At 38.2% G+C, this 257700-nt stretch overlaps 1 protein-coding gene across 2 annotated transcripts; it reads left to right on the top strand.

Moving 5' to 3' along the window:
- Positions 1-27120: 27120 nt before the first annotated feature.
- On the top strand, positions 27121-249886 carry SLC9A9 (solute carrier family 9 member A9). Of its 2 annotated transcripts, none has more exons than XM_075098872.1 (16): positions 27121-27452; positions 36790-36992; positions 40926-41003; positions 41615-41691; positions 76280-76395; positions 84751-84856; positions 115100-115238; positions 116055-116160; positions 126417-126505; positions 146698-146811; positions 148655-148766; positions 154344-154497; positions 184843-184891; positions 190449-190528; positions 245339-245444; positions 245960-249886. In XM_075098872.1, the coding sequence occupies exons 1-16, from the start codon at positions 27278-27280 to the stop codon at positions 246179-246181; spliced, it is 1926 nt and encodes a 641-aa protein (XP_074954973.1). In that variant the 5' UTR covers positions 27121-27277; the 3' UTR covers positions 246182-249886. The 2 variants fall into 2 exon arrangements, with proteins under 2 accessions (XP_074954973.1, XP_074954974.1); XM_075098873.1 differs by having other exon boundaries at positions 115100-115243; positions 116060-116160.
- Positions 249887-257700: the final 7814 nt, after the last annotated feature.

The raw sequence follows: 257700 nt of genomic DNA, 5'->3' as shown, positions 1-257700 counted from the left end.
CTGTACTGGCCAAACAATCTTAAAGCTCTACCTGGCAGATGAATAAATAACTATTCAAAAGGAAAAGAGAAATGAAATAACTTTTACTGTCATACAAAGTATGTGCTAGAACAGTTTGTGACAGCTAATGAGAATGGTAATAATGAGAAATATAAAACTAAATTCTAAACTATGTTACAAATTAAGTTTTAGTAAGGACAGTTAAATATAATGAATAAAGACAGAACATACTGTATGGCAATAAACAGGTTTAAAAATTGAGGTTAAATGTAGAACACAGGAATAAGTTCAAGCCTTAGCATCTCAAAGTCTTAAAATATTCTGATGCCATCTAACCATGGAGACACATTTTGCTAGCAAAAATAGTTCTGCTGTGTTCATGAAGGCTGAGAATCTCTTACAAGCTTCAGTCCCTTCAGAATTGAAAACAACAGTAAGCAATCCTTTGCCAGTGTCACCTAATGGCTTAATTCAATAGGATGAAGGACACATCTACCAATTGTATGACATCTATCGTTAAAGCTACTTACCTGTCATTCTGTCTTTGCATTGTATGGGCGATAACAAAGGATTTTGGATTCCACTTTGAGGGTCAAGAGCTCAAAAGCAGTATGCAGCATTCCCTGTTGCGATGCCCTTTGTGAATACAGCCACAGCAACCCAGAGACCTTCTTCCTTTGCAGTCTGCCAAACTGAAATTTTATGGTTGGACTTGATGATCTTAGAGGTCGTTTCCAACCATAATGATTCTATCAAAAGTCTGGGAAGTTGGCCCAGCATTTTTTTTTGTTTTCCTTTGTTTCCTAAATGAAGACTTAACCTACAAGAATCTCTTAAATCTCCAGAAGTTTATCAAAATAATAATAATTAAAAAAAGCCTTAAACAAGGTAAAAAAAAGGGTACCACTTATCTTTTTGTCTTAAAATGGTTTTAATAAGGCTGCCAATATAACTGTGTCTTTAAGCAGAGCTTCTGTAATACACTGCAAACTATTGTAAATTATTATAATCAAGGGACTGAATGAATAATTATAATCAAGGGACTGCATCATTTGAAGAATTTTTGCTAAGGAAGTGCAGATCTGAAATTGCCTTTTAATTAGAAAAAGGTTGCAGTCAAGATTAGGCTTTCTAAGTAAAGGATTCAACACTGAAAACGTTACCCTGATCCCCTAATTGCCTACCTGCCCCTCCATAACTAAGGATACTTTTTTTCCTGTGAGGACTCTTCCCACCTTGTTTTCTCCCACTTAGGTCAGAACTGAAGTCACAGATGTCTCCGTTGTCAGAACTACCACAGTGTTCCAGAGCGCCAGTATGAATTCCTTACAGGTTCAAGTATAAATGATGAATGAACCACTCATTTTAAACACAAGTATATCGATTAAGTGAGAGCATCAAGGAAGTGTATGTTAAAGCAAGAAACAGTAGAGGGTTTTATACAGGCGTGGAAGGCTCACTGCCTCAATGAGAGAAGGACTACTAAAGAGAGTTGAGAGATTCTTATCTCCAGCAAGGAAATAATTCTCTAGAACAATTTTTACATTGGCTTATGCATTCTCTTCTTTCTTCTTAGTCAAGCAACAACTGAGAGTTCCTAAAAATTCAATAAAACAACCAAACTGTCTTGGAAGCAGAACTCTCTAACAATGTTGCAGGCTGATTTTGGAAGAAATCTCTCTAAGAGGCAAGAATACACTGTGTCACAGTCAGCACCTAGTAACTCTCGTCAAACACTGGTCTGGCATCAGCTCTCAGCATGGAGGCATAGTTTGTTTCCATCTACTGGTAAAGTAGCACAGAGCCATACCACTACTGTCCCAAGGTCTTACAACAAGTTGGTGACAGGGCCAGAAGGACAAGACTGAGGCCCTGAAAGCAGCCCAAGCTGGACATACTTTCATCAGGGAAATGGACTAGATGATCTTCCAGACATCCTTTACAACCTAAATTAATCTGTGATTCCTGCTTTCACAGAATCACAGAATGGTGGGGGTTGGAAGGGACCTCTGGAGAACATCTTGTCCAACCCCCTTGCTTGAGCAGGCACACCCAGAGCAGGGGGCACAGGAACGCGTCCAGGCGGGGTTTGAATGTTTCCGGGGAAGGAGACTCCACAACCTCTCTGGGTTCTTCCTGTTATTCTTCCAATTCAGAATTACAGAATAAACTCTTGGTTGATTAAGCAATGGATTTAGCTTGATAAAGGAGTAACTGACTGAAATTTAATTGTATGCAATTTGTAAGACACCAGACTAGATGATTTAATAGTCTTTTCTATTGATCTTAATGATTTTAATTGTCTTTTCTGGTCTGGGAAACTATGAAGCTCATAAAAATGTAACCCATTTTTCTAATGTTACAATGTTAGCTATACCACAAAATAGAAAAATGGATTTGATATATACGGTCACCTGCTTAGCACTTCTACAGAAGCTTTGTTAAGAAATAAAAAGTAACAGGTTACTGTGTAGTCAGCATAACTTAAAAGTCAGTTCTAGCTAGCTTTTGCTCCAGCCAACAGTTTTGCATTTGGAAAAACACACAGTGCTTACCTTGCTTTGCAGGTGAACACTGTAACAAGGCCTACATGTTTGCAGAGCTCATAATAAAGACAACTAGAATAAGGAATATCATAGTTAATCATACCCCAAACTTTCAGAGAAGTTGGTTATGTCCACACAACTGAGGTTCATAGACATCACAACCACATCAAATTCAGCTTAAATAGTCCGGAAGGATATGTTGCTCTTAATATAAGAAGCACAACTAAGTAAAAAAGTATTGCTTCAGTGCTTAGCAAGGTGGCTACAGACCTAAGTGAGATAAAAATTAATGAATAGGGAGCAGAGAATTAAAATGGAAAAAAAAACCTAGTAAAAAAAATTGAGAGAAAAAATCATTAAAAATAATCAGAAAAATCATTAAGAATGAGAGAAATGGGTTTAACCACTCAGTAATTAAAGTCCACTGATTTATCTGTTAACTGACAGCTAATTAAAATTTTCTAATCACAGAAAGTTAACAGGCAAAGATACCAAAAAGGGGGAAAGTATTGAATTTGTACTTTTAAAAAATACGGAGCAAAACCACAACCATTGTTGGAGCTGGAATGGTCAGAAAAAACTTGGGAGATTAACATCTGGAAAGGATGTGTAGAACTCCAGTGCAAGATTTCGGTCAAGCTTGAAATTCAGTGATATTAGAAATTATCTCTTCTGCCTGTAAGTGTTGTTATAGTGGCCCACAGTACCTGTATGACTTTCAACATGTACTTGTCTACAGAAGCAATACTCAGTTTTGGTTTGTATAACTAGAAATATTTTGTAAATGTACCTCTAAAGTGCTACATGGGCATAGTTTACTCTTGGATAACATGGATACAGTAGCATATTCAAAAATAAGCAAGAGTGTTAAGATGTACTCTTATAGAAATAGAAACAGTAGTCTAAAAGTGGAAAAACTGGCATATGGATCAAATTAGAGATATACCATAGTGGGAAGAAGAAGAGAAGTGAGTAAGCTTAGATTCAGTAATCACAACACAGATCTAAAGATAAAAAAAAATCCACAGATAGAATGAAAAAGAAAAAACCGATTTCATTTTAACACACTTATAGTAAATGGGAACTAAAAGATTAGGGATATCACAGACAGAAAAGTTAATGACTTTTTACATACAAGTTTGGGAACATAAATTAGACAATAGTAAACAAAGGCAACGCAGAATGATACACAGAATTTTGGTATCATATCTATTAATCACCTTGGCACTATGACGGTGAGCAAAGTGGGATCACCTGTGTTCAAAGAAAGGTTTGGCATGCAAGTGCACCATGTTCAGAACTCCCATTAAAATCATTTTACTTACTACAGTTTAAATATTACAAACAGAAAGTATAAACTTAACCCAAAGCTAGTTAAAATTAATATTCTTCAGTCTGGCTTTGCCTGCAGGATAACAATGTGCAGAGGTGGAGGTTGGTTTATTTTTTTTCTGCTCATTAATTCACTGCATGATCTAGACTTTCATTAACTGGAAAAGGTCTAGAGACCTAAGACAAACAAATATATTTTAAAATGCCATTATTCACTTATTGTTTAACTGCTAACTAAAACAAAAATGAAAGGAAAATTGCTTGACAAGGTGAAACCTTTGGACAACAATGAAGTCAGCATTACCAGTAATATCTATTTTGAAGTTCCTGACTATCGTAATAAACACTTTTTCTTGTTTGTACTGTAAAGCACTCAAAAAGATGTAAGTTTAAGGCTGCATTTTTTCTATTTACCTGCCTCCTGTTCAGGAAACAGCTATACTTCCAGTTTGATTTTATAAGTTGCTTTAGCCTTGAACGTTTGCCAGGCTCCAAGGCAGCTTAAAATTGTTTCCAATGTTTCTGTAGTCATAAACAGTGAGATTTTAAAAAAAAGGTACCCTATGTTTCCTGGAAAGCAACAACCTGCCTAATTTTTTTAAAGTAAAGCACTGGAAGAAATGAGGGGATACAATCAAGGTAGCACTATTTATTAGATTTTCATTTCTTTAAAATTTTATTTTCCCTGGGTTTGGTCGAAAAATGAGTAGTTCACAGGAACAAACATTAGTGACTGGTTTGACAGATGACTCCACATTTTTTTAACTGCGTTCCATAAAAGACCATTATATGTTGCTGGTTACATAGTTAAAAAACATTGCTTCGTTGATTCTGAAGTATTTAATTTTAAATCTCTTGGGTTCAACGAACTTTCACTGAATCCAAGGTAGGGCATGCTCAGAACTACCAGGGTGCAGCCATGATAGTAATGGACAGTCTGAGCGTCTTTCCCTCTTACAAGATAAAGAGCACGCACCCACACAAGCTGTGCTGGTGGGGAGAGGGAGCGCTGCTTTTTCTCCTCCCTACATATCCAGGCAGGAGGGTTCTCAAACAGTTCCCCTGTGAGTGCACGACTGGTGTTTTGTAATTGACTGAAAGATAATGGAAGAACCTGAAGGTAACAAAGGCTGGTGTTTAGTGGCCACACGGTGTTAGGAGACAGTGCGCTTTGGGTCTTCAGAGTGGTTTATCCGGGGAAGTTTGCAGATCAATTACAGAGCAGCCTGATTTTGTGTCTGAACTTTTACTTCAGGATCACAATCATAAAATACATGGTTTTTAGCATGTAACCATGAAAATTAATAGAGCTGTGATTTGCAATCCAAAGAAACTTACTTGTGTATCTGAGGTCATGGGAGACCGTTAGTTTATTAAAATGGTATGTCTCTGAGGTTCAGAAATAATTCACATTTCAGAGCAAGTTTTGCAGCATCCTTTATCAGTCACCAATACATCTTGTATGAGAGAGAGAGAAGCAAAAAGGAAATGTTGCCTTCCCAAGTCAAAGCATCAATAGTTTCATCCTCTGATTCTGAATCAATTCCTGCAGAGACAAGGTCAGCTGAATTACATACTTTCTGTACTTTACCCCAGCTGACAATCTGCTGGTTATAATGCAAGAACACAAGGGCTCAAATAGCTTTTTCTGACATGGTGTGCCATCTGGCACAAAGCAGTCTTACAAATGCTGCTTCCCTGCTCTTTGCAGATCTAGTGATGGCATAATTGTAAGCCCTGTCAGTTTCCAGTAGCAAAGTTAGCTTAAAGCAATCTATCTGTAGGTATCAAAATCACTCTTTCCAGATGCAATGTTTCATGGGCCCAACTTAAAGATGTAATTATACTCCCATGCAGAAAAATTCTCCAACATTAGAACTACACTTGAAAGCATAGCAGGATTAAAACAAGAAGTCAGGAATTATATGTGTGACTGGTTGGTGTATTCATGCCTAATGGAGTAACACATTAGGTTGCAAATGAGTTATTTCATTGTTATGGGGCCAAATTGTGATCTCATTTCCTCAGATGCAAGAGGGATGAGGATCTGCTTTTAATAAGTGAAGCAGTAACAGAATGAACCATCATGCAGTAGTGCTGCTTAAGTGTTCCCAAGCAGCGCTTTCAGTACATCTCACTACTGAGGCAAGGATGCGTGTCTTTGCAACTTTGATTTCGTAGCGTTCTGAATGATGCTGGAATGTGTGGTTATGTTGTGATGCTGCACAGATGGTGACTAGCATAAAATTACTCTTTCATTTGTGACCCAACTCAGAATTCAACCTTAGGTGTCCAGCAGGGAAAGGACAGCAAACCAACTCACTGTGACAGGTTTTTTTTTTCTTTCAATGAAATTTTTAAGTCTGGCTAAATGCTGCTGTTACTGATGAAAATCTTGTTTCCTAGCCATTAATGCTACAAATAAAAAAGACTGCAGGGTTTATAGTAAGAGCATAATGTATTCAGGTATGCTGAATACCTAGGTCTGCAGTTCTGAAAAATACCTCCTTAACACAAAAATTCTATCATATTTTTTCCGCATTTCTTTACGTATGGCACTAAATGGTGTTGATTTCATCTTCCTCAGTACACTATTCAGTGTTCAAGTTAACTGAACGTTTTCCTTCAACCTATTTATGATATATTATTGTTCAGTGGAGTCAATATACATTTCACACTGTAGAGGTACACAAAAAAATGTGTACACTCACATTTAACAACCATAATTTTGTCCTCCTACAGGTCAACTATAGGAGTATATAAAACACTTCTGAAAAATTAGAGAAAGCTATTTCATGTGTTTCTGATTTACATACTCTGGAAGCAAAGGCAGTTGTTACTGCAGATTTACAGGACAAATGAAAAGATCACCCAAAGCACTGATTACAGCATGGGATTTTCTAATTTCCCAGAAGATTCCAAACATATATCATAGTTTTGCAGAAGTGACAAGTACCATATCTGAACAGATAGTTTTTGGTATGCCACTGTAATACTTTACTGTTTAGGCTGCAGGACTGGCAAGATCCCAGCTTCCTGTGATTCTGCAGTTTTAGAAATGCCATTCTCCCATGGAAACCTCTATGCCCTGTGGAAAATGGAGGCCCGTGAGCTCCACTCCATACTTCAGTGCACAGGGAGCAAAGACATTAGTTTTCGGCAAGTGGGATTGAAATGGAGGGCAGAGTTGAAAGAAAAGATGCATCCTCTGTATAGCTATTGGCAGCTTTTCTTCAATACCATACTCTATTTACAAATACCAACATCTTTAGTATTATTTAAGAAATAAATCTCTTTTTCCCCCATTAAATAACACTGTATTGACTTCTATTTGCTTTTCAACAGAAGCTCGAAGAATGGTATTGCTAGCAACTTTTGCTTACCGACATGAATGCTGGAAACAAAATCCATTTTTTGCAGTACTTTTGAAAAAATTTTATCTCACTTACATGAAGATGTTTGGACAGTTTAAAGTAATTTCAGTGCTTCCTTAGGACAAAGTATATACTCTATTTAATCATTTTACTTAGTATTTTCAGAAAGAGCAGCCTAAAGTGTCTAAATTCATACTTAAAAATCCAAAATGGGATTCATTTTTGTAATGAGTCCAGGCAGAATGGCAGAACACAAGTAACGAGTAGTGAATTGCTTCTTTTTATGGCAATATCACCTTTATGAACTGCAAAACAAATGTGTCTGCATTGGATTTAGATTGCACAGAGAGAAAAAGCCAAGCTGAAGCAGAATAACAATAATTTATGGCTGAGCAGGTGACTAATCAGGCCGATCCTAGATTTGATTCCAGAGCAAAAGTTCTGTTTAAAATACCTTGTTTATCTGGCCAGCTATTCTTATGGTCCCTCCTATCCATTTCAAATGAGTAATAAATTTGAGAAGGATTGTCTTAAAGGGGTATTTTCAATATCAAAAATCATACTATTTTCCTTCACAAAGTAGTAATTTTAATAGAAATTCTAAAAATGTTAAGGAAGGACTTAGAAATTTGCCAATTCCCATTTGGTATGTAAGTATTCCTCTATTTGCCTATGACTACAATTCGGTTTAAGATGTGCTCTTATATCTTTTAAAATGCCACATATCTTTTTAAATATCACATGAAAACTTAGGTGACCCACTTTTTTCTTAAAAAGCAGCACAGTAAAAGCTATTGCTCAGTATACAATATTCCGTTTTGGGGATATGCTGAATGACATATATTAGTCAGTAACTTTAAATAATATATTAAAACATTTTTACTGACTTTTTTCTAAAAAGTCTAGCTCTTACGTGAGATGTGAATTATTAAATTCCATGAAAATTATTTCTGTGAGGGATTTAGGAGGAGACTTTGAAATCTGAATTTTCTGTGGGAAAAATGCAACCCATTGTATTTCAGAATGCTAACATGTTCTCTCTTTTCTTCTACTATCTTAAGACATGAAAAATATGGATCATTATAAAACATTACAATATCCACATTCCAAATATTTAATGTTATTTTTTGAAATGCATAATTCCTAGATAAAGGAACAACTCATGAAGCCAGAGAATGGTATTTTCAGTTTTACTTCTTTTAAAACCCCTAAAAATTAATTAGTATGCAAGATGCAAATGTAAGCCAAGAAATTACTTTCTTTCAGAGCCAATAACTGACCTTTTGCTCACCCGTAATGTTTCTTTCAACTAAAGGCCAGATTCAAAACCAGACTTAATAAATACTCAAACAAAATAGCCTGTGCTTCGCTGGCAGAGTCTTACAGAGTCACAAAGAAAACCTTTAAGCCTGCACATTAACTCAACTTGGGAGACAAGTTTCATGATGTAATATACCCCATTTAACACCCTCAAAAAAACCTGTTTTTTTCCATGTGGAATATATAAAGAACTACATTCAAAGGCTATTTTTCTATACATTTAGGAGGTGGGAAGAAGATGGAAGCAACAAGAGGAATACTGAATCTTTAGGAGTGTTGGTTCTCCAAATCCAGTAAAATCCAGCTTGTTAGGAAGCTGCAACTTTTCCTCATTTCCAAGATCAGTTCAATTCACTCCACTTTGGAGTGACAGAACATGCAGATGCACAGAAGTTCTGATTTGCTGCTACTGAAACAAACAGAAAAGGACTGCTGTGAGACATTGATCTAATAATCACTTATTTACGTCTCTTCTCAATTTAGAGAATCTTGGTTCTGGTAGGTGAGGACCTATTCCGCTAACTTCTGTACACCTGGAGGACTGTACTCAGCAGGTAGAATATTGCCAGTTTTAGACTGTCAGACATGGTGGAGAGAACATTCTTCATGGAAGAATTCAGGCTGTGCTCCATTAATGCCACAACAAATATATAAATCTAAGTTCAACATCCTTTTCCTTTCTTTTTGCTTGACGTTGCCTTATAAGAAACAACTGTTTCTCCTGGCTTGCACCCAATGGAGATCGAAGAAGACTGGCAAGAGAGGGGACAACAAGGTGGATAAACAACACTGTTAACAGCAAGTCTGAGAACAAAGCCTCATCTTTGAAAGGTCGTGGAGCACAGGAGAGGTGCCCAAGGACTGGAGGAAAGCAAATGTCACTCAAATTTTCAAAAAGGGCAAGAAGGAGGACCTGGGAAAGTATAGGTCAGTCAGCCTCACCTCCATCCCCAGAAAGGTGATGGAGCAGTTGATCCTGGAGGTCATCTCCAGGCATGTAGAGGAAAAGAAGGTTATCAGAAGTAGTCAACATTGTTTCACCAACAGAAGATCATGCTTGACCAACCTGATAGCCTTCTATGATGGCATTACTGTCTGGGTCAATGAAGGGAGAGCAGTGGATGTTGTCTATCTCGACCTCAGTAAGGCATTCGATGCTGTCTCCCATAGCCTCCTCACAGGCAAGCTAAGGGAGTGGGGTTGGATGAGTGGACAGTGAGGTGGACAGAGAACTGGCTCAACAACAGAACTCTGAGGGTCGTGATCAATGGAGCAGAGTCTGGATGGAGGCCTGTCGCTAGCGGTGTTCCCCAGAGGTCTGTGCTGGGTCCAGTCCTGTTCAACACATTCATCAATGACCTGGATGATGGGGTAGAGTGTAACCTCAGCAAGTTTGCTGATGATACCAAGCTGCGAGGAGCGGCTGATACACCAGAAGGCTGTGCTGCCATCCAACAAGACCTGGACAGGCAGGAGAGCTGGGCCAAGGGGAACCTCATGAAATTCAACGAGAGCAAGTGCAAGGTCCTGCACCTGGGGAGGAACAACCCCATGCACCAGTATGGGCTCAGGGCTGAAATACTGGAAAGCAGCTCTGTTGATAAGGACCTGGGAGTGCTGGTGGACAGGAAGTTGACCATGAGCCAGCACCGTGCCCTTGGGGCCAAGAAGGCCGACGGTATCCTGGGGTGCATTAGAAGGAGTGTGGCCAGCAGGTCAAGAGAGGTTATCCTCCCCTAGTACTCTGCCCTAGGGAGACCACATCTGGAGTGCTGTGTCCAGTTTTGGGCCCCCCAGTTTAAAAAGGACAGGGAACTGCTTGAGCAAGTCCAGCGGAGAGCTACCAAGACGATCAGGGGACTGGAGCACCTCCCTTATGAGGAAAGGCTGAGAGACCTGGGTTTGTTTAGCCTGGAGAAGAGAAGACTGAGGGGGGATTTCATAAATACCTATAAATATCTAAAGGGTGGGTGTCAGGATGATGGGACTAGGCTCTTTTCAATAGTGCCCAATGACAGGCCAAGGGGCAATGGGCACAAGTTGGAACACAGGAAGTTCTACCTCAATATGAGAAAAAACTCCTTTCCTGTGCGGGTGCCAGAGCAGTGGCACAGGCTGCCCAGAGAGGCTGTGGAATCTCCTTCCCCGGAGACATTCAAAACCTGCCTGGATGCATTCCTGTACCCCCTGCTCTGGGTGCCCCTGCTCAAGCAGGGGTTTGGACAAGATGATCTCCAGAGGTCCCTTCCAACCCCCACCATTCTGTGATTCTGTGATTCTGTGATTCTGTGATTCTGTGATTCTGTGAAAGCAGGAACACCACAAGTGTGGGCTCGGATTGAATAACACTCTACCACTTTCTATTTGTGATACTTAGCTGATTTCTCCTAGAATTATTTCCTTTTACTTTTAAGGAGGTTAAGCAGATACTCTGTTTTTCCTAAGAAGCACCTAAGCTGTGAGAGACATGAACATCCACAGAAGCCTCAGTGTCCTGGAAGCGCATTGTTATGCACTTAAGGAGCACTTGCCAGAAGAACTTTTATGATATGAAGACACACAAATCTGTTTTCCAAACCTTTAGTAAACTGGGATGGTGAGGTCCTGTAGTTCCTCTCCCTACCAGTGTTGGAGAACTGCTGTAAGTTTTAACCTCCGGCATGGATGGGAAGAGTATCCTCACGCAGGGAATTTGTATCTGTTCTCCCTCAGATAGCAACAGACACAGCTTTAAGTTGTTTGGTGCCCATTTCAGATAGATATATTATTTGCCATATCCTTATAGTAAGAATACACTCTTTCAAATACCAGAATATATTTTGTCCATAAATCATACAAGATGGCACTAGGCATCCAATCAGAGTACGTGAATAATCTAAAATACATTGTGCATGCATTTTAGAAGACAAGACAGAATTCTTCACGTGCCTCAGAAATAGAACAGATTAGTCAGTACATAATTCATAAAGCTTTTTCCTGCAAAGCAGAGTAGGGGAAAATCTCACCAAAATTAGTCGTCCCCAGGAATTTTCAGCACTTCTGTCTCCTGTGAATCCCATAACAGATTGGTGGAAAATGTCCACGTAATGCCTAAAAGTGAAACTTCAGCAACAAAAACAATAGTTCTATTTTTATTCCATGACCAAATGGAATGAAACGCAGGAGACACTATATGATGCTTTGAGTATGATGGAATTTATGTATAACTTTTGAATTTCAGCTTTACAGTATAAATGAGTTTTTATATGTAACTTCTTCAGACTGCTAGCTTAATTTGAACGCAGTCCTTGTTTGCTTCCTCTCATCTCTACCTGCAAGTTAAAGACCTGGGGTGGGGATGGGGGACAACAAACAAAAAAGAAAAATCAAAAAAACCCAGGCAAAGCATTCGGCAATTTGGAGCCTGTTCTAAGCTGGCTCAGACTTTGGACCAGATGACCCTCAGAAGTACCTTCAAACCTGAATTATTCTTTCATTTTCATTTTATGATGCTAAATCAATCAGAAATTCCACGAGATAATTGCACAGGATTCATAATAGACAGCAGTTAACAATTCATGAGCCTCTATTCACAGAAAATCTAGCATGCATAAATAGCAAGAACAACCAGTTTGCCCAACAGGCTCGTATCAAAACAAAGAAATGCCTAATATGGACTTTGATCATCAGATGAGACTGATCACCAGAGGAGAGCAGAATGCATAAGAGACATTTTTTTTCATTATTTATTTCAGGAGTCTTCCACAGCTTATCTTTGGAGAGCAGGAGAAGAAAAAGAAACAGAAATGACTGCTGCAAGAAGAAGAAATGCCAAATTTTGAGGAAATTATATGAAGGGGAAGGAAACAGTAGTGAGCCTGGATTCCCTCAGAATCTTGGCCTGGACCAAAAAAAACTGTTACAGAGCAGTAAGGACACCAAAACCATAGGAGTACATACAGAGTTCTAATGTTCTGCATGTAATTGACAGTACCTGGGGAGTGACTGTAGTAGAAAATCTATACAGAATATGTGCTGATAGAAGGTATGATTTACTAAAGACTTTAGTTTTTCTGTGGTAATGGCAATGTTTCTCCATTTCATACTTCTCCCTTAGCAAATTAAGAGCTCTTCTGTGATCATTTTGGCCTAGATCTTTAGAAAGGGATCAATAATAGTTATTTCAGGTACTTTCATGATTTTCTTTCATCTATTCCTAGCTGCTTAAAATGAGCAGGTTTTCATACAAAATATGCATGGTAGAAGTCTGTAAGAGGGTTTCCAAGTGTGTTTTAATTTTGCACCTGCTGCTGAAGTGGGCGTGTCAGAGTTCTTATTCTGAGCATGCTGAAAATTAGACATTTTATAATCTTGCCCATAACTTAGACCTTATCGAGGGGATCAAGAGGAGGAAATTCTGTTCCTCTGACACAAACTCACAGCAGATTTCCACATAGCTTCACAAAAACAATGGATAAACAGGAGAACAGTAATGAGTTCCTGAAAAGGCAGACAGATAAAGAACAAGTGACTACAACAGAGATAATATATCATAATTTGGGTATAACCTAACAAAACAAATGTAAGTGGAAGGACACATCAAATATAGCACTTTCCAATCTCAACTTGTACTTGAATTGGATTCCTTCAGCTTTAAAACTATCTCCAGGATACCTTAAATAGAACAGAAATAGTTCATAGGCAAAGTTGGCTTTAAGACATTCTTCAGCATTCTTCAGAGGTCATTCCCGTAGTGTCAAAAATAATTCAGGGAAACTGCCAAGAAATAAGGGCCTTTGGAAGAACAGCATTGTATCTGCCTTTTCAGTAGGGATACCCCTTCTGTGATGTGAAGATATTTCCTTCAAAATGTTTACTCTTTTGTCACTATTTCCACAAAGCAACAATAGGGAAACATTTCTCCTTGAAGAAAAACAAGTGATGTAAGAATTTAAAGATAACATTTTTGTTTCGTGATTTCTCTAAAAGAATACACACACACCCCAAGGACCATAATATTTTTGATCTGAAAATTGGCTATTTCTATAATATTCCAAAAGAAACTGTCATTAAAGTCAGTCTTCACTAAAATACAGTCACAAAAATCCAAGTTTTGTTACCACGTTCAGATGTTACTAACTGAATGAAACCAAACTCTGTTTCCCGCTGTGCTGAAAGTGGGTTTCTTTTATTATTTATGCACATGGGAGTTTAGGACCAAACTATGGTCTCACTGAAGTAAATGGCAAAACTCCCACTGACTTCAATTAGAACAGAATTTGGCTCACAGTCTCATTACTGAGCATAACAATTAAAAGAAGCTTTTACAAGCTGTATTGCTGTGTAAAAGGGCATGAACCATGTAGCAGATTTCATTGAACCCATAGCCAACAGTCATTGCTATAGCAACTGAGAGTCTAACAAAGGTAGTCACTGTCTCTGTAATCATCAGGTGTCTCTATAGCAACTGGAGTTTCCAGAGAACAAGAGAAAAATATTTGAAAACTGTCAGTTGGAAGAAAAGAGGTCTGTGAATAAGAAGGTTGGAACCAAAAGCGACATAAGGGCAAAACATGGCTCAGAGTGTAGCGAAATGATTGTCCGGAACCTATGCAGACAATGGCGAAGGAAGAGAGAGGACAGGCCAAGGGCTAGCCTAGAGATGAGAGAGGGAGCGGTTCAGGCTTTCCCTTGGGTAAGGGAAGCAATATGGCACTCCAGGCAGATATTCTCCGATCTAAATTAGTTATGTTTTGGACATAATTCTCTTAAAGAAAGACTGGTTACTACAGGAGAGAAGTAAGGATAAACCTTGTCTGCAAGAGGAGTTTAAATCCACTGGGATTTTCAAACCCACTGTGATTTTTCACTTCTTGTGCCTGCTTTTCTTTACAAACATAGCCCTCTTTCTCTTCAGTATGGAAGAACACAACATGTGTTCTTGAAATGCTGCTGCTGATAGCACAGTGCAATTATGTAGAAACAATGGTTAACTGTCCTTAATGTTTCTTACTTACAAGTTTTTAAACAGTGTTCAAGTGAAAAAAGGAACAGCTGCTGTTTGGATACTGATAGAGGTGAAAACAGCATTGCTCATCATATGTCTATTTTAGTAAAATATGTTTTTAGGCTCTCAGGTAGGAAGATAACAGGGTTATATTCATATAAGAGAGGCCAGCATATCTAAACATAAACCCCTGCCAAAAAAATAATTATATTGGCAGAACCTATAAAATAACAATTTTGGCCTAATCTGATTCCTGCTGACCTCAGGGAGATATGAATTTGGGTGAGATGTTTAATTAATTAGGAGTTATCCAAAATGTTCATGTTCACAAACTAAAAATAATTCAGTTGGACCATCATGCTTCCTCTGAAAATGAAGTCACAAAACTAAGTATATATATTCCAAATGGAGTCTTATCCAGTATACTGTTGCACAACAATACGTTTCTTGCATAAACCAAACCCCCTGTCTTTAACCTGAAGAACTGATAGAAGATCCAGTACTGTTAAAGTCAGATTTTCATTTCACGTGTAAAGAGAGCCCTCTTGTGGCATATACTTTCAGAGTCGACTCACGAGAAAGAACACTCCTTGTCATGTAACAGCCAGTTAAATCAGGTATTTCTCTCCACTTTCCTTAGTTGTGCACAGTAAAATGTAATATAATTTTTATCTGAAACAGAAGTGACCAAATGACATACATTTGAAAATTTACCTGAGAAAAACAAAATAACAATGCAGCAATATACTGTCAGGCAACTTTTTTTTTTTTTTAAGATTTACATGTCAGCCACAGTCAGGATGCTTGCTGCTGTGTGGCAGTCATGGATTCAGCTGCATTTCTGTAGTTGCTGTATACCCAGCACAATTGAATTAGTGATGTGATATCACTGTTCATATGGAAGGGTGGGGTATTATTAATGTCAACAGCCCAGTAGAGCTGGTTGATCTTCAAAGACAGCTTCCTCAAAGCACAAGAACTTCCTAACATGCAGGAAGTCAAAGAGGCATGGCAGAACACCAGCCTGGATGAAGAAGGAACACCTGGCTGAGCTTGAATGGGAAAAGGAAGCACAAAGAAGGTGAAACGGGAATAGGCACTCCAGGAGGAATATAGAGACATTGCCAGACCACACTGAGAAATGCTTAAACAATTGGAGTTGAAACTCACTAGGGATATATGGAAAGGGGCTTCTATGAGTACATTGGCAGCAAAAGTGGCTATTGAAAATGTGGACCCATGGCTCAATGGGGCAGAGAAACCAGTGACATAGGACTTGGAAAAGACAAAGGTATTTAGTGACCTTTTTGCCTCAGTTTTTATAGGTAAGGTTTGCCTTCACACCTCCCAGCCTGCAGCAGAGTCGTGGGACTGATGCATTACCTGCTTTATAGGTAATCTTAAACCAGTGGATATGCCTAAATCCATGGCTCCACAAGTTGAACATGACTCAGTGAGCTCCAGTCCTTCCAAAAATGGGCTGCCTCAGATAAAGGTTGATTTGCTGCTTACGTATGCTGAGATTTCAGTGGATGAACATTACATTTCATAGCGAACCGCTGCCCCCTTTTTAGCTCCCCATAGTAGTCTCCCACCAGGAAAATATAATTTTAAAATTATCTTTACAATTGGCATCTTTGAGTTAAATCTTGCTAGCTAGACTGTTTTTCAGTTTATTAAAATACTAAAAAAAAAAATACCACAGAGCAGCAGTTCAAGCTGAAAATGAACATTAAACACACAGAAGTAAACTTGGAAATATCTCCTTCATGATCCTGACATTTAACAATGTTGATTAATTTAAACTGTACAAATAGGTAATATCAGTTTCTCAGAATTTCATTAGAATTCATCTTAGTGCTAAACCTATTGGCTAAAACTGTCTAAAACAGAGCAGATCAACTCTACCATGATAACTCATAGAAGCAAACTGTTCTCTCTTTCGGGGCATTAATTTCTCCAGAAGTGCTGGCACTTGTCTTCTCAGAGAAAAAAATGCACATAAGCATTTCAGCTCTCTCTTAATTGAAACTGGTCTGTAAATGTTGGTTCCAGCATGATGATTACAGTGTGTTGAGCTGGTCATTACATCCCAGGGTGCATTGAATTCACTGGGGCTCAAAAGGGAGAAAAGTTTTTCCTGTGTTGATTCAATGTCTGGAGACAGTGATGTATGAGCAGAAATATCACAACTTTCTTGGGAGATTCAAAGTCCAATTCCACTCCACTCAAAGTATATTCATCATAATAGTATTGTATTTTGATTAGTCAGTAAAACAGACTCCGAACCAGCTTTGCCTTCTGGATGGAAAGATGTAGTCTAGTAAGCAGAAATTATTTTTAAAGCTATTTTTCAGCTAAGAGTAATAGCTGTAACGTACTAGATATATAGATTATGTGGACTTCATTCTGTCACTAGAGACTCTGTGAGCCATGTAGATAGAATATCAGCAATACCGAATAAAACCAGTCTGACCTCAATAAAAAAGAGAGGACAAGATGAACAGCAACCAGCAAATAAACTGATTTCATAGGAAGGCTCTTCTAAGCAGAACAGATTTCAAAATACATTGAGGCCTGGCAGTTATAAACTGACACTTAGCCCACCACTGTGGGCTTAGTGGCCTTAAGTGGCCTTAGCCCACAGTATTTCATAGGCAGTTGTGTATCAGAACAGGAGCTAGCAAGGCAGATCTTCTCGGCTGGAATGGATTAGAGAAGGATAACCAGTTGTGATCCCACTAATCCTGTTCCAGTCTGTCTGGGGATTTTAGGCAAGCGAACTGTGACAGAACATTTGTTATCTGTGCACTGGCAATGTGGTCGATTTCTCAGTTTCAGAGTTGGTTTTGCTTGGGTTTTAATTTACATATATAAATGCACCTGTTTTCAATGTTTGTTTTTACTTTTGGCTGTACTTTTCCTATGCTTGCATAATTGCCAGTGTTGCTAAAGCATTGGCTCTTTCCTTGGAATTCCCACTAACAATCACTATAAATAATTACAAATTTTACATTGTGCTCCTTTTCTGATGTCATATTTTCCAAGGCGAGGATTTATTTACTGATTTACAAGATTTCTCTTGCTTTCATTCAATCCTGATAGTTTTTGTAAGAGCAAACTACTATATTTGCCAAGCTAAAGTAGGAAAGGATTATTGTTCTGTGAAATTCATAGAGTTGATAAGGTGAATATAGAAAATAAGCAAGACTATTACCTCTTTTTTGTAAAAATGACATGCCAAGGGAGATGAATCAAATATTATTTATAGTAAGAAGATGGTATTATGAGAATTACTTGATATACTACCTTCCAACAGAAACTTTAACTTATTTTGGCTCTGTCTTTGGCCTGCTAAATAATATTAAAATATTCGCTGTGAAAACTTTCTTCATTCACCTGGTAGCCTGTTCTGAAAACCAAAATGTAACTTTTTATTTTATCCAGATCCCTTCCTTCTTGGTGTATCATCTGTTATCTATATTACAAATAGGATGCAGCTGCTGCAAAACATTGTTGTTCTATCTGACCTGCAAGCCAACCAAAACTTGGAGAGGAGTTATTCCAGTTCGGAGGGGAAGTTGATGAGGGGGCTGGGTACCACTGAAAACATGGTTCCATATAACAACATGGAAAGACCGGAGCACACAAAGAATCAAACGGATTATCTGGTCACATTGCCAACAGTTTTCAAATGAGATCTTACTTCAAACACTGATAAGGTTTTCCGAGACCATACTGTGTTTCTGGGTAGCTCTACTTTTTCAGCAGAGCTGCTTCTCATCTACCCAGACCCATCCTTTTTTCCAGAACTGTACTTAGCAAAACATTTCTGAATAAACACTGGAGAGGCAATTTGGTTTAATTTAGCTCAAGAAGTATCTGGTAACATGGTAAACAGAGAACAATAGTACACTTATACCATTCATCACAAAATACAGCACAACTAACTGGATGGAAAATTTTAATGCAGGCCGTCTTTCTGAGTAGCCCATACATGCCAAAATGTCATCAGATACTAAAACCAAAAAGCATTCTTAAGGTCCTGTACCAATTACTTCCAATATATTTCCCCCCATAATGTATGCATAAAATTCCCACTTGCGATCATGTTGCATCAGACAGCTTGCCTTAATTGTCACATCTTCATATTTTTTGCATACTTCAGATAGTGTATAGCAATAATATAGTAGTGAACTCTTCTGTGGATTGCTGCAGCTGAACATCTGGCCTACCTAGAAAATATTAGTAACTTAAAACTCAGATATGAAAATTTTGCTTGTCAACGTCCTCAACCTTTACGATATTTTTCAAATGCCTTATCTGATACAGAAGGAATAGGAAATAAGCACCAGTTCCTATTTGTAAAGGAACCTTAAAATAACTAAGTGAATGCCAAAAGCCTTTTATTCAGATAGCACTTTTCACTCAATGATCTCATTGTATCAAGATGAACATGATGAAAATGAAATTATCATTTACAAATACTAATTAATTTCCAAAAAAAGTTTGTGAATTTTGTAAAAATTTATATTCCTAATGCTAAAATTAGAAAGCATTGTACTACCTGTAAGGACTCAGGATAAGTCAATGGTATTCTACAGATATAGGTAAATTGCGGCAGTTTAGCTAAAAACAAGTATCCTCTGTTTTGTAGAAAAAAACAGCCATGCTACCTCTTTTTTTGTAGTACTTTTTCATAGTGAATGAACAATGGCATTAAATTAGAAAGATTAGAACGAAAAAATGGTCACTTTTGGCAAATATGTTGTCCAATAGGAAACAACCATGTTTTGAGACACATGACATTTTTCAGTTATATACACAGAGATTTTTCTTTAAAATACAGAGAAAAGTATAGTCTTCAAGACCAGGCCCTTAGCGCAGATGACCTGACGAAAAATATTTGCATGATTCAGTCTGTATTACTCAGTCACTAGAAAAGTCTGCAACAGCAGCTTTCTACTTCCTAGCGCTGCATGAGAAGTTCTTCCAAGATCTACCTGTGGATAAGCTTATACTGCATTAACGTGGCCACTTTATATACCCGATTCATTAGAAGCTTCATGAATGTTAGCATTGGCAATAAATTCACTCATGAGACTATTTTATCTCCTTCCCCAAAAATGTAAGATTAGCTCAGTATGTGGAAAAGAGATCAACTGATGCAAACCTGCATTAATATCTTTAGAACAGCACAGTACAAATACATACTAAAAATGGTAAACTCTCGTGGTGGAAGGGGAACAGAATTTTGTTAAAATCATTAGGGCAAAGTCCCTAGAAAATAAATAAATATGATAAATCTTTCATGAAGATAGAATGAACCTACATAAATTATGAATTTCATTTAGGGGAAAAAAAAAAAAACAACCTTAATACATAATTTGGAGAGGTACCTTTGCCCAGGAATCAGAAATCTTGTGTTGGCTGGAATTAACAGAGAATGCTCTAGGCACCAAATGAAATGGAAGACAAAAAAACATTGAGAAAAAAAAGCCATTTGAAGAAATTTAGAATATAAAAAGGTGGGGGGAAAACCCCACATGGTTAAAAAAATTAAAAAGTAGATGTTATCTTTTTTATGAGGAAGATAAATGCTTAGTTTTAAATAATCAAAATCTATGTTTCAACAAAAAGAGAAGAAAATGATTGTTTGGCATAACGGACACACAAGCTAAAAATTATAGTAGTGCCAGTTGCAGACAAGGATACAATTATAGGATTAGACAAGCACACATGGCTCTGTGAAGGATTAATATGACGTTTGAGAATGCAAAGAAAAACAACAGTTTTGGATGTCATTTCTGGATTCCTCATAAGCAGTAACTATGATGGGTGGCCTTACCTGGAAAGCTGATTTAAAATTGTCTTGCATCTCTGAGAGGAAAGCAATACCTAAAATCCCAATCCTGTAACACGAGGAATGCTATTTAGAACCAGAGCTCCCCAAAATTATAGAAGGGGCTGAGTCTTTGGCAGAACGTAAGCCCCAAGTCTAACACCTGCAAGCCTAAAACTTCCATTCAGCTAATTGAATACTCCAATTACAATATTTCCCCAGTGTCTAGTGTTGTGCTTCTATGCATGAAGGAAAACATTTAAAAATCACTTGCTAAACTCAGAGTGTGTGTAGGAATAGAACCATTGAGCTCACTGTAAGCCATTATCAGCAAGAGGTAAAAACCTGTTCATTTCTCCCAACCTTTTTGTGGCTATCTCAGATGTTCCAATATTTTAAAGGAGAGGTTTTGTCTCCAGATCCAACTATGGATCCTATATTCTCAAAGGCTGCCTTGAAATATTTAGCTATTTTCTGTAGAGGCATGGGGTTTTTTTCTACTAAGATTATTCACTTCTATGCAACCAGAATGTGGAAGCAGTTGAAGTGATAAAATACGTAATTTATCCCTCAGCCGTTACAGCAATAAGCTCTTGAAGGCTAAGCATCTTCTTACTACACCAACATTAAGGAAACATACCCCTTTAACTATCAGTAAAGGGAAAGTTTGATATGGGTCTAGATTAATTTTTTAAGTCCAAAACCTATTCAGTAAGTGAGGCTTGAATCAGACTTAACTGGGAGTGTTCCCATTCAGAAAGTTAAGCACATGCTCAAAAGTTTGTAGAGCTGGGACACTAGGTCTTACTTTTCAGATAGAGTCTTTTTTGAAGACCTTATGTTGTTAAGATTCAAACTTCAGAAACTTATAACCAACCAAAAAAAGTAAATCAAGCATGTGATTTTTAGTTCAGTGTAAACAATCCAGCAAGTAAAACGAGTTAAACAAACAAACATAGAAACCCCAACATTTTACCAACAAGGGCAAGGTTTTGTGATGTCTGAAGCAAGATTACTAGTGTCTAAATTCTCATTCCTGAGGAAAATGTTTTTTGAGTAAAGCTTTTCCTGACACAGATGTCTTTTCTTACATAAAAGAAGGATGACAATGCCTTCAGCGCTTCGCTAAAAAAAACCAAAAACATACCATGCTCTCTCATGACCTTGTGGTTCTTTCTAAAAGTTTCACACACAGAAACATGACTAATCAAACAGTACACAATATAATTATTTTCACAGTGTCCACTTTTAATAAAATTCTTCCTGAACAAAGTCCAGGCTTTGGTTACCTAATGACCATGTAAGTTAGGTTTTTTTGTTTTTCCCCTTGAATTATACTATTCCATATAAACAAGCAAATTATAAGAATAATAATAATAAAAAAACCAAACACCACACTTAAAAGCTCTGTGTCAAATTCTTTACTGGAAAATCAAAGCCAGGGAAACTGTACTAATATATTGCCTGGCAATTTGTACTGTATATGCGATAGCATAGTCTTCTTAATATTTTTCTCAGGATGTTTAATACATGCTAAAATATTTCATATTAAAAGAAAGAGTGCAAAAGACTGGGAAATAAAGAATTCTAGTTGTTTATGCAATCTAAATTCTTTCCTTTTTGCTCCTTCTTTCCCCTTTGCTCCTAAGCAATATATCTTTAACTCATATGATCACATACTGTTTTTTTTAATGTAACTGGGATGACCAGTATATAAATGGATAGGACACAGAGGACAAATTACTCAGAAACTTCCATCAGTTCCACCTCCTGTTATGGGTCAATAAACTAAAATACGTTTATTATCCAAATCTGATCACAGAATCACAGAATGGTGGGGGTTGGAAGGGACCTCTGGAGATCATCTTGTCCAACCCCCTGCTTGAGCAGGGACACCCAGAGCAGGGGGTACAGGAACGCATCCAGGCAGGTTTTGAATGTTTCCAGGGAAGGGACCCCACAGCCTCCCTGGGCAGCCTCTTCCACCCGCACAAGAAAGAAGTTTTTTCTCATATTGAGGTAGAACTTCCTGTGTTCCAACTTGTGCCCATGGCCCCTTGCCTTGTTCTTGGGCACCACTGAAAAGAGTCTGGCTCCATCCTCCTGGCACGCTCGATTTAGATATTTGTAAGTGTTGATAAGAACCCCCCCTCAGACTTCTCTTCTCCAGGCTGAATAAAAGCAGGTCTCTCAGCCTTTCCTCATAAGGGAGACGCTCCAGTCCCCTGATCATCTTGGTAGCTCTCCGCTGGACTTGTTTGAGCAGTTCCATGTCCTTCTTGTCCTTCCTGTCCTTCCTTTTTCGCTAGAACTCAAGAAAAGAAGAGCTTACCACCTTTGGAAGAAGGGGCAGGTGACTCAGGAGGACTACAAGGATGTTGTGAGGTTGTGTAGGGAAAAGATTAGAAAGGCAAAGGCCCAGCTGGAACTTAAACTGGCTGCTACCAGTAAAGAACACAAAAATTGTTTTTAGAAATATATCAGTGACAAAAGGAGGGCCGGGGAGAATCTCCCTCCTTTGTTGGCTGTGGAAGGTAACCTTGCCACAAAAGACGAGAAGAAGGCTGAGGTACTTAATCCTTTCTTTGCCTCAGTCTTTAATAGTCAGACTGGTCATCCTCAGGGTTGTCAGGCCCCTGTGCTGGGAGATGGAGATTGTATGCAGAATGAAGTCCCAGTTGTTGAAGAGGTGGCAGTCACCGACCTGCTCCCTCACCTCGATGTTCACAAGTCCATGGGATCAGATGGGATCCACCCAAGGATACTGAGGGAGCTGGCAGAGGAGCTCACCAAGCCACTCTCCATCATTTATCAGCAGTCCGGGTCAACCAGGGAGGTCCCAGATGTCTGGAAACTAGCAAATGTGATGCCCCTCTACAAGAAGGGTTGGAAGGAGGATCCAGGGAACTACAGGCCTGTCAGCCTAACCCTCAGTGCCAGGAAAGGTCATGGAGCAGATCATCTTGAATGCCATTACACAGCACATGCGGGACACCCAGGGGATCGGGCTCAGCCAGCATGGGTTTATGAAAGGGAGGTCCTGCTTCACTAACCTGGTCTCCTTCTATGATAAGGCGATCCATTAGTGGATGAGGGGAAGGCTGTGGACGTTGTCTGCTTGGACTTTAGTAAGGCCTTTGACACTGTCTCCCACAGCATTCTCCTGGAGAAGCTGGCTGCTCACGGCTTGGACAAGTGCTCTCTGCGCTGGGTTAAAAACTGGCTGGACGGCCGAGCCCAGAGAGTGGTGGTGAAGGGAGTCAAATCCAGTTGGCGGCCAGTCACGAGTGATGTTCCCCAGGGCTCAGTACTGTGCCGGACCTGTTCAATATCTTCATTGATGATCTGGATGAGGGGATTGAGTGCACCCTCCGTAAGTTTGCAGATGACACCAAGCTGGGTGGAAGTGTCGATCTGCTGGAGGGCAGGAAGGCCCTGCAGAGGGACCTGGACAGGCTGGATCGTTGGGCCAGAGCCAATGGTATGAGATTTAATAAGGCCAAGTGCCGAGCCCTACACTTCGATCCAAACAACCCCATGCAACACTACAGGCTTGGGGAGGGGTGGCTGGAAAGCTGCCTGGAGGAAAAGGACCTGGGTGTGTTGGTTGACAGCCAGCTAAACATGAGCCAGCAGTGTGCCCAGGTGGCCAAGGTGGCCAATGGCATCCTGGCTTGTATCAGGAATAGTGTGGCCAGCAGGAGCAGGGAGGTGACAGTGCCCCTGTACTCGGCACTGGTGAGGCTGCACCTTGAGTACTGTGTTCAGTTTTGGGTCCCTCACTACAAGAAGGACATTGAGGTGCTGGAGCGTGTCCAAAGAAGGGCAACGAAGTTGGCAAAGGGTCTAGAGAACAAGTCTTATAAGGAGCAGCTGAGGGAGGGAGCTGGGGTTGTTTAGTCTGGAGAAGAGGAGGCTGAAGGGAGACCTTATTGCTCTCTACAACTACCTGAAAGGAGGTTGTAGCGAGGCAGGGGTTGGATTCCCTGGTAACAAGCGATAGGACGAGAGGAAATGGCCTCAAGCTGCGCCAGGGCAAGTTTAGGTTGGATATTAGGAAAAACTTCTTCCCCGAAAGGGTTGTCAAACATTGGAACAGGCTGCTCAGGGAAGTGGTTGAGTCTCCATTCCTGGAGGTACTTAAAAGAAGGGTAGACATGGTGGTTAAGGATATGGTTTAGTGGTGGGCTTGGCAGTGATAGGTTAGCAGTTGGACTTGTTGATCTTAAGGGTCTTTTCCAACCTTAATGATTCTATGATTCTTGAACTGGGGAGCCCCAAACTGGACACAGCACTCCAAATGTGGTCTCACTAGGGCGGAGTAGAGAGGGAGGATAACCTCCTTCTACCTGCTGGCCACACTCCTTTTAACGCATCCCAGGATACCACTGGCCTTCTTGCCCACAAGGGCACATTGCTGTCCATCAGCACTCCCAGGTCCTTCTCAGTGGAGCTGCTTTCCAGGATGTCAACCCCCAGCCTGTACTGGTGCATGGGGTTGTTCCTCCCCAGGTGCAGGACCTTATACTTGCTCTTGTTGAATTTCCTGAGGTTCCCCTGGCACAGCTCTCCATCCTGTCCAGATCTCATTGGATGACAGCACAGCCATGTTTCACAAACATGGATCAGATTATCTTGTGAGATAGGGCAGAACTATAACCCTATTTTGCAAAAGGGGAAACACAGCTTTGAGAAATTAACACATTTCAAATATATCATAGTGCAGCTGCTCTAGCAGTAACACTGAGGAACTCCTTATTGTCTGGTGAGAAATATGGGTTCAGGTAAATTCAAATAGAAAAGGGAACTGAAACTGGTCTCCCAAATCTGGGGCAAATAGTCTAATCACTGATATTCTCAGTATAAAATAACCTCCTCTCACTGTTTTATGCTTCTTTTCCATTGATTTTGTTATAAGTGCCTGCAAATTACCTGTTTGACAGAGATAGCAAAGAACTGTGGTTTTCATAGTAAATAAATCTTTGATTTTCATTGTGATAGATACTGGATGTGGTTATTGTCAAATTATTTTTGTTTGGCTTTTAATACTTCCACACTGAAGATGGATGATCAGCGTCACAACGTTAAGGTTACTACTGCCATTTCTAAACTGTGAATATGATATCCAAAGCAAGTCTTCATTTTTATTTTTCTCTTTTATAATAAAGTTATAAACCTTGGCTATGTGACTAACATTTTTAAAAGAGATTTGTACCAGTTGTATAATGAAATTGCTACACCTAGTTCCCTTATACATTATTTTGTCACTCAAAATACAGTAGTGAGTAATTCTCAGAAAATAGAGGTTAACATCAAAGTTTTATCCTTACTTGAAATTGAGTTGCATGGTTCAGTAGTTTGGGAAGTATCAGCTGTTTTTTGCCAACTTTTCACCTCACAGAGACTTCACTGATAATCAGTTCAGAAATAGTTTTGACTTAAATAATCCTAACTATGTTTGCAAATTATCAGGTAAAATTACAAAAAGAAAGAGAAAATGAGGGAAACACAAAGGAGAGAAGATAGTGAAATAATGGCGAGGACAGAGTAAAACCAGTGATAGCGATTGGAAAAAAAATCTGATAAGCAAAGAAAAAGCATTAATTAGGAAGAACTAGAAGGAAACTGCTCTTCATACAAAGTGAAAGAAAAAATGAACACCTGTAAAATGTGATGAAATTGGCTTACACAGAGGACAGAACTAATTGTTTGCCAAGCAAAAATTATTTTAAAACATTGTATATTGAAGCAACAGTGCCTCCTTAGGAATGCTCATACAGTTACAAGCTACAGTCCTGAAATTTCTGAAAGTACGGATATCTAGGTATTTATTTCTACTTTATTCACCTGTGACAAATGCCTGCCTTTGAATGGATGCTGTACAGATTAGTTTGGCCCAAAAAGTTTTTAAAAAGTAAAATTTTAGGAAATTGTGACAAAAAATAATGAGAAGACTGTCCTTTTTTAATGAGAAGCAGAATCAGGATTTTTTCTGATGAAAATGAGAGTTTGTCTGGAATCCTCCAGTATAACACACGTATTGCAGCCTTGGGCTTGGACAGAAAAGCTTCTGTAAGTATTAGCTATAAATAGCAAGATAATTTCTACTGGTTTTCTGGCTTAATTGAGTACTGTAAATGAAAACATGTAAACAGCAGAAATTATGGAAAGTAAATTCCAATACATTTTATTCAGTTTGATAGGGTTTCTTAAGTGCTTTTAAGCCTAGGTAATTGGACCTTTGATTTTAGAGATCTCACACTCTTCCTGCAGGATCAATAAAAGTTCAAGGCCTAAATCTTGAAATCCTCAGTCATCGTTTTCTTCTTCCGTCTTTGCACCATAGTGAGGCGCCACCTTTATTCTATGTCGCATACATTTAAAAGTGGGAAAGAGGAAAGACTTTTAAGCTTCCAAAATGCAGTGACGGTTGCTATGCCATTCTTTAACAACAGTTTTTCTGTCTTAAACTATCAAGACAAAATGTGATTTTTAGGATAGAGATTATACTGTAAACTACAGGAACAAACATTGTGAACACAGACTAAGTTTTACAACAAAATTTTAGAAATTGACAGAGCCTGAGCCTTGGAGGTGATTTGTACATCTACAGCTGGAGCAAGCACAGTCCAGCGATGCAACTGCAACATTAAAAATGAGACAGGGCAGCTTTAAGAGAGAAACAGGAAGCTGTAACCAGAATCCAGCTGAATTCTGAGCTGGGGCACTTTACCCTGAGGCTGCAATTGAAACAGATGTGCTTGCTGTGAATTTCTGTCGTATCTGGACTTTTTTTGTACCAAAGGTGATAACACTTTCCTTCCTGTTATATTTTTTTTCCTTTTCTTTTGCACATATTTTCCATAAACGGAATGAAATGGAGAAGTTGAAGAAATATGCATCAGTGAAAGACGAAGATCAGTTTTATCATCAGGGAGCTGCGGAGTTGCTAGTCTTTAACTTTCTGCTCATTCTTACAATATTAACAATTTGGTTGTTTAAAAACCATCGATTCCGCTTTCTGCATGAAACTGGAGGAGCTATGCTTTATGGTGAGTATACATCCAAGTGCCAGCTTACCATGGGACTAGTTGCATATTTATGATCAGGCAGTTGATCTCAAGTGCTGACAAAGCTCAGAAAATGTGCTGAATGAAATGTCATCAGCTCCACAAGCGGACAGTAAAATAATAGTGTAACAGCATCTCTCATGAAGTAGCTAGAGTCTGACTTGTTAAGGGAGTGACTAGCGTGAGCTGGTTATCCTCGCAGCGTGCACATTATGTTCCTCTATGGGCAGACAGCCACTGCATGGCACTTTGGGAGTTAGGGGGCTTACTGTTTTCAAAAGAATGAAATGTGGATAGTGAAAGAGATTATTTAATTTGCTTATTTTCCATGCTTGTTTTGTAAAACACTTAAAGGCGTTAGACTAAGGAGCCTTGTGGATACAACCACGTTGTCTAATAAAGTTTAAATGATCTTGAGATTTTTCTTTTGGTTTTTCTCTGTGCCTTTGAAAAAGCAGGCTACGAAGAATGCCTCCCAAGTCTTCTCTGAGTGATGGCGTTGTACTGTAATTTCAGTTTGCCTGTCTAGTTGTAACCTTTTATGAAGTTTTGCAGTATTGTGTATCACCTTCATGTAGAACTTTCTGCACTGTCCACTGATAAGTACTCACTAGTTTATGTGTATGCACTTACATGCATAATGATTTCTCTCCTCATTCTTTTACTGTTGTTTCACTTTGAGAAAAGTGTGTGACTGCCATTTCTGTTACCATGAAACGCATACAGGAGGGTAACACCATCAAAATGGAAGATATAAATCAACAGCTCAGTCACTACGCATCTAAATGCCAGCCTGTTGTGGCTCTGACTCATTCTATGCACATCACATACTCTAGCAGCGTAATACCAAAAACTGGTTTTGTTAAGATTGCATATTCTAAGGAATAGTTGTTTATCATGGCACACCACATGCAAAAACCTCCATGCAGGTTCAACTGCAAGCCTGCAACAGAAAAGGCAACTGACCCCTAAATTTTGAGATAAGAGCTTCATTTGCTTTTTTCTATATCAAACATTTTAAGATGGTCTCAGTTCACTAGGAGGGCTGCAGATGAAGATGACAGTCTTCCATGTATCCCTTTCAAATTATTTCATATAAACTGTATGAAATTTCAGGAACACAGGCTATTTCATCTTCTTGGCTCACTATCTTCACGGGTGACTTGATACTTTGGAGGAAAGCAAGTAAACAAGAAACTCTTGTATTAAACCAGTCACTGAGTCCCTTACACCTGGGCGAGGAAGTCTGTAGGATCTCTCAATTCTCATCTGCCTTGCATTTATTTTGAAGAGGTGAAAAAATTATTTATTTGATACTATGCCCTTTTTCTAATCTTAAAATCTGTTGCACATAGAAAACACACTTCAACTGAATCAGCTGAGGCTGAAATACACGTCGCATGATACTTAGTTAAATGCGATGGTTTTCCTTGTCAGACATCACCTTGATTGTTGTTTAACAGTTTTATGGGGTACAAGCTACACAGCATCACTGAGAATACGTTTGCTTGTTCTATGTCTATTAACATCTCTCAAAAGGGAAACCATAAGAAACACTGTGCAATATATTCATTATGATCAACTTGTAAATTACAACAAACATGGGTGACTCTTCTACGGTAGCTTCTTTTACACTACTCTGTTGTTTCGCACATGTGGCTGATGACAATTGTTGAAGATTTAGACCAAAGCCTATCAAAAGAGAAATGAAATATGGGGGAATACAACATTACACAAATAAATCAGTATTGAATTAGAGTTTTATCTGTCTTCTGGTTCTATTTTGCTGCCTGCCCAGAACATAATCTGCACATCATGAGGACAACCAGTTCATGATATTCTTTTGATCAGTTGAGAGATTAGTGCTTCAGCAGGACAAAGCTTTTCAATTATTAAAACATTCATGAACATTCCTCATGATTGTAACTAAACTATCTATTTAGTCTTGCATTATTTATGGAAACCTTCAAAGAGGAAAATAAGCTCATTTGTAGGATCCAAAAAGCCAATGATGTCCTTTTTATCCTTAGAAATTTTAGATATGGGTTTAAGTATCTTTAGTATTGTGGAATAGCAGTAATGGAAAGAAAGCAGAATTTCAGAGGTCACGACAGAGGTGTCAGATCAACAGGCAGCAACTTCGGGAGAAAATCTTCACGGCAGCAAGCACTGACAGTGAGATAAATCTTGCCCTCACTTATTTTTTGCCTTCATTATCAGAACAATTCTGCTTTATACCTGTTTTATACAAACCAAGTCTCTGTCCTACAGTTTGCTTTACCCCAGCCCATTGAGCTATTTGCTGGATATGTGACTAGCGGCACAAGAAACTGATAATGTTGCTGCAAGTGATAGAAGAATATGGCCATTATTTGCAGACTGTCCCACAGTATGAGAGATGGGTCTGTATTCCCTACCAGTGTGCCAGTGAAAGTGAAATATGAGGAAGACCAGGGGGGAGGAAAAAAAAAACCATAAAATAAAAATACAGAAATATAAAAACAGGAAGAAGTTGTACAGTTACTGCAAATTGCTGAACAGCCACAAACTGAAGACTAGGAACATCCTGATAGAAAGTTTTATTTAAACTATAGAAGAAATAAAAGGTTCTTTTGGGTTGTTTTTGCATAAGCTCTGTAGGAAAATGCAGTTTTAGGCTGAATAGTACCAGCTAAGGAAAAGCCCATACTGGAAAACTGTCCATTCAGAAACTTTAAAAACAGAGATGTATTAATAATTTTTATCAAAGCAATGGGTCAACACTAAATATAGCTATATTTAAATTTAAAAAATCTTTCTGCAGTTGCAAAGAAAAAAACCAAAGTGTTTATCATAACCCAATATTAATTAACAAGAATTAATTCAAGAGGAATTCAACATTATTTCACCAAAAAAATTATGTGTACATATATATACACACATTTTATAGAATCATTAAGGTTGGAAAAGACCTCTAAGATCATCAAGTCCAACCGCCAACCCAACACCCCCAGGCCTCCTAAACCATATCCCGAAATGTCACATCTACATGTTTTTTGAACACCTGCAGGGACGATGACTCCACCATCTCTCTGGGCAGCCTTTTCCAGTGCTCGAAGGCATTTAGCTTGAATGTATTTAAATGCTCAAACTGTTTTGACACCAAACAGAAAAATCACTCACAAACAATGAAGAAGAATACAGACTTACCTGTTTTTTCATTTATTTCTGTGTTTTTCAGGACCTCAGAGAACAAGTTTCTCTACACATTAGCCTGGTTTCACAGACAGACCCCAAATAGCAACAGTACTTACTTCCCGATTTCTGTATATGAAGGAGGCAGGTGAATGTGAAAGATTAACTTTGTGCCACCCAGAAAGGGAAGAGCATCCTTTATATACATTATCAGCATAATTTTCTATACAACAGCAGAGCCAGAATTAGTGTGGTAGATTATCTACACAAGCAGTAACAAAAACTGAATGCTGCTTTTCTAAGATAAGAGTAGGTGACCTCTCTCGTAGCACCAGGACCCAGAAGATGGCCTTTTAGTTCTAGATCCAATAAAAGGCTTAAGTGTCTATTAGCCAGCTCCTACAGGGCCTGATATCTTTAGATACATCAGTCATAAAATGTTAGGTGCCAAATTCTTCATATAATACATAAGTCATGGCCCTAACACAACAAAAACCAGAGTGTAAGTATCCAAACGTCTCACCCTCCCCAGAATATAGGTATCAGGGTTACGTACAGGTGCCACTGGTTACCTCTGATTAAGAGGCTGAAGCACTTGTGCAGGTAGGCAGCCAGAATTAAACTTTAACAAAACTTTAACAAAAAAACCTACCAGACAAACAGAAAAGCCCCACCAGCAACCCACCAATACAATCTGCCTTTCATCTGCTAGGTTAATTAGCAACTTCGGTTGAAACTGTTTTCGGCTTGAACAGCTGTCACCCCTAGGGAATGTGTGATAGCCATTAGGGTGGAGGGGGGGGTGACTGAAGATGTCCCTGCCTTCAAAGTTCTGCTTTGTGGGACTAGCTGATCAGACTGGAAAGAAAACATAAAAAGGATGAATGACAGAACACAGCATTGTAGCACTCACAAGAAATGGCTTTGTGTTGCAGTGGTTAGAGATGCTTCCTGGAGTTTTGAGGGGATTAGAGGGGTGGGATTGGAGGCCTACCACTCTTCTGTTTCTTCCCTCCAACCATTCAGCTCTTGGAAGGTGTGCAGTGGAAAAGCTGAGTCACAGCAGCCCTTCCTCAGCCTCTTCTGAGGATCCCACGCAGGATGCTTTGAAGTGAGGCACATATCAGAGTTCTTGATGCAACTTTGGTGGAGGTGTCTAATGATTAGGCAATACGGTTCTTACACCTCCTAAATCCATTATGCCTCTCGTATGGAATAATTGTAGCTTCCTTCTGATTGTAAATGTGTTCTGAGTACCCCTAATTCTCAAAGGCAGCAATGCATGTAACAAGTCCCAGCAAGAGGACTCTCTAGCCCTCAATAAAATAATGGAGGGTACTTTTTGGTCTTCCTGACTACAACATTCATAATGAAGAGAGATTGTCAGGATTCAGAGGGAAGCATGGGAAAAACATGATCAAGGCAGAAACTGACATTTTGTAGTGGGTAGATGAAGAGAGGAATAGCAAACTTGAGGCAAAGACATTTGGAAGAAATTCTAAAATATTTGGGAAAATCAAGTAATGGCTAAAACTGCATCCCCAAGTGTCATTATTAAGGAACTTATTTAACAGCTGACTAGATAAAATCCTGGGGAAAGAACAGTACCGTTTAGCTCACGAGTTTGGCATGAGTGACTTAAGAAATCCCTTCCAACACTTATATCTATGATTAAAGATTTTATCCTGCCTCCACTGAAGAAGTTGGAGAACTTGCATTGCCTTCAGTTGAAACATGACTGAGCTCTCGTTATAGTAAGATTTTACTGTAAGATCTTACTTCAGAGAACAATTGAGACTTTTTTTAAAGAAAACTGTAACATTAGTTACACCCTTTCTGTTTCAATCCTGCATTTAAATAAATGTGCTTTGATTTCATTTAATTAAATGAAGCCTTGGTACTAGTTTTGAAAGAAAATGTCTTACATAAGGGGAAGCTGAGATGAAAACATTTATAATCAGATTTGGACTCCTAGAATACAAGATAGGTACTCTACTTCTTGCTAGTACAGTCAACTTTAGCCTTGCAGAAGAGTTTGCACTTACAGTTACCTACATCCTTAACTGATATAATACTGTTTGAAACTTTTGTATTTGTGCTAACCAGTACCTTAGTATAATACCTATCTGTGACGTTGGGTAACAGATGCAGCATCATTCCTGAGTCATCTTCAGGGAGTTTTAACTGCCGAGTTCCTAGACTTACATGGTAAAACCAGGCTTTCTGTGTGTGCCACTATGAAATCAGAACTATTTGTACAGAAGGTATGTTTTTGCATACATGTTTTTACATATCAAAGTCCATAGAACTTTGTGATAAAATTTTTTTCTTTAATTATTCTGCCACAAAGCACTGATTGCAAGAAAATTAGAAATTTTTAGTCTTTTTTCATAGTAGATACATCCAAATGATATTTCCCTTTTTTTTTTTCTTTAAATAAACTATAAAGAATGCTCCAGAATGTACATTACAAAAGCATGATTTCGGTTTGGAAGGGGGAGTAGTATATTGTACACCTATTTAAAAATTAATTATATCTACTAGAATGTAATCTGGGCTCCTGAATTCTATCATGAAAGAAATGTCATATAACGATTTAAAGCAGAAAGTGCATTCCATAAATGATACACCTACTAAAATATTAAGTATGCTCTTCCCACATTTTTAATTCACTGAGGGCATTATATAGGGTATTTGGCACATTTATTCTTACGGAGGGAAGACTACAGTCCCATCACTTAAATTGACTCTTGTAATATCGTGTAGCGGTAGTAATTGTCTGTGGCTGAACCTTCCATGGAGCATTTGAGAATATTCTGAATCAACCCATCATTATGAATCCTGTCCACATTTTGTTCAAATTTAATACATTACAGAATTTCCTTGAGAGCTACAAGGACCTCAAAGTCCCATTGATGCCCTGAGAATATTGATTGTTAGAATCTTCTGTAATGCAATTTCTCCAATATGTGTATGCTGTTGGTTACTCTCACGATTTCCTTGTTCTTTCATTATCATTTTCATTATTTGTGTGGCGCTCTACATTATCTAGATCTGGTCTCCATCAGAGGGTAAGATCTAAAGCTGGCAGAAGAAAACCCAAAAGGCAAATCTGAATTCCAGTTGTAAATCTCAGTCAGTGTTGATCTTCATTTCTCTACAGCTACTGTGATCGCACTTTCAAAATATTCCTTGTCTGCAAATGGATTTATTTATACTCAAGAGCTGTCTTGCAGGACTAGGATCTACAATATTTGCATTTGTTTCCATTCCAGAAGATTCCTACAGCAGCAGTTTGAGACTACAGCTGAAGATAATATATCTTCTCAGAATAAAGAATAGAACAGTCCTCTGCTTCTAGCCTAAACTTGACACTACAGATTGAAATAATTTGTCCTTGAACAACTCAATACAACTGCATTACTACAATTGAGAACATTAATTTTCATTTTTTAAACTATCAAACAAAATTTGGTTCTATATGTAAGTATACGCTATATTGCCATTACAACACACATAATAGGAATCTCAAAATGTAGGACGCAGAGGTCCACTTGGCTGTACAATAAAGATGGTAAAGGCAATGTCAGCCAGTCTCCACTGATCCCCCTTGAGCAGCTCCATGTTGCCATTCTGAAAGTTATTATGTGTACAAGCCAAGTAAACAATTAAAATTCAAAGGCTAAAATATAAATCCGGAGAAAACTGAATAGTAGGATTTAAACCCTTATTTTTAAACCACTCTCAAGTTTTTAGCTCTTCATTCATGATTTTTGATCTCTCAGTTAAAAATAGTGCTACTTCCTTAAAGACTTGCCTTTTGTATGCAGCAAGAACCCTGTTACTTGTACAAATAAGCATGATGCTCATTGTTGCTGGTATAACAGAAACAAGGCTAGCAGAAAAAAAGATTACTGTCCTACATAATTTTGGACAACATAGTGTGAGGGTCCAAGTAAAACTATCCAGAAAAAAGGCAGGTTAATATGACAGATGCTGTAAATGAACAGGTAAATGTTAGAGACCAGGAAATGCAGCACAACAGGGAGTTGGGCAAGCACAGAAGAATTGTGTGGGAAAGATAATGAGGGACATACAGTGAAGTTTGGTAAGCAGACATAGAGAATGCAGAAGGAAAGAAAAGGGAAATGAAAGAGGAGACGATGGGATGGGTGAACAGGTTGTAACAGTGCATTCGTCTAACCAAACACTTCTTTCTCCTGACTATTCGAAACCTATTCCATCTTGTGACCTGATACTGATTCTAGCAAACTGTGGTGCCAAATATTCCTGTTCCTGAGAAGTCTCTCTGCCAGCGTCCTTGCACAGGCATTGGTAGACATCTGCAAAATATTTCTGTTACCTGAGCTGATTAAGTCTATGTAATACCTGATAACAGAAGTGCACAGAGGCTATAGTTTAAAATATTGAGTGATAGGAACAAAAACGGTAAAGGAGAAACTAAAAGTTGTGTATTCCAGAGAATGAGAAGGAAACATCAAGTCTTGTCCAAGCATCAAATGAAGTTGAATTTTTAATGTGTTTGAAAATTAATTTGAAGATTAAATATGTGGTTCTTGTAGAGGAAATAAAATGAAAAGCCTGACTGTTTTAACTAATTAATGGTTTCCTGGGTTCTGACTCATGATTTTGGACATCTGGGGCTGACCACTGTAGAAGTCATATTTCACAGTAGCACTTGGGGTGCTGCTTCCCTTTTCCCATACATGCTTTCACCCAAAAATTTTAGGAATTCTGACTTTTACTAGTCAGAAGTTTACTGACTTTTAGCTAGGTTTATTATATGATTTTTTGCACAAATGCTGTATAACTTAAGAAAGTAGCCTTGGGATTTTCTACTGCTTATCTAAACCCTCTACCATTTAAAGAAACCAACCACACTGAACAATAGATACAAAACAAGCATAAATGCATATGCACACTAAGCAAGCAATACAGCTGTTACTCTGTTGTAGCATCAGTTCAGGAAAGTACAAACTTGCCTTATGTGTATGCTAGAAATCTGCAGTTCAGAGAGTCTCTGTTATGGGAAAATGTGACAATAGCAAAGACATCATATTTATCTCTCTAGGTATTTATGATCACTTCTATCACCATGGCATCTGATTACTGGATAAAACTTAAACTGTAACACCATATTTTTCAGATGCCTATCAGCTATTTCCAGTAATTTAATTTCCTTCTTCTTTCATTAGTGAGTATATCTATCTAGGTGTTTAGATGTCTTCCATCAACATTTAATCTGAGTATTCTTAGCTTTTTATGAATGTGTTTATAATTAGTAACTGCAAAGCTGTTCATCAAATACATGGGACTTAAAGCACACAGGACATAAAAGAAGCATGAAAATTAAATTTTAAACCAAACCCAGGTCTTGGAGGGTGGAAATAATCCCAGTAATGTTATCTAGCTAAATATTAGTCACCTTTCCTGAAGTAAGCTCCCACTAGAGCCAATAGAATGAAACGTACCTTCCAGAGGACATCTGCAGAAGTGCACTTTCCTCTCTGTTAACTGAAAAGGGAGCCAAAATGTCTGTCTTAGATAAGAGCCTGAAATTGTAGAGAATCCAATCAATTAATCCCAGTCTTAATCTTCCTTTCCTTATTCCTCCGTTTATTTTCCTGTGTTTGTACAGTCTCAAAAATATAGTCTTCTACAGAAAGCAGAATGTGCCTGACGATCCTGTGTCAGAGTTTTGCCCCATGAATGAAGTGTGCAAAATCACCAAAAGCACAGTTGATTTTTGTATGGTCAGTACAGCACATTAGTTATGCAGGCATGCCCCTTCTCTACATCTCTTGAAAATGCAGTGGTTAAGCAACTCAGTCAATAACTACATCAGAATGATTCCAGCAACTGGATCACAAAAATAGGAGTTCAACTGAGTATATGTCAAACAAACCTCTGTATTCTAATGAAATAACCATTCTGGAAGAGCGTTTTATGGTCATCCATGAAGTCTTGAGTGAGGTGTACCTCCGTGAAGGTGGAAACACTGAGAAAGTGGTGTTCTACCTTTAAGAGAGTTTATTTTCCTTCAAATCAGTAATTGTGTAGCATTGGATACTTAAAAGTACCTGAATCTGGTTTTGGTTTCGTTTTATTTATTTTTTCTCTCCAGGCCTTGTAATGGGATTAATTATACGATATGCAACAAAGGCATCAGATGTTGAAAGTGGAACTGTTTATGAATGTGAAAAGCTGAAATCTGGGCCATCCACTCTACTTATTAATATAACTAATCAGGTCTACGAATATCAATACAAAAGAGAGATCAGCCACCACAATGTCAATGGTCACCAGGGCAATGCAATGCTTCAAAAGGTAAAACCTATCTTATTTTTGTTCTGAAGTGTGTAATATTTCTTTTATTTACAACCTTGAGAGAGAAAGACACAGAGACACAGACACAGAGAGATAGGCTATTCTGAATTTAGGGTGAGAAGGGTGAGGAAGGAGAACAGGAAAGGAAATACAGTACAGTAGAAACCAGACCATCATTTAGAATACAACTGGCTGTATGCTTGCAGAATAGTTGCCACCAAACTTTATAAACCCCACTGATATCTTTATTTGCCCTCTGCCTTAAAAGTTACTTGCTCTGGCAGCATAATGCAAGGGAAGTTTACCCCCTGTATACAGCGGGGGTAACTACAAACTCTAAACATTTTACAAAGTATAAACTTGTAAATATGTACACTTCCCTGATAAGTGGGGGGGGTTTATAACACTTAAATGCATTACAACATTCTCGTACATTCATTCACTACTGCAGTGGTCCTTGGCAGGGATTTCACTGGCTCTCCCCATGCCTGGGGAGTCAGCATTGTGGCAATTCAGGCTGGATGCAAAAAGGGAAGTGTGGGAGGAAGTTTACAATCTTTTATGATGCCATGGCCTTTTCTGTTTTCCAGTATGTAACAATTAAAATATTTTACTTTGTTAGTATATTCTTCCCCCCCGTCCCCCCGCCCATCCCCACCCCCCCCCTCAATATTTACTTATTGTAATGTTCACTTTCTTTAAAAATGACAGCGATTTAAAGAACTCATGAGTGCAGAGGGACTTTTTAAAACCTGGATTTTATGCTCAAAGACATCACATATTCACATGAAGCTTCTAAGTCCTTACCAGTGTTTTTATTCAATATTGCAATATATTATTTTGCTTTTTTCCAAGTATTACTGTTTATCTAGAACAATAATACATGTTCCTGTGTATTACAGTGGTTATGATTATAAAAACTTTTAAGCTATGCTTAGAATACACACTGCGGAACTCAGCAGAATTAGGATTTAACCATCTGCCCAAATTCCTTGCTGATGCAGCACCATTGTGTGCCTGTCTGTCATTACTGGCAGACTCTTGCCATTCTCAGAAAGAAGCAGACTGCCAAGGACTATTAGAGCTGTGATGGGTGGAGACAGGAAAATACTGTGGCAGTCAGACTAGTCAGATTTTGCTGAATCTTCATCCTTTTTCCTGCTAGCTGGTTGCAAGAGGTTTGTCGTAGTCAAAGCGTGTGTTTAGTTTCTAAGAGATATGTACTAATCCATTACAGTTGAACATCTTCATCAAACCTGGTTTACTGAAGCTGACTTGTTGAGCACCAACTCACACAGCAGTTTCTGTTGCCCTCACAGGGGACTGCCCAGTCTTCTTTCCATCATCTCACTTTGCTGGAAGATTCTTAAAAGTCTCAACTGTGAATTGCGCATTTCTCTGTACTACTGGAGAGACCTCAGCCTGCCTGGTTTTTCACTCCTTTTTCCATTAAAATTATCTGGCAAATTCCCTCTTAAAAAGAAAATAAAGAAAAAAGGAAAGAGGGAGGAATTCAACAGTATTTAGAAGAGAGTAACAATGCCTGGCAGCCTTCCTGACTGGCAAAAGCACTAACACAAAAAACAGAAAACATGATCACATCATGCTCTGGTTTTTGTACAACTCTAATTCCCTTTTGACCTCAGTATAAGAGTTTACTAAGTATGTTTATCAGAAAGAATAGACTATGCTGTGACTTACAAACGTGTATCCTTCAGAACATGGGTTTGAATAATAAAACATGCAGTCAGGATTTATGATGCCTATGGAAAAAATATTTTAATGTATTTGCTGAATTAATTCCAGAATTATCATTTGAGGCTGGTAGTTCATAAGTGAAGAAAATCCTTTTTCTATTGCGCTTTCAATGAAGTTACCAGCATAGCTAAAGCTGCTCGCACATTATTTGCCAGCTAGTTTTTTTCAACTTTATAATGCAAAGTAAGCAGAATGGAAAAAAAGGCTGAGCTCTCACTTCCTGTTTATCAAATCAACCTATCTGTTAGTAAGAAGGCAGAAGTTAATTCTGTAGGCAGGTCTTACTCTTTTGAAGCTAAATAATTAATCTAGAATACTGTAGCCTTAAAACATCACTTTATCTGAACAAAGGAGCTGCAAACCATTACATTAATTACATCCTGTCTCTTTTAAAAGTATTGGTATAATATAGCCCGCTGACAGAAGAGTAAACAGTACACAGGCTTATTAAAATATTTTTTTCTGCAGCAATGCTGTGGTTTTAAACAGGATTTTGTTTTATTGAAAGCTACGTGTAATGAATTGCAGTGACTGAATATTGTCCTTGGTCTCTCTCTGTGCCTGAAGTTGAAGGCAGATATGAACAGTGTACTGACAACAGCTGGAATAAGAACATTTTGCCTTGCCTAACATCGTCCTCATTATAGAATTACTTTAAAAAATGTAGTGGATATTTTATAAACTGTTTCTGGCTGTTGTAGAAACTAAAATACAGAGGACACAACAGAGGACAAAGCAGAGTCTGCTGCTCTGCCAGCCAGTGGCTTGGAACAGGAACCACCAAGAGACTAACCCAGCAGCACACCGTCCATTCTGAAAGCAAGTAGCACCTTAGCTATGTCTTAGCAGAAAATCCAGTTAGACTTTGCAGAATGGCTGAATCTAGTCCTTATCTTATTGAGAATACAAAGAAACCCCTTTACCTATAGAACAGATACAAGATAGGTAGGCAATAGGACAGCATCAGTACCGCTCAGATTTCACAACACAGTGATATGTTGCACCTTCAGTAACACAGAGATAGATAACTGTCACCAGAGGCAGATTACAGTTTCATTGCCATGACAATACACCTTACAATGTCAGCACATATGAGGATGTTACCGGTAAACTAGTTGAGCTGCTAATAATTCAGGGTATCACAAAACCCTCAAATCAAAATCTGGAAGAAAAGGCTTTATGCCATTTTTGAATTCCATGTCTGTGTAGGCAATCCTTTTGCCAAAAAGGACAATTTGTACTTTGATAGACTTATATTTTGTTAGAAATTAACAACAGCTAGTTACTGTGGAGAGTTTAGAGCTTGTTTTGTTGCAGTCAGGCCACAACTGGCTGGCCGGATTGGACAAACTGTATTTTACAAGACATGTTACAATGGAAATGATGCTAGAGAAGCAGTCAGCAGATTTACTGAGAAACTTTAGGACAATAGAAACCTGTGCTGGCAGGTTAGCAGAACTGATTATACACTTACAGTTTAATGACTTACATCACACCTGAGCTACATTACCTAGCCACACAGATGTTCCTTGCCTGCTGAAAATGTGAGGTAAAATATATTTTTGTTCACTTTTAGGTTAACTTAAGTGAAGTAATGAAGATGGTCAAAGTGTGCACAGTTTTCATGTGCAGTAGTTCAAGAATGCACATATAGGCTGTCAGCCAGTTCATTAAGCAACATCAGAAAGCTCTGTCTGTGCCTAGAATGATATGCTTCAAAGGAAACGTTACACTGGCCTTGGTAGCGCAGGTCTTTTCTTTTATCACCATTCTGTATATTGTGAATTGAGGCACAACACTGACGATGCATCTTTGCTGAAATTGAAAGGAAGTCCATGTTGAACCAGGAATTAAGCCATGGGACTGTCAAGTTGGATGCCTGGTAGTGCAGATACTTAACTATCACGGGTAACACTGCTTTTATGTGTTCCCTGTAAAATAGTGCATGACTGATTTCCTTCTTCAATGAATACTTTCAAGTAGTATTCTACATGTATAAGCAGTAAGGAACTACACATTAATACTTTAAAGAAAACAACTCAGAATAACATTTTGGCCTGCAGACATTGAAGATGATCCTGAGATTAATCCTGATAGGAAGTTACAATTAAAACCTATCCTATCAAATTAAATGCTACTTTATTTGTCCTTACTCCCCTTTTGTTTTTCTGACAGATGACATTTGATCCTTCCATCTTCTTCAATATTTTGCTGCCACCCATTATATTTCATGCTGGATATAGTTTAAAGAAGGTATGTGTCTCTTTCTCGTATTGCAGAAGTGACTGAATGTGCTGCTTCGTAGATCCAACAGGCCAATGATAGAGAAAAGAGTCAGTTAACAATTATATTGCATGGGAAGAACGTGACAGGAATGGAAGGAAGTGAAAGATGCATGGACCTCATTCTGCTCCCTTTCTGCATCTGTGCAGATTTGATTGTGTGGTTTAGAATGCTTGGGCATTCCTGTTTTCAGAAGACACCACTCTGAACCTGGTGTCACTGCATGTAGGCAGCAGCCTATCTGTTTTTTATATGCTGCATGATCAGGACTTTGTTTGTTGAAGGGATGAGGTTATGATACTGCTTGCATCAGATCCTTTCAATGTGAACTTCTGTTATGATCCCGAAGCACTTGGCCAGATACATAAAAGAGGGAATTTTGATAGCATTCCACCAGGCAAAAAATGAATCATCTTAAATTGTATTTTCCAGAATAACTGATGGAGACTATATTGTTTCATCTTACATGTGAGATAGGGGTTGTAACAAATGGCACTTCTAGATGCAGTGTTTCAACGTGGTCTGAACGTTCTTTCACCGACTGTATTACAAACAACTTTTTTTCAAACTTTCCTCCCCAGAGACATTTTTTTCGTAACTTAGGATCAATTCTAACCTATGCCTTTTTGGGAACTGCCATCTCCTGCATTGTTATCGGGTAAGTGCATGCCTTCTGCTATTATTGCTGAAGTCATTATTAGTGCTTGGTATTGTTTTCAATTAAAAAACTGTAAAAAGAATTGTGGACCCTGCATGGTCAATATACTTCATGACCTGTGTAACAGATAAAGTAATTCTTTATCATGGAATGCTGAGATGAAAAAGGCAAAACTCTTGGATAGTAAGAACTAAGGCATTCAGGAAATTTGGCCCTTCATTTCCGGTCTGACGTAAGTATGAGCTGCTTTCTACAACCCTGTAGCTTTAAGCACCTGTCCTGAGAAATTAACCATTCTTTCAACTGAAATTCCATGTTTCTAACTGGAATTCCTTCTAGAGGAGAGCAGATCTCTAACAGAAAAGGAAGGACTTTAAATCTCAAAAGGGGGAGGAACAGATACCTAGCGTCATATATGCAAAATAACTGGAGTAATTTCAAAGGCTAAGTGAAACTTTTTAGTTGAAGATCATGCAAAAAGCCTCAGTCTGGAATTATGTGTGAATTTAGCCTGGATATATCTAAATGGCTTCTGCAGAAAAAGAGGAAGGGAAAAAAGCAGGGGGGCAGAAAATCCAGGGGTTTTTCCATACCTCCTTAGTGAAAAGTTTCTAATTTTGTTTCAGAATTTGCCTAATTAAAGAAAAGATTTGGTAGTCAGAACCAGATTATATATTTCGTGGCTGGAATGATGTGAAACTTTTGTTTGTCCAGAGCTCAATCAAAATTAAACAAACCATTTAAAAATCCTTTTGGGTCTTAAAAATGCACGTGTTTCACAATACTTACAAATACAACACACACACTTCAGCTCTCGTGTTCTGGGAAAATTCCAGATGCAGGTGAAAACAAATGACCAGAGGTGGATTCTGCAGTAAGTGGGTATCTGTGCCTGCACAGAACCTTACTGAGAAAAGCAATGCACTGTTCACAGTTTAACCTTAGCATCATTAGGCATCCCATAGCATTTCTGCGCTACGGAGTGCTGCAGAGACAGCTGAGCTAGCTGCGTCTGTGGAGATGATAGAGCAGTGCTGCATGTAAGTGAGTAAGTCTTGATAAGAGGCCTTGATCTTTCTGGGATTGTGCAGAGTCAAAATAGGGAAAAGTCATAGAACTTTCTGGTGTTCAGGTTTTAGACAGGAAGCACACTGCATCTTGTAGGATTAGTTGAGGTCCTGGGCTGTAGAACACTGAAATGTGCCATTTAAATCTCTGCATGATATGGAAAGATTCATGGAAACACTTCAATCTTTCTGAAGGCGCTTGAATTTAAAACTGGTCAAAATCCTGTACCTATGAACAGCACTTTCAAATTATAGAAACAATTCTTTTTATTTTCTGTCTTTTCCCTTTCTTTATAATAGACCTTTAAGTAAAGATGTATGCGCCGCATCAAGGTATAAGCTCCTTGCTGGCATTATTATGAGATAGAACGTTCTCCTTTAACGTAATTTTGATAATAGTAAAACACATGAATAACCTATAACTTAAGAGTTCAGTGATTTTAAAACTGTTCTTTTATTGGTATGTCATCGTATCTATCTTGATATCCTAGATTCCTAATAATCCAGGACCTTAGTAAGCATATTGTACCTGAGGCACTGTGGCTATTAAATGTTCTGCAAGCTATGGTCACTCCAAATGTCAGGAAATTTTAGACTCCACAATGAAAAGCAACATTCAAAGTATGATCACCTTCTCTGCTGAAATACAAAGGAGTGTAAGCTCTGTATGTGGCTGTTTCCCCTTCATGTGAAGGGGAAACTGCTGAAGGTCTGTGAGCTAAGGAGAAAGGTTACCTTTGATTTCAGACACAAATCTCTAACTCCAGGAGAAAGTATGCCTTCTGTCTCACTTATTAGAGAGCAAAAGCTTACTCCTGCTTTCCTTTCTGAAATTTTGCTTTCCTTGAGAAACGGCACCTCATCACCCTCTGAACTCTCCTATTGCTTGTTATTCTCTGGAGAAGGACGAGAATCAGAAAGCTCTGGATCTTGGGGATCCTTCTTCTATGATGGGAACAAGCATGGAGTTTAAAGGCCCAGAACAGGCATAATTCCACAAAATGACATAATTAAACAATCAGAACAATTTCCTGCCTGGTTACTTGGTGTCCCTACATTTAAACCACGCTATTCATTTCTTTCTGAGGCTCTACAGCTTGTGACAGAGCTCCAAAAGCATTTATCCACGTGAAAGAATATAGCAGCATGGCAGCGCTGTCACTTTGGGGGGTGAATGCCTGTACCATAGATCCATGAAGACCACAGCTCGGACAGCTGCACTGTTCATATGTCTCCCCCATACAGTAATATACACCTCAGTAAGACCCCAGCTCTTGGAGTTGCTTCTTTTCTTATACATTTATATGGCCAATAGCACCCCTAAGTTTGGAATTACAAATTCAGTAAAAAATCTTCAACCTAATAACAGTTTGAGCTGAATGCTGGCACATTACTGAGGTAACAGTGCTTATGGATCTCATTCGGACTCTTCCTGTGCTTCCTCTCACTTGTCTTAGCCATTGAACATTCCTCTCCGGTAAACCAATCCCTAATAGCTCTGTGCGACCACAGAAAAGCAGTATGGCTGTCCAGCCCAGTGATGGTCTTAAACATGTATTTGGTTTCTGAGCTCTGACATGTTTCATTGGCCTTTGTGAATGGAAAAGGTCAGAGCAGTTTTGAAAAGTTTGTTAAAAGAAACATAATATGTTGAGTTTAGCCTATATTCCAAATACTGTCATTCTTGTACCCATGGTATTTTATCTAAAACAGAATAAATGCAGATAGAATCTACTACAGAAAGTTCCTACTAGGTCCAGCAATTCAAAGTGCAAGCCCGCAGCCAGGGATAAAGATCCAAAGGAAACCCTAAGGTAGAGGAGTAAGCACTGAGCAGCACTGGGACTTGTACTGCATTCCATACAAACCCACAACACCCACTGAAAGCACTTCAGAGAAGGCAGATAATATATTCAGAATATGGCTTATATGAATGTGAAACATATTTGCATAATGTACATGTCAGGATAAGAATGAGATAATGAGAGCATAAAGAAGAAAGATGATCCAAAAACTTTACTGAAGGGAACTGAAAATAAGCCCTAAAAGAAAAACACATCCTAAGAGAGAGGGATGAAGAGATATAGTTGTTGCAAAAGAAAGGACAGAACTCTGAGGTACTTCTAGATTGCATTGCGGTAGACAAATATTTTGTGTAAAGGTATGAGGCGGGGGTCGGTCTCTTCTCCCTAGTAACAAGTGACAGGACGAGAGGAAATGGCCTCAAGCTGCACCAGGGGAAGTTTAGGGTGGATATTAGGAAAAACTTCTTCACCAGAAGGGTTGTCAGGCATTGGAACAGGCTGCCCAGGGAGGTGGTGGAGTCTCCATCCCTGGAGGTATTTAAAAGCAGCGTAGACATGGTGGTTGAGGATATGGTTTCGTGGCGGACTTGGCAGTGATAGGTTAGCGGTTGGACTCAATGATCTTAAGGGTCTTTTCCAACCTTAACGATTCTATGATTCTATGATTCTATGATTAAACATGTGCTTACTTTTTATTATACATGCACTGCACACATACATGCTCAGTACATCAATATACATAGGCTTAGGCTGGTATCTGCAGCCTCTCATTGGGACTGTCCTCTTCCTGCCTGAGTGAATGACAAAGCACCCCACTGTGAACTCCTCCCATGGGGCCTGCTGTAGTGGCAGAGTATGGCCTGTAACAAAGAAGGACCAGATCTCTCTATGTAAACCAGAAACAGCTGGGAAATACCATTAATAAAGAACAGGAACATCATCTGGATTGTGCAAACTCTTACAGTGCTAAAAAGTTGCCCTGAAACACACTGATACAATGGTGCTTGTCTCCTCTTTGTAAGCCTTTGCTTTTGTATGAAAGGCTGTCTTCTGGCATCAAGAAAGAGAAACTGTGTAGAATTTGATTGCAAAGGCTATTATCAGATATTCCCACTGCAGGCAGAGGAAGGAGGGGTAAGAGGGATTCCTTTTTTTTTAGTGATGGCAGTGCTGAAATATAATTGCTTTCAACTAAATACTACTCTAAGGAATGCCTGCCTATTTTAGCTGTAATACTGTCCTCAGCCACTTAACACACACACACGTTATGGCAATCCCCAAGCCCTTTGCACCAAGTCTGACTAGCAAGGATCCATGAAGAGAGATCCCATGCAGGAAAGGAGAAATTCCCCCACTCCAAGCCATATCAACTTTGCAGGATGGCGGAAGGTGTCCCCTTCCTCATGAACAGAGTCTGCGGACTCTGGGTCTGCATGATATAAGATCCAGTCTCTCAAGAGACCTTTTCTCTGCCAGTGGCTCCAGCTTCCCATCTGCTGAAGAATAGTGTGGGATGAACAGTGAGACAGCTCTTTACTCCTAAAAAAAATCATGCAGGCTAAGGCTGTGTGAGGTCTTCTCTGATACAGGGTGGGCAGTCTCTTGCTGCTGCAGACTACTTGAGTTTCACAGACTCAGAGAATATTTTAGGTTGGAAGCAACATATGGATGTCTGCAGTCCAACCTCCTAATAAATGCATGACTGGCTTCAAATTTAAATCCAGTTGCTCAGGGCCCTGTCCAGCTGAGTTTTGAATATCTCCAAGAATGTGAACTGGCTGTCTAGGAAACCTGTTCCATCCTTAACCACCCTCACTAAAAAAATTGTTTTTCTGTGTATCCAATTGGAATCTCCGTTGCTTCACCACGTAACCATTGCCTCCCATCCTTTCACTATGCATCCCTCAGAAGGTGGCTTCACCTTCTCTAGAACCCCCTATTAGTTGAAGACAGCAGTTAGCTCCTCTCCTAGTTACACAAGAAAGCTAAGCTGCTTTCCTCCAGGCTGAAATAACTCAGCCCTTTGTCTCTTCTCATACATCCTGCCTACCAGTCCCCTAACCATCTTGGTGGTTCTCTGCTGGACTGTCCCCTCCCAGTCTTTCTTGTACTGAGGGTCCAAAACTGGACACATTATTCCAGATGCCACCTCACAAGTGCCAAGAAGAGACTAATTGCTTCTGTTGACTTGCTCACTACAATTCCATGAACGCAACCTGGTTTGCAGTTAGCTTTCATAGCTGCAATTATGAAGTCCACTTCTGACTCATGCTCAATTTAATATCCTCCAGGACTCCAGGGGTTTTCTGCACGTAGCTATCTAGCCAGTCAATGCTCCTGTGTGTCTGTTGCATGGGGTTATTCCATCTTTGCAATATATATCCGGACATCAGCTGTGTATTGATAACTGACTTTAAGCTGAAGCAGCACTGAGCTGATGCTGCTCAGTGAGCCCAGGAAAACTGGGCTGCTGAAAAATTAGATTAACATCTGCCCGCTCTTGCATTTTGTTTGGCTTTTTGTTTTGATTTGGTTTTGGGTTTTTTGGTTTTGGGGTTTTTTTTTACCTTTTAGGAAGAAGCGGGGAGAAGGGCCTAACTTCAGCTTCTGCAAGGAATAGTGTTCTCTTCCCTTAAATTTTATTTTTAATAAACTGTGCTACCTGATGGGATGCATCTTCCAGAACCGATGCCTGTGACAGATATTTTCAATTTTGATAACGGAAGAGGGCTCAAGTATTTGGAAAAACCTTGACACTATGGTAACAACCACCAGAGCAAAATATGAGGTACTGAGTGGCAGGGGGAGTAGAAAGATTTGCGTATTTTTCCCTCTTAAAATCATCTTCAATTTTTAGATCAGCATTCTCAGTGCTAGCCAGGGCCAAGATGCCTATGCACAGGAGCACTGACTTCATAAAGTTGGCCTTATCTGTGATTTTTGATTCAGTTTCACTTGGGTTCTCTCGAATTGCAATGCCAAAGCCACTTTTTAGATATTCAGAATGCAGCATGTTTGCAGTCACTTACTCATATTTTTCCAGCCGGCCTAGTACGTTTGGCAAGGCCTGATTTTTCTGGTATTGAAAGCACTCTGAGTGTGCAACTCAAATAGCAAAAGTATTTGCAGACAACTTAGGCTGTTTGATCTGTCTTTGTGGCTGCAGTGAGAATTTTGCTTGAATAAAGCTAGGATAAAAATAGAGTTTGGATCAGAAAAATATAGAGCAAATATAGTTTCAAGGCAGTGAAGTTATGAAAAACAAACAGCTGACAATACTGGTGTTAGGAAGAGTCATTCCAAGATCATCACTGTTTTAAGGGAAAGATGTAGGTGTTTGTTTTAGCTCCTCAGTTTGCATAGCCTTCTCTGGCTGGAGAGGTAGGGCTTCTCCATATTCCAACTAGAGCCAAAGTCAGTTAGTTTGGCCTGATGAAGTCCAGTACAAATCTGTGAGTGCATGGATGCTTGCTTTAGTGTAAGCATGACAGGTCGTTTCATGGTAATCAGTGCTTAAAAGTGAACTTCTAACTAAAAAACCACATAGAATCAAAATATTTCCTTTGTGCATCTGGGCTTAACTGCAGTGACTAACAGTTTGGACAAAGAAGTCTCTTCTGACATTCAAATTAAAGTATAAGGAATAAGTCATCATATTTGTTTCTCGCAGTCAGTCAAGAATCCTTTCCCTTGCCATCCCTCACCATTCTACAAATGAATATTCAAATGCTTGTTGCATATGATTGCTACAAGCTGAGAATATAATATAATATAATATAATATAATATAATATAATATAATATAATATAATATAATATAATATAATATAATATAATATAATATAATATAATATAATATAATATAATATAATATAATATAATATAATATAATATAATATAATATATTTCCTCCAAAAACTGAATCTTAAATGGTTTTGTTTGAAAACCAGAACAATTTTTTGTTTCTATACGCACACATACACACATATAAATTTATAACAGAGAAGGACAGAAATACCAAGAAATATCAAATACCACTCCAAATATTTTAAAGGAAAAAAAAAAGGCATAAGATCGGGTTTTCCATCATAACCTTTCTAAGAAAGTAGTCATTTTCCATTCAAATGTGTGTAGTACTGAGATCCCATCTTCACATGAAAAAGCTTTTTCTTCACTCTTAACTGCACATTTTTAACAGCCCCTCTTTGTGCCTCCTAAAGGAGGAAGGGATGGGCACACCATTTAAACAGACTATTTACAATTAATCATTTTTAGTAGAAAACGGTCTATGGTGTGTGTGGCATATTCATTTCCTCCTGAAAAGTTAGTTTATTTTACAACCTTCTCAACAAGTAGCTTGCTCTGGCCTCATAGTAACATGAGACAGGACTACTGATACTGATACACTGATGTACTGATATATTGACATATTCTCAGTAGACACAGGTTCCTCTCTAAGCATGCAGCAGCACACACCTGAGAGGTTCAGCATGCAGTAGTTATGTTTACTGCACACTGCATGACTCTGGGGATATTTTTTTTTTTTCATTTTCATAGATATTTCGGTAGTTTGTCCAATGCTAGACGGATGTTTCGTTAGGTTATAGGTGTGTGCTATATTACTTTCTGACTGAAGCTTAATGGCATCTACAGACGGGGTCTGCTGATGGGAAACAGTACTGAGCTTATAGTCTGACTATTCCTTCTCATCTAAGGGCTATGGATAGACTTTACAACTTGGAAACTAAACACTTGTAGCTATGTGCTTCAGGAGACCAAAACCAAATGTTGCTTGGCTTGAATGTACTGTACAGTGGTGTGGGATTCTTCTGGGTATTGGAAACCGTTTCTGCAAAGAAAAATGGGGCCAGGTTAAGGGTAACAGAAATAAATTCCTCTGTAACAGAGTTCTTCATAAACTAAGCAAATATTCTTACACGGATTTTCTGCTGCTGTGTCACCTAAGCTCTTGCCTTCCCAGATGATAATTTTTGCATTAATTCAGAATTAGTTCATGTACAAGGAAAGTAGTATTTTTTTTCTAATTAAAATAGTTTTCTACCGCATGTACCACCAAATGGCACACACAAAAAAAAACAAACCGGGTCCATCTTTCTTCCACACACCACCTGTAAATAGCAAATGCTTCACCTCCTCACAGGCAAGAATAAAAGCTTTATTTTTGGCACAAACATACACCGGTGAGGGGGCGTGTTAAAGTATCTTGGTGCTGTAGAGATTAAGTGAGGGAGAAAGAGGGAAAAATTATATATAGACCTTTTGCCCTCTCCATAAAACCCTCTGAACATCAAATGTCTAGCTTTAATAATGTCTATGCATCTTTTGAGGCCAGATATTCAGCCTATGACTGGAAATAAAGACAAAACTAGTAAGCCAACATTCATTTGAATGTAGTATAACTTCTACAAGAGTATAGTACCTGTGTTGGTACCCTTTTTTGGTCCTTTGGCTACTTTCACGTCCTATCTTGGAGCAAATGCAGGCGTTTTCTTTCAGTCATGAGGCAATATTGCACTACTTTTGCATTGACTTGAGGAAACTCAGGCATGATTTAGGTGAAAAATAAAGCTATGTCTCTCCAGAGTTCTCCAAAGAAGGCAACCTAACACTGAGCCCCAGCAGGAAAAGCACTCAGTGTCCCAATGCAGTAGCGTTGATTTTTTGGGCCAGTCCAAATCTAAACTAATTCTATTACAGCCTGTGGAACTGCAAACTGCAAATCACAGCTGCAGTTGCAAAGGGAATTTTCTGCTTATCACTTTTGTTTAAAGGTGTTTGGTGAATCTAATGGGTTAGTAAAGTATAAGTTTAGAGAAGCTTGAAAATATACACCCACTGTGATATCTGGATGTAGGAATTTTGCAAAGGAAGTAAAAAAGGGAAGAGGATTTCTCTTAGACATAACTCTCAGAGAGTCCCATCGGTTCTAAAAGTTATAAAGCAGTAAAAAAGCCTCTAATTTCCATGACTTCTCAACTTATGGGTAAGAAGCTGTATTAAATCAAGACTTTGATATAAAAGTGTTTCCCAGACCGCTAACACCCACACAGAGCTGAAAGTTCTTCCAAGAGTATTTTGATGCATTCAAGTATGTGCTTTGCTGCAAGTTCAGTCAGAATTTGTAGCTATTTCGCAATAAACATCTGACATTGTTTCTGCAGTAGAGTTGATCATGCAGAAAACACAGTTTTTCTTCTCATAAACAGATGTGGTAAACAGCAGGGTATAATTATTTGTATCTTCCGTAAGAACCCCTCAGCATACTAAGGATATTGGAAGAATTGTATTATAGGGAGCACTAACAGTGTGGGACTACAGAGACAAACAGAACATGGAATACTAGGAGGCTCATCTAAAATCAAAAGGATGTTTAATTTGGTATTTGCTACACAGTAGGATCTCCAAAAAATTAACATCATGCACTCTTCTGAAAAACATGCAAATGGCATTTGTAGCAAAATAGGAAAAACACTGAGTCCAGATATTTCCCAAGACAAAACACCACACTGGAGGGAAGAGTTTGTCTGATATTTGTTTGTATGGTTTTGGGGGTTTTGTTGCAAAGTTTCTTCCCAGTTGCCTTGGGAGTTGAAGGTTTTTACTGCAGGAATGAATGCTTCTGGATAGAACTCCTAATGTCTTCTTCACTGATCTTCATGGATCCTTTTAAGAATTTACACCCAGTGTGGTCTCCAAAGACTACCATCCCCTATTTCTCTGGCTGTAGACCACCCATACACCTGTGCAACCCAGCTTCCTCGGCTGCAGCATCATTTGGAAGTCTCAAGTTTGCAAGACTACTCTTGCAGTCTCTATATTAACTTTCAGGGAAAACATCTTTACAGAGCTTGTGAAATGGAGAATATGCATCCCTTCTGGCCCCATATCCTGACAGTACGCTGCCATTCTCAGAAGTACACACCCTTCTCCCAGAACAATTCCAGGCTACAGAGCAGATGAAAGCAGAAGGAGGTATGATGACTCCAGTGTATTTTTCCATCTCCTACAGATATTCCCATCTCCGACATATATTCTTCCACACTGCATGAGAAACCTGCGCACAAAGCATATGCCTGAGGAAGATATCTCTACTTCAACCCATGCTATGCACTGCTTCAGGCCATAGTCAGTGAGCCATGCCACGCTTCCTTCTGAATTTAGACGGGCAATGACATGTCCTCTACCATGTACACAGGAAATTTGTGAATTGGTTGCAAAGTGCTTTGAGCAGTTTCACGGTGAAAGGTGTAACAGAAATGTAAAACAGAGGAGGAAAATCCTATCCTACTTCAGTAGCATGGAGCTGCCTGCAACCTTCAGTCTCTTCAAACTGACCAGTGTACTGTTAGACAGATAAAATGCTGACCAACATTTGGAAGGGTACAGGTGTGCTTGACTTGGAGCAGAAAGGGAGAGGGTGACACATCTCCTACCTGGTACCTTGAAAATTTCATAATAAGCCAGCTCAAAAGAAGCTTTGTTCACCCGCCCACCACCATTTTACATAATCCTTTTCTGAGCCAGTTGATCAAATAGTACGCTTGCATCTGATAAATCTTTTATGGAGCACAACTGCTATTAGGCTGAAATGTTTTGTAAACACACCAGCTTTCATGATGGATCTGGGATAGATGCTACACTCAGCGGAGCCAGAACGGGTCTGATCAGATAGTCAGCTTCTCCACAGTGAAAGATAGCTGACATTTAAAGAATTTATGGAGCTTTTCTTCAGCTGGTTGTTTCTGAATATTAAGATGACAATGAACCATATAGGGTGTTTCCCTAGTCTCTGCTCTCCTCTTAAGACTCTCTGTCTCAGAAGAAACTCCATAACATTTGACTCCATAGTGCATACATTTGATTGTTGATAAACTGCAGCAAGTTCAGTGGACGGCCACTGACATTAACCCTATAAAAAGAAGCTGAAGAAACTGAGCTTGTTTAGCCTCAATAAGAGAAGCCTTGCAGGGAGGTTATCAAGAAAACAAAGCCAGGCTCTTCACAGCAGTGCATGGTGGAAGGACAAATTGACAGACATGAACTGTAATTTTAAAAAGACCTGACGTGACATGAGCAAAAACTTTTGGAACAGGTTTCCAGAGATCCTGTGCAATTTCCATCCTTGGAGGCTTTCAAGACCTAAGTGGCTAAAGTCCTGAGCGCTCTGGTTTGATCTCAGAGCTGACCCTGCTTTGAGTAGGAATTTGGACTAGAGGTGTCCTGTGGTCCCTTCCAACCTAAGTTAGTCTACAGTTTTGTGATGCTATAAATATCATACATTACAGCAGAACATATTCTGCCCCTAGTCCACTCCTTTCAGCCATTTTGAACTTTCAACTTTTCTACCACTTTTTCTTTTCATTCAATTATCTTAGTCCACGTCATCCTATACCCAACAATTAGCTTCCCAGGCAGTTTTTCTTTCTCCTCATCTCTTTTTGAAATATGGAGTCTGCAATAAAAAAGTCTTACTGAAGAAAAATTACTTGGATTATTTCACTTCCTGCTGCAGCAAGGACTTTATGCATGAAGATTGCTCTTAAAATGCTGATTAGTCTCTGCTCATAGCCAGCTCCATACCTTAAAGAGGAAAAATCACTTTCATTTCTATAATGTACTGACCAGGCACTTGCTTGCTCTTTGCACCATCACCTCTCCCCAGCTAACCACCCTCTCTCTGAAGCTTAGCAGCAACCAAAATAGAAACGTTGAAAGACCACAATCCTCACTCCTTTTTGACCTCTCCCTTATTGAGAGCATGGGTGCTTTTATCTGGTATGGGGGTATTTATGTGGCTGCTGCAAATTTTGAGCAGGATGCTATCACTGGTAAAAACCTTGATCTGTAAAAAGACAATCACTAATAGTGAAACTCTGCAACAAGAATATAAGGTCATATACAGACACACTGACTGACCTAGATACTGCACCAGTGTTGCATTTTGTTGCCCCCTTATGTTGTATGAGAGGACTGCTATTACTAAGAAAACGAAAACCAAAACATTTTTTAAATTGTTCACCTTCCTTTTTTCCCATCCTTACAACCCACTCAGTGGTGACAACAAGGAAAGACTCATTTTGCTGAGGAATAGGGATTATTTTCAGAATTCTGTCCACCTATTTGATTTAACCCAAGTGAGACTGCACTTGAAAATATTAGGTAGGTTCCCTGAGAATTATATTAATTTTTTGGCTTTGGGAGGGGACAGAGTATGTGTTTATGCAATCTCTGTGGAACATAAGCATAAAATGAAATTAGCAAAGCAGAGGAACCTATCTGATGTTGTTCAGTCCTCTTGCAAATCATGTCATCTGGTTTATGCAGTTACCCCCCTTTGTTCATCAGGATATGGGTACAGCTGACTTCAGTTTCTCTCCCTTCAAACACCATTCTGAGTGAGATTGCTCTTCACCACTCTTTTGTCACAGTTGTCAAATAATTTAGGGTGGAATTTACCTCTGGTCCAAACTCCTGATGAAAACAAGGCTAACTTCAAAAGTTAGATCAGGTTACTCTGAGCCTTATCTTGTAAAGTTTTGAATGCATCTCAGTATCCATCTCTGAGGAATAGCATTAGTAACCAAATCCCAGCTGGATTTCAAACCGATGTTCGTTACTTTTTGAGTCCAGCAGGAGAGTGGGTTTTCCACCGACAAGTCCTTCCATGGTGAGTGACTTGATTTTACCAGCTTTCAGTAACCTTCCTTTTAATGCTATCTTATCTTGACTGTACAGAAATCCACAATTTGTGCTATAGCATAGTGTTATTGTGTCTAACTTGCCTATTACATAGACCTTCTCATTCAAAGACTTTAAAACACCTTTTAAATTTGGCTAGATTTCTAGGAAGCAGAATATTACCCTCACTTTAGATATGGAAAAATGCCCTTGCTGACAGGTTAAGGGATGTGACTGTTCACGCAGTGTCAGCGGCAGGAGCTGGGACACAACTCCGAAGCCACAAGCTAATCACTGGGCTGTAGTATGCCATTTGCTGCACCGCTGCAAGTATCTGAAAAGCACTTTTTTGCCATCACCACTCAGGTGGCTCAGAAATTCATGTACAGTGGAAAAGGCCAGCATCAGCGAGCACTGCGAGAGCCAGAGGCCTTACAGATGTAGCCAGGTTACTCAGGATCTGGTTTTCCTGTCCAAATCACAATCCCATTTTGGCACCTTTGCAAAACAGCCTTCTGCTTGTGGCCAAAAGGAACGTTTGTGTTTGTTCCTGAGTTGGGCATTCAGCAAAAGAGCATTACTCGTGGTTTTATTAAGACGCCAGTCACATTTTGCTGTTGAACTTTGGCATATGTTTAACCTGCAGCACGTGTGGTTGTACTGGTTGCAAGCTCTTTTCTCTGTTAGATACAGGCCATCAGCATTTATTTCCATATGCATCAGAAGTGAAAAAAAACTGCGCCTTAAACACTTTTAAAATACAAATAAACAAGGAAACAGCAAGGGGAAGTATTTTAACAATATCGCCCAGTAGTGCAGTGAGAAAAAAATGAAAACAATGCACACTTTGGTGCATGGGACGGCTGATTGGGGAGTCCTTGCTCACAGGTACTGGGGGCCCAATTCCTGCCTCCCGCAGGCACCGCCTGGACCTCACCTCCGCGGCGCGGCCCGGCAGGCCCCGGCAGGCCCCGGCGGCAGCCAGCAGATGGCGGCCGCGCTCTGCCTGCGCCTGCCCGGGCCGGCCCCGCTCCGCTCCCCACCGGCCTGCGGGCAAAAAGCGGCCGCCGAGGCGGTGCCGCGGCCGCGGCCGCGGATGCGGTTTTAATACGCTATTCACCCAGAGACGGCTTAAATGCGGCGCTGCGGTAGGCTTCCCTCCGCCCCCCGCTCCCTTCCCGTCGCTGTTTGTCGTGTTTGTGTGGCGGCGGGGACGCGCTGACTCAGGAAGCTGGGAGGCGCCCCAGTCGGCCCCCCGCCCCGGCCCCCCGCCCCGGCCCCCCGCCCCGGCCCCCCGCCCCGGCCCCCCGCCCCGGCACCCCGCCCCGGCACCCCGCCCCGGCACCCCGCCCCGGCACCCCGCCCCGGCACCCCGCCCCGGGTCCGCAGGCTGGCGGCAGAAAAGCGACATTTAGCTAAACTTCAGAGCCTGGGTTTTCTCGGCACTCGCTGAGAACATGGCTGAGTGGGCAAAGCGGGCAGGAGAAATGTCAAGCTGATCCAAAGGCAGATTTCGGATTAGGTTTTAGATGATTAAAGAAAAATATTGTGAAATGAATTAAACATTTCATTTTATCGCAAAGAAAACTTTTTTTCAAGTGCCTGGTTTCTATTTAGAGCTCTCCCATGGACAGTGGAGGGGGCACCTATCCACATGGTGGGCCTAGTTTGGGGGCACCCAGATTCAGGGTCACCAGAGTGAGGCAAGGCTTGAATTCCAAACCAGGAAGAGGCACTGCCTGCGCTCCTGTTTACTGTGTGATGGGAGTAGCTTCCAAAGTCTGCGGGAGCCAGGACACTCACTTCTCTCTTCTCCAAATTTGAGCACTGGTTGTAAGGGCATACTATGAGTTACCAAACAAGTATCATCTTTTACACGTCGTTCTTCAAACAGTGATCTATGCAAGGATTCTGAATAACACAGTAAATGAAACAATTCTGATGAACTATTACTAGAAAACTAGAGATGTCATGGGTATGAGGGAGTTTTTTAGCTAAAATTGTTACCCAGCATGCCTAAATGTCAGAATGACGATACTCAGCCTGATTTTCAAACGTGTTCACCTAGTTTTCTTAGTATGGACTTAGTTACTGGAATCATGACACAATGATTTAAAGACATAACTAAAAAAATTACACTGTTTATGGGGACACTTGCTGGACTGGAAGCAACACAGAAGCCTGAACTGGTTGTTACAATGCACTTCTAGTAAAAGGAATAGACTGCAAAACCCATTACAGTTGCAACCTCTCACTGGCAAACTGCAGCCTCATTAGTAATCTTGGCAAGATGACGGGGGTTTTACATTACTGATCCTCTTGTTAGCCCCTCAAGTGTGTGACTGAAGCACTCTTTCGGGAGTAGTTTGTGGAAGTGAATGTTGTAAATATGTTTCCTTTATAGGCAAACAGATGCTCTCTGTCTTTGGGGCTATCAAACTGGCACATTCATGAACACACAACTCACTTAAAATTGAATGGGAAGAGCAGGCAGTAGTTAAACCTGCCAAAAATTAAGACCTAATGATAATTGTAAGCACATAAATTTTGTCATATTTTTGCAGTGAGCCAAGACACATAAAGTAACAAAAAGTAACTTCCTCTCCCCACAAAACTGTCTCTCAGTGGTGTGGATGTTCCGCTTAATTCTTATATATGACAAGGATGATGTATATAATACATGGGGTTTTTTATGAAAGAGTAGATTAATCTATTAATGACATATTGACCTGCAATACTTTAACATTACTACAAGGCAACAGCAGTTGTTATCAGACAGGCAGTTCATGGTCCTGTTCATGTAGTCCACTAATACAAGAAATTTATATAGTTAGGAATGGGTCTGCCACAAGTGTCCACAGGTTTCTAGACTTCTCCCCTGCTGGTGGAGCAACTGAGTAGGAAAAAGAGTAACAAGAGTAACAAAGTCAGGATAACAAACTGATGTGCTATTACAGTAGCAAGGAGAGCACCATCAACTAGTGATCAGAGCTCATTGTGAGGGAAGGGTACCTCTGGTTTCAGTGTTTGCCCTGAGAACAGGGGCCTGTTAGTAAAATCTGTAGGGCTCGAATACATGCCCATGTGTGTTAGGGTCTGGCCAGGAGAAAACCCAGCCCGATAGGACAGCTGGCAATGGTCACCCAAGGCTCATAAGCTATTCAGACTTCATTCCTTCAGAGTATTCACCCTCATTCTCTGGCTGAATTGTCAGTTCATAGGATTTCAGTGCAGGGTAAAGACAAATAGCCATTGAGTTCTAAAGGTAAAAATATTCAATATAATGTAAGGACAAATTCCAATTTTTCCCATAGATTCTTTAAACCAGGCGGTTCTTCCCTTAGGCTGGCCTAGGAAAGCTGTGGAGCATCCAGGCAGGCTGCTTCCACATCGGTAGAGCACACTGGTAGTTTAACCAGTTTAACACATTTCCCAGTAATTGCCCACAAATGCTTCATGAAGGACAGAGAGTTCCACAAAGCTTCTCAGATAATATTTCCCCTGATTAAAGAGCCTCAGGAAGGGCTTCTCTTCTGAGGGGAAAAATAAGACACCATGAGTTTAGCCTGTCATGAGCTGTAAACAAGTCATCTGTAGCCACACCGTTCAAAACTATTTCTCCTCTGTGTTCTTCCTCTGTTCATTAGGTACTGGCCTCTGGGTGGCTTCTGTTTTGAAAGAATTAATTATTCAAACTCTGCCTACATATCACTTTTCAACAACTAACCCCATTGTGTTACAAGGACAAAAACCTTTGGTAACAGCCAGGACAGATGGCTGAAGCCAGGCAACACATTTCAGAGGTGTGCCACACCTCTGTGATATCAAACCTGGTTTTATTGGCAAACCTTATTATCTTTGAGATTTTAGTTGAAGTGCCACACTTGAGGATATTCTTCTTCAAAAACCTCATAGTCAATTATTTTTAATGCCTCGTTATGAAGAGAAACTGGAAAACATGATCCAACTGCAAACTAAAAGCTGAACCGTCCAAAGAATACAAACGATGTCATCTAATAAAAATCTTGTTTCAGGACTTATTGTCTTTTGGTGGTTTTTTTTTAACATGTTTGGGATGGAAACACTGCTTTGTCACTCGGCCAGTATCCCTGCTGGAATGCTCTCTTCTTTCCATAGATACTATATAAGCCCCTGTCTCAAGGGACCGTGTAACAGTGCAGTGCCAAGACGCTGTGCTGAGTTATTTGTGCCTTCATACTTCCTTTTATGCAGGGCTTTCTGCCTCTGAAAAGACATCTGAGTTACTTTCCCCTCTTTCTCTCACTTCTTTGATCTGCTTGATCATTATAGTCTAACCTATTCTTAATTTCCTTTTGCTAGCCCACTTTGAAAGCCTCATGTATGATTTCCAGTTGATAAAATTGCATTTGGGATACCCTTTCTCTTCCTTTAGCATTGATCATCATCACTCATGAACAGATGCTGGGGAGGCAGATGATCTTTCAAATGTAGCAAGCAAGATTAGGAGGAGAGTGCCTGGAGGCAGATTCAACCACTTAGAAGCATGTAGTCACACACCGTGGTGTTAGCTTGCTTCGGGTGGGGAGGGGAGTGAGAGCTGAACATCAAAGTGCAATGGAAATGCAAAATCCGTAGTGCTGTGATTCCTCCCTTCATCTGTGCTTTTTCTCCTGGCAAGGTGTTGCAGGCAGTTCTTTCTATGCCACCAAATAGATTCAAGCTTCAATGAATGTAAATGGAGCTCCTGGATCTGTTTTTCATCCTTCAGAAGTGCTAACGCTCACTAAAATTAATTTGAGATTGAAAATATATTTAATCAGCAAAAGCAGGTACAAACGGTCTTTCTAGGACAAGTATTCTTCAGGCTCATGCTGCTACAGGATGGGGAAGAGCAGAAAAATTGGGAACAATCCATCCTAGAGGACTCCTTAGGCCAGGTCAAAGTCATACGCTGCATGGTAGTGATAGATTGGCTTTTGGACCAGAAGCTTTGGCGCAGAATCCTTCCTGTTCTTTTGACGCTGTGTCTTGTCCCAGCTGCAGTCAGCTGAAGTATTTGAAAAAGATGTGGCAAACAAAATGTACCAAATTTATATCCAGAGCTTCCTTTCTGGGTTTGTACTGGGAGCTGGGAACAGCCCAGAACCAAGCTCGTGTAGCATTTTGCAAAGTAAAAAGCTACTGCAAGATAACGGTACTGACTCTTAGTTATGTGCCGAGAAAACTCAATTTGCTTCAAATAAGATTTTAACTCGGTAAATCGGCTGACTGCTGCTTGGGAAGGATTTGGACAGCAGAGGGTGGCAAAGCGCAGTTCGCAGCCGGGCTCGGGGTGCTGGTGGGAGCTGGTGCTCCCCCGCTGCAGCCCGGGCGGCTTCGTGCGACAGAACGGGTATTTCACGTTCATTTCCAGTCTTGAGGCTTCCTCATCTATTGCGTGGGATCAAGATTTATTCCCTGATCTCTTGTTTCTAGTGCTGTTGCTTAACTGCAGACAGCTCTGCTGTGCTCTTTTGTCTTGTCTTTCATATTCTGTTTGGTTTTTACTAGAAAAAACATTGTCATCATTATTTCTTTGTACAGCCCAAATGTCTGTTGGCTTCCCCAGGTTTCTGACGAGCATGAGTAATTCTGTAACTTCTCTAACCCTTTCAATGCTCCAAAACATAGACCAGGGATTATTGCACAGTATAAATGGCTATGAAAAAAAGAGGGCTGTATACGTGCATGTGTATAAAAACTTGAAGTGTCATATAAAAAGTATATGTTAACATAGCAAGAACTCCAAACTGAAGGAAGGAGAGGTCTTAAGGCCAATTTTTAACGTTTTGTTGAGAAATTCCAGCAGTACTTACTAACTTAATTACTTGGAGCTATACCAACTGCCAGCCTAAAACAATTAATGTTTGCTTATTTCTGAGGCACGTTTTATTTTTGCAAGTAGTCTCAAAAATTTTTCTTATCTGTGGTGGCCTGGCCTGATAAAGATTTCTTTAATGTGATATGATCAGTATTTCATGAATTGTGGTTCAGCCTGTGGTACAAACTGCTACTGGCAAACATTTAAGTAATCAGTTGTCCATATGAGATTAAAAAAAAAAAAAAGATTTCTGCAACTCACAGCTTACAGTGAAGTCTAAAGAGAAATTCTGTAAAACTGTGTTTGTGTGTTAAACAAATTTGGCTACAGCTGCTGTATTATATCAAGACGAGAAGTTACCATAGTTCATAGTAAGCGATGCTCAGTGATGTAATATCTGTTAATTTTTATCTGTGTCCTCCCAGGAAGGGAATGTTCTTCAGTCTTGCTTGTTTGGGAACATAATCTTTCTCTGATCTTTGAAGTGATGAAATTAAGGAGTAGATCGTGGAGGCACAGAAACTAGAGCAAGTAAAGGGCTATTAGACCATATAGCTCATTATTCCATCCCTAAAAGACTACTCTGCAGTGCATTCTTGGGTACTTTGTCCAGTGTACATAAAAACCTGGGAGCATGGAGACAATGAAGGAGCAGTTCTAGTGTGCAGAAATGTCAGTCCTTTTCTCTCTTCTTTGATCAGCTATAGGATGAAGCAAAGCAGTAATTGCTGCCATTATAGAGAACAAATCTATTTGCATTTCTACGGTGCTTCAGCTCTAGCTGTGAATGTCTAATCAGTCCTATTGCTGGAAAAATATTTTCCAGCCTCTTGTCAAATCTATGTCTGATTGCAGTGCATTACTACATAGCCACTTAACTCCACCCATGTCCTGGCCCACAGCAATAGAGGGCTGTGGTTGGAATTTTTTAAGCCAATGCTGGCACGTATGAAACATAATATAGCAGCATCAGTGATTCAGTAAATATTCCTTTCACCTGTAATACAATACTGTCCAGCATAACATACAAGGGTAACTGTGCTTCTAGAAGAACTGTAAAACTCTGAATAATGCATGTATAAAGATCCCATTGCACACTTTTGCAGGAATAGTGACATTTGCCCCAATGTCCTTACTAGCTTTAGCCATAATAATCACATTGCACTTTTCTCACTCAGACTTCCCCTGCAGTTCTGATTTTAGGCTGTATTTCTCGTTCCCTGTTCTACATGCTTTATCAGAGCAATAAGCACTATTGAGTGACTGCTACATTCCGATGCAAACATAACTGCACAATGTGACACATATTTATAAATTTACCCTGAATCTGAGTAAATTGCACCTGCTTTTCTACCCATCAGTAGTGTTATTCTGCTTTCACAAACCTGGAAATTTAAGGTCAGTTTAAGCTTAATACACAGTTCTCAGGGATGACATAGCCTCTTTGTTTCCATCACCCAGCACAGAATTGTTGTAACCTGGCCAGGTTAAAGATCCCTATAGGAAAAGGAGGTGGCTGGAACAGCACAGAAGTGACATGCTCTCAGACTGCTCATGTGAGCAATGGACATGCTAGAGGTGAGAACAGATCATTCCTTACTCCTAAGTTCCTGCTCTGCTCGCTCCTTGATAGCCCTTCATTCAGCTGAAGGAGTCCTAATATACCACATAAAGGGAAAATGTTGTTCAATCAGTTGTCAAAGACTTGGCGAAAACCACCAAAGATTGGAAGCTGCAATGAAATCATAAACTTGTTCTTACAGGGGAAGTTGAATTTACTTTCTTCCTTTTTATTACCAGTTAATTTATGTTAGTAAACGCTGTGTCTTATAAAGCATTGTATCACATGTATTTGGTTTACTGATAGGCAAATGTTTTATGATGCATCTGACAGAATTGTTCATGCCTAGAAAGCAAAAGGGACTCTTTATCCAAGCTCTTTAAATACTCGAAGATCAATACCATATACAAATACGTTCAGAGCAGTGTCAGGGGCTGACAGTTAAGCCCCATGAATAGCGATGTAAGTCCAAAGTTTTTCATGCAGTTACTCCATTTACGCACTACTGACAGGAATCAGTGTCTAGGAGCAATATTCAATCTGAGCAAGTGAAGAAAAGGAGGGAGACACAACAGTTTTTTAGCGTTATTTTCAGCTAGCCAAATCCCGTATGCTTGCCTTATTCATGTTTGTATTTTATTTGATACACAATTCACAAGTTAGGCAAAAATTATTTTTCCCCTGGTTTGATGTTTTTACATACACATTTGAGAATTATATCCCCTGTAATCCACTGTCACTATGTTAGAGCTGTTGCAAAGTCAAAATCTTTTGTACAAATATCTCCATCTTTTCTCATCAAAAACATTTATTGTTCATATATTTATAAAGTAAATTTTCCATGTGAAAGCAGGCAATACCTCACATCTGCATTTCCATTTAATCAATTTAATTATCATTCATTTGCCTCACCCAGGAAACATTTAAGGCAATTTTCCACTTAATCATTTAAACTAAAAGCTACAGTAGTAGCTTTAGATATTAAAGGTTGTCAGACCTCATCCTGTAAAATGGGAAATTTTATTCATTAAACAAGACACACAAGCATTATGAAGACCCTGTAATAGGAATAACATGTCCTGTAACTGGACATGTGCCAGAGTTTAGAAAAGTGTCCTTCACGAGATGCATCGAGTCAGTCTGTCCTAAAGATGTATCTTCCACAAACTGTTCAGAAATGCTGTGGTAAAACTCTCTTTTATACATCTGACTTGTACCGGTGTAAGTCTTCTTAATCGGATCCTAGGGCTAGTAAAATGAAACACAATACTTCAGAAGGTTGTTCTGCCTTCAGGGGAAAGGAAATGAAATTAAATGAAAAACTGGAGAGGGACCGAAGTAGATCTTGACATATCTGTAGATTTATGCTAGAGGTTCAATCATATATCATACAGGATCCTATAGGTTTATATCCTACAAACCAGAAGGAATAAGCAATAACTTCCACCTGCTGCCTTCTACTAGCAATAACTAACCAAATTTCCTGGCAATTCCTAAGCTTCAATGCGACCTGCCGTTGGTTGTTGTCAGTGAGGATCATGGGCGTAGGAGAGAGCCACAGAATGTACTGCTGTGCAGTTGGCGTTCATGCAGCATGAACTCCATTAAAAGAAGAAAAAAAAAATTTTCTACAGAGGGCTTTTTACAGGGTTAAAGCCTGTGAGGCAGAAGTTTGTGGATCACTCTGGTATGGTCCAGATCTGAAAAAAAGCAGCATGCACTCTGAATATCTAGTATCTTCCTGGTAGCATGGACAGGAGGTTTTCATTTGCATTGTCATTCATCACCTTGAACTTGTCAGTTGCTTTTAAACATACTTCAGGAATGACTTCTCCAATGGCATCCCTCATGCTTTCCACAAAGAGCAGTTTCCTAACGTGCAATGTGTTTGGTTATTATTAGTCTTTGCCCCGAGGGATTTTCTGTGAAAAGTCTGGAGCAAGTTAGTACAAAGTCCTCTTGAGACTGAAAGTAGATATTTTTGGCAACCAGTCTGGCAGAAGTTTTTGGGACCTTCTTTCAGGCCAGTCACTGGCATAAACCACTCCCTGAGGTTTCCTGAGGAGTGGGGACTGAAATAGACAGTGAATGTAGAAACACAAGTCGTCTTATTTCCAGCTAATTGCCTAGTTTACTCTTCCCCCATTCCCAGTGCTCCTCAGGTATGGTAACTAACCGAGCTATCTTTGCCATAGATGTTTTTTGGCATCAGAGGGAAAAAAGTGAAACCTTCAGCACAACACTGTCATTATCATAATTAGCTGTCGTTAAAGAACTCTTAACAGATGCATATTTGATACATTTTAATATAAAAATAACAAAACTAGAATGAAGAGCGAGCTGTGTTGGATGGAGCAGAACCCATAGCACTGTGTGAAATATCTGATGAAAATAGTTGTGTGACTACTGAACAAAGTAATCTGTATGATACAATAATATAATCAGGTTAGGGAAGATAAAATTCTCATAATACTGCAGACTTATAACTGCCGACTCAGTCATAGGACACTGATACTTGTCAAATTTTTTATTATTACAATTTCAGAAACCACAAATTTATTAAATAAGGGTCTTTTAATATAAAAATACAGTAGCACAATAGTGGACTGCTTTGGGACTCTGTTCCTATATTTAATGCATTAAAAGAATATTTATATCCAGCACACCAATTAAGGATAGAAGTATAAACAGGAGATAACCTGTTTGCCACAAGTTAAGTAACAGCGTTTTGAAGCTCGTGTCCTGCTGACTCGTTCTAAATCATGTCAGGACAAATACTTTCACCCTGAGAAGTTATCTACTGGACTAGAAGGTTCGTATTTCTGAAGGTTTATCACACTAGTTTTGTGTCACATTAGACCTATCTGTATGCCTGTCATGCAGTTAATTTTTTAAATTATTTTTTTTCCCCCCAAGAAAAAAAGTCACGGTTTTCACTTGACCAATGAACACCATTGAACATTAATACTCTTAAATCACTAGAAACAGGAGCTCGCCTCGACACAAGAAATCTTGTCATCCTCCTCCATCCTTGTTTGCAGTAGTAAGGATGCTGTTTAAAAATAAAACTAAACTTTAAATGTTTGTTAAAGGTTGGATGTGTTTCTTTTCCTATCTACACAATTACAAAGATTCTCAGACTTTCAGAGGTCTAATTTTTGGATTTCAATTACTAAGAAAGGAAATCTGGCACAAGACTGCACCATATCCCAAGAGGTAACCACACCCTAACGCAGAAACATGTCCGTTATTTCTATGGGAGATTGAACCAAGCCCAGGTAGATATCTAAAAGCTCTCAAGCCTTAGCAAGGTCCTGGTCTGCCCTAAAAACATTAACCACTTTAATCAAAAAGATATTTTACATTTCAAAACTGCGCTATAAATTAAATATCCATCTAGGGTACCTGACAATCTCCACCTATGGTATGGGGATGAATTCCTCTTTTTTTTTTTTTTTTTTTTCCTGTTCTTGAGCACTTGTATCACCGTTGGACTGAACTAATCCAATAAAAATGGTAAAATGGTTTCAAACAAGTTTATACTTCATTTCATGCCCTATTTTACAGCAGGTTATTCTCTAATCTAATTTACATTATTCTGAAATCACAAACTGATGGTAAGTATCTTCTCATGGTAATACAAGCTCATATTAAGGGGACATCAGGTGCTCCAGTGACAACCTACTGTAACAGGTCCTTGCAAACATCAGATCATGTTTTTTATGTATTTTGGTGGGAAGAATTAAATGAAAATATTTTCATATTTCATATGTAAAATTCAATATTTACACTTTTTTTAAAACATGGGGCAAAAAATATTGCTATATCAGAATCTTTGGGGGAGTTTCATTCTGAAATTTGGTGAATAGCTGAATTATTCATTAATTAGTTCAGTGTGAACAATAACCAGAAGCATGGGTCTGTCTTCCGCAGAGATTGATAGCAAGTTAGTATCTAGTGGTGTTTCTATACTTGAAGAGGAAGTTCACAATTTTATTGGTTCTCCCTTTCTTAACTCAGAATACTGTTCTTCTGAGTTTCTGCTGAATCAGGCTTTTTTTTTTTTAATTCCTTTTAATCATTCAGGTCTGAAAGGTTTGAAGACTTTCCCTAGACAGGTCTTTTATACTAACATTCTCAACTGTCCTGAAACTTATTTCTGAAAGTAGGATTTTGCTGTTACATGGAGTTCTGAAGAAAACTCATATAAAAGTTTTTTTGACACAGGGAATGTTCTTGAGGTTGAAAAGAAAAGACAAAATGATCCTGATGTATCCCTCTGTCAATATAATAATGAGGTGATACTCAATGATATTAAAGGTTAGCACATTTGAAGTTGATCAAAGGTGAAGAAAACAGATACAAACTTTTGTTCTTGGTCTGTAACTAATCTGTGATACTTAATGCTATCAGATGTTGTTAAAGCCATAGATTTATCAGAGTCTTTATTAAAGTCAGACGTTTACATTGATAATGAGATGGGATTAGGGGTCTTCACATTTCAGAATACAAAGCATCCGCTCATCTGAGAACTAGAAAGAAACTTCTCTTATAGAGGGCAATTTTATAATTGGCTGCAACAGGTTTTATTGAACTTACAAAAACTCTTGAATGTTTTGACTGGGCTAAATTCTTCAGGATATTAAACTCTTGTAGGTAAAGAAAGAACTTTGCATGTTATGATAGCTATAATAAAAATAATCTTTGAAATAACTCATTGGTGAACTGAATTCATTGCTGTCTGAATGAATTAGCCATTTAATTAGTGAATCGGATTTACCTGTCACACTGACTGACTTTATGTTTTAGTTCAGTATGTGACAACAGTTGTGTAATCTGAGAACTTAGAATTATTGGCATTTAATTACAATGTTTTTAACTCCTGTCAGTAATACCCTGTCACTATCTTATTTTCCCTCTGTGAATTAGGTATCTCCAGTCATTCTCTTTTCATATAGAAGTCTCTTAGTGTCAGTAATATTTTTCTTAGAATTCCACCACCTTCTGTACAATGGTGATTTAGGCATTTCTAAAATAACCTACCATTATTGTATCTGGAAAATCTTACACATATGTCTGATATTTTTAGATTGTATTTTAGTGTCATGAGGATATCTGTCTCAAAATACACATGTAAGATTGTCAATTATTCAGTATCTATTGGAGGTTCTCTCAGTAATACTGAGTAAAGTAAATTTTGTTGTAATGTTTAAATCTTTGTAGTGCAATAAAATATTCAGTGGCACTATGATTTGGACACACTACAGTTGACAGTGTTTCCTGGGCCATTCGCCTGAGTAATTATGAGGCTTTAGTCATCACTCAAAGATCAAGTGCAGCTTCTTCATTGCAAAGAGATTCAGGTTTTTATGTATATAGTGCATAATGTCTCTGATTTAAATGGAGCTCAGGAACACGGGGATCCTAAAGCTGTTATACTCATTAGAGGAACATTAAAAACACATTAATTAATATTGTGCAGTTGTGAGCTGTGGTGAATGGGTTTGTATGTCTTTGATGCAAAATCTTGTAAAACTATACTACAGTGAGGGCTATTTGAAAGTCAGTCTCAAAGAATTGTTGTTTTTTTTAAAGAAAAACAACCTGAAATGCCATTTATTGACAGTTTCCAGCTATGTTTGGCGACCTCAAATAACTTTTCAGCTCATGTAGGTCCACACCTTACTCCATTTTTTTCACTCCTCACTGACTTTTGCTACATTGTTAGCATTACTTAGCAAAATCTACAGTTACATCTTGAAATTTTGAACTTAGGCAAAACGTTTTTCCGTTTTAAAGGAAAGCATCTCTGTATCTCAGTAGATATTTTCCATGGTCAAATGTACTACAGAAGACTACCAAAATAAAATTCATACTGACATGTAGCAATTCTTTAGTTTATTGAGCATAACTCCATAGGAGGCTGTTTTTAAGTAAGAAAAGGCTCAGACATTCAGGCTTTCTGACCACTCAGGCATTCTGCAGAGTCTCATTCAAGCCAGTCCTAAAGCATCAAACACAAATATGGTTGACCTTTCCTAAAGTCAAAGGACTTAACTTACTTGGGCATGACAGCCTTGAAGTTGGGTAGACATGCAGCAAAGGGTGCAGACAGGGCAAACACAGTAACCTCTGAGCTTGCTCTCAGTGATACAGTGATGACGGAGTAGCACAGACCTCTGCTACCAATCTGCATACACGCACCCTGCTGAAGCCCATGGTTGGATATGTTTGCATCTGTTTCCAGTGACTTTTCCCAGTTTCAGTGTAAGGGCAGTCTCTCGCTTTGGTCCTGTACTAATAAAGGTGGGTTGTACAACCTAAGATAAGTATTTTGAACCATGTTTCGGATCACTTCACTTTTTCTGTTATTAGTGGCCCCCAAATTCACTGATATAGAAACCTGGGCTGGCTTTCTTTCATCCACATTCCATATCTGTTCGCTCGATTGTTTGAATAATTCTGAAGAGCCATCACTTTCCCAAAAGTCCAATACCACAGGAATATCTAACAAGCTAAGCTACCTATACTACCATGGTTACTGAAACACGGCCTTTCTTACTTATACCCACATACATAGTATCTCTGAGGTATAAAGTGTGTTGCTCACCATTAAGCCTTCCTATCAAAACTTCTGATTTAAGAAGTAAACAAAAGATAATCTATGACTACTAAAAAATCTTGGTGGTAGATCTTCTCCATTGCTCACTGGGAAATGCTAAGCAAAAGCACTTCTTACATCACCTAATGTCCTGCCAGGAGCACAGCTGTGCTCACTTGAAGTGTTTATCGGATCTATAGATGCTAAAGCTATGCATTTAGTTCTAACACTCAGCTGCTGAAGAGTCATTGTGCCTCAGGTAAATAGGTGTGCAGTGGATTTGTAAAGCCAGTTCTTTTCTGTTCTTCCAGTTATTTCTATAGCCAAAGGGGTTTTCTTCTTGTGTGATTTATACAGAATAGCTTAAGGTAAATTTATTGTTGGTTTATTGTTACCTGAGACATTTCGCTGAGGTTTTATCTTGCTTTGATTAGTTAGCAAATGATTTATTGAAGAAAAACCCATGATAATACCCTTTCTAGTGACAAAAATTATTTAAAAGATGACAAAAAGAAGAATATACTAGTACGCAGAGCACTTTGAAATAATGAATCACTCTAGCCAAAATATTTGATGTGAAGATTTCCACTGTATATAAAAAGCTATAGGAATATATGGGTATGGTAGAAAGAGAAAGATGAGAATAAAGGAATGAGTATTTCCTTTCCGCCTCTGCTATTTATGTTTTTCAGCATGCATTTTAAATTCTGACTAGTGACTTTTTACTGCTGTTGTGATATCGATCAGTCAATCACAATGTTACTTCATATACAAACAAGAATAAAATCATCTGCTTTTCCTATTGTTGGCTTATTAATATTGCTATTCCTTGTGAAAAGAAAGAAATGCAACTCAGGGTTTTTTTAATATTTTACTTGCATGATTACAATCTGTAGCTATGTTCAGCTGTCTTCAGGCTACAAGATAATCATGTCTAGATAGAGTAACATTCTTTAGGGAGTTAAAATATGAGTTGAAAAACTCTCTGCAGATTAGAAAACATATTTGGCAAGAAAGATTTAAATTACAAGTCTCATTCGTGCTACATAGCACAACTGCACAAACACTTTAAATCTGGAATTATGCTTTTTAAACCTTTAACACAATAAAGACCCTTAGCAGTGAGATTCAGCAGTGATGTTGCAATGAATAACAAAACTGAAGAAAATACAACTGCTGATAAAATCATCAGGCAGATGGGACTGTCTGTACTGAGGATATGGTGTGTATATTGTACATCTTCCTTTAGCAGTTTCTGTTACATTCTAATTATGTCCCCTACAGTTTTAAATTAAGAGTAGATACTTTCAGACCTGATAGGCTTTCCCTTTAGCTTCCTTGTGAGGGTTCAGTTACTTATCAAAGAAGCAGCAGCCTATAAACAAACCTGCCAGTTTGTATTTATTGCCATAATTTTTTCAGTTTGCTCTAATGCAGCGGGATAGGTGCTGTAATGCCAGTTTGTGCAAGCCAAGGATTTGGCCAGGATTTTTTAGGAAGCAAAGCCCAGCACAAGTTTTCTCACCTGACTGCATCATCCAGGCATGTTTTTACCACAAGAGATCTGTAGGATTTATTTCAACTTGTATTTGTCTTATCTCACAGGTACCTAAGCTACATTATGCAAAGGTAGTCTGCCTGTCACTGTCATCTTGTCCCCCTTTGTTTACTGTTTATGCATATATATCTCCTCTCAACAGTTCTTTAGGACACCACATTGTCTTGCGTTCCAAGAAATGCTGGTAACTTGGGGTTTTTTTTTACTAGCTGTATTTATGTGTAGTATAGTCTTTTGTTATGTGTTTAGATGTCGGGTATGCTGCTTATATGGCCTTTCTCATCCACCTATATGGCTAAAACTCTTGCCAGGCTTTCATCTTTCCTGTCTTGATAACTCCAGTATCTTTTTACTTCACAGATGTGGTCTGATCCCATTTGTGGCTATTCACAGTGCTTCTGTTAAAATCGTTCTCCCAGCCCCTTGACAGTTTCGTTCTTTGCATCTTTCTTCCAGACTCCCCATTCTCCATCAGGCATACCCTGCTTGCCTCTGCTTCAAAACTACAAATTATGTCTCTTCTACTAGCAGTATGCTGGATAGAAGTTTTACTATTTAGAACTTGCTGACAAGACCTTCTCAAAAACCCCCAAAGCAATTTCACTATCTCTTTTTAGATCCCTTCTTAAAATTAGCTGTTCCTAAAGGAAACTCTTACAAAAAATAGGCTTCTGTTAAGCTGCATCTAAAGGTCTTCCTGAACATTTAGATAGTTTCTTGTGTAGTAAATACTCCATAAAGTCCTTAGGAGAGGGCTCTTATTTTTCCTTCTACATTTAAACAGTAGCTAGTTCAAGAATGTCCCAATCCCAGAGAGCCTTCCCAGACAGCAGCTTTATAAATAACCTCACTGAAAATCTCCAGCAGTATCCAGACAGCTGATGTGCTCTCCAAACTCCTTTCCTCAATGCATGGCAATAAAAGGTTAGTAGCAGTGGAACTGTGGTAGTAAAAACCCTGGACCTTTCACATATGGAGATTCTTCCCCCCTTTTTTCACACAGGCGAGCTTTAATTCAGTCCAGCTTCAAAAATATAAGGACAACTCAGTGCTCAGAATCGTTAAAGTAATTTGCTTTGATTTTTTGTCAGTTGTTGGTGTTTTGTGTTGTTGTTCTGAGATTTTATGCGGTCTACTTGCCAGTTCATACTGGAAATTGCAGTAGTTTTTCCCAGAAGATGATTCTTACTTCAGCAAGTCAAATATTTATATGGTATCTTCTCCACTGTGTAATGACAGCATTGTATGTAGCATTTTTTAGAGGTGAGGCACTTCGTAAGTGCCAGACTTGCATAATCTGGAAAATTCTGAATTCTCCTGTGTTTCATTACATTACTGTTTATTCTTTTCTTGGAGTGGCAAAATATTTGCTCTAGCTTGATGAGCTCCTCCCCACACTTTCAAAAAAATTGTTTGGGTGTAGAAAATGTCAGCTCTCCGGCAGCAAAGCTAATCTGAGTTTTATTCATCTATTATATTACTTTATTAATATTACAAATCATAGAATCATTTAGGTTAGAAAACACCTTTAAGATTTTAAAGTCCAACCATAAACCTAACACTGCCAGGTCTACTACTAAACCATGTCTCTAAGCACCACCATCTAAGTGTCTTTTAAATACCTCCAGGGATGATGATGCAACCACTTCCCTGGGCAGCCTGGTCCAGTGCTTGATAACACTTTCAATAAAGAAAGTTTTCTGAATATCCAATCTAAACCTCCCCTGGTGCAACTTGTGGCCGTTTCCTCTCATCCTATCACTTGCTACTTAGGAGAAGAGACCAACACCCACCTCACTACAAGCTCCTTTCAGGTAGTTGTAGAGAGCGATAAGGTGTCCCCTCGGCCTCCTGTTCTCTAGACTAAAAAACCCCAGTTCCCTCAGCCGCTCCTCATAAGTCTTGTGCTCTAGACAATTCACCAGCTTCATTGCTCTTCTCTGGAAGAGCCCTCCAGCACCTCAATGTCTTTCTTGTACTGAGAGGCCCAACACTGAGCACGGTATTTGAGGTGTGGCCTCACCACACCACATCACATTTTCATAATCATGCACTTTGTAGCTGTTTACTTTAATGAATAATGGCTAAGGATAAGCAAGGTGGAGCATCTCTTAGGCATTGGGAACCTGGAGTCGCTCTTTGGCATGTTCTTAGTATCTAGGAAAAAATGAAGGCGAACGAGTAAAGCAGGGTTTTGAATCTGAGGCTCAGAAGTCTTGCTCTAGTAGAGTTGAGTGAAAAGCGAATGCAAAGTGGAACCACCTCTTTTTCATTCAGCTTTGGGTTTTTTGAGGGCTAGGTCTCAGCACCTCTCTAACAGACCTCACTGGCAAGGCAGGTCACTCACTAGTTTGAGAATCTCAAAGGATCTTTAGACAAACAGTACCTGCATTACTTAGTGCTGGACAAGCTCCCCCAAAAAGACCTGTTGGGAGTTAAGAAGCTTTATGGATGCAAATTAAGTGTGTTAGGGCTCTAAGGCAGCAGCTCTGAGGATTCAGATTTTCAACATAAGTAGAACTCTCCTAAGTCCTTTCATAGATCTGTGCCTCATTCTTTTTGTTCCACAGAATACTACTTGCTACTTCATTTTGGGAAAATAAAAGAACAGTATCTCAAGTGGCTAATACAGTATTCTAAATGATCCACACTTTGCAGTATAAATGCAAAATCCAGACATATACAGAAAACAGAAGTTACTTTATAACGTTTATTATCAGACAAGTATCACATAGAACACAGAGATGAAGCTCCTATAGTTTAAGGGGTAACCACTTTGGGAAAGAGCTTACCATATAGATTAAAAACAAGACTTTAAAAAGTATATGAAAAAAAATAACTTCGCAAATGTATTTTAAAGTTAAGATTTTCAAAGCCACATTCGCAATTAGGCTTACACTGATTTGCAACGCAGCTTCTATTTCCTTTATGCAGCCTTAAAGATCTCAGTTCTCATATTCTAAAAGAACAAAAAATAAAATTTAGCATTCTGGATTAGCGAAAAAATAAAAAGTAAAGTAAAAAGTAGAGTAAAAAAGATGATTTCGCAGACAGGAATGGGAAAGATGGAATTACCGGCCTACTAAACAGTTTCAGAGCTCCTAATATTGTTAACTTGATTTCTGTCAATAGCGTGCTCTGTGTCAACAGTGGGCACTGGGCTGGGAATGTGTTCTAGTGGGACAAGAACGTTCTGGAGGAAATTCAGTGTTGCTGACGCTTTGACTTATTTGCAACTTTTTAACAGATATTTTAATATTTTTAAACATATATATTAAATGGATTGTTGAAGATTAATAAAACAATCAGATTTACTGAAACTTGGAGCGTGTAAACTTGCTAAAAATAACCTAGAGGTATCAAATTAAATGACAGCAGCCCTAAAAATCAATGAGACTATTTTTTTCAATTCTAGTTTATAAATAGCAATAGGGACATCAGCGCAGGGTGTTTCCTTGGGATTAATGTCCTGCTGTCACTGGGGTATGCTTTCCTCATTGGATTTCCATTAAGAACAGTTATGTTGTGTAGTACTGGATAATGTTTAATATCACCATCATTGGGGGCTCAGGTATCCAGCTGAGATCGAACTTTTTGATATGTAGTGGAAAAGTCATACATCATCATCAACTGGTACTCCAAAAAGAGTTGTTATTAACATTTCTCATAGATAAATTCCTTTATTGTTTAAATTTTACTATATATTAGACGGTGACACCTGACTAGTCTCTGTCACTGAAGACAATGGTAAAGCCAGAATGACATTTTTGAATGACAAAAAATTACAAGCTGGTTAGAGTCTGATCTCAGTTTTACCAGTCTAAAATGCAGAGTAACTTCTGTGATTTAGAAGTGGAATTTCTCTTAGTTCTAATCTGTAAAACTAAGAACAGACTCTGATGTCATGTGCAGGATAACAAAAGCAATTTTATTTAAAACGTAAATCTAAAAAATATAAACACATTAAATACTCTGCTTGTGATATATCTAAAGAAATACAATATAAACTAAATTCCCAATTTTTTTAGTGCATGCCTGAGTATATCCCGTATTACGATTAATTTATTGAATTATTCTCCTGAGAGTAAACTCTCGGCTGGTATAAAGTGCCATAGTTCTATTAATTTTACAAACATCAGAAAACTTACTCCAGTTCAGAACTGCCCTTTGATTTCTGGTTTTCAAAATAGTCTCTAGATGAACTTCTTGTGTAGTTTGGAGAAGATGACAAGAAACCAAACTTTGGGATGACTAGAAAATTATAACTGAAAATGAAATAAATTGTTTCTGTTTTAAAATTATTTAAAGTTATTGTAAAGTCATTTAAAGTGAATGGAGCCTTGCATTTTGCATGGCTGTGTTTAGTAGGAAATCGCTGAAAAATGATAATTAATGACCACTTTAATGTATCACCTTCACTACAAATATGCAACTTTTAAAGAAAAGAGAAGCCAGTGTGTTTTAAAAGTTAATTTACAATAGGAAACTATTTCTATGCATGTTTTATATGTGTTAGAGGAGGTACAAGTACAGATTCTTGTAGTTTATTTAAACCGGCAGTTTCTTGCATAATCCAAATATATGTCTGCACTTAGTTGGATTTATGTTTGAAAAATCAGGCCTTTGCCATTTTAGTATTACCAGAATGTATTAAGTAGTTCATGAATTTTTTTTTTAAAAAAGGCATAGTATTCTGAGTTTGCTGTTCTCCTCTGCTGGATGAGGGTTTACATCTCAATGATTAAATCAGCACCATTGTACAATCCAATCTTCAGCTTTATTTCCCTTTTCAGTACAGCTGAGATTCGAACAGTATGTGAACTAAGACCAGGTTCTCTAAGTCTCCTACTGTACTAAACTTCATAGCAAACTTAGACCTCCTATGTCAATGAAAGACTCCTGAATCCAATTTTGTCCAGCTCATCTGCAACTTTGTACAGACAGTAAAAAGAGACATACTGAAAGTATCTAATAATGTGTAAGAAACAATGCTCAAGACCAGGATGATGTCTACACTGCCTATTTAAAGAATTATCATGACTAAATGATCATGACTTACATTAAAATACTTTTAACTGAGTCAGAAGAGTATCTCTGGTCAAAACTGCAAGCAGGTTTGGGCAATTATTTCTAAAAGGCATATGTTCACTTCCATTACTGTTGACTTTGAGACAATTGCAAATCAGCATAGTGGGACCACAGTCAGTTTTTTAAGAACTAATTCCTTAAAGCAAACATATTTGCACTGGGGATAAAAAGACTAACTTCACTGCAGGGTCTTGAATTGTTGTATTTTTTTAAATGGAGAGGAAGTGAGTTCATCAATCAAGAAGACCCTCAGATGGATAAATTATTTTAGAACAATTGGTGGCTAACTGCTAGGCAGCTTATGTAAATACATCCACAAATACTTAGGACCATTGGAGAATTCTGTGATGACCTATTTGCTTCCCTCTTAATGTAATAAACTAACTACACTTCAGAAAATCTACAGGTTGGTAAAGTATCTGAAAACAATTTGTAATTAGCTCTCAGGCTGTTTGTTTAGCAGCACTTTATCTGCCACTCAGATCTTCTGTACTAATGTGACTTCAGAAACATCTTAGAGGAGTATAGCTGAGGGCAAAATGTAGCTAAGTATGTGAATGCACGTAGCTGTTTAAATGATTTTTTCAAAATCTGTAGTTAGAAGAGCACAGTTGTCAATTTATGTGTTGTGTTTATGGAAAAGGTATTGAATGCATTGGGGTTTTTTAGTAACTAGATTGGAAACATACAAAATTTTAAAAATCTGCCACAGGCTCTAACAAGAAGTAAATTCCTTTTTTTCAAGATATCTCAAGATTCTTGCTAGAATACTCATCTTGGATAGCATTACCTTATTATATAACTAATTGTAATGTTTCCTGTTCACTGATGAGGATTTAGCAGTGCGCTTTGAAGTGTGACTTTGTTGCCTCACTGTCATTGTGAATTGTTAAATATCTGTCTCATTTGGAGACCTTATCTAGAATTTTGAATACAGCTAACATTTAAAAGTTGATAGAATAAAACAATTCACCGAGAAATATTAGAGCATGCCACAGAGCTGATAGTAGAACTGCCTTTGTTTAAACATTCTACAACATTAGACAAATTAGTCTTAATAATGTCTTCTTAAGCTTACATTATCTTTTCTCTTGAAAAATAAACAGCTAAAAGCATTGTCCTCTGCTACCGGCAGATGACAATTATTCAGAAGAGTCTTTCCTTTGGAATTCTTTGTGATGTTTCAATAGAATACTTGAACAGTTGAATAGGAAACAGGTTTTTATATGATGGCATTTTATGTTCAGTATTCACATGATACATTTATTTAAAAGAAGCTGAAGAGAATAAGAACCTGCTTAATACTGTAAGTTAAGCATAAGTGTTACATACTCTGTCTGAATGCCTGTCTTATCTTCCCCCTGACAGGTTGATAATGTATGGTTTTGTGAAGGCCATGGTACACCTTGGCCAGTTAAAGGGATGGGAATTCCACTTCACTGACTGTTTATTTTTTGGATCACTGATGTCTGCCACAGATCCAGGTAATCTTTTAAAATAAATTACATTTTCAGAAGTCAGAATAGTAAATAAGAACATAAAAACTACATGTGCCATAGAAATGTTCAAAGTCTCTGGTCTTGACATTTTATTCTCATATCTGTTAAATGCCTGATAGTCTGATAATAATAAATCAGGTTGGTTCCAAAGATCTCCTGTGTTTGTTTTAGTAACTGGTTTACCTATGTTTAACTCACTAACTTTATGAATGAAGCTGCTGGGGAGATGGGAAAAATGTTGTTCTCCAATCCTCAGGACACCTATCTGTTCATTGCTGATATAAGAACTGCTGTAACGTTGGAGCCTCATGGTTAATAATTTAGCCATTGCATTCATGTGTGATCTAACCTAGTTTAAAGATATAGGGAACCTAGCTTTGAGATTTGCCCATATAAATACTGTTTATAAGGTATCAGTTTACAATTTGAATGCAGTGTTTCATGATAAGTTCAACTCTAAAAGGACAGATGCCAACAGGTTGACTTAAATTTCTAGATCTGAGATTTAAAGCCTAAATTTACAGTAATTAGCAAAGCCTGGGAAACAGACTCAGTGAATTTTGGAATCACAGAATTACAGGACCATTTAGATTTGAAGGGACTTCTGGAGGTCTTCTAGTCCAACCTCGTAATCAAAACAGAGCTAACCTCACCGTTAGCCTAGGTTTCATAGATTTGTTCAGGTTTTGCTACATTGAAAGTGTTAGTAAGAGTGCTCTGATATTTAAAGGCAGGTATTGCTTTTTTGCATCTGTGGGACAATAGTGAAGGAGGAGGTGAAAAAGAACTTTTTGATGTGTTATCTACAAAGAGACAAAGTACAAAGTCTGCAAGGGGTACACTGGATTTTTGCAAAATTTTCAGTCAAGCTGTTACAGGAGGTGGAATAGAAAGCACATTGTGATGCACATGACATGCTACATTAGCATTAACTACCCATGAGAAGCTTCTCTGAGAAACTTATGAATAAATCTTTCAAATTTATGGCTATTAAAAGAAATGACAAAGAGCAATTGTTCTACAAATTTGTTCCATTCTTTAAACGAACCCTCAATATTTAACAAAAGACTTTGAGCTTGTGATTTATCATTTTGATGGCTTAAAAACACAGAGTAAAACATTTTACTTCCAGAAAACTGATTGTTGCAAGATTGCTGTAAAAGCTGCATCAAATTGTTATTCTCAAATTAATCCAAGCATCCAAGATGCTGCCACTTATAAAATTACCCAACTACTTTAATAAGATTCAGCATATGATTGGAGCCTATCCTTGGAGCAAGAGAAAAACACAGAAATTGAAAGCACAAAGAAAACCTAGCAAAATAAATTCCTTATGGAATAAAAGGTTGCTTACAACTTCCAAGTACATTTCTTGATTATGCTATGAATAGAGTTTTGCAGTTGGCTTAGTTTCTTTTCCTATTTTCCAGTCCAATACTATGTAGTTTCAGAAATTTACATATTGACTTATGAGCAGAAATACATAAGACAAATGCACTGATTTTGATTATAATAGTATATAAATCACCCACTGATTAATCTGGAGCAATCATAAGAAAAAAAAAAAAAAGAAGCTCCTCTTGTACTGGAAGGAATAAGAAGTGGCAAGGATTACTTTTCCCAGATTTTTAAATAGGCTTAAAAACCAACACTCCAGTTGAGAAAACTACTTTTAGTGTGACAAATTATCATTGATTAATACCATTTGTAATTATTCTTCTGTTTATATGGAGTTATAGAGTGTCTGTACATGTCCAAGAGTTTTTAATGTTCAGTCTTGCTCCATCTGTTATCTATTCACAATATTCTAAGCTGTTTCATGTTTTTATTGATCTTACCTGTAAATTTCAGTCCCTCAAAGACTTAGAGTTTTGAATGACATTTTTGCTTAATGAAATGGTAGAAATCACTAAAAATATTTCACTGTAATGTAGGATTTGCTAGTGAATTATAATCTCAAGCCATGTAAAAAGCTCATTGGAATTCCAAAATCAGTTAAAATATGGTCTCCTGGAGGACTGATATGTACTAGGGCATAATATAATCAGCCTAATGAATTTATATTAATATAATAATAACTGATACTTTGAATTATACTATATTATCCATTATAAATGTAAATTATTTGTATTGAAATAATCAGTCTAATGATTGCTCGGAACAATCCCATGCACAAATGTAGGCTGGGCAGAGAACGGATTGAGAGCAGCCCTGAGGAGAAGGACTTGGGGGTGTTGGTTGATGAGAAGTTCAACATGACCCGACAATGTGCACTTGCAGCCCAGAAAGCAAACCGTATCTTGGGCTGCATCAAAAGCAGCGTGGCCAGCAGGTCAAGGGAGGTGATTCTCCCCCTCTACCCCGCTCTCATGAGACCCCACCTGGAGTGCTGCATTCAGCTCTGAGGCCCCAACATAAAAAGGCCATGGAACTGTTGGAGTGACGGCCACAGAGATAATCAGAGGGCTGGAGCACCGCTCCTATGAAGACAGGCTGACAGAGTTGGGGTTGTTCAGCCTGCAGAAGAGAAGGCTTTAGGGAAACCATTATAGCAACCTTCCAGTACCTGAAAGGGGCCTACAAGAAAGCTGGAGAGGGACTTTTTACAAGGGCCTGTTGTGACAGGACAAGGGGTGATGGCTTTAAGCTGAAAGAAGGTAGACTTAGATTAGATATAAGGAAGAAATTCTTCACTACGAGGGTGGTGAGGCAATGGAACAGGTTGCCCAGAGAAGGTGTGGATGCTCCATCCCTGGAAGCGTTCAAGGCCAGGTTGGATGGGGCTTTGAGCAACCTGGTCTAGTGGAAGGTGTCCCTGCCCATGGCAGGGGGGTTGGAACTATAGATGATCTTTTAAGGTACCTTCCAACCCAAACCATTCTATGATTCTGTATGTAATGTCTAGCTTTTAAAAAAAAAAATAAATCTTTGGTAAAATGTTGTTAGTATCACAGAAATAAGATAGAATAATAAATCACCATACTAAGATGAAATAATACATTCCTGTCAGATTTGCTACCTGATTTTTCATTTAATTCTTCACTGTGTAGTATTATAAGCTCATTTCAAAAAGAGATTTAATTTCCCTTGGCTGTGGAAAGCAATTAAGCCTCAAAAGATGTTAAAAAACCGATCTATTGACTTGACAGAAGTTGTTTTGATTGCGTTCCGTATTTGTAATAGTAAAGATGACTGGTAGATGCTTGCATGTTAAATGAAGTATTTTACCACCACGGCAGCAAACAAATTTATGCCAGCCAAAAGTTACTAATGTTGTTAGGAAGAAGGAAATTATGTCATAGCACTCTGTAGTTTTTAGTTTTGAAGAGTATTTGGAGATTTTTAATATAGAGATGTTTGCATAAAATTAGTTCAGAATTGCTGTTATATGCTATAGGTTCCCTGATATAGAAAACTAGCACTTAAAATAAGATTAAGAAATTAATTTATGCCTGGATATAGTTGGGACTGTGTTTTGCATTACAGGTTGTGATCCCTAAATGTATGTGATATTTAGGGATGCTTCAAAAACTCTCATGTTTCTGGAAAGAAAAGTAGAGACTGTAGGGACAAAGGAAGGTTACTTTCAAGTGAATCATTCATTTTACAAGAAATATTTCCTTCTAGTAATTTATCATTATCAGCAGAAAATAATTCTCATTTCAAGACTTCAGGTGAGAGGTTCAATTTCTAAGAAATAGAATTTTAAAATTCCCGAATTCTACCTCCATTAGTCTTTGGTTTAAAATGTCAGACCAGTATTTATATTTTGATTTATTCTGATCAATAGGTATCCTTTATCATGTAGTTGGGGAAATCATCTCTTCTTGTTATTTCATCTGCGTAAAACAACACAGATTTCACTGTTTCACTGTTGAAAGTGTTTTCCTTGTGTTAGTATTGTACCGTTAGTATTAGTTTTGATTTCTAATATAACCCGACTCTGGAAGTTTTTTTGTGTGATCCCTTCAAAGGGGATGGAGTAGTTCCTCCCTCTGTTCTGGTACATTTGTCACTCATCAAGAGCAGCAAAGAGACTGTGGAAAAGGTGCTGGTGTGGGGAGTGGAGCCCCCAGCCCTTGGTGCTTGAGTATCGGAAACCTGCAAAAGGAAACTGCCTCATGTGTGAGCACGGATAAGGATGTTCTGACAACTGTCCCCTGTGATTGAAAAGCAGACACAGGGATAAGCCCCAGCAATAGGCTGCTTCAGGGTACCAGTGGTTGTAATGGAATAAGGTGAATGACAGAACAAAACTGGCACATGAATGAAAATATATGCCCTCTACCTTAGCCACCAAAAAATAACCGAAAAGTACAACTTTGGCAGTTTGTCTTAGCTGTTGTTATTAACACATTCTGTGAAATGACCTTCCAATCCAAAGGTATTTCATGTATCTTTAGCACTTTTTTTTTTTTAACTTTTGACATTTCAAGCATAGAAAACAGGTTTACCTTCACAAGGTTTGCTGAAGCACAGCTATTTCTGAGCTATATGAACTCCCTTACCTTTGGTCATACTGATAATCACAAGGCTCTTCTCTATTTGAAGTTACTATGGTTACAGCTGAACTGAAGATGTGAGTTGCACTGCTGCTGTTATTGATAAAATTGGGTATTTATCAGAAAGACCAGTTTCTGTTTCTCATAAAATCAAAGGATTTTGCATTAGGTATAATTTATAAATACAGCAAGGTAAAACATTTTGTACACTGGTTATATAAGACTGTTTATAAATGTGCTTTTAATTAAAATATTTTTATGCTTTCTTCTTATTCACCACTGAACTAATCTGTGAGTGTCATGACTGATTAGTAGGGAAAGGAGACTATAATTAAAATTAGAATTGTTATTTTTAGAGAAAAATAGATGGGAAATATAAGTGAGATTTCTCTCATCTTATTTCTTCCCATTTGATACTACCCTTCTAAAAGAATTTAGGCCCATGAGCTATGAAAGAGATTAATAGTTCTAGTCAGAAGACTCAGGTACAATAATACCCATAGTTTATATAATGATCTCATTTATTTTCTGAGCTTCCTAATTCTTTTCAAACATAACAGTGAAGAAGCATTGGATACAGTTAGCTTAGGGATTGTTGTAGTTTGCTAATATTTCAGTTATACATACTTTTCACAGAAATTAATAACAAGCCAATTTGTTTCTACATATGTCAAAAGATATCTTTCACAAACCAGCTCCACAGACACTTGTTCTGACTAGGATACAACCAAAATCTAGGCTTAGCATCTAACAGACGTTACCTCAGTCAATGGAGTCAAAGAAGTGAATCAGATTTCTGTTGGCACAAGTACTGAGAAAATTTTAGGTGCTTCATTATTTCAGGCTTCCCATCACTGAATTTTTTAATGATGTTCATGGCCCTTTATGAGTCAGGAGCTCTGATACATGTTTTTTCTATTTGTTTCAGCTTTCTACTGCCACAGAAGATGTTTCCTATCCCCCAATTATATGTCCTTCCAGCCATCTAGTTCTTCACCAGCTATCTCTTGCCTCGTATGCTTAGATTGACATAAGAGATGAAGAGATGCTGTGTACTTTAATGAAAAGTAGCTTGGTATTTTTATAATACATATCGTAGCTAATGATTTATACAAGTGGTATAATTGTGTGGTAGTTACCACGCAAAAACCAAGCCCTACTTACTGTTCCTCAAAAGTGCCTTTAGAAAGCCAGAGAGGCCATACTTACTGCAATTTAGTGTCTATGATCTTTACTTAGATATGAAAGTTCTCACAGATTAGATCTGATACTGTTGCATACGACAGCACATACTGCAGTTTTAAATCGATTCTCTTGAGTTTTAAAGTCATCCATCAGAAAAAAAACATGATGTGACTACTTTGGACAATGATGACTATTCATAGAGTATTATTCTATCCAGAGAATAATTTAAATTAACTTTCTTCCATAGCACAGTATCACGTCCCTTTTAATATGCCCATTCTGAACTGTATCCATAGATTCTCATAATTAATGAAGGCAGATGTGATCTTGAGGAAATGACTAGACGGTGGTTGGCAAAACAAGGAGAAAATTTTTTACTGAACTCTTAAACAGGGTGGATGTCCTAAGGATTATGCAGTTCTCTTCTTATGCAGACAGTATTTAACATTTTCATTAATGAGTTGGCTAGTGCAATAGAGGATGCTTCTTTAATGTATCATACTATGCTAAGAGGAGATTGCAAACACTTTGAAGGACACGATTAGAACTCAATGTGATTCTTGCAGTAATTTAAAATCAACAAGGATAAATGCTACACTTAGAAATAATCAACCTCATAGATAGAAGATAAGAAATGAGCATTCACTGTTGAAAAGGACTTCAAGTTTATAACCTGAAAATGAGTCATCAATACCAACACATAGCAAAAAAAAAGAAAACAGGATTTATTAACACATGTTCTACAGCATCTTTTCACTCTGTTTCTTGACAGCAAGTGTCAACTACCAGTACTTGGATCTGATTTTGGGCACTGTATTTCAAGAAAGATATGGACTGATTAGAAGTAATTAGAGGGCTAGAAAACATTACTGAAAGGAGAAAATTGAAAGAAGTGAGTCAGTTTAGGGAGGAGATGTCAGAAATGAGTCTTTGAATAGGCAAAATGTTGCTGGAAAGAAAAAGGGAATAAACGTGACAAATTATTCATGTCTCATTAGGCTAGGAATGGAAATTAGAGACTTGAAGAGCAGGAGGGGAGATTTTGGTTAGACATTCAGGAATAACTGCATTTATAAATTGTATGAATACTAAAGAGTGGGTTAGTCTCCCTTGGGATTTGTAGAATCAGCAACACTTCAGTTCTTTAAAAACAGATCAGATAAATATCCGTTCAGCAGTGGTATGGCTGAACCTTGCTGTGTCTGGGGCCAGACAAACACAGGGACAGAGCAGATACTGGTAGTGGTCTTCCTCCAGAGACCAGAATTCTTCAGTCAGGGACAGGCACTGCTGTAAAGAAGATCCAATAACCTCCGTTGGGAATGGAAGAAACATTTGAAGTGGAAGATACTTTCTGAGAACTGGGTGAACTGGGGAGTCTCTCCCAGAAGAGGCAATTGATGCATTGCTGTGTTGCTTTTTTATTCTTTTGCTTTTCATTTGAAAATGTTTTAAGTCAGATTTTTGGGGTAGAGATGTGAGAGAGAGCAAGAAAAGAAAGCTGTTGTTTTCTTAGGAGGAAAGAGGAAGGAGAGGAATGTGTAGGCATCTGTCTAATTGGCTTGGCCTGCTGTACATACATACCAACAGTACATTGGACTTTGATTACTATTTTCTTTTCCTTCTATCATTATTGCAGGGACTATTAATGTGAGCCCAAACTAATTAGCTAATAAGCAAAAGCTGGAAGTGGTGAATAGTTTTAGAAAACAAGTCTGTTGTTATGCCAATGACATCAAAAAATGGGAGACTAAATTGGGTCCACATTTAGCTCATTAAGGCAGCATTGCTAATCAAGCAAAAACCTGAATATAGATATTGGTGAACCAAGAAAATATCTTTTTCCAATAAAACATCTTCCTACGCTTTTGAGCTGTTCTGGGGAAAGAACTCTTTTCCTACTTTAAATTATAACTGTGCTGGGAGTAGATGGGAGAGGTTACCAGGATGGTTAAATATAACTACCCAATTTAAATATAGCTATATCAGCAAATGTTCAGCTACACACATCTAAAATGTCTTCTGTAGAATAACACTTCCAAAATTCTTCAAAGATAACACATCAACAGAGATCACTTTGACATAAAATCTCACAGGGGAACCGAGAATCTATTTTGGGTTTACAAACTGATTTTTAGATTACAGAGATATTTAAGTACCATTTAGAAAACCTTATCAGTAATGATTGCAAAGTTCCAAGAAATCTTATTAAAACAAAGCAAAATCACCTGTTCATGTTTTTGTGTGAATTATCAGCATTTTTATATCCTTCTGAAAAGAGGTAAACTGCTACCCTCATCACACACAAAGTCTATGGCAAAACCTAAGTCTCCTCAGCACCCTTATTTCTTCTTGGTCAGGAGATCAAAGTCCTTTATGCACAGAAAAATATGCTGTGCCATTTTCCTTTACACATGATTCTCTGTGTGAGACAGAAAGTTTCTTCCTACCTCAGTCGAAGCATCAAAACTCATAGACTTGCTGGATTTAAGGATCTTACATACTTCAGTTGATCCATTTTAACTTATTGTTATCCATTTAGGTAATAAATAAGACAGGACTTCTCAAAACCCATATTCTAACATTGCTTTATTTCTTGAACTGCCAGAGGAATATGAAAGTAACAAATGCACTTTGCTTTGTCCCCGTACAGTGACAGTCCTTGCTATTTTCCACGAGCTGCATGTGGATACAGATTTGTACACTTTCCTGTTTGGAGAGAGTGTCCTAAATGATGCTGTGGCTATCGTGCTGACACAGTAAGTCCACCCACCTCCATTCTTTACTTGGTGAGATAATTACAAGCTTTAATTGCTGATATAGTTCCAACTGATATAGACTGTGCAAGTATAGATATAACATTTGAAGTTTTCATTACAGAGGTGTAGTTCTGGAGTTGCTCTTCTTATGTTAAACTCCAATATTGTTAATCGTAACTGCGTATCCAGAATGCAATTTTAGTTCGTTTTCTTCAACCTAGAAAGCAGCGTATTCAGTAAAATGTGTAAATTTAATTTACTTTCTTTTCTCATCTAAACAACATATCTTGAAAAAAATAATGCTAAATGAACACCTAGGACATAAGGCAACTATAGAATTGGAGGCAGGTTCTCTTTATTTGTGCAATCTGTTATTTCCAAGATTAAAAGCACAAAGTGGTACACAGTAGCTCAGTTTATCTACTTGTGCCTATTGAACCTGACAGAGCTTCTGCTTATAAAATTATATTAAATTTTTTTAGCCTTTTTGTTTTCAGGAATCCTCAAACAGATCACCAAAGATGAGCCAAAATCACACAAGTATGTGCTGTCCTGAAAGCACAGATGTTAAATACATAATAAATAGGATCTCAAGTTAACTCTACTCTACATGTATTATATGATTCCTGGAGCTTTGCTAGAAATACAAATAATCCTCTGAGATAATCTTAAAAGTAACATAACTCTGCAAAATCAAATTCAGTTCTCCAGGATGCTTGGAGATGCTTCACAGTAAGCCCCTATTCAGTGCCACCTTTTTTCTCAAAATACAGTTCCTTGAACTAGGATTTATCCTATCTTCAGAAAAACAGTCTTTTACAGAGTTTAGAGTTGTTAAAAAATGAGCTTTATATTTTTTCTGAAACCCCATGGAGAAACTTATAACAGTTGACTTACAAAAACACCCAAAGATAGTATTCCTATTTAGTTTACCATTCCCAGTCAATTACCTGTCTAGTTACATTCACTAAACTCCTGTATGTAAACGTGCATGCAAACTAAACATTGTTTCTAGAGGAAGCGCAATACTTTCAAATGCTGTCAAGTGTCTAAGCACAGCGTTTCATGATTAGATACAGCAAGGCTGTCGCATTCAGTGACTGTGGTTGGAATGTGTCACTTAGCAGAGCACCTAGTACATCCGAGAATAAAATGCGCAAAAGGAAAACTAAGCAAAGAATAGAAACCTTAGTGGAGACAACAGATAGAAAAGCATTAAAGCAGCTGTTAGAATTGGAAAGAAGCATGTAAGTGTCAGAAAGTCTGAGATTTTTTTCTCTGTCTCTTGGCTTTGTTTAATAAAGGCCTAGACATGTATAGCTCATTTAGACTCTTCATCTGTTACTACAAGGTTCCTATAGACTGCGGAACAGTTAGGTTACAAGCAACTCAAGGAGATCCAAAATACTTTAAGTGTCTGTAGTTTTCGGTTGCTGTGATGTCAAAGCACATGGTTCTCTTCAAAGATGCAACTCAACTGCAAAGCAAATCTAGAAAGAAAAATACTATCAGATAGTACATGATTCGTGAGTTTCTAACCTCTACCCTTCCCAGTACTCAAGTCTAGGTTATGACCCTCAGCCTGCACACGGATACAGAAATCTATAGGAAGATGCAAACACTGGCTATCTCTTTCTCATGTTTTATTTTTGCTGTACATGGGAGATTACAACTCTTTTTTCTGTAGAATCTCTTGGTGGTGGAAAATTAGTGTGTTTTTTTATATACTCAGTGTGACTGATACCCTGATTTCTCTAATTTATTTAGTAATTTGTAGAGACCAAAAAGAATCTATGACATCATCAGTTTTGCATCTCATTAATTTCTGTTTTAAATAATCAGCTTCTGCACAAATACAATGTTTCTGCAACCTAACATGATCTTCCTTTCTGTAGCCTTTTAAGTAAAGCTATACTGTTAATAATGTCAGCTTCAGTGCATTAACACCCCCCACTAAACCAAACCAAGTTTAAATGAAGAATATTGTTTTTCTGGCACTACTAAAGAACAACAAGGTTTTTTTCTCTGTAACACATACTACTTTTCAGGATGGTGCAAACACATGCCTGTAATTACAGTAGTAGGGGACTGTTTTAAAAGGTGTGAAAATAATGTTTACAAATCTGGAAAAGCATTAATAAGTCATTTTGTACACTATGTAATGGTAAATAGAAATAGAATAAGAGAATACACAGTATCTTTCATCAACTAACAGAATAACCAAGCTAATGTCTGCAGGAGTGACTCGCTGTAGGAAAGAGAGGAAGAGAAAAGAGGGAAGGCCTTTATGGCTGGCTGTGGCAATTTGGCAAGGTAAAGGTAGTACGGCTGTCTGCCAACAAGGCTTTATATGTGATATCTCTCTTTTCCTTCAGCTTCTCCCTCCAACCTCTGTTTTTCCTGTGCTGATTATCATTTAGTTTAAGAACAACAACAGCAGGACCAGCTATTCCTACATTTTTCATACAGACTGAATGAGTCACATGAGGTGTGTGTTGCTGCAACAGTATGTACAGACGCGGCGGCCAGCTGCCCTCAGAAAATACTGATCAAGCACACAAGTTCTCCAGGCCAAATTAGCAACTCTCCTACAGGCCATCTTGCCATACCAAACACCTGGGTGTTTGTGATAATTGTAAGATTTCATTTATACTGTGCTATTTTAAGATAATCGGTGCAGGGGGGATCACTGTGAATCAAACTGACGGCAGTGGCTGCAGAAATGCTGACAAGCTGTTGTGCATCTGGGAGAGCTCATACACACAAGGGCCTCTAGGAGCAAGGGTACTGTAGATGTAAAAAGGGCTTTCTCCTATATAAGTACTTGCAGAGTTGCTTACAACTTTTCATTGTTAGGACAAAAGTCTCCTTTTAATAAAAAGTCAGTGAAAATTCTCACAGAAAATAAACATTTTGGAAGAAAATAATGATTTAATTATCTAAAATGAGTCATTTTTGAGCCTATTTTATATGAAGGATTCAAGGTATTTCTGAAAAATAATGAAGAGCCCTGTAAGACAATACTTCTTAGATGACCAAACACGTCTGGGTTTACCCAGAAAAACCTATATGACTAATTATGCCACAACTAGTTCCTACATATGTCGTTTTCCAAGAAATTGACTTGGCACTTGTGTCCACTTTCTATGTCTATTTACAGCATAAGGTTTATCTGTAGAAGTATTTTATATATGCTAAAATTAAAACAAACAAATAAAACTTACGTAGGAAAAAAGATATTTGAGTTTCATCTGAGTGTGTTTAAATATATTTGCTTATAGGCTTTACGATTAGAGATCACTATTTGGAATTTAATTTTAGGCAACAGATTATGGCAACCTTTTATGAAAAGATATTTCCAATCATATTTTTATTACAATTTTTAAGAAATAAATAATTCTCAGTTGCTCAGATACATTCTATTTCATCACCAAGAAGTTTACCTGAGTTTATTCTGTAGCTTCCAGAATGAAAGAATATCATTTAAGATTATGTTTCTTGTGTCGCTGTACCATAATATACACTGCATAGAATGACTTATTTTCCTTTCTTGGGGGTTGGTCTATGATGTAGTGAATATTTTCATAAAAGATTCCAGATTATAGCTTTTTTACCACTATTTGTGTCCTCTAACTCCTCTTAACAACAAAATTTAGCTTACGAATGTTCCAGCACACATAAAGCTGTTCTCTTAGCTATATAGTTAACATTCTGCCACCCAATTCCCTGAACATCATAAAGCAGCAACTAGTTCAGCTCTGGATATGCAGAGGCATTTATGTGATAGGACACAACATTCAAGGTGATCTATTTCATTTGTAGATTTTAGACCCAGGAATGTTTATGGTTGCTTTGGTTTGTAGACAGTACTTTACAGACAAATACAAATCAAATACAAATATAAGTCTGCGTACTTAAGCACTTACTAGCTGTGGACCACATTCTAAAGATCAAAATTGAGAAACATCCTAGTAACTTCATTTGGAGTTGTGTGTGATGAAGACTGTAGAATCTGGCTGAAAAGTAAAAATTTATGGGTATTTTTGAGCAAATAAGATTAACCTCTGATTTCACTTTCATTCCTTTTTCATTGTTCTGTCTTCATATGATATAACACTTGTTGAAGAAAACACCCATATATGTTTTTAGTGCACATACTGGAGGTTTGGATTTGACATAGTTTTTGCATGTTTACAGAGAAATTCGCTGAAGAAAGTGTGGAAGAAGTAGAAAAAACACTGAATAGCTTGAGATGTGTCTGAAAGTAGCTGAACAGGTCATTAACATTGAGACAGTATATTTAGCAGCGCTATTTAATCTTTCTCACGCTGAGTTCTCGGTGAGTGCAGGATGTGGAAAGCAGTAATGAATACTGATACGTGTTCCCTGCTAACAAATTATCTAAGAGCATTACACGAGACATATTTCCATTGTAGCCAATGTCAGAAGTGTTTGTCTCATCATTATGCAAAAGACATTACTTAATTTCTGTGCTGGCTCTGTACCATTGCTCAGTGGGCCTCATGAGTTTCATCCCCTTCCTAGAAGAGGTGATAGTATGGAAGTCACATGGGCAGCAAGGACATCAACATATAGCAGTGTCTTTCACAAGGAATCAAACATGTGAGTGGCAGCCAGGGAACACAGGACATGTGACACTGTGACATGTGTGACATGTGGCAAGGAATGGATTTACTGGCTTTGTTATACGCAGCTAAGAACAGTTTGATACATGAATGAAGTGGCAATCCTGGAGATAAAAAGCATGGTTGAGGATCACATGGCAGTGAAGCCAGAGAACACAGAAACTAGCTGGCATATGAAATGAAGACCTCCCATGTCAAAATGCTCATTGCCCTAGAAGGCTTAGAAGTACAGGTATTTCTGGGCAGAGGAAAGTAATACTGCTAGCACAGTTTTCTTGTGAAGGTTGACTTGCCATTTTAAGTAAAGCACCTGGTATGTAAAGGAAGAGATTATAACCTTGGAAGTTCAAGAAGACGGTGAAGAGGAAAACAAACAAAAAATACGGGACGGTTTTGAAATGGATATCCTGCCTCTTTTGTAAAGTATTGGCTGTATAGGTTCCACAAAGTTCATTCATGCCTATTAGCAAAAATTAGGCAATGGAAGGCCTGGAATTTGATACAGTGAGGGTGTAAGGCTCCCTTTGCAGAAGCCCAGGACCAGCACTGAAAAGCTAAATTCTTAGAACTAGGTAAGAACTGGAGGTGTAACAGATGCTGTTATTGTATGACCCCTTGCTGGTAAGAAAAGTATCATTGGTGAGATTTTTACTCATGCTCACAGATGCAATATTGTTTCAGGAATTCAGTGAGCCTGTATTGGCCAGATAAGATAGTCTGGAATAAATAGGTACCATTCCTTCTTGGGTTTGTTGTTTTGTTTGGGTTTTTTTTGTCCCCCCAAAATCTGTGCTCATAGAAGGGTACTGTAATCCCCTCTGCATAATAAGCTACTATGGATTCATTCAAAGATTACCAAGCAGTTTACCATGATGAAGAAATTTCATTTTCCAAAGTTTTTGGAATATAATTTTTCTCTAACAGTAGATCTACTTCAAGTCCATTTTTCATGATCTACCTACCACATATGACACCATATCTATGCTTGATAAATTAACTGTCCATAGAATCCAGACCCCTTTTTAATAGTTTAAAAGACTTAAAATTCATGCCAAATAGCATGGAGATTGCCCATTTCATCTTGCTTTTGTCTTTCTTTCTTTAGCATAAACAGAGCTTATCCACTACAGCAGGATAAAGGAGGAACTCTAATTATTCAATGCGTTTGTGATACCAGGGCATAGTATTGAGGGGAAAAGGGGCAGGGGCAAACGGATAAAGGTGATGGTCACCTTTGCTATGCCCAGTGAGGAAATCCCTTGTAAAAGTAGTTTCGTGGCTCCTCTTAAATATTTCCAGGATAGACATGAACCAACACATGTCATAGTATACCTCTTCTTTGCTCAAAATATACTTTCGTTTTTGTCTAGTAGTACCTTATACAAGTTACTATCATGCTCAATTCATTCTTTCTTGGCAGTTCTCCTGGAAGCTTGTGTGGGACTTTCTAAAAAAACACAGCAAAGGTAACTGAGACAAATTCATTGAAAAACAGCATCCATTTCCAGGGGAAATAACTCAGAAGCCAGAGTTCAGTTCAGTTAGTGCTGAACACCCTCTAAGGTTGACATTTCTCAGACAGTGATCCCTATAATTGCCTCAGGAAGTCAAAAGAATTCCTTCTGTCACTCTGGTGATTCCTACTGATAGGTAGAGTCATGATATTACTAATTTTAGTTCAGTTCAGATCTCTTCAAAATATAAGAAACTCTTTTGTTGAAATGGATCTCAAATAAAAAATCAGTAAGAACCTTTAAAACTTCCTGGGTTTAGTTATTTGTTTACCTGTATTTTTATTACTTCTGCAGTTTTAATTCTGTTATTATGTCGTTGAACTTGAAGGCAGTTTACACAGGAGTAAAATGTAATCAGGGACTGAAGAAACAGACATTTGACAAACACCAAATATAGGTACAAATAATCACTTTATGTTTCACCTAACTTCGTCATCGGCCTGATGAGGTAACTATCCGTTATCTGCAAGTGTTACTTTCTGACTTTTCACAATTTCTAATTGTGATTCCTTGTTTATTTTAAATTAAAATCAGTAGTTCTACAAAGGACATGAAAAAATATTTTAACTATGCTGCTGAATAATGAAGTTGGGTGCTGGGATTCGCAGGAAATAATATCAGCTTTGAAAGCTATGATGGGTGTCTCCTTGATGCATATCTCAGATGTGAGGCTTCCTTTATGATTATTTTAAGCTTTTTCCTTTTGTCATGGACTGTCTCTAATTTGGATCCTTTGCTCTTCCATTTTTGGGGAATTACTCTGTATAGATTTTTGCCACACTTTTATCCCTAAACCCACTGAATAACAACTCTTGCAAAGGAAAGATGGCTGTGTATTTTCCCTTAAACGGCATTTGTAGTCAGAAAGTGGCCTTTAAAAGTGGTGTTGTGGGCTTCCATGTGTACTATCTCAAAACCTTTTGTATCATGTGTAGTCAATTAAGAAACAAAAACTTTTCTATCAGACAATACTTTGTGTTGGTTTCCTCCTCATCTGTAGGTAACTGGGAGTTCATTCAGTCTAAGAATATGGTGAAGTCTGTCAGCCTGTATCCCATACGTCCTGCTGAGATTTATTAGGCCCTGTTAGCAAACAGCAAAAATATGATTGCTTCAGTACTGAGTCATCACATTAAAAAAAGAATGGGGTTTTTTTCTCCCTTGCCCTTATAATTTTAGGCATTTTTTTAACCATGTATTCACACAATTTTTTAGGGTCTTTTACTGTACTATTTCAGCCACTGGAGTGAAAAAGAAGCTAATTTAAACTCTATTTATTTCTAACATGTGTCTGAGTGCAGGCAAGATGTTATTCACACATCCTAGGCATATCAGTATGTAAGTAATAGTGTAAAAAAACCTTTTATTCATAAGTGGGCCCTTATGCGCACACAATTAATAGCTCTAGCATACCTACACATAAAACTGTTCAGCCTCGGTACTTCTTTTTCAAAAGTGTATAAGTGTCATTTCTTGCCAACTACTGTAGAAAGTATTCACAGAGACACGCTTCCAGCCAAAGAAGAAAAGGGGGAAATAAAAACACCTGTGCCATCAGACAGATGACAAAAAGGTAAAAAGGATTAACAGATGCAGTATTTTCCTGCTTAAAGAAAACAGGTGGCATATAGATTTCTAAGGGTGGGAAGAGACGGTGAAATGGGGATGAAAGAGAAAGTAAGAAATTGAGCAACAGAGATTGTGAAGGCACGGCTAGAAAAAAGAAGCACGAGTGAGAAAAGACAAGACATGGTGAGAAACCAAGATATGGCATACTGTGTAAATACAGATCATGACAGTGATACAAAAACCTGTAGCTAAGACTCTTTAGAGGGAAGAGAAGTTTGTTTACTCATAGAGTTGCAGAGGAAAACCTGATTTTTTTTCTCTGGTGCAATTTTGCAGTTTTATGTTGTTTTGGCAGGAATGTCTATATTTGAAATCCTTAAGTAGTACATCAAAACGTGCTCCTGAACTGTAAAGAAACTGTGAAAAGTAGAGGAATTAGGACATCCAGTTCTGAAGAGTGGTGCACTGCAATCAGCTAATGAATCTGTATTCGGAAAAGGAATGAGATTCAGGCAGAAACACAGGGAGTTGCCCCCAGACCCTTTCTTTATAGCTGTCTTTATGTAAATTGATTTGGCAGAACTGGAGGAACTGAGGCTTCTATGAGCTCAGTTTGACCAGCAGCAAGCTAAGATGGGTGGTTGCCTTTTCAAAACCTAACCTAGAACTCACAAAGTGAGACCAGCACTGGACCACAACAGGCACAGGAAGAGTTGCTCCATGGTACTAGCTTGCATGACCTTGAACCCTTGACAAAGATTTAGGGATTTCAATGCCTGTGAGCTACAGCTCTGGACAAACGACTAACTGGATCTCTGGAGTCAGCCATAGCCTCATTCCAGATAAATACTATTTGTGTTTTTATTCCCATGAAGATTCCTGAGGAAGGACGACTGTAACACTGTGGAGAGGAATAAAATAGAATTACCTGAAAACCTGAAAGAAAGCAAAATTCTGGACAGAAGCTCAGCCTAAACATTTCACTTTCTGGTTCCCCTTAGACAAGATGAATTTAGCTACTATTCCCAATATTCTTAGAAAGGCTTGTGTACCAAGTAGCCATTCAACCAGTCAAACAGAGTAACTTATAAAAGAATACAGCAAGGACTTAATTGTGCAACAAGTTAGTGAGAGATTTTAAAAGGTGGATGAGAAATCCTTTCCGTCTATTATTTCTATAATAATGAAATTATGGTTGTCCATCTGCTCTTTTTACCTTTGAGGAAGGGTTTAGTCCCAGCTTATTTTGTTGATGATAATTAGAGTTTCACGTCACTGACCATCTGGAACAGGAGATGTGAGCACTGGGAAACTAACCAAACTTGCTATTAGCAGGAACTTTAAAGAGCTTCTTTCCCAGAATAGAGGAAACCCCACATAAAATGATGGTGTGCTTGCTTAATAAAACTTCATTTTTTTCTCCGTGAGCCTTACTGTACAGACCAGTGTTGTGCTTAAATCGGGGGCAAAATGCTATGGAATTTCTGTAATGCTTCTAATAGCCGGAATTTCAGTTTGAAAATGGAGACTTGGAACAGAATGTTTTCAGGAGGTAATCCTCATCACTAAGTCTTTTTTCACTTTTTAATATTTCACCTCCCTTTTTCCAATATCAGCTCCACATTAAAATTCTACTTAGCTTCTAGTTCATACACACTAAAGGTCTTTCTAGCTATAAGTTATCTAATTAGCTGTTTTGTTTATGCAATTTATTGGAATAGGCAGCCTTCAGTTGCAGCCTGCTAAGCTAGAATAGATTTCGGTGAGTACTGTTATGGAGATTGCCCTCAGGGATGTATGAAAATGTAGCTTAGCTCAAATCAGCTGGGAATGTCTGTAGTTGTCACATCCAATCAGATCAGACTAGCTGCAGGTATTTCTGTCCACTTATACACAAACAAACTGAGAGCATTTAAAAATATGAAATGCAAGCTCACAATTAAGAATGCTGCTTGCAGTGCTTGCAAATCACATCTGAGAGGCAATTATTTAGCTACATTTTCCATACAAATGACCGAACTGGCATCAAAGCTTCTTCATTTCAAAGATTTCTATTGGGAACTCTTCAGAATTGAAGTACACCCTGGTACGAGTCAGCTTGTTTTTTGAGCTCTTCCAGATGTTTTTTCTTATCCAAATAACCTTCCTCTGGTGAATAAGACAGATTTTCTGAGAGCAAGATAATTACATACAGAGTCTAATTCTACTCACGGAGACAACTCCCTTTTAGTTTAAAATGAACATATTGATATTATTTCCCTTGAAGTCTTCCAAAAGAAAGCTTATTTCATCCTCTCTGGATGAGATACTGTACGTAAGAGTCTGTCTGGTACTTGCAGTAGATCAACATATTTTTCAAGTCTTCTTGTCAGGGAAGACAGAAGAGGAGTATATACGAGAAAGGTGTGGGAGAGCTTGCCATTTCTTTTACTGGGTACCCACCAATAACTATTCACTGTTCAAATCCTTTCCAGAAATAAGGTATCGAAGAGTACAGCTATCTCAAAGAGACAGAGGTTTTGTTACAACAATATAAATTCCCATCAAAATACTTTCATTCTTTGGAGATCAGGTTGTGATTACATGAAAGAAGAACCAGTTCACACTGTGTGAGAATGGATCGGGTATTTCCAATGGCTACCCAGGAGCACTAGGAAAGACTGAAGTCTCTAGTGATCCCTCTGTGAACCCCTCCAGAAGCTATGCCCTCTTTAATTTGAATTTCGTCATTCTAACATGCTTCTAACAAGTCCTTTTTTTTTTTTTTTTTTAAATAACAACATCAGGTAAACTGGTTTCTGCTGCAAGCCTTGATCCTTTAAGACTCAAATCCTTAAGCTACTGAGTCGGTTAGAGCGAACCAACACAACCCTTCATTAAATTCTTTTGCATGTGCACATGTGTACCTATATATTTATGTTTGCATGGGGAATCATCCATAAAGCACATCAAAATAATACAAAGGTTATCAAGTACTCAAAAGTTACATAATGCCCCAAATACCTTTTCCTGTCTTACAGACGAGGAGCTGAGAGGCACCTTCGGTAAACATTTTAATCAAATGTAATGTTTAGGTTTATTTTTTCATACACAGAAACCTCCCTCTGTCCATACCCAAGACATTGTTTTAGTGTGCATGTTTCACCCTTTTTGGATTTCAAACTTCAATGGTTTCAGAATATACTTTTGTCACTTGAGCAAAGAGAATAATTGATAACAGTAGCATGTAGCTGCCTTCCTTGAGTGCCAGGCACAGCAGGAGGAGGGACTGCATACCTCTAGCTACTGCATTTCATAGCTACTTACATCGTGAGACTCAGCAAATTTCTATTCATAGAATTCATTTCAATGGTTGTAGAGCTCCCTTCTCTCATTGTTTCCACCAGCTTTTGTTTTGGTCTCAAGTTTTCTTCCTTCTCTCTCCTCTTTCTTTCCAATAGACAAGAGTCACCTCCTCTATCTCGCTCTACCCATTCCCCTGAATTGCATGACCTACTCCACCACTTCTGCAGTCACCAGTCCATTTGTCTCCCATCTGAGATGGAAAGAAATTATTTCTAAAGATAAGCTAAGACTGTAAACTCTTAACCCAATCTCCTTCATTCCCTAAAGCCAGGAGATACCCTGTCTTTATTTCTGATACACACACCTCTTTGTTATCCTCCTTATATTGTGGCAAACAGAGGAGATAATAAGAACAAGAGAGAGTGATGCTGCTGGTCAGTTCTGAAGGCTGGTGAAACAGTAGATGGCAGAGTTTGGAGAGCAGCAATTGCAGGGAAAAAATAATGTTTAAGTTTTAGATGGTGCATGCCTAATACAAATGAGATCTTAGATTTTTAACTCATTAAGTTTATCAGATCTCTGCTAAGATTTGTCAACTAAACATTTCAGAAACCTTAAAAAGTTGCTCAATTTCGGCACATTTTCGCAAGGGTGAAAGACATATAAGTAACAGATGGGTAATTTCCTCTTTCTTCCCCTTAGAAGTGGCAAGTCTGAATTTCACAGTGGTACAGTGAGAAAGCTTTGTAATTATGTGGTTGTAAGGTTTCTGTCCAAGATAAGCACAAAAGTATTCTCTCTATGCCGGTTCTGCAAAGTGGCTAAATTAAAAAAAAAAAAAAAAAAGACAAAGTCTTCATGAAGAGTGCCAATGCAACATGGAAACATGGTCTACATTGTGTCATTCTGGCAAAGTCACAAACCAAAAAAACCAACCTCCAAACAAAATTAGGGCATTGCCTAGCATGCTGCAGGTATGAGCTGGACTGAGAGACAGGAGACACTCAGGCAGCAGTTGTGTGAGTGGCCCTGAGAGAGGACAGTGTGACAAAGCTTGTTCATTTCTACTGCATTTAGGGAAATGGGACTTATGAACATTTGCTCTAAAGACCATTGTATCAAAGACAAAAATCTAGTCTTGTTATGAGTTTCCTTTTAATGTGTTTGGTACTTTGATGTTCCCTAACTAATTGTTAATTATAATGATCTACACATTCTGAATGTAATATATGTATGTTTATGTTGTTTAGACTCATAATGAAGTTTCAGTGCATTTCTAGGAAGACCTAGTGATATTAGAATTTGGATTTTGAAAATGAAGGTTTAAATATTATTAAAACCTTGAATGAAATAGCATCCCAACAACGCATTGAATAAACTGATACTTGCAATTTTCCCTTCGTAATTTCTCCATTACAAAATCTCACAAAAGTGAAATAATTTTTAAATTTACAGCCTTTTCATATTGCATCCCCATTCATTGCTATTTATACTCGCTTAAAATAAATCAGTTTTTCCTGTCTACATTGTTCTACTGATCTGTAGCAGGCACAGCCAGAAACGATAGTGAGAGAGATGAGAATAATAGAGTGCCTAGCAGGCTGCTGTTCTCTGCCTCAGACACACTGGGAAAGGGTTATAGCTAGATGAAAATATTCCTGAAGAAAATATTTCAGCCTCCTGGACCATTTAACAGTGTACATCATCTTTATTACAGTGTTTTTATTCCTACAGAGCAATGTTAAAGGTATTTCTGAAGCATCATTTTAGGATGTTCAGGGTTTTACATTCTCTTTCTAGAGTTAGGAGGGCTTAGCCCATATCTAGGAGCATGTTTTCATTGCACATTGTTAGAGGTGAATGCAAAAGTTTGTGAGGCAAGACTCCTTCATTCTAGTAATTATGAGGGTAATGAGGCTAGTCAGAATTATTTTCATTTTATTAATATCTATGTTTAAACCTCATGGAACTGCCTATCTAGGGAAAGTATCTATTTTAAAACTAAGTGGTAGAAATTAGTGCATTATACTAAATATTTATCCATCAATCAATGGAGTCTTCACAAATCCAGAAGGAAAAATTGTCTGTCTGGCTGCCTGCCATTTCTGGGAGATCTTCCACAGTGCATTGGATCTAGGACACGGGTAATAGCAGACACCTTAACTTTAAACAATAGGAGATCTTACTTAACTCTTTTAATCTTACCATTGAGCAATAGTTCATGGCTAGCTGCCAGCTGTATGTCCAAAAACCTTAGTGTAGGTACTTATGAATAACACATTCTTACCAAAGCAAGAACTCCCATCCAATATATTTGGTATAATGTCTCTTTGATTAAGCGATTAGCAGTTCATTTAGGGAACTGTGGGAGGTTTTTTAGGATTTTATTATCCAGACTGTTTTGAAGATTCCAATTAGCTTTTAGATTGTTCTTCAACAGTGGCATGTGTTTATGTAGCACTGCTTAAAGTTGGCTTATCATTTGAAACTCCAGTACCAGGGATAGGGAAATAAAGACTGTACCAAGAGTTTTGAGAAAACTATACCTGAAGATAGAGGTCAGAAATACGGAATGTGTGCACTCTAGTCTTTCTCTTCTTGCTATAATCTTTAAGGATAAAAGGAATTTTTACCATTACGATTGCCTTAGAGTTTGGGACTCAAATTCTATGCGTGTCAACTTCACTGCCTAACTGGTGATTCCTCCTCTTTGTTTTATTTTACCATGAATGAAGTTGAGTAATCCTCCAGAGTAAAGGCAACCTGTAGGTGTCATAATCACCACTGACTTAACACCTGAGCAAAACAATTTCCACGAGGTTCAGCAGCTACATCTCTGTTGGTCTCAGCAGTCCCAAGCTGCTGAAATGAACCGTTGAGGCTGTGGACAGCCAGCTATAGTTTAGAATGGCTTCAGCCAAAGTAGTCTTTTGCAGCTCCTAGGCAAGGACAAAAGGTACAAGATGAATGCAAAGCCACCTTTCAACCCATCTGCCATCCTGCACAAGTCCTATACTCTGTCAGACCACACGGTCTGTCTCTAAATACCTCCCTTGTTCATGCTTTGGGCAATTGCTTTTCAGTCAGCATTTGCTAGAGATATAACTCCAAACTCTTTTTCAGTTTGAATTAAGTCCAGAGCTATTCCTCTATCACCTTCTCAGAAATTCTCTCCTTAAATAGGTTTTTTCTAAAGTGACTTAAATGGAGTATACCTTCCCAACACAGTGCATTTTTCCAGCGGATTACTATCAGTACACGTGCTGGGACTTGTTGAAATACACCTTCTTTGTAGAGCACTGCTCAGTAATTTTGTTTTAATGTTCTGTGTCTGACATTAAAGGTATAGCAGTGATTTTAAAGAACTTCGCGCTACAGAGTGATAAGGCAACAAGCAATAGGTAAGACTGCAATTTAAAAATTTCTACTGTGGCTTGGATATTTCTTTTTATAAGCTGTAAAACCAAAATGTTAGCATATTATCAGAAAGGTAAATAGGAGAGCTTCAGACCTACCTTGCTCCTACAGGAATATTACTGCCGTTCTCTATGCAAGGCTGACCAGTTTTTGTAGCAAGTGAAGTGCCTTTCCCTAAGGTGAAATTTCATTCTGTTCATTTGCTATATTTGGATCAGGAACAGAGATGTACAATTCAGAATATCCCTAAATCCCTATCCTCAGCTCCAGTGTGTCAAGAAGACAAAACATATAACATGTTTTGTTTCTGACATTATTACTACCAGCACTACAGTTTACAATTCACATCTGGATTTATTTTAGACTTTCTCATGATAACAGCTGCATTTCTTTTCTTCACTTGGATACATTTTTAAAAATGAAAATTGCCATGGCAACAGCTGCAACCATTTATTATAAAGCAATAGAAGTGGAACTAATATTTGTGAGAGAAGCTCTGTTATCAGGATAGTATTTCACTCAGACAATGCCAGAATCATTTTTCCCTAGCCTTTCCATTTTTTTAAAGAAAAATATAGAAAATATTTTCAATAATGAAATGTAGGTGGGATTGAACAGCTCAGGAGATTAAAAAGATTTTCTTCTTTAGATTACTGGCTCATCTCAAATCCAGATTAACAAGAGGCAAAAATTATCATCTGTTTGGTGGGCATATAAAAAAATTTTATAGGGGTACCAAGACTTGAAAATCTTATTCCCACACTAGCTATGTTCTCATCTGAAGCACAGAGACGGCAATCTGAGTACAATAGGTGTGCCTTCACTGGGGGAAAAAAGATGTGACCCGTCCTTGAAAAATGCTAATGTCTAATGCAAAGAAAAAATTCATAAGCAGTTTGTAATGCTAACACAAATTAGTTCAAAATGAACTATCCTTCCCTTAAGATTTTGCTTAATATCACTTGCAACATACTATGTTACCCGAGGTAATAGTGTACTGTTTTCCCTATTAAAACATGGTTAAAGAAGGAAGTTTGCACTGACCTCAAGGTCATGTTTTCTAATTCAGGACTGAGGTAGGGTCATCCAGTGTATGGTCCGGGTACATTAGGTCCATTTTGTTTGCATCTGTCTCCAATATTTCTCAGAGCCTTAGTTTTTTTTAAATCTCCTCAAGAATCTGGGTAGATCGACAAACAGTACTCCAGATTTTGAAAATGTACATGAAATGTAAAACTATTTTCCTATTTAAACCCCTTCTGACTATGATAAGATGTGTTTTGCAAGCACAGACTGTACAGGGACCACATGCCATGTTGTGGGCACATACCAAGGATGACATTTCTTCCTATTTATTACATATTAGAGGGTCTTAGGCAGGAGTGAGGGAGACCACTGAAATAGAAAAAACTTTAGATGGACTTTCAGACTCCTTTCACTCTAATTTTTATGGGATTTAATGTAGTTTGACTTCTTCAATTGCATTCAGCATCATGCCTGTCAGTGTACTAATGTGTTCACAAGTTCCTAAAGGTGCCGAAGTTGTGCGAAGGGAGACTGGGGGCTCCTTTCTTGATCTCTCACAGAAAACATTCTGGAAGTGAAAAAGCCCAAGGCTGTTAATAGGCCAGAAATTTGGCACAGCACTTCAGTATTGGCAGTAGACTATCCATCCACTCCAGCAACTACCTGCATCCTCTAGCAGCAGACTTAGCTCTGTCTGGGATATAATATTTTGAACACAAACAGTTGCTTACAGATCTCTTAGCAGACAAAGAGTACCCATACTTTATTGACTACTTACTAAATGTTAGCTTTGTTCTGAACAAAGATTATCATTTAGTCCAGCTTCATTAAATTACCTTTTTTTTTTTTTTGTCATGGACAGTTTATTGCAGGGAGGTAACACAGAGGAAAAACAGAAGAAAAACCAAAACTACTTCTGTTGTGCCTGAGAAAAATTTACAAAAGCATGCAGTTCATATGTTAGATTTTTAAGAGACTGAGATTTGGTAGAGAGCACAAAGATATCGTTTCCTTTTGTTTTTTCCTGCTCCCTCACTTAATGCTTTGAATTCTTTGTAGCATATCACCAGAAGCATGCTCCCAATTCTTTCCTTCCTCTTCAACATTCATAGGTAAACTTTACATCCTCTGGTACACTTAAAGCAGGGCAGTTACATAGAACAGTTGAGGCTTGGCAGACAAGTGGTAAGAATGGGGTTCTTTCCTGTACTACTGACCAAGAAGAGAGAAGCAGTGAAAGGCTATTTGTTTTCCTCAAGATAAGGAGGGCTGGGCACTTAGAGCTTCCTCACACTGTCTCTGGGAGTACTGAGCTGTCTGCAGGCAGGTCTCCTGTGAATTTGGACTGCTATCTGTGAACAAAAATTGGACACACCACCCTTGAAATATCAGTCTCAGGATTTCCATAATCACAGGCCACAGAAGAGAAAAGCTCTTTGAATATTAAATAAGAACCTACTGTATATGTTTTTTCATTGATCAGCTAAGCAATCTGACATTGCTCCTCCACCCCATCATTCAGATTTATTTGAGGGGATTTCAGAGATTATAGTGTACTGTAGTACTGCTTAACCATCTAACTCTCAGGGAGAAGCTAGCTGATTTAAACCCCAAGAGGAGGGTGATGTGAGTAGGACTATGCATTTGTGAAGGATAAGGACTAGCTATTATTACAAATGGAAGGCTGCTATTCATCCCGCGGTATTACACACTGCAGACAGGTGTAGTGGATTCTGCTACAATGTTATGACGACAAGTCAAACCCTAAATGAAGGGATTGTTGTCTGGCATAAAATATACATCATTTTCTATTATTTCAGTCTCAAGCTTTGCTTCTCCTGAGCAAAATCATGAACTGTGTGATTCCAAGAAATTTACAATTCAGTAAGGATTTAGTGCAAACAGTTTCCACTTAATCTCTACTGGTTGCCCATGAGGGCAAAGGATTTTTCATGGCTAGCCAAGCTCCTTGAAATGTTCCTTAAAGTGTTTCGGTCATATGACATTTTTCTGTGACACCAGTGTAAATCCGGAACAACTGTGTTGAATCGGTAGAGTTACTTCAGATACTCATCACTGTAATGGCAGTTTGAGGCAGTTTCTCATCTAGAGCGCTCAAGCAGAATGACAGTAAATCATAGTCATTTAGTGGTAATCTGCTGCAGCATTCTAACGTGTATCGCTCAGTGCAGGCAACCATCAGGCTACATCGTTTTATCAACAGGGAGGTAGAATCCAATTGACATATATGTCACATTTATTTGCAAGACTGCTGTAAGTGTAAAATATGAGTGCAGTTGAAGGGCTTCATTGAGTTATCCCAACAATTTTAGTACAAAAGAGGCATTTAATTAAGACCACCCATCCTTCCAGTAATCACTTTCCCTACCTCTTATGGACATATCAGTTAGTCTTGTTAGCGTGCTCATGTGTTTTATTCTTTGCACTCTGTGTGTGTAGAGTAAATTAAGTTCCATAGTATCATGTTTTGCCACTTTTGTATAAAGGAACCCGAGATGTGGATGAAATTAGGCCTCCAAGAGCACATGAGCACAGCGAACAGGACAGGCAAACAGGCCATGGCACGGTGGTTTGCGTGGCAGTTCACACAGGCAGGACATGCAGGGAGGGATCTACCACTTGAAATGGAGGCTGCAACCCACTTGCAAGGAGCTGAGAACAGCAGGAGCCATGGTATCCACCCAGAAAAAAGCTGGTGAATCCACTCTCAGCCTGCCTCACCTTCCCAGGTGCCTGTACACAACAGGTGTGAAGCCCTGGAATTGGACGGGCAGACAACTGATGATGTGAACAAAGATCCTTCTAGGATGGAGGGGTCATCTAGGCAGTTCACCCCCTGCGTCACAACCACTTACGTTAAGAATAAAAGAAAGCTAGTTGATGTAGATGAATCCCTTCTGAGGGGAACAGAGGATCCAATATGCTGACCCAACCCAACCCACAGGGAAGCCTGCTGCCTCCCTGGGACCAGAGTAAGAGATGTCACTAGAAAACTCCTTAGTCTGGTAAGGTCCTCAGACTATTACCCACTAGTGGTTCTTCATGTCTGCAGAGGAGAGGTAGCCAAGCAAAGTCCAAAGGCAAACAAAAGGGATTTCAGAGCCTTGAGGCGGTTGGTTGAAGGACTGGGTGCTCAGGTAATATTTTCTTTGATCCTTTCAGTAGCAGGGAAGAATATTGAATGGAACAGGCAGACCCAGCTGATGAACACGTGGCTCTGAGGCTAGTGTCATTGGCAGAACTTCAGGCTTTTCGATCATGGGATGGTCTTTTCATCGCCAGGTCTACTGACATCCGATGGGATGCATCTTTCTCAGAAGGAGAAAAGGGTTTTTGCTCAGGAGCTAGCAGGGCCGATTGATAGAGCATTAAACTATATTGAAAAGGGGAAAGGGGCAATACCAGGCAAGTCAGTGATGAGCAACGGGATGGCACACCAAGATTTGAGAAGCTGCATGCTAGAGAAATTCTTCAGACTGCTCCACGTGGTGATGGGCACAATGAACTGCACATGAAGTGTTTCTACACAAGTGCACACAGCATGAGGAACAAGCAAGAGGAGCTGGAAGCCTTGGCCCAGACCCAGAGATATGACATCATCAGCATAAGTGAGACCTGGTGGGACTCTGTGACTGGTGTGCCACAGTGGATGGTTACAGGCCCTTCAGGAGAGATAGGCAGGCCAGGCAAGGCAGGGGCACGGCATTGTATGCAGTGGAGGAGACAGAATGCAGGGAGCTTGCAGTTGGTGATGGCACAGTTGAGAGCTTCTGGCTAAGCGTCAAGGGACAGATGAATAAAGCAGATGTTGTTGTGGGAGTCTACTAGAGACCACCCAGCCAGGATGATGACACTAATGAGTTATTCTTTAAGGAGCTAAGGCATACCTCTAAGTCATCTGCCCTTGTCCTTATGGGGGACTTCAGCTTGTCAGCTATCAACAGGGAATACCACACAGCTGGTACAAACAGGTCCAGAAGATTCCTAAACCATCTGGATAATAACTTTTTGGTACACATACCAAGGGAACTGACCAGAAAAGGTGCGTTCCTTGATTTCTTGCTTATTAACAGAGAGATTCTCGTGGGCAAAGAGGCGATTGGTGGCTCCCCTGGCCACAGTGACCATGAAGCAGTCAAGTTCAAAAACTATGATAACAGGAGGAAAACTGCCAGCAAGACCTCAACTCTGGATATGAGGAGAGCAGAATTCACATTGCTCAAACAACTACTTTGTAAAGTCCCCTGGGGAAAAGCTTTTGAAGGTGCTGGGGTCCATAAGTGCTGGTCGCTTTTTAGGTACCACCTCCTAAGAGCACAGGAGCAGGAAATTATAAAATGTAGGAGGTCAAGCAGGTGAGGCAGAAGGCCGTCTTGGCTGAGCAAGGATCTTCTAGAAATAAGATATAAAAATAAAGTATATGGCCAGCAGAAGCAAGGTCAGGTGATATGGGAGGACTACAGAGATGCTGTTCGCCACTGCAAGGAGGAAACAAGTACAGCCAAAGCTCAATTAGAGTTGAAGCTGGCCAGTACTGTGAGGGACAATAAAAAGGGCTTTTTAAAATATGTTAATGGCAAAAGGCAGGCCAGAAATAGCACTGGCCTGTTACTTGAGAGCATGGTCACCTTCACTTCACAAGCAGGGACATAGGCAAAGCAGAGATGTTTAATGCTTTCTTTGCCTCAATCTTCAACATCAGTGTTGAGCGCTGGGACCCTGGGCTGGAGAACCATGACTGTGGGAATGATAAACTCCCAATCAACCCTGAACTTGTGTATGACTTGCTGCATGAGCTGGATCCCTGTAATTCAATGGGGACTAATAAGGCTCATCTGAGGGTACTTAAAGAGCTGGCTGATGTCATAGCAAGACCTCTCTCAATGATTTTCCAATGCTCTTGGGAATCTGGGGAGGTCCCAGTTTACTGGAAGCTGACAAACATTATCCCAGTCTTCAAGAAGGGCAAGAGGGATGACCCGGGTAACTACAGGCCTGTCAGTCTCACTTCTGTGCCTGGCAGAATTACGGAGTATTCTGGGAGTTATTGAAAGACACCTGAAAGACAACACAGTCACTGGTCCCAGCGAGCATGGGTTCATGAGCAGAAAGTCCTGCTTAACAAACTTAATTTCTTTCTATGACAAGGTTACCCACCTAATTGACCAAGCAAAGCCAGTCAATGTGACCTTTTTGGATTTCAGTAAAGCTTTTGATACTGCCTATCACAGTATCCTCCTGGACAAAATGTCCAGCACACAGCTGGATAAACATGTAATGCAGTAGGTGAGCAACTGACTGGTGGGTCAGGCTCAAAGGGTTATAGTAAATGGGGTTACATCAGGCTGGCAGCCAGTCATTAGTGGGGTTCTGCAAGGAACCATCTTGGGGACAGTACTCTCTAATGTCTTCAAAAATGACTTAGATGCAGGACTGGAAAGAATACTAATTAAGTTTGCTGATGACACAAAATTGGAAGAAGCTGTTGACACTCTCAAGGGCAGAGAGGCCCTGAAGAGAGATCTGGACAAATTAGAGAGCTGGGCAATCACCAACCGTATGAAGTTTAACAAGGGCAAGTGCTGGATTTTGCACCTGGGGCAAGGCAACCCTGGATGTACATACAGACTGGGGACCAAGAGGCTGGAAAGCAGCTCTGAGGGGAGGGACCTGGGGGTTCTTGTTGACAGCAAGTTTAACATGAGCCAACAGCGTGTCCTGGCAGCCAAGATGGCCAACAGAGTCCTGGGGTACATCAAGCACTATATTGCAGCTGGTCGAGGGAGGGGATTGTCCAGCTCTGCTCTGCACTGGTGCGGCCTCATCTGGAGTGCTGTGTGCAGTTTGGGGTGCCACAGTACATTAAGGGTACAAAGCTATTAGAGAGTGTCCAGAGGAGGGCCACGAAGTTGGTGAAGGGTTTGGAAGAGAAACAGTATAAGGAGCAGCTAAATTCACTAGGTTTATTCAGCATGGAGAAGAGGAGACTGAGGGGAGAGCTCATCGCAATCTACAGCTTCCTCACAAGGGGAGGAGGAGGGGCAGGCGCTGATCTCTTCTCTCTGGCGACCAATGACAGAACCTGAGGGAATGGCAGGAAGGCGCGCCCAGGAGGCTTAGGTTGGATATTAGAAAAAGGTTCTTCACCCAGAGGGTGGTGGAGCTCTGGAACAGGATCCCCAGGGAGGCATCACGGCACCAAGCCTGACGCTATTCAAGAAGCATTTGGACAACACCCTCAGAGATATGGTGTGAATTTTGGGGTTGTCCTGTGCAGGGACAGGAATTGGACTCGATGATCCTTGTGGGTCCCTTCCAGCTCAGGACATACTATGATTCTGTGATCAAACTGTTTTACCTACGCTCATAAAACACCTGCACTTACATATTAATTCAATTTTTGTCTTTCACTGAAAATCCTTATTTTAGGGTGTCATCACCCTGGCGTGATGGTAAAAGCTGTCACATAAGTGGAAGGCTGGGTAAGTGTTTCTGATAAACAGCTCTACTCTAAGTAACTTTGGAGGCTAGTTGCTCACAGACAAGAAATTTAAGGATAATACAAAGATGAAGAATTATATAATTAAGCAGAATAATATAAAGGTGATAAGAGATAAAGATTTAGCCATATATGAAAAAAGTGATACACACTTATTAGAGAAATACAATCATTAGATCATTTTACAAGTTCAGATGGTTGGGTCTAGAAAGGAGAGGGCTGGGAGTAAATAGTAGCTCTCAACTCAGATATAGGGAGTAGGGAGGGAAAAACATAGGTCAGGCTCATAGCTAAATGTTACTAATAGTGTTAACACACATAGCACGTTTCCTTAATGGCACAACATATAAATGTACATTTTAGGTTCTCTTTTTGGTTTTTAACATTTTATTTTTGTTCAGGAAACAGTTTTAGCTGACACATATGTTGGGGATTATTGCACTTCTTGCATGCCTGAAGATGCCTTCACAATGTATGAGGTACTATTATTCACTGGATATGCTCTGGCTGGATTGTTTAATTAGCATGATGCAGCAGATTTGGTTCAAATAACATTTAGGAATTTATTCCTTTTTTTCCTCCAGATACTGATTGGAGAATTTTTTCCTTGTTCATTGTTTCTTGTTAACTCAGAGGGTTGGTTTTTTGATACATCACTGGTTTGCAACCTTTAGTCATGTTTTCTATGCAGAAACACTGCGTATTTTTTACAGTACTGTTCTAATTTATAAGTTCTGTTTTGCATAGGCATAAGTGATTACAGAGAGGTGCAAGGCAGAGAAGAAATCCAGCTCTTCATAGTAATACAATAATAATTTACAGGTATATATATCAGTTCCTTGGTGGTGTATTCTTTGTTTCTTTCTTCACATTATATGCATCTTGACAGTTGATGAAGATACTAAGAGCTCCCAAACTGGGAGGACAGACTTCAGGCTGCTCTAGATACACAAGCCATTTCCCTTTATGCAATGTTTGAAAAGAATGGAAATTAAACACTGAGTTGGATTACAGGTCTGATATCCAAATGAGAAAGGATCATAGTTGCAGGCACAGAAATCTGTAAATTATGTCCCTTTTGATATGATCAGCTCATAAGTAAAGAGAGTCAGACACTGGTAACAGCATAACACAGAATGCAGCACACACTGTCACAGACGATCCACTATCAGCCATCTGTTTTCTGCTGATGTGCTCCATTTCTCTCAAAGATATGGGATAGGCTTTTTGGAAGAGTTGTCACTGGAAAATGACTGTGATATTCTCAAATAGATTTATGAAAATTAGACATTTAGAAGCAGTAGTAGTCATTTAAGAATGAAACATTCCTAAACCAAGCCTCAGATAAATGCTAACATATTTTACTATTAAAGCCTTGCTTTTCTTTTACAAAGAATTTTAAGTTCAAATTGCTGTTCATCAAGATTTCTTTCCAGCAAAGATAAAAATAAGGTAACATTTGCCTAGAACAAGGTAACGAAAAGCTATACTTGTGCAGATACATTAGGACAGCACATACCGTTTCTCAGATGCACAGGGCTAGAGAAGCTCCACACCATATCAGATACGACTTTAGACTTGAAACTGCTCAGCCTGCAGGCCCATTAGGTCATTACTCATTGTCAAAACTGTCACCTCACATCTCCTTTCTCCACGCCTGCAGTGAATACAGGTCTGCAGTGACCGAGTTCTGATCAGGATCAGAGGCAGGGGATGTCCTCAGCACCTCTGTCAGGAGGGCTTGCAGGGTTTTTTCCTGGACACCAGGATATTGGGTTCAACCGCATCGAGGTGGGTGACCTACCAGATACTTTTAAGGTGAAGGTGGTAGAATTTTCAGGGAAAGTATGGGATCACCGTGGTAAAGGGATGGTTTCCAAGGCTCCCTCAGGAGGTAGAACAGGCTTCCTAAGGGTAATGGCTAGGGAAGCAGAGGAGGAAGAGGGAGAACGACAGCTTTTCTGTAGTCCCTAGTCTTTGAGGGTAGATAAGGACTAATTAGGGATTAGAGAAATTCTGGCTGGAACCACAGAAACTACTCGTTATTTTCTCTGGCTCTACTGCAAGCTGCTGCCATGTGTCAGCCCAGGTCTGATCACAGAAGAAAACTGAAATAGTTACCAGTGTGGAAAATATTTATCATTAGCTGCCAAAAATGACTCCTGATTAACTAAGTCGATTTCCGATTGCCCAAGTTAAGGGACAGAGTCACTCAAATTCTGCAGCTACTTTGTAATACCACTGGGAAACTTAGTAAGCTATCCAGTTACCTCAGGTCTGAGGATGAGGAGCCTAAGTCTGTCCGTAGAACTAGCTGATGATATTTTATATTAAGTGAAAATCTAGCAGAGAGCCTGAACTAGTTTTTTATTTTCATGCAGATGTTGTTTTTCCTCATATATGGGAAAACTTACATTTTCCATAAAGTCTGTGACAGCTTTACTTTTCCAGCATAGCTGGTGCTTTGACACCTACCATCAGCGAGCCACTTTGGAGCTGATAACGTATCCATTTTGGGAAAGGTTTCCAGACACAGTAAAAGCCTTACATACAACAACAGTAAGTGTTAGTTTGGTTTAAAGTAATCAAAATAAAATGCCCTATAATGGTTCATAAAATCTGGAAAAGCCTAGAAAGGAACAAAAGTAAGGACAGAAAAGAGAGGAAGCAAATATGCCATGACACTGAGGAAAACAACAGAGTGTAATCCCAGCTAGAAGATAGTTTAAAAAATAACTACTAGAGTTTTTTCAAACCAATACCACTACTAGCAGCGTGCTGAAACCAGGTTGTGAGTGGAATAAAAACCATGATGTGATGTACTTCCAAGGAGAATAAAGTTTTGGATATCCAGAAAAATGAAGGTTCAAGTACTTGCCACTTGAGCAGTAACTCAGCTACCAGTAATTTACTTTTTTTTTTTTTCAGTCCTTATAGACATATAAATAGAAAGCTTAATATGTATATTTCTGTGAAATCCATGTTTCTGGAACCTTAATTCTCTAAACATTTGCAAATATTGTCAGGAATTAATTCCAGGGAGGCAGATTTTTTTATACAGAAGGATGTACAGAAGGCTCATCTATGTTCTTTTAATGCACCTTCTGTGCATTTGTGTTGCTTATTGAGCACTGTTTTAAACATGTGAAAAATACAGTAAGTTTGTTTGTTTTCAACTAGATGAACTCTCTATATTTGCCTCAAACTACTGTTACAATTGGCTGCTTTTGCTAGTCCTAAAACCTTCCTGCACTGGTGTGTCTCTTCTTTGCTCTCCCTTAGTTGTCTACAAACCTTCTCTACGTCATCTGTGCTTTTGTTGGCTTAGCATACACGTATCCCAATCTCCTCTCATTTGTTTTCATTCTTGTAGTTCATCTACTTACTATTACTGTGTGAGGAGCTATTTTATGAAGAATCCTGGAAAGCTTTACCAACCTAAAACTTGCCAAGAGAAGGTGTAGGTGTCTGGTGCTACGCAGGCGCTTTCACATCTAGCTTCTAGTTCAAACACATTGTGGGAAACTTACAGTCTGTCCTTTCGGCTTTCCTCCAATACTTTTAGGAAAACTATATAGTTACAAAAGTTGTGTGGGAACAGAAATTGTTCAGTTCAATCCACTGCTCTGAAACCTCCAATTTTTCTAACACAATATAGTGACCTACCTCTTTTTTTTTTTTTTAATAAATATGTCAGGAAAAAAAAAACCCTTCTTTCCCTTGTAAAAACCACCTTGAACTCTAGAATAATTTTCCTGACCTGTTTTATTTTTCTTAATTAGCAGCTGATGAAATCACCATGTAGTTCTCTAATTATTTATCACCTGAGGGAGATCCCAATTCTTTCAATGAAATTATTTTAAGGACTCTCTGACCTTCCTGTATTTTCAGGTATCTTTTTTTAATCTTTTTTTTCCTTTTTGCTTGTTCCTAATTCTAGCATTTTGTGGCACATGACAGTGCATAAAATCACAAAAAGGCTACTGGGCAAGAGGCAGCCCTTTGACTTAACAAGAGGAAAGAAATCTTCCCCTCCAAAAATAATAAGCTGTTTGTTTTCATATTGGTGAAATAGACAGAAGGAGGAAAAAAGAAATAAAACAGTTTGTTTACAGGTTATTTCAAATCATCGATTCCACATCATTCTATTAGAAATTTTCTGCTGTTCACATATATTTTTCTTCTGATGTTTGAGTGTATTTTCTTCAGCATATTGCCTTTTTCTAAAATTCACCTGATACATGTGTTGCATCACTTTGGCTTACATGAAACCCAAGGATCTTTGTGCCTTTCTACTAGTTACAACTGATTAACATCTCTCTATTTGATGCTGCCACACTAGCCCTAGGCACATCAGGCCTTGACAGGAACAAAAGGTAGGATACAAGGTTTAACCCTCACCTACAGATTTCCTCAAAAAACTTCCATGACTTACTGAAAAATCTTTGCTCTAATCCTAAATGCTTCCAGTATTTTTTTTAAAGGAAAATACATTGTGCTACATTCACAGGCTGGGAAAACTTACAGGAAGAAAAGGATCTTATAAATAAATGAGATTTTCCTTGAGAATAACTGAAGGTGTAAAAAGTGATCAATTTAGTTGTAACTGGAAACTCTTTCTATTGCAATAGCCCTTCTGCTTGTCATGAAGACCTTTAGTATCATATCCCCATATAAGTCCACAGAAACATTCTTCATCAGGCTGAGCTTTCAGCCTAAAATGGTCTTAACAGATGAGGGAAGAAGCAGAATGATCAGCATGGTACAACAGGCACTAACTGTTAATCCTTCTTTATGTTTCAAGCAAAAGCTACCATCCTAACTTGCAATGTATTGTATAAATAAATATTGCATGTATTTCCTTTTTGAAAGATTTGAAAGCACTTGACCCTGTCCATTGTTATTTGGTCAAGGAAGCACAGAAGAACTAGAAAGAAAAAGGGATCTGTTAAATAGTTTTCTAATACAGAAAGTGCTGGCTAATCCTTATAGGAACCAGCAAGGAAGCTAAGTACTATTCTTAACTCCAACCTGAAGGAGAGGCAGAGGTTACCAAACTTACATATAGATAGATAGTAGGGACTTGGGCAGGTGTTTGTGAGATAGGTCTATCAAGCATTCAGTGAGGACTCAACAAAAATTTTTTGCTCTGTTCCTTCCACTCTGTCTCATTATGGGTGGTAGATAAAGCCTCTTTGCCATTAGTTCTGTTTATTTATCAATCTCTGAAAATAGTTTTCTAGTGCATTTATTTTCAGGATTTGCTTAATCCACCTCTGATACAAATTTACAGAAATAAACACATTTTTTTTCTTATACTAGTTCAACAATTAGAAGGCCTCTAATATTTAAAAACTAAACAAAGTTTCAAATTCAGTATCAAACTCTCACAGTTAATCAACTGCGACCAACCCCTTTCGTACCAGACACAGAGAGCAGAAAGCAGAAACGGCAAGTCATGCCAGCATGTTTCTTTAACTGGTCTCTGAGGAAAAGGAAGAAGAGTAGAGGCACTGTCGGATTAATTATGGTTCTCTAGAGTGTTAAACTTCACAATTTTGTTTTTAGTTCAAATAATTGCCTTGGCAGGAAGTACTGGAATAAACAGGATAAAATCATGTTCTGTTGAAATACAGCTTATATACAAATATTATCAAGTAAATTAGTATGCATTTCAGATGCTTAAAAGCTAAAAGTTAGTTTTAAAGAAGAAACATATTCAGAAAGAAATAATAGCTCTATTACAGAATAATGCAAAATGAAAAATAGAACTAAATACTCTAAAAAGTATTAGTTAAAAAAGCTGCAGGGAAACCTGAGCTCTGGAAAAATTAAGAGCAGAAACCACAGTTAGCATAATGAGCATATATTGTGTTATGGTGCTTTTAAAAAATCTTGGGGTCTGGGGGGCATATTGAGTAGGAAAAATTCCCAGTAAGAATGAGTCACTCCACATTTGTTCCTGAAATATCCACATTAGGAAGAGGATGCTTTCTTCTAGTTTTCTCCATACCTGAAAGCCGTTGGTAAATTGGAGGGAAAACTAGAACCCTAACTGGTCTTAACAAAGACAGTTTTTCTTGCCTTAAAGTTAACATACTTAATAAAAAGTCAGTTAATGGCTATAGCTTACGTTTGGCTACTAAACTTTCACTCCATGTCAAGATTTTTTTTGCTTTACTTTTTATTGCTGAACATCCCTTCTATGGGCAGAGCCCATCAACGTAATAGAACAATTTTCCATGATTTTATGGTGTAGTCAGGTTGTCCTCTCTGAATTCACCACTCAGTGCTTGCAGCAGCACCAGTGGCACAAAAGATCACTTCCTGATCTATAATTCACTAAGCAATACAGAACAGTACCTGCAGTCTCTGTATGCTTATTTGGGGCAAATATCAGAGAACCAAGCGGCTTTGCTGTCAAGATACATCTAAAAGTTTTATATCTAACAGTTCCAGTTATACTACCAAATAGTTCCAACTTTAAATAACTAAAATGAAGCCCTCCCTAAGTATACAAAATACACTTAGTAAATTAGACTATAAATGCATATAAAATGCATGTAAAATGCATACGTACTATAAATGTACAGTATTACAGCTGATAGGATTTCCTTTGGTAGAACTATTCCATCAGTTTACAGAATGTGTCTATGGCTTAATATATCTTTATTTCACACGGGCTCTAAAACAATAAATTTTGAGTAGGCCAGAGATGACAAAAATTTCAAGAATCATTTGAAGGCAAGAGAAGCAAAGAATTATAATTGACCTGTAGTCTAAGAGAGTCACAGTTGAAAGAGGACTGAAAATTTAGATAGCAACATGTTGTCGATTAGCATTTCCTCTGGGAACAGTATCTTATATAATTATTATATATATAAATATATTATAGCAATAGCACTTTCCACTACAAATCATCTGACCAGTTTTGTGGTGGTGCTAATCAGCATAACTGGAAATATCAGATTTTGGTACTTAGCAATTTCTGTTGTAGCCTATAAGTATTCACCACTCGTATTTAGTAGTGCTTCACCATGTGTCTTTAGAGCCCTTGTGCCTGGTTTACAAACTGAAAGCATGAGATCTGCTTTCACATGTCTTCATGTTATTTGGAGATTCATAAATGAATGCAACTGTTTAGAAAATCCTCCACACAGAGCTTCATCTCTAAGCCTCATCTCCAGATGGAAGACATCAGACTGCAGGGATCGTGTTCTTACTCACGTTTAAGCAAGAGCTTAAAATATTCAAAACATTTTAAAAATTTTACATTTTTAATGCTTAAAATACCAATCATTTTCTAGCAATCCAAGCTGCTTTCTGGACTCCAATGCCAAGCTCAGTACATTTTCTTTGACAATGAACATAAAAGACCTACAGTACTGAAAGCAACAGAACCACAAAGATCTAAAGTGTTGCTTAATTAGTGTTTGGGAGGCTTAGGGCTATTTTGTATCTGTTAAATTTAATGTCTCAACAAGAAAAAAGGCATACGTATTTGGTTTTATTAGTGGTCTGGGCAGATGGCAAATAACAATCCTGAAACTCTCAGAAATGCTTTAGTGCACAGCCTTCCCTTTGGTGGCATCATTTCCCATTCAGGAATACTCTTAATGGCTGTACTCAGGGGTGGGATACAAGAGATAACCTTTGACAACTGCAGCGGTTTCTTTCTGTGGGACAACATTCATCTGTCCGCAAGGTTTCCAGTTGTTGAGCTCCTGATACGCTTTCAGCTCTGTTTATGAAGGGTTACACCAAGAAGGGACCACTGCATGGTTTATGACAAGATTGCTGCTGCAGATTTGGTACCTGCTGTGATTTGTGTTACCCATTTGAGCCTCAGCCATGAAGCTGCACTTTTTATCAAGAATATTTGTGAATATATAACTGCTCTGAAGACATATGGCCAATAAATAATTCAAAGTTATCTATCTTCCCTGCAGTTTTCTTATACACCTACTACCTTTTAATGTTTAGTTGGCCTGGAAACAATATTCTTTATGGCACTTCTAGTACAAAAATGTTTACTGACTGGCAGTAGACTATTGATTTCCAGTATGATACCTTGAAAATAAACAGTTTCCCTCCCCAGTCTCCATGTGCTTTCTCTCCCATCTGCTATCAGCCCAGAAAAGCCTTGTTTTGCATTTTGAGTCCCCAAAAATGTCCATTTTCAGTTATTGATTCCAATACCATAGCAATGTGATTGAATCCATTATTCCTTTTTCTATCCCGTTCCCCCATCCCTTTTTCTTTTCAGCTCTATATCCATTTACAGTCCTAAGGAGAATCCTAATGTGTTTGATGCTGCTGCTTTCTTCCAGTCAGTGGGAAATTTCCTGGGGATCTTTGCTGGATCATTTGCCATGGGATCCTCTTATGCTGTTGTCACGGCTTTAATATCCTTTATGGTTTGTTTTCAGAGAGAAAAACTACATAAGTTGGGGAAAAAAGTGAGATATCTGAGACTGACCATCTTTAGATTGAGCCCAATCCTTTATACCGTTGATGTAAGACTTTGCAAACAAACAGTCAAAACAAAAACTGACAAGAAATTTCACTTGTCAGAATCCACAAAGAACTTAATATGCATATTTCTTTTTACCATTAGGCAACACTCTGACCTTTATTTTACTGTTTGTAAATAATTACATTTTTAGGAAAGTGTTTTAAGGTATTTTGAGTTTAAAACATTAATTTATGAACGACATACTAGCAGTAATTATCCAAAAATACAAAGCAAACTCTAGACTACAAATCAAGTCAGTCACTTTACCTAAACTAGAAGTAAAAGGTATATCTGTTGCTCTGCATTTTTTCTTCTTTTACGGCTCCTCATGTAAAATACCATCATAGAAAGAACAACAATTTTCATCTTTCTTGCATTGATGCAAATGTAAACAAATGCCAGTTTGTTTACAAAACTGCACAAAATTACCTTCTCCCTTTTTCCGGGAAAAGAATATAAAACGCAACCAATTGGGCATTAGTTCAAAAACCACAAAAGTACTTGAAATAACTGACTTGTAGAATTCACCTGCTGGATTTTCCTCTTTGTTTGGGATAATTTAGAAGCTGTGCAGTTTTTCCTGAATTCAACTTGTATAGATGAGTATGGTGGGGGAGCTTGCTTTCTTTCATCTTTTATCAGGTTGGGGCAATTTTAGCTTTCAAAACAGTTGGGTTTTTATTTTTCCTTAGTAATCTTTTCGCACTTGACAAAATTTACAAAGCTGTGTGAGTTCCCTATGTTGGAGACAGGTCTGTTTTTCCTTCTGTCCTGGAGTGCCTTCTTATCAGCAGAAGCTGCTGGTCTTACAGGTAAGCATTGCGTTTTATTGAACAAAAGCAGCTTTATTATATGCCTCTAGTGTGGGAAAATGGCATGTTTATTTGGGCATGGCGTCATTTATAAAGCTTCTAAAAGGCAGTTGCTAAATTGGAGATCGTTTCATCTTTAAAAATAAATCTGTAGAGGCATTGAATAGTTCTTCCAGACAAAGACTTATTAGATCAGGATAAAGTAATCAGTCTTTCCTCCCTACGTTTCTTACATTGTCCCATCCCTATTAGTCCCACTATTTTCTGCCCAGCTATAGGACCAAAGACGATGGTAAGTATGAGGAAGCAAATATACAGTGCCATGTGACTGTCAGAGACTGTGTGCCCCTCTGCATGCACTGCATGTCCTGGTCCCTTCTCCTTTTTCCCCAACTTTCAATGACTAAGCAGAGGACAGGGTCATCCTCAGCGAGCGCGCCTCCATGCGGTGTTCAGTGTGCCTCCATAAACACCTTTTGCAACAGGAGAGGTACAGTCATGTCCCAGTGACAAGTAGAAAGACCTGTGATCTGATTGGTTTTTCATTAACGTGGAGAAAGAAACTGCGTAGTCACAGTCAAGTACGTACCCAGCGACTGCTTTTTACAACATAAAGAGTCTGCAGAAGTTTAGGCAAAAATTGTAAATGGGTACAGTTTACCTAGACAGCAACCTGTTGTATAGTGTGATTTGAAAGAACAAAGTTTGTAAGAGCCCAATCGTATTAATGTTCTTGATGCTGTCACCTCTGAAATCTAGTGCTCTAATTAATGTCAGGGAAAATCAGGGGAAGAAAACTGCTTAATGGAGTGTTAATGCAGCCCACTGTTTTGTTTGCAAAATCATTCAAAGCCTTTTGAAGTCAACAATTATATTTCTGCTGAATTCTATGGAGCCAGCATGTTTCTTTTTTAATATTAGGCACACAATCAAACTATTTCAGAATGGATATTAACAACTGCATCTTTTCACATCTCTGCCTTATTAAATATACAATGTTGTATCCTACTTACTGCCAAAATCTTCAGGCCAATTAATAAAAAGAGGGTCACATGAACTGAACAAAAGGGTGGTATTCCATCACGTGGAGAAAATCAGATACCAGCTGGAATAAAAGTCCATTTTGTGTCTTTATGCTTAACAGCTCTTAAAAGTGCGACATGATTACCGCATAAAAATGGAAGCAAAGAAGGATAGTTGTTAATGACTTGCCTCCTACTGGAGGTAATGATTTCCTAATCCCGTGACTTCCAAGGAAAGGCTGTTTTAAAATACATTCCTAGCTGAGAACAAGGATGCTCTGGTTTAGCAAATGCACAACTGATAAGTTATACGTTATACCCTAAAAGTAGTTTGTAAGGGAAACACTAATATCTTTCAAAGCCTCAGGTGCTGCACCAAAAGTAATTTCCATTTCTTGGGCATAGGAACAGACTGTATGTCAAGACAGAAAATAATTGGCATGTGTCTTTTTTGCATACTGCAAATGTGATGACAGACAGCACAGTCTTCCCTGGTAGCCACTCTGAAGAGAGTTTAATTTCTCTTTTCTTTTGAAATATATAAAATATCTAAAATAAAAGACTTAATTATTGAACACCACAGATGGTTCTTACAGCAGCCACGGTAAGGAATTTTAAATGGAGGGAGGGAGAGACAGAGAGTGGAACCAAAGTAAAGTTCCAATTTAAGGGGAAAAAATAGAAAACTGTTGGGAAATTTAGCTATGTCTTATAAATAAAGGAATTTATAAAGGCATATAAAAGACAATTGCTCTGCCAACACACAAATTCCAAGGAAAACACACCAAGCCCTTTCAGGTCTGTCACTAGCTTTTTTTTCCATGGGTGCGTTCTGAGTTTCAGGTGGAAATTGTTTACTCACACTGTTGTTAGGAGGTAAAGTTTAATCTTGAAAGTTTTATCAGTTGAGTCTTTGTCATTTAGTTTCTGTGGAAGGCTTTTGTCAGAAGCTGTTAGGATGGAAAAAACTCATGAAACCTTTCTTGTAGCTTCAGAAGTTCAAAGCTGTGTTTTGTAAATGCATTGACTTTATTAATACTGTGCTAACATTACACTTTAGAGTGGATATTTTTAGTTCCATGGTTTAACCAGTTTTGATGTTGCTTTCATCTTCTCTCAGTCTCATCTGGAATAGCTCCAACTCCCCTCCTTTCATAATACTACTTTAAACTTCCAGTTCAGCAGGAGAATTATTGCAGCGGTTAAAAATTTTCAGCTACTTGGGCTCTGTTGGAAGTACAGGTTTCAGAGGTGGCTGAGATTTCTCATACCCATACTAAGGAAATCTGTGTAAAATGTATTTATTGCTTGCAGTCTCCTACATGGGTATGTTACATATGAAGCACCTGTTGCAGAAGGTATGGGGAGCATAGGGGAAAGCCAGTCATCTTTCAGAATACACACAGCTCTTGATCCATACTCTAACATTTCCAGTCTTTACCAGTGTACTTGCTTTGCCCTTTGTCTTACTTAACACATCCATCATCTGGTTTTACAGTCAAGTGTGTCTATCTTCAAAAGCAATCATTAGAATTAAGAGAGCATCATAACCCATGCAATGACACTGCTGGACTACTCCATTCAATGAACTAAGTTCCTAGTTCGAAATCTTTGATGTCAGTAGACTTGCTTCAAAAATGAGCTCAATCCATTGTACATCTACGCCTGTATTTGCCTTCATTTTCCTTGGATGTTCTTTCCTCTGTTCATTCCTTCTAAATGAACTTCAAAGGATTAACACTAGACATCAGTATTTCTCTGTAGCTATTAAGCAATGTAATTGCAAAATAATTTTATTCTTATATTGCTTTCCACACTAGTTCTTCAATCACTAAGAGCCTTTTGAAGTATGTCATAATTTTTAAATAACAGGCTACACTATTTTTTGTGTAGGTATAGTAGGTATAAGAGCTCACTTGTTTTACTTGTGGGTCTTTTAAATAAAATGGAAATGGAGACTAGTACAGGTCAACATTTTATAAAATATTTTATTCCTGTTCTTCAAGATATCTCATGATATATAACACACCATATATGGTCCTGACCCTGGTTGAAAAATGGATGTGATCAAACCAGTAAATCAAAATAAGAATTTGGGATGACTACACAATTATTGTTATACTGATAACTATAAACTATAAATTAAGGTTATGGTTATTAATCTTATAGCTATATCATCAAGCTGTGACATATGCATTATAAATTGATTCTTATATCGTAGAATCTAATTTGTGTGCACTTTCTGATTTGCCCCGAAGTATATTATTCCTGACTGCTGAGGAAAGTTGTAATAACAGAGTACTATAGTAAGGTCAGTGTTAATATAGTTGCTTTCATCTTCAAACTTTGTTACAGAATATTTACAAGTACGCCATAAAAAAAATCCTAAATAATTTAAGTTAAACATTTCTCAAAATAAATGAGGAAATACATCTTGCATTTATTAATTGCTTGTTCTCTTGCTTTATAATTAACAAATTTACTAATTTTTAACTGATCACTCAGTAATTAGTCTGTGAAAGATTCCATGATGTACATGGGCATTTAATGTTCATCTCAGTTAGAACCTCTCTATCTACAGCTGTTTGAACTAAGTAGATATTCAAATAAAAAGAGATTAATATACCTGCAAAAATGCACTTAAATATGTGTATGTGAATTTATTTGCATTTATATATTCATTTAATGCATATTTCAAAATCATATAGAATTTATCAGTGTAAAAGCACCAAAATTATGTCCAACCACCTCTGATTTTATGTGCCAAAGTCCTGTGCTATGAAGCTAAGACAATAGATCTTGAAAGACAAAAATGTTGGAGGGGATCATCTTTGTTCCTTTACTGTTTTTCAACGCCCAGCCCAAAATGATTGTTTTCTGATCATCATAAAGGAAATACCTTGTGATAACATATTACTGCTGCTTCCTCACTCTCAGAATTTCTTGTCTGAACACTTCATGATATGTATGACACTTGCCTTCTTATTCAGGGGCTCACAGGAGAGCACAGTCTACTTAGTGAGAAAGCTTTTCCTCCAAAAATAAGCAAGCAGCTTATTATGACTGATGTGCCCAGGACAAGTCCGATGATCTGGTCTCTCACTGGGGCAGTTTTGTGCTACCTTTGTATTTAGGACATCACAAGAACAAATTTCACCAACTTCCATTTCCTTTAGTACTCCTGACAAAGTGAAGTTATTCTCATGGTTGTTCACTGCTCCTGTTTGCTGTAATTTCTCTTGGATCCATCATCTATGTACCTCTTTGGGCTTTTTTAAAATGTTGTGACCAGTTCTTCTTGTATGACTCTCAGAAGGGATCTATCAAAAGATTTCTGTCTGCAGTTCTGAGCACTGTGGGCACAGTGCAGGTTGGTACCTGCTTGGCTTTAGTTCACTTGGCTGGCATTATCCCATAAAAGGAAGCTATTCTATTCTGCGCTTTAAATTCTCACCTTTGTGGTTTTCTTTCATTTATTCATCAGTAATATTCTTTAATGTGTCATACAGAGAAGCAGGTAGACTTCTAGTAACGAGGGAGAAGGGATAGCTTGGCTTCTAGGTCAGAAGGAAATAGATCTCAACCCTTAACCTGTAGTTCGCCCACTCCTAGTAAGAAATGATGAATTTTGGGTCTAATTAGGAAAGCAGGCTCTTTATAAATAAGATTTGCACTGCTGTGCAGATGACAACGGGGCAAGTTTGCCACACATTACTAATCCATTACTTGCCTGTAGGACTTCAGAGATGGCTTTGGATGGTCTATGCAGTGTTCTAAGATGGGGAATGTCAGGTGGATGCTCTTCTTCAGAGGATGTTCTAGACATACTTTGCCGACATACAAGCTAGGTCCAATATTCTGTGCAGTTTCAGTCATCCCATTCACCCTTTCAATAGCATCACTTCACCAGGCTATGTACACACTTGAATCAGTGCTTAGGTCTGGCTAACTTAGGTCCTGTTGTAGCTATAGCCTTTTAAGACAGGAAGGGAGGAAGAGAAAGTTGCTTGTTTTTAGAGAAAAGTACATATTCTAGCATGGCATTAGGCTGAGATTGAGGATCAATTGCATAAAATGAGGATAGTGGAGTCTTATTGCTAGTGGATAGGTTCAGGATAAACAAGGTAAGCATTCAGCATGTCTAGAATAAAACCTGGTGTGTGTCACTGTAGGAGTTCCAATCTAAACTGAATGCAGCAATTCATGTGGGGTTACAGAAGTACAACACTGCGCTCAGGTGTCACTTGAAGCAGCCAGGTGCAATGCCAATGATCATTCCTCAGATGAGGGCCTTAAAAATTCCCTCAGCTCTGCCTTTTGTTGGTTTCTGTCACTTCAACATAAAATCAACCTCAGACAACTCCAGAGATGAAAGCTTCATGAACAAAGCACCAGCTTTGGTTCTGTATTGGTGCAAGTCTGGTGAAAGAAGCCATGAATCTTTGCTTCAGTATCAAAAAAATGATTAGTCACGCTTCATAGCCTCAGTGAAAACAGGCTGAATAGGGATATTGTTGCTACTGGTTTTATATCCCTATTACTGCAACAATCTGATGCAGAAGACAGTGCCTCATTTCCCACCACTCACACATTCAGTCTGAACTGGGGTGTGCCCTGTAGGCACTGTGGAGATATTCTGGCATAAATATGACTCCAAAGCGAATGCTATCTGATTTAAATAATTTCTCTATTTCCCAATCCTCATTATTCTCTTTTCCCCACATTTCACTGCCTTTGATGAAAGACCAGTTCCTGTTGCTTGTTGTACTGTGGGACGTGCAGCACACTGTGCATCATTAGAGAGGCATCCCTGAAGCTCTGGAATGCTTCGAAGTTGGGATGAAAACCAGTCAGTTTACCTATAGATCTTTTCAAATGAAGTTATATATTTTATCCACTACCTTGTTTCCCCAGAAGGAAGAGGTTTGGGGATTTTTTTCTAAATTCCCTTTTTTACCACTAAAAGACCTGGTAGCTGTCAGACTTATTGTCTCAGATTAGCAAATTCTGAGGTTTAAATTGTGGCCAATCACTTCCAGGTTTGTATTAAAAGCGCGCTATGCATGCTGTCCTTCTCTGATAAAAGGCAGACTTTTCTCCAGGTTTTCTCTTAGCACCAGATATTGAAAAGCAAGGGTAGGTCCCCTTTTGCCTATCTGTGAAATGAATTAAAAAAAAACTAAACCTTTCTTTCAGAGACAATATAGGAATTATTTTTTAGATTAACACTTGTAAACTAATGCTCACACTATCATGTTAATGTTCACACTGTCAGCAAAGTACTTTTAAAGATATGTTCCTCCTTTATCCTATATTATTCCTTTGATATTACCATTTTTTGTCATAGTAATGATTCCAACTACAAGTATTCAGCAAAAATAGTGTAAGAATAAGTTCTCTAGTTGTATAAGCAGCTAAAAAGCTATCCTTATTTCTCTGTTACGTAACGAGCAAAAAAATCAAATAAAATGGTAAGCTTTTATTTCTAATAAAAACTCTTCAAAGAGGTTGAGCTGCAGCTGAAACTTTACAAGTGACTATCAACATTTTACTGTGAGATTTCTCATTTTCTTATATTAAGTGAAAAATTTCAGTAACTTTATTTATAGACACAAGTGGCTGTATTGCACTTAACAACTGATCACCCATTTCAACTCAAAAGATTCCCTGTCTACGTTAGGCTAGCATTTTGTTCAGCAATTCTAGCCCTCAATATCTCAGTAATTGCTAAATTTGCCACTTAAAAAGGAAATAAGGTAATGGCACTGAAAAAGTGAGCTGAGTCTCCTGAAACAACCTGAAAGTAAAGCACTGAGCACTAAGGACTGGTAAAAGGACCATCTCAGTTTATCTGCCTCCCTGCATCTAATAGGTACTTTCTGTTTACACTTCCAGTATTATTGTTATTTGTCTTGTTTCTCTGTGAAAGAAAGCCTGAAAAAGTTTAACAACCTAGTTTATGTGCCATACACAGTTCATACAGTATTTCCTAGCTTCAAAATCCAGCTTCAACAGTCTTACAAAGAAATCCAGATTGCTTTTTCCTTCTAACTAAAAGTTCTGTATTTGCCTCTTTAGGTACTTCTCCTTTCTTTGTAGTTGCATTAACATGTAATTGGTCATAACTCTTAAGTAATCATTTTTAAGGAAATGCATTACAAACAATTCTGTCCAAGCTGTTTAATTAAGCATTCATTGCCAGAGGCATGGCTGGTACATAGTAAGCCTTCAATTGTAGCAGTTAAAATATTCCACTGCATTCCCCCAGTCTTCCCTGGAAACAGGGTATTTGGTTTCTACGCTTGCATAATTGCATGGTTCAGATCATTTATTCCTATTGTAAAACCAGATTTAGACTATTTTATTCCTCATGTCACTCTCTCAGTTCTCTCACTACCCATAATTAACAGTTTCCTAGCAGTCAAAGAACATTTTATAATCCTAGGTAAATTTAATAGCCAATTTTTAAAAATGCAAGACTTGGCATGATGATGATTCATGTAAAAAAGTGAACCAGAAGCTCTTATCTCCATTTCTGTTACTGAGCCTGGAGCTATTGATACTTAGAAACATTACTGATTGGCTATATTTTTTAACTGAAATTTCATTGTTTGAGCGTCCCATTGCATATTATTATTACCCTGAGAATTTTTTAACTCGCCAGATAAGTTCTGCACAATCAAATACAGTTACTCAGAAAAAAAGACAGACTCATTTAAGAGAACAATTAGACCTCGCTAAAAACATTAACTTCCTGGAATGTAGTTAGGCAGTGACAATCTCACTAGTACCCACATTATTTACTGCAAATAAAAGTCTTAGTGCATTTAGAAAAAAATATCAAAACAGTCATAAGAAAATAAATATTAAAAAACAAAGACACAGCAGCTAAAGCTCAGTGGAATTTCTCTTGGCTGCAAAGACTGTGTTCTGTAGAAGTAGTACAGGTAAATTTATAATACAAAGAGAACCCAGAAGCAAAGAAAATGTCCACAGTGGTTTGTAGGAAAAAAAGATTTGCTTTCTCTTTTTCTTTCTGATGGCAGTTATCCCTTGTGCCAGATTAATCTCAGAATTTTTTACTCCATACTTCTTTCTTCCATCAAAGGCATTAATTAATGCCAGGCCTCAGTTCTTCCCAGAAACATGAGAGGCTTGCAAGTAAAGAGAGTTGGATTTTCTTGGACAATATTTTCACAATTAGCAACCAAAAAGAGTGAGAAACTTGAGAAAGACACGATAAGGTATTTATTGCTTCAACTGGTATGTGGCAGTGTGCTGCTCCCACACACACACACTCCTCCAAATGAAATAGTTTCAGCATTGTCCAAATTTTTACTTTTCCATATTTTCTTATCCATACATTGCTTTAGGGGAGGAGGATTTTTCACCTACCTCCAGGGTCCTCTTGCTGCTAAAATTTGAACATTTCAAGGCTTGGATAAGCCTATTAAAGAACCTATTGAGGCACCAGCATTTTCACCTGACACTTGTTCAGTACCTTACCATCCATCTACCTGTGACTGTGTGAAGCCTGGCCTGCTTCTATTAATCCTTTTGAAGTGGCAGATTGTTTTATATTGGGTTTGCTGTGCTAAAGCCTGCAGCACTGTAGATCCTGCCCCCTTACTGAGCCTCTTCTTGCCAGCCCTTGTAAATTCAGGAGTCACCATCCTGGAGAAACTGGAGGAAGCCCTATCCAGTTTCAAGTCCAGGACTTGAAGGCACAGACTGGGATTCTTCAGCTTCCAGTAGAACTGCCTTATGTGTTTCAGTTCATGCTAGTTTAACCCAATAAATGCCTAGAAAGCTGCTGCACAGCCACATTGCAAGGATGGATATTGCCTAAACCTGGACAGGTTGTCTTTTCGCCTCAATATGTTTCCTTGGATTCATCAGTATTATTTCAGTACATCAGCAGCCTATGAGCTAAAAACTACCCATCAATTTGCAGAGCAGCCCATGAGGAAGCAGAACTAAAATGCTAATTAGGGCATGTTGTAGTTTTTAGACAGGAGGCAGTCGGTAGAAGGGCTGAAAGGCACACGTACTAAAGCACTGTGGGGTGGATGGTAGAAAACTGCCTCTGTGCAAGCCCTGGAGGTCACGGGCATGCAGCGATCACACTGCAGGCTGGCTTTGTGAAAAACAGTTGTTGCTCAGGTGGTGCGCACGTAGAAACTGGGCAGAACTAGCATGCTCCACATGCTTCAGGAAATGTGTATGGAAGTTTTCAGGGGAATGATGATTGGAATAGACACAAACAAGCCCTTAGCTGTTGCATAAATAATTATCTATGTAGACATTCCCCAAGTTTAAGAAAAGCACAGCTCTTTCTTCCTCCATGGGCATTTATTTTTGTCCTTCTATTTTCTCCCTGTGTGGGTTCCTTCTGCCTTATCTGTGTCCAGAGCTGACAGGAAATTGCAGTTACAATCTTATCAGCTACTTTAATTGTAATACTGCATTACAGTGGCTTTACTCAATGATTCTAGTGAGTTAGGACCAGGGCCAGGGAGGAAGCATTCAAAATAAGAAATATCACTGTAATACAAATGTATTATTATTCCTGACAAACATGCTGCCCTGCTTCTCAAGACCTTCCACAGGCTGGCAAGTATCATTACTCCACATGGCTACAGTCATTGACCTACTCATTCTGGGCAATGCAGTTTACACCTGCCAGAGCATCATTTTTAAGCAATATGTCATTGTCCACCTTGCACGTTGTTACACACTGCTTATGATAAGGCTAACAACCAGGCACAGACTGAAAAAACTTTCCCCTCTTGCAGTCATTCAGTACCAGGCACTCTCAAACCATTTAAATGTAATAAAATTATTTTTTCCTTTCCTATTCAGTCTCTGCCAAAATTTTCAAATAGTCTGAATCCTTCATGTTACAGTTATGTTAGTCTTGCCTAAGTGTTGGTCAGATTATGGTCAGATGTTACCGTCTATTAATTCAAACAAACTTTCTACAGTTTTGGGCCAAATACACAACAGTGGAAATGCTAGGAATGCATGACGGACCAAGTAGAAGACTCAAGACCTTCATGATTTTTAGCAATAAAAAAATCTTGTTTGTTTGAAGGATGCTCTTATAAACGTATCTTAAAGATCTTTTGTTATAAAATGCTGTTAACAGTCTAATTAGCTTTTTTTATGCAGCCCTTTGACAAACCTAAGTCAGAAAATAGAAGCAGCTAACTCTGGTTTTTCTCTGAATTTCAGGTATCGTTGCAGTCCTTTTCTGTGGAGTCACACAGGCCCATTATACCTACAACAATCTGTCACCAGATTCCAAAATGAGAACTAAACAGGTAGGGCATAGAAGTAACTGAGTTTGTGTCTTCAACGGGTATAAGGAATAGACAAAGGTACTGGAATATAGCTGGATAGGATTCGTTAATGCAAAAGAAGAGGCTTACATCTTCACCAGGTGAAAGGCTGAAGATTTTGCCAGAAAGAGAGTAACGATTCTCTGGATAAGCAAAAAATATAATGCGTTTTTCCCAAGAGACCTGAACTGTCAGCTGAGGAGATGAAGGGTAAGGCGATAACAGTTTACACTACCATCCATACAAAAGTGCTGTGAAGTTAAGGAAATCAAAGACCTCTGGTAAATAAGAGAGAAGTGGTCTGAGAGATTGGATCCATGTGGATTTTTGCAAAGGGACTATATAAACTGCAGTGTGGCCCACAGACTTGAGCAAGGACATTGTTTCATTTCTGCCTCATTAAAAATCTGTCATAATTAGAAAGATTGTAAATATTTTTTAAAACTTAGGGCTGTTCTCAGTACTAGATATATGGCATTGCAACGTTCAAAATACCTTTCAGCACAAGGAGTAATTTTGGACTATCTCACCACTACCTAGATCCCGTGAGAAGTCATTTAAATGCAGTTTTCTTCCCTTTTAATGTTGACATGTATGTCCCAAGAACCCCAGGTTGTAGAAAATCTATCTCCTAGACAAAACGGAAACATATGGTCCAAGACTATAATTTTCATGATGCAATCTGGCACCTTTTTTTCAGCAATTCCTCTGTTTTAAGCATTGGAAATTTTACGTAGAAGATTTCATCACTTCTTGCACTTCTGAATTTAATCAAAAATCCAATTTTCCATCAAAAAACAGTTTGATAGAAAAAATACTGGCCACAGTATCAGTCCAACTGTCAGACAGTCTCAGATTTTAAATCACAAAGAAGTTTCTGGTCAGTACTTCCAGAATAAAGTGTTAGCTATTGAGCAGGATAAGTCTCAATTGCATTTCTTCATACCAGCAGAGGCTGATGCTTTCGAAAAGTAGTCCAGCAGAGAAGAGAACCTTTCTCTGAGAACTGTATCAGAAGGGAAAAACATTTATATCTGCTGTAGAATTGTTTCTCTTTTGCAGAAATACTGAACTTCATATGCCATTACTACCTTTGCATATAACTGTTACAATTTGAATGCGAGGCTTTTTCAGGGATTCATCTGCATGGCCTGGTGATGCATAGCCTCAGAGAGAGAAAGAGAAGAAGAAAGGGCATGGTATTTTTAATTACATGTGAATGTTTTCAACAACAGAATTAACTAACATTTAGTTTAAATGCATACTGGTTTTGTTCATGTTTACTCTTTCATTCCCTCTCATTCAACAGTATGAAACAAAATAGTGAAAATAAACTGAATCTACCCTTGAACACACAGAAGAGGGATTATGTGTTTCTCTATGGAGCTATGAGTTTTATGCAACCCTTCTATTCTGTTTTTCTCTTCCCCCATAAGCTCTTAATCCTCAGCCTCCTTTACGATATGGTTCAAAAATTGTTGTTAAATTCCTTTGAATTCTTCTAATTTATTTTCTAATCCAAAGATTACCCTTTCATATGCAGCTGTTTCAGCGAGACCTGCACTGCCTCTTTCTCTCCCCACAAGAGTTCTCTTCAAGCAAATTTACTAAGCCACACACTTGGCATTCTCATATTCGTATATGGCTTCAGTGCATTTTAAATGAATATTGTTGCTCAGACAGATGGCTTTGCTCCCAATCTAAGTAATTTTTATTACTCATTACTGGCCAAAAATCAAGGGCTTTTCAGTTCATTTATAGAATTATTCCAAGGCAGCATCTCTCTATTGTTACTACATGACAGATCTTTCAATAAGTACTGGTGATCTGTAATGCACACTGACAAAACAGTGAGTTAAGGCTGAAGCTAAAGCTAACAAAAAACATGGAAATTAGATTTAAAACTGTAAATAAGATTGTGAAATTGCATTAGCTGTTTTTAAAGGAATGCTTTTTCTCTAATGCTTTGCATAATTTTCTTTATATTTTTCACTAGCTGTTACAATTTCATAGCTTGATGGTAAAATTTGGAATACAATGATAGAGGTGGTGTTTCTGGCCATGATACTGAGTTCTGCATTTCTCATCATACCTCATCATTTCCTCTAAAAGAATAAATAAGGAAAAAAAAAGACCAGTATGATTTTCTTCAGATATTGATATAAAATGAAGACTTATCTACAGTTCTTAAATGAGAATTTAGGAACCTCTATTAAGAATGCCTGTTAAAAGATGGCAGGTAATTATTAGTCCCTGTATATCCTTTATTATCCAGTCAATCACCGTTTAACACTGCATGAAAGAGAAACATTAGGTTTCAGGCATCTGAAACTTACAGAATCTGAAAGTATAAAGTAACACAAATCTTGTCACAAACAATGGATTATTTTAACACTATCATAAGAAAAGTAAAATAACAAAGATTTAGTGAAAAAGCGGGTTTAGAGAGTTTTCATTCAATCCAATTATCCCAGTTCTCACCAGGGATTTATAAACATTCTCTCTGTGTGTTTTTATTGTTTGTTTTTTACATGAATGATGTTTTATGGCAGTATCTTTAAGTTATCATCATTGACCTGACCATGTAGTGATTTTAACATTAAAATTGACACTGCCATCCGTGGCAACAAGATTAGGTCAAACAGAGTGCTCCCGAGTTTCATACATTTAAAGTTTAATGTATCCAATATATCTTTAGTGAAGGAGAAGATGAAACTGCTAGGACCTGATCGAAAGCTATTTGATTCTGTGCAACTTTCTCTAGAATTATTTACAGCTGCTAGTATTACCTCACGTTATGCTGCAGGCAAACAACAGTTGCTTCTAAATCTCAGGACATTATAGTTCAGATTTTACATTGGGTTCTTCAGATGTACAGTTGGGTTGGGTTGGGTAGATTTGCTCCGTTACAAGTCAGTCAGTGGCTGGACAGATTGTTGCTAGATAAATAGAAATTACTGGTTTATTGAAAGTGGACAGACTAACTCCCTACAGCTCAGCTCTAGAAAGGGATGCATGGACAATACTGTGTTTTCTACAGGAAAAGACGACGTTCCTTGTTATTTTTTTCTCTCTGCCATCTATCAGTTTCACTCAAATGCCAAGCAAAGCCTAGAACAGTTTCCTAGTGGTGGAGTACTAAGAGAAGCTTCTCACTTTCTCTAATGGCTATAAATGTTATCCATCGAATTATGAGTTATACAATTTTCTTGTTACATTACTTTATCTACAGGGAACAGCCACAACGAAGAGACCAGGGAACAGGGCAATACCTCTCTTTGGTTATGTGTGCAAGGGTATGGAGAATTCTGCTTTCAGACAAAACGCAGTGCCAGTAAGTCATAAATTCTGGAAAGGGAATTCTGAAACGCATCTCCCATGGAAGTAGAGACAGGGAACTACTAGAAGGCACAAGAAAGCAAGTCCTGAGAGCAAGGGGGTATGTCACATATACCCCTGCCTGTCTCCATTCATTCCACTCGTCTAACCCTTGTTTACGTAGTCACGTCTGAAATAGTTGTGTCTAACAAGCTCAAGAAGGTTGCTTTCTCAAATTAGGTGTAATAGCCTTTCTAACCACATTACTAGTTAAACAGTTACTCCCATGTTTTGCTGATCCTGAGAGCAAACCCATTAGGGAGCGCCTGCCTTATAGACAAAAGCTTCTGGCTGTATTGTTCAGCTGCCCTGGGCGTGGAGTATGCACAAGATGCCACATTAAGATTTCGGAGGCCCTTCACCTCCAAGGCTTTACACAAGCTTGAGAAGAGGGTAAAGGTAAAACAAGAGAACTCAGTGCTGCATAATTTCTGAGTAACTTCAAAGCATGTAGTCTTACTAGGACTGCTTGAGCAAATTAACTTACACTGAAGGACCAAAAGTTCAGACTGATCTTTGGACTTTGCTCACTGATGGACAAAGTACTGATTGCTTCAAATTTTAACCTCCACTCTATAAAGCAGACATGATTATCTCTGATTATTAGAAGTCATTGCTGTGCAGAGGAGCAGCTAATATCTCCTGGAAATTCCTTGAAAATACATTAAGTTTTCAAAACTTGTTTAGTTCATTTATTAAATACATTTTCCAACAAGGAAACAGGCTAGGGATCAATCAGCAGATTGCTGGATCATAAACCACGTTTGGTGTAAAAGGATTGTGTTTACAAGCATATTAATTTAATGCTAATTAATCATATTAATTGAAACAGGCTGACAAAACAATCATGAAACATTTTTTAAATTCCTCAAAAACTGTAAATCAAATCATTGTAGTCTCAACCCTACTATGTCATCGAATAGCCTCAATATGGACTTGATACTGTTCCATCTGTAATTATAGACTCACTTCTGAAGCAAAACAGAACAGGAGAGTATAACTTTAAAAGTATGGCAATGGAGATGTCCAAATCTGCTGGGGTGGGGGGGAATGAATTAATCAATCCTGAACAGCAATCAGACGTTTAATAAAAAGAGCACTGTAGGACTAAAGGCAAAGAGGTGGCTGAAGTCAGGTTTTGGCTCCTTATATCCAAATGAAGCACCATCACCGCGATCTAGTCGTTCTACTGCTTTTCTGCTGGCCTAATTATCTTATAAACAAGCTACAAACAGACTTACGCTCAGAATTGATACAACAGATCTCCTTTCTCTCCGTACACAATACAACAGCTGTATTATAGGGTTCTTCCATCAGCTCTCTTTTTGTAAGAACAGAAATAAAGCCCTGCAAATTCTGCTCCAGTACCAGAATGCTTTTTCCCAAGTCTGTTGTTAAAACCACATGCCAGGAACTGCATCTTTCTATAAGAGAAGGGAAGCAGCTGAATGGAGATGGCTATGGACCACTACTGCCAAAACTACATCAATCTGCTGTTTGCAAGGGGTCCCACTCCAGATACCTAGCACTGATATTGTGTTTGGGAGAAACAGCCCTCTAATACCATAGAGAGCAGCAGCACCAACAGAAATGGGTTTAGGGCCCCTATCTTAAACCTTCCCTAGTCACACAGGACATGTGTGTGCCCTGTAGCTTTGGTCCTGCTATTTTCGAGTGTTTAAGAGACCAATCAGAGCTGTGCTTACTTCTAAAGCACACAGCCTATATTAATTTATCTCTGGTTAATGCCTACTATTTTCTGTTATCAGACATTGAATTCTTTAGAGATAATTAGTTTACACTTCTAGAAAGAAAAGGCCACACAAATGTCAGGATATAATGGCTCTTACAATTCAGTCTCTTGTCTTTTAAAAAATTCAAGAGTATTTCTAGACTGAGAAAAACCCTACTTACAGCAAAATGTCCTCGATAATTAGCAAAGAAGCAACCACAACAAAATATAATTCTCATCCTTTTGAAATGAGCAGCCTGATTAGCAGCTGCTGTTGTGATTCGTTCAGGAACTCTACTTCGGAAAAAATGGCCTTTAAGGCACTGCAAGAGATCAGGTGTTTCCACATAAATGACTGGCAGATATAAAGACAGAGAAAAGACAGTTATCTTTCAAACAAGATGACCACCAGTACCAGATTCTAATCAGTGCGTATGCACTGTGCAGGAGGAATCTCTTCTTCCAGCACACAACAATCACAGTGCCTGCAGGAAAATTTCATACTAGAATGTTTTTTCATTATCTTCTGAGGTATATAGCACCATTGGCTGTCTGATATAAGATAACATATTTGATGGCTAATACTCTGTCTGTGGCTAAACTGGAAATTCTTTTTAACTAATACCTGGCACTCAGGGCTGGCACACTTCCAAAAGTATACAAGAGGTCCTTGCCTAAAGGATCCAATAAAGTCCAAATTCCTAGTTAGAATTAAACAGGTTGCATGCATGAAGTACTTTCTTCCATTTAAGTGGAGACTGAGCACAAAAGTTAGCTCTGATGGGCGCTGCCTCCTTCTGTCTCATAGTTCTCTTTCTACAGCTGAACAAAAAAATCCCACCTAATTTCCAACCTCCTTGAAACCCTGCAAGTTCAGGCTCAAAAGCTAAAAACTGGGGCTTCAGGTGGTGTTGCTCAGGAAAGAGTCCAGGTGAACAACTTACGGTGGTCAGTAGAAAGGTCTGAAGAAGCAGCTACTTCTGATAACAAGAAGAAATGAAAATAGCATTTGGGAAGATTTATTTGTGTTGGAAGTTGGAATAGCATTAGTATAGTTTTTCACTTGTTTCAGCCAGTTTTGCTTGAAATAAACACTCTGGAAGTGAGTTACATTGAAGAAAAAAACTTATTCTTGTTTTCTTATCTTTTACCCAGGTTCCCCTCCACCTTTTTTTTTTTTTTTTTGGAGACAAGGCCTATAGAAAACCTTAGTTTTGCAGCTGTTCAAAATGATCAGGGAGGACATAGAAATACCCCTGTTCTTTTTCTTTCTGAGAGAAAAAATGATACAGACATAAAAAGATTGTAAGCACAGAGTTTAAAAAAGAGGAAGAAGAAAAAGACTGATTTATGCTGCATTTAGCATACAGCTATTAAGATTACATACCTGGAGTTTTAGGTAGAAATTTCTGCTAACTTTGAGACTTCTAACTTATACTGAAAACAACAGAAGTCACAGTTTTAGACCCTCCTAAAAGTCCAAAAGCTCACGTCTCTAGATATGAGCTATCATTACAGCTCTAGCCTAAGTACCCTGAAGAGAAGCAACCCCTCATTCTTTTCCTGCACTTTCCCTTATAACCTCCATGTTTCCCTCCTGAGGCACTAATGAGCTCCAGCTGTGTCACAGGCGTGCTGGCTAAGCCATGTATTCCCAAGCTGGACTGTCATAGCTTGCTCACTCAGTGCATCTCTGCACAGCCACTGGGTCTGTTACAAACAGGCTGCCCTCGTTTATAAATTGCCTTCTTATCTCTAATTGAATACGCACCACATGCGTAACGATTGTAATAATTGTTACCTTTAAAATGGATTGCAATTGACAGGAAGCGTACAATGAATTCCCGTTCTCTACGCAGCTATTTTCCATGTTTAGCAGAAAAAGATGAAGATTGGAAATGTGCCAGATGCATTGTTTGACCAGATGTACCATAAGATCTTATGGAACCCTGTAGAATAGTATAATGCTATAAAGAAAGCTAAAGCCACTTACTGTATGGGTTTAACAAGAGGAATCATAACAACACAAGAAAATCTTGATTTCTGTAAAAGGAATTATACTACCATGTCTTTCAATCTGAATTTCCTAACAAAATCCCTCATTATCTGACTGATGCTCTTGATTACTTAACCATGCTAAAAGAGTGTTAATCGGCAGTCTCTTTACGTGCAGCTCCCCTTAAATTTATGCGGAAATGCTGTAATTGTTTCCTCTCTTTTAGCTGTGAGCTACGTGATGGATGGTAAACAGCTAGGAAACATTGCTGCAAGTAAACTGATAACACTAGACTTTGTAACTATGGTATATTAGTAATTAGCTGCATAATTTATGATTTATATATGATTTATATTAAACTAGCTGCCACCCTACCCATATTACTGAAAATACTGGGTGTCCATATACAGAAATGTTATTAGAATATTCAGTTCTATACTTCATTCTTTAATCTCCATTTTTCCTCTGGTTTTGCATACCTGTTTTAGTGATTCCTTAACTGAGAATGTGCAGATTTCTCTGACCTCATTAGTTCCCATCAAGCATGTCTCCCTTTGTCATCAGCATTTTGTAAAGAATACCATACTGTAGTATCTTACACACACACCCCTACGAACAAAAATAGTATTTTGGACCTATGAAAAAGAGTTCTTCTCTTGAAAAACAAAGGAAAACAACTTTCCCTCATTTTGCTTAAGCACAGAAACTGGAAAATACACATGCTCAAATATAATTCATACCCTGAAGAAACCCAGAACTGTAGTGAAAGCAGTATTTCTACAAAGAAGCCCATCTTGTTGAAAAACGATGTCATTTTTGATGCTGATAGGCTAAGGAGCATAATGCCATATGCAAACTAGTTTCCAAATGGATTCATTACTGTTTTTGTAATCTGTTTAAACATTAAACATTTTCTTTAAATATTAATAAAGTTCTTTGATTGTTAAGGTTATAGTTTACTCTTTACAGCACAGTAGCAGGTGCCAGCAGTTAGATAACATACCAGCTGGAATTAAAACCTATAGGCCAAAATCTCATTGACATATGGAGAAATATGTAATGAAATTCCAAACTGAGACACATGCTGTAGTTTCTTTGAAAGGTGCCCTGAATCACAAATGAGACTCTCATATGTCTTCATCTGTGCAGTAGAGTCAAACTGTATGGGGCTATGCAAGCTACTGCAGAATCAAAAAGCTGGTCTGTATAACTTGCAGATCATGTTACTGTGTCTGTCTCGATCTTCTCACAAGAGGTTTGAAGAGTGACCTCTGAAACATTTTTTCCTTACTGTGGGTAGCTAGCACTTATCCCTAGTTTTTAAGTCTGCGTTCATGCAAATATCCACCCTCGTACCCCACCTGTGTAAAGCACATCTAGTTTTGTGAAGACAGTTTTCTCTTATGGACAGTATGTAGGCTGTTAAATCAAGTCCTTTCCTAATGATTGCAACCCTCATCACTGCAACCGTGAAATGCACAGGGAGAAAAGGCAAACCAAAATCAGCCTAATCCTGGGCTATGAACGTATTCTTGCATCATTAACACGTAGTGCTGAAACAGAGCAGGCTGCAGTTTAACATCACATACTTAGGGTATATATGGTTACTTTCATTTAAACTATATCTTATTCAATTCTGCGTTTTGTAAAACTTCACAACTACAACATTCCCTTAAACATGGAGTCAGTCACAACTCTTGTCAGAGAATGCATGACAGATAAAAAAATAAAGGTAGGACTCTTCATTTAAGCCTTCATTTTTCATACAGGCAAACTAATTTAATAGAGTTTACATCATGAACCAAAGCCCTTTGACTTTAATGAGATTTGGCTTATGTTATAAATGAAAAGGTTCCAAATATAATTAATATAATGTAAGTAAAAACACATTCATTCTTAAAATATAGTTGTGTCCTAATGGTAATAATTTTCTCTAACTTTTTCTTTGTCTGAAACACTGACACTTCACATTATTGTGTTAGATTATTTTAGTACAAGATTTATCAATAAATTCTCCAATTACAGAGTGAACCTGTAGAAAACATAATCTGTTTCGTATTTCTATGCATAGTACATTATACTGCTAAATTGGATGCAGTAGAATTATTAAGCACATGTTTATATAGTTTTTAACGTTGGGGGTATTATTGTTATAACCCTGTGTTGCCTTACACTTACATCAGTCTGTGTCAATGTGTTCATAATCGCTCCTACTGTGGGGTCACTGTGTTTGGTAAAGAAATTGAGATAGCTATTTCTTGCATCGTTAGATAGCTCACACTGCGATCTTTACAGAGCGTAAAGCATTTTGTCACAAATGCGCGCTGACCTCACCAAAAGAAGTCCATGTGGTTTGGGAGCCAGCAGCTTTACTGACGTTTTGAGGCCCCTGCTTCTCCTGCAAACAGCAAAGATCTTGCCCTGCCCAGAGGATCCTGGGGCAATGGGAGACCTTAAGGAATCTCAACTGTTGTGTGATTTCTGACAATACCAAACTGCTATTAACAAAGATCTCTTCTTGAAATCTCAAATATATTTTATATATCTCTCCTTTTTAATTTATATGATTCTTGCATGACTGCTGATCCCTCACAGTTCTCTTTCTAGGGATATCACTTGCAAAATTCCATATCAGCTAAAAAAATGGTCAAAATTTTTTATAAGTATGTAGCTAACATTAAAATTCTCGCACAATAAGCTGCAAGAAGAAAATAAATACATGTAAATAAGGCACTATAATAGTCTAAAGCACTTGCCAGCATCCCATCTTTTTAGTGACTGCACAGCTGTGTTTCCATTACACGATTAATAGATTTTCTACCTTCAAAAGAGACATTTGTACAAAGAGGTAGCACAGTTCAAGAAATACTAAACAGCTGACTATAGCTCATCTCTTTCTCATGGTGCTGTCTGTGGAAATAATTAAGGGCTAAAAAGCCCTTTGTCAAAATCTTTCAGATTAAATGTCTGAATCATGACTAGGATTCAAATAAGCGCCCACACATTTTGGTACCTACTTTCATTCACCTAAAATAATGAAAATAGCATGCAAGTTTAAGCATCTGTTTCAAGCTTTTGACTTTTAATTCTGCTTCAGTCACACTAGTTTAGGGGGTGTTGACCACCCTTTGTCTCCACTGAACTTGAGAAGAGTTCCAAGTGCTTGAGAATTCCAAACAGACATTCAGCATCCTCAGAAGCACACATGCATGTGGTGACTAATTCTTTTCTTGAAAAAATGTTTCTCTGTATGAGGTGCCAGATGATACTTCCCTAGTCCACCCACCTTTTGCTTTCCTACAGATTTTTATCAGGGTTTTTTTTTAAGGTGCATTAAAGAATGACTAGATGTATCTTTTCACTACATTTACTTAATTTTTTGTAAAATGAAGTGCCCTGAGCTCTCAGATTTAAGTACAGTTGAAGTTCTATCTTAGTTTAGGATTTTTAGTTTCTGCTTGGTTTACTGTCCATCTTTCTTTGTTTTCTTTTTTTTTTTTTTTGGGGGGGGGGGGGGGGCGGCGGGGGGGGTGTTAGGGCAGGGCTGCTATCAGTTGTAGGATTAATAAAACATCACCAAGGAGACCGCTTGTAATTTAGGAGACCTGAAAACACTGGAAATCTTTACAGTACTTTCTCCAACAGCTTCCGTTCTGTTCATTTCAGCCAGCGTCACATTATAGCCAGATGCAAACCTGCCCCATTGAAATTAATTGTGAAATTATCATTTAAATTCAAATAGCCACAGGCTTGCTTTGGGTTTGTGGACACTTACTTTGAGGACAAGATTTCACTTTTCAGTCTTTGCACCCTAACAACATCCAACTGCTGTAGCTTTTGTAGTTTTGACATTATAAATCTTTGCCCTGTTTGTGCTTAATACCACATACTCCTCCCCATTGGCTTTTACACTACTAGTGTATGCAGACACATACACACGTGCACACATACCCACACATGCATACATGTACACTCAGTGCTATGTAAAAGGCACATATAAACAGCACTGACAATTTCCTCAAAATTCATTTTCTCCAATTATCCTTCATCTGCAATTTTTTAATGTATTTCACAGATACAGGTGCAGGGTGTTAGACAGCCCTTCACCAGAGGCAGTTATTTACTCACAGTGGAAGTACCAAGGTTGCAGCCACTTCGAAGAAACTTGTATTTGATTACAGCTTTCTTGTGCTTCATCCACAAGTCCTTTGTACTGTTTTCAAAAAGTACGCCACCAGCGAGTATCTGACATTTTCTGTATTTAAGAAACTGGACCTTTCACACTTAATGTTCCAGCAAATCCCCCTCACATCCTATGTCTCATTTATCTCATCTCTATACTGTGCACTCCAGGTTATATCTTTAAATGTAGAGAACTGATAGATGAGAATAGTTGTGTACTCCCATACTTAAGAAAAAAATGTGACACAGAAATACATAGTCGCTATTCACATTTTTCTCTTTTTTTTTCCCAAATGAATAGTAGCCTATGTTAAAAGGCAGGGAAGCTGTTTAAAGATGACTGTAGAAATGAAACAAAAGAATTCCCAAAATTCCCACCCTAAACATACAAGAGCAGATCAGTGGACCTACTAATCTAGTATCCCACTTCAGAAATGGGTACGAGGACCTGCAGAGTAGTTGCAAATAGTACTACTGAATATAACTGTAGGGTAGCATTCTGCCAAGGTAATGTAGTTAAAAGTTGGCTAATCAGTAATAGGTCTTTACAAATAATAAATGGAGCTTAATATTATCAGAATCTCATGCTATTCGACATGAGTTAGAGCAAGAACAGTTCTCAGAGGGAGGATGCTTTCCTAGGTTAGAAAGAGGTAAGGTCTTGTGTCCATTCCCCTCCAGCCTCTATAAACAGACTTATAACAAAACAGTATATACATGGAAAACCCTGAACAAATAACTATGGCAGAGAAAGTAGAGAAGGTATTTAGGAAACACTCTTTTATCTTAGATTAGGCACTAAATAAAACCAAAACAGCATGTCATTAGAAATACACATGCAATACTGAAACCATTTCCTGGATTAAGGTAAAACAGAGTCTTTCCTCATTTACAGTTCTGCAGCATTTTTCCACAGAAGTAGTTTTACAGACTGTAAAGGGAAGCATCAATATGGGGAGATAGAAGCTGCAATATATTTTCTATAGAACAGGTGCAAAGATAGCAAGTATTTGTCCTGTAGTATGTTGGATTTGCAGTGAAATGGAAATCTTATAGTCATTTTTTGCAATCTTGATTCTTGCTGGAAAGCATGAAGAAAAAACACCACAGATTTCATAAGAATCTTTCTCTTTTTTTTCTTCCTGATAGGTTAAAGGCTCTCATTTTGGTTACTAGTTCTTAATATGTCAAAGACTAACTGAATTTATTTTTCACCTCCCAAAACTTGGCAAGGAAGGAAAACTGTTTTTACGAACTCCATTCAGGAATTAACATTAGAGAATATTTCTTCTCAGCAAATTGAGATGGAATAAATTGCATTTTGTCCTCCTTAGAAACTGAATTGATCACTTGAGGTTAGGACTGTGACAGCAAGTCACAGAAAAAAACACTTGAAAGGGGTGAAAAGAGGAAGATGAGATTGATTTTGTGTTTTACTTTTGAAAAATCAGCAGCAGTTCCTCTATTCTAACATATATGCAGAAACACAAAAGATGTATTAGCTCACTACGATTCTGAAGACAACTAGATCGCATTGATAACATTACTATTTTTCTTTGACAGGCATGTTTTAAAGCACCTAAGCCTCCTTTGTTAGCTGAAATTAGCTTTGGCAAAGCCACAAACTGTTTCTTTGTTTTCCTTATGTTTTTAACTCTTTTTCCATATAGCTCTTAACTGTCAGTGCATAATGTCCCTGCTTCCACCTGCTTCCACCTGGCTGGTGATTTACTGCCTCAGAAAGATACCTTCGAAGAACCGTCTTTCAAGTTGTTCAGGACAGGTCATAAACTTAAGCTTCATTTTTGTTGAGCTGTTATTATTTTGCAGCTTTTTTAATTCTTTTTCTTCTACACATAATTTATTCTCTTATTTCAGCTTTACAAGAATACTAGCTTAATCCTAGACAGCACAGGCTGTTCATAGCCTCTTCATTTTCCATTACCATAATTACCCCTCTATCAGCAAATGGAACAGCCACCAGTGTTCCCAAAAATTTCCAAATTCATCTCTAAACACAGTGATTCTAGTACTGCCATTAATTGCTGAACAGTCAAACATTCTTTATATTCCTTCAAACAATTTTCCAGCTACACTCTGTTATGCCCTATCTTGAGCAGAACCCTTCCTTAATACTTATAGAATAATACAGCACTGCTAAAGTAAACACAGGGAGCTTTAACTGCAGTAATCCCTGAGCATGTTATCTTGATACAACAGAGCACTGATGATTCCTCCTTCCTTTGTACCTGCAACATCTCAGTTCAGGAATTTAAGGTAAATAAGCACTTTGAAAATGGTTGTTTCTAGTTCGTGAACCAAATAATAACTTTGAAGACAAGCTGGAGGAGCAACAGCATCATCCTCTCTGTTTTGGCAATACCTTCCATTAAGGTGTCATTTTTGGGTTATTTTTAAGTACAGCTAAATACCTGATGTATAATAGCACAAGTTGTTTGTGCTCCTGGAAAGGGAAATAGTCACCTAAAAAGGTTTCCTCTCTTACAGACTGATCCATGTTGGGGGGGGGGGGGGGGGGGGGGGGCAGGGAAGGGGAAGCTTGCAGAAATCCCTTTTCCTAGGCAACTTAGCAAGACTAATGATAGAATAATTACTTTTTCTACAGCTAGATCCAAACTCTACTGAAGGCAACATGTACATTCTCATGAGGCTCTAAATCTGGCTATAGTACCACAAGTGCACGTCAAAGTTTCTACTGCTCTCCATGGCTTACACATACAAGAAATGAGTATATTGAGTCTAAGATTTTGAACAGTCACTTACTTGTTCATTAATTGATAAAAACAAATAACAAAGTTCTTTTTGAGGGTTAATTTGAAACCTGTTGACAGATGATGTTGACATGATGGTGACAGATAAATTGTAAATACAAACCAAACTAAGCTTCCATTAACCCCTGAGGTCAAACCTTTTTAGAAGGCCTGAATGTTTTACTTTTTAAGTCACTCTCTGATTTTCATTGTTCCAAGTAGTTTAGAACAAGAAAAAGATTCTAATTCAGCTGCCAAATTTTTAACATCTTTGGCTTAAACTTCCTTTCTCCAGCAAAGCCATACAAGACCTGTAGCATTTTTAATAATAGAAAGGATTTGCCTTGATGCCTGGGCCAACATTTTTGCTTTACTGTTGGTGGTCAGAAGTGTAGTCTCTGCCAGTAGTTTATTCAGCTTCTCCCAAACTGAACTTCGGTGGTGGCGTGTAGATTATGCCAGAAAGAATAATCCATGCTGTGTAAATGCAAAATGTTGCTGGCCTTTCGTCTCCTGTGGTGCTGCCCTTTTCTTTATTTCTTTTTCCTTCTGCTTTCCCAACTCTTCCTCAGGCCTTACGAATCTTTTAAACCTCCCAGCTCTATAGGGAAATAGAAAGTTATTGTGTGCCTTCCATAAATCTGTTGGGGTGAAATTCATTGAATTCAGTAGCAAAGCCTACAGATAAAAAAGGCCAGAATCTTACCCCAGGACATAAAAGATCCTGTAAGAATCTCTCCCTCCTAGTATATTTGTACATTTACAATCAAATGTGCTTGGGTATCAAAATTAACACCATAAACAACTTTATATCTATCATGAATTTGAGTTACTTTTGCTGATTCTTTCATCTAAACATGTTATTCTAGAAATGAACATTATATCACTGTGCTCTGAAGATTCATTATAGCTGTGGAAAGGATTTCAGGCAAGAGGTTCAAATTCCAACCTTCTTTTTCTGATTTTGAAACCTCTAATCAAAAGAGAAAGATTAAATAAAGCAATTAGACTATAATAAAGGCTTCTACAATCTCAGAAAAACTATGGTAGTCTGAATTCTCACTGCATTTTAATTCAAAATGGTTAGGGAAAAGCAATTTTCATCAACTATTGATTTATCAATATCCTTGACTTCATTGAACATTTTTGATAGCTGCATTCTAATTAAACAGCATTATTCAAATATAATAAATTTTATAACCATCACTTAACATTGACTGCTTGGGATTTTAATAGCTCTCTGTCACCTTCAAATCTCTCTTAAAAAGTGTAATCATTTTTACATCCTAGCTTCCTAAGCTGCTGTTGGACTATTGAAACTTTCCCTATTTTGATGTCATGCAAGAATACATCACTGTAAGATGTAACCCCTAGACAGGTCACATTCCCCCATGTTGCTAGCAAAATCGATGCGACTAGAGAAGGCTTGCAGGTACCTCTAAGAGGTGGATGACATTCCTTCAGTAGGTATTAAATCAAGTGAAAGAATGTAATATTGCCATCAGTGAGTAAAATTCACTGAATTTTGCTGGAAATAAGTTGTAGTTGTAATTCAGCTTTTACCCAGTACCCTCATACTAACATTATTCCCTTGAGATGAAAGAATGCTGTTGTAATTCTGCTCTTACCCAGTACACTCATAATAACTTTATTCCCTTCAGATGAAAAATCCTGTTAAAATATTTTCCATCTCCCCAGCCACAAGGGGACTGTGGCATAGAAAATGTTCGTTTTCTCTTTTTGATGCTCCTTTAAATAATTCTATTTTTATTACAGCTGAGATTGGAACTTAGTGTGTTTCATCTTCCAGGTGCACTAATTACTTACCTAGATAATCTCTCTAACACTCAGTGAAAATTTAAGTAGTTCTATGAAATGGATCAAGCTACAAAACCCATTTTAGCATAGCTTGTTTCTCTAATTGGCTTAAACTTAATGGTGGGGGTGGAGGGAAGGAAGGAGAAGAAAAAAGAAGGTACTTTCCTTATCTCACCCAAAAGATAAAACTGGACAGTTTTTATAACATATAAATTTTTTTCACTTGAGTTAAAACAAAACATCAGTATAAGATAAACTTAGTTAGAGCTAGGCTTAAGGCATAGATAACCTGGATTGATTCCTTCCTGTGCCAGTAAGAACCAAACTGCATGCAGTACTTTCCAGAAGAATGTCCCAGCTTAAAAATGATTTTTGCACATCCATTTTAGTACTTACAATGGTTGAGAATAATAGAAAAAATTAGCATATATGGTGAATGATGTGTTTTTAAATACATAAATGTTATGTCAATTTTAATAGACATTTTTAATATAAATCTCTGTAATATCCACTTTTTACAGAGAAAACAAAAGCAAAGCAAATACCAGTTTCAGTAAGTCACTGAGCAAAACACCTAAGCCAAGTGCCTGGACTGGTTCTGAACCGGTGTTTTTGTAATTAATACTCTACTCTGCAATGTGTTGACAGTGGTGATTTATTACAACTCTTACTTTAAAGCTATAAGTAGATTTATAGGCTTCGTGGAGAGGTAGAAATGGCACATTACAAATGAGCTTTTTTTAGTTTTATGCAGAAAATATGTCTTATTACTATGTGTATATTTAAACAGTTTCTAGTATGATTTTTCTGGTAGCCTTGGGGAAACTAATGGCAGCATATGAGCACTTTTAACGCCAATTTCATTTAGAGTAGAAAGAGGTTAGTTGTCTGTGCGGGAGGCAAGGGAAGGGCTTTTATGGTTATAGACAAAATATTTCCAAGGACCTAATATCTAGGATTCTAATCCTAAACATTTTTTTTTTTTCTTCTCTTCATGCAAGTAATCCCACTTGCAAGTACGTACAGTCAAAATAAGGGAAATTTTTGAGTGGCATTTAAAAGCAGACCATGGACCTGGCTCATGGCCCGTCAGGTGAAGAAAAGATGTTTTTCAGAGGCAACTCTTCTTGGAACTCCTTGGGTGTCCCAGGAAATTATAAATTCTCAATGAAAACCTATTCTTCTGCTTCTCATCAAAAGGTCTTGACATCTCATCTTTAAAATAGTGACAGAAACATTTGAGTGAGAGGCAAGACAATTTGGGGAAAATGCCTCTATGGAAGCTGTTTCTTAATGTGGTTTTCACAAGATATCTTTAGAACAAACTGTTTTGTTCTGATGGGATTTATGCTGCAAGCACCAACAGTTAGGTGCTTAACTGAGTATCTCCACAGGCACTGTACTACTGTTGAACAAAACACAGAATATTTAGTGAAGAAACACTAAATAAAACACTATGCTGAAAACAGGAATAAAAGTGAAGTCTGGAGGACAGTGGATAAGTTTTACATTGTATCTACAAGCATTGTGTTCCAGGAAAATGCATTCAGATATCACGTCCTTTATGGCAATAATTAGTTCTGAAGCACTTGATATTTTTTAATTTTTTGTTGTTTTTGGTAACTCAGGGTAAGAAATGTGAATGGGTTGCACTCCGTGAATAAATGTGTCATATGAGTGATACACTTTTTAAAAGAGAAAGCAAATTATACAGGGAATATGGAAGACTGACTGAAGCTAACAAGCTAGCGTTAACATTCTAAGGAGCTGAATCTTTCGTGAAAGACCTTATCATGGCTGTGCCTGAAATAGGAAGTAACCTGCTCTAAATTAACTATTGAAATAGCACCTGGATTTTTGCTATACAAAGGAAGGAAACTAGTCCAGATTTAATCTTCTAGCAAGTAGGCAGTGCTATGGTAATGGAAGATCAAAATACAAGGAAACTAGAGATTGGGGGCGGGGGGGGAGGAAACAGCACAGTTCAGCACCAAAAGTCACAGGAAAAAAAAAAATGGGATCTGGATCGTCTTTGCTCTTGCAAACAAACAGGTGGATTCCAGCAATATGATTCAAGAACTGCAGTAGTGTTGCACATATCTGACGTAGATGATGTGGCTAAAAAGAGTTACATACACTGAAAATATAAGCTAAGAAAACTAATGCTGGTGGCACAGGAAACATGGGCCCAGTGGGCGAAGGTAGTATCTGTTGTTCTTGTTGATCAGAAACACATAGTCAAGAACTAGGGATTTTTCTTTTTAAGAATCACAGGCTGAAATTATTCTGAAGGTTTGATGCTGCATTGAAGTAGGAAGTAGCAGGATGCATGTAGCCAGAATAAGAGGTAAATTTATCGGAAAATGTAAAGATGCGCTAAACTGAATTTACAAGAAATGCATAAAGACTGCATCTTGACTAGGTTGCTGGGAGACAAGGGGTGAGAAGTTTAAAAGCAGTAATTTCATGACAGGACTTCAGGCAGGAGTAAAAGCTTGTTGAAGATTATTGAGAAACAGTATACAGCAAAAGCAATGATATATATAGCAGAATCTGTTTTCCTTCAAAAATTTATGTCAACAAAAAGTTTGGAAAATACAAGAAATAAATTTTAGTTTCAGAAAATATGTTTCTAAAATGCATCAATAGTAGATCTACTTTACATTTCTTTAAGTCTAGAATGAGATTTTGTAAATGAAGAGTGAAATATCATTCAGCTTTAAAACATCTGGAACACCTTTATCTTATCCCAGGAGATAAACTATGCAGCGTGGGCTCCTCATAGCACTACCCTTCCCTCAAAAGATTTTTATATATATCTATATTTATATTTTTTTAGAGATATATATGTAGATCCTGTCATGACACTCCTGATACATTGTTTAAAGTATTAGAAAAATGTGTCAGGTGACATTCCCACAAAGTAAGAGGAACACGTTTGCTCCAAAAATGAAAATGCAAAGATTTATCATAAAAATTTCTACAGGCCACAAGATCCCATATTTGAGGGTTTTTTTACAATTGGTTTCTCTTATTTAAATTTAATTTAAATAATTTAAGTCTACTAACTTCAAATATTTCTTGTGTTTGTTTTCATGTTGTTCAGCATTGCAGCACAAAATGGGGGCTATGGAATGTGTGCTGGGGGTAATTGATGGTGCTGCCATGGGGTCCAAAATATCTTTCCATATACTACTGGGTTTTATGCCATTTTGCCTCTGAAATGTGTTTTAAATAATGATTCTGACAGCTCTCATTTTTCCTTTGTTAGATCTTAGTGACTGTTATTGGATATTTATTTTTAGAAGCACAAACATATTACAAAAAATACATAACACTATTGAGGATGAATAAAATATCTCCACAGTGACATTCCAGATAGTATTGTATGACTGGTTGTAGACAGACTGACAAATTTTGGCCCTAATTCTGCATCAGGATTTGTTAGCATACTTTTCTGAGCCCATAAGTGACTTCAGAAGTGAAAAGATCTCTTTTTCTCTCCTCTGTAGTTATTTGGCAGCAATGATTGATTTTTTTTTTTCCAGTTCTGGATAAATATGAAAATTTATTTTATTAGTTTTTATATAATCAGCTGCAAATGCAATCAAGAACATCCCCTAAAGGCAAATGAGTATTTTGGCTTTACTTGTTTTTTCACAGAAGAAATCCTACCATAATCATGCATTTTAGGCTTATTTTATAACACATTTAAATGATATCTTAAATACTTTGGTTTGAAATAAGTAATCGATATTGATGTCCACACAGTACAATGAAAGTTTTCATCTGTGGGATAATATACCTGGTAGTAAAAAAAGATTGTGTTATATTTTAAAGGCACATTTTCTTAGAAGTCCATTTAGGATTTTTTTTTCCCTCTCTTGGCATTAGTGTACCCATACCCAGTACTGTATTATGCATAGCCACTTGTGTAAGCAGGATTCATTTCCCAGGCTCACCTGTGTATACATGAGTGAAGTTAAATTCCCTCAGCTTCCCTACAGTTTGCATTGAAGCCTGTATAACTTACTTGCTGTTTATGCATTTTATCAGTTATCTATGTCAAGCTTTCTACAGAAATCAGAGAAAAACATGCAAGCAACTATGATTTTTAAAGCTAAAAGACACCAAGTATACTGTATAGCAAATTAGATGGTTTTAAAATTCACGCTTGAAAAAGGTGTGATTTCTGTTCCTTTCTTCTAAACAGCTCTGTATTCCAAGGCAACCTGGTGATAAACAGTAGTTAATTACAGACATAAGTCATAATTATGTTCTTTCTCTTTCATTTAAGTTGTTCGAGTTCATGAATTTTTTGGCTGAGAATGTCATCTTCTGTTACATGGGACTCGCACTATTCACATTTCAAAATCACATCTTCAATGCTCTTTTTATATTTGGTGCATTTGTATCCTTTGCTTTAAAGAAGTATATATCTATGTACATTTATATATATCTTGTTTTATATATATAAAGAATGCGTGCTCCACATGGGAAAAAAAGAAGTCAATAAGCAAACCAATCAGTTCCTTAAACACTAAACATCAGTTTTGGTCAAGTCCAAAGGCAATCATCTTTATTACATGTATCTCAGTAACTGGCTCAATACAGGTAAGCACCTGGTCTTTTGACAGTTGCTGTTTTGCAGATCTGCTATGAGGCAAATAGCTTTAAACCATCTGGGGAACTTTTGCCACTGATTTACAAGTATGGTGGGAAGCTGGGATGTGTGTTGGGACACATCTGTGGGGACAGGTGTAGGCACACAAAATCTTTTTGCCTGTCTGGAGCCAGTGCAGATCCCCAAACTGTAGGTCTGCCTCCAGACAGCATATGTGCCACATGCAGAACTTCCCCAAATCTACTTAAAGTATACTAAGTCCTTAAGAAGCACACAGTTCTGCACTGCTCAGATCTTTCCTTCTTTGTATTTGATACCTCTAGTGTACATGGAGATATTTACACCATTATGTGCCTAAGAGACTGATACAAAGAGAGTGTGTCTGTTTAATTCTGCTTGGTTTCTCAACAAATCTGTTGCTTACTTGTACAGTTTTATCGATTCTTTTGACACTGACAATTTACACAATGATTTTTTTGGCTGAGAGCAGCAGCCCTTTGCTTACCACTTTTTGATGAACTGTAATAGCTTTGAAGCTTGGGATCATACTGTTTACTTGCAGTAATTTTTATACGTAATTTTCAAATTAATAATAAGAACTGCATCACAGCTCCCTTTGCTACAGGTTGGGTTAGATGGCAGGGAGGACCCCAAGAGCCTATTGCACCCCACCACCACAAGGCAAGCGCAGTACTGCTTCCTGCACTCCTAGCATGGGAAGATAGTTGAATGTGAGAGCAACACTCAACACCCCAGATGGGGACTGTGCTGCAGAGCATTGTAGGGACCTGGCTCTATAATTTCCTCTCACTAAGAGCCAACAGACTGCAACAGGGCTGCACTGGACAGCTGAGCACAGGGCATTGAAGCAACCACTGCTAATGCATGTTCTCCCAAGTCCATGGGAGCTTTTAGCAGCTCTTGGCCCAGCAGGTATGACATATACAGCCATTGCCACTCAAGCACTTTATCTATTCTACCGTCCACAGCATGTCTTAGACTAAGAGTGCCATAGTTAAGCCCTAAGAGGACACAAGACAAGGGGAGGACAGAACCTGGTAAAACGAGCTCAGATTGTCTTTTTTTTTTTAATCTGAAATAGCCTCATGTTTCTAATTAAGGCAACTTTTGTGATCGTTCCACAGAAGGGCAATAAAGAACTCGTTTTGAAAAATCTCCAAAGGAAAAAAAATTCAAAGACTTCTGGATATAGACAATTTGAATTGTCAAGGAAATAAGAAAGTAATCATGTCCAAAAGTACATTTATTCTTTGCAAATTACAGCTCAAGGAGATAATGCCATCTCTGCAATTGATGGCAGGCATTTTACTGAAGGACTGAAGATGAAGTCACATGTGATACAAATGTGATGAGTAAAAGTAGAGTGATTGAAGTGGGATATATAATGATGAATATAAAACCAGGATGTCCGGGGAAGACAATCTCTGCCACTGCACAGTTTTATAATGAAACCGGAACCAGAAGGATCTGACATGTAAAATATGAAAGAAGATAATATGATATTAATTTTAATTACATTTTTAAAATAACTTTGGAGAAATATTGGGTTTAAAAGCTCTGGTTTTGTCAGTAGCCCCTCCACCATTTTCCTCAACATCTTACATTTTAGATGGCAGTTTTTGTAGCAAGAGCTTGCAACATATACCCACTTTCCTTCCTTTTGAATTTGGGTCGAAAACAAAAGATTCCCAGGAACTTTCAGCACATGATGATGTTTTCAGGTAAGTGGTATTTTGGTGTTCTTCCTGTCCACATTTAACAACTGACAAAGATAATAATTTATCACTAGAAAAAACTACATCACAAAGAAGTCATTCTCTTAAAACTCAAGATAGTCTCTTCAAAGCCACCAAAGCAAATGGATGTGTTCTCATCAACTTCACTGGGCTGTCAACCTATTTTAATTTACTTTTTTTGGAAACCCTCCACCCAGGAAGCCAGTCTTTCAACCCATTGTCCCCCACCCCTCTACACTTCCATGCCAATTTGGGAATACCATGTTTTTATGTTGTGTTGTTTTAGGGGCACCTGTAGTATACCTGACAGTATGCTTACATACCAGCAAATAAATATCCAACTTTAAAGGTGTTAGTACTGATACTCAAATCAGACATAGTCTTTGCCATTTCCTTTAACTTCAGGAATGGTTTTACTTTGAAACATGAGACTAGAAAACTTTAATTCCACAGACCTTTTCGTATGTATTCCAGCCTGATATTTAAGTACTTTATTTTCCAAATTCGGATTTTGTTTATTTTTAACCCGGTTAACTTTGTAGAATAAATTTTTTTAAAAATGAATCCAGAAGAGGGAGCCATGTTCTACTCCAATTTGTGCCTCATCCCCTGAACTGGTAAAATCTCAGCTGGATTCTGTATTTTTGGACTTCCACAAGCTAGAAATACCTCCACTTGACTTTCTGATGCCAGTTAGGAAAAACCCATTTTTAAGCCAAGAATATTTTTTCAGTATAAGACAGAAACCCAGATTGCCCAATGCCATTTATGAAATAGTTTTCTAAAATTAGAAAGCCAGCCTTTTTTTTTTTTCTTCCCCTTCATTTTCCTGCTTTTTATACAAAAATCTATTCAAAATTTTTATGGCTAAAATTTCTTGATTGACAGCCTTGATGTACACTGGTCTATTTAGCTAGATAACAAGTAAAATACAATGTGCCACATCTCAAGCTTCCTCATCAGGAGTACCCCACATCAGGGTGCCTCATTTATGCCTATATAATTCCACCTCTCTAGAGAGCAACACAGTAGTTTATTTCTATATCCATTCAATCCTTCTGCTAAAAGCTGCCATTGAAAATGTCAGTTAATACCAGCCAGATTGTAGTGAGACATGATGACATACATCCATTAGGAACGAGCTTTCAGACCTCCTGCTCACCTACAATTGTTAGCTATGTAAGATGTATATGTAGATCGCTCTAGTAGAGCTAGCAGGTGGCCGACTAGACAACAGCTTAAAAAATAGTTTCTGCACTCCATTTTTGCTTTTATTTTTCACCACATTAAGTATAGAGTAAAAAAAAAAAATCTTCTAAAAGATATCTTATTCTTCAACTTTTCTGTCCTCATTTTCTCCAGTCAAATTTCATTCTCCACAGAACTAGGAGCAGAAACTAGCCTGCAGCCAACAACTGAACGTGAGAACTCACGCTCACACATTAGCTTTTCAGTCCAATCTGGCAGCTGACAACTGAAACTAGTAGTATCAGAAACTTCTAAAATGTAAATGTTAAAACAGTCAGAAAAGTAATTTTTAACCGTTTCCAAAGAAACACTATTTTGTAGAGAAAATTGTCTTTATAACATTATAAAAAAAGTAAATGGCATCATGAGCAAGTAGAACAATAAAGACTGCCTGCCTCTCACACTGCCAGCAGCTTCACACTTCACAGAATGCTTAGGATGTATAGATTTTCTGTGTAATTGTACTTTTTAATATGCACTGAGATTTACACTTCGTTACCAATAACATTCTTATTTACTATAAACAGATCATACCGTATATAGTGATAAACAGAGAAGACAATGGCAGAAGAGAGACACATTTCTGATATGAGTAAACAAGGCATTGAATTTGACTTTGGAGGAAGACGCTTATTGCCTACACAAAATCAGCAGCAATGCTGTGGTATAGCATCAGGTTGTAGTCGATCATGGGGAAAACTGGGCTTCACTTACCACAGCATCACACAATTGCACATAGAATACAATGAATTTGGGGTTAGTTTTGTTTTTCACGTTATCATTATGAAATGCACCAAACATTTACTGCTTTCTTTACTAAGTTTTACTGCCATAATCACCATGATTATCAAAGTCTGAAAAAAGCAATTACGGTCAGGCAAGTACGTTGTTGATTAGCATTTCAGTATACCTTGCTCTGCAAAGAATTGTACTGAAATCATTATGTTCTAATTCTTGAGGAGTACTAATACATTTGAGAAAAGGTGGAAGAGTTAGGCTTGGAAGTGGATTATGTAGCATTTTGATTTATTACATTCTTCATCTGCTTCTGCCACTCCTCTAACAAAACATTACAGCAGGTGGATTCACTTTTACAACTATGTTTAATCACGATTCCTGATAATATTCCAATGTAAATCAAAACTAGATTAGTCCTTGTATACTTAAGCCTGAGCTTCTAAAATTAAGTTCAACATCAACTAAAGTGAGCAGGCCAGCAGTCTCTGCTCAAGTGAAAAAGACATATTTTAATGTCTTAAATTGTAAGGGAGCTATCACTATACACTAGTCGTCTATGCTGCGTGAAAAAAGCCTCATTTCAGTTCAGACCCTGCTATGATGCCTTTAACTGGTAACAAAATTAGAAGGGAAGGAAACTAAACGGATCCACATGGACTCATTAATGGCAATAATATGTTTGATATTTGGGCATTACTGTCACATGACCAGGCTGGGACTGTTTCACAGGTACAGAACTGCACCTTCCACTCTTCCAATATCTCTATTTACTTTTTACTGTGCTTTTTCTCTTTTTGACAGCATATAAATCAGCAAGAGAGAGGCTTGTGGGACACAGTGCTACAGGGGTGGTTGCTGTTAATATAAGACATTATAGCAGCAGTAGAGTCTGAATGGGTGGAACACAAATGCAGAAGAAAAGCAAAAAAGAATGCCAGTGTACAGGCAGCTGTTGTGCAGGCATTTACATCTGCACACTCACACATACATGGTGGTGGAAAGTGTCAAAGCGAACTTTTCCAAGAAGATAAATATGAAAAGAAATCGGCTAAAGAGAAAAGAAAGCGAGGAAGAAAAGAGCAAAGAACTATGGTTGAAACCCAAACATCAGATCTACATACGGAAAGTCTCCTTTCCTGGCAAATTCTCCCCACGCACAAACAGTACCGCCCTGAAAGGCTCTTCATCCCAAGGGATGAGCTTAGAGTGACGTCTGTTTGTAGAGTGTGAGCAAAGGATTGATGACAGCCCAGTAGGACACACCTTTACTATTCTGTGGGCCTCTGAAGCTTAACCCTGGGGGTAGCTTTCTTTGGAGGCCCTGACACATTGAAGAATACCTCTTAAAGATTAATCCCTAGTGGCTGGCACAGCTAACGGAAAAATCTGGTAGGAAATCTGTTACAGAGCCCAAAGGATCAATGGATCAGAGCATAGATGAGGAGCTGCTGCCAGCTGGGCACCTCTGAAAGATGAGGGGAGAGAAGCTAACGGTTCATCAGAGCATTTTCCTTCTGCCACACCACTCTCTCCAGGGGTAGCTGGCGTACCAATGTCCATTGGAGCCAATCATTCCACAGTGCTTTGTTGGGATTTTTCCCTGAGGTGTTACAGAAAACCTAACTTTCCTCATCTTCAGTCTATTTCAGTGTCTTACCATCTTCTGAGGTTAAAATCCCCTTCCTTCATGTTGTTACCTGGAATGTATTTTGATAGATATAATAGTGTTCCTTGCTTCTCATTGAGTCTTTACATTTTAGGTTATCTTCATCTGCTTCCCACTGCTTTAGCTGGAAGCAAGTGCTTTGTTTGATTATTTATTTTACTTTAGACATGTTTTCAGTTGGAGCTGAATTAACTCTTATAGACCACGTTGAGCATTTTATAAATACAAAATGCAGTGACAACACTCGCCATTTCTTGAAACTGAAGAATACCCAGTCCAGCGCTCAGGAAGTTGTGTGTCTTAATGACAATGTTAATTAACAATTTTTTTTTTAATATTCCTTCTTACCAAAAGAAATGTTCTAGATTTAATATTGCACATACAATTGTGAAACAGCTGTGGAAAGCAGCATTGTTTTCCACCAAAATGTAGCCACCAATAATTTAGGCATTTAATCTGGGCTAGTGATCTAGATTACTACTATAACCACTGGAAAAAGACCATTTCAATAGTGGTTCATTCCCTCCTCAGATACATGTTTAAAATGAGCTGATATTTTTTCCCCATAAGAAAATGGTAAAGCATGTGTATCCTTAGAGATGTCTTTTACACAAAAGCAAAGTCAAGGACAAGCCCACTTGTTGACTACAATGGTATTTTCATAAAAGCAGAGATTTTAAACCTGCTGCCACTGACCATTTTCAGGTAGCGTAACTAGAGTCTGGTATTTCCTTGCAGAAGTGGTTTTGTGTTGTTCTGTGGATAACCTTCTATACCAAATAATTCACATTCTAGCTATATAATCTTAGAGAGCTTTAGAGTTCCACACCAAAAATAGCTGCATTTAGAAGTTGATTAAATGATTCTGCATATACCATCAGTGCCTTACAAGAGGTTTAGTTATTAATCTCTCAATACTTAAAAAGTACTTTTTGGATTCAGTACGTATTGTATACATGCAATGTCTTTGCTCGCTACGCTTACTTTGTGGAATTCATTTTAGAAAACAGTAAAGTAAATTTAAATAGATAAATGAAAAGCACTGGAAAATATAGAGTATTATTTGTATTATGCAACCTGAGGGCTGGATGCACTAGCAGGCTTTATTTCCCCTCTTTTTTTTAAATGTGCCACTTTGTGAGGACCTATTTAGTTAGCTTATTACTACCTGTGGGGCTTTTTTTAAACTCACTGTTAGCTGTTTTCTCCACATTTCTAAGTTTTTGTTTATTCAATCTCTGTGGGTGTATAATTTTATAACTATTATAATATTTCAAGTACACTAAGAGCTAAAAATCTACATTGTTGTTTTTAAGTCATAATTTCTCTGACTATTCTTAGCACATTGAAAGATTTTCAAAGAAATTTTAAAGAAATTTTCCAATTTTTCAAGCAAGAAATGGGTAGCCTATTTGGGTACCTATTTGGCATTTTAATGCCAACTCTCTTTCTCACTTGCACCTGACTTCATGACTAGTCCCACTGAAGTCAGTAAAACAACACAGGGAGCAGATTTCTTTCTTAATGTGCGTAAAGTCCAGATTACTATTTAGAATCATAGAATCATTAAGGTTGGAAAAGACCTCTAGGATCATCAAGTCCAGCCGTCAAACCAACAATACCATGTTTCCTAATAATTTAATTTGCAGTTATTCAAGACAAAGAATTCAGTGGATGAAAAACAAATGTGTGATTATGTGAATATGAGAGGAGTTTCATTGTCCACTTTTGCTAAGTTGCTTCGATTGCATTAAGCACCATCCTTTCAATTAGCACAAATCAGCATTTTATAATTATGATCATGGTCTGAAAATTTCCTCTGCCCTCGGGATTGAGTTTGGGCTGAAAAGAGTAAAATTCTGTTTTTCCATCACATTAAGTTCATCATTCTTGTCTTTTTTTTTTTTTAGGTTTACGTGGTGCAATAGCATTTGCATTGGCTATTCAAGACACAGAATCCCAACCCAAACAGATGATGTTTACAACAGCACTGCTTATTGTGTTTTTCACAGTCTGGGTATTTGGTGGGGGCACAACACCAATGCTCACGTGGCTTCAGATCAGGTTGGTGCTCTCTTTACAATATTAACCATCAAAATAGAATGTAATCACTATAGATCAATCACTGAATTCCTACAGCTTTTAAGCCTTACTTATATGCTTTTTAATGGAGTTTTACAAGCACAAAGGAAGTATTTGGCTACCTAGTAGAGGCTCCAGACCACAATGAACAGGTTCTTCCCAAGTTCGTTATGGGTTTGGACCAAGGCCAGACCCATTCTTATTTTCTAAGAGTTTGTTTCACTACTGTTGCTTTTAAACACCGAAAATGTTAGCAGTGTCCTCCTCACTGTTAAAGAAAGAGCTATAAAGACAGATTTGCCCTCATCTAAAAATGTGTATTTATTACACAAACGTCATAAATAGTGTGTTTCTGATTATAATGTGAATATACTAGAAAATCAGCCTGCATTAGTGCATCATTCAGCCATTAATTCATTACTCATTGATTTATATATGCTCCTTCACTATATTATTTCTTAAATTACTTCCTGGTCACTCATATTGACAGACAGCAATGAATAACAAGGGAGATGAAATGAGAAAAGAGAGGGAAGTAGGAAGCTGGAATAAAGAATATCTAATTTAAATGTAGTGTCCTGCCAAGTATACTTTTTTGAAACCCCACTTCTAACACTAGGAGTGTAATGCTATTGCCAAGTTCTGGTTACTTCATAATCCATTTAGAACTCACCACCATGGTTCGTAAGATCACTAAAGAAAACCTCAGTATCAAGATAGGCTTGTAATTCACAGTTCCTTATTGTTTATTCTATATATAGCATGTTTCCTTGTTTACAAAATGATGTCTGATTAACAAACCTCCATGTCAGACTTGCTATAAAATACCAGCTGAAGATAGCTAAATTCGAGCTTTAACAAAGAACATAGATAAAAGCTTGCAGACAAAATAAGGACTAGCATACAAGTGTACTGTAAACATAAAATGCAGGCATCCATATGCAATGTGGGCGCTTACTATTACTGTGACAGTTGATTCTTTTTCATGACATCTCTCTTATGTCCCATAACATCAATACAATCAAGTTCATTACAGTTTGGATATACTCCGCTGCTATCAGCCATCTTTCTGGGATTTGCCACTTTTTCACTGTCAGTCAAGAGACTTGCTCTATATGGCAACAGGAATGTGGGTGAGAAGGGATATTTTCATTAGAGTGGACCAAATTGGTTTGGATTACTATAATGGGAGATTAAGGAATAATTTTGAGAATACAGTAAAGGAAAAAAAAGGTGGGCAGCAGTCATGCATCTAGTCTAAGGACTTAGGTCACTAGATGCCTGTCCTGGTCTAGCTCTCTAGGCAATTTTTAAATTAACATTGTCAAGTGCTTTCACTAACACAAGCAATTTATTTGGATGCAATGGCATTTCTTCTGCTACTTAGTAATACCCACAGGTGGGAAGGCCCACAAGACCACAGGTGAGAGGCTGACTCTCATATTTATACACCATGGAATACAAGCATGTGCTTCTTTCTTTACTCATCTGTACAATAGATTTTTACCAAGGACACTGAAAGTAGACAGTCATCTGAAATGCACACCTCTGGGGATCTCCTCAGAATGCCAGCAGATCTGCCAGGAGATGTAATAATTTGGTTTTGTAGCTGGGATATAGATTTTCTTTCTATAAAGCTATTAGGTTCACAGTTCCCACTTAATTTCTCAACATCAGAACATACAGCTTCATAAATTATGAGTGAGTGGTCAAACTGAGATAAAACTTTAAACAGATGTCTTTAATTACAAATGTATCTCGAGGCTCTGATTTCCCTTTCTAGTGAATATATTTAACTGCCTATAATTTATTACACCTCAGTATGGAATTTTGTCCTTAGCTACCAGCATTTGTCATTTTAGTCTTAAGTAATTTTGCTAAGTAATTGTATTTAAAGGTGGTGGGAATTCATACTGGTTGATACTTGCATGGATTCTAGCAGGCTTGGGTTTCCTGAGTTATGAGGACTGCTCTGAATTACACTACCTGGCTTGGTGTACTCCCCCCCCAGTATGCTCGGAGCTGTGCCTGAATGGCAATTCTGAGCTGCATCTATCCCCACAATTTTTTTATAAAATTAGAAGTAAGAGATTGTATTTTTCATGCTAGTTTGAAGGGTTCAGCTCACAAAGCCAAGGGAAACTGTGTTATGAGTACAAAAATTATGATTGTCCATGAAGAGACTCATTGGAATGGGTTGGTATGTCATCAGTTACAGAAGAAAGGGATGCAGCCAGTGAAAAGCTGCAACAGCGTCTGTAAGTACAGAAAAAGACAACTGGTCTCACACTGGCCCTTAAGTGTTCAGTTGATACGAACTTACATCAGGCACCATCCCAGGGCAGTCTGAAACCACTTCTGTGCAATTCCCCAGTGCTTTAGGGAACCAGAGTTACCACTCTTGTTCAAATCCAAAGCAGTGTGCTAGATCAGTTAATCTAAACAGTTAGAAATAAAGTTATTCACATTGTCAAAATTAAGTACTTACAGAAAATGAAAAATATATGAGTGGGTGCTTTAAGGCCACAGTAACAACACTGGATTTCCCTACATAACCTATGAATTGCCATATAGGTAAACCCTCTCAGGAGATGGGAATGGTCAAAAAATACAGTGACCAAGTGAATAACAGTCCAAAGCTGAGTGCTGGGTAGTTGGGGTTTTTTTGCCAATTAACCATTTCATCATAAAATTATTATCCAGCAGGCAGTGTATTTTATTGAACAGGAGGCATTCAGAGGATAATAAACAGGAACATGTGATTTCTGAGACTATTTGGATTAATTGAATCTTATTCACATACATTTTAATTTTGCCCACTCTAGCTATGTGGAACAGGCTACAGTTCCTATCAGTAGTTCAGGAGATGCAGCTCTCAGCTCCTCAGGGTTGATCAAGTTAGTCTCATCCTAATAATAAGTGCTTGAGTTTATATGTTGTAGACCAACTTATCCATATTTTGGTTTTAAAATATAAATAAATCCATCATCCATTAAGTCAAAGTAAAAAAAAAACATAAATTACAAATAACTAATTATATATTTACCATTTGCTCTACCATAATGCATTACAGTGTTAGTCAAGGTAAAAGACAGTATTCAAGATCTGTACAGCCTTCTTACTGTATATTATTATCTACCTATTATACTATGTTTCAATGATTTATCACACTCTCCATAATTTACATTGTGAAATTCTCATAATGGTGACCAAAACTCCTCGTATATCAACAGGGTATAAGGGGATAGAACAATGACAACTTTCAAATAATAGTAGTAATACTCTTCTGAAAAATCAGTCTTTGTTTCCATAACTGGATTTGCCATAATCTTCCACCTCTCCTCACAGCAATAGCATCAGATCTGCTTTTCTTTTTTTCCAGTTAAAATTCAACTTAATGTAAACATAATCTGTCACTCCATTTTTAGAGAAAAGATGAAGATGTGTCCTCAGAGATAACTAACAGCTGATCTATTCTAGGAATATGTATGGCTTATACAACACTTGCAAATTGTTGCCAAAACATGTAGTAAGATATATTATCAAAACTAACCATGCACTACTGAAAAAGGCTCCATCTCCCATTTAATGCAGCAATATCACTCCACTATCTCATGAGGTTAGGACAAGAGGAAATGGCCTCAAGTTGCACCAAGGGAGGTTTATATTGGATATTAGGAAAAACGTCCGTACTGAAAGAGCGGTCAGGCATTGGAACAGGCTGCCCAGAGAGGTGGTGGAGTCACCATCCCTGGAGGTGTTCAAAAACGTGTAGACGTGGCACTTCAGGGCTTGGTCTAGGAACCATGGTAGTGTGAGGTTGATGGTTGGACCTGACGATTCTAGAGGTCTTTTCCAACCTTAATAATTCTATGATTCTAAGGTTGCAGAGGCCTGCTGTGCTGAAACCTTTTGCAAAAAAGAAGCTTAAACGGATCCAAGGAGTTCACCCCAGTTTGTTAGGGCTCACAATTCTAGGTCCCTTCATTTAACAAATTATATTGAAATGTACACTCCTACTTAAAATATAGCTTAAATCTAAGAAAGGTTCTTAAAGCCTTGGAAATCTGACCTGCTAATGGCACAATTTATGTCTACATGTCTCTATAAGACAAAATACAGTTTTAAAATAAATCCACACCAATCATTCTCATTATTTTACTAGTATATTTACCCATACAGAGTAGCTTTAAAAATCAGTCTTAGAATTCTTGGCAAAGTCTGAATATTTTTTAACTTTGTTCTAAAAGAATGAGACATACATTTTCAGAAATGTCTTATTTATTTTATCTGTCTCCTCCTTTAAACTGCTGAAACTCTGAGTTTCAGGAAGTGTTGAGCATTCCCTTTCTGAAAATTGGGTCCTATTTAAATGTTCCCAGTTGTCCAGTGCAGTAAAAAAACATTTCTGAGCACAGAGAAACATGCACAGTCTGTTACAGTGTAATCAGTTGGCATTCTGAGAGCAGAATTGGTTGCACCACATTCCTAAATAATACATTGTCTTTTGGCTTATCTGAGAGTTACAACTAGAAAAAAAATTGCCTTTACTCCCCATGTGAAAGGACTACAGTATACTGGTCTTGGCAGACAATGAATAAACCTGCATCAGTATATAAGAATAATACAATGATACATCAACAGCAAAACAAAGATAGCCATTTAAGCATGAGTTCACAGTCAAATTGAAGTATTCAATAAATGTATCTTCAGAGATGTTGAGTACTACCTGCTAATGCTTTTCGATATATATCTCCCTTCATTTCCCATATTCTGATTAAAAATAGAAAGCTACGTTTTACAGTAAATCTGCAATGAGAGGTTTGGGGATAAAGGATCCTCCTGACAGGCAGAGCAAAAATACAAACCTGTTAATAAAACATGTCCTATAAATGCATTGTGCTAGGTATTAGGTCCTGCGTGTTTATCATCACCTCCTGTGTAAATGTTTGTCAGGGGATTTCCAGACTCTTTGTGCATCTCTTTGCAGCAGTCCTTCAGTGAATAAGGAGCTTTTTATTCCATATTCTAAGTAAATACTAGGTGGCATTAAATACTAACTTTTAGTATTGTGCCTATCTGACCATTACCTTTGGTATGTATTTTAGAAACTAGCTACATCTATGCACCTGGATACCCTTAAAAACATGCCATCTCTAGTTCACCTAAAAATTCAGTTCCAAACCTCCAGCTTTCTCTAAATACTAATGCCAGAGACCTAGCATACCACATTTTGGGGGATAACCAAAGCTGTCCAAATGCACATTCTCAGCAGGAGCATCTCCTTATTGCACTATTCTATGAGAAAACACCAACCCAGGAAATGAAATTTATCAAAACAAACCATTCTTCTAATATCCAACTATTGTCTTCCCTAACTTCTAATTGACCCAAACTTTCAGATTCACTTCCAGAGGTTTCCCAGAGTTCTGCTTATTCATTTCACTGTTCAGATTCCAGATTTATTCTACAAACAGCTTTCTTTTTGTCCACCTAGGCAAAACTAAACCTAAAAATGTCAAGGCTATACTCTTCCAAAACTTTATTTGCATCGATGGAGCCAGGTGGTCTCTGGTGGGGAACAGCAGCTGATCATTCATTCACATTACACTGGCATAAATACAGCACACCTTAATACAGTCAGTGACCTCTGAGAACAGAAAACATAGAAATGCATCAAGTGTAAAAAATATGACTGAAAAAAACAGTCTAATGCATGTAACAAGAATAAGAGGAGAGGGTTCACATTCTATAAATGAAGAGTCCTCAGATCTGTTTGAAATGAGTACGTAAGCAAAAGGGATATTATTGCTGTGGAGACTGTTTTGTATGGGAAACAATGCTGAATGGCTAGAAGTGAAGTGCAGGTAAACTGGGAGCGATTTTGTTATCAGCATTAAAAAAAATATATATCTCATTTGCAAGGGTCAAGCATGCAGTAACCCCCTCTCCAGACCTACAGCAATGAAGGAAAGGAAAAATAATTTACAGACTACACAGACATATCTTTAGCACTGATATGAAGCCACCAAAGTCAAAAGAGTTGCCTCAAGGGTCCTTCTATTTATTCTTCATAGATTGAGTCATTCAACCACCCCAAATATATACTCCGTATAGGGTATTTTACCAGTTTCTATTTTGACGCTAAATCTACATTGAATAATACTGACAGAACATAAGAACTCAGACTAAAAGTTGCAGAAAGGCCTATTAGAAGACTTCTTACCAACCCATATAATACACTGCTATTTTGGCAAAGTAAATTTTTTAAGGAAAGTTGTGAAAGTTTGACTTGGATTTTTTGTTTTTCCACTTTTAGACATTCCACCATAAAACATAAGCAGATCATATTCTTTTGCGGGAGTTTCTGTGTGGTATGGCTATAGCACTTTTTTTATAAATGAAAAAGGAAAAAATATGATAGGGGTGTATCTAAAACATTTTCCAAATGCTTTTGAAAAAAGGCCAACTATTTGACTATATTACATCTGGAATACAAAATTCTAACATTATTCAGTGTTATGGTGTAAAAGCTGGAAGATCAAAACGCTGATAACTCCTAAACTCCCACCTATTTCCATATTGCAAGTCCACTGAATACAACAGCAACTGAGCGTTCAGCAGACATGAGCACCCAAAACTCAGGAACCAGGAGAGTTCAATGTCATTGACAATGCTAGTGTATCCCTTTACAATAAAAATGTTTCATGGATAAGATATTCTTTCAAGAAGTCAAGATTTTGGTTCCTTCAGTATCCAACACATTTAATCCATTGCTCCAATAACAAAGGCTAAGGTAGCATGTATGTTTACCAGAATATCACATTAGGGGTGCAGGTGGGCAGCGAGGCCAATTGCTATGGCTTGACTGCTTGTGACCACGGCTGTCTACCAAAAACACCCTGGTTGGTAGAGTAGATTCTGTGCTTATGACAGAGCAACTAGAGTAACAACATGACCTTGGCCAGTATTACAGCCCTACTGTTTAAGTAACAAAAATATTCTTTTCAATATTCACAAACTCTGTAGTAGTATTCCCTGAGTTCAGCTGTGTTCAGAGAGATGCTGCAGAAAGACAGTTTACAATGCCACAGTGGTAGCGCTCATCACTGCCAAGTAGGAAGCTTTGATCAGATTTGGTCTGTACTTTAAGCTCCCAAAGCTGTTCTTTCTGCTTCCCAGAAGAGGCCCTTCAAATTAAAAACCCAATATTGTGGGCTTTGGAATGAGTTCTGCCTTATCTAGTAAAGCAACTGTTGTGGTAAGAAATCTCAAGGGCTGAAAGGGTGATAAAAATATGACCGAGCCTCAGGGCTCCAGAACAGGAGGTGCTGAGCAGGAGCCTTCTTTTTCCACAGCCTAAGAATGCACATCTAAAGATGCACTTTAGATCAAAGGATTAATAGATTGTTTTAGACAAGTTGGATGGTGATGCCTACATTACCATATCTTTCCAGTTATACAGAAAGATTGGTACTTTCCTCCTGTTTTTATAATGACATACAAGTCTTTCTTACTAAAAGTCTGACTATTTCTGAATTCTGCCAGAGTTAAATTCAGATTTGCCATCACATGGTTGTAGCATCTGGATAGCAGTATTCACCCTCCTTTGTCAAAACAGTTTTAAGAGAAGATTATCTTCTTCTCTTAAGACCACATTTGTAGAAATCTGTATGAATGGGATCTGTGGGACAGGTGATGATATTAACAGGACCCTTATGCTACCCTGCTTAATCCTACAACGTTTGCTAAACAGAAGTCTTTGGTCGATAACAAACTGGCTTAAAAGTGATCTGAAGAAGATATAAGCAATGTTAAAACTCATTATTTTCATATCAGCCTCTACTTGCAGTATCTGCTGTGCTGTGGGCACAAGGCCAGAATTGTGTATTACTCAACACTGTACTCACTTATCAAGCCATTACCATAAAATGCTCACCTTTACCTTGACAGGAAATTCTTCTCAAGTAAGGCTTCTTCCATCGCTATCCATCTTTACCTGATAACGAGGAAGAAGCCTTTCAGTACTGCGGATAGACACAACCTGCCATAGTCTGCTGCATGGGTAAAGGACAGGCAGCACCTGGTATTTGGAGATTTAAGATGGTCAAACACAGCAGACTCAGGCAGAGGTGACACAGGTCTCAGCCTTCAACTGACCTGAAAGCATTTGTAGATGCTGGACAACCTTCCTGCCCCAGAGCTTTACATGCAAACTGTACTGGGGCTTTTTTTATTGCTTCTCAGCAGGTGACTGAGTGCCCTGAACTCCTGAGATACCATCTCTCACTGTAAATACAAGTTGTGAGAATCTGGAGACTCTTCTAATTGTATTAGAACTTCCAGAGTGATAAAGTAACTATTTCCTGTAAATTCCCAAACCATAAAAACAAATAATAGTAAGTCTTAAACACATGCTCTACACCATATTGCAAGGTCCTGTAGTCAAAAGTGGCTTAGAAACTTCAAGTACATTGAAATTCAAGGGAGCTGAAGCTCCTAAGTCACTTTCAAAGGTTTGATTTAGACAGTTTCATCTAATGCTAAGGGGAGCAATGCCTTCTCTAATCTTACTTGGGTGAGATGTGACTACTGCACTTGAAAGAACGGTGTCCTGATAGCTGATCCAGGGAAGGAGGCTGCAGTCAGCCGAGGTGAGGAGGAGCGATTCTGTTGCCTGGTTAAGAGGAGCCTCAGAATTTTGTATTCCATCACTGAATTCTGCACTGCTCATAGAGAAGAGCATAAGATAGTACATCTCCTCAGTGTCATTTATTATGAACTAGATACATATAGAAGTTTGATCTTTACTGCTGTCATTTATTACTAAATTAAGTGACAGGTTTACTCTGAGTAAATGTATCTTAGCTTTCCTTTTTCAGCCTCACATAGGCACACAAAGATTGTCCCTCCTGAAACATAGCTAGTCCTTGAGATACTCTGAATTCAACAGCCAAGAGCATGCATTCATATCTTCAGATGATTCATAATTCAATAGTTATAAATTATTATGAACCTTCTTAATTGTTTTGTTTGTATTCCTTTGAACACATTTTCCTTTCACCATTTGTCAAGAGGAAGGAAGGTCAGTTTAGAAAAGGAGATTTAATTAAATGTTTTCTCTTGACCTTGGCACATTCTCTCTTCTGTAACTGTATTCCTTTGGGTCATATTTCCTCTAGAGTCCTGTAAAACAATTTAGTGAAAGTGAAGGATCTGTTGATTTACTATTGAAAACAGAATGTCAGCCTAAGTATCTTCAACTGTAATTTGAGAGTGACCACAACATAGAGGCAAACAGTTCAATTAAAGGCAGTATATTTTCAAGTACTGTTATATTTCTGTGCACTTTGTACTGTTTATTGTTTTGGTTTGTTTTTAGAATACCCATAATCAAAGTGGTGTTCCCCCTCAATAACAGAAATAGCTCCAATAAACAAAGCTCACTCTTTGTTTCCAGAGTCATATTCCTCTTTAGCCGCAGTACAGCGAGTATTTCAAATCATGCTGCAATAAACACTCCTGTTGAGAGCCCAATTTTAGCCCACTGAGTTCCTTTTAACCCATACACACTTTTGACAGAGATCACACTGTCTTTGCCTAGAAAGTCTCTTAAATCCTAGCAAAACCCTCTGAAATCCAAAAACACCTGTAATTTAATGTTACAAGTCTAACTAAAAATGCTGCAGTTATTTGAAAATTACTACTGTCTTTAGTTAGCCAACTATCTGCACCAGTGAACGTCTAAAGGACACAATTTTGCCTAGCATCTTTTATACTGATGATAGTTTGGATGTTCCCATGCTAACAAACACTAATTGCGTATACATGAGAAACCATGATGCTGACTCCCTTGGCTCTCCCTCAGCATTAGGATGTTACCGATTTACGTGCAGGCCCTTAGATCACAAAATGTACATTGTTATTTAAAAAGTAAGTTTCACAATTGCAAAGAACACCTTGAAAATTATTCAGATTAAACTAACAAGGAAGCTTTTGTGTGAGTTCACGGACAATCCAAAACAACAGCTCAGAGAAGACACTGTCCCACAATTATCAAAGGAAGGTTATCTTCAAAACATTTACTTTTGCTGATAAGCCCTGTCATTGCTCCCAGACCGTACTCTGGGTATGACAGAAAAATAGTTGTTTAGGGTTGACTTAGGAAACTGCGTGGCTGTCAGTCACTCTCTGCCCACTAGTAGACGGGTAACAAGTCATCCAGGAGGACAGAGGAAGAGGCAGAGCTTTAGATTCAGCTATAAGATATTTAGCCGCTATAAATCACTATCAGAAATTTCAAGTTTGGAAAGACCATTAGAGCTCATTGTGATTAAGCATTTGAGCAATTTGCACAGTAGTCTCTTGATTACTTGTGACATGGGTCACAGAGAGCCTAAGATCAGACTCTGTTTTATCACTTCATTCCCTTTGATCTCCTGTAGTACACAGACTAAAACATTGTTATAGATCCTGGTTAAAGATTTTTTCATACAAAAATATTGCTAGATGTAATACTTTGCCTAGTGGTCTTTGCCTCCAGCTCAGGATTTGTGGATATGTATACCCATAGTGTACATGCAGTGTCCACAAGAATGGAACTGGTCTGGCATTCCTGACTAAAGGTGTATTAGGGAAATCCATTCTGCTTCAAACCCTAAAATGTTCAGCATCACAAATGAAATTATCTGTGAGAAAAAAAAAGGGTTCTTGGGGCACACCCAGGATGAAATGGTTAATATATAAGCTGCTTTTATAAGAGTAGCTAGAGCATGATTAGCCTGGTAAATGCTATAAATCAAGAAGCAGTATGAAATTGGACATTAAATATATTGGATGTTATTATAAAAAGAGAAATTGGATAATTTCCTTTCATTTCCGTCTGAAAATGAGAAATCGTCCAGGTAATGAATCTCAGTGATCTCCTGAAATGCCTATCATTTATTTGCAAGATACTTTTCCACTAAGATAAGGTGTGCATTTGATCTCTCAGAGTTATTCACCATGGCATTTTGCCTGAATGATACTAAACAAGGTTTATAAACATTTGTGCTTGATAACAAAATAAAAAGAGCAAAATAGAGAGGACTTGGGCTTTCTGACTCCAACTGTGAAAGGCAGTCCTGAGCAGCTGTTGAATGGGAGATTTTGGATTGTAATTGTGACTTGTGCATGGCATGTACCTGACTCCTGCTGTCAACTCTGTTGGTCTTTATTGGCCAGAGGGGGTCTAATATTGGGCAGTGTCTCCTAACAAGTCAGACAGTTAAATCCCACCTCACATATCTTGTATTTCTAGCTCCACATGGCTATTGAAAACAGAAAAGGAAGGAAGAAATGAAAGATACGCTTTTATTGCTAGAATATTTGGTACAGGAGACAGGGAGAACTACACAGCAATAAGAAAGATTCGTGCCTTTCAGTTTACTAGGAATAAATAATAAGACGAATTTTCCACATGCAAAAAACCCAGAAAAGTTTCTAGATATTTCAAGAAAATTATAAACAAACCTATAGCTTGTAATAGAATCCATCCAGCAGGATTTGTGTCAATTAAAATATTTCTTTCATTATCTTTTAAAATACTGTTGCTTTGATATGTCTATGTCTGAGTATAAAAAAAATAAAATTTCTTCCATTTCACGCAATCATTTTTTTTCTTCCATTAAAATGTATTTCCCTGTCATACAAAAGGTAGCTTCTATGCAGCAGTCAACATGATGAAGACATTCAAACTACAAATAAGGAATCAAACAAATCTATCTGGAAATACTGCTAGGGAACATGTTGATTAATTATCTAGGACTTTAAAACAAAACTGATGATTTATTACTTTCTACCAAAATATGCCAAGTTAATTTGGACCTCTATCTCTAACTAGTCCACCAGAATTAAATTGGTGCAAGCATAAACCCAGCTGACTTCAAGATATGCCAAAACTGTGTTGTTTGAGGGTAAATAGAAGGTAGAGAAAAATAATTTGAGCCTTAAAAATTTGAGATAAATATGTGGTACAAAATACTGGCTATAGCAAAAATAATTATTGTATTTACTGTTATGAATCTTATATCCCTGCTTTGTAGAGGTATTGATCAAGATACCTCTTAACTCTATTATTGATCAGATACTGTTGCTTTTTGCAAAATAATTGCTCTGGAAACTCACAGTGTAATACTGTCAGCTGGCCCAAAAAATAGAAGGCTATGAAATTAATATGTTCTTCACATTTGTTAGTGTGCTTAATTTCCAAAGTGTGTATGGTCATTCTTCTCCCATTTTGCTTGACAAAGAATATTGGAATTTCTTCAGCAAGAAAATATGAAATGAATGTTTCATTTTGAAGGGATGAATGTTTTAATTTCATTTTGACTCAGAATATCATCTCAGTCTAAAAAAACCCAAAACTTCTCAGGTCTTTTTAAGCTTCCGTGTGGTTTTCCTTTCTGCTATCAAGTATTTCATGCAGTACAAGAACATTCAATTCCATTTTTAAACTATATTTGAGGTGTAGGGGGAAAAAAACATCTTTTGTCTTCCAACAAGAAAAAGGTGCTAACTGGGAAGAGAATTAGACCTTAATGGTCTTGTACAGTATATGGGCTGTGATATAAACATTCTATATATTCTATATATAATATTCTATTATATAAATAAAAGCATACTTTGGTATAAATGGGTGTATCTGGGTTTGCAGAGGAACTTAGTAACAGAAGAGAACAGACTTCAACTTTCCTGAAACTTTCAACTCTCCTGAAACATTCCTCTGGAAATTCTGAACTTTCTGTTCTTTCTTAAAATGCAGAGTGGAAGGAAAGCTCTGCACCCTTGATAACAAACCTATCAAATTGTTCTAGAATTAGTTGGACATGAAAGGCTAATTAAAGCAGACATTTAATAACCAAGGTTCCGTATAGCAGTATAGACTTTTAGCACTTAGTAAACAGCTAATTACACTATAATACAGGCTTTTTATAGTGAATTATCAGTGCAGAAACAGTCCAACAGTGATTTGTGAGTCAGTATATCTATGAGATTTAAAAGAGAAAATTACCTCTTATCTCAGCAAGAAGTAATTGATTTCAATGCACTTAAAAATATATTATCAGTTTCTGCATTTTTCACTTCTTCAGAGAGATATGCCATTTTGTTACTTAATGACAAATAACATGTAAAGGAATCTTGAAACTGTGCATAAAATTCTGTTTTTTATAAATCCAAGATATTTTCTGTATAAATATATAGAATAGCTCTTTATATAAAGGTTCATATATAAAGTGTTGTTTATGTAAAATACCCTAAACAGCAATCCTAAAAAAACATGTTTTGCTGAACTAATCTTACAAGTAGATAAGTTGCCATACACTGTGACCTTGAAACTTTCCAGCTGCCTTTGCTATTCATTCATCCACGCGCATTAAGCCTGGTCAGGAATCACAGTGTAGGTTCAGGTAGTCTGCCCAAATCTCCTGATTTGGCCCAGTCCCTGAGCTTTTATAATTTCCACCCAAAGGAATTGCTTCAAATGCTGTGGCAGCTTCTGTTTTCATTTTAGACACAGCAAAAGAGGCTCTACTCTTCCTTTTGCCTGCTGCATCAACTAGTGGAATGGACTTGCTGGTTTGCTTCCTCTGCCTTGTTTGATTCACATGTCTCTCTTCCACCTTTCTGGAGGAATTCTAGCCCAAACCTCACCAGTGCCACACATGCATGCATATGTAGCCATGAGATGAAGAAAGCAGAAAATAATTTTAATTAACTGAACCAGAAAATGAGATAAAATTCTTCTGGAGACTAGTGGTTAATGTGTTCACTAGGGAGGTTTCAGCTCCTGTTCAAGCGTTTGTTTCATGTAAAATGAGTCATCAGCTAAAATACAGTAATGTTCTGTGTAGTAAATATCAGAATCCAGGTCTTCCAGTACCCTCTTCAGTAGTCTACAGAAGAATGATTGCTCACATGCTTTCTAACCTGGTGACCCTTACATATACATATACCTGAATTTTATTAAGACCAAGCTTTCAAAAAAAACAGCAAAGATCATTATTTTTTCCTGCTGAAATCAGTGGAACTGCATTATCTCCCATAGATCTGTCTGTTCTTTATTGATCTGAAGGTGTCAGGCTTTGTGTGACTAGCTCCCATTTTAAACAGGTTCCTTTTGGGCTCCTCAGTGCTTACATTCCTTTCGAAACTGGTGCTTGGGCACGGTTTTACATTTTGCTGATTCTGAAAGTATTAAAAGAAACTTCCAGACCATATAATGAATTGCCAGATCTGGTTCAATTACAATGCTACTTTTTTGGTCATTAAACTAAGACATTATTTCCTCCTTTTACATCTTCAGAAATACTATGTTAATGCTTTCACGTTGATAAGTAATAAAATCATCTATTTGCCCAACTTAATTCCAGAAAACAGTCCGCAGCCTACATCCTTTGTTATTTGTGCTCAGTGCAATACTGGAAAAAGAAACACTGTACTGGATTCTCTGTCAGAGCATTTCTTTGTATTGCCCTATCACCTTGAAATATAAGTCATAATGGCTGAGTGCCATTTTGCTATCACTTACATTGAAAATCTGAATTATAAACAAGTGACAAGTTCTCCAATTTAGATTAAGCAAATGTCACAGCTTTCAATCCAATTTATTACATATACTTCAACTTGCACTACAAGAGAAAGAAGATGCATGTCTCAGAAAGGAGCAGTGATACATTTAAAATTTAAAATTAATTAATCTTTTCTGAGTTTCACAGTGTCTCTTGGTTTCCCCGTTTTTTCTTCTAGATAGCAAGTTCCCTGGGGTATTTTCTACCACACTGAGTTGTACCAAGCTAAACAGACTGTCAGCAATCATCGTAACAAAAACCTACACAAAATCCTTTTTAAAAAGCCTAATTTATTGATCATTTTGTCAATAAGTGTTCTCTCTTGACAACAGGAAAAGTTACATTTTATAAGGCTTTTAAAACATTAACACCGCTTTTGTGGTTTACAACTCAACTCTTGTATATGTACTCTCTCTGGATCCCGATGTTATGCTTCAAACACAAGGCAAATCCTTTATATTGAAGAAGTACTGTCTCACAGTATTTACTGATTCATTAGGGTGTGGGGCACGTGGAATTGTAAGCATTAGACTTGCCTTTCAGCTATCAAGTTTTCTTGCTCTGTTCGGTAAGGTTAGAACCTGAAGCCAGTGTCAAAGTATCCCATATTTATGAATACACCAACAGAACTATCACATACGCCTGAAGTCCCTAGCCACAGAGAATTACTTAGAGCCCCAGGGAAGCTGAGTGGCAATGGATAAATGGGGACAGATCCTCAGCTGGTGCAGGCTGTCATAATAACATTCATTTATTTTCTTGGCCTGTAGGCAGAAGTATAATATGCTTTGGGGATTCCTGATTGAGGCAATTTCTCACTTTACTTTCTCACTTTGCCTCTTCATTACCTCATGCAAGCTATTGCTTTCATTGTCATCACTGCCTGAATTCAGATGTTGGCTCATAGTTGCTACATACAGTAGTTTATTCTTATTGTTACGAAAAGGCAAAAACACAATGGGAACGAAGTGGAGTCCCTTTCTTAACCATAACGCAGCAAACACCTTCCAACACACTGCAAAGCAACACAAGAGCAGAAATAAAACTATGAATCTTTATAGCATACTCCCTATCTCATCTCCCAGGACTCCTTTTCCCCTGCACTCATTTTAAATGGCAGCCAACTTCAACTGGGTGCTTCAGGCTTAATACTCAGGCTAGATATGGTTATAAGGAAAAGACGACAAAAATTTAAAAAAAAAAAAAACCACACAGAAACAAAATCCCAAAACCTAGAAGCTTTGTAGAGTGCCTCCAAACGCTCTCGTAAAAAGATAAGGGTTTTAATTAATTAAAATGAAAGTGTTTTATCAACCTTGACTACAGTATCACAGTTAATAAGTACTATTCAACAAGGGGGTGACTAACCCTCCTCCTGGGTGCGCATAAAAAGCTTGCAAGGACCACTACAGGCAGCATAAAAATCTCAAAACACCGCATGTTTAGGAGAGACCCCCCTGCAAACCAGACACAAATGCCAATTCAGTTCAGTTCATTACCAAAAAATAAAAAGAGAAAATTAGGAAATTTTTCACTTCAGATGGATAGAATTAGCAGAATCAAGAGGTTTGTAGCCACAGCTGAGTTGCTGACACAAAAGGAAAAAGCTAGCACTGACATTCGAAAACTTTGCTTTCCCAGAATAAGTAATTGCAAATGCAGAATAAGTGCCTGATATTTCCCACATTCTTCTGAATACAACATGACATAATGCAAATATAAGTATATATGTTGCATTTCACCTATGTTAGGGCACCAGACTTGGGCTTCTGGATCACTTACATTTCACTTAAGCTCTTATTCTTTCCAAATTTATTACCAAGTCATGCATATTTAAAAATCTGAAACTACTGAATTCACGAGGAAAAGAAAAGAAAAAAAAGCCTAGCATTTGCATTTATTGTACTTTCTGAACTCTAGAAAAGGATTTTGCATACTGTGAAATAAGGACAGTTCCTACAATTCTGGATAAATACAGCAACTAAGGTAAAAGTACCTACATTTCTTGCGGCTCTTTTACAAGTAAAACTCTCCTAAGTACAAGAAAAAAAAAAAACTGAATAAGATTCTATCAAAGCTATATACTGCTCCATGATCACTGTGTGATTAGCAGAACTTACACTATCGTGGATGACATCTGGTCCAAATTTGCTAACTGCACTAGAAAATATTCTTTTGCTCTGGAACCTCTGTAGTACAAAGAGTTGGAGAGTCTGTGAGCATGCCTATTTATATCAATAACAGTTTTTGCATTGTCTAGCATTGTAAACAGTGTGACTACAGATCAGTATCTATTTTGGAAACAATAAGTTTTTATATGAATGGCCTAAATGTTATTTAAAACAGCCACATGAAACCTAAGTGTATTGCCTGAAATCAGTAAAGATGGCCAAGTTTCTGAAGGAAGGGTTTTATTGCAAAAGCGAATTCAAAGTCAGTAGAAATCTACACTGTCTAAACTAAACAGTGCAATAATGAGACCAAGATTACAGTGGAATAAAACAATTCATAAATTAAAAACAACATGGAAGGAGATGATGAAGGGAAGCATACTTTTCCAGCACTTCCATATAGTCATTCTCTGTCAAGAAGACTGTTACACTTTAATTGGTATTTACTGTACTGGGAGCATAAAATCTATGGAGATTTATTTTTAATGGTAGAGTAACGAAATTAAATAAAATGGCTGTCTTTTTTTCATTCTTTGTTGTGCAGAAGCAAAGTGTTGTAAAAGAAAAGAAAAGTTAAATTTTCCATTAAGCAGTGTTTTAGAACATTGTCTGCACAAATGACACCACTGTTTATCCTCCTGTATTTAAAGTGGCTTTAAAGAGTGTTTTGACACAAATGTGCAGAGGTGTTTCTCTGCCATTTGTAATAATTGTAGACACTGCAGACATCAGACAATGAAAATTTAGGCAAAATTCTTCCATTTTAGTACATAACTTTTTAATCAGTCTGACACTTTTCCACAGGTTCTTCCTTTTTAAAGCTTGGTCTGTAATTCCAAATGTAAAAAGAAGGTGAATGCCCAGAGTTGGCAAAATTTAATGAGTATGCAGCCAATCTGAAAATAGATAACTAAAATAAAAATAACATAAAAGCATTTTTTAATTTCATAACAGTTTTTTTTCTATATTTATATGACAAAGTTACAGCTAACTGAACATTCTTTGTCCTACAAAATTTACTTCTAGATGAGGAAACATGAAAAAATCCTACCAATGCTTACTCAGTTTACCAGCTGCAATATATCTGCTTATGAATGTAGTGACCTCAGCCCTAAAGGCCACTGTGCTGCATGGTTAAGACCATTTCAAGAATTCAGAAATGCCATTTTGATTTACCCTCTAATAAATTTGTATTGTACAATTGTACAGCATATCTTTGAAAATATATTCTCCAATAACCATATATCTGTTTTATACAGCCTTGAGTCAATCAATCCATGCAAGTTCTTATTACCATTCCCTGCTGCTCTGAGCATTTCAGACAGAATTTACGTGAATATATTTCAACCCAGGAACTAAATATGAACTTAAGCAAAGCAGCTATTTACAAACCGCTTGTGAAAAGAGCAGCCTAAATGGAAAGATCAGTGACAGCTTTCATGCAAAGTACCTTGTCACCACTTCTCAGCAGCAAAGCCAGTAGAGTTTACTCAGCATGTTTTGGTTGTACCATATGTTTAGCTTGACCAGCATTACTCTTCACTTACAATGGGTGTGCACAGAACTGCTCCCAGTACCAGCTTTATGCGACAAATTTCAAATGTCGATGCGAAAGATGAAGCGTGTGACACATTTTCCCCCGTGCTGTGAGCTCAGAGAACTTAGAGTTGGTCGTCTCATTATTTAGACTAATGCCTCAGGAGCATTTAATGTTTTACTTTGGGTTAATCACATTAGCAATAATGTAATGTGTCTACAATGGCCTGGGCTCCTTTCCAAAGCTGTGTTGTTTGTGTTAAAGGAAAATAAAGGAACAGACACCTAAAGTGATTCAGAGAACAAACATTTTACTGCTCTAAAAATCATTGACATAATTCACTGGAGGGAACTGCTACTTCTGAGCCAAGAATTAACTAGCCCCATCTGTAGGAAATTGTCAAAATACATCTGAGTGCAGTTTCTTTCCCTCATACAGATCTTTTGTAAAATCAGTTCTCATTTTTCCTGGCCAGCAAAGCTCATTAGTAGTCCAAGTAAGATGCCAACAAAATGGCCTAATTCCTGACTTTTTTTTTTTTTTTTTTTTTTTTGGGGGGGGGGGGGGGGGGGGAAGCTGTATTCATCTCCATAGAGTTCATAAAAGTAGCAGTTAGGACATTTGCTATGTGCAAAAACGATACTTCTTGTAATGCAGTGGTGTTTCTGTCTTTTTGCATTAACTGAAAATGCATTTTAATTTTAGATAATGTTTGAGGCGGTAGTTATTAATACAGTTTCAGAACTGTGTACAGAGCATTTCAACTATAGACTTTGTCACAGCATGGGGAGAGATATGATAATAATACTTAGAGGCTGATCAACATTGTGTTTTGTGTACTGCCACTTATTGAAAGAATGATAGATGTGCATTTATGTGTTTATACCTCTCCATTTTCCAAATCTAAGTTAAAGCAAAAAAGCACCTACCATCACCAGTAGCTCCTTCTCTCTGCATGATCACTTGTCCTTAACACATGTGTGCTGATATCAGTTCCAATAGGTGCTATTCAAAATACAAGATCATTTGGCTTAAAGTGAGGGAAATCAAAACCTACTTTTTATTTATTTATTTTTTCCAAAACAGTTACAGGGTAAAGGGTTTGGATGGGAGGCACCACAGTCACCTCAAGACAGCCTTGCCACTCTGTGCTGTGATCCAGTAATATTTCAAAAGCTCAACTTCATTGGGATTTACTGAGTTGACACTCAAAAGAAATAACTTCATTACTGCCAAAAGATGTACCAAATCCCATCCTTTCTCCTAAGACAATGCTACACCATGACATCAAGGGGTCCTCTTATTCTAGGAGTCCCACCTCTCATCTGAGACATAAAACTCGGGTGAAAACCAAATAGCAAAATGCAGCCTTCTCAGAAAGCGATAATTGCACTGTGTATCCCAACTACTATCATGCACATTCCTCATGTCTAAACTTCTCTTGCTGTTTTAGAAAATTATCCAAGTTACATTATTTTTCATGTGTTGTTATTTTTCAGTTTCTCTAATTGCAATATGATATTCCTGAGCGACGTGACCTTGTAACCACATTTTTCTTCAGAGGTGCCTGTATCTCAATTAGGTCTGAACAGCTTATTTCCAATTTAGAACAAACCCAATTTTTAATAAATTTGTAATGTTTTAATAGTAAATATTTTACTGTTAGCATGAGAGTTTCATTTTAGAAGGCTTCTGGTAGCAATGGAGTTATCCCAAATTTTAGATTTGCTGAGTGTTTCTGTAGCTGAGATTAAAAACAAAAATTTAGGAGGATTACAGTCTTTTCAAGCTTTCCCCATCCTTAGCCATTAAATCTATGTCTGGTTGCCTAGAAGTAATCACATACCTGTTCAAAAAGTAAAGAGTGTAACTGAGAAGTGCGGTGATTATTAACTGACTATGGCCATATAGCCTTATGACACTGTTTTAGACTTTCTCTCTGCTCTTCTTGCTCTTCAAAATAAGAGGGAGCTTACAGACAGAATGCTTGAAAAGCAGGCAGCAAAATGCTCACCTTGTTCTATAGATCTCAGTTTTATACATAAATGAGCTGCATGAAACTATCTATTTCTTTCACTGAGAAAACAGCAAATGACAGCAATACCAGGAAGCGCCATTCACCAGTCAATCTGTTAATGACACATATGTTGGATGACTGATGCTAGTACAATGATAAGTGGAAAACTAAAATGACTGCCACATTCCTGTTATAGCTCAGGAATGCTGAGAGATGGCAAAAATATTAAGGAAAGGCTCTTTTGAAACACTCGGTGCTCGTCTAGCTTTGCTCCTTTTGAAGTCAATGACACCAGTGACATTGGCTTGAACAGGTGCAGTTAGGCCCATGCTGAGCACCTTGTGGAAACTTCCCCACACATGACAATTCAGAGTCTACACAAACACCATGGGGGGCATTTCAGAAGAAGGAAGGATGAGGGAAAATGGCTCTTTTGGGGCAGGGGGAGGGGAACAGCTGACACAAAAGCACATGACATGCAGTGCAGTCCTTACTAAGGAACAGGGAACAGAACAAAGCTTTGCAGAAGTGCCAGAGGGATCTGAACATTGCCAGGTTCCTTGGAAAAAAAACTGCATCTGAGACACATGCTTTCCAGAAAAAGATATAAAAAAAGAGGGAAGAGTGGTAGAGTTTTCCACATACTTTAAAACAGAAAGTTTATTAATCTAAATTTGGACTACTAAAAATACCATTTTATGAAAGGGTGTTCCATAAAGCAGGAACAGAAAAATAAAAAATACAAATCAATTGTTACTTGGCAAAGTAGAGCTATAAACAGCAAAGTAGAAGGTGATAGAGGGATCACATACCACAGTGCAATGAAAGGCACAGGAACAACATATGACTATAAGTATATCTAAATAGGAAAACCAAAAATGAAGGGAGGAGGGAAGTAAAGTGAGGGCAAGTTTCACAGAAGAGAGATCAGTACAGAAAAAAAGCAAAATAGTGCTGATCAGTTGATGTTCTCCAAGAGACTGATTAACATTGCTGCCAAGGGTCCATGGCTTTCCTTAGTGTCTGTGGGCCATACCTTGAAGATATTTAATTGGGCAACTTTTTTGAAGTCCAAGAAAACAGTTCTAAAGAAAGCACAGAAATCAAATTTTTCATGCACTCACTTAGTTTCAGAGGCAGGAAGCAACTGTGACTTTGGGATCCTAAAGACTGCACACATGTACATATACACATATGAATGTAAAATAGCCTTACCTTACATTTTTCAGAATCAAGCCTTAAAAAGGGAATCACATGCAACCCACTGCCTGAATACGAAAAAGGCCTGAACTGACTTGCAGCAATGTGCTGCGAGTGAGGTCTGCTTAGTTAGCTATACGTAGTGTGCCATTAGGGCAAAGGAAGCGTGCAGAGTGGGTTTGGCAGAGTCAGTAGCTGCTATTTTTCAATTTTGACATGGCATTCACTGTAATTCATGCAATTACTGTGTCTGTGGACATGAACACACAACTTGAATTTCCAATCCAGCCAGATTTGGGAATCTTTGGTGTAACAAGCCTACGTGTCATAATGTAATGAACAATATAACAAACATCTCTTATTCTAGACTGAATATCTACTACAATGATCTTTCCTGAAATCTGAAAACAAGTCCCAGTTCTTACATTGTCACCACACAGAAGCTCACGTTATTTTGGTTGCTGCCAACCTTCAAGCTGATTTTATTCCAATTCTATTTACATGCACTGATACTACTACAGATTACGATTTCCAAAAATTACACAGAAGTTAAACGATGCTTATTCTCCCACATACTCTGCCACCCATAACTATCAACCCTTTGGGCAGATCTCTGGATGATATCCTTAAATTGCTTATTAATCTTAGACAAAACCAAAAAAATATTCCAAAAAATACCAATAGGTGCATCTTAACAACCCAAGGATGTTCAAGATACTGAAAAGTTATTGTAACGAAGGAGGAAACACAATAGAAGAGGGTAGTGAAGGTACCATTCTGTATTTCCTCCATAAAAAACCTCTCAGAGGAAGAGATAAAATTGCTAATTGTCTCCATGAGGTGGTACCCAAAGTATAGCAATGGTTTCAGTACAAAACCCAAATGCCACATAAAGCTCAAGGCCAGTGTTTTAATAACAAACCTTCCAGGCAAAACGTCGCTAATCACTGCAGAGCACAGCAAACTACAAAAACCAACACAAGTCTTTAACATGTACAACAAAAACTGCAGATGAGATAAATTAATGTTGAGAACAGATGAATCAATGCTGTGACCAGCAACTGTTATTAGCTCAAACCCTTTGTGTCCCACGTTGGGTGCCAAAAAGGACTGTCGTGGTTTTACCCCAGCCAGCAACTGAGCCCCACCCAGCCACTCGCTCGCTCCTCACACCCCAGTGGGATGGGGGAGAGAATCAGAAGGGCAAAAGTGAGAAACCTCATGGGTTGAGATAAGAACAGTTTAATAATTTAAATAAAATAGTAATAAATAATAATAGTAATAACAACAACAATAATAATAATATAAAGTAAAGGAAAACAACAAGAGAGAGAAGAGAAATTGACAGGAGGAGGAGGTCATCAAGTGACACAACCGCTCACCACCCACTGACCGATGCCACCAGTCCCTGAGCCACAATCGCTGCTCCCCCCAGTTAATATACTGGGCATGACATCACATGGTATGGAATACCCCTTTAGCCAGTTGGGATTAGCTGTCTTGGCTGTTCCCCCTCCACTCCTGGCTTCTTGCGCACCCAGCAGAGCATGAGAAGCTGAACAGTCCTTGACTTGTGTAAACACTATTTGGCAACAACTAAAACACCCGTGTCTTATCAACATTATTCTCATACTAAATCCAAAACACAGCACTGTACCAGCTACTAGAAAGAAAATTAACTCTATCCCAGCTGAAACCAGGAATCCTGAGCTGGAGTGCCATGCTATTGTGATTATAACACATCTGATATTGCATTCTACCATGCAGATGTACCTCGTTACTTCAAAAAGAACAAACTATTTTAGCTCCCCACGACCCCAAAGTCAAGATAAAACAGGATTAACAGAACAGAGAATTAGATACCAGATATCTAAAGATCCAATTCATTGTTCTAGTTACTATCCACATAAGTGTGCGATGCAGATGTAAGCCATCATCTGTTTTCAAATTTTAGCATTTTACTTCACACAGCTGCACAGCTGTAGGAAAGTGATTGGTAAAATTTTATGCAGTGACATTATCCACAATTTCATAATCTTTTTGATACTTAAGATCACGTTGAGAGTCTATAACTTGTAGATCTCTTATAGAGCACTACAGTTACTTTCTCAACCTTATCTTCTATTTGCATTTATACATTATCTTCATGCATCGCAGCCCTTCTTTACTTGGAAGGCATTTATACAGTTATCATATTAATTTAATTGCCAACACTACAACTAACTAGTTCTCCATATGTCCACCAAAAACGGTCCTTGATCATAGGACTAACGTTTTGCGGTAACATTTCCCAAAAAGTTATCTTACCAGTTTCATGAAATTACAAGTTCAAAACTCAAACTATGGCACACTTATCTCTTACCCACATGATTCTACAGGTTTAAAATCATACTCTTCATTCTATTTTAGTATGTTGTGTATATAAGATAGAAAGCATTAGCCACGTAACAAAGAGCTGTCATAACCATTTAGGAAGCATCATTTACCTGATAATTTATTTTAATCCTTCCCAGCATGAAATTAAACTGATTTGTTCTTTCTGCTGTGAGACACAAGTGATTATTCTTGCCTTAAGCTTAAACTAAAGTGTTTTAATTTATTAACAAAATCAGCTTGAGCTGAACTTTGAAGATCTATACTCATGCCATAATTCTCTGTGGGGTTTATGTCCATCAAAATATTGTAGTATAAAAAACAGATGTTTTTGACAGCATCAGTCCACAGCAATAGCAATATGTAGCAGCAATATAGCAATCTAGAAGTAAAAGCAGATTTCAGGTGTCAGTTTGTTAGGAATACACATCACACTTACTGCCACATGGACAAGAATAATGGCCTGAGCAATCATTATTTATCCTGAAGGTTTTTTAATTTCAATTGTAATGATTTATTAGAGATGGTGAAACAATACAGTCTTTTGGGGATTTTGCTCATGTTTCTAGTCTTTACAGTTAATAATTCTGTACTGAATGTAATATGCTGATGATGGATATCTACAAGCTTCAGATTTATTCATGCACAAATATTCAAAGACTCCTGTTGCAAATGCTGTTTAATAGCCTTCTTTGAAAATTGGGTTATAAATCACTTAAAAAACCCTTCCTGGTATGTGCAGTCTTTGAAATGTAAGCTGAGACTTAAAGACTCTTCTAGTTACAGTGAGACAGTCAGTGGAAGGTTGAGGCAATTGCACTGAAAAGGTGAGTTCTTCCAGTAAAAGCTTTAACAAGCAGAGAAGCCAATATTGTTATTAATTATTTCACAGCCACACTCCTAGGGCTCTAAACCAAATCATAGCTCTGCTAAGCTAGATTTTGTAAACATAATGAAGGGCGCAAACTTACAAGCTAAATACACAAAACAGAATTGTCTTTGTTTCCCCACTGGTCTAGAAAAGGAAGTAGAGGAGGCATGGCTAATTCTGACCCTTATCTGACAGCTCTGCAATATCGTGTTCCATCAGGTACGCATTCACCATCATATACTTAGATCAGGGAAGACTGTTACTCACATTAGAATACATTTTTCTTGTAAACTTCCCCAAGCCTGTTTTGTTCATTAAATCATTAACTGCATTAAATAATACACATATAAACAACCGTTTCTTGGGGCTTCATTGGTGCTTGAAACTGAAAGATGTTTGGTGCAACAGGACATCAGCAGAAGAGTAGATAGTGCCACCACCATATCATCCACAGGCAATACTGGCCATATGGCATAAGTGCCATACGGCACTTCTGAGAGGTGTGATGTGGAGTCACATCAGTTGGAGGTGACTGATGAAACCAGGCTCCCCCATTCTTTGCAGGACACTTGAATTGATCAGGCATTAAATAAAAAGGGGATGGAATCAACTACGTGCTCTCAAGACATATTTTCAAATAAAAGCTGTCCTTGCTGCTTCATCTGGAGCACAGCTAATCAGTGTGAGTGTATGATAGGTGCAAACCAGAGTAGGTGGGATGGCAAGCAAGATGCAGGAACCAGGCTCCATTCTGCAAATATGGAAAGCCTATACAGGCCCAGAAGTAGACTTTCAGTAATTAGAACTCAGATTTCAGATAAATGTCTCTATCTAGAGATTTCCTGGCACCTAAAGTGAGGGAGGGCTGAGAATCACACTTGCAAGTATAGACACAAAAAGTTCTGCTCTGCATTCCTAGATCCTCATGAATACATGAGTCTACATGTTTTTCTGTGGCTTCACTGCAAAGAGCAGAGATCTCATCCATCAGTGTTGACTTTGTGGTGATGTGAAGTGAGGGAATTAGAAGTTTGCAATGCCTGAATAGTGATTTTACTACTTGGTGTTCCTATAGATTGGTTTTGTATTTCTTACTACTGGTCCCCCTGACAATTTGGGATTTATCTTTCCATCCACTTTCATTTCAAACCACATAAGAAAAGATTTTATCAACTGCTTTGTATTCAGTGACAAATGCATTTTGACTGTTGCTAAAAAAAGTTATGCACTTGATAGCACACAGGGATTTAAATACCATCAACTGTAAAGGGTACTTCTGTACTCTGGTGCACAGTTCCTAGCAATGCTTAGGCCTAATTGCTATGGACTGACTGAAGTCACAAGCTTTACTTCCAGATTTTTAAACAGCAAGATTGTTCAATCTCTGAATCCAGGTTTTGATCCAGCAGAGATCAAGAAGTCATTATCCTGCTCTACTCAGTGCTTGTCAGGCCACCCCTGGAGTACTGTGTACGGTTCTTGTCCCCGCTATACAAACAAGATGTGGACAGGCTGGAAGGGGCCCAGAGAAGGGCCACCAGGATGATCAAAGGACTGGGAAGCTGCCGTATGAGGATAGGCTGGGAGACCTGGGTTTGTTCAGCCTTGAGAAAAGGAGGCTCAGAGGGGATTTCACCACCATGTACCAGTACGTAAGGGGTAGCTACAAAGAAGATGGAGACTCCCTTTTTACACGGAGTCACATGGAGAGGACAAGGGGGAACGGACACAAGTTGCTCTTGGGGAGATTCCGACTGGACATGAGAGGAAAATTTTTCACACTGAGGACAGTCACCCATTGGAATAATCTCCCCAGGGAAGTGGTTGACTTGGCAACGTTGGACACCTTCAAGATTTGGCTGGACAGGGAGCTGGGCTGTGCTCTTCCTGGAAAGGGTTGGACTAGATGATCCCTGAAGTCCATTCCAATCTGGGATTCTGGGATTCTGTGTTATTTAAAAATGTAAACCCACACCCACCCCCTTCCCTCCCCCCAAAAAAAAACACCAAAAGAAAAAAACAACACAGAGCAGCTTTCAGGATCTTGAATTCTTTCATATCTAGGGCATTTGAATCTAAGACGTTATAAAGCCTACCTAAATACATAGAGTAGATAAACTCCACTGCAATATAGATCCGATTAAAAAGTCATTGCATTTGTTTTTATGGAAGAGAAGTCATCCTAAATGTTTAATGTATGGAGTAAAGAGATACAAAAATAGAAAGGCAGAAATAAAAGCATACAATATTTAGAAGAGACAAGAAGAAATGAACAAGGAATAAAGAGCAACCAGGAAAGTGGGACAAAGGATGGAAAAGGGAGACTGCAAGAAGTAAAACAAGATAACAGTAGAAGAGAGACAAAGATGACAGCAAGAAAAAGGAAAAATACACTAAGAAAATGTTTTTCTGACCATCAGTAAATCTTCTCACAAAAATGGAAAACTGAGAAGCTTAGAAGGGGAATGACGTTTATACAAATATTAACAATAAAGTATTTCTTAGAGGCCTTCATAGTAATTTATATTAATTTTAATTTGCAAATTCTAGTGGCAATAGCATTATATCTAGCAGGTCTTTTGAGGAAGTCAAAGATGTAAACTTGAAGTGCATATCTGTGCTTAATTTCAGTTGTCTTCACTGTCTGATGTGATTTGTTATGCTTTGTTTTTTCAACATTTGCAATTTAAAAGTAACATTCTAGTTCATGTCAGATATATCAGAGTTAATTACAGCAGACTCTGATTTTCAATGCTAGGTGCCTGATGTTAGGCTTGCAAGCCTATGTTTGGATATGAAATAATTGGCCTCAATTTCAGAACTGACTGAACCAAGCCTGCTTAGTGCATACTTAATAAAATTGCTGATGTTCAAATTATTACAAAAATATATTGCTATTTTAATACTTTAAAAAACTCTCCCATAGAATGCAAAGAATGATCTGGTCCTTTTTCCAAGGGACTTTAAATCAATAGGTAAGATTGCACTATCCACCCTGATTTTCAGTAGCGAGATACTATTCCATGAGAAAACCAGCAATGGCATCTGACCCTGTGTTTTAAACGAGAGTAGAGACCAGACCAAAGGAAAACATCAGCTGTGGCTCTGTGGCATTCATGTGGCATAGAAGCCTTTTCTTTTTCATACGTGAAAAATCTAAGACAGAAATGTGATTTCATTAGATATTTATTGCTATTTTTTTCTCGCTTTAAACATAATACTCCTGTTAAGATTTCATGCGAGTATCTTCACATGTGCCATATTATAATAATCCGTTGTCTGCAGAATAAACCAGGCAAAACAGCTAGCTCTCTCTGTAACTATAAGGATTAGAATGCAGTGAAGCTTAAGCATACTACAAGTTCTGCAAAACTCTGTACATTCATATTTTTTTTCTGTGCCAGTGGATCCCTGTTGTCAATGTGATTCATTAGTAGCTATATCTCTGTTACTGAAACAATATTACAGCCAGAAACTCTGGTTCATATTGGCCCCATTACCTACCCTTTTTCACATTTGCTATTACAGTTCTTTTAGTCCCAGGTGAAATGTTTTCTGTTGTCTTACCTCATTCTATAATAAACGCATCACAACTCCAGCACACACAATCAGTCAGAACTGGCAGTTTCTCAACTCCAGTAAGTTCAGAACTGCATAAAGGCTAAATGACTTCTGTCCCAGGAGACTGATTCCTTGAGGTCAAGTCAAGCTCATTAAGGAGAAGATAGTGGTGGAAGTTTGCGCTGTAGCCTTTCAGCTGCACCTATCATGCGTAAATGCTTTGAATTTTTTTATTACCAGAACTGTGCAGACCCTTAACTATTGTACTGCTGGTGTATTTCTGTATTGGCCAAGTAGCATTGTCAGTGAACACATCTAGTGAATAAGGGTAGTCTAATAAACAGGGCATGTGATTGTATTTAGGAGACTGAGATTCTCTTTCTGATTCTGACCCATTTTATGAGTTTGGGACCATCGCACCTGCATTTGTGCCATTGTTTCAGCCTTCACAACCCACTGTAGTTATGCTGCACACTCTGCAGTGCAGGGATGTCTCACACTTAGTTTTACAATGCTGAACACAGATAAGGCCCTAGACTCCACTGTTCTCTACATGAAAATAACAAATCCAATGTCAGACAGATGGTGAAACCTCCATGTAATGTTTCGTTTTCTTTTCCCATGTAAATGTTTCCATTTTAATGAAATGGAAAATACTTAACTTGCTTTACTCCAAACTAATGAATAGGTTAGTGCCATCAGAAGCTTTTTCTAGTGACTTAAAAAAAAAAAGAAAGACTAAAAGAAGAAAAGAAACAGCTGTTCATTCTGTCTCCCTGTTGAGTCAGCACCAGGATCATTATTTTTAATAAAAAGATAGAAATATTTATGCCTGAAGGACTCAGATTTGCCGAAGCTGAAGAGCTATGATAGAAACAAACGTCTTTTTTCTCTTCCATTCAGTATTTACATATAAAAAGCATCTACTTTGCATATAGTTCCTGTCATTGTCTCTGACTAAGAGTGTATGCATAATATTTACAGGAAAGAATGTTGAGGTATGTAATTGTAATATTAAATACTATTTTTAAATTTATTTTAATGCATTATTTACCAAAAGCAAAAATATATTCAAGAAGGAAGACTGTCAGAAAAACAGTAAAGTGGCCTTAAATGAACCTATAGTGAAAGAGTAAATTTTATTTGCATCAGTAAATTCTGTACTAGCCTGGTGGACCTGACACTATGTGGGAGCTTGTGAGGCATTTGGTGGCTTGTTGGTCACCCTAGCTGTGGGCTTCAGATTCCAGTGATAAGAAGGTTCATTATTCATCATCCCTCACTGTTCTCCTTTCTTTCTTGGTGTGAACATCAGCACAAGCCTCTGTCATTCAACTCATAACATTTCTCAGTTGCATTTCTCCTCAGTTCTGAGTATCAGCCATATTCAAAATATGCCAATTCTTCCACCACATTGCTTTTAACAGATGGTTTTATTTTTTTCCTGTCCATACTTGTAAAATGCCGTCCAGGTTCTCATCACTTTGCACATCACCCACTGCAATCTCCTCTCCCCTCTGGGGTTTGCTTCCCTATACCCTGTGTACCAAGTAAAGCCCTTTCCAAATGCTAGAAGCTATCCATAATGCAGCACAGTCCAGAAACACCAGTGTCCTGCAGTCCTATCCCCCACATACCTCTCTAACTCCAGTTCCTCCTCAACACCTCTCTTCTGCCAGTAATTACGGATTTCTATCACAGGTTAATGACTTGATTGTCTGTCCCTAGATATGGATCAGAGCCAGGGTGAAGATCTAATCTGAGGTGTTATGAGTGGCAGTTAAAAAGAATCTCAAGTTTCCCAAAAACTTATTAGGAACTTCCTTGATTAAAAAAAGTGATCTTAATGTTTTGCCAGCTCTTCTTTATATTTCTCACCTAGTAGAAAATGAGTGGCACAGGAGAAACATTTCTACCCTCAAAGCTCTCTAATATACATCAGACTATTACCATACGTCTTTGGTGTTGTTTTGGTTTTTTTTTAACAGAGTTGGTGTAGATCCAGATGAAGATCTGAAAGCAGAAGCTGCAAGCCAGGTATGTCAGAATTTTAGACATACATGCTGAATTAAAAACTGTTCAGTTGTTGGCAGATCCTGTTTGTCAAAAATAGCGTCATAGATGAAAATGTTTAAAATAGGCAGGTTGAAAATAAAAAGGAGCTGCAAAGTGTCTTTATTGTACAGGGTACAAAGAGAGGAAATATATCTATTTTTCAACATGCATGCACTCATGAAAATTTTGTAACTAAAAATGTTATAGAGTTTTGAAGAAAATTATAGATAAATGCAAAGATATCCTGAGAGGTCTAATAAACAAAATAATAGAAATATTGTATTGATAAATCCAAATATTTATCACCTTCCAAATGCTGCTTGTATGGAAATGACACACCTCAGAACAATGTTTAATACCCTGGAATAAAAAAGGAGAATGTGTAATGGTCAATTCTAGTAGACCAGGTTTCTGAAAACATTTTTCAGCCTAAGTACATAGTGAACTTGAAAACTTTGAACTAAAGGAGGCTATCTAAGAAACTGCAGCTGTTCATGTCACCCTCCCTTTTTTGTCATACCTACATGGCATTGTCTCAAATGCAGCACTGCCTGCAACAACAGTAGACATCTATAGAGTCAGCACACAGAGACATGACAGGCTTCAGCATGGTAAGTGGAACAGCTGTAGGACTAGGGAGAAGCAATGCTGCAGTTGACAAGTTGCCAAAGCAAAAAGCGAGAAAATGCCTAATACTGTGTTCCTGTTTCTAGGTAATACCATCCCATGCAGTCTTTCAGACTGCACAACTGGAACTGAAATTGAAAGTACCCAAAGTGACATAAATGTAGAAAATATGTTAGGGCAAGGCATAAATAAGATACTCTGTTCACTTTAAAACACATTCAAGATATCATTAGGCAGAATTTTAATACACCTTATGTCTCTGAGTATTCTTAACATTTAAACACTTGCACATATCTGAAGGCTTTTAGGGTCTCAACCTTCATTGAAACTGAATGGAATTCAGGTGCCTAACTGTCGTAATATATTTTTTTTTAAAAAAAGGAAAAAGATATTATTCATATCTGACCATATCCTTAGTTTTACAACTCAGTCACTATTAAAAGGGCTAGCATGACACTCCACTGCTCCATGCCAAGATCTGATTTATTCTGAGTCTGAGGGCACTAATCACTACTATCACTCTCCTAAGCATCTTAGTAGGAATTCTTGCAATGCCTCTGCCCAAATTCTAGCAAAGGCCAGGACACAGAACCTTAATCTTAATACATTCTTGATTGGATTTTAAAGACATATCATTTCAGAAGTTTTCTATTTTGCAGCACATGAATTATCAAATATCAGAGAATGCTGAATGCAGCATAAAATTGACTGAATGCATGTTTTGTGAAAACCTGATTTCTTCAGAAGACAACAGGCATCTAATTTTCTCCTTCTTTTATTAAAAATGAAAATAATCATATTTATGAACAACAGTAATCCATCCAGTGTCTCAACAGTGCCCTGCGAATTAACACCTATCTCTGTTGACAAAACTCAACCATACAACACAGAAGGTGCAAATAAGCATAACACCTTTCATGCCCTATCATGTCCAAGTCAGCATTCCTTATAGTAGTAAATTTTACCTAAGAAGATAGTTTTGCTGCTCTGATTATTCCGCCGCCCCACCCCCCCACCACACCCCCCCCCCCCCCGGGGAATAATACTCTATTTTTATTTGCCTAATTTTTTTGTACTTCACATCTCAATCTTTTACTAATTCAGACCTCTGTTGCATTCTCTGTAGCCCTCTTTGCTTTAACTCAGTACCTACCACAGTTATTCAATTCCTGTCGAGTTATTTCTTTTAATTTCCTCTTTCATCTTATCTCTCTCTTGTTCCTTTTCTTCCCACTTGCTGTCTTTTTTTCTTTCCTTTTATTTCTAATATGATGTTTTAATTTAGTTTACCTACTTTTCATTTTCTTCCTATATTAGTGTGTCTTCGCAGTGAAAGCTGTTGTTGTTCTTGCATATATCCCTAGATAAATAACGTATCAGGTATCTCCCACTGCCAGTTAATGCTCTTGCCCAGATGAACTTAAGTCCACTTGCCAACTCTCAGTGCTGTTAACTGGAGCTTCAGGGGCATTGTACCAGAAATAAGAACAGAATATCTTCTGAAGAAGTTGTTGTTTAAAAGACAGCAAAATTAGGGGAAAATAAGCCACTAGGCTCCTCCCTTCTCAGCCCATGTATTCAGCCAAAATGGGGAATCCGCATGGTCTGCTGTGGAGATTTAAGTCTCTCTCCTCTATGATCAGTCTAACTACCAGGACACAGGGTATCTTGTTGTGGGAACCTCTCAATCCATATCTGTAACTAGACATGGACTTTTTAGGCACAGAAAAAGCCTTAAACACCTTCCATCTCATGAGTACTATGTCAGAGGCAATAGCAGCTATACAGCTGCATAACCCTTTTCCTTTCCTACCTCTTCATCTTGATCTCCCTTTCTTTCCTTCCCTTCCACAAAATCAATTTTCTCTTCTCCAAAAGAATTCAATTTATAGTCAAGACTTCCATGTACGTGGTTGTTTCTGGACTTCTGATTATGCTTATTGCTCTATTCTGGACTGGCTCAACCAGTAATTTCAGCAGTCAGCTAGCAGCAAATTCTAGTTCAAGCTGTAAGACCTGGAACCCAGGGCTCTTCCCTAGCAAAAGGTGTAGAGCCTTTTAATGTATAATTAACACCTGGACTTCACCATACCACAACCTCATCCATCAAAACCATCTCTCAGTTTCTTTGTGTCAGTTCTGCCTTGCCTTTTCTTAAATGTGTTTATCATCAAGTCGTTATCACAACATGAGCATACACAGAAGAAATAATAGCCTCTTATTCATACCCACTTATCTGATAGACTATTGTAACTCTGTTCTGAAAGAAGAATTACATAATACATACTACAGATAATACATTATTGTATAAAAAATAATTGATTAAAACAAAGAAAAGCAGTTTGCTGCATATCACATACATTCAGAGGATAAACACCAAAAGCTGATTCTGATAAGCAGAGTGCAGAATACACAATCCCTAAGTAGAGTTACAAACTTGATCTATTAGAAAAAGTCAATAGCTTTTATGGCAGTGGGCTTTTCAACCGATTTCCCAGAAACATAAATAGTCAATAGCATATTTTATTCAGATGGTTTACGTACCTCAGAAATTCAGCTATGTTAATCTTTATCAAGACAATCTAATAATATATTTTCTACAAGAATTTTGGAAAAACGTTGTAGATGTAGTATTGATCTCAGTGGAAAACTAAACAGCCTGCAAAACACTTGTCAATATCAATCTGTCAAACTAATGTTCATAGTTTATTTAACCATCCCCATATCATTATTATTATAAAAAGGAAATTATTTATACTTCCCCCATCAGTTTCATCTACCAGCTGGTTGGTGAATTTATTGCAAGTGACTAATGAGAATAATCTCCCTACAGGTAATTCCCAAGTAAGAGTTGAGAAACTCTGGTATTCTCACTTCCCAGAGAGAAAATTGTTGTCCAGAAGACGTGGTAGACTGTCTCCCCTACTTCTACCTCTCTGAACTGTAGGGAAGGTGAAAAGTTGCTTTTTAAGATCATAGGATCCAAGGATCTGCAACAGCCCAAAAGCATGCACACTGACATCTGCTGCCATCCCTTGACCGTACTATTTTTGCAGGAGCTGCACTACAGATAACTACCGAGATTCCCATTAACGCAAAAGCTGATAACACAACATGGATTCCATATACAAAAGGAAGAAGGTGCAATACATGTCAAGCTCACAGAGCTCAGACAAGCCAGAGGCTACAGGCTACCAGAACAGGTGTGGAGTGAAGCAGCAATAAACACTACTGCAAGAAATAAAAGCAGGTCTACGTCAGGACCAGCAAATTCTGGGACAATTCTACCCCAGAATACACTTTTTATCCACTGCTTTCATACAAGAACATGAATGCAAGAGGAAGCTAGATATACAATGAGTTTGGAAATAGGAATTAACCAACAACACTATGGCTTCTGGAAACATTAGTAGTCAAACCAAGGACACACAGGCCATTTACAGAGCTCTCTGTGCTTTTAACTAGCCTTGCTCTGCGTTGCACTCGTCGGCTGCTTGCTGCAGCCCACTCCACGATGTGTCTCTTCCCATGCCTGTCCTTCCCTTTCTCATCTCTAGACCTGTTTACCCTAGTCCTTCACTTTCTTTTCTGTGTTCTTGTTGTTCTGACCTAACACAGACGTTAGCTGCCACCACGCTTCCTGCTTAAATATTTCAGTCCTTTTCTGAATCTGTATCTGTCTTGGCAAAATGTACTATCAGGTATTGAGGACTTAGAAGAGTGTTCTGCTGCTTGGTTAGGGATTAGTACCATCATCTTCCCCGCCTCCAGCCTCCCCACTTGCTAGGGAGAGTGGCTAAAATACCCAATTCAGTAACAAGGAAATAGATTCCAAGAATAATATTTGGCCTATTTGGTACATTTTTAAGTTCACTGTGACCACCTTTGACATTAGCAAAATCATAACAACTACAATATGGTTTCTGTCTCCACACAAACTTATTCAAAACTCAGTGAAATCAATGCAAAAGTTCCCTGTACAGGTTGGCTTGGAATTAGACAGAGTTTTGAGGATCAGACCATTGCCATTATTATAATCTATCAATTTATATGTATGTTAATGCACAATAGGAAATTAATTTTAATATATTATTAGATTAAAACAAAAATTATTAGATAAATTGGTTTAAAATTGCATAAAGAAAAATATTCCCATTAAAAAGTAATCTAACTTGCAGCAAAACACAAAGGCAATAATGAAACATCCTTAGAGAACTGGCAATCCCAATTCCTAATTCCATCCTGACACTAATTCTTCCACCAGTACTGATGTGAGGCCCCGAGTACAACCAAACTAGCTGTCTTTGTACAGATGGCTGTTTCTAATGTATTATTCCAAACTATGACCTCGAGTAACAGGACAGTCCGTCTTTCTACCTGTGCAGCACACCCCCGAATTAGCTTGCAGAATGGAAAGCAGTGGTTCGAGACTTGTTGACTCAAGTCGTGTTCCTCTCCCTTTGGAAAGAAGCATAGAAAGGAAAGTAGTGTCATAATTATTAGAATATCACAATCCCTTTGGGAATGACATTTCGTTATACATACACAAATAGCATCTGATCTTGTAGAAGTAAACTGAAGTAATCCCACAATGGCAATTAAATCGAAATACCATTTTATTGATCTCAGAACATAGTGCTTCCCAGCTGCTTAATAAAATTGGAATCATTAATAAAAGGAAATGCTGCACTCTTCCAATCAGTATATAGCAATGAGAAATGTGCTAGATGAGTCAATTTTCTCCTGAATGGATTCAAAGAGATAATATTTGTGCACCAAAAAAGCTTTTTAAATTAAAAAAAAAGTGCAGTTAATTGTAATTCAGTTTGACGTGTATTTTTAATATTGGAACTCCATGTTTTGTTTATGTTATAAGAATGTTTTTCACTTTATTCTTTTGTTTATTTTGCAGAGTGCATCTAACTTGGATAAAAATACAACCAAAGCTGAGAGTGCATGGCTGTTCAGAATATGGTATGGCTTTGACCACAAGTATCCTTTTCTGTTATAAGCCATAATTGATAGTTGCATTATTGCAGCTGGCACCTTCAAAGTATTTAAGAACCCAAAAATGATTATACTTTTAAAAACAAAAGCAAAAGTGTAATTTATTTTGACGTGTTTCATAAGGAGAATAAATTTTGTAAGTTCAAAGAAACAGAAGGTCTAGAGAAGCTGGGCAGTGCAGCAGTAGTACATTCCTGACTGAGGCTATGGGGAGTGAGAATGAGCTAAGCAGCTCTGCGCTACAGTAGTATATAGGCAATAGGTTTAAATAAGTTAACCTTTTAAATTCCAGGATAAAATTGATCCAATTATTAATCAGAGAGGGTGTAAATTGTGTGTTTGAGAAACCAGGAGGTTGGAGACTGAAGCAGTCCGATGGCTGCTGCCTGCCTGCATATTCAAAAAGCAGTAGCTACCCAAGAGAAAGTAAAAATACGACAACACTGGTTTAGCCATACTGCTTACAGAGAGAAAGACGCGCCCATTGTGAAGATATAGCTCCCAGGCCTTCCCTGGATTCCTGAGCCTTTGTGCTTCTATTCACATTCCTCCTGAGGGGTGTATGGTAGTCATCTTGAGCATCTGTGTCTGGTGTTTTATTCTAGAAAGTCTGGTTTCCACGCCTTTTGCATTTCAAGAGAATATTTTAAGTGGGGGTTGTGGGGTTTTTTTAAATATTCTTAAAAAGAACATCCTCCCAAAGCCAAGGTAGAACACACTCTTTGACACCCATGCTGTCACTAATGCCTGTGCAAAGATGGTAAAAGCTACCATTCTAATTTATTGTAATTTTAAACTGACTTAGGAAAGGCTTTGCATAGCTGTCAGTGAGATCCCACAATAACAATCGAGCCCTAAGCCTTTAACAGATATATGATGAATATGAGAAGCCCATCTGCTAATTTCCATGCATACTGGCTCAGCAGCTGAACAGGCAAAGCTCTACCAGTAGTCTCCATTATTCAACAGCACATCTATTGGTCCATTACCCTGCACTAATGAGTAGAGATTAACGTTCACACTACATATATGTTTTTCTAATATGAGCTGCATCAGTCTATGATGAAATATTTCAGCTGATAAAATGTAACCCTTTGGGAATACAGCTTCCTTAGAGTTCAAGTGAAGTTATCTTTCAAAGACACTTTTGATGGAAAAAACATCATCTTGGTTAAAAATGAATGTATTGCCCTAACTCATCTACCAGAGCCATTTTAAGGGCCAAAACACTTAGCATTAAAATGTTTCTCTAGGATAATTCTTGAAGAATTCTTAGAAATTGTAGGTGAATGCTGTATAAAGGGGGGAAATATGTTTAAATGTTAATGTCAAGTACCAGCATAACTGGCTTTAACTACCACCCAGTCCCACTTCTTTGTCAGAAGGAATAGCCTGTGGTCGTGGCCTATCTTAGAAATTTTAAGTTAGAAAGAACGTGTGAACAGGGGAAAAAATTTCCTCTGAATAAAAAAAAAGGCAAAAGTATGTGGAAGGCAAGAACAGGACAGAGGCATGAGTTAAAGCATGAAAGAGACAAGACTAGAGCTAGAAAACAAGGGACAGAGGACAGATGCAGAAGGGAAAGAGAAATCAATATGAAAAAGTCAGGTAAGAGTACTTGCAAAATAAAAGGACTGTAGAAGGCACCAGAAGCATCACTTCTCAGAGGTTATCTGTATGGTAGAGATCTTTAATATGGGTGCCTGATGCTTTATTCTAGAAAGTCTGGTTTCCTTGTCTTTTGCATTTGAAGAAAATATTTTAAGGTTTTTTTTAATATTCTTAAAAAGAACAAATTTATTCATAAGTGTCAATCTTTTCCAGTCAAATCATAATCTTTCTTTAGAATTCAGATTTTCAGAGATTATAGCCCTGCCGTTATCCTAAAATATATTTTTATTACAAATAATACTTCTACATTTTACTAATCCTGAAAATGTATGCCCATATACCTGCACAGAATAACTGTTCAACCCACTAATGCTGTGACTCACAGCTCTGAGCATTTCTTTGGTATGACTATTTCTGAAAGACATTCTTTTCAGGGAGAGAGAAATTATCCACCCAATCTTTCTCTTGCCTTTCTCTGCTTAATGTTACAAAGCTGTGCTGCTAAATTTAGAAGACAAAATTGTCATGTAGCACAGTATTTGTGCCCAATACAACATTGCATAGAGGATTAGGATGAAGTTTTCAAAGAAAAGATACAGTAAAAGAGTAATCTATCTGGTTTTATATACTTTGAAAGCATACAAGACTGTGACATTTCTGTAGTTTGACATTTGCTCTTAGGCATTAACACAGATCTACCCACTCTTCTGGCAATAACATCTCTTATGTCTATTTATTTCATAAGGGAAAAGCAAGAGGGAGGAAATATCACTGAGGAAATAAAAAAAATTGTGCTGTTCCTTGCTGTCCATATGAAAGATTCCCACTTAGTTCAGTGGTCTTAGGCAATGGCAACATGCCACGCTGAAATTCTGTTTGAGAATCACATTTTATTTTTATTCTTAAAGAAACAGTAGGACCTTGATCCACAGCCAGCTAGGTTCAATAAGGTTTTGTTTTTTTTCTTTAAGCAAGCATCTTTGAATCAGGTACTGACACCCAAGGAAAACATACCATTCTCTAAAATCTAGGCTAAGAAATGTTAATATTGGAATAATAAAAATGAAGAACAGATCATTTAAGTACTTAGAGGTATCCTCTTGGATTTTCATCTCAATAATTTAAACAAGGAAAATGCAAAATAAAACACTTGGTATCTGACAGTGGGTAAATTCAAGTGAATTTATTTCAACAACCTTGTTTTTACAGCTTGCAATGCATTACCATTTGAAGCTGTAATATCCTACTTAAGCTAGTGGAAGAGTGAGGGAATAAACAAAGGCATTTCAAGAATTTTTCAGGGAAAAAAAACAAGATCTATAATCCAGCACTATATACATGGCTTTATATTGGTGCTTGTTTTTTTCAAGGCAGGTTTAGCCAAGTTTAGCTAACAAATGAGTAAGTAGGTGGAAAATTCATCGTGCAAGGGCAAGAACCTGTGTATATAAGGGCAGAGCTCAAACAAATGGTGAGCAAAGTTGTCCAATTCCAGAGCATTCAACAAAAAAATTGTAACTTTGCTCCCAGCTAGTCACAATTTGCTCTTAACGCTTCTCAGTCCCAAACCCCTTTACTTGCTTACTCCAGCAAATATCACTGGTTTTTGCCTGCCTAGTCCCAAGACATTCTGTACCTGACTAGAGTTAGAATTCCTCTTGTACACAGGCCTGTATTCCCATTTACAATCTACTGCTAAAAATGAAGGTAAAATTAATACAAGTGTCTTGCAAACAATCTTCACCTGTTTTTCCAGGTACTTTAAACTAAACTCCTGCAATTGTTTCTGGCTTAACATGATCTTATGCAAGGCTTGCTGTCCACAAGGGCTTCTTTTTGTCTGTGTATTCATATAATTCTCACTTCTTCATGTGGGGACAATTTCAATGCTCTCACTGGCTGTTCTGTACCATCAGTCAGGAAGATGACTACACTGTTCTCCTGGCTTCTCACACTGTATACTGAGAGGAGAAGGAAGGATTTGAGATTGCTGCACTAAAACACAAAAGTGCGAAAATAACTGAAACTGACGACAAAAAAAAAAAGAATAATGTATGTGCTAAGACGTTTCCATCCATAAATGCTCACCGTCTTCATAAGAAGCAGCCTACATTATGTTGCAGGATATGTACTTTAATAGCATAGACTGAAACTTGCATTAAGAAAAAAAATAGTTACTGCATAACAGGAAAATGTATGAAAGATTACAGTAGAAGCAAGAAGTGAAGGAAGAGGGACAAAGACTTCAAATACACGGTAAGTTTCTTTAAATACATAATTAGTGTTAAATTGCCAAACAAAGACCTTGGGCCCACCTGCAGGCAAGTCTAACCTTTTTTTTCTGGTGATGAGGCGAGGATGAGATTGCATGTGATGTGGTCCTCCAAGACTAAACAAAATGACCAGAGCACTAATGCTGCCTATCTCTGGCACACATGAGGCATGAGAGGGAGCAAGAGAGAGACGATTGTTGTTAGCTGGCCAGCGTGGGTATTGTAACCAGTGCAATGACAGGTCTACTGCATCCTTGATACTGCTCCAAGCTACTGAATAGCAATGTAGCTGTCTAACTTGCCCAGAGCTTTGCTTTTTGGGAGGCTCACATACACACTGCCATGAATAGAGTAGTAGGGGGAGACCTTTCTCCTTCTTTGCAGATGTCTGTTCAATCTGAGGAACTAATGTTCAGTTACACTGAATAGAAGCAGGAGTCTGGGTTAGAGTGAGCCAATTCTCCATAACGCAACTTCTAAAAGCGTTTCTCCTTGAACTGCAGTTATCCATCATTCAGATGTATTCCTTTCAGTTTTAAAAAAAAAAAAAAAGTTCTTTGTGTCCTCTGCACTTACCTGAAATCAATCAGCCAAAAGGAAATGCGTTATTTGTAGACTTCAAAAGTTTATTCTCCTGAACTTATTCAGGGCACCTATCATTTTATTTCTCCTGTACTTTATGCATGGATAAAACAGACATAATGGCTGCCTATGAAGTAAGATAAATACTATCCTGTGCCTGTGAGAAAACAGAAATGCTACTAAAAGCAAAAGTGCATTCCAGGGTGAACTGACAATCAAAGACAAATTCAGCATTTTGTGATCTTCAGCTGAATTTTCCTTATAGGATGACTTGCCACTCATATCAGAGACAGACACCTTTGGAAGGGAAAGACAAAAGGCTGTAAGCATGCATGTGCACACCAATTTTTTTTATCTGCCGGAGAAGGAAAGGTTTCTTAATTACTAATATTCTGATTTGGTATTCTTTATCACTTCAGTGACAACAGCAAAATAGCACACAGCGTCCTAGTTTTGGACCAGAATCTCATTTTGCTAGACAGTTTTCGAAAAGACAATCTTATCTCAGAGAGAATTAATTCTAATTATGACTCAAAGAAGCATCAGATAATGCAGTATAAGCAACCTCAGGTAGCACACAGAAACAGTAACACGGAATTGGCTAGCAGGAAACGTAATCATAGCACAGATATGCCAATAGAGCACAAGAATCGGTTTTGCAGGGGTTACAAGCAGATCATAACAAACACTGAAACAAAAGCACAAATCCTAGTAAATGGATTACAGTGGATATCGTAACACGAACATGACACAAGAGCAGCTGGCCGTATCATAAGGCTTTCTCAAGCACTGCAAACTTTAGCAGGACAGGGTTCCCAGAAGGTATTTTATCATTAGCAACAATTGCCTGAACTTGGTCCAAAACTCATTCCAACAACACATTTTCAAGCACATGATCTAGAAAAACTTATAGTTCTTTATACAGAACAGATAATCAGTATATCTGATTTGGTGCTATTTCCTGGCCCTTTCCAAGGACATAAGATTTTTGAAATTCTGCAAATTAACCTAATAAATAAACATGGCTAATGATTAACCAGAATAATGAGTGACCTCTGTTTGTCCTCCATTCCACAGAAAGAAACCTGGATAAATAATTCTTAAACAATTCCACACTGAATATGCAAGTATAATCATTCTCATTTGTAAAGTTTCTCTCACGTCAATTCTTTGAAAATCTCTATCATGCCCAGGTATTTTTACAAGAAAACATTCCTGAACATGAGTTAAATACCAAGTATGAATGAAAAGTTAAATACAAAGTGTTAAATGAAAAAGATTTGGTTCTTTTACAGTATTTGACATCTATTCCTTTTCCCCCTTCCATTGCATAGAGACATGTGTAAAGTCTATTTGTAATAGTTTCTTGTTATTTTTATTGTAAAATATAAATCTTTGAACCCACCCTTTCCCCACCATGATCCTGAAGAAAGAAAGGAGATGCAGGAATTTTGGTTCCACAAAATACAATCAAAAGGAGATAAAAAGTTTGGAATTTTTACTATTTAGGTTTTTCATCCTGACACTACAATTCAGTACACTGCAGAAAGATCTGTTTACATGTTTACAAAAAAAAACAAAACACAAACAAACAAAAAAAATGTAGTTAGGGAGAAAGGAACTGACAAGAGAAGACAATAGATTAAGATTGGATTCTTTTTCATAGTCTAATTTTATCTCTTATATAAAATAATACAAAAACCAAGTCATTCTGGAAGATGTCTTTTCTATCACCAAAGGCTTTTACTTCACTGGTAGCAAAGCCTTTATACAAAATTTCTTGATTTCCTTAAAGCCTTCATAGTAGTATGTAGTACTTTTGCCTTTAAGGGAAGAAAGAGACATGCATTTCAAAAAAATCAATGTTCAAAATAATGGTTAAACAGTGCAGGCATGGGACAAGTGAAGAAGGAAAGCATGTCATTATTACTGCAATCTGAGAAAAGGGGAAGTGCTTTAATGTGAAGAGAGATTCACATCTCTCTTCTAAAGTGGGAAAAAATAACAAAAACACAAAACAAAACAAACCACCCAAAATTTTGTAAGTTGTTATCATCCATTGGAGACATGCTGGGCCAGGTTCTATTTTCTGTTCTTTGTGTCAAACAGTCATTGATTTTTGTAAGAGTTTTGCACGGTACGTAAGGCAGAACCTGGCCTACAGCTTATTCTAGACGACTCGGAGTAGAATCACATTTAATCCATTTAACATCCTGCCTTATTTGACATAGCATACCTTTTGTTTGTGCTGTTCAAGGGGTTCTCTCAATTTCTGATAACAAGGACCACAACTGAATATAAAGACTGTTTCACAGACCCCCGTGGCCCCGTATAAAATGCATGGATTTTTAAGCAACTATGTTTCTTTCTTCTACATAAAATTATATTAAAATGCATTAAAATCTGCAGTAGCTACAAACTACAATCCTCATCCCATGAGGAGCTCTAAAACTTAAAAATAAAATTGTTCAAAGAAGAAATATAACATTTTAATCTTTCCAGTACAAAACAAGTCCAAAGGTTATTTTAAAAGTCAAAAACGGGGGTTATTTTTCATATTTCTGAAATGTTTCTGAGGCTCATCACCTGCACAGGAGTCTGGCAGCCCACCAAATAGGTCACAAAGTTGACCAAAAAGTAGAGAAGTGGAACAGGAGCGTCTGGAGCCCTAAAAAGTCTGGCTTTTGCAGGGCTCTCAGCAGAGGCTGTTAATGTGCCTTCCACATGGTTTGCCAGAGCCAGGGGAGTAATGGGGAAGGGGGCAGGAAACTGGGAAAGCTTCTGTCAACACTACCAAAAGTGACTTTTTTTATTTCAGCCAACCCTTACTTTAGACACAGAAATAACACATCTGAAAACTTTTTGACTGGCTGTGACTGATTTCCTTCAGTATGTTTTAGCGGCTGGCATTAAAGAAGCCCATTTCTCTGCAAAGCAGCACTACATGCTTCGTCACTGAGCATGACCCCCTGCCCTGAGGGACCTTTGCACTACACTCGAGAGCTGAAATATCTGAGCCATTCCTCCCAGATTTACCAAGGGTCATTTCTGAAGCCATTCGGCAGACCAGTGGGTGCTTACAAGTCCCATCAAGAGCATGTAGCACTTCATACAGCCAAGGCCTCAGTCAGGCAATCCAGCTTACAGAACCATTTTTCGTTCTTCTCTTAATGTTATTTTCAGATGTATGAAGCCACCATTTACAGCTGTAGCATGTTAAACTAGACAGTGTCAAGATTTACACTTTAGCATAAGAGAAATTCAGGACATACACTACCAAGACAGGACTAAGTACAGAGGATTCCTCTTATAGTCATATTTTATACAGAAGTGCTATATTAATACCTATTGACCAAGATCCAAACGTTCTGGCAGGGACAAAAGATGCGACTGGAAACATTGCTACGTTTAAAAAACACCATCCAGTTCTGCAGCTTACTTCTACCTGCATAGCTGTGTGTTACAGCACCTGTCAATCAAAATACAGAACTTGAAGGAGTTGATCTAAAGCCTAATGGACTCACAGTTTATTGACCTCAACAAATTATACCTCAAGGCATCTTAGTATCTGATTTTACTGATAAGTATTAATTATTATTCCGTGTGACAACTTTTTATTTCACTTTATTTTTTCCTCCCCTCTCACTTTATTGTTACAGCATACTGTGTTCTGACTGTACAAAGAAGCAGAAGCCTAGGCTTGTATTAGTCCACTCAAGCATGAAATTATAGTTTGTTGGCTGACAATACTTAACAGCACCCTGGAGACCTAAGTATGATAGAAGAGTACCAGAAACTTATAACACAGATTTAATCAACCATAACTTAAAACCTTCTTTCAAGTCTCTTATTATTTCATTTACAGCCCTGTATGTGCAAAAAGTTACTTTGTATTACATCTAGGGTGTTTTTAAATGTTCTTCTGCATGTTTATCTTTCACTGTCACCTTTCCAGTCACATAGCACATATCAGAACGCTTGGACATGCATGGCGCACAGGCTGCATATGTAATACCACCTATAAATGGCACTTCTTTTACAGCAGCAATTGTCACAGCAAGATACTGCTAATTATAACATCATCTAAGCAAGAAATTGGTAACACTTCCTAGTAAGGTTCTGTTATTAATGTTAAATTACAATGGCATTCCTGTAAAAGCTGTGAGACTGAAGGAATTCAGTACGATTAAGGCTATTACCAGGAATGCCAAAGGGCACGTTAATGATTTTCTATTAGAAAGCATTCTTGAATTGAACTCTTTTACAGAAAGCTAATATCTGGACGTAAAACCCTTAAAGTCACTGAAATGTTCCAGTGCCTTCAGTGGATGTGGATGAGGCCCTCAATACAGGTCATGTTTGGAAGCTTAGGCTGTATATTGTTATTTTTCCCATTTTAGGTGGTTGATCTGGAAAAAGCACTGTTGGTATTTTTAGTTCGTGTTGGCTATGATAGTTTTTATTTGAGTTTAGTTGAGTTTGGCACACTCGACCACAGAATCAATAAGGCCGAGGCAAAAGTGCAAATGTGCGAGGAAAAAAAATTGTTTGCCTCTATTTTTAAGAGCACTCTGGCAATCAGTGATTCAAAATAATGCAATTCTTGACAGCAAAGAAACTCAAGAGCTGTTTTCTATTTTCTGATATTGAAATAGGTGGCTGATTCACTAGAGCACGTGCATCATCATGCATTCAAATATATTGTGAAACAACCAATCTTAGTACCAGTTCTTAGTTCAGCACTTCTTCTCAAGGGGATGCTAAGGGAAGGTGAAGAGGATAAATCAGAAGAATGAAAATACTGATTTAGGGCTAACTACAAGTTTGCATGAGGTATCGCAACAGATCATGACATCTTATGAGCTCACTTCACTGTTGTTAGGGAACACAAGACTCAAGTACGGGAGACAAGGGCTGCCTTTCATCTTGTACTATACTACAAGCTTCAAGTACAATGGAAGTTAAAGTATAGTGCCCATAGGAACACAGTTTCTTAGTTTAGATGCCTAAAAAATCAGCAGAGCGCTGCTGAAAATCAAGGCTGTGGCCTCTTATTTTCTGTAAATATAGACCTAGAACTCAGGAACCTCTTGTTTTCTGTAGATTCAAATCAGCCTAGCAGAGCTATTTCTGTAAAGCTAGCACCATTCCTTCCAGCTGAACATGTTTGTAGGCTTCTCAGTGAAAGCTATTTGACATCCTAGCCTTCTTTGCACAGTGTGATCTCCTGAGTTACTCAAAGTAAATACAGCATTGAGATTTATAAAATCCTACAGGCCCAGAAGCTGAAGAAATTTTGGTGACAGTATTTTTAGAACTTTATCAGGTCATAGCTAGTTGTCATAAACAGAGCCCAGTTTGATATACAGGTAAAGAAAAAGGGGCTGCAGTTCCAATCACGGCACCAGTTCTACCGCTCCAATACCAGCATCATAACCACAAAACCGGTTACTCCATTCTTGGCATCGAAGGGGCATAGGAAGATGTTATGACTTAGAAGGGTTGGTCTGTGACAGAATGGGACAGCACAATTATTTAACAACTTAGTTATTTCTACTTTTGGAAAAAGAAGTCATTCCTAAAGGTGAACAGTAGAGGAATAGGTGTCAGCACAGAATATTTTCAGATGCTTCCTTTGTGGCTTCGTCACAATTGGTCTTATAGGTGCACGGAGGAAGAGCAACAATGAGAGACCATAAAGCAATAACTTCGTCAAAGTGTGTACAGTTTACCTAAAAGATCACGAAAAGAATACCAAAATTTTGTGTCCTGGAGCTGCTATTTCAAAAAGAAAGAAATATTGTCATGGAAGGTTAGGAAATGCATACTTAATTTCATGGAGGAATAGAATATCTAGTTTGGACTGATGATTTTCATCAAATTTTTAACTTGTGCTATTATACCTGATGAAAAGAAAATTTAATCTGTTATATATTTAAGAATTATTGCAAACGCTGTATTATTTACGCAGACAATTTTTGCAGATTTTTTTCTGCCTTCCATGTAGTTATGTACAGAGAACATTGTGTTATGAATGGTAAAATCCACTCGGATTCAATGAAGTTCCTAGCCAGTGCCAATGGACTTTGAGTGTTTTGCTGTCTGTTCATTAGAAATTTACTGGTTTATTCAATCTGCTAAAAGCAACCTGATTTTCTGAACTGATTCTTTACCACATTATCGTTTTAAATATTTAATTTTGGATACAGAAGTATAGAAAACCAGTTGAAAACTGAAGTATTTCTCTACATCTTTTGAAATACAGAATTTCTTAAAATAACCCACAAGCATTGAACATAATCTTGACATTTTAAACAGTAGGTTGTTATTTATTATATCCTCACTAGCCAAACTTCTATTCTTTAAAATGGGCAGTACTGAGCAGAAAGTCCCAGCTTTTCAACATCTATAAGTATCCCAAGAAGAGGCTGTTTCATTTTGTGTTTGGCACCCCACTAAGGACCTGGAGTCTAAACTCGGAGATGACTTGACCTTGAACTGATTGTTACACTGGTGTAATACATTAAACTTAAGCACAGTCGATTAGTCTATGTTTACACCAACACAAGAGAAGCTGTCAATGCATACAACCTTCAAGACTTGCATTATACATGTCTTTAGCTTCAGTATCTTAAGAGTCTCAGACACATTAGGTAAACAAAGCATCCCTGTTCACGTCCACTGGTTCCCCAACTAGTGGAAAAGAAATTCTGTCCATTCTACATTGATTTAAATTTGATTCCTTGAGAAAAAAGTACGGAGAAAATGGATTTTTCCTCAGCTATTACACTATCCTACATAGCCTTGGTTGTGAAACTGCTTTGTGCTTTCTCATTCTCCAGTGATCAGCCATCGGGGGAAGGGGGGAGCACAACCTTAGAGCACAGAAACCTGATTTACACTTTAACTGTTGACAGAATATCTAAAACCAATTTGAGGAATTTTGACCAGCAGTGATAATCCCTAATATTTTCAATGTGATTAAGATAAGAAATTATAGACCCTTCTTTAATGGGGAAGCACAGAAATGCTTTTCACTCATAAAAAGCCCAGTATGATTTATTCAAAGGTTGAGTCCTCATTAAAGATACAGGCTAGTGCACGTCACAAATGGTTAAGGCTTTGAAATTCTTTGTGGATTATTCACCAAAATTTGCATTGCTACACAGCACAAACTATTTTTGGATTTTACATAAATAGAATATCTAATATAGAATTACATTATAATGAAAAATGCAATAATGCAAGTACCCACAAAGTGCTTTTCATGTACTGCAAGCATCCAGAAGTTTCAAATGCATAAAATATGATTACACTTCCTGCACAAATGACTGCCTATCAGGTTCATTCACATTTAATTACAAGTCAGATATAAAAAGATACATATATACAGTCTGCTAAGACATAGTTAAACTGCTTTGTATCATGGTCAATATCAGTGGGAACTGGAGTGAATGGAGATGTGACTGGTCTTTAGAGCTTGGTCCTTCTAGCTAAACTGGAGACTTACACTTTGTGCTATGCAAAAAATATTATTTGTTAATGATCCATGTAAATGCAGATAAAGCAACCCTGGATCTGATTGTTCCACAGGTTGCCACACAAATTTAAAGAGGCAATATAAAGATACAGTCTTTATGTTTAACTATCTGTGATACTCCATTCAATACCTTAAATATTAAAATACAAGGAAAGAATAAAAATAATATGAAAAATATATAAGTATGCGTACATATGTAGCCCATATTGAACACAATAATAGTTTTCAACTGTCATTTCCCCCACTTTCACTCTCACTTACGTAATGGTGTATCTTGCCTGCTAGGATATTCTTTTAGGAAATAGAAACAGTTGATTCAAACCCTCTTGGGCTAAGAGGAATGAAAAATCCTGATCTTCACTTCCCAGATCAGTGCTTTAACACTTAGGCTATTATGTAAAAAATGGCCAGTAGCTCACCTGGCAGCTGAGATTTTTTGGTTGAGCTCACGGCTGTCTCAATGAGTTAGGGATGGTACAAGGACACCTAACGTATCATGTCAGTCTAGGAAATAAGGCAGAAATGAAATATCTCCACAACCATCTCCAAATTACAGTGATACTAAGGTGTCTACCTCTTTGATGTCTCTCTTCCCAAGCCCAGTTTGTTTCTTAGCATGAATAGGGATATAATTACAAACCTAAGGAGATTTGTGGCTAATAATGCAGGCGACTTGTGCTTTATTCTTAACAGTGTAAAATGCCAACTCTGCTCATCTTATTGGACTATGCACCTTCACCAATACTTCCAAGAACATAAAGGATAGCTGAAAATTACATTTTTATTTTAACTTCTTATGTAGTAATAAATACAACTACATCTCTATATGTTTTTGCTTCAGGCTCTGTTACCATAGATTCAACAAGACAGCCATGTATTTATGGTGGTGTTTCTACTTTTGCACATAGAAGAGCTAGATCCTATTTTTTTAAATATAAATACATGGATGTTTACATTATGGGTGCAACTACAAAATGAGCATTATGCCTTGGACTGCTTTCTCAGTCTTCCTCTATCTACATGTCCACCCTCTGTACGGCACAGAACAATAATCTGTGACCTATTCCAATAACAACATATTTACAGTGTTTTCCTAACATTAGATATGCCTGATCAAAATAAACGCCTCCTGGAACAAACCTTACCACACTCAGTCCAGACATGTAGCAGTTCTTCCAAGAGTGCACAATACCCCTTCGTCACGCACTGGGGTTTACAGTAATATCCCTACCGAGCTGGTCAGATCAAACCTGACCAAAGGCATAAAGTTTGGGGTGTGATTTCATGCACATTGTGGCAGATCCAATCAATGCAAATGAGCAAAAAATGGCTACACATTCACTAGCAAGCAGGCACATGCTTGCTTTGCCTCCATGTGCAAGGTAATTGCAATCTGAAAGCTACACTGCACATGAGAGCAGTGCCACGCCTGAGCTACTGTCTCCTGAGTGCATGTGGCAGGAACAGGCCGAGTAGCTTTGCTATGAAATACAGCTAGGAAGCTATAAGCAAATAGCCATGGATCCGATCAGGTTGGAAGCTCAGGGCAAATGCATCACAAATGCTTTCTCAGGAGTTCCTCATAAGATACATCTGGGACCCACTCCCCACACCCTTCCCTGAAATGTGTGCAGTTCCCTAGGGTGGGGAGGGCAGTTCCTGCAGCAGAAGCCTCAGCAAGACCTTGCCCCCAAAACCTCTCTCCACACAGCTAGGGAAATATGGCTATGAGCTTGTCACTACAGATAAATATTTTCTACCCAAACTTCCCAAGGTAAATAAAAAGAAAATTCAGATTCTGTAGAGCAGTTTATCAGCTGCAAAGCAAATAGCTATGACTCAGTTTATCACAAACAATAACAGAACAGGAATTAACATTAACAAGCTAATACTTCATCTGATTGTGAGGGGTTTTTTAATCTTGTTTCTAATTAATTTTGACAGATTGAATTAAAATGCTTATTTGCTTTGTATTTGATGTGCATGGGGCCCCCTTCCTGATCACTCCCACTCATAAGATTATATGCTGTCAGCCCCAGCCTTTGTGAGGCCTTTTTCTTTTGGACACGGGAGAAGAGGACTAAGTCCTTATTTACATTTGATAATATTTTTGATCTATTAAGAGGCTTCTGTTTTTCAGCAAGGCTTGAGCTTTTTATTTTGTTTTGCTTTTAATTTTTCAGACGTAGAAGTTTTACTTTAACTTAGATATTAATGTGTAAGTTCCCATTTTGACTGTGGAGCCCCCTCACTATATTCTTTTTTAAAAGCCTTCCTGTGTTAGTTCCAGCTGAAGTACCAAAGGAATAGGCCTCTTATCTTTCTCTGTACTTCCTGTCAAAACACTTGCAAGAAACATTTTTGAGACATTTCAGCTGGAATTAACAAGAGAAGACTGATTTCCTAAGGTATGCTTTCCTTCTCCTGACAGAGTCAAGGAGACAGGCTGCTTCAGGAGAGAAACTACTTTTCTTGCATTCTTTTCCATTTCTGATATACGAACAATTCTTATTATCATTAATTTGGTTCTAGTTGCTTACAGAGGTGGGTATAAGCTCCTCAGCAATGAACATTTTTTAGAGCTACTGCATGCAGAACTATAACTATCAAACTGCTCAAGACTCATTCTAAAGAGCTACAATATATCATACAGTCAGGAGATTATTGGATTTTTGTGTTTCTGTACCCTATGTCTTAATACTAGCAGTGTTGATGACTGCTACTAGAATGCACAAATTTCAGGGAAACGGAAGCAAAAGAGGAGAGAGAAAAATCTTCTAGCAACAAATTTCACAGTAAATGATAGAGAGCTTGGAAGGTCAGGGGATATAATGATTCTGCACAGAATTTCAGCTAGTCCCCTTAGACTATGCATTAATTACATTTGTAAAAGTTGTGAGATCTGAGCATAGAGGTGACTTCTTTTCTTTGTTCTGTGTTTACACTGCCTAGTTTTATTTTAAAACTACATTTACACACATCATTGTGAAAACAGTTTACAGGAAAAGTATATAGATTCATCAGATGCAAAAACAGCACACACATTCACTGCCACCTTGTATTAGTGTCAGTAAAACAACAACCACCCCAATGAAAAAGTAAATCCAAAATAAGCCCCTTGGAATGAATGGAATTGATATGACTCCTGACATAATTCAGCTCTTGCTCCAAGTGCTAAATCCAGCACAGATGGAGTCAGTTATTCTGCGTTAGCACCACTGTAACTGAGCGCAAAATTTTCCTGGGTGACTCCTTCCCGTTATTTCACTGAGTTATAATGTACCGGGCAAGAATAGCCAGTCTTGGCTTGGCCCACCATACACTTCAGTCTTTATCAATAACTATCGCTAACTGGGAACAACAGTGAAGGTGACATGTACCCTGTGCAATGACAAGTGAAGTGGTAGATACCTGAGCTGTCTGGTACACGATCTTGTTTCTTCACATGCAGGTGCTGAAAAAAATACTGATCCTTTTTGACCCAGGACACACTAGAAATCATAGAAACTAAGCTTGAATGTTCTCTTTTGGCACTGAAATTATTAAGAATAGTGTTTGCAGTCTATTCCTATAGAAGGCTGAGATTCTTTTTGACCGTCTGCTGTGAAAGCCAGAGTAAACCCAAGCTGAGCACAAGGAATCTGAAAGCATGAGTGCACTCAGTGCACACTACCGTCCTTCCCCACAGAGCCATGCAGCATAGGGACACAACCTTCACGTGTGTCTTTTCACAGTGGAAGGGCAATCTTCAAGATCTGTAACCCAAATAAAGAGCTACATGATGTAAGATGCTCTCATAAGCATATGCTAAGTTTTTAACCTAATATACATGCACTATTATAAGTAGTGGGGACAAGCAAAGTCAATGAGAATACAAGTAGGAAGTTCACTCAGCTTCAGTATTCCCTTAAGATTCCTACATTATTAAAGATATATTGGTGGAAAAAACCCAAGTAGCCTGCATTTGAAGCTGTATTTGTTCATTATATTTGCTCCACTCAGAGATATGATGGCATTTAAAATAATATATGACCCAACTCTTTCTGAAATGCCACACCATGCTAACTTACAGCAATTGGGAAGCTGAGGACACTTGTGGTTTCAAACTTAATCTGCAAATTACAAGGCAAAACCAACCAATGCAAAGACAAGGTTGATACATTAACTGTATAAAATGAGAACTGCCACCTTTCAGCAGGAAGTTAACATTCCTATTGCAATTTCCAGAGGAAGAGGACACTGGTCATTTGGAAGTAAACAGCTGATCATGATTCTTAGATCTGCATAAAAGTCATGAATGATAGATCAAGCCTTGAAAAATCATTGACCATCACTTCATTTTATTATCCTTCCTATGCTGGCATTTACAGATTTGAAGTTAACCTCCTCCAGTCCTCTTTTAGGTGCTGAGGCAACTGGTTTGCTCTCTTGCTACGGAATATATGTAGCATTTCTCTTCGGCATGCTTATTTCTTTCATCCTCAGTGAAGCACTGCATCACTTCACTTCTCCAGTTCTTGCTTCACATATGTCAGTATCTCGTTGTGATTGTATAACTGCCCTACCCATTTTTTTTGTCTTTCATCTTCACCTGATTCTCAAGGGCCCTTGAACCTGTAGCTCAGCTTAAGTTGAAATTTCCAGTAGAGCCTGATGTTTTCGTATCAGAACTATTAACTTTCCTCATTGCTTTTTAATATTTTCCTAAATCTTATTTTTAGGTGTTGGGTGGGTTGGTTGTGGTTTTTTTTGTTTCATTTTGGGTTTGTTCTTTTGTTGGGGTCTTTTTTTGTGGTGATGTTTTTTTGGTTGGGTTTTTTTGGTATTGGTTTGGGGGGGGCCAGGAGTTGTTTGGGTTTTGTCCTCCTCCCCCCTCAAAAAAAAAAAACCTACAGTTACTGGTAAGCCATTCTGCTCAACAAACTATTGCATTTGGGACAGATGACCTGTTTAGCTAAATGCAGCAGAAAAAAAACAGAAGCAAGAGTTCAGATGAAAACAATCATTTGTTTTGCTATCTTATAAGATCCAGGTTTCTTTGTGCACACCCTCAATCTTACAGAAGCCTGTGACATTGAGATAACTTTTTTATTGGCATTATCAAAATAAGTATGGAAAACAAAAAAATAATATATCTCACTATTTGGTAAGATGTATTTGCAGCATACATAACAGAACAAGGGGAAGCTGTTGCAAATCTCTGAAGGGAGATTACATGCTCTCCATATGATGAAACTCTGGTCAGTCATGGTAGCTGTAAAGAAATTTGGAAACTGAAATAAGGCTTTCCTGGGAAGAGGAGGAAAAAATAATAAAAAATAAAAAATTATCACAGCACACACCAAAGGTCAGAAAAGTCAATGAGGGACAAAGTACTGGGCCTTTTTGATCCCCCTATACCTGTAGAAAATAAAAGAAGAAAGCATGAGCTTTGTTGTAAGTAGATGGTTTTGAGCTGCCATTCTACCATCTATAAGGACTTGCCTAATATTCTGTAGCTGTAGCAGGCTTCCAATAAATAATAATCTTCTAGGAGCATATTTGTAAACGACCCTCCCATCATCTTTTTAGAATTGTTTGGGCCTAAAATATCTGACCATAGGTTAATTAATAAATTGCTGCCAAAACTAAGATTGCAACACAACTACTTGATACCATATCTAATGTTTTCAGCCTCCATAAGGCTCTTTCAAATATTGTCTATGGGCAATAATTTTTCTCTGAAAAGTCTGAAGGGAGTCTAATAAAACCTGAATCGTTGAAACTTTGATAAACACCATAAATTATGCTTCCTTAATAGATTGGTTAAAAAAAAAAATCTGTAATATCCTTTCCTTTTGATCATCCTACAGGGTTTTTTTGATTTATCTAAAAGTTGTTGCATGTCAACCATTATTTAATAAAACCACCTGCATAGAAGAAACAGTATTTTGATGACCTCCAATCTCTAAGGCAAAAGATCTCCATGAATCAACAGGTATCTTTTCCACAGATTCATTGTCTTTATTGGAATCATCTATTTTCTCATTCAAACCATTATCATGGCATTTTCAACATACTTTAAAGGTGCCTCATGCCAGGTTTTAAGAGCTACATGCAGATTTTGCCATATGTACATATATTGTACAATCTGTATTTTTAAACTTATTTGTATATGACTGTGTTCTAAATGGATATATGCAAAAGCCAAGCACAACCCTTTTCATAAATATTAGTTAAGCCATACACAATATAATAAAACTCCAAACTGAGACATTTAAAACCTCTCCATTTTCTGTGATAAAGCGATTTCCATAATTACACACAGAGTCTACCACCACCGTAATTATCCCTGTTCTTCCCCACAAGGACCAATTGCTGTGTTTTGAACTGATTTATAACAGGAGAAATACAGGATCACATATTTAACTGTAGCTCTCCACCTTGAGCCTGAAAATTGCCAGCCAGCAAACTTATGATTCAGAAAAGCTTGCTGTGGTATTTTCTCCATTATCTGGAGAAGTCTCCATGGCAGAGAATAAAATGCCATTCTCTGCAACAGTTGTTTTGATACAGCAAGAAAAGGAGAAGCGCTGCCCACTGCTCCATATAACAGACTTGCCTCTTGGTAATCTGTGAAACTCCAAAGTAGTTGAAATCCTTGCCCTTTTTATTTTTCCCCCCTGACAAAAGCACTGAGTTGTCCTCTATTTGCAAATCAGCACTTCATTGCCACACACATTAATAGCTCATATTTTGTTTAGAGACTTGTAAAAGTCATTGTTCACAGTTCAGGTGCAAGTGTCTCAAGGTTTCTCATTCTTCGCTTGGATATACCACAAGCACGGCCACTGCTTAGGAAATTTTAAGCTATAATACCAACAGGCTCAAAAAGTCAAATAGATAACCTTGCGTGAATGGAAGCCTATTTTCTGATTTTCTTAAGTATTTGATAACATCCTGTTAAGGAAATTTAACTTGTTCTTTATTCCTGACAGATAGAGTAAGATACAGAACACGCTTTTATATGACTAATGACTATGACAACTCTTGCCTGTTTGCTTCTAGCAGTGCACTGCCTGTCCTGAAAACTGAGTACGTTTCCCAACAGTTGGCCCACCCTAAGCCAAGGCATGCTGCTCCTGCTGTTGCATTGCCACCAGAGCCCGACCCAGCTAATCTAACAGCTAGCAGGAGAAGCCTGCAGAAGCTGGAGCTGCACCTCTGACAGCAGTACTAAGTATATCATTGTATCTAGAGAAATGTCCTGGCTCACAGAGCTGACAGCTTTCAGACATTGAGGTAAGGTATATCTCCAGTCTTGGGAGGCCAGAATGAGCAAGACACTACATGATTTTTATAAGATGCATGGAAAGATCCTTCACTGCTGAGGACAGAGGAACGTTCAGGGAAGTATCTAGGAAGAAAGGGGCAGAATAGAGATACAGCTCACCCACTCCCTTTTTCACACTCTCTCATCACAGCACATACAGCCAGTGAAACAACTGTCAGGAAACAACTGAGCACTTGGAGTGCTCAGACCAGATCACTCCTGTGATAACTGTTGCTGTTCGTTCCACAGCACCACTACATGAGCATGGAGAGGGTGAGAGGAACTGTTTTTCCTTTTTACCAAAATTAAAATTATGGATACATAGATTTATTTTCCTTCAGTGATTTCTTATTTTCCTTTACTCCAATATTCCCCCAAAAGCAACTCTTCCTTTTCTGTGCTTACAACAGGGTAAAAGTAGAATTCTTTCTGTGGGAGACCTATTTTGAAGACTGAAATCTCTCCCAAATACTTTAAATATTGGTCATGACTGGTTCCCACACCATTGGTTCTATGCCACGTGGCATCAGTAGATATCATCCAGTCCTGAGAATGAATCACTTGCTGTAATGATTGGCATTTTCACCAATTAGCAATCCTTCCATGAGATGCACATGTCAAAACAGTATGCAAGTTTGTTTTCATGCTGCTGCTATGTGTCTTAATTTTGTTAATGCTGCTTGGACATAAAAACCAAGGATATCGCACAACTAATAAGAGGGTCTTTTTTACTTAAAATTGGCTCTAATTTTAGGAGGTAAATTTCACAAAATATGCAAAATATTCAAGAACTGCTGAATTGGAAATCCCCTGAAGTTTTAAGATAAGTCTTAAGGAATCCCCTACTTTACCATCTATTTAAACATGTAACAGAGGTTTGCAAGTTAAATGATCGTAGGCTTCCATTCCCAGGTTCACAACAGTTTCACTGTGGAACTTCTGTGAAGTTGTGTGGGCCATGATCAGCACCACTGAAGTCAAGGGGAGTTTTCCATCCATTTTAATACATACAATTTGGGCACTTTTTTGCCCAAATTTTCAAACTAAAGGTCTGTAATGCATTTTTCAGTGAGTCTGTCAGCACAGGTCTCAAAGCACCTTACAATATTTATTCTTTAAAAATCATTAGTGATATAAATATTACTGTTCCCTTTTTGCAGCTTAAGAAACCACGATACACAGTAGTTAAGGTACCAGTTGTTGACCCAGATGTCCATTTCTACAGATGCAGTAGCAATCAATTGCACCTGTAACTTTGCATTCAAAAGTGATTCATACTTTTTAGGAGGATTTTTTTCTTTTCACAAGTTGTGGACATAACAGTACTTGCCAAGAGATGGGAAAAGTGCTTATGTTACGGTAGCCAGGCTGGAGAGAAAAAATAGAATGTTTAAAATTGGTGAAAAGAAAGAAAGCAGTAACTTGATAGATCCCTATTTCGCTACTGTTCCAGCTCTTATCAAAACTTTATCATCAGATTTAGTGTCATGAGAGAAACAAGCCACAAAACCGGCTAGTGAGCATTTCTTATGCTATCAGTGTGTTGTCTGCAGGCAGGGTCATGGTTCTTGCTATAAAAAAGGAGGCTGATATTTAGAAGATAGAACAAGCAGCATGTTTGAGTATTCTGCCTCTGTGCAAATGTTATGCAATTGAAGAGAAGCAAAAAAAAAAATTTCTTTCATAGAGATGAGTGAGGAAAACATGAAAAAGCCAGTTAGATGAATGCAGAACTGAACACTTCTATAGATACAAACACACACGCTGCTCTGTCAAAAGAATGCTTTTTTCCTAATCCAGAGGAAAAATGGAGGGTAAAAAAAATAATTAAAGCAATTTATATAATAAACTAGGTGGAAAAAATCTTAGTGCCATGAGAATAGGTGGAAACATATCCACTTACATTGGTGAAGTCAGGATTCCACTGTACTTCTATACTGGATTGAAAGCTCTTCTCTTTGAATCCTGATGTTGACAGTGAAATATATTTTAAGTGACAACAAAAGGCAATGTTTTGGCAGAAGGGATTCTAAATAAAGGTCAAGCAAAACTGTACATAATCTCAAGATCAGATTTAATAGCCTTTTGGACATGAAAATGAGGAATAGTTTCCTATTTGCAGCTAAAAGGTACAAATTTTGGAAGAAGTCTTCCTTAACCTACTTATATGCTGAAGTCTGATGGTTGCAGAGGACTTCCTACTGGGAAGAAAGCTAATAGCATCTGTCCTTTCCAAAATGCACATGCTTGCCAACATCAAAATATCTATATTCTTACTTTTATTTCCACCATAAATAAAAAATACATTTTAATATTATGCAAAAAAACACCTTACAGTAACTAAAAATATATATACCCAAAAAATGACATAACCATTTGATTTACTGTTTCAAAACTCATGTTAGATTTTTTCCTTTCCATGGATTATTACTACCTTTTTCTTCTCACACTACTTTCCCTGTAAGGGAGAAAAACTGATGTATATATTTTCTGAGGGGAATGATTCACTGGTTTCTGCAGCTGGAGTGCCAACCTTGGCTATTCTTGGAAAACCCAGATGAGCACATATGGTTACTTGAAAGGTGCCGCGCTTTTCTTTCACCTCAGCTCTTATAGGGTGATATTATTTACCTTTGCAGTAATCTAATTTGGGGAAAATAGTTCTTCTAAAGTACCTCAGGTAGTAAAAACGGGAGTAAAATGCACCTTCTTTCATTGTTCAGATGACTAAAAATCTTAACTGTATTTTGTCTTTACTAGTTGACAACTTTTTAAACAGACTGAAGCTTATGCAAAATGCTGCTCTTTGAGAATCTGATTTATCTCACGTATCAAGCTGACACATAGAGGCTTCACAGATTAACTGAATAGATCCAAGCCCTGGTTTATAACTAACATCCGTAGATTTAGAAGAAATTAAGAAAAGTGTGGCACAGCCCTATATTTTGCTCCTTTTAATCTGTATTTTATGAAATTTTCTCTATTTTGCTATCTTTGAATCTTGTCTTAAAAAAAACTGTATTTACCAGTAGGGAGATATACCTAGAATGTGTGACCTTCAGGTATCTTTATTGTAGGCTAGATTCAATTCTCTAATCTTGAAGTTCCTGGTGTGGCTCTGAATTTCTTCAAAGAAATTATGAGAATCTCAGAGTGAGTGATGTCTTCCTCATCTGCCCTTTTGTCATATTTCTGTGAAGCAGATAATACTATCTGCCAATCTAAAACACACTGCCATCAGCAATGTTGATCTAGTAACATTTACCAATCAGATTAAGATTACTTTCTTGAAGACAAGCTTGTTTTTCTTTTAAGTTTCTTAAAGACACTGTGTGCTTACACCATACCGTGATGGTGTGTCTGCAGTTGCAGTTATATCTGCCATATGCAGAGGAACAAGCTTCTGTTACTCTGATAGGTGTGAAAGACACGCATCTCATGAACTTGAGAACAAAGGACAGATCAGCGGCATCATTTCACATGAAGTATCAAGCAGTCATATTCCATTTCAAGTATTCAATTTCTTTTATGAAGATGCAGATAAGCTACTGGACTAATTAATCTCTCTAGTGAGTAGAAGTATTTAAATGTTCCTCATAGAACCATAATGTCTCAAATACCTTTGAATTACATGATAAATGCATAATACTAGAGAAAAACTTTATGCTGGCTAATGCACAAACTATTCAGTCCCGAACATGAAATTGAAAGTCTGATAATAAATCCAAGCTAGAAAAACAAATAAAATAAGACTTTGTGCTTTACTCGTACTGTAGTAACTGTCAAACAACACCAAGGAATTTTTTCCTCAGTGGAGAGCGTGCTTTCAGCAGAGCAGTAGATTAGTAAACACATTTCAGGTCACAGCTAAAGAGTATATTTAGATTTAAGAGTAGAAACTTGAATGTTTCCTGCTGTTTTTTGGACAGATATCAAGCAGTGCCATCAGTTCTTGCTTTTCTAGAAACTAGAGTAAATTATAACTAATCCAAAAAAACAACTTTTATTTAGTACTATACAAGAAATTTGCAATGTAATCCACAAACCTAATTCAAACATAACATTCAGCTGACATAGAAAAGCAGAGAGCAAAAACATCAAAATCAAATTTCAGGCTTAGTAATCACAAAGGTCAAGCATTACAGTTATTTTTAAAGTATTTATATGTTTAGATCCAAAAAAAGTGAAAAAACAGTAAGACAGCTGTTACTGATGCTGAGTTATAATGCGGATTTTGAGGGTATTCTGAATATGAGGGAAAAAAGTATGAGTTATTACTTGTATATTAAAAAGGGAGTCATGGGGGAAGAGAAAAATATCTGGAACAGAAGCTATAAAAAAGAAAAAGACTAGTGGAGAGGAGGTTCACTTGAATTACAGGATGTTTGTTTTTTCTGTGACTGACTAAAATGGTAACATGACAATACACATAAATTGCCTTACCTCATTTCAATGAAATGAGGAATATTAGATGAATCTAACAGAGGGACCAAGGAAGGAAATTAGCCAGTGCTATAGTCCTCCCCCCTTCTCTGTGTGGTCCCACTGGAAGTCTCCCACGCTAGCAGCTCTCTCCTTTCCTGCTTTTCTCAGTGGCTTCATCCACTTAGGATGACCACCTTTCCATGGCCCTGGCTACTGGGGAGCAGGGTCCTGAGCAGAGGAGGCAGACAACATTCAGTTAGTGAATAAATGGTCCAAGACGACTCATAGAGAAAGAACATTTGGGGAGGACAAGCACATCTGATATTTTTTTTGATTAATTGGCAGAGCACAATTCCACCACATAAGGCATTATTGTTTTGCCTAATATTTTAAAGTGACATTAAGACTACACAAAAATAGTCCTACAGCAGAACTTCCTAATGTGGGCAAAACCTAGTTGTCAGGCTAATTTTTTTTTCCAAAATACTCATTTAGCTATGCTTTGTTTCTGTATGTGTTCACTATGAACACCTTTCTTACTGACTCCACCAGCCTCTTTTTTTTCCAAGTGTCCAGCTTAAACACACAGAGGATGTGTCTTATTTGGATACTGAAATAAAACCAGTTATAACCTTGGAAAAGGGCCCACTTTATTAGAAAATACTGTGCCCACGCACCTGGCTTTTTCAGTACAGGAAATCCTTAGCGTGACTACACAATACTTTTCTGGATAAGCACCTAAGCCTGCAGAAAGCAGTGCGTCTCTCAGCACTGGAATGCACTGCATTTGGAAGCAGAGAGGACAACCCAAAGTTAAAAATAGCTGGCATTTTTCATAGTAAATAGTCTTCTTGGCTAACTAGTGTAAATGAAATTCCATAAATTATTCTCCCATTTTGCAGGCAGATGTCCCAAACAGACTTTCTAATTCTAACAATAGTTTTTAGATTTAATACAATATCTCTCACATTACTATTTCCTCTTTAGTCTGTCACCCAAGGATATCAATTAATTGTTGCTTTTTAGTATATGCTGACTTGGTTTGCACAGATGTCTTGCATAAGTTACTTCTATTATTGTGCTTCTCTATGTAAATAATCTCAAATAGTTGCAGTGCTGAGCTAAAATAAAATATATTTTACACTCCTGATATATTTAGGGGACTAATCTTATTTCATAATGCTATTGCATAATTTATAGGATAAACCCAAAGGAACAAAACCATTGAATTCAAGGACACACTTTCAGTATTCCCAACTAAAGGTACAAGGATGTAAGAAGCAGCATGCCAGAGCCCTATAATTCCAAAAAGAAGCGTCCAAAACAAGTTAGAAGCTTCCAAGCTTTTACACATGCTGATGCTTATCAACCTAAATGGCAGGCATCATATTCTTCATCTGTGAGCCATCCCCAGAAGCACCTACATTTTGTTGTGGCTAAATTTCTGCCCCAGATATCTGTATTTCCACCAGTGGGCAAAGCATGCATCCTAACTGTAACTGCTGCTGTCATCCTAGAGCGTGACTCACAAAACTGGCACCCCTTGCCTATGTTGCCAGTCTTCTCCTGTTCTTTAGGTGTGCTCAGAAGGTGACAAGACCATTTGAGTGCAGCTTCTCCCTATCCCAGAAGAGCTCTCTGGCTATAAAGAGCCACACATTTGCATCAGAGACTGAATCTCAGTTCTTAAAAAATTCTGGAAATCCCTTCAGGTGCAGATCTCTCTCAGTTTCTCCCATTACAGCTACTTTATCTTGTCTAACTAATTAAATACTCCATGAGGCAGAGACAAGAATGGACTCTAAGGCCTGTCTGTGCCCCATGTGAGGAAAACTGAGGCTCAAAGCCATGTCCAAATGGGTTAATAGTAATATTAAACAGGTGGGACACACCAAGATATCCACCACAGAATGCCATGTAGTCCTGGCTGTGGTTCAGCTTGCAACCTTGCATCAGGCACAGTAAATCTGAACAAGTCTTTTAAATGTGCTCCAGCCCCCAGGCCATTAGGGGTCTGGAGTTATGAGGAGGTGGCATTATTTTCCAGAGAGGATGTCTAACACCAGGATCCAGGTCAAGATCCCAGAAAGGGAGATCCACTGATGGGAGCGCCTGCCAGAGCAGAGCTCTAAACAGGGAGAGGTACTTATGCTCCCACCCTCCTTGGCATCTCATTGCTCTGCAGCTTCAGTGCATCCTCACTCAGCTAGACTCTAAAGCCTCTTTATGTCAAAGCTCATGATTCCAGCAGGCACTTTGGGATCCTGGCGTTAGGTGGTGCAGTGCTGAATGTTACAACCCCAAAGTACCACAATCAGTTTTTCTGAAACAGTTTTGATAATGACTATACAGCACCTCAGCAGATACAGTTCTGTAACTCCTGTGCACGCTACATGGCATCTACACAAATAAGTAGTGTCGGGGGTGTGGTGAGAAAATGGATCGTCAGCAAGAGCTGTAGAACTGAATCCCTTGACCTACTTTAACAAAATGATAACTACATGTAAATCTTCATTAACTTTTTTTTAAATTATGTAACTACTACCACACTTGATTTACAGCTGATTACAAAAATTAGCTACATCCTTTTCTGTTCTCAAGAGCTGTTTCCAGCACAGGCAGTGGCACTGGGTATTCCTGTTTCAGAACAGGAAGTCCTGCCCAAACACACTGGCTAGACAGGATAAGAGAAAAGGGAAGCAATCCATCTTTGGAGGACTGTGTTGCACAAACTTGCTAACTGTTTTCAGCTGGCAGTTTCTTTTATGTGATTGCTGGGTCTGCTAGTGTTACTTAAGAAAAAAAAAATATCTCTTCCCCTGTTCTCAGCATTACCCAGTTAAACAGGTTGGAGAACTTGCACCCAATCTTTATTCAAAGTCATGCTGGCTCAACAGTGATATTTTAAAACTGACTTAAAGTGGTGCAAAACCTTGAGTGGACACCTTTAGTGCACTAGACACTCAACATACCTAATTTATGACTGAATTACCTGATTTAAGTTTCAGTGGCACAGCTCTGAATATAAATGTGCTCTCAGCTAACAAATTAAATAGCAAAACACAGCAAAAAGTCTGAGCATCCTAATAGTTCTTTGGAGAGATGCCAAAATTTAACAACATGAACAGAATAAACAAACTTTACAAATAAAACAATTTTTCAAAAGTAACATCTGCTTTGCACTGGCTCCTGGTGTGAATAGATTCATCTGCACACACATAGGAGTAGGCTAATGGATATTCTGTGTATTCAAATACCCATCAGCATGCTATGCCTTCATCAAAAACTCTAATGTGAACAGGACTCAAAAAGTTTCTTTCTGAAATAAACTGGACAATTTCTTACACTTGTTTTACAAACAGTTTCATATGGCTAGCTATAAAGTCCTTATAATCAAAACCTGAGCACCTTCCTGTGTTTTCAGTAATATTTTTGCAATCTTTCCATGCCTGTAAGCAAAGCTACTTCATTAATCCTGTAATCACATAAGTAAATTTACCCAAATTGAGAATGTTTTTAAAGGCTTCTGTGACTAGGTGACATTTAGTCATGTTGTTGCTACTAAGGAGTTTACTCTCTTTAAAAAAAAAGAATTATTTTAGAAAACAAATATCAGCGCTCCAAAGGATGGAATAGAGTGAACTCTGCCTGTAACACTAAGGTATTGACCCTTCGCAGAGGCTGTTAAGACAGGTGTTTCTCAATAACCATCTTCTGTCTTTGGATCATGACAATCTCCAAGACCTTGTATTTGCTAGGCACCTCTCAGGTGCATCCAGCACCAGCCTACAGTCTCATGAGAAAGTACTGCACTCAGCTGTATTAATGTGTTATCACATTAATGTGTTAACACATAGAGGTTCTTTGCTTACTTATTTTCCAAAAATATTTTATTTACTCAGAAATGTGAACAGGGAAGAGAATGTGCAAAATCTGTCCGAGACAAACTATTTCCCCCAGTTAAAAGTTTTTTGATCTTGCCTTTTGGCTAACTCCCTGAGAATTCCTAAACATCAGGACTGTGCTGCACTGGAAGCCATATAACTTCTTTGGCTTGTGCTTTGTTATATCAATTTAAATTAAATTTTCCACAAAGTATATGACACAACCTACTTATATCAAATATACAACAGAAGGTGCACGAAACAACTTGCAAACAGGATGTTTTATATTAGTTTTATGAGTTCTCTGAAGAGCCAGAGATCAATACTTTAGTTGGACAGAAATTAGATGTATTATTCTATGCCCAAACAGAGATTAAATAAAAAATTAATACTGCCTTTACTCAGCTCTGTCATATAGATTATAAGGAAAATGGTGCGTTTGGTGTGTTCTTTTTTTCCCCATACTTCACAATTGTATTTTGTTTTAGTTTTTCTACAAATTAGTTTCCTGACATCACTTTATAAAATCTTTATGCTTTCTTTTGTTCTTTCCCAGTATGGTTTTCATAAAATTTTGCTCATGATTTGAAGTTATAGTGCCCTTGCAAACACAATCCTTGCTAACAAACCAAATTATGAATTATTAATAGTAGTTGTGAGTTTGGGGACAGATCTGAACGTTATGTTATTCTAACATCTATTGGGAGCTGGGCAGGTAGAGGGGAAGCAAGCAATATCCTGCAAAACCCAGGAAAAATAGTCTGTGGCATTGGGTCAGAATCTTCCCTCATGAATTATAGGGCAGCAATAGCTTCACCTTGCAGCAACAGCTGCACCAACACTGTTGCTGCAGTACTTAAAAATAGCTGAAGAACTCAGCTAGTTCTCAATCTCAGGTAATGCCTCCTTCCTACCGTTGCATCCCTCACATTTTACAAGGTGAAATGTGCAGAGATTCACCCCAACACTTTGCACGAGATTACAACCACTGCAGCTGATCACAGATGTGGTGCATGCGGAAGGGGCAAGGGGGAAGGGAACATGATTCGGCACTTGTGAGAAAATACCTAAGCTCCAATATCACACCATTAAGAAATTTTCAATTTAAGCCCAATAAAACTCAGATAAACAGCTGTGATTAACAGGAACATTCTATAATTCATTGTAGCCAGTTTCAGGATCAGACAATACTCAGTAGTAGAAAGAAAATCAGTGCATTAATGCCCAAAAGCCAAAGGGAAAAAACTCATTTTGGAGAAAACACTCCTGCATTGAATAAAAGGGTACTGAATACGAGCAAGCTGAAAGACAACGAAATGAAAAGCAGTAAAAACACTGTTTCTTTATTATTTCTTAGAGTTTGTTTGTTGGGGTGTTTTTTGGTTCATTGGGTTTTTAGTTTTTTGTTTGGGTTTTTTGATTGGTTTGGGTTGTTGGGGTTTGGTTTTTTTAGTTTTAATTTTGATCTTTAACTGAACAGCATAAAATCATATGAATAGGCACCATTGTCATTTTAAATCTCATTTTATACCTAAAATTTGTGGATAGGCTGTGAAGGAGAGTGTGTGTATAAACATCATGATAAATTCCTGCACAATATAAATGGATGATTTTGCGTTTATAATTTTTGTTATTCTTTCTATACTATTTGGGAGGCTCCGCTGTGCTCAACAACCTACAAGATATAATACCGTGCAGAGCCACACAAAGAGAAAAATATAGAAGGAATTATCAGACAGTATATGACAGCAGAATAGACTGGGGTATCAAAAGATTGAAAATTAACAATCATTGCATCTTATTTGGGCACGTAGGAGTAGGTCTTGTTTGATTTTGGAAAGAGTGTGGTGAGATGGGTTTCTGTGACATAACAGCAGCAGTGTTTTAAGAAAATATTTTAAGGAATTTTAGTTAATTTTTGTCTTAAGTATTTTTCTAAGAAAACTCAATGGAAGCATGAGGGGCAACACAAAATAAAGAACATGCTTTCTGGAAAATTTAATAGGTAGATAATGTGAGCTAGGATGCTGACAGAGGTAGAACAACTCTTAATCCTGAGAGATGAATGATGGGGTGGGGCAAATCCATGAAAAATGGAGAACAGACTATGTACATGAACATCATCTCAGATTTAGCATGACTAATCACCACCAAGTCAGAAATCTAGTGGATAAGTCAGCAACGTGTTAGCAGGATCACACTCTTAGTAACAACAGCACATCAATACGCTTTGCTGCTCTTTTAAAGCTGCAGTGTTACAACTTCAAAAGTTAGAAAATATCTCTATTACTGTCATTCAGCCCTTTGTGTATGCAGTGTCCACTATGCTACAAACTAGCTTTTCCACGAAACCCCTATTTTTCCTCAAACGTCTTTTGCTCATGTTTCAATGATCAGTGCACATGGTAGTCCTTTTCCATCCACCTTGACATTGCAGGACTCTGCCATCCTTCTGATTCTCCATCCAAACATCAAGAGTGCACAACAACTAAGCTGGTGAGCCTCCTCCCCCAACAACCTCCATCTAACTTGTCTGACAGCCGCCCAAATGCAAAATTCCTCCAATTATGCTATTCTTCATCCTTTAGTACTACCTCCCAATCCCTCTAACCTCCCATTAATTTTTATGGTGTATGCCCAAATGCACATGTGCAATAGTTTATCTTGGCATCTGAGAGACAAAGATCATTAGGGCAGGTCCAGAACTGGAGAAGAAAGTGAATCACAAATCTTTCCTAAAACAGCCACCCCTTTGTTATTGAAAAAAAAAAAAAATAAATTGAAATGTTTATATTAGTTCAAATAGTTGAGCTACTTTCCTGTTGTCACAAAGGTACCATAAGATAAAACTTACTAGCACTTGTAATGAATACTACAGAGCTCAGTTTTGATCATTGTGTAGATATCTAATTTCCTTGAAATAATGTTTCATTTTATCATTTCTGTACAATGTTTATGCTAGGGACAGAACTTGAAGTTGATGGAGCTCAACAGGGTATGGCTAAAGACTGAATGAGTTGTCTCAGTTTCCTCAGTGATGGAACTGAGATGCACGCAAATAAAACTACCTGACACACAGCCTCTCAAAACGAAGCTAGTCTGTTCAAAGTTCTGTCTCATCCTTAAACAAACACAAGAGCCTGATTCATCCATTCAGGCAATGTTACTACAGCCATAAAAGATAATCTGCTGACATCTTTTCTTTCAGAAAAAAAGCTTTCTGCTTGCCTCTCAAGATAAGATAATGCTGTAAGAATTTCTTTGTCAAAACTGTGAGGTCAAAAGAGTGCTCTGCTATTAAACCTTTCTGTGTCTTAAATTCCTTCCACTTCATGTCACAGGCTCTTTTCAGTTCCCTCACCTGACAAGGTTCACAGAATACCTCAGTGTCACCCAGTGACAGAAGGGGAAATGTGCACTTCTCATGCACCTTTCTCACATTGTCAGAGAGCTTTACTGTAAGTGACAATCAGCCTGATACTATGAAAGAAATAACTAGAAATAAAAAAAAAAAATCAAGTAGGGAATTATACAGAGAGTGTAATTTATTGTTTTTATAGTAAATGGTATTCATAAACACAGCAAAGGACAGCCGTGCATTGTTACAGTACACCACCACCCACCAATGCTCAGCTCTGACCTGGAACAAGTGTGTTTGGCAGCAAGAGTGGCTCATTGCCCTCCCCCGCCAAGTTCAGGCCTTGAACTCCTCCTTTCAAAAGGTATACCTATGAATCATATGTGACAATCTTTTTACCCATAGATTTCAAAGTGCTTGATGAGATGACTGTCTTTACCTCTAATTTCAGAGACAAACGGGAAGATAGGTAAAGTTAAGTGGCGTATCAAATATCAGAAGCAGTCAGAAGAATGTAGGCCTTTTAGTTTCTCATGTCATACGCTTTCCAACACACTTCACTACCTTGGTGAACCATATAAAAGTGAGATTGAGGAGTTTGTTGTTTGTTTGTTTTTGATGTGGTGGACCTGTCATCTTGGAAATTATGCAAGTTCACTAAACTTTACCACAGGACACCAAAATATCATCATGTCTCACAGTATTAGCACAGGGTCACATTACTGCAATAACTGCCTTCAACAGTTTAACATGTCAGTTTATTTCTATAGTTTCTAGTATCATTCAAGTATTGTTTTCATTACCTTACTAGCAAAAATGGCGAAAACCACCAACTTATGATTATTGAGCATAGTCTATAGACTTTCAGAAAATCAGTTTCTCCTCCTGCTAGATAGCAGCACTGAACAGTAACTTGGCTGGAATAAGTTTGAATTGAAAGAGTCAGCCCTTTAATTTTAGATTCTTTTTAAACACACTTTTCTGAAATATGTCAATTTACAATTGCTGATGAATGATTAATTTTCCCTTTTTCATTTTTATCCTGATAGGGAGGAAGAAGTCATTTGCAACACACAAAAAAAAAAGTAACACAACTGGTAAATCTTTGTTTGAGCATCCTGAAAAAGTCTTTGCAACATAAAGATAAAATAAGGCAGGCAGTATAGCACTTCAGCAGTCTTAATCTGAAACAACATTTGAAAGGAAAATATGTTTTTATGACAGATTCATATGCTGTGTGTAATGATTTGTGTCTACTCATCTGCACTAATACCATTAACCTAAACAAACTAGCATTAATTAATTCAGGAGTCAGTGAGTAAAGAGGATAAAGAATCAAATCAAGTATTTTACAGCAACTTAGGGGTTTTGTTCCTTAGGACAGAAACAAATTAACAAAAGTTGGAGTCTCATAGAATTTCTAGTAGGTCCAAAAAAGTACCTTGTACACAGGTCTACACAAATTATCAGTTAGGAAAATGCAGATATTTAAAAGAAAATTGCTGCATAAAACATTTTCATGATCCATAAAAAATGTGGAAGCTTGTAAGCTCCACATCCTGTGGATCCATTCTTACAGCAGAGAGCAAAAATCAAACACAGCAAAAGTTTAGAAGGATAACTTGTAGAGCATCTGTAATGCCATGTTATATGTTGGACATCTGGCTAGCTGCTCTTATTTTTATTGCTGTAAGGTGCGTGAAAGATCCTTCTTTTTGTCCACTGCATAAGCACATGAATGAAAATACTAGGGGGAAAAAATGGAACAGACATTTGCAAACAGGCCAAAATATTCAAAGCTAAAGATGTCTAGCTTTTACTGAAGGCTTAGTTTCCTAATTTCAAGACAGATTACATACCAAATACCTTTCCTCAGTGCGTACATGCAACCTGTTGCAAACATTGGATGAAACATTAAAATAATAGTGCAACATGGGGAATAAACAGGAGGAACTAGAGATCTGTGTGTGGTCACAAGGCCACGACCTGATTGCAATTGGAGAGACTAGGTGGGATACCTCGCATGACTGGAATGCCCTCATAGGTGGCTACATAATTTTTAGGAAAGACAGGCCAGCAAGGCAAGGCGGGGGAGTTGCTCTTTATGTGAGGAAGCAATCAGAATGTATTGAGCTCTACCTAGGTGTAGAGGAAGAACAAGTCAAGAACTAATGGGTAAAAATTAAGGGGCAGGCAAATATGGGTGACACTGTTGTGGGTATTTGCTACAGGCCACCTTATCAGGAAGGGAAAGTCAAAAAGGCCTTCTACAGACAGCTGAAAGCAGCCTCACAATCACAGGCCCTGGTTCTCATGGGGGACTTCAACCTCCCTGGTATTTACTGGAAAAGCAATACATGAAGGTGCGCACAATCCAGGAGGTTCCTGCAGAGCATCGACGATAACTTTTTGACACAGGTGGTGGAGGATCCACAATGAGGTGAGGTGGACTGCTGGACCTTATACTAACAAACAAAGAAGGTCTAATTGAGGATGTGAAGGTTGGGAGTAGCCTTGGCTGAAGTAACCGTGAGATGGTAAAGTTCAGGATCCTGCGTGGCAGAAGCAGGTCAACAAGTCATATTACAACCCTGGACTTCAGAAGAGCTAACTTTGGCCTCTTCAAAGACCTGCTTGCAGGAATCCCATGGGTTAAGGGCTCTAGAAGGTACGGGGCAGTCCAAGAGAGCTGGACAGTATTCAAGGACCACTTCCTCCGAGCTCAAGATCAGTGCATCCCCAGGAGGAAGAAGTCAAGAAAAGGAGCCAGGAGACCCACATAGATGAGCAAAGAACTAGAAAAACTCATATGGAAGAAGGAGGTTTGCAGTATGTGGAAAAAGAGACCGGCCACTTAGGAGGAATATAGGAATGTTGTCAGGGTATGCAGAGATACGACAAGGAAGGTCAAGGCCCACTGGAACTAAATCTTGTTGTTCTTGACATGCCTTGCCAGAAGGGCTTCTTTAAATACATCAGCAGTAAAAAAATGACTGGGGAAACTGTGGGCCCACTGCTGAATGAGATGGGTGTCCTGGTGATGCAGGATGCAGAGAAGGCAGAGTTACTGAATGCCTTCTTTGCTTCCATCTTTGCTAAGGCTGGCCCTCAGGCATCCCAGCCCCCAGAGGAAAGAGAGAAAATCTCGAGAAAGGACGACTTCCTGTTGGTTGAGGAGGATTGGGTCAGAGATAACCTATGCAAACTGGATCCTCGCAAATCCATGGGCCTCGATGGGATGCACCTGCAAGTGCTGAGGGAGCTGGCAGATGTTCTTGCCAAGCCACTTTTCACCTCTGAAAGGTGATGGAGAAGTGCCCAAGGACTAGAGGGTAGCAAATGTCACTCCAGTCATCAAAAAAGGCAAGAAGAGGGACGTGGGAAACTATAAGCCAGTCAGCCTCACCTCCGTCCCTAGAAAGGTGATGGAGCAGTTCACTCTGGAGGTCATCTCCAGGCATGTAGATAAAAAGAAAGTTATCAGAAATAGTCAACATGTATTCACCAAGGGGAGGTCATGCTTGACCAACCTGACAGGCATGAATGGCTTGGTAGAAGGAGGGAGAGCAGTGGATGTTGTTTACCTCAACTTCAGCAAGGCTTTTGATACTGTCTCCCATAACATACAGGCAAGCTAAGGAAGTGTGGGTTGGATGAGTGGACAGTGAGGTGGATTGGTAACCGGCTCAACAACAGAACTCAGAGGGTCGTGATCAATGGGGCAGAGTCTGGATGGAGGCCTGTCGCTAGCGGTGTTCCCCAGAGGTCTGTGCTGGGTCCAGTCCTGTTCAACATATTCCTCAATGACCTGGATGATGGGATAGAGCGTAACCTCAGCAAGTTTCCTGATGATACCAAGCTGGGAGGAGCACAGCCTTCTGGTGTATCAGCCGCTGCCATCCAGCGAGACCTGGACAGGCTGGAGAGCTGGGCCAAGGGGAACCTCATGAAATTCAACAAGAGCAAGTATAAGGTCCTGCACCTGGGGAGGAACAACCCCAGGCACCAGTACAGGCCAGGCGTTGAACTACTGGAAAGCAGCTCTGTTGATAAGGACCTGGGAGTGCTGGTGGACAGCAGGTTGACCATGAGCCAGCAATGCGCCCTTGTGGGCAAGAAGGCCAATGGTGTCCTGGGGTGCATTAAAAGGAATGTGGCCAGCAGGTCGAGGGAGGTTATCCTCCCCCTCTACTCAGCCCTAGTGAGGCCACATTTGGAGTGCTGTGTCCAGTTCTGGGCTCCCCAGTTCAAGAAAGACAGGGAACTACTGGACAAGAGTCCAGCAGAGATATACAAAGACAATTAGGGGACTGGAGCATCTGTCTTATGAGGAAAGGCTAAAAGACTTGGTTTGTTCAGCCTGGAGAAGGCTGAAGGGGGGATTGTAATCAATGCTTATAAATATCTGGAAGGTAGGTGTCAAGAGGATGGGGCCAGACTCTTTTCAGTGGTGCCCAACAAAAAGACAAGGGGCGATGAGCACAAATTGGAACACAGGAAGTTCCACCTAAACATGAGAAAAAACTTCTTTCCTGTGAGGGTGCCAGAGCAGTGGCACAGGTTGCCCAGGGAGGCTGTGGAGTCTCCTTCCCTGGAGACATTCAAAACCCGCCTGGATGCTTTCCTGTACCCCCTGCTCTAGGTCTGCCTGCTCAAGCAGGGGGGTTTGACAAGATGATCTCCAGAGGTCCCTTCCAACCCCCACCATTCTGTGTCCAATTACCATTTGTATCACTTGAAACAACAAGACTTACCGGCCATGATGGATGAACTCTTACAATAAGGAAGCTGATGTAAATAATTATGACAAACTCGAGTTCAAATTGCAGTATGACTCATTTCCCATCCTTTCCTTTTAGGTACCTATCTACTTCTGCTAATTTCAAACCTCTGGTATTGTTCAATTTCTTTTATACCATCACACGAGCACACGGTTCAAAAGGAAGAGGGGGAATTTTTTTTTAATGCAACATAATCTTATGACATGCAGCTTAATTTTCTGTCAGAGTTGACTTCATGAAAAGGATCTAATCAGATAAAACTTACTTGTGCCAATGACTTTTTTTAGAGGTTTGAATTCTCAATAGATTGGTTTAGGATTAAGCAATTTGAGACCCATGATTGCAAAAGTCAGATGAGTAAAGTGAACTTAGCACGTTGGGTAAAGTGAGATGAGTAAAATTCAAGTGTATTTAGGTTGATGGCATTACTGCAGAAAAAGACACAAGTCATTATACCATACATATGAACCTGTCATCTAAACACATTTTCATTTCAAATGCTGTCTCAGATTAAGACTGACAAAATGTTATACTACCTGCCTTATTTTATCTCTGCCTACTTTGTAAATCAGCATAACTGATGGTGACATAACTCACAAGGGGAGGAGGAGGGGCAGGGGCTGATCTCTTCTCTCTGGTGACCAATGACAGGACCCGAGGGAATGGCAGGAACATGTGCCAGGGGAGGTTTAGGTTGGATAATAGGAAAAGGTTCTTCACCCAGAGGGTGGTGGAGCACTGGAACAGGCTCCCCAGGGAGGCAGTCATGGTGCCAAGCCTCACAATGTCCAAGCATTTGGACAACACCCTCAGAGATATGGGGTTATCCTGAGCAGCAACAGGAGTTGGACTTGATGATCCTTGTGGGTCCTTTCCAACTCAGGACATTCCATGATTCTATATGAAAAATTTGGCATTCAAACTGGAACCAAGTCACTCCAATGATAGAGTACTTTATGTTTTTATAAAAGTCACTATTTTAATCCCATTTGTTCTTCATTTCTTCCAGTTTCTAGTCTCTTTCAGTCTCAAAAATAGCTAATACCAAGGTTTTAAAACATAGCCCTTTAAAAAAAAAAAATCTTATTTGTTGGACAATCACCGTGTGAATTAAAAATAGTTAACATTACAGGCCACAATAGTCAGTAAGAACTGTTGTGTTCTTTTGAAAAATCTGTCTACTTATCTAGAGTTTGAACTATGGATACAAAAGCCTTTGCTCTAAGTGGTAACTCTTTTTGAAGATATTTTAAAGATACTTTATGTCAGAATCAGAGAGGGCTGCATTAATAAATTCTCAGAAACAGAAGAGATTACAACATACCTGTCAAGCAGGGCAAATATCACATTATTAATCCTGTTTTACAGAACGATAAACTGAAAAATGCATTTGCAAGGCAAATCATTAGCTGAGCTAGGAGTCCCATTTCCTGAAGTCAGAAGATGGTATATTTTTGTAGACTTCAAGTAATATTTGTGAAGTGCTGAAATATGGTGTCTGAGAGAAATGTAAAGTATGATTATACCTTATGAGTATAGTTTCTAGTGAAGAGCATGGAAAGAGCAGCTAGTAATTAAACACTTAGCAAATTTGTCAGAATATAATATTTAAGCTAAACATTTAAGCAAGAATCAAACTTGAAACATAGGAAAAAACATTGTTATCAAATGCTTTTAAACAGACTTTTTTTTACATGCTTTTGCTTATAAAGATGTGTCACAAGCCTAATGGATCAAATTAATTCCATTTCTCCACTGTAAGGCTTGATAGCCCCCACTGAAAAGAAGAGAATTTTTTAATATATTTGCACACACATCAACAGGGTTGCAAACAAATGTAACTCCATGTTATTCAAGTGGCATCTTCACATAACGAAATCTATAAATTACAAGAAACATCCTGAAAAGCTGTTCTTGAGGTATGACAAATCTCTTTGTGCCTAATTTATTTAAGCAATTTTGAGCAAATTGCATCTATTTACTAACACTCAAAGCCATGCTGCTTTTGCACTGCAACTACTAAGCAGCTCTCCTTGCCTTATAAGGTGATATTATTGGATATATAAAAACAAGGACTTGTCAGCTAAGGAGGAAAATGTATTAAACAAGAATGTTTGATGGCGTGTTCTCATTTTATTAGTCACTAGGTGCTTGACTGTATTTTATACTATTAAGTTTCTTCCCTTTCTATTATTGCTGTCCTCGGGATTATCTCTTTGCTCAAGTAAAGTAATCTAATTCTCCTCAGTATTGGACTGTATTGGACAAAATCACCCTGATTTTGTTTTGCACCTGTTTACAAAATCTTCTTATGAACACTACTTCATACATCAACCTCACTTATGTGTAACAGGACTGTTCCCAAGACTAAGGCCTGAGGCACACCGCCACGTACAGCCTCTCTCCATTCTTAAACACCCTTTGTAAGATTACCCAAGCAGGCTAAAAGGGAAATTAATTTCTTATCTACTAACGCGTACTATTCCCTTTTGTCTCTCTTGACTAATATTTTCTCAAGAGACAAGGTACCTTGTATACTTTACTTAAACCTTAAATACATATTTGATTTGTTACTTAAGATAACTGATTTGCCAGACAAGGTTTATCAAAGATAGATACTGGTCCAGTCTGACACAATTGGCTTTTGTTAAAAACACATTGCATTTTATCCGATTTTCCATGTAACTTCATGTCCTTGGATTAACCTTTTCTTTCAAAAGGTGTTCAAAGACTTTGCTTAGTACTGAGGTCAGACTTACGTAGCCATCCCCAACCAAAAATATTTATAATCTTCTGTCCTTGACTATTATCCTAGGTCAAAGCTGTATTTGTGTATATATAGTTGGGCCTTAACTGTGCTGGTCAAATATTTTCCCTCAAAACTGTTTTCAACAGAAAAAGCAGCTTTCAACTGAATGAAAATGCCCTTGGAAAATTCTAACTTCGTTGAAGTGTTGGGCATCTAATATTTCTATTATAAATGTTAATTGAGCATCTTGCAGAAATTGTAGTTTGAGTCCCTCACTCTGATGAAAAAGAGCTTTCCTGGATGAGCAATAGTCAAGAACTACTGTGACAGAATCCAGAATAACACCCACAACCATGCTCAGATACAGAAATTCTTATTTTAGGAAGGGGCAGACAGAGAGCTCTTATCTGCAATCTAGAGGTGTGTATGCCAAAAATAGCAGAGGGAGCTGCTCCAATAGTGCTCCGGAAGAAAATTTTTAGCTATAGAGACAAAAAATATATTTTTTTAGTAAAGGTGTCATAATCCACCACCTGGATTGTGGCAATGCCAATGATCCAAATGTATGAAAGGAAATTGTCCCCTCAGGGGGTTCCTTTGGGCTGCTGAGGTGAAACTAAGGGGAGGCAACCTCATTTAAGTCTTTCATTATACTGATACCAACAAATCATCACACACTACCTACCAGCTACTGCCACACTATTAAGCCTTCTGGATAAGGAGTTAATCAGGTTTCTGGAGACCACATCTAGTATCTCTCTCTCTCACATCTCACTAAACCCCCAGAAGACATGCATCTGTCCCTAGGAAAGAAATTGTCATGGGCAGAGGCACTGAGAACACCCTGCCCCAACACAGCTTCCTCCCTTGCTGCTGTTTTCCTAGGTCCAATCATCCCCAACTGATCACACACACACACAGACTCTTTGGGGACCAGAGGAAGCAGCACCACTGACCAGGCAGAAAGGAGGGAAAAGAAGCCCTTCTCCAGGAGAGCAGACACTGTGCAAAACACTAGGATAGGAACTGGATAGCACAGGAGTGAAAAAAGACACAGCATGGAGAGAGGATGGTCCTAGCTATCCAATGTGATAAGGCCATGCACAAAACTAGTATTGTAGATATTGCCACAACCTGGTAATTTCACTACTGTCCACCAGTCATAGACAGTTGTCATGATGCTTGTGAAGACTGAGTCTAGTTAACACAGCTTTAAGTCAGCTGCTGTGACAGTACTGAAGTTATCTATTGCCTGGGACACCTATTGTGTGTGACACCTGTAGCAAAATAAACATTTGACCATCTGAAAGCTGCCCATCACTAATCATATCCTGGCTGGGTTAATGCTTTCTCTATGCACCATCACATGCCTTGCAACAGCATGCTAACACCAGTAGCTCTGCAGAGACACAAATTTCTGAACTGGTGTCAATTTCCATGAGATCTTCAATGTTATTTGTAGATATTTTTCCAGAATAAGAGAGAATAGTCCACTACTGTAATTGTATTCATATATGTTGAAGACAGGAGTTAAAAAAAATAACTAAATCGAAATACCTTGCACAGCAATTTTCTCAAGATGCTAAACGAGTTAAGTGTCCCCTGCAGTCTGTTGCTGACAATTTTAAGCTAGTGATTATAACTGAGTACAAAGACAATACAGTATTGTAAAACTCATTCAAGAATTACAGGTTCACACGCAAAAGGTAATGAAACACTTATTCCACTGGTAGAGACCAAAGAGGAGCTTAGATGATGTGCTTCCACAGAATGTTAGCAAGCTAAATGAAGCAGAGCTAAGTAACTAGAAAGAAAGCGTTTAGCAAGTGTAGTCACACAGACATAATGTGGGACAACTAGGCACGTAAGAAGTTAAGAAAATATAAAAGATATTTAATATAAAGATTAAATATTTCACAGATACTAAGCCAACTATCTTTCCAGAGGGAAGTAACCTGAGTAAGTACTTCTATGACTTTCCTAGGGTCAAAGGGCTTCAAGGTGTTAACTAATTAAATTCATAAAGCTTAAATTAAGCTGCACAGGGTCTTTTATATTATCAAGTCTGAACTCCTGGACAACACACACATTTAGATTTCATCCTGTATTGATTTCAGAAACTTGTGTAAGCTGAAGGATACCAAGTATCAGGAGGTATCCTTTCCTGATCATAAAATATCTTCAATGGAGAATTCATGTCACAGAATACACAGAATTGTATAAGTGGGAAAAGATCAAGTCCAACCATAAACTTAATGCTGCCAGTTCACCACTAAAACATGTCCCTAAACACCACATCCAAGTGTCTTTTAAATACCTCCAGGGATGATGACTCCACCACTTTCCTGGGCAGCCTGGTCCAATCCCTGACAACCCTTTCAGTGACATAATATTTCCTAATATCCAGTCTAAACCTCCCCTGGCGCAGTGTGAGGCCATTTCTTCTTTTCTTCCCTTAGGAATATTTTCCATGGGTTAGTCACTGTTAAAACATGTTTTGTTTATTTTAACACAGATGTAGCTTATTGCCTGCATTAATTCATTTATAAAAAAACAAACATACCAGTACCACGTATTTTTTCATTAAAAGGTACTTAAAGAGCTCATTAAGTCCTTATTTTACCTCTTCCTTTCTTTTTAGTATTTTGGGGGAAGAATGAGGGGCTCTTTCTGTCTTAAATCCTTCCCAACTTTTTGAAAACCACTTCAAAATATGGACCACCATATTGGGCATGGTATTCCAACACTGGTCTCACTAGTGTCTAATACAGAAGAATTGGCATGTTTTATTCACTACTCACTGTTTGCATGCATCACTTTCCTCAGAGCTCATGAAGAGTCTTGGCACTACAACCCACAGGCACTGTAGGGAAGTTTGACCCTCCTTGCTTATTTGTTTTCAGGAACACAATTAAAAGAAATATATTTGAATGAGACCAGCTTACCAAGCAATCAAGGTATGTCTACATGACCGCTTTCTTTATTGTGATTTAGTCTGCATCATCCACACGTTTTATCATCAGCAACTTTTTAGTAGTGACATTATTGAATATCAATTTTTCCATTGACCCCTGCACTGAAACAGTCACAATTTATAGCAGATCTCCACTGGCAATTACTATTTCAGGTCTACCAACCAGCCAGTTCTTAATCAATGTAATGCATGTCTTAATACTGTAGAGAGCTAGGTTTTTTTCATAACACCATTCCAAATGCCTTAACACAGCTTATTAAGTGCAGGTCATTTTTTTAATCAAACTTGTAATTTCATCCAAAGATAAAGTTAGATTTGTCTGACAAGATCTATTTTCTATAAAAACATTCTCAACAGCCTTGTGTGTAGGTTAGATAGATGTTTCTGTCACTGTGTTACAGTTTTCTTCCCTGAAAGCCATGAGAAAAAAAACTCCAAATACCGCCTAAAATGGTCTATCTCCAAATGCTTTATTACAGAGGTTGGAGAAGGTTTCTAATACCAAACACCAGAAAACTAATTGTAATTCATTAATGCTGGGCTGATCTTATGATTTTTGATAATTTGCAATATTAAGCCTATTTGATACTTAGTCCCCAGATTCCACAGTAAACAGGGTGAAGACAAGTGTAGTCTAGTTTAAAAGAGTTTATTGAAAATTTAAATAATGTCTAGTGCAAGATAGTAACAATTTTCATTTTGGGAAAACCAAAACATTTGAGCCTTTTCTCTTCCCTATTTCTTTTTCATTTTTTTCTAGAAGAATTTTACTTTAATCTTTCAGGCAGGTCATTTCCTGGTACAGCACTGCAAACTCTGCATCTTCCAACAGAGTACCTTGATGCCAGCCCTTTCTATACTGTAGTGTTACATAAAATTCATTAATTACTCAAAAATGACTGCTACTGCTAAGACACCCAGTGAGCTTAGCAATATGTTTTAGGTTTCCACACTTTCTACAAGTTTTTTGGGAGGTTGTGAGGTTTGTTTAAGGTACCATCATGGATTTTCATTCAAAAAACTATTAGAGGTTACCATTCTCTTAATAAATAATAGGTGACCTTCAATTTGGATTATTAATTAACATGACAAATCTAGATGTAGTGGTCCATACCAAAGTACTGGAAAGCTTTACTAGTTCAGGTGCCTGTGCAGTATTGCGTGCTTCTGTCTGACATGGACTTGGAGGACTACATGACCTCAGTCACTGGCTGACATGCCAAGGAATGCTTTGCCTTGGGAATCAATGGTGAAGCTCTAGACAAGAGCTTATCATAGATTAACAGGAACAATTCAGCCCTTAGACCACGCATAACCAACAACATCTCAGGAGAGCAAATCAAACTAATGTATATTGCATTCAGGTTTTCACTTCCAAACACCTTGCTGGACCCTTGCAGTGCACATACAGCAAGTCTGGTCAATTATCTTAGCTCATATAGAAAGCAGGAGGCATGTCATCCCTGCTGCTGGGCAAAGCCCTCACGCTGACAAACACAGGTCCAGACAAGATTTCAGTTCTGTGCTTGATCTTCAGTCCTCTACACTAGAATGCTCTGGTTGTTACTGAATTACCTCTATCCATGCCATTGCAGAAGATTGGTTATTTATAGGGCCAGGCTATCCATGCTCCTTTCACAGGCTTAGAAGTCATTTTGATGTCTGCCAGGTCTTAGTCACAGGCATTCCTGGAAACCAAAGCAAGCAAGGCTGCTAACATAAATCCTGAAGGTTGAAGCCCCAGAGAAGAAAGGACCATGCTTCGCCTCCCTTCCACAGCAGACTGTAGAGTTATGCAAACTCTGTTGAAAACAGGTCCCCTCTACATGCAACAAAATTTTGGAAGACCTTGAAGTCAAGTGCCTTCAAGTGACCAAAATCCTTCTTATGCTCTCTCACAGGGGCAAAACAGGTCAATAGGCTGTCATCCAACCAAGCTGTCTTCAACAGCCAAGCAATAATTTTAAAGTTCAGTGAATGGGAACAAGCCATACCTCTACAAGAAAAAGAAAAGATAAGGAAGTGACTACCTAAGTTTTACGTGGAGAAAAGAACAGCTGTGAAAAAAGGACATAAACTGAGCATATGTTCACACAGAGTTAGGCTTTTGAATGCAAATCGAGGTCTAAATCAATTAAAATGTGAAAGTAATTGGAAATGAGCTAGAGTGAAGTCAGAGTGGCAAACAGTTTTGAAATCAGATCTGCATGAGGAGTGGAGTGCAGGAGTTATCAGAGATGGGAAAGAAAAGCAGTGATCTCAATGAATGTGTTTCTTAACCAAATCACATCGACAGAACAGCTACACTTGCTCGTGCACAGTATAGCTGGCTTTTGTATTATGAGCAACTCAAGACTGAAACCCCAATAGCTGACCTCTCCATCTGTAATGAAACACTGCGAATGAAAAAACCTCACATTCATTCATGCCACACTGTACTTTTCCCCACCTCTATTACTGCCTGTATTGGTACATGTGTGAAGTGTATCGCGCCAATAAATAGAAGGGAATGATGCCAGATTAAAACAAAAATATCTTTTATAATCTGTTTCCAGAATCTTTCACTGGAAACATAATAAAGTTAGACATGAGCTAGGCAAGCTTTAAGAGACTGGCTTAACCTCTCTAAAACTGATGCCTAATACCTGCAACATCTCTAGTAACATGTCAAAATAATCCATTAAAAAGAATTACAAAAGCATTTCATATTTTAGCCAAACACAGAAATGACATTAAAAGGTCACAGATTTCCTCATACTGTGGCAGATCCACTACTTACCATCATGCTGATGTTCCAGCAGCAGATGGAAGAAATAAAACCCTCCAAGTATATTTTGAGGGTTGTACAGAAAAAAAGTGGGAGAATTCCCTCACCCCTCCCAGATGCCTAAGGTCTGGCACCCCCCTCTTGCCTTGGCTTGCACGGCTCTAATTGTGTTGCAGTATCAGATCACACTTCCTTTATCACAGGTTCCATGATCTCTTCAGGCAGTGATTCCCACACCTTGAATACCTGCTGTAAAACCACACATCCTTCTGTTTACCTGAACGCAAGTGCCCTTTAATTTCATTAAGTTCCCACATTCCTTTAAAAATGTAGTAGAAGAATTTCTAAGCCTTTCTTCTCTCATTGCAGCTTCTCATCTGGAGTACCATAGCTTTACAGAACTATATCCCCTTCAAATCTTCACTCTAGCAAAAATAACCTTATTTTTCCACCTTTGCCCAACTGTATTTCTAAACAAACCATAAAAGTCACTTGTCACACTTGCAAAAAATCTATCTTGTTCCCACCGCCACCCCATGTCTCTCAAACTTTCTCCATCACAGCACACCATCCTCACTCAACATACTTTCCTCTGGATTTCACAGGCTCACAGGAAAGCCTTTCATGCAAAGGCAGATATTGAGAGTTTGGTTACCCCACTCCAAGCTAGCACAGCAATAGGAGTAGTGTGACGAACTGTCCCAACTGGAATTCTAGTGCTAGTTTTTCATATCTGTTTTATATTTGATAAGCTTCTCTACTGATCAAAAGGCAGTTTGATCTCTTAATACATATTCTCTATACTGTTATTTTAATCTGCCACTGTTTCTGAACAATATCCTGTTTTACCTACTTAGAATTTTGAACTGCAATATTAGGATGAATACCTCATTTCTTTCACTCCTAGTAGTATAAAAGCTGCTATTATCCTTATTCTAGCAAAAAAAAGTTTTTACTGAATATCTGCCATAATTCATTATCCTCAACTGTTTTTTGCACTGAAATTTGCATACCTCTTTGGGAACATCATACCATAAGGGTTTTCTAACTGTTCTTTCTCTTTTTTTAAATATATTTACAAAACCAAAGATCTGGCTTACCAAAAGGATGCTTTCTTTGGACTAGAGCGGAACCTATTCCTGTGCAATATATCTTCCCTTCCTCAACACTGAAGCCTCCACCTCCTAATGTGCTTTCTTCACAAACCTATGAAAGACTTCAACCTCATCCAGCTAACTAACCGTGCATGTAATATGGGTTACGCATTGGAAAAAGCTGCTGAAGACTCTGAAAACAATCTTTGAACCAGTCTGCTCACAGGACTAGAGATTCTCAGAGGATATGTTAAATTAAACAAGCTTTCTATTAACAAGGCTTTACAAAGGCTATCCTGCTCTCAGCAGCTCAGGAAGATTAAAGACTGCACTTTTTTAAGTCACTCCCAACATCTTTGTCATTACTTAACTGTCCAGACATAGAACACATGACTGAGTGAAATACTCTACCACAGAAGTGCTAAACCATGTCCTGATCTCATCACACAGGTTTTTAATCTAATTTCATATCTGGAAAAAAGTATGATTTCTCACAACTGTACAAATAAGCAATAATACAGTTTCATGAATATGTTGCGTGTTATCCTGTTGCTGTCAACTTTGTCATGGGCATCACCCAGCACAGGTCACCTTGTTGCCCTACTTTTATGTTCTGTAGGGATACACGCATCCCTGATCAGTTCTGTTGGTACACTTGTACTGGGCCAAGAGAATAGCATTCTGGGCTATCTTCACTACTGTACCGACCAGTCCTCAAAAAAACTTTCAGAATTCTCATTTTCTTTAGAGCTACTGTTCTCTTCCCTACTGGCAAAACACCCATCTCCTTATTTACTCTTTATTCCAGTCTTCTGATAGAGGAAAAGAGATTCTGTTATTTTTATACAGATCTTTTTTTTCCCCTAAAAGAGACAGTGAATTACACTTTTGTTCTCTGGTTTTGTTAGCATCTTTATAAACACAAGCAACCATCAGAATATAAGAATCTTTGTTCCTTCAAGTCTTCCTCCATGTTCACAGTTCATTCTTCAACAAAACTGTGCGAGAAAGTAAGTTCTTTACAGGATTCTCTCATAGGGGATCGCATTTCCCTTTCAACTTGTACCTTTATAACTGTGAGAGCATCCTCTGAATCTTGGCAATGCAGAAGCTGGAGATTTGTCAGAAAATCTCCACAGATCTGTGAACTATTTTGACTGTTATTGTGCACCTATACCTATGTAATGATGAAATATCTGATTTTACCTCCTAAAAAATGCCAAATACTTCTTTCCTATTTGAGTACAATTTTGGTGCACTGGCTTTAGCTCTCAATCCATGTTACCAGAGGGCCACAGCAAGAATATTACTCCAGCTGTTGCTTACAAAGTTCTAGCAGCCATTTTATTGCCTTGCTTTCACTGTAGTATTTTAGAGCAGAACGATGCCCATCTTACTTGGAAAGTTTTGTTCACATTACTCTCTTGCTACCCACTCCTTCCACCACCCTCCTGGTCCCCAAGTCCTCTTCTCCCAGGGTAGAGGCACTACAACCATTGCTGTCCTCAGTACCTGCCTTAGTAGGTGCGAGTTCCTTGCACCTGATACAGTTTATTGGTGAGAGGTTTTTAAAAGCTTCACAGCTTTCACTTTGCTTGGATCAGACCTTTTCTCTCTTCCTCTATGGTACAACTGAAGTAATTCATTTGATCAAAACCAATTTGTACTTGTACTTCACTGCATTTAATCTTTAAAGGTTTACTCTCCCTGCATCTTGCAAATTAGATTTTTGGTGCCACAGGTATTAGATTGTCATTAGCCAGGCATATAACCACTGCCAGTCCTCATTCTTCACACATCTGTTTTCTGGAATACTTCTTGGGCAGGTGCTGATGCCAAGGACATTCCCATGAAACATCATCTTCCACACAGAGTGCAGAAATTCCTGTTAACTCACTTGCTTTTCTACATTCATTCCCTCTGCCAGTCCCAGGGCTGAAGCATTTTATACAATGAATGCACTTCATGTGAAGAACTTGAAAGTGATCTCATCTGAGGCAGCTGGCATCAAAGTCTTTTTAGGGCCTTAAGGGTCTATGCACAGCCAGGTCACACCAGTGCTCATCCTTTCCAATGCAGTATTTCAGCTTACTCATGCCAATGGTATCTCCAGTTTTGCAACCATGCTGGAGATGTACCACATGCAGAAGTTCCTTTTCAGCAGGAAAAGAAACGCTATTGCCAAGCCACAGGTAGACCAGTTTTGCAATGTCCTGAGAAAGTTTCTATGCCTTCAAACATGCCAGGAAACCTTTTTATGTTTTCTCTGAGGTGAAATTTCTTTCTATGAGTTCCATGGTCATTCAGGTTTTCATAAGCTTAATGATTTTAAAGGGATTTTTCTGCTGCTGGCTTTGATGCCATATTTATTACACAATTTTTTAAAAATATTTTTTCTTCTAAATCCATTTAATACAGTATTCCTTGATTATGAAAACGGATGCCTTTCATACACTTCTAGTTTTCTTGGCATGGAGAATGTTTCGTTTGGTTTCTTATATTTTGCCTCAGGGGTTCTATTTCCTTATGTCTTGAACTGAGATCTGTTTCACCAAACTTTAGATACTTAATTATTAGCCTTCTAAGTCTAATCTAGTTGTTCAGGCTCTTTTACAGTCAATAAAGGGAAGGAAACTCATCCTAGTTTCAATTCATTCCAATTAACTCCAGCACTGGAGGATGATACTAACTGCCTTGGGATTTGGCCATTTCTCTTTATTGATGAAAAAGACTGGTAGATTAGATTTCTTTCAGATATCGTACTGTAAGACATCAGAACATAGGGGGAGTTTAATCCTTCCAATGATGTCAACTTTGACTCACACACATTTTTCTGAAAAGTCACATGCATGTCATCAACACTGATATCACTAGTGCAAGCCTTCTCTTCATTGTGTGTGTAGTGACTCCTATGCAGCTCTGTTGGTGCATTTTTTTTAGTTGGTTGTATTTTGCTTGGGGGTTTTTGTTAGAAGGAGGGTCATTTCCTTGTTACTATACAACTGATGTCAGGGAGGTTTTTTTCTCCTCTTTAGCTGCCTCACATAGTCTGCATCTTCCAAAGCTCTTTCTAATGTTAATTTGTCTGACATTAGTGCCTGTTCATATATTCCTTTTGAATCTTATATGAGTATTCTTCTGTCCTTTTGCATTCCCTATCCTTCTATTTTCAAGAGTAGCTGCATTACCCACTCATCAATTACATAAGCAAGCCTCCATTTATGCCTCAGATTTTTCTTTGCATGGAGGTGTTATGTTTGGGTTTTAATAGGCATCAAATAACTTGAGTAAGATGTCTCCATTTTCTTCTCTGCTGCAATGAGCTCACAACCAGAAGCCCGTGGTCTGCAAATATCCCAGACATCTTACTAGGTGCATACTAGAGAACAAGCTATTTCTCGGTCTGCAGCTACTTATGTACAAAAGAACCTGACTAAGATCAAGTCTATTAACTCCCTCCATTTTGCCCACATCTCTGCAATGCTTCCAGTTGCAAAGTTGAAAGCAGCAAATTTTTAGTTATATTCTGCATAAAAGCCAGAGTTAATTATTTGGGTCTGACACTACATCAGTCTCTAGGATCCAACAGTCAGACAGACTTTCCTGTAAGGATGCATGGAACTAGTTTTTATTACCACCAATTTTCATCCACCTTCCCTGCTCTCAGACATGAGAAAGACAAAGACAGACATAGAGACTTAATCTAAAAAAAAAAAAAAAAAAAAAAAAAAAAAGAGAGACAGACACACACACCTGAAGATTTGGCTTTGCAGGTTTGCAGGACTACAGTATGATTCCGTTTATCCTTACCTCTTTAGTATTTTAGGTTACAACAGTAGTGGGAATTTTTGTTTTTTAACCGCTCCATAAAAGGGGAAGAAAGCATCACAAAGAACTAGAGCAGAATTCACTAGCAACAGCTATAAATTAAAATATCATTTATACCCAATTTAATGATTCCTTCTCAGCTTTCTCCACAGTGCGGATTAGGTTTTCTTCACATGTTAAGTCTGATAGAGTGTAGATCTCACGGTATTTTCAAATACATACCTGTTATTCTAACAAATAAATCTAATATAACCATGCCCTGCACTTTTGAACTGGTCTACACTGATAAGGTCCCATTCTCTGAAGAAAATTCTGTGGTACGTGAGAAAACATCATCCTCTCTTGCAAGAGTCAGGAGGAAAGATCCCTCTAAAAAATCTCTCCTTCTTTAGGTGATTTTAATCTGCCGTGCACACACTTAAGACCTGGAGATGTCTCTGTGCCTCCCCAGCTCAGTCATGCACACAAGCTGTTGTATAAAGTAGCCGGATAATCTCAGTCAGCTGTTAGCAGAGGTCAGCCACATGCAGAACTCTGATTATCTGGCTAAGTTTCATGGTTTGCGTGCTCCCACTCAAACACTACCAAAATGGAAGTGTTTGCTCTTTAGGCTAGTCACATAGCTCATATCAAAATCATTCTCAAAACACATACACACACAAAACACCAACCAACTCTCAACTCTCCCAAGGAACAAAACATCATTTGTCCTTGCTACAGGAAAATATTGAACAAAGAAGAGACATCTTTTCTTTGAAACCTTTCTTACGTATGTTTCTTCAGACATGCAAAGAGTAATAATTAAACTCATTACATAATTTACGAACTCAGACCTAAATAAAAATATTCACAAAAGGGATGCTTTAAAATAAAAGGCTGCAAAGCTCAAAAATCTTAAAAACATTGCACAATGGATGGATTCTGGGAGTGGTGACATTGACCTCTAAAGACATGCCTACAGCAGTAACATAGCACCTAGCAATAAAATATTAAATAACATACTTTTAACAAATTTGTATTTAAAGCAGAGTTTGATATAGGAAAATGGTCTCTGGAAAAAATCACGATATGCAATTTTGATTAGTATCCCAAGAATTCCGGTACTTTGGGGCTTTTTAGTAGTAAATATTATAGCATGAGCACATTTGTCTTTGGGGAGGATGGGATTACCTTGAGTTACAGAGCCCCCATTATGAAATGAGGCAAAAGGCAAAATGCCCTCTGGGCCAAATGCAGGGCTTTACAGAGCTGAAACAGAGCTGCCACGTGTATTTATAACTGCAGCCACATCTGCTTTGGCAGTTGGGGTGGGAGGTGTTTGGTTTGGGGGTTTTTGTGATTGGTTTGCAGTTAGTTTTTTTCTCTCCCCAACTACAAGTTATTTCTCTTACTATAATGCTTTTCAGCAGAGCCACAGTTGAACTAGGACTCTGTTCCTCCAACAAAAGAAAAGTGAACCTCCTTTAAGTCTGACTCAAAAGAGCCACAACACTTCTGCCAGAATATTTTTCCCTATTTGAACATATTAATGCCATTTTATCCAAATGGTAAATAGCGATTTTTACCAACACTCTCAAAATTTGGGTAGGACATAGAACGTGACAATTTAACAAAGTGTGGTCCTTTGATACTTTTGGCTGAAAGAACAGAAATTTTTAGATTCTCATATTTCATCCTGACATGACAAAAACTATTTTGAAATCTTAGAGTTTTCTACATAATCGGAAATTCTAAAAGTTCTGCAATATGGCTACTGGCAGTAGTGTTTCTCATCAAGATTATCTAAGACTTCTCACTTGAAAACTCTGGTTCAGGTTACTTGTATTTTTTGTGAAACAGTAGCTATATAGGAGAAAAATTTCCACAATAGATGTTTTGTTTTGGGTTTTTCTGGGGGGGCGGGAAGTAAAGGTCATGTAATTCCATGGTTTTGTTTCTTGATAAATCCTCATTAGACTATTTTTAATGAGCTGTACTTGGAGCAAAGACCTCATGTTCCACCTGGAGATGCCTTTTAAAATTTCCTTGAAGCTCCAGCCTAAACTAGATCGCATACAATTTAAAACAAAAAAAAAAAAAAAAACCACCACACACCACAAACAACCCAAATGACCAAACAGCCAACTCCAATATCAAGAGCTAAATTCTGAAGGTCCTGTTGCTATTAGGCACGCTGTAGCCTCCCACAACCCCTATTTGTATTGCTCAGCTTCACCAGCCCCAATAAACAACCTACCTGTAGTTCAACTTCAGGCTACATTGTTCAAACACTTGCGTTGCTTTCTTTGCTTATTGCTGGGCAGTACAGAAAAGGACATCATAGAAGTCAAACTCAGAGAGAGAAGCTGAACCAAGAAGGGGGGTGAACGGATTTAGCTGTTGTCTGGTGTCAGTGAGATGTGAAGGGAGAGGAACTGTGCCTGGCTACTGGTGAGGGAAGGCTAGAACTGCCTGGGCAAAGGGTGTTCAAATAGCAATGAGGGGACCCAGGGTAAATATTTCTGTGCATGTGAACTGAGAGTGGAAGCCTGGAGACGTGGGGAATCAACAGAAAAATAGTATTTGATTATGAAATAAGGCATGCTAATGTGCCAGCATTGTATACAGATTAAAATTCTATACATGTGCATATACGGGTATCCTGAACTCAGTTTTCCAACTTAGAAGTTATCACCTTTACAATTATTAATAATGTTCTTCAGCACAGTATATTGTATGGTGTAGAATGAGACGTGCAGTGGGCTGTTCTACCCACAGAGGGCTGAAGGGCAAATCTAGAAGAGGGTTGATTGATACTATGTTTTCCTGGTATCTTTTCCCTATCTCCTGAATTAGGCAGGCATGAATTTGGTTCAGCAGTAACTCCTGAGTTACGCTAAGAGGTTTAGTTTCTTACAGTTTCTTACTTACTTAGTTTCTTACAGTTTTTAAAGCTGCCTTAGTGCAAAATCTACCTTTTTCTATTACACTATTTATTTCTCCCTGGAGGGGCTGGGAGATGCAACCAGAGAAGCTGGGGTGCGATAAGACTTTTTGCCAGCCTTAAAATGCTATAGACCCATATCCGACATACTTTTGAAATGCCAACACTGCACAGGGATTAGAATTCCTCTTTCATGCTGCACTGAATGACACGATTATGTCAGTAATGCTATAGAGCAACTGTGTCAACAATAAAGAGGAAACATTTATGGCATAGGATATTAAAACAGTGAAAAATAGGCCGGTGCAATTTAAGTTCCTTTAGTGGGCTGAATAACAACTAGTTAAATAAGGAACAAAGGGATAGATAATTTATTACTGAGTCAGAAGCATCACAACAAGCACAAGAAAATTGTCTTCACTTAAAACTGCATCTCAAGAGGCTTCAAAGCAGAAGCATGGACAATACACAATGAAAACATTAGAGGAAGTGCAAAAGGAAGGAGACTTAGATGACCTGTTGCAGCCCAAAATGAAGCCATCACTCAACTTAAAAACATCAGTGTATACACATAGCGGACAGTTAAACGCAGCAGACAAGGTTATGCTAAAAGTGGTGGTGGCTCAAAAGACTGCAGACTACTCTGGCAGCCAAGTAGATTGCCTGTTTCAGCCTGCACTAAGCCCCCATTCCTATCTGACATGGTGCTCGGGTTCATGCAAGCACAGGAGGAAGACGGGACTCATTTTTGTTGAGAGGTATAAAAGCTCATTATAAAGGCTACTTCTAAAGCTGCTTAGAAGTAAGATCTAGCTCAAAAATCATCAGGTTAAGGAGGAAATGTAAAGTAATATTCATCTTCAGTTACTTATTTTGGAAGAGAATAGAAAAACCAGAGTAGACAGAAGTCAGTATAATCAAATGGAACTTCTGTTACCAGCCTGTGTTTTTCATGCTAGGTCTGACAACTCAGTTCAAACAATTCAAGCTGTTTGTACTAACAAAGCCAATATTTCCAAAGATTAAAAACCTAGAATTCATCTCCTACTTCCATTTTTTGTCCTTTTAATTAGGTTTTTCTGAAGGGCTGAAAACAAAAAACAAGCCTGATAGCTTCTACACACTGCTTTTTAATAATAGCCCTTAACTGCTTGGTACTTCAAGGTTTCAAATAAGCTTGGGAGTGGATCAGAAAAGGATTGCTTGATTTTACTCTTACAGAAACTTTCCCTACATAATTTGTTCTCATGAGATACCCACATTGATCATGGTTCATTTTACAGTCTTTTTTGAAATAGGCTCCATTTTTCACACTAACTCAGTATATTACCTTGGATGAAGGAATCACACAACCTTCTGACAGACGTAATTTAATTTTTAAAAGATACAAACGCACTCACACAAAACCCAGATACTATAGAACAACTTCCATGGCTTTAATATACAGGACAGCAGAGCAAGTTATTTAGCCTTTCAATCTGTAACTGAAGTAATCAGGTTGGTTTTACATAACAGTTTCTTCAGGACACAGGATTTGAACTTGGTGTGTAAAACAGCGATACCATAAACAACCAACAATGAAAAAAAAAAGTCAGCAATGGAAGGGTTAGGTTTAAGACCTGTTGTTACTTACTCAGTATTTCTACAACATCACTGCAGAGCTTGAATCACTGCTGTTTTACTTTTGTTGCTTTCTTCTTTAAGGAGGCAGAGAGAAAAAGTGAGGGAGAGAGCACAAGCAAGAGAGACAGGAGCCAGGGGGAGAAAGCAGGACAACAATCAATAAAGCAAATTTTCCCTAGCAGCAAAAATAGCTGACAGACCTGCTTGCCAAAGAACATCGAAAATTACTTCACGAGTAAAAGTAGCAGAGAAGATAAGTCAACTTGAGGGACTCATGGGAGAGGTGTTATTGACAGATACAAGGATGATATAATTGCTCAAGATGAGCAGGTTTTTCTTTTATCTCAATAAAGCACTTTTGGATAAAAAGATTGGAAAGACAGGTGTGAGGCAACAGCATAAAGCCTGTTCCTAACTTATTTACATGATTTTATATAAAGGAGCATCAATGTATGAAATGTAAAACAAGTGCACTGAATGCCAGAAATAAAGTATTCGAGAACAACTTGTGTATACTCCCAGTGATAAAGAAACTTAGTATTCAATGAAATATACTTTGCCCATTGAAGAAATGCACTGATTTTACAAAAGACTGAGTATACGTGTTTAAGAAAAATGGTCACTACTGTTCTTACATAAAGTGGCAGATAGAGCCACATCTTAAGTAGTTTCCTGTTAAAACTGTATAAAAGATCACACTTAAAACAGTAGATGAGAATAATAAACAAGATAATCTAGTACACATTTCCTCTCCTCCAGCTCCTACTGTATTTGTGTATCCCACAACACATCCCCTTCAGCCATTCCGGTACCCTTCAAGACAGATTTTGAGCATCAGGTGTTTTGGGGGCTTTTGTTTTGGGGTTTTTTTTTGTCATTACTGAAAAACATTAGACAAGACTGATGACAGGTGAATGTATGCAGTAATGAGCAGGTAAAGAGATCATATTTTCTATGTTTGCATTCAGTTAGACAATTCCCTTATGCTTTAAAATGAGAGGTCTTTGTCTAATAGAGAAGCACATTAGTATCAATAGCTGTACAGGAAGTATTCTTTAACAAACTTCACAGATACTTGAAACCTATCTTAACCCACGCCGGTCCACCTCTCACAATGACATTACCTGGATGGTGTAATCCTCTTGCCAGGCTTCTGACCAGCCCCAGTGCATATGGTGTAAGTACTTCGCTTGGTTAACTGTATTTAAGGTATAATCCAAGCCTGCCATACTCAATGAAACACTTTGGTTTTAAGTCCCTTTACCAAAGCTTTTACTATTAAGGCTAAAATTTATACAATTTCTTCAGGGTTGTGGAGAGGTCTTAGAACATACAGTGCTACATTTTCAAGAATGGTCACTCATAGTGTGAGCTTCAAATATGAGTGGCATGTTCTAAATAGTTCAGCCAGGTGCTGCAAGTATTGGCTACCCATCAGTGATCTTTAGGATCATTTCAGTGCTTAAAGATCTGAAGGATAGGTTATATTTCTGAACAATGCTCAAGAGCAAAACATGATAAACAACTATTTGCTTTAATCAACATCAAGATGGTAAATTAACACCTGAAAAAAACAAATAATGATATAAAAGTGCTGAAAGTGGAATTTCAGACTCATTCTTCACTGAAACTTTAACAAAAATTCTCCTCAAGAATCTTCCTTCCACTGATTTTTCCTTTGTTTGAATACAGGATCAACTGAAGGACGGTGACGCAGATTATATCATAAATAATGATGAATTGACTGAAAACTATGAATCACCTGCTCACATACCAGTACCAGCGCAGGACAGAACAGGCTCCACCCAGGCTACAGGCAAGGAAGATATTCATGAAGGAGACCTAGGATTAGGAGGGTACAAACTCCAGCTGGAACACGTTGCAGGTCAATCCCAGATGAGTTCATCGGCATGAATAGTGTAATGTTAATCACAAGAAATAAGACTAAAACAAAGAAATAAAAGATACTATTATGTGAACAAGAGGCTAGAAAACGTACTAAGCAAAAAAAAGGCAATTTTACAAACTAAATGCCTGCTTCCTCCAGGAAGGAGTCTACCATCATCCATATACCACAATAATATGCATGTTTTCTGACTGTAGTATATTTTAATAAGATCTAGGGCAACACCAACCTACTGTAAATCCATTACAGTCATGTGTTGTCTCAGCCTTTACTGTTACCATGCCCATCATATGTACACAGGCCTTTGAGTGTTGCTTATAGTCTTTAGTCAGCTGGAATGGAGACAAAGAACTTACTAACATATTCATGCTTACATGACGACAGCACTTTTTTTTTTTACAGCTGGTCCTGAACAGATCCAAAGATAGCTGTTACTCCAGTAGCTATTATATTTATAAAGAATCAAAAGATTCTTTGTCTAATGAGTATGTGATCTAAAAATATTTTTTAAATGCATTGAGGCACCTCAGTCTTGATAGATCAAGCTCACAATATAGACTTCTCCTGAGAAGCAGCCCAGCATTTGCTTTCTAAATGCAGCTTATAGCCTAGTCCATATAGGGTTGCGCCAGGCCGCCACAAACTGAACATTCATAGTAGGAGACATCGGAGTCTATAAAATCAGCAACAGACACCCCTCCTTTTAATGATGCACTGAATGGGCACAACCACTATTTAAACAGTAGTTATTCCTCAAGACATTTGTCATTACAGCTTCACAGCACACAAAACTTACATGCTAGGGAAAGTTTTGTTGTTTTGAAAGATCATTCTAAATGTATGCTTTAAGAAGTCAAATTTATGATTTAAGAAGTCAAATGTTTCATTTTTATTGTTGAAGGAAAGTTAGTTGTTTCTAATCAAATATTTCTGAAAAACAGCTATATCTTAAGACTGGCTGCTCCAAGGGTAAATTTGTTCATCTCTATGCTGGGCACTCAATACCACACTAGTGAAAAGGACAGTGGTAGTTAGACATAAAAAAAGAGAAGAGTTCAGGTATGAAAGTATAATTGTGTGCATGGAATTCTATATGCTGTTACAAAAGATCAGAAGCTTAAACTGGCATTTTATTTTCCCCTAAACACTAACCAAGGAACTTCAAAGTATCTTAACGCTCGTGTGGTTTAAAACAAATATTTTTCAGGCATGATAAACTGGAGAAGAACTAATTAATTTCCAGCTCCTTTCTTTGCCTTGTTTAGCAGCATGAGGTGGGAAAAGATGCACAGCACATTGCAAGAAGGGATAGAGAGTGAATGAGGAGGGGTATGGTTTTATGGCCTAGTATTGTGCACCCTACAGCATGCAGTGGGAGATAGCAAAGGTAACCAGAGGCAGGATAAGCAGGTAGAGACACACTGCAGTGAGGTGAACATGGCAACACAGTGAGAAGGTATCATCATGGGTGGGTGGTAACTTCAGCAGCCAGAGTCTCCAATTTCAGTCTTCAGAAGTATTGAGTGCACGCCACCAGGCTTCCTAAGCTCCTTGGGAAGCATGGATCCCAGTCCTTAGATTATAGTGCAAATCAATAAACTGCTGCAGTATTATGGAGATGCAAAACTGTTTTTCACAGCTGCTACATGAACTGGAAATGACAAGCTCTTCACCAACAGTTCTGCTCTCATATTCTACTCTGAAATGCATCCTGCAGCATAGTCTACAGGGTTTTTACTGATTTATTTATTGTGCCTATGTCCAAATTTCTCACACTTGTGCCATGTGATAAATGGAGAGCTCTGGGGTCTGAAATTCTCAGTTTATCAAAAAAAGTCTGTAGTGAATACTCTCCACACTGTTATGCCTGGATGCCTTAAAGGGCTACTTTACTGAGTAAAGAAAGTAATCTTTTGCAACAGAAGTGCACATACTTCACATGTCGGATTTTTATGCTAAGACTGTCAAGAGGCTGAACCAGTGGTCCCAGCAGGATGGGTATTTATCCTCTGGGACCATGCTCAGCAACCTAAATATCATTGCCTTTTAGGAAAATTAGTAATTTGAGCTGCAAGCAAACCTGAAACTTCTACTAAATGGCAATAAGTCTCAATTATCCATTACATTATTCAGCCCTGTCATCTCCTAATTTTAAGATATTCTTTTTATGACATACAGATGAAGAGAGTTAAAACAACATTAGAACAGATGATATATTTGTATTCAAGGAGAAATTACTGGCAACTAATAATTCTGCACAACTGTTTAAACAGAATAATGGATGTTAGGAGAGGCCTTCAATGTTAATTTACAGTTCATATGCTGGAGATTTAAACTACTCAATATCACAGAGTGTTTGACTGAATGTGCAAGTCGCTCATGATAAATGTGAAGCCATCCTTCCTATTGGAGTTAATCTAATAAAACACTTCTTGGAAAATGAAATGTAAAATATATTGTCAAAGTATAGTGACCGCATACTCAATACGAAGGCCAAAATATTAGGAAAGATGGAAATCTGCAATATTGCTAAACCTTTCAGGTTTCAGAAATAGCTACAAGTTTCATACTCAACTGCAGAGAGCATTTGACTAAGGTTGGAAGCAGCAAAATGAATCCTGGCTATACAGCAGAGCCTGTCCAAAAAGACACTGTACTAAAAATATCAGGTCACTATGATAACTTTCACAGATAAGTGCAATATTTGATAACCTCACCAAAAGCAGGGGCCATTGGAAGCAAAACATTTATGTTGCTGTGTTAAAAGCTCAAACTTTTCCATAGTAACCACGTTAGGGCTGTCTTCAGCAAACTGATTAACACTGTGTGTAACAAACCACTGAACTAATTTCACTGAAGCCATGAAAGCAGTTCACACCATTTCCACCTAGCAACTTATGTGCCTTGCTCGGCCAAGGACAGTCTGTACAATAGGTCTTGTCTTTCCTTTTGAAAGCTTGTCTATATTTTGCTGTCAGCCATCAAGTAATGCTGAGCCTGTAACATACTGACTGCTGTGTACATTTGGGTACAACATAAATGCAGCAATACACACAAGTATTTCAGATGCACATGAGCATTACACACATGCTTTCAAAAATCTTTGTTTTCACAGAGATTGAGAATTCTCAGGATACAAATATTAATTATGGACTTCAGAGAACACAGAAAATATCCTGAATATCCACTTTAGAGATTGGAAACTACTTCTAAAGACAAAGATTTTTTTCCCCCTACTTCTAGCGAAACAGAAAATAGCCCTTTTCAACATCTTTAAGCAAACCAGTTCTGAGAATTTTAAATAACTTAACACAAGCAAACTCATCTCTGGCAACATAATCCCAACAGACATGAGTTCTGCTCAGCGAACCGTAAAAGACTTGTCAACATTTTTATTTTATAAACAGTCTTTCAGAACTCAAAAACTCTCCAGTTGCTCCAAATTTCCTAACCAAATGTTAGTTTAACCCACAGCCTTGGTCCCAATACCAGTCAATTTTCAGATCATTAAATCTCCTCCTTCCTTTAGCTCAATGATTAGTTTTTATGGTAGATGTTACAGTTCATGAGTTAGACAAAACACCTGAACATGTTTTTCTTTGAATAGTGGTTTGTTTGTTGTTTTGGTGTTGGGTTTGGGGGTTTTTGTTAATTTGGGGTTTTTTTTACATCATAATCATCTGAATAACATAAAAGAAATCTTTGCCTGCCAACATGGTACTTGTCTTTTTCTTTATTTGTCCCTTTCAATTGATTAAAGGTATAGAACCACCTAGTGCAATGATGGACATCAGCCAAGCAAATATCCCCTTCGACAGCCTGGTGTTGCAAGTCACATTTTCAGATTTAAAACAACCTACCAGACATCCTGCTATGTGTTAAGCACAGACAAATTCTTCAAAAAGCAAAACATAGTGTCTGTTCACTCCCTAGTGCCCATCAATGGTCCAGATTTGTCTTTCTCATATGAAAAGCACAGGGACTTTCCTACAGTTAACCCAAGGTGTGTCAAATCTCCAACTTTGTCTCTGTTCCTAGCAGCCCCTTGGCACCACCAGCATGGGCCCACTGCAGCCACACTTCTAGAAAAGCCACCAGCCAAGACTGTCTCATACTTACGTGGAATTCCACAGGAAAAAACCCACAGTATTCATGTTTCAAGTTACACCCTTCGAGATTTCCCACTGTTAACCACCACATAGGCTTCCTCCCACACCAGCCCACCCTGGCTCTGGGCAGCTGCCTCCTCTGGTGTGCGAGGGAAAACAAGTGCTCTGCTGCACAATATGTGTAACAGGAATGATTCTGCTCACAAACAAACCTTGTTTCACCAGTGTCAGAGCAAAGGCAACATTTTCCCCACCTAATTCAGTGTCACTGGTCAACATTATTCCCCTACAAAAATCAGATCTGAGGTACAGAAGAACAAATATCATTTCAGGCCTCAGAGGATCCTAAAACTGAGCAAGTCAAATTAACACCATCCTTCTGAGAACCTGGCAGGGCTTGAAATTCTGGTGCCAGAAGCAGGAGAGAATACCCAGAAGTCTTTTCTAGCTACTGTTCTACATCATTCCTTACCACATAGCTGTCTGCTGACAGATGGACATAGATAAAATACTGGTACTTTATTCAGTAAGTATTTGAAAGTAGAGAGCACACTATGCTTAACAATCTAAACACTGAAAGAAATAACCTTGCACCATGATATTAGGCATTATGTAGGCCTAGGAGAAGTTATACACAAGTGAGTTAAAATAGGATAATATTCTATAAGCATAATGAGATTTCTTATTCCAGAGGTACATGACTTTGTAAATATAACCCAATACTTTAGAATACATGCCTGACTGGAAGTGGAAATAAAAGAGAGAAAAGAAAGTTAATAAAGAAATAAATGAAGGAAGGAAGGAAAGAAAGGGGGAGCAAGAAGGTGGAAGCATCAGTACCAAAAAGATATTCAAACTGAAAAGAGCAGAAAGATATTCCTAGCAACTGCAGACTAAAACCCAAATTAAGTATTTGCTAGTAGTGTGAGAAACTAAGAATTAGCCTGAAGAACACTCCTAAAGAACTCTGCTGGATCTGTATCACTGGCACTAGTACTGCGCTGTATAAAGTCAAGCATTCCACAGGCCTAAAGGGAGCCAACCATTGCCAGCTAAAGATTGACCAAATTTTAAAAAAAATGAAGAAAAAGGACCTAAGGTGAAAGGCTAATCCTTCAACAGCACTGTTAGCAAAGCAATAAAAGCAGCACAAGACTGATGTTTGCACAAGTGTGGAAAAACAACTTAAGATACAAGTTCTTCAGTCTTCCTTATTTCATCTCTCCCTCCTTCATCAGCTACTCATTTTTTTACCAAGGTTTCTCTTTTACCTTCTCTGGTTTACCTTTAAGATGAAAATATTATTTTCCCCACCCCTTAGGCTAGCAAAATTTTATTAAGTCCTTTTCCCCCTTCACATGATATCCACACCCAACACAATTTTAACAGTTCTTCAAAAAGAAACCAATATGATGCAAGAGTGCATGAACTATATAACTTGTAGCCCAAGCAGAGATCATGCCCAAAGACAGGTGGGTCAAATACATTGCAATATCCTTTAGGCACTTCACGGTGGCTAGTTAAGTTAATAGCAAATGCTCATATATTTTAACTACAGGAACCAACAGGAGCAAAAACCCTTAAGAAAGGCTACAGAAACCATTCTCGGCAAGGCAGACATGACATGGTTTCAGAGACAGTCAGCAATGTCATACAAGCAATCTGTCTGCATGCTCTCTTTTTATAAAGAGGATGAGGCAGCTTAACCTTCAAAAGTTAGGGCACACTAGCTTACACCCACTGCTGGGGGGGTGCCAGCACACAATGACTGCAGAGCCCTAATACACACCCTAAATCCAAACCCACTGTCATTTTCCCCCTTTGTGCATATGCCTACAGCCTGGAAAGCTCCCTCGCACACAGGAGGGCTCACATTTACCCAGCAACACACCAAGCAGAGGCTTCCAGCTGGTAGAGTAAGGAAAGGGGTGTTGCTCTCTTACCATTTCATGGTCCAGGCACATTTGCCTCCTGGCACTCTGGCAGCCCTGCTGCCGCTGTTGATTTGAGAAGTGACTGGAGCACCTTTTCTGATGAAAGCTAATGTGAAGTGGATGCTTGAGACAAGTACTGTAGTTTCTGCTGAATGAAGCATCAGGCCCATAAAAAAAAAACCACACACACAACCAACACCCCACTGATCTGTTTAACTGTTTTGTTTACTGCAGGGATCTGTCTGCAAACAGAGACCCTAATACAGGCCTGAACACCAGTAATGGAGATTCTGCCATGGACCCTCAAAACTCCCCAAGTTTGGCTCAGAACAAACCTGCTCCCCCCTCTGCTCAAGCCTCCCATATGCCAGAATCTGGCAGGGTTTCACATTGACCTGGTTCATTGGAGAATGCAATGGTCTACCGCTAAACTGAAATTTTAAAAGCATTGGAAAAGGATTTCAGTATACAGGCAGGAACACGGGGGCAGCTTCCCTGACTGTTACTGTCATTCACGTGCTCTGGGAGGGTAAACCACCTGTGCCAACAATTAACTTTCTCTTCAAAAACACATAAGGAGCACTATTTGCATATGGTTGTAACCAAAGGCAGGTATTCCAGCTAAAATTCTCAAGGAATAACACTCTCTCATGGTTTAACCCCAGCTGGCACCTAAGCCCCACACAGCTACTCACTCACTCCCACATGATGGGATGGCGGAGAGAACTGGAACAGCAACAGTGAGAAAACTCATGGGTTGAGATAAAAGACAGTTTAATAGGTAAAGCAGAAGCCACATGCACAAGCAAAGCAAAACAAGGAATTCATTCCTTCCCACGGGCAGGCAGGTGTTCACCCATCCCCAGGAAAGCAGGGCTCCATCACACATAACAGTTGCTTGGGAAGACAAACACCATCACTCCAAATGTCCCTGCTTCCTCCTTCTTCCCACAGCTCTGTATGCTGAGCATGACGCCATGTGGTGTGGGACATCCCTTTGGCCAGCTGGGATCAGCTGTCCCAGCCGTGTCCCCTCCCAACCCCTTGTGCCCCCCCAGCCCACTCGCTGGTGGGGTGGGGTGAGAGGCAGAAAAGGCCTTGACTCTGTGTGAGCCCTGCTCAGCAGGAACTAAAACATGCCTGTGTTACCAACACTGTTTTGGTCACAAATCTAACACAGAGCCCCATACCAGCTACTATGAAAAAGATTAAGCTTATCCCAGCCAAAACCAGCACATACTCTTATAGCATTTTACAGAATTTTTCACCTTCTGTACATACAACTATAGTCATTTGGAATAGTCCTTTATGCTCACACAACATCAACAGTGAACAAATGGTGATATAGTATGTACCATTAATATAAACTCCAAAACACAGTTGGAATACATTTACATGAACAAAGTAATAACAATATACATTTAAGCTTATTTTATGATGTCCCACCTTAATCAGAAGTCTGAGGAAAACTGGTTTATTCCACAGGCACTTGACACCATTTTCTGAAACTGTTTAAACCCTGGTTAACAAGGTTTATTAAAGAAAAACAGATATAGAGTCATTGGTGCCCTTAAAATAGGTGCAGCTCATCACTGATTTAATGTAGCTCTTCAAAAGACTTAGAAATAGTCGTATCATTAGTAGTATTTGAATGACCTCTGAGACTTTTATTAGGTGCTTTTCTTAAAAAAAAAAAAAAAAAAAGAGTAAGGAAGACTGCTACAGATATCAACTCTGTCCTTAGGGCTTGGCTTTCCAGATGGTTTCTAGACCTGACAATGGGTTACTGGCACTAACCACCAGGCTAAGTGGGTGACATGAGCCAGCAAACGGAAACAGCCTATACAGTTATACTGCTCCAGCCTTGATGATTGAGGCAGGGGAGATCCAGATGCTGTCACCACAGCACAGCCTCCACTTTGCAACTCTCCACTTTGTTTCCTATAGGAACCTGATCAAGGATAGGTTGGAGCAGCATATAACAACGCCCAGTTCATCTTCCCTACTAAATTAATTTTTTAGAAGTCCAAGGTTGCCCAAAGATTTGCTTCATGTTAAACTGAGCTGAGACTTTCAAAAATAATCTAAACTTGAGCTCATAATTAATCTATTTTTTGAAAGTGATGAATACCCAGCAGCTCACAATGAAACCTATTGCAGCCTTAAAGTCACACTGAAATTAGCGCATAGGAGGTGCCAAAATGTTCACTGCTCCCAGCAGGGCTTGTAAGATAAAAGTGCAGCATAAAACGCACCTTACTCTGATCAGCACAATAAGCTCTTTACTCCAAGAATGAAACTTATTTCCATTGCAGAATGACTCAGTGACTCTGTAAGGAATAATTTGGAGACCTAAACAGTACTGACCCCCTTAGGCTATTGCTGCTGTGTCTGGGTTGGTGGTGGTTTTGGGGGTTTTATATTTCCCTTTTCTTTTTTTGAAGTTGACGCTATGCAGGGAGGACCATGCTAAGACCTGGGCAAGCATGAGGAGTGGTGACCTCATCTTTTGTTCAGCCTCTCAGCCTCCCAGCCAAGGGAATGTGGAGCAGTCTGCATGACTTCTCCAGAGAGCCAGGATCTGTGAGAAAGCCCAGTGTGTATTGCAGCATATTTTTCCATGGCTGCTCCAGCATATGCCTTCTCTACAATTTGGTCTGTTGCTCTTAACAGCCTTAGTTAATGGGGATTTTCTCAGAAACTTCCTGTACAGAAAGGTATCACTTCAGGATGCAGTAGTGCAAGGCTAGAGATTTGATTGCTAGAGCTAAGCAATGCCTGAAGCTCTTGGATTCTTTGTGGGTTTAACATCCAGGATTTACTCATGTTGAGAGCCCTGGTTGTGACTCAGTTTATTTAGACTAAGCTTTCACCATCTGTTCTTCCAAATTCTGAAAACATGAAGAGAATATGCTCCACAAGCAGTTACAGACACAGATGAGCTCTGCAGTTTATATTAGGACATACTGCATATAGGGAAAACAGTTCGTAAGATCTATAAGGTTTCTCCTTCAGGCATAAATTGAGAATTGAAGCTCTAATGCTTTAATTTTGCACCACAGTGAAAGAATTCTCTGGTTTACATGAATTTGCCATCACATAGCCCTGCACTATTAAGTGGAGGGCCAAACTCTTTGAAACTAAGAAGGCTTATAAGATTTTTCGAGTTAAAGATAAACTGGCCAACTTCACTAATACGTCATCTACCATCACACAGCCCTTAAAGAGGTTTCGTATTATCTAGAAATTAATATCTCCAAGTAATTAGCAAGTTAAGCTACAGCTACAATATAAACAGTTTCAAACCATAGCCACATGAAGAAAATGCATTAATATCTAGCTCCCTGAAAATACAACTCCCGGCCTTTATTCCTGACTTTTTGGGCCATTTCCACCTATTTGACAAATCAAACCCCAGCAAAGTCTGCCCCAGCTTCCCAGACATTATAGGTACCAGTTGCCAGTATCTGTGCTGGGAAAGAGACATTGGAGCTTCCCCAGAGGAGGCTTCTGTGAAGGTCTCTCCAGAGGATGACCTGCTCCACCAGTTCCCAAGAGCTCAAGAGCCTGGCCAGACCCTGCCCACACCTGAATGAACAGCCATCCTAGGGAGACAAGGAACACACGCTTCCCACTCTTCTCCTGCAGAGACTCATATTCCCACATTTTCCTCCAAGGTAAACTGGTTTGACAAGAAGCCGCCACCAGTGAACACTAGAGAAACAAATCACTTTTTCCCCAGCACGTACTCCCAATGCCAGTCACAGTGTTATGCTGATGCTTCCCTGCAGATGGCAAACTGTCCTTCTGCACCAGTTCATTCTCCTTCCTGGTGTCTTCCGAAGGGACAGGTCTGCTTCACAAAATCTGTATGCATATGAAGGTTAAGGTTAGCAAGCATCACCCCTTTGAAGGTAGCCATAAACCCTCTTGCCCTCAGAAATCAGTCATGTCCTTCCCCCCCCCCATATAAAATATTCTTTCTTGTCTCAGCAATGCAGACAACTGGGAAAGCCAGTGGAAGAGTTTACAGAACAAAGTCGGAGTCCTCTGGTCTGACATCCATTGACAGTCCATTTTCTGAACCTTATTATTTCATTTCCCCTTGGATAGTCTTTACCTTTGCTGTTCCACTGCAGTGCCATCCATAAGCTACAGAATTCAGAGCAACTCAGGCATAGTTAAATCAGCTCTTGTTGCAGGGCACTTTCCGTAGAAGTGATCAAAAATACTGCTCAGATATTTTGCAATAAAAAAGCACATTTGCATTTAAAAAAAAATTAAACATTGCACAATACTCTGCTGATTTCACTACATCTCCATAGAACAGAAGTCAATATTAATCACTTTGATTGAGACTTTGTTTTGCTTAAAATTTTGCACATTTATATCTTTGCTTCATTAAATATCAGTATAGAGGGATATTATTTGACATTGTATACTATTCAAAAGTAAATTTAAAAGTATTAAAATTATGAACCAATACTGGTTCAGGTCCTCATAAGAAATTTCAGATTTTTATTCTAGTTCAGAAGGAGAAAAAGATTTCAAATAAGGATTTTCTGTCCCTTGCAGGATTAGCCATTATAAAAACACTCTGTCTCCTCGAACCTTGGCCAACAGTCTTTTTAGGCTGCTTCCAGGCTTAAAGCCCAACCCCTAAGGCCAACAGCCCCTCTGAGGATGCAGGACATGCACAGGGCTTCCCAGATAAGAAGGAAGTATCTCTGCTCCAGCAATGACAGGGTAGTAAAGAATGTCATTTATCACATGAACTCCAGCACCCTCAAACCAGCTCACTTCCTTTCTTTGCTGGCTCCCTGTCGGCTTCACCCAAATAAGCTCCATCCCACAAGAATAATCTTTTTCCATGACAAGGCCTCAAAACCCCCAGAGGTTTAAATGGGAACATGATGACAAAGCCAGGAAACTCACACTAGTTAAAGGAAAGACAACTGTCTATTAATATGTTCATGGGCAAAAGCATCTGTTAAACTGGAATTAAGCCTGAAATAAAGATTATGTTAAAAAAAGAATTTATGACTACAAAAACAAAGTTTCTTGCATAAGATATTCAGTATGAATTAAACACCCAGTTGCCCATAGCTGGCAGATTTCTGTTAAAAAGATAAAATCGTAAGTCATTCATATAAGCTGTCCTTTTGGCAAACATATTCATTTTATCCCCTTACAGAGAAAACAGACTTTTTCAAGTATCACTACTCTTTATGTTAAAAGGAAACATATACAATAGGAATTGGAGAACTTGGCAAGTTACCCAGGTTTACAAAGTTGGGTTTTTGGAGGTTGTTTTGGTTTGGTGTTTTGTTTAAGAAAAGTTCCAGGAAAAGAAGAGTGCATATAAGAAAGTCTCTATATAGAAAGGAAACAACTTTTTTGAAGAGAAAGTATATGAATCCTTCCCCAGTAAAACCTCTTCTTTTCCTTTAGAGAAGTAAAATCCCTTCTCTAAACGTAGACCTC

This window comes from Phalacrocorax aristotelis, chromosome 7 (assembly GCF_949628215.1).
Source record: "Phalacrocorax aristotelis chromosome 7, bGulAri2.1, whole genome shotgun sequence".
NCBI lineage: Eukaryota > Metazoa > Chordata > Aves > Suliformes > Phalacrocoracidae > Phalacrocorax > Phalacrocorax aristotelis.
This window is presented reverse-complemented; position numbering and strand designations above follow the sequence as displayed.

Bases quoted from the DNA above. Each gene is read 5' to 3' on its own strand.
- SLC9A9 (XM_075098872.1), top strand. From the start codon at position 27,278: ATGGAGAAGTTGAAGAAATATGCATCAGTGAAAGACGAAGATCAGTTT. The intron at 84,857-115,099 runs GTAAGTCCACCC...TTTTCTTTTCAG, and splicing joins GTGGCTATCGTGCTGACACA to CTCTATATCCATTTACAGTC. The intron at 184,892-190,448 runs GTATGTCAGAAT...TTTATTTTGCAG, and splicing joins AAGCAGAAGCTGCAAGCCAG to AGTGCATCTAACTTGGATAA.